Source organism: Netta rufina, assembly GCF_964035555.1.
Source record: "Netta rufina genome assembly, chromosome: 16".
NCBI classification, from domain to species: domain Eukaryota; kingdom Metazoa; phylum Chordata; class Aves; order Anseriformes; family Anatidae; genus Netta; species Netta rufina.
This window is the reverse complement of record NC_140140.1, coordinates 7,328,940-7,544,757: the sequence shown is the minus strand read 5'-3', so window position 1 is coordinate 7,544,757 and position 215,818 is coordinate 7,328,940. Positions and strand designations below refer to the sequence as shown.

At 45.8% G+C, this 215,818-nt stretch overlaps 4 protein-coding genes across 10 annotated transcripts; 2 read left to right on the top strand and 2 right to left on the bottom strand.

Moving 5' to 3' along the window:
- Positions 1 to 8,265: 8,265 nt before the first annotated feature.
- On the top strand, positions 8,266 to 65,305 carry NDRG3 (NDRG family member 3). Of its 2 annotated transcripts, XM_084296912.1 has the most exons (17): positions 8,266 to 8,309; positions 31,407 to 31,512; positions 38,378 to 38,413; positions 51,205 to 51,310; positions 52,013 to 52,133; positions 53,209 to 53,271; positions 53,597 to 53,657; positions 55,330 to 55,416; positions 55,876 to 55,932; positions 57,118 to 57,221; positions 57,507 to 57,572; positions 59,129 to 59,180; positions 60,579 to 60,626; positions 61,316 to 61,351; positions 61,444 to 61,495; positions 63,191 to 63,229; positions 63,743 to 65,305. In XM_084296912.1, the coding sequence occupies exons 2-17, from the start codon at positions 31,456 to 31,458 to the stop codon at positions 63,919 to 63,921; spliced, it is 1,164 nt and encodes a 387-aa protein (XP_084153038.1). In that variant the 5' UTR covers positions 8,266 to 8,309; positions 31,407 to 31,455; the 3' UTR covers positions 63,922 to 65,305. The 2 variants fall into 2 exon arrangements, with proteins under 2 accessions (XP_084153038.1, XP_084153039.1); XM_084296913.1 differs by lacking the exon at positions 63,191 to 63,229.
- Positions 65,306 to 70,990: 5,685 nt separating this feature from the next.
- Positions 70,991 to 73,709, top strand: SLA2 (Src like adaptor 2; the record flags this gene model as incomplete). Its single annotated transcript, XM_084296867.1, has 7 exons — positions 70,991 to 71,078; positions 71,157 to 71,256; positions 71,378 to 71,464; positions 72,096 to 72,199; positions 73,062 to 73,211; positions 73,347 to 73,473; positions 73,553 to 73,709. The coding sequence occupies 7 exons, from the start codon at positions 70,991 to 70,993 to the stop codon at positions 73,707 to 73,709; spliced, it is 813 nt and encodes a 270-aa protein (XP_084152993.1).
- A 4,729-nt stretch (positions 73,710 to 78,438) lies between these two features.
- PHF20 (PHD finger protein 20) lies at positions 78,439 to 149,067 on the bottom strand. 6 transcript variants are annotated; one of them, XM_084296783.1, is made up of 23 exons: positions 148,938 to 149,067; positions 146,712 to 146,755; positions 145,232 to 145,279; positions 142,360 to 142,414; positions 140,613 to 140,740; positions 135,731 to 135,845; positions 129,307 to 129,478; positions 129,043 to 129,127; positions 128,448 to 128,527; positions 124,220 to 124,607; positions 123,721 to 123,828; positions 122,139 to 122,315; positions 121,192 to 121,362; positions 112,964 to 113,239; positions 103,430 to 103,612; positions 100,395 to 100,493; positions 98,348 to 98,509; positions 95,697 to 95,866; positions 91,236 to 91,335; positions 87,917 to 88,112; positions 85,994 to 86,393; positions 83,665 to 83,848; positions 78,440 to 81,260 (listed from the first exon to the last, which is right to left on the bottom strand). In XM_084296783.1, the coding sequence occupies exons 6-23, from the start codon at positions 135,811 to 135,813 to the stop codon at positions 81,118 to 81,120; spliced, it is 3,177 nt and encodes a 1,058-aa protein (XP_084152909.1). In that variant the 5' UTR covers positions 135,814 to 135,845; positions 140,613 to 140,740; positions 142,360 to 142,414; positions 145,232 to 145,279; positions 146,712 to 146,755; positions 148,938 to 149,067; the 3' UTR covers positions 78,440 to 81,117. The 6 variants fall into 6 exon arrangements, with proteins under 6 accessions (XP_084152911.1, XP_084152912.1, XP_084152913.1 ...); XM_084296782.1 differs by lacking the exon at positions 140,613 to 140,740; XM_084296785.1 differs by lacking the exons at positions 103,430 to 103,612; positions 140,613 to 140,740 and having other exon boundaries at positions 78,439 to 81,260.
- A 6,848-nt stretch (positions 149,068 to 155,915) lies between these two features.
- LOC311215631 (rho GTPase-activating protein 39-like) lies at positions 155,916 to 205,957 on the bottom strand. The gene is made up of 10 exons (XM_084296904.1): positions 205,883 to 205,957; positions 184,401 to 184,796; positions 176,238 to 177,546; positions 171,159 to 171,705; positions 168,734 to 168,823; positions 162,586 to 162,659; positions 161,101 to 161,300; positions 159,506 to 159,597; positions 158,884 to 159,053; positions 155,916 to 158,459 (listed from the first exon to the last, which is right to left on the bottom strand). The coding sequence occupies exons 1-10, from the start codon at positions 205,891 to 205,893 to the stop codon at positions 158,265 to 158,267; spliced, it is 3,084 nt and encodes a 1,027-aa protein (XP_084153030.1). The 5' UTR covers positions 205,894 to 205,957; the 3' UTR covers positions 155,916 to 158,264.
- Positions 205,958 to 215,818: the final 9,861 nt, after the last annotated feature.

Genomic DNA, 215,818 nt, shown 5'->3' with positions numbered 1-215,818 from the left:
AAACTTCCCCACCGGTTTTCTTGCTGAACACGGCATCGCATGACCTGGAATATGGGTCAGCTGGAGCCAGCTGTCCTGGCTGTGTCCCCTTCCAGCAAGAAGAACACCGTGCACCCCCAGCATGCTCGCTGGCAGGACAGCATGAGAAACAGCAAAGACCTTGACTCTGTGTAAGCACTGTTCAGCAACAGCTACATCTATGCATTATCAACGCTGCTTTCATCACAAATCCAGACCACAGCACCATAGGAGCTACTGTGAGGAAAATTAACTTTATCACAGCCAAAAACAGTGCAGGCACAGTGGGACTGTTGTTGGAGCACTCGGGAATATCTCCATCCTGGGTTCCTGTTGTGATGCTGACCAGATGACCATTGCCCATCAGAGGGTCAGTGCGGGTGCAGGATGAACAGCACAGCAAGGCATGTGCTCACACAACTTTGCAAGCCCCTTGGCCTGAATAAATTGATATTAGCAGGTGCCCCATTTGCTTTGAAGGCACCACTAACCTCCCAGCTGGGGCTGCATGGAGGATAGTGGTGGTGACGTTATCTTACCACTGCGGCAAGCTGTGGGTCTGGAGGGAAGCAAAGGAGCCTCAGGGCACTGCAAGTGGGAAAGCCACGGAGGAAGATTACTCGGAGTGAGATGTTCCTGGCACAGGGACCAGACTGATGAGAAACCAGTGCTATACCTACAAGGTGAGTATAAATGAGCAAAGGGGTAGGTGCAAAGGAGTGCTCAGAAATGCTCAAATCACATCTTTGCCCTTTCCTCTTTGCTCATTTATATTCCAGAAGTGCAGGGGCATGGGTTTTGCCTATGGTCCCTTTCACCAGCACTGACTGTCCTGCCTGCAACCCTCGAGGATGCCCCTGGTTCCCAGGCCAACTTCCAGGCAGCTGTCACCCAACCCTGCAGGGACAGACAAGCTTTTTAGGAATCCTGGGCAGAATGAGGACATCACTAAGCTTTAGTTATAATTAAATCTTTATTATTTCACAAAATTTTGTAGTTAGTGTAGCTCAGGATCTTATGATCAGAGGTAGGCCAACAGTTTTGCCATTAGTTTTTGTAATATCAGCAAAGTAGACACCACAGATGAGTAGGACAATTGAATTTCATTGAGCACATTTGGCTTAATGGAATTATCTGTATGGGTGTTGACCTAAACAGCCAGACATGTTGCCTGGATCACGTTTCTCATTTGCTGTTAGTACTTAACCAGTTGTTACTCTGCAAAATATAACATGTAGAATTAAGACCGCTGAAGTTGTAGAATTCATGATTCATATTAACTGCATTCCCTGTAAGATTCCAGAATCCTAGCCTAGCTGTTAGTCTTACTAATTGTATTGATCACTGGGCATATAAGAGGCTTTCTAGCAGCCATATTTTGATAAATTACATTATTTTTCATAGTTTCCATGTATTGGCATGTTAGAGACATGAAACTCGACAGTCTGTAGTTCTCCAAATCCCTTCAGAGCCACGTTAAAGAACAGTGTTACATACAAATTTGCCATGTCCTATTCCTCTCCTATCAAGGAAGTTTTGCTTTATGGTTACATAAGCAGATAGGTGACTAATTTCTTGCTTAGGCTGCAGTTCAGGAGTGAATATGATCTGGTGCTAGCAATTCCTTCTTATGAGCAATTTGTCTTAAGATTTCTTCTACTGATTTCAGTTCAAAGCAGCTTTTGTGGCTGACTCATTCCCCATAAAGAGAAGTCACAGTGTGGGAATAGCCCTGAACTGTTCTGTAGTAAACAGCAATGCAAAAGCTACAGCTGCCTGTTTGAAAGCCTTTCATGTTTTCTCTCAGCATCAACCTATGTGCATTTGGATAGCACCCAGACAGATATGGGGGTCATCCTGGCCCCAGGCCTCATGGAGAAATTGGTCTTCACGCCTGCGTCCAGCTGCTGCTCCCAGGCCCTGCCTCTCCCACCGCCCGCTCCTGGTACCTGGCTCTGCAGAACCTAGGAGCAGCATCCCACCCTGTGCACCCAGCATGCAGCCTCTGACCACAGCCACCCACTTCTAACCCAGCTCTGAGCCCCGTGAGCACCAGGCTGCTTCTGCCCAGGCTGATTAGACTCCAGAATTGTCCAGCGGGCTTCTGGTAGGCAGAAAGGACGGTGCAGTGCTGCGTGTGAGTGACTGCATGGCCTGCTGCTGCTTCTGAGCGTCAGGAGCCCAGATATAAGGCACTGCTCCATTTTATGTGCATTTCATCAGCTCCTAATTATGCTGCACCTTGCATTTTCGTATTGGGTTTCTTCTATAATTTGTGTTTTAATTGCCTAATTATTGCACATACTGAGCGTAGTTCCAGTTCAAAGCTCCGATCTAAACTGCTTCCAGGACTATACATTCAGTTCATTCGATATCCACATCAGTTCTATATATTGTACAGATAACATATGTACCTATAATGTGTTATAACGTATAACATATCATAATGTAACATTGTAACATATAACATATTGTACATATCATATCATGTACAATATCATATCATTTATATAATATGCACATCTGTAATCATAACAATTTGCTTATATACATATATATATATATATATTAATTTAGATATTTTAGCTACTCCCTCAGCCTGCTCTTCTACCTTGAAACAATACTCCCAGTGTCTTGTGAAGAATTTATTTTGTCCTTTATTATAAACCTAGTGTTGTTGTCCCACTTAGAGTTCTTCAGGAAAAAATATTTAAGAACAGTGTTCATCAGTCAAACTCTCACATTTCCCATTACTTATACGTAGTGTCCCATTACTATGCGCTGATACGTAGACATATTTTCAGGCACACGTAGCATTAATTGCTCTAGTTTCCATTAGCCCTACTAGGTAGTGAACACAGAAAATAAATGCCAAACAAATACACATTTACAGAAGAAAAAGCATGGGTTTCTAGAGGAAATAGTGGAAAATGGTGTTGTCTGTTTTCTAGGCTGGAAGACATGGTGCCATCCCTGTTTGCTAATATTGCTGGCACTCCCAGCTGCTGTGCCTGGGACAGAGCACGGCTTGGGCAGAGACGTGGTTGTGCTGAAAACAAGTGGAAGTATTTTCCATGTTCAGCGGAGCTGCTGAGCAGGTATATAATCCTTTCACTACTGCTCTGTACCCCTCAACCATAAACTGTCTAGCCCACCCAGGTTAGCTTTCTGCCTTGAAAAAACAGAGCAGCCAACATCGTATTTTGCCCTTTTTTCTACTGTAAAGCAGTGTTCACCCACGTACACGTCTCACTAGTCAACTCAATGGATGTGCAGTGATGATGTGGAAAGTGTTTTTCAACATGCCAATGAAATAAGAGTGCTTCTTTCAACTCTTTCACTTTTATGAAAGCCCCAGAAAGACATAAGTGAACTCTTGGCTTTGACATAAAGAAACAAGCTTTGCAGAGAGCAACTTCATAATCCTGCTCTCAGCGCACTGTCTTTAACACTTTCTTCTTTCTCTGTCATGCAGTGAAAGAGCAGCTTTTTGCACAAGTTCTTGGAGCAGCAGGCTCAAGCCCAGGGCTCCCTTTAAAGCCAGCACACCACACAGTGAGCTTACCAGACCTGAGCAGTCCACTGCTTCGGAAACACACATCCTCACATCAGGTCCTCTTGCATTACTGCTAGCCTGGGGGCTTGCCATCCTCCAGCGATCTCTGGCCTCACAGTGCAGCCTTTCCACATTTCCCATCTGTGGCTGAAGATGAGCAATCACGACTTCCGTAGCTTGGCAGGATGCTTGAAAAATGCAGCCAGCAGGAGAGCTCCATGAGGGTGAGGCAGGCCTGCAGGCAGCTCCTGCATGCAAGCAGGCTCCAGCTGCTGCTGCCATGGGGGCTCTGCCCTTTGGATCCAGTCGCCAGCACTCTCTGCACAAAGGCCTGGGAAAACACATTGGCCCCATGGGTTTGAATGAACCTGCTGAGGTGTGTGTATGTAGGGATGGCATAGTTATGTTTGTACCCCACTGTTCCCCCGGCTACTGCAACAGAAGACAAAAATGCCTGCTAAGGATTAGCCCCAAGCTCTTCACAGGCTGTTGCCAGATCCGTGCTGTTCCTTCCTGGCATCTGGTGAAAACAAGCCATCCACCATCCAGGACGGCCTTCCATGATTCAAATGAGTCTTCTGTGGGAAAAATAATGGAATAGGCTCCTATAACCTTGGACTGCAGCTACATATGCTACGTGCTTCTTTCCGTGCTGTCACAAAACCTATCTGAAGGAAAAATGTTAGATTTTGAACTACCTGCAGAATCAGACCACTTACAGTAGCCTTCTAGTGGAATTAGATTCCTTTAAGGGGAATCTGTTTTGTTAAAGCCAGTATCTCTGGCAGACACCCTCTCCTTTGAGAGAAATGATGCAAATATGCAGAGAAGATGCTCTAACTGTGATGAAAAAAATTAGCGTATAGGAAAATCTGACTTGGATTAGGCATAGGAGAGGCTGACAGAGACTGACTAGATTTTAGCTGTTGTTATTTTCTAAATACAAGTTTCTCTGAATTCAAACAAACACTCCAAGCATTTGGTTATACTGGATGTGTACATTGCACAACTGGTAGATGAGGATTACATTGGCTTAAGACAGCATTATCACTTGGTAGGGGACAATTAATTCTTCTAAAATGTTTTAAAATTAATTAATTGAATTAAAATACGATACCATCTCAGGACTGTTTTAGTATTTTGACTTGCACTATATGTTTTGGCAAGAAAAAAACATTCTGCCAAAGACTTTTGAAGAATTTAGGCTGACTTGAGAATGTTTGTGGTTACACCGTGCTTATTCAGAAATAAACAACCACCCACATTCTCATGATTTGAAGCCAGATGGGCCATCCAGGTTTCCACTGAGAGCCCCATCTCCCTCAGTGCCTCAGCCCAGAGCCACGCTGTGCCAGCAGCACAGGGCACCTCTTTGCTGACACCAGATTGAATGATTGCAGTGGCATCGAGGAACCACAACTCCAACTGCCTTCATGGCCAGATAGCCCCCCACGTCCCATCTCTCACACCTGCAACATGGTTATTACTGCATTCAATCCCCAACAGAACAGTATAAAGTTCTGTAAGCCATTTCCAAAAGGAGTCCTTTTTATTAATGTCTTCTCTGGGAGAAAATATGAACAGTCCCTTCTCTGAGAAATGCAGCAAAAGTGCACAGATCAAACAAAAACACATAGGGAGGAGGTGGTGTTAGCTTAGTTAAGGCAAATTCTGCTGCCTTTTGCAGGGTCCTGGGAAGCGTAGACTGCTATGCCACAGCACATGCACAGATGGGGACTGGCCATGTCACAAAGCCTGAAGAAAACTTTCTAGGCTGAAGGGCTATCACAATGGTTGTACAGCCTTGTGGGGGGAAATTTCCCTCTTTTCTCTGCTCTACAGCCAGACTAGTTTACATAGTACCTAAAAGCTTAAGCAGCAGCACCAACCATTTCCAATTATAGCACCTGCACAGATCTGTGCTCAATCATCTTCCTCCACCTCTTGTCTTGGTAGCCCAGGTAGGCACAAAGTTGCTTTTGGAGCTGGCATTACATTTGGGCCTGTGCAAGAAGTGCACAGCCATTAGGTATGTAACTCTACTTGTTTTTATATGGAAAAAAAAAAAAAAAGTGCCTGTATGTAGAAAGAGTGTGAATAAGTTCATTGCTCTACTGTGATAAGGTTGGTGGGCAAAAGTCATATTCATTGTTAGACCAAACCTAAAACAGGTGCTTGAGAAGAAAATAGGTAGGGAAACACAATTAATGGGGAATCAAATGCTGAGAAAGACTGATGGATTATTAGCAACATGAAGGATTATTTATTCCATTTCCCAGACAACTCTACTGCAATCAGTCCATGAGGAGCTGCAGGGAGCAGCAAGTCAGCTGCAGACAGAGCTAAGGGTTACTTCAGTGCAGGCAGCACTTCACCACTGCAGCAGTCCCACAGGCTCTGAGCACAACGGGCAGAGCCAGGTACTGCTAACAAGTCCCCTGAGAGCCCCCATGAGCCACAGGGGAAAACAGTGAACCAGGCTGAGGGGTTCTCCAGGGACTCCTGTCAGGAACAAAGGGACATGGGTCCAGGAAACAAGCTACAGCACACACAGAAGGTGTCTGTCCCAGAGACAAGCTACCCATCGTGGGTATGAGATATTGGTATCATTCCCTGCCTTGACCTTGCTCAGCTTACCATGCTTAGCTCCTGGCTCCTCCACCCTTCAGGGAGCAGCCAGCCTACCTGAGATATATACATGTTTTGAATCCCAGTATCTTTTTGGCAATTCCCTGAAAGAAAGAGCAGATATCTGGGCCAAAACTGGGAAATGTACGGGAGAGATGATCACCACAGGTGCCTCAATTCCAGTATTTAGCCCTGGCAAAACCAGGCAAAGGTGCACTGTAAACAAATGGCTGTGCTGGGAGCATCATACTAATCACAGCTGGCAAAATGGAATAGCGCTTGTCTCCAGACTTGTGAGTACATAACACTGCCTAACACTGTGGTGCTGAACTGAATCTCCTTTGCAGAAAGTAGACTTGACTTGGCCTTCAATGCAGTGACCTGCAGTAGATTACTCAGATCTGCAGGCCAGGCCAGGATCCAGACCAAAAGTGGGCTCATTCCATCAACAGAAGCTGGAGAGATAACAAACATATTCCATTCCGCTGCCTACACCCATGACCTGGGAAGCATCATGTAACAAATGGGGCCAAAGGACTAGACTTGTTTGCATGCTTACAGGGATATTAATTACCTAAAATGCAGGGTGGGAAACATTAATGACTGTGACATGTGACATGAGAAATTGCTAGAAATAACTGATAAGTGTGAGAAGGTGATAAAGTAACAACAGGTAGTGCTATGAGGTGGCAGGATTTTGCAGGCAGTTCAGGGCAGTGATGTAAGAACTGTCTGAGGCTAAAAGATAACAAGAAAGGGGTACTGGACACTGTAATGCTGGGTACAGCTGAGCGCCCCAGTGCCAGGATCACTCACAGCTCCTTCTACTGCGAATATACACAGGAATTACCTGCATACGGTCCCTCCTCTCTGCCTCCCCTCCCCCAAGGGCTATTCAGTAACAGCCTCCACGTAATTAAGAACGGAGCTAGAAGCAGGATGTAGGACCACTGGGTGGCACCAGAAGCCAGAACATGGATTAAGTTCGGGCAATACCTAGTTTTCAAACGTTTGGTGCAGGCCCATACGAAGGTTAAGGTGAGAGGAGCTGGGGATGCCTTGCTATCCTGGGATCCAAGTATTTTTACTTTAAGACATTCCCAAAGAGCCAGGAAAGCAGCAATAGTGAAAGCACTCTTTGCAGTTGCAAATACCAAGTTTTGTGCAAAACTTGCTCTGGTTTAGTTACATTCATAGCATCTGTGGGAGGAATACGGCACCAGGATTCATCAGTAGGTACAGGGCTGAATATCTGTGACCTCAGAGTGGGCTCCCTTGAACATTCACATTTACATGTTGCATGTGTTGGTTTACACTGGGAAGGTGGCACTGTGCTCCCCTGGAATGGTACAACCTACCTTGTACCAAGCGAGACATACTGCAGCTTGTGTTCACTGCTGTGCCCAGGTGCGTGTCTAGCTGGGATTTCAGATGATGAGATCTTCAGTGGTGACTGTGGCAGCGGACTGAGCTGGTAAAGGAAGTTTTCTTGTGTTCTAAGTTTTCAAAATATCACTGTGCAAGAGTGAAAGGAATAGAGATGAAGAGGCCACAAGGAAGAACTGAGCCTGGACTCATAGCCCAGAGGGTGCGGAGAAAGTGCTGCAAAAAGAGACGGGCTGATGAGCGTGGCTCAACGTCTACAGAAGTGTTCATGTCCCTTTGTTACAAACACCGTGCAGCAAAATGCATTTCAGTGAGACGGGAAACAGTCTCGGATGAAGGGCCACAACGACTGTTTTACCTAGACGCACTCCTCCAACGCAGCCAACAGGAAAAAGGGTTTGATATTCAAGTCAGCTTGAAAGACGGTGCTTGCCAAACCGTCTCCCCATCAAGCATCCAGCCTGAGGACCCAAGCGGCGCCTTTTATCGGTGTGTGTGTGTGGAAACCCATGCAGGCAGCCACCCCTCAGCCGCGGGCGGGAGGCGGTGCCACACGGGCGGCTCGCGAGATGGCGCTGCCGCCATCTTTGTAGTCCCGAGCCCCGCCATGAGCCGTGCGCGTGTGCAGCCCCGCGGCGCGGCGCGCAGGCGCAAAGCGCTCCCCCGCCCCCCCCCCCCCCCATGCCGCGGCGGCCGGAGCTGCTGTGGTGCCGCCGTGCAGGTGAGCGCCGCGGCCGCCCGCGGGCCGGGGCTTCGCCCGCAGCGGAGCGGCGCCGAGCCCTGTGCCGCCGGCACGCGTTGTGGGCGGCTTCTGCGGTGACCGAGCTCCGCGGCACCGAGGCGATGGGTGGCAGGAGGTGGCGGGCGGAGGGCGAGCGGCGGCTGTGCCCGCGGGAGGAGGAGGAGGAGAAGGAGGAAGGGAAAGGGGAAGGGGGGGGGGGGGGGGGGGTGTTGAGTGCTGCTTCCCTGTGCCGGGGGCAGCACCGCTCCGTCACGGGGCTGTGAGGGAAATAATCCGGGCTTCGCTGGGGAGGAACCAAACCGGCGGCGAAAGGCGCCCTGGCTTCTCGTGGGGATGGCGCTGGGCGTTGGAGCGATGCGCGGCGGTGCCCCGGGCTGCCCCTCACCGTGCTCGGCGGCTTTTCTGTGAGAGCGCTCGTGTCTTGAAATTCTGGGGTCTTTGTTTCTTTTGGACAGCAAAAACGTTTTTTTTTTTTTCTTTAATTCGATAGGATCTTGTCATTGTATGAATAGGGAAGGGATAGGCTGTAAAAGAAATAATTTGTAGCTGAAGTGCGTCATGGCTTCAGGTCAGTGTCCGTTTATTTGATGTGTAATGTCATCGTGGGGAGCAATCCCACACGTTGCAGTGAAGCCAGGTACTTCCATCGGCGTGGAAATCAGAGCTGCGAGTCCCATGCAGAAGGTGCCTGGGTTACAGAAGAAGCAGTGTCATGGGCGACCTGGAGCAGTGGGGTTTGCCGTCTGACCCCACAGCAGCGCCGGGGAGCGTTGCAGAGTCAGAGCCCGGTGTCTGAGCCAGTTCTTGGTTCGTTCCTCTCAGGTTTGAGGAGCCTGGAAGCAGTGTGGGATGCAGCCGTGGCACGGGGCCGTCGCAGCATGCAGAGCACAGTCCCAGTTTGTAGCAGAAGGGGGACAACTTGGTCAGTTTGCTCCAGGGAATAGGAAAGGTCTGTTGAGTTCAGTGAGTTAAATCTGGGAAACCCAGAAGAGGTTTTGTGCTTGAGTGCCAAGATGATGGGTGTACAAGTGGAGGAGAATCAACTTCTCTTCCTTTGCCAGGCACATTCACGACTCTCCTGTGTTCAGATAGGATGATGGAGCTCGTCACTTTGGCTTTGCCTGTCCTTTTCTGTAGGAACAAGAGGGCAACAGTCGTCCAAACCCCTGTCCAACTATGCTTAGCCCTGACATAGAGATCCATGGCAAAAAGTTAATAGGTTACATAAAATCTAAGCTGAGTTTAGTAACAGCTTGGAGCTTTCCTGTCAGATAAGTGAACTGGACTAGGAAGCAGAACTTACCAGATGTGTGTCCCATACTCAAATGGGACTGAACTGGAGGTAGACTGCTGAAGAAATGAGGTAATCTTTAGGGTTTGTTTGGATTATTAGTCATGGAACTGGGATTGTGAAGAGGGCTCAGGACTGAGAATGACTATTCCAATTTTATTTGTTTGGGATCTTGGAACTTAGTTTGTTTCAAAGGAAGTACTAAAACTGGCTGCTGAGGGCAGAAGCTTAGTGTGGGCTATAGCTGGCTTTCACTGAAATGCTTGGAAATTTTAATTTTATTCCTGGCTACCCGTTTTATATGTTAGGTAAAAAAAATAATTTAAGTTAACAAACATTCTTAATTTGTGTTTACCTAACCTCAGATCACCTTCAGAAATCCTTCAGTGCTTCCGTTTGCAGCTTGTGTTTCACATTGGTCATGCATAACAGGATCTTTAAATTTATTATTACACTTATGTTTTCCATTGAAAAATGTTACATTTCAGCGGCTTTGTTATGTACAGCATGTTTTGTTCTCTTAAGATATACTATGAAATTATGTGGAAGATGCTACTAAGACAGTTTTCAGTCTTAAACATTACTCTGTTGCATGCCCAAAGTAATCATTATAGCAAAGGTATAATACATAGGTATGGCATTTTGATGAAGAAGCTTAAAAGACTATTGTCATAATATTGTCTAAGTACACTTAAAAAAAAAAAAAAAAAAAAAAAAAAGGAGAAAATAGCTTTTAAAATTTTGTATTTGGTTTTCATGTATAATGGAACACAGATTTTTGTTTTGAATTATTTAAATGTCACTCTCACAAATAGTAGCTCACCAGGATTGCTACTACTCTCATTTTCTGAAAAAGGGAAAGCCATACACTCAGTGAATTCTATACCTGTAGCTGTAGTCAGTGCTGACACTGTAACCTCCTGTTATTGGGGTTTATCTTGTTCTCATCATCTACCAGATGTATCTTGGATATGAGTAAATATGCTTCCGCTGCTTACAACTCTTAAGCCTTGTGTTGGACAGTTGTACAGTGCTGATTAAGGCTACTTGTGTCTCTAATTATTGCAGCCTGATTTAATCCATGATAGAGAACGGAGGAGTATTTTTGCTACTGTTTCTCATTATAATGTTGAAGAAAAATTTTCTGGTGTATGTCAATGCATTTTAGTGGCCTCACTTTTAATATGAATGTAGTTTGGGAGGAATAATGAAACTCTATGTTGTGTTTCCCTGGGAAATCTCAGTATTCTGGCCAGATCAGGTGAATTCTTAAGCAAGGCGGTGGTTACGTGGTCCTGACATGGGAATGGCTGGGTGAGACCCTCTGTTGTGCAAATCAGAGCTGATGAGAGATTTTAATAATCTCACTTAGCCTTCAGTTTTCTTCTTGTGAATTCTGAATTGTAAATGGTCTTCCTGGATTTTTAGTAATATGTTTTTATTGATCACTCATCTTATTCTGTCTGTTGATATCCCCTTGGCTTCTGTGACTAATGTGGCACCGTTTAACGTAATGATCAAATTGACGCTGCAGGAAGCATGCAAAGAAATAACTTTGTTTTCATTTGGCTATGCTCCTTACCAGACTTGGATGCATTTCTGTATTTACAACAGGTTATAGTTCACTGAAGGCATGTTCCTTACTTTTCATGTGGTGCAGGTTATAGTTGCAATGTTTCATTTTAAAGAAACCTTTACTATTCAATTGCGTGTAAACCAGACTATTGATTCTATTCATAATTACCAGTTGGATTAAAAAAATAAGAAATTAGCCTTTTTTTTTTTTTTTTTTTTCTAAAGAGCTTAATTGTAGCTTTTCTCTGGGTGTTTGAGCAGAGGATATAAGCAATCTGCCTCCTCATTTTCATCTGTGCTTTGGTGTTGAAGCTGCGTATTACATCTTAAAGTGATCTATTGACCAGTTGGCAAGGAAAAGGGCTTGTCAAATTCTTGCCCTGCCTTGTAGCATCTCCAGCACTTACTGGATGTTGTCCTGAACCTGTTGAGCCCCTGCTCTCCAGAAGATCAACTTTTGCCAGGTAAGCAAGTTGAATGAGTTCATTGGAGGGCTGAGGAATACCAGAGGTGGAATTGATTTTTATGGTATACGAACAGATGCAGAATCAGGTGGAAACACCCATTCTGCTATTCATTCCTGACAGTCACTAAAAGGGGTACCTAGAAAAGAGCATAAGGTCAGGGCACGTTATATATGCCTTTGTTGGAGCCCTCTTATCTCTTGCCAGCTCTAGGATGTCAATAGGTAGATGTTCTCATTTATTTACGTAACATTTAATGTATTTTTCTTCTGTGAACCTGCCTATATCTGTAGTACATTTAAACTTATAGCATCCCAGGGGAGGCTTTCCAGAGCACAGAATAATGCTGTAGGAGCTAATTACATCAGCTTTTTTATTTTGAACCTGACAGCTGCTACCTTCAGTTCATATTTCATATGAAATTTTGTATTGTTTGAAGCAGTGAACAACTGATCTCTGTTTACCTTCTCCGTGCGGCTGGTGATTTTATAGACTTCTGTCATATGTCACTGCAGCAATCCCTGTTTCCAGGCAGAAGAGCCCTAGCCTAATCAATTATTCCTCATTGTTTATCTTTTCAAACCCTGTTTCCCTTTTAGAAATGTTTTCCATTTCCACTGTGTCCCCTTGAAATGAGGGAACAGGCTGTATCCAGAATTTACGGTGCAGGCATACTACAGCTTTATGTGGTAGTTTAATTCCATTTCTTTCCTAATCATTTCCTAATGTTAGCTTTATTCTTTTTTAATTGTCGAAGGGGTGTGAGCTGATGGTTTTATCAGTTGGTCATGACTCCAGCAAGACTTTCTGAATATTAATATCAGTTTGGAGCACATCACTGTACATGTCAAATTAGGATTATTTTTTTTTCCTGTGTGCTACTTTATTTGCACTGAATTTCATCTGATGTTTTATCTCCCTTTTACTCAGTCTCATAGGGTTTTTCTGCAGTTCTTCAGTCAGCCCTTTTCTCTCCTGTCAGAATAGCCTGTATCCTCAGCAGGCTTTTGCCCCCTTTTCCAGACCATTCATGAATACAGAGTGCAATGCAGAGCACTGCATAAGGCTCCTGGATGTCTCCCTCCTGTGTGAAAATCAACCATTTATCCCTGTGCTGTCATCTGTTTTCCAGCTAGCTATTTGTCCAGGCATGGGCTTTCCCAGTTCTCCTGTAACTGCCGAGCTCTCCGGGTGTGATGGTGTGTTGTGGTCCCATCACTGCTGTGAGCAGACACTGGAGCAGTTGTCCTTGCAGCCCTGCCGGCTCCCTCCAGCTGCCGTGTGAAGATCTGAGCCTGGGAGCAGATCTGGCTAGAAATGAACTCAACAAATTATAAATTAATACTGATTTAGTGTTGACATCCTGATAGCATACAAATATGTGGATTTAATTAGAAGCAATTCAGTTAGATGAATGCATGTTTCTGAGCTTGCTGCTGCTGATTAAAATTGTGACCCTACAGGCTCAGCTGTAGTCTGGACTGAAGGCAGTATATGTGTCAGTGCACAGATTTGCGCTATTTATTTCAAAATTGGCATGAATTTGATGCTGTAGTTAGATTAGTTTGACTTGGTGTATGAATCACACCTAGGTACTAATTCGATAGATTTTTGTGACTGCTTCTTAGACTTTTCCACTGTGTTGAAGCAGAAAAACAAACTGACCGTGGGTTGATACCTGGAATTTCTTAAAGACAGTGAACGAGGGTTTTTTGTGCATTTATGTAAGTCAGTAGGGATCTAGTATTATTCTTTATTCTGGATATGGACTTTGTTCTATTTTAAACAATTGCATGGTAAATATTTCAAAAGTATGTAAATGGATATTAGCAAATTTTGCCACAGATGCTCTTGTGTTTTGTAAGGTCTAGAATTATTCTCGATTTTAAATTTCCTAAATACAAACAGTACAGTTCTATAATGAAATTTCTGATCACTAAGTAGGATTTTTGAGGTGTCTTCTGGAAAATTCATATCCAGGTTCACCACTTCCCTTGTCATGAACTATGTAATAACAGTGCCCTGCTGAGGGTTTCTGGGGATTGTCTTTCTGTGTGGAGAACTAAAATTAGGTGTTTCTGTTTTTAAAGGTTTCTTTTGCCTATGATAGACTTGAAATGTCTCGTTGAGCTAGTGAAGGCTGTTTTTCTCGGCTTGTGTAGGTGCTTCTACCTTTGCCTAGGTAAAAAGAAAAAAAAAATGGACTTGTGTAAATACATAGTTATGTGACTTGGCATAGTTATGTGACGGTGCATTTTCTTCCACAAAAAGGAGGGCTCGTGTGGATTTGTGTGTTGTTTTCCACGAAGGAACGTGGGGCTCAGGAGCGGCAGGGTCAAAGCCTGCTTTTCTGCGCAGCCCAGTCGGGTGCTGCCTGGTTTGTGTGCCGGGCTGGGTGCTGGGAGCTCCTGCGGGCGTGTGCTCATCTGCTGCTGCGGGGGCCTTTGTCAACCCTTGTGTGCCACCAGCGCTGCTATTTTGCTGATGTAGCTTGCTCCGACTGAGTTTTGTCAAAGCAAAAGTCCTCGTTATGGAGTCTTTGTTCCTTCATTTAGGGTAAGGCTACCATGTATGGTTCTTTGGGTGTTCAGGAAAGCTGGGGATCTTGTTTCTCATTTTATGAAGCCATTGAGGCTTTCCTGCAGCCCGAGGGATGCCAAGGCACGGACTCGGTGAAAAACCTCCACGTGGATTATGTCAGCCATGGAACAAAATGATAATTTCCTGACATTTCTAAGAGAAATAAGTAATTGGAAATGCTATTTTAAAAGTGTCAATCAGAGAGCTCCTTTGCCTCGTTCCAAAGCTTTTTGGTCCTTTTTAGGACTAAATGTCAGACCCAGATGCTGCAGGTACCACTGGCTGTGAGACCCGGGGAGGCCGGGGAAGTGCCTTGGTGTTTGCTGCTGAGCTGTGGGATCACCAGGCCCGTGGGCTTCTGCCTGCCAGCAAGCACCTTTCAAGTGCTTTAAAGGAAGGTGAAGTATTCTGAAGCGAGTTATACGCTGTAATGCCTACATAAAGCAAATGCTTATAGCTGCTGTTGTGGTGTAGGGAGGAACAAAAGGGTGGCTGCTTTATGGGACCTCACGTGTGCCCGCCTCAGGCTGTGGATGCTGCCTTGTTACAGTGCAATGTTTGTCATCTCCTAGTGTTTGGTACACCTGCGTACCATGCTTCTGCATTACTAGGCCATATAACTGATGGTTGACTGAGGAGTCAGCGTAATCTGGGACTGCAGCTTTTCAGTTGCTGGCCCATCGTCATAAAGATTCTAATGCAAAAGTCTAAGTGGCAAAAATGGCCTGGAGTGTTCAAGCAGGGTGAATACGAAAGCACAGGGGACACAGTAGATTTGTCTGTGCAAATGAGTTAGTGAAGAAGTTCAGATTACCTCTTCTTCCAAGAAGTTAAAGCGTGTTGTTGTTTTGGACAGCAAAGTTGTGTTTTTATTTGTTTTTAATGCAATATTTAAAAAAGAAAATAAAGTTGTTAGGCTTCCACCTCTGAGGGGAGAGAGGTGTGGTGAGTGTGCTGCAGCGACTTGAGCCCACCTCAGCCTGGGACCTTTCAGCACAGGGCATCTTGTCAAGAGTGAAGGTTTAAGAAAAGTCTTTTGACCACACAGAGCAGAAGCGCTGCACCCACTGAGCAGAACTCGAGTACTTGTCACTTTTTGGACGCTTAATTTGTGCACTTGTGACTGGTGTTAAATGGTCTGGGGGCTTGTGGCTGTTCTGTTCCTGGACTTGGCCATGGGGCTGACCACACAAAGCAGGTGCTGGTGCAAAGTAACTGTGATTCCAGGGGATCACAAAGTTTAGGAAAAATTTTCCTAAAATGCCACAAACAACACAAAGTCTAAGTCTTCCAGTCATGATGGCACTTTTGTCGTTGTCTCTTGCTCACCAAAGCGGCCTCTGATCTTTTCAGCAGAATTGCAAATCCTAGAATACATTAACCATTGGTACTTCTCCTGGTTTATGCATTCAGAAGGGTTACTTATGTTTAACTTCTGGGTGTGATACTTGTAGATGCAGAACACTCTTTAAAAAAGTGTTCTTTGCACTCTTTTTATTTTTGTTTCCTGTTCATGCATCTCAAATAGGAATTACTGTGTTCTGTGTGATGTGCATTCTTGTGCTGTCTTCACAAAATCTTTGCAAATACAGAGGAATGTCAGCTGTGATTCCCAAGCCCTAGGTATCCTGACTGACAGTCACTTGTTGCTGAGGATTACTGATTTCCGAACAGCTCCCATACCCATGTATCAAAGCAGCCCTTCAAAATCTGGGAAGCAGCCGCCTCAGAGCCATTGTGGTCTGGCCACGTGCGTGCTACAGAAGCCTCCCTAGCGTAATGGTACAGTCAGGCCACCAGGCCCTTCTGACAGCAATTTGGTTTGTGCTGTGAGAAATTGCTTTTATTGTTATGCCTGGTAGTAATTGTCAAAACTAAGTGTTTTCAAGTGTAATTCTAGGCCACTGTAATTATGCCGCCACTCTCACCAGTATGAAAGTGTCTTCAAAATAATTTGCAAAGCTCACCAGTTGGTTATGCAGGAGGGGTGTCTTTTGCCTGTTCCATGTGAACACCTTCCATTTTTGGCAGTGTTAGTAGGTGTTAGAAAATGATATTTCCTGGCTAATAGCAGCTTTTCTTGGCAGTGCAGTGACCCCTAAAGGCTTCTTAGAAGTCTGTAATCCTGCTTTTTTATTAACAGTGACATACCGTGGGGAGCAGAATTCCTGGAGGACAGTCGAATCCTGTGGATAGCCAAGAACAGGTCTGGGTGTCTGTCCCTGACTTGCAAAAGCAGAGAGGAAGGTGCCTCGGGAAGGGACAGGGACTGCAGGTTGCTGTCTGCTCGCCTTGCCTGGGGCTGAGCTGCAGCCGCCTCTACGGCCCTGCTGCCAGCAGCAGCACTGCCCTTGTCTGTCCTGTGGAGCTGTTGCCGTCTGAAAAAAACCTACTGCTTTTTTTTTTTTCCCCCTCATTTAAAAAGATGTTTTATTCAGGTTTCAAAACAAGCCCAAGAAAGCTTCAAAATGCCAGCTTTTAAAATTGCTTTGCATGGGATTTCTGAGGTGAATGGAGGAGGAATTCACTGAGCATTAGCTTTTTTTGTCAGTGATAGGATAGCATAGGTTTTCCTTTGTCCTTTCACAAGATAACTGTTTTTTCTATTAAGTTAAACTGCTTTGTACTTCTTTAATAAAGGCAGCATTTTCTTATAAATGAAAACATGAAATCAGCTAGAGAAGTTTAAACTATCTTAAAACAAGGAAAAGAAAAAAAAAATTAAAAAGAAAAGAAAAAATAAGAATTGAATATGCTTCATTGTGTGGTATTACACCCTTTGAAGAAATTCATAGTAAAAATGGATATGAATTTATGACTTCACATAAAGGTAGGATAACTGCTGTCAGTATTTCATTTTCATAAAATGAGGACTGTTCAGGCAAAAGTGTTACTTAGTCTTTATGCAGGTCTCCAAAGCATGTAAATGTTTTCACTTTCTCTTCTTCTCTGATTATTTGGTTGGTGGTAGATGCTGGGGGAAGATGGTGGGAAAAGACTAAAATGGCTTGAAACAATATGCACCATAAAGATAATTCAGGACTGGAGCATTAATTATCTGAACAGAAATGTCGTAGTGCGGGTGTCTTGCTTTTCTTAGTTTGATTTCTTTGATGTGCTACATTAACATTTTCTCAGATCTCTAGCCTTCAAACGTCATTCTAGTCTGTGGATTGATTGTAAACATGGCACTTGCGGTGCTATTTTTGTCGTTATCTCCACGTTAAAATGAACTGCTTATGTAGAAACCATCATCAGTCATCTCGTTGGCCTAAAAATGATTTTAAGGGAATATAGTCTTAATATTGCCAAAGTTATCAATGAGGAAGGACTTTCAGAACTGAAGTTACAATCTTGAAACATTGCCTTTAGTGAAATCTGAAGTATTTTTGTCTTATCGTACACAAAATCACGGAATGGGGGAGGTTGGAAGGGCCCTCCAGAGACCATCTGCTCCAACCCCCCTGCTGTAGCAGGGTCACCCACAGCATGTTGCACAGGATCGCAGCCAGGCAGGTTTTGAGTATCTCCAAAGAAGGAGACTCCACAGCTTCTCTTCAGGACAGCCCGTTACAGTTCTCAAATTTTGTTCTGCATTTTTAGAAGAACCCCAAGGTCTTCCCAGCAGTGGTGATTCCAAATCACTTTTCCTAGACTGGGGCCATGGCTTTCAAGACTGACACTTGCCTTTCAGTAAACCAAGGGAGTTGTTTTGCAGTGCCTGTGTCCTTCAGCGTGGTTCCAGCATCTGTGGAAGTAAGCAGATGGGGAAGAGAAATGTACAAGTGGAGGTTGGGTCAGGAGCTCTGGTGTGTGGCTGAGCTCCCGAGGCACAGCAGTCAGAGGATGGGGATCTGTCTGCTACTTGCAAATTGGCCAAACAGTCAAAGACGGTGGGGATTTCTGTGCTGTGAGTAGATGGTTCACTCCTATTCACAGGCATGCTTCTCTACTCATCGTTTGTAGGGGTTGAGCTGTCGTCTCTCCAGAAGGACAGCCTGTACCTTTTCACAAGCAGGATTTAGAGATTGCCATCATTACACGGGTAAGGGTCTGGTTAGGCAGCGCTGTGCTTCCTCTCTCTGTGCCAAGAGGAAGAACAATGAGTTCTGTTACTGGTGACTCGGTAATAAAAGGTCTTTCCGCATTTCTCCCTTGATTACAGCTTCACTTAAAGGAAAAACAAAGCACGTATAACAGGTGAATATTTAACAGGAGTAGGGCTGCCAGTGTATCAGATTACGATGGAAAGTGCTGGTCGTTTCCTTAAGCTAAAGTTATTCAGTGCAGGCCCAAGATCCCAGGAGAAATGGCACCTTTCAGTTCCAGCGTGGCTTGGGAGAGGGATGACGCTAGTTCTTTACCCTGTTCTGGGCAGGAGGACAGCTGCAGTACTGAAACTGATCTCTGTGCCTATCTTTTACCTGAAACTCTTAAACAAGCCTAGCACTTATCTGCTGTTGTGGATGGACACTTTTCTCTTGGTTTGCAGCTGCTGGGTTTTGCTTCTGTTCCTGCTTACATTCCTGTGCTGCTGATGCAGGAAAGAAATATTGCGAAAGTATTAATGTGTATTTGGATTTGTAAGGTTTGGAAGCGAAAAGCCAGTACAGGAGACATGCTTCCCAGACTGGACTATAGGAATCTTTGTTTTAACTTGTTCTGTAGGAGTCCCCAAATACTTGCACTGACTTGCAGATGTTTCTCAGAGCAGCTGCTACTGCAGTAATATTTGTGTGCCTGTAATGCTCAATTTGGTTTTAAAATTGTGTAGTTGCAGTTTTCTTCTGTGTTTTTGTATTGTGCTGAGTTGGTTCTTGCTACCAACATGCAGTGAGCTAAAACCTAGTATAGCTCATAGAGAAATGCAGAAAATGCATATGAAAGGGCTAATTAAAAAAAAAAAAAAAGCTCAGCTTGAGGTTGAGGGAAAAGAATATGAGCTGCTTTGAATAAAAATGTTTCATTAAAAATTGTTCCAACAATTCTCCCCCAAAAATCCCAATTCAGAGGATTTTTCCAAAAATTTACCCTAGCAAAGTCAACAGTTTTCAGAGGAATTTTTTTTCAGCTGTCTGTGCTAAGGAAATGGGAGAGTGGAGGAAAGCAAGGCATTACAGAGAAGGTTGCCTGCGCATTTGATTTTTAAAGGTGTGTGAAAGTACTGAGGCATGTTTCCTTAGAGAAACTGATACATCTCTGTAGAAGCATGAAAAATGTTCCTATAGTGCACTAAAATTTTGGACATGATCTACGCTGGACTTCATTATCAGCATAATTATTCTGGCAAGTTGTTTCAGTGTAGAGTGTAAGAGAAATAAAGACGGAACAAAGGCATGGAATAAGAGGAAATAAGAGGAGACGTTAAGTAGTTTAGGACTTCACACCTTGGAAGGGAGCCACTGGGAGGACAAAGGAAAGTAACGAAGTTTTATAAAAGCATGAATGGCATAGAAGGTGAGTAAAGAACAACCAGCATTTCTGAGACTGTTGGGATATGCAATAAAACTTTATCTATAAATTGGACAGCAGGAAGATTTATTTTAAACAGTGTTTTCACAGTGTTACCCATTACCACAGGCAATGAAGAGGCCAAAGGCACAGAGAAGTGAAATTTGGGAAAATAAATGGGAGAGAGGTAACAGAAATGACGGTGTTTGTTGATTAAAAAGTAAATTATTTATGACGACAAACATGAGCTACCTGTGAAGAGAAGTGGACAAATCCTATGGGACTGAGTAATAAAGCAGGATTTTAAAATCAATGTAGTGAAGGACCTGAAGAACAGCCACCCCCCCTTCGTGTATATGGTGATGAGCTCTGAGTTGACTTTCCAGGCATAGATGAAACTTGAGGGTTATAATAGGCAGTTCAATGAGAATGTTGTTTCAGTGGCTGGAAAAGCAAATTGAAGGTTATGTTCTCAAAGAAAAATAAGTGATCAAAGGAGGACACATACTGCTGTACAAACCTGCAGTGCACCCGTGTGGTGGTTGCTGCCTCAGCACTGGACTCATTGCGCCTAAAGAGCCACAGACACTGGGAGGAGCGCTGAAAAGGTTGGCCAGAGCAATGACAGATGTGAAATGGGCTCTGGGTAGAGAATGATCGCAGAATCACAGAATTGTAGGAGTTGGAAGGGACCTCCAGAGATCATCAGGTCCAACCCCCCTGCCAAAGCAGGTTCCCTAGAGCAGGCTGCCCTGCTCTTTTGCTCTTTCCAGGAGATCCCTGTCTTTTTTTATACCAATAAATCGATGATAAATAGATACAAACTCTTCAGTCTTAAAAAGATCTCTTTGAAGGGATTGTAATGGAAACATATAAAGTCTTAGTAGGCAGGAGTGAATGTGAACCAATTATTCACTGTCTCTTCCAATTAAAAGACCAAGACCATCACATGAAAATAGTGGTAACAGGCTCAAAACAAAGTCAGATTCTCATGAAGTGGGAGCAGGACCTCCTCCTTTCTCATTGGCATTGAGATTTTAATCTCTTGGCTCAGTTCCCTGGATTTCGGCTCATTTATTCAGCAGTTAACGCTTCATCAGATCGCTGTTTACAGTGCTTTTAAAGCTGAGCTCTAGAGCTCTTTTTGTAAGAGAAATCCTCTTTAATGTTGGAGCACAGCTATAAAGCCTGGCTGAAACAGCCCCTTGGATCTTTTCTTCACCGGGCAAAAACAATGCAACTTCTTAACAAGCTGTTTTGGTGCAAATACCCAGTAAAGTCAAATACAGCCCTTACAGATTACAATATATAGCCTTGCCTGGTGGCCAGTGTTTTGGGGTTGTTACTGGAATATTAAATATCTACAGTATCAAGAGCTAAGGCGTCATCTTCATCTGTCAAAGTCAGTAGGGATGGTGGCGTACGCTTACAGCTGCAGCAGGTAGTTCCAGCTTCACCTGCTGCAGTAGCAGTACAAGAGTAAAGCACCATCCAGTGACACCAGTGTTATTTTGGGTTTGGTCTGTGGGATTTAGAAAAGGAGTCAGTGAGGGAGAAGGTTTTGGCTTCGTGGAAACTCTTCCTGAGTGGGAAGACTGATGTGTCTGTCCTTCGTTCTGCTTTTGCTGTGAGGTGTCTGTAAGACATCAGCCATTTCAACCAGGACGTGCTTCTATTGTTCAAGTGCTGTTTGTTTGTGGTTTGTTACCTGCGTGGTTTTGTGTTCACGCATTCGCTGACAAAATTAATTTCTTGCCATTGTATACTGATTCAGTGTACCTTACTTTACTTAATTGTAAAGAGAGAGATCAGTGTACACGTAAATTCAGACAGGTGAGTTGTGCTTTGGGACTTGTTTAAGTTTCACATCTCCTCCTGACCTGGAGAATGGCTTACAGTCTCAAAAGCTTGTGACCCTCCTCCCGCAGTTAGTTGAATAAAAGATATTACCTCAATCTGCAAATTTTACTGCAAGATATTCTGAGGTTGAAGGAAGTGGGGGGAACGAGGTCTGGTGGTGGTTCCTGGAGTAGGGGTGGGGGTGATGAGGTCTGGTGGTGGTTCCTAGCTAACCCACGCTGTGCTAGGGTTGCCACATTTGCTGAGCTGCGTTGTGAATTTGTGGCCTCGGGGTCCTCGTTCCCTGGGCGAGGCCAACGCTCTAAGGCTGAATCAGGCTCTTGGGTTGGTGAGGGGATGTTGTGTAAGAAGGTGGGTTATCACTTCACTTTTTAAGTATTGCACATGATCCAGAGTAATTGCATTACAGAAGCTTATCTGATAACTGTGTTACGCTCTGTGTGTGCTCTGAGACCGCTCCAGCAGTCAGCGAAAACTCCTTGGCTTAAAGTACTGGGAAGGAGGCTCAGAAAATAATCTACACTTTGGTTCCATGATGTTTGCTGAAACTAATATGATATACCCGATTGGCTTTGGCATCTGTTAATGACACAATACACCTGACTAATTACATCTTACGGTATGGCAGTACCTTTCTTTAGAACATTTTAAATCTCTTTTCAGTGTTTCTTTAGAACTCATGGCTGTGACTTTGCATCACTGGATGTAGTAAATATTTCTGCCACTTTCCAGAAGCATAAGGCACGAAGCCTGTCATGGGTGATGGTTAGTAACAGTGGATTAAAAGACATCCAGCAGTAACTAGGACTCTGCTTTTATTTCTGAGATACCTGTCAGCAGTGTTTTCAATGTAACTTCTGCCTAAAAGTTAACATGGGAGAAATGTGCATGTAATGTTACACTAAAGTAATATGGTAGGTATCTGATAATTTCTCTCCAGATGAGTATTGATCAGCCTGCCTTTAGAGGAGGCATTGTGAAATGGCTTTTGTAGGGCAGGGTTTGTGCTGTAATGCATGCTGCTCTGCGAGGGGATTTGCACTAGGAAAATCCTTCTCTGGCCAACATGCAGACCTCTGGAAAGTGGTGGCTGATCAAGGCTGTGGGTCGGAGGAGATTAGTTGCCCACATGCATTACGTTGCACTGAAAACTGGATGTGGATTTTGTGGTGTTGGGATAAAAGAGTATTTTGGTATTTAAGAGGTAAAGAGGCGCATGATTTTTGTGACTTTCAGGGAGAAAGGCACCACAGAGGTTTCATGGGGAAGCCTTCCTTACCTGTTTTTCAGCAACACAAAGCCTGATAATATCCTCTATGTTCAGAAAGAACAGCAGAACTTTAGTGCATTGGGGAAGAAGCTTCAAGGGGATCTCAAAGAGACTAAGGCTTGTCTGAAATACGCTTTGATGTACAAGCAAAGCAGAAATATCACTTGGTGCTGTTCTTTTGCTCTTTGCTAGGCATTTGCTCTTAGGCTGTATCAGAGACCAGATCTTGCACTACACAGCCCCAGTGCAGCTCTTTGTGTTGTTACTCTGGAAACTGTTCAATATTGTTCAGAAAGGGGGGAAGTTCAATTTAATACTGAACCTGTTATTTTGACATACTAACATCTGCCTGAAAAATCTACCAGGAGATGAATTTCTGTTACGCCTTGGCTTTTAGCTGAAATTACCTGACTTACTTATTGAACAGTTTTAGAAAGAGAAATGTTAAATATTGCGGATGTCTGGCTGTAACAGGCACTGTTTTGCATTTTTGTTTTTATTCTGGCCTATGGTGTTTTCAGGTCAAAAATCTCATTGATTGCATACCTTCATTCTGCTACATGAAAAGGTAGAAGAGAAGATGAACCAGGCTCTTCTCAGGTTTGCAACGATGGGACAAGAGGCACCAGTTGCATCCTTACACTTTTACAAATCAGTAAAACCCTGAGCAATCTAATCCAGCTTTGAAATTACTCCTGCCTGAAGTAGGAGGCTGTGCTGGATCACCCCCAGCCATCCCTTCCAGCCCAAATGACTCTGCAATATTTAATTTTGTCAGCTTTATCTTTCACCGGCTGCGAGGTGCATTACATCCTTCTCATCTCATGCTGGTCTGTAGGGAATGAATCTGTGGTAACTGAGGCTTTCTAAAAATGGAGGGGTTACACATGAAACCCATCTAGTGACCCAGCTTCTTTCAGAACCAGCATACTGAAACTAAATCACTTGTCTTGACATCTTCAGCTACTTCTGAAAGAAGTAAAAGTCTTTATGCATTTTAACCTCTTTGGGGCTTTGTTTACAGTAATGGGATGTTTACAGTAATGGGAGTATCCATGGTATCATGGATTTCCAGTCTAAATGCCACGATTCTTGGTGGTTTTGAGGGTGTATTGTATAATGCAGTATTAAAAAAAAAAAAAAAGTCTTCAAGGAATATTTTTTAAGTAACGCACTATAAGCTAGTAAGCTGTGTGGTATGAAGGTCTCAAGTACTATTGCTTGTGAATGTCTTTCTTGGATCCCAGGTATACAAGGCTGAATTCAGCTTAATAGAAATCACCTTAGCTTACTTTATTATACATATACATATATATTGTATTAATTACCCCCAAAGCCTTGAATATTTGGGCTGTCAGTAGTTCTTCTGAATTGGGGGTTCTCATTCCCACCGTTGAGCTGGCCCCATTGCACATGTAGTCACAGAAAGCAAGTGTACTGTTGGAAAAAAAACTACAAAGTTTTACAAATGCAGCAAGAGTAAAAAAATGTGGTTTTAAATGTGGTTTTAAATTTAAAACTCTGAGTTCTACTTGTCAGATTTTTTTTTTTTGGTAGGTCCCAGTGAGATCTGCGGAGGCAGCATCTCAGTGCCTGGCCAACATACCTTGTGGGGGTTGACAGCCATGAGCTCGCAGAGCTGGCAGGATTTTCCCCAAAAGTGCTCGGTGTTTTCCATCGTACATCTGCATTGTATTCCTGCAGGCCTTTACAAGCTGCCTCCAAAGCTCCTAAGGAAAGATGTTCACTATGCCTAGAAGAAGGATGTTCTTACATGGCTGCATCCCATCTCTCTCTCAGCCCTCTCCAAAACAAGACAATATTACCTGTTTTATCAAAGGGTTTCCATCCATGTTAGGAATTTATAACATGAATGCCCATGCTGATATGTACTAGATGTTACTGCGTAGGCCTGGTTACTTGTGTTAAGGGAGAACCGCAAAGGCTGTAGCAATTGAACTACTTTACTTGTATATTTGACTACTCAGTACGTTGTACATGCTCCTCAACTTAGACTGCAGGCTTTGGTGCTGTCTTCAGAGTTCATTACACATCACTGTGAAAGATTTTCTGTGCAACTGTCAAAGCAGACTTACATGGCATACACGCTTTTGTAGTCTGCACACCTTTGAGGCTTTCTTTAGTTCCTCTCAGCATGTTAATAATCTTTGTCTTTTCAAGTTTCTCTTCCATCATTAAAAATGCATTTTCATAACTCAGGTTAAATCAGACCAAAATGGCGATTAAGGCTGCTGTTTGATGACAGGACTTGAGCTTTATGAACACTTTTCCAGGGGGATGGATCATAGCTGTTGCTGCATTCCCTTTGCTCTTGCCATGTACCTTCAGTGGTGCAGCCTGTTCAGAGGCCATAAAGTGAAAGTTGAGTTCCCTGCAGCAAGGCAACTCAGATTAGCAAACGGAGTTCTGTCTTATATTCTATATGCACTTTATCTTGATTAGATGTAACGTCTGGAAGCTAAGTGCAGGCCCCTCTGGAACAGCGGTCGTGCTCTTTCCCTTCCCCGTGTATCAGCTGGCAGCACCATGAACCTTATCGGCTCCGTGACTGAACCAAGAACTAGCCCTGCCAACAAATGCAGTTTCTTACAGTCGGATCTCAAACAAGGTCTTTATGCTGGACAGATTTAGAAAAAAGGTAGTACGCAATGAGCTGGAGGAGCATTTTCCTCAGTCAGTTCACTGATCCAAGTGCAAACTGCCATGAAGCAATGTTGCCTAGAGAGCAGCCAGCTCTGACTTGCCACGTTGCTGCCTGGCCATCGGCCTGGTGCAGGGGAAGAGGAAGGAATTCCTGCCTGGTGTAGGGAGGGAGGGCAGGAGTATCCCTTTTGGCAGCAGCTCTCAAATGCATTAAATGAATAATGAAAAAAGAATAATGAAATCGCATCCTGAATTGATTCTGAGTTGCCCCATATCCATTACTGGCTTTAACTGTGTTAATTTGAGTTGTCTTTCCTGTGTTGGCCAGCTGCCTGAGAAGGAGCTGGACTTTAAAATTCATTCTGAAACACTGAAGAGTGTCTTCTGCTTGGAAAATAATTCAGAGACTGGCAATGATGGAGGGGGTAGCATGACCGCAGTAGTGACAGTGTTGAAGGAATGCCACGGATGGTGGAGAAGAGATTGTCCATCAGGTGGTGCAGGCTGGGCAGTAAGCCGAGCTGAAGAGCTTGTTCAGGGGAGCTCCAAGTAGCAGTGCTATATGGGGAAAGGGAAAGAAGCATTTAATTCATATGAGGTAGGAGGGAGAGAAGCGTAGAATAAAAATCTAGATTTAGCAATTTATTCTTCATATGAAGTGTACATGCTCTGAAAATTTGCATCAATCCTATGAATGCCACTTTTGCAAAAGGACTGCAGTCAGAGCATGTTAGAATAATGAAACTGCAACCTGAGAATTAAATCTGACTTCCATGTGCATCTGTGTTCTTATATTCAGCAGGCACGATTATTTAGTGTATGATTTTCTGATGGCCAACTTCCATTGATTCCAGTTTGAATGAAGTAAGACAAAAAGCTGGAGGACAAATATGTCCTTAACCACAGAACAGGTGAAAATGTCTTTGTGCTTTAGTTTGAGTTCTGTAAACTGCTGGATAACACGGGGATTGTGTTACAGAGTGGTTCCACTGAAGGAAAAAAGGGATGTGGAAAAATCATACAATTGAGATTTGCAGTTTCCTGCTGTCTCAAGATCACTGCAACATGAGATCTTACCTGCACAAGACGTATCTGTGGGTAGCAATAGTTTCTGCTTATTTCATCTCTGATGAGAGGAACAGCTTATAAAGGGAAGTGCCACAAAGCTTTTGAGAGATATACCATGAGCAGAAAAGGCTCATCTGGAGTCAGTAATCTGCATCATTTTCACAGCAGTAATCTGGCATTCCAGTTCACTCCCTGTGTGTCTGCACTTTACAGCTTTTGGGACTGTACTGTGTAGGGGAGCTCAGTGTAGTTTCAGCAGCTTTATCGGCACTGATCCAGGTAACCCAAAGCAGTTTGAGGACTTTTTCTTGCATTTTTGCTTAATCAGCCCTATTCAATGCCTACAAATTCCAGTGGTGACTAAGGGTGATGTTTGCTAGCTGAGCTTAGGTATGCATGTGGCAGTGTGACACTCCTTGTAGTTAGAAATTGGATGCTTTTTCCAAAATTAATGGAAAGTTAGTCACAAACCTTCTCCTTGCCAAACCATTGTTAAATGTAGGTCTGATTTAAACTCCTTAGGAACTGTTTTTTGCAGCTGGCATTTGTGTGCTGGGTGTGGCCCAGGTGTAAAGGATGTCACAACACGCTGCAGTGAGACGCTGCTGTTGCTCGTGTGCAGGAGCTGGCACGGTGCTGCTGAAGCAGAACATGATTTCTCTCCACAGGCTCACAGTTTGGCTTGGAGGTGGAGCACCGTGTGGTGCGTTCCCAAAAATACATGAGGTGAAACACAGAAAGTGAGTAACCTAGGAAAATATTTTGAAAGTGAATTTGGCCCCCTTGCCTGTTTTGCTGGAAGTTTTCCATGTCAGCCAGCATTTCGGTACAGAGAATGAACGGAGCGGCCTGTGCAGGTGGTTAGGAAGCACACTGTTGTTGTGAGGCTTATAAAGGACTGACGAGAAACATAACAGGACCACTCAAAGGCCTCAGAGGCCCTCAGTGAAACCTCCATTACTTAGGATCAGTATGCCAAGACAGGTCTGCCTGCCCAAGCTGAGAAGCCTTGCCCTACAGCTTGTCTTCCAGGGCGTACATGACAGAGAGAGGCATGGGCAGGAGTCACCTCACCAGAGAAAGGAACAAAATGTAGTAAAAAGCTGTGCAACACACACAGCTAAATAAATAGCTGAGCTGTGAACATGAGGAACACGAGTGGTTTACTTTAGTTCAGGTGCTGGCTGCAAGTTGGGGTTTGCTCTAGTCTTCCTCTGCGGCCTCAGGAGCAGTGTTTCTGCCTTCTGTCTTGTAAGGAGTGGGTGGCTGTGTCAGAGCGCCGTTCTTGGAAACCTGATCCAGTTCATCGTGACTGTAAGTGTAGTCAGTCCCTGGAGAGGAGATTTTCCAGCCAGCCTTTGCTAGATGCAAACAAGGGAGCGAATGTTTAGGTGTATTTAATGCCATGTTTTGTATCAGAGCTTGATAGCTGTCTTGTACAATTTTCCCTCAGCACGGTTAGCATACAAAGCAGGAGTGTAACAGGTTATCGAGTTAATAAATCAGAAGCTGTAGTCATGTTAAGATGAATGAACGTGAATTTTCACCCTCTGCGTACAAAATTTTGTTGCATGGATTTCCTAGAGCACGTGGAGAGATCCTTCAAGGCGGTGCCCAGCAGCTGCGTCCAGCCCTTGCAGACTCCCAGCTTGTAACCCTGTGGGGAGCAGCACCCCGAGAACTTGGCTGAATGGAAACGGGAGCCTGCATGCCCGTAGGCAGAGCCGCTGTGCTGTTAGCAGTGTGGGTGCACATCGATAGTAGTCATGCTCTTCGCTTTATCACAACTTCCTTTTCTATATATTGAAGCGATGTAAATTTAGAGCACCCTTATCGTGGAGTAAGCATGTGAGCACGTATTTCTGATCTTATTTATAGATAGATGGTTTCTTTCTGTGTCCCACCTGCCTTATTTTTTTGCAGCCTGCTGTGTCCTACCTGGATTTCTAGGCTGTGTGTTAATTATTCACCAAAAGTCTTTCCTCAGTTCCTGTATTACTGGTTTTCAAAGAGCATGGAATCTGTTCCAGTCGGAAGCCCTTGGATGGTTTAAATTGGGGATATTTGAGTGTATTTATAGCCGTATATAAATGGAACCAAGAGGAATACTTGCAAAGTAGGTGGTACTGGGACATTTATAGAAAAATGTGTGATTTATATGTGGATCACTCTGGGCAAACCTTTTACTGTGCTTGTAGACTGTCTTCTGCAGAGCTCATCTGTATTTTGTGAATATTTATGCTGCTTATGAAATGACATGTTTGTTTCTTTAAATAACAGGAGGAGTGAAGGGAGAGAATTGCTTATTTCCTGGGCAGACGTGTCCTCAGGTCGTTTATGAGGCAACTTTAACGTGGCTGGAGCAGAGGATAGCCCAGATCTCCTATACCTCCCCTTCCCTTTGCCTCTGCATTGGAGAAGTGCTTTGCCAGGTTGCTCTGCTTACAAAGCATTCTCTTTTGTGTGCCACTTTGCCATGTTTCAAACTAAAAGCTGTGTTGCTGTTAGGATAGCATGGTGTCCTGGTGAAGTTGTAGTGCATAATCCCATAGAGCCGCTTAGATCTCATGCTATAAAACCCAGTTACCCAGATGTGGTTGAGGTCAATCACATCCAGCTCACTAAGACGCTAGGAGGAGAACATCTGTGCCTCTGCCTGCAGAATATCCTCTGAACAGATTCAGATTGAAGTCCTGAGGCTGCGACAGCTGTTTTCCAGAAAGTTCAGTCATCTAAAGGAAAGAAAGAAAGAAACAAAACAGCTTGCAAGCAGTGACAGAGACCCCCCAGCAGCTTTTCCTTCAAAAGCCTTTGAAAAGCTTTGATTTTCTAGGAAAGCAGAAGAAAGCTCCAATTTGCTGGGTGAACAGATTAGAATAAAAAGGATTAGACATGAAATCAAACATCTTGCCATTTGTGGCTGTGCAAATTTAATCTTTCTGTAGGATTTCAGTCTTAGTTGGTAATTTTAGTGCCCTTATGGGTCACCTCAGCATTCAGTCCCCTCTGGCCCTGCAGGAGGTCCTGCCTTCGCTCCTGCAGCCTGGGGGAACAGCCTGCTCTGAGCCATAGTCTGCCAGGCTGACTGTGCTGTGGACTCATTGCAGAGTCTCTCTGACTCCTCCAGAATGCTCCCCTGCAGGAGTTTTTGCAATTATTTGAGCCTGGTTGATGCTAAGGAAGGTTGTCTCTTGTCTCTCAGGGAAGTTTCACCAAATTCTGAGCCCAGCATCCAAAACAACATCCCTTCTTGCTACTGCCCAGCTTGTTTTTACAAAGGAGCAATGTGCAGTGTAGGTACAACACAGCAGAAACACGGTAATCCCTTGTCTTAGCCCCAAGAGACCCTACTTTCACAAAAAATACATGGAGCAATAGTGGACCAGGAGGAGAAGCATCAGATTAGTTTCAGTGTGATGCTGTTTACTGGGTGCGCTGCAGTCACATCTAAAGACCAAGTATGAAACTGAGGTTGATGAGATAAAAGCATTTAGTAATTTTTGTTTTGAACATCTTCTTAGTTTTTTATTGTAACAAATGCATAACAAAGTAGTGCATGTGATTTACAAAATGTCTCTCTAGACCATAAACTCTTCAGGTAGCATGCTTGTAGCAGCAACAAATGATCCCAGGGCAGATTTATGCAGGGAGCATCCTGGGGCTTTGTGATGGTTGTTTGAAACTCCTTTGGTGTCTGTAAAGTAATGGGATTCTTGCCCTGAATTTTGGGGAGAACAAGGTATATATCGAGCTCTTCATCAATTCCAGAGTGCATGGGTGTTGTTATAATAAAATATTTTTGATCTCCATAACTCCTCACAAGAATTACAGTAACTAAACTTCCTCTGGGAGCTACAGTCCATCCATATAGCTATTTTTACTGTTCTTCCAATTGAAAATTCAATGTGGGATAAAGGAAACGTTACCCGCAAATCAGGTGGTTTCTTGGTAGTCTCAGAACTGATATGTTTTCTAGAAAAAAAAAAGAGAGAGAGAGAACAAGACAACTGAGCCAAAGGAGCTAAAAGAGACAGGTGTTGCTATGGGTGATTTTCAGAGGGAAAAGGCGTAATGATCTGTGTTCTGTGACACTGGCTTCAGCCACACCAATATTAATTCTGGCACAAAAGGGAATGAAAAGAATTCACAGCCCTGCACATCTCTTGGTGTGAGGAGAAGCACTCCTTTCTGGGCAGTGTCTGTGTGGAGTTACAGTGGCTTTAGAGCACAGTTGCAGTACTCGTTTTCCACCTTTTTCTTCCGTGGTTAGCAGCAGTATGTTATCTTGCAAAGAGAATTTGATTTGTGGTGGCATCTAAGACTTTTTCTGGATGTTAGCATTCGGCTAACATCCAGGAAGCCCACCATGTACCTATTCCTGTCCCTGCTTATGCCCATGACTTTTTTTTTTATTTCATCTTCAGTAATATGTACAGCTTTCCTGATCAGTGACGTGATCTGCACCACCAGTCCTTCATAAAATGCTCTGGCAGTGTCAGTGCTCATGAGCAGTTTTATCATTCTGCTGATCCAGTCATTTCCAGGCAGACTATGGCTGGAGTACCAGCAGCGCATGGAAATGGACCCAGCCTTTCTGAATAGAGAGGCATGAGCTTTCAGGGACAGTTTTCAGTGGGCAAGACAATGTACAAGGTGAGGCAAAGCAAAATGAGACACTGAGTGCGAACGTGGCTGTTTGCATTCTCCTGTTACAGGTACTTTATGTCGAACTGAGAACCAGCTGCTTTCAGGTTTCAGTTTGGGCATATGCAAGTCTAATGAAAAGACCTTAAAGCTTTCTTTTGGCTAACATCTTTCATAATTCTGTTTCTAAACATATGCCTTTGTTTCAGAATCGCTCCTTTGCTGCTGTGAGTGTTAAGTGACACTGCTTACGCTACCATGGATGAACTACAGGATGTTCAGTTGACAGAGATCAAACCACTTCTGAATGATAAGGTAATACTAGCTCCTCCTTTGCTCTCACAGGTGTGTTCCAGCTGACTTTGTGTCTGGCAAGGATCCCCGATTGTCTGTTTACAGCTTGAAGTACCTTAAGTATGGAAAAACATGAATTGCTTCCCCAGCTCTAGTGATCCACCATCACGTACCCTTCCAAAGCCTTAGGAAAAGAAAGACCACAGTTCAAGGAAGTTGGAGTCTCAGGCAAACTGCATCATTCCTGTACTGGGGTTTTACAAAGGCAGGTCAGAAAATGGAAAGGTGACACCATTCCTGATATAGCTGAGCTGTAGAACCTCTGATATCAAAGCTCAAGCTTGTTAGAGAAACCTTGGCTGGTATCACTTTTTTTTTAATTAACTTTTTTATTTAAAGTCTTTTTTCTTTCCAAGTTATACATCTTTGTTCTGAGCCCTAAATGCAAATGAGGACTTATTGGATTTATTGATGGTGAGCCTTTTTTATTACTATCTGCGGAGTCTAGTCAGAGCAGTTCTGATTCATGCAATACTGAGACTTTGGAAAATCATTGCATTGCAGCAGCTGGTTAATCCTTTCACTCTATCTTCTGTGGACTGGAGGAGAGCCATCTGGGCTTTAGGAAAGCACAAGCCTACCTTTGTTCTGCCATTGCTTTGAGTTCCTAAGTCATTGTGGACCATCCCAAGAAGGTTGAGTATCTTGTGTCTGAACATTGTGATTCTGACCAATGGTTTTTGGTCACTTTCCATATCTAACAGCCAAGTCAAAGAGTCTTATGGCATGTGAAGCAGTGTTTTGCTGTTTAATATCTGATTTCAAGAACCAGTTTGTTCTGCCAAAGGATATGGTAGCTTCTGAATGAGAACCCTACTTTGGCCACTTGTTGTGTACACACAGAAGACTGCACTGTGTAGACTTAACACCACGGGAACGGTGTTAAGCTGAGGCAGGGGAGGTTTAGGCTGGACATCAAGAAGAGGTTCTTCACCAAGAGGGTGGTCGCACACTGGAACAGGCTCCCCAGGGAGGTAGTCACTGCACCGAGCCTGTCTGAATTTAAGAAGCGTTTGGACTGTGCACTTAGTCACATGGTCTAAAATTTTGGGTAGACCTGTGTGGTGCCAGGAGTTGGACTCAGTGATCCTTATGGGTCCCTTCCAACTTGGGATATTCTATGCTTCTATGACTGCAGACTTCCACCCAAGACGAGTGAAATGTCTGAAATTCTGCTACATTTTAGTCTGTGCTGCTTAGTTTTTGCCAATTTCTTCAGTGTGCTAGCATACCTGTTTAATATCTCAGAAATCTAAAAATATAGCTGAAATCTACAATCCAGCTGCCTATTCTTATAATCTAGTGCTGATTACTAGGTTCCACCATAGCTTGAACATAACGTTTTAAAATCTTTCCAGGGAGGGTGATCCTTGGAAGAACAACAGAAGTGTAGACCAGCAGATGAAAATCCAGAAAGACATTGAAAACAGTTTCTGTTTCCATAATGCTATTGCTTATGTTCTCCTAGGATTCTCCTAGGATTGCATGTGTGTGTCTGAGTTCAAGAAGGGAGGTTTCCCTTGGTTAGGTGAAACAACCTAAGTAGGAAGCATTGAAGTGTTTCATAACAAAATGACTAACAAAGTCAGATTTTAGGTAATGTGGATGTGCTTCTTAAACGTTGTTTGTGGAGCACATGGGTGCGGTGCCCTAATGTGCTGTTCTGTGCAGTGTATCAGCATCCAAGAAGTATTGAGCTGGCGGTTCACTAATATTTTTACTGACCAACCCAATTTAGAGAGAGGATTTCATGAACCAGCAGGGATTAATGGCCAGAAATAGCACAGTAAAACTCTTACGTTGCTAATGGGTGAGTGCTCATGAACTCTTCAGACTGCTGTACAGAGAAAAGGAGCTCTGGCATCTTAATGCTCAAACAGTGGAAATGACTGGGATATGGAAATGGATCATAGCCTGGTCACTTTGTGTGAGCCAGGAAATGCCACCGGGGACCACTGAGCCCTGGCTTTGTTTTGTCTCAGATCTAAGTCAGCAAAAATCTACGAGCCTGACTTTTAAAGAATACACTGTGACATTTGCGTGTAAATTAAGTCTAATAGAAAGTCCAGGGCAGTAAGATTAATTAAATTATATATGTTTACCTTTTTCAGGCTCACTAAAGTACAGTGCCTTTATACTGGGATAGAAAATCAACTTAAAATGTTTGTAGTTAGCTGAAAGAGAGAAGAAGAGAATACTGTCTGTAATATGATAGAAAACTTACTTATTATTCAGGTTCTTATCAGTTCCTGCTCTTGCTGGATGTTTAGAGATCCTGAATGGTGGTTGTGTAAATTTGCTGCCAAAATGGGATAGCGTATGGTTTTTACATCTTAACCTGTAGTTCCAGTATCTTCAGGCTAACAGTTACAGTAGTAACAACTATTCAGCAAATATGGTTTGCAAAACAAAACCAAGAGTGCTGCATTATGTTAATTTTCATTCAAAACTTTTCTACTACTTCTCATTGCTTAGTATTCTGGCAACTTTGACTCCTATTAATATAGCCTCAGTGAAGAGTCACTGAAACGCAACAACTTAATTCGGGAGGTTCCAATTCAGCCTAAGGAATATCCTTTCACAATTCCAGCTAGTGCTTTGCCTTTGAGGTACAGACATGACGTCTTCAGAGAAATGGAAAATGTGTCTTCATCTTAGACTCGAGAAAGTTGAGAAAATTAATAGATCAATGCTTTAAAGTCAGATTTTGATGTGTTAAAATCAACTATCCAGGAGGCAGGACACGTCAGCAATACTGCTACTTGTGCATCTTGGTGTACTTGGACAACGAGCAATACAGTTACAGGCTTTCATTCTTTGATTTGTTGCATCCCCAAGAATTCCACTTTTCTTAGCAGATATTCAGATCAGCCTTCAGTTCATTAGACGAGGCTGTCGGAAATCTCAGCTAATTTAGAATTTCAAACTGAAACGAGAGGGATGATTTATATTTCCTTTTCCTCCATCCTGAGGATCTGATGCTTTGTGCCACATTATGTTCAAAATATCTAACACAGTTCAGTACTTAACACCTGGGGATTCTTAGATCAGATTTGCAGATATCCAAAATTTGAACATCACAAACTGAAGAATGTAGTTAGTAACCTGTGTTCTTCCTAACTATGACAAAGCTGGGGAGAGGAAAACAGGGCCATTTGTTTACATGTGGAGGGGAGTTAGGGTACTCAGCCAGTATTTAGGGTACTTGTGTTGCTCATATATGGTCCTAGTTGTAATTTTAGCACTAAGGTGCTATGCCTATAACGTGTAAGATATTATGCTGACTTGGGTAACTTGCCCAGCCTTGTGCAGCACTCCGAAGTGTAGCCTCCCCACTGATCAAAGCCTGGGTCTCATGAAGCTTTGCAGGCACACGAACAGACAACTTACTGCAGAATTTAAATCTTGCAGTACACCAAATGTATACTCACATGTATGGGTGGTGACACCATCTGAGAAAAGTCTGCTTTGGGTTGTTTACTCCAGTTCCCATGCGTTCCGGTTTCAGCAGCAACACTGCGTTTGCCATGAGATGAAACAATGCAAACAACAGCTGCTGTAGATTAGCTGACCACAAAGCTTGTGTTCTTGCACTCATTACCTGTGATTCTAGTGGCAATCCTCTAAAGAGTTTTAAATTTGAATTATTAAGGGGCACCAGTGTCGTGGTTTAACCCGACCGGCAGCTAAACACCACGCAGCCGTTCGCTCACCCTCCCCCCTCCCTCTCTGGGACGGGGGAGAGAAATGGAAAGTGAAGCCCGTGAGTTGAGATAAAGACAGTTTAATAAGACAGGAAAAAAAAAAAAAAAATAACAAAAATAATAATAACAATAATAATAATGATGATACAATGGGGATAATACGAAAGTAATAATAGTATGTACAAACAAGTGATGCACAATGCAATTGCTCACCACCCGCTGACCGATGCCCAGCCTAACCCCGAGCAGTCCGGCCCCCTCCCCCCGGCTAGCCACCCCTATATATTGTTTAGCATGACGTCAGATGGTATGGAATACCCCTTTGGCTAGTTTGGGTCACCTGTCCTGGGTCTGTCCCCTCCCAGCTCTTACTGCACCCCCCAGCCTGCCCGTTGGCAGGACAGAGCAAAGGCTGAGATGTCCTTGGCTTAGTATAAGCACTGCTCTGCAACAATTAAAGCATCGGGGTGTTATCAGCACTCTTCTCATTCTAAGCCAAAACACAGCATTCCACCAGCTACTAGGAAGAAAATTAATTCTGTGCTAACTGAAACCAGGACATCTATCCACCCCTTATTCCATACCATTTATGTCATGCTCAGGTTACACTCTTTTCCATACATTCTAATTAGTCACCTATAGTAATCATGGTAGTGATAACATACAGTATAATATACTATTTAACATGGTGCAATTCAGTTCATGGGCTATTCTCACCCAGTATTAAATCTCCTTGAGGTACACACCGGACCTCTCCGTTCTTTTGCATCACCCACCAAGTATATCCAGGTCCCTGAGCGAAAACAATTCCACGAATAGGTTTGCCTTTTCCTGAGGCAGGAGTAGCCCAGACTGTTTTACCCAGCATATTTTTTACATGCACTACAGGAACTTTATCCCCATCTACAGTACGTAACAGGTTTGATTGGGCAGGTCCAGCTCGGTTGGTAGATCCCCTAGTATTGACTAACCAGGTGGCCTTTGCCAAATGCGTATCCCAGTTTTTGAACGTCCCAGCGCCCATTGCTTTCAAGGTAGTCTTTAACAGGCCATTGTATCGTTCAACTTTCCCGGAGGCTGGTGCATGATAGGGGATGTGATACACCCATTCAATACCATGTTCTTTGGCCCAAGTGTCTATAAGGTTGTTTCGGAAGTGAGTCCCATTATCTGATTCTATTCTTTCTGGGGTGCCATGTCGCCATAGGACTTGCTTTTCAAGGCCCAGGATGGTGTTCCGGGCGGTAGCATGAGGCACAGGATATGTTTCCAGCCATCCGGTGGTTGCTTCCACCATTGTAAGTACGTGGCGCTTGCCATTGCGAGTTTGAGGGAGTGTGATGTAATCAATCTGCCAGGCCTCTCCATATTTATATTTCAGCCATCGTCCTCCATACCAAAGAGGCTTTGACCGTTTGGCTTGCTTGATTGCAGCACATGTTTCACAGTCATGAATAACCTGTGCTATAGCGTCCATGGTCAAGTCCACCCCTCGATCACGAGCCCATCTGTATGTTGCATCTCTACCTTGATGGCCTGAGGTGTCATGGGCCCATCGGGCTATAAATAATTCACCTTTATGCTGCCAATCCAGGTCCACCTGAGCTACTTCAATCTTAGCAGCCTGATCCACCTGCTGGTTGTTTTGATGTTCTTCAGTAGCCCGATTCTTGGGCACATGAGCATCTACGTGGCGTACTTTCACAGCCAGGTTCTCTACCCGAGCAGCAATATCTTGCCACAATGCAGCAGCCCAGATAGGTTTGCCCCTACGCTGCCAGTTGTTTTGCTTCCATTGCTGTAACCATCCCCACAGGGCATTTGCTACCATCCATGAATCGGTGTAGAGATAGAGAACTGGCCATTTTTCTCGTTCAGCAATGTCTAAAGCCAGCTGAATGGCTTTCACTTCTGCAAACTGACTCGATTCACCTTCTCCCTCAGCAGCTTCTGCAACTCGTCGCGTAGGACTCCATACAGCAGCCTTCCATCTCCGATGCTTCCCCACAATACGACAGGACCCATCAGTGAACAGGGCATATTTCTTTTCAGTTGGAGTATAGCGGGCCTCAGATCCTCTGTATCCCCGACTCCAAAACCCCAGAGGCCGACCTCGAGTTTCCCCAGGTTCTTTCTGCCAGAGGCTCCAGGTGGGGCCGTTCTCCCCGGCTGCAGTGTAGAGCACATTCTAAAAGACTGTCGTGGTTTAACCCGACCGGCAGCTAAACACCACGCAGCCGTTCGCTCACCCTCCCCCCTCCCTCTCTGGGACGGGGGAGAGAAATGGAAAGTGAAGCCCGTGAGTTGAGATAAAGACAGTTTAATAAGACAGGAAAAAAAAAAAAAAAAATAACAAAAATAATAATAACAATAATAATAATGATGATACAATGGGGATAATACGAAAGTAATAATAGTATGTACAAACAAGTGATGCACAATGCAATTGCTCACCACCCGCTGACCGATGCCCAGCCTAACCCCGAGCAGTCCGGCCCCCTCCCCCCGGCTAGCCACCCCTATATATTGTTTAGCATGACGTCAGATGGTATGGAATACCCCTTTGGCTAGTTTGGGTCACCTGTCCTGGGTCTGTCCCCTCCCAGCTCTTACTGCACCCCCCAGCCTGCCCGTTGGCAGGACAGAGCAAAGGCTGAGATGTCCTTGGCTTAGTATAAGCACTGCTCTGCAACAATTAAAGCATCGGGGTGTTATCAGCACTCTTCTCATTCTAAGCCAAAACACAGCATTCCACCAGCTACTAGGAAGAAAATTAATTCTGTGCTAACTGAAACCAGGACAACCAGGACCAGGCAAAAACCAACCTCATAACCAGCCTGCCTTTGGTCAGGGTTTCTCTTGGGTTGTATCTGTTCCTGCTCCAGTGCTCTCAACCCTCATCTGAGTGCCCAGATGCTCACTTTGGGGCAGTCCCCAGAGGACTCACTGAATAGTGATGGGCAAAACTTGCATGGAGTTCTCTTGGGGGAGTCTCACGTTTGTTTTTAGTCTGGCCAGACCATGCTGAAGGAGAGGTTTCTGAGGTGACCCTTCATGGTAGTGTTGGTCCGTGTTTTGGGATACTGTGCTGAAGTCTATTTTCTGTTTGTTTTTGTTAACAGAATGCGGCTCGCAACTTCCAGGACTTCGATTGTCAGGTAAGATGTGTGAAGGAGCCAAGGATCTGCGGGTAGCCTCCTTGTGGCCTATCAGTAATGCTGACAGAAATGAAAAACTGTATGTTCGTTTTAACTTCTTTGAAGGTTTAATCAATAGGTGCTTGAATATGTCCATTTGACAGAAAGTGCCCTTTCACCAGAGCATGTTGTTGTGTGCTGTGAGGTGCAGACTGCTCTCTGCCAAGGCTCCACAGCAGGCCGCAGATTGGCTGGTCTCCTGAAAGGCAGTTTGTTGGTGAGATGTGATCTGCTGAATAACTGCAGCTCTGTCACATCCCATCTGGTTCACTGACTAGGAAAAAAAGGAGTCTGCATGCTCTGTGTATTTGTGTTGTGAGAAAATGGAAATCACCAGGTGTTGCTGCTGCCCCAAATACAGCACCTGTGCTCTGCTGGGCCTGGATCATGGCAAAGCTCTGGTCATTTTCTGGGAGATTTTCCATCTCAGAGTAGTGTGGAGACGAGCACTCTGGTTGCTATAGGAATAATCCTTTCAGAGGAGCAGTTGCACCACAAGCCTCCAAGACAGAGGACACATTCTTTGTTAGGCAGAGCACAGTACCGAGATTATGTGGTGGGTTTTATAAAGCACAGTCTCCATTTACCATGCCAGATTACCTTGCTGACTTCCCACTCAGCATGCTGATCTGCAGCCCGTATCTTTTCCCTTCTCTTCAGCTGCAGGAGGCTGCTGTGCCTGTAATGTTTGCATAGCACCAGAGAGGTGCTCACAGCTGTGTTACCCCAGTGGTGCAGCTAGGGGGTAGATCTGTCAACACCACATGGGATCTTTTTAATAAGTCTGTCAATGTAGACAATTCCAGAAGACTTTCTACAAGCTTGTGAAGAACAGGAAAATAAAAAATATGGTCTTAAGAAGACAGTTTGTATTTTTCCCATCTCTTGATGTAGGACACTGAAAGTACACCCCATCTAGGCATGCACGTCACTGTACTGCTCTAGCATGATTCCTTGTGACTTTTAATGTTATCTTAAAGTCTATAAATATAAAAATTACCAATCTTACCTTGTTGTCACTTAAGTTTGCCATCTCAGAAGTGGCAGCAGTGTTAGAGTAATTTTTCTGGTTTAAGAAAGGTAGATAATGGGTTTGAAAAACACCTCCTTATACCATCTTGTCTCCGTCTTTCTTTCTGCATCTTTTCCATCTCTGCAGAGGTTCAGAGTGCTCCCAAGTAGGATGGGGCAAAGGGTAGAATAGGTGCAATGGCTTTGGGTGAGTGGTTCACAGGCTCTTCTGTACTGAAGCCTGTCTGCTCTGAAAAAATATGAATACAATGCCTAAGAATCTGAAGAATCTGAGCACATTAGCCTTTACTGCAAATTCGATGGCAAAGCTCTGGGTTTGCAGCTGCCTTGAGAGGTAATGGGGGGTTAGGAAGGAGTCTCCACAATGGAGCCGTGCATCGTTTCTTCTTCCTCTATGCTTTCTCTGCACAAGCAGAGCCTCGCTGCACCCTTGTTTAAAGAGTGCTCCAAATCTGAAGTCACATTAGATGTGTGCAGTGGGAGCCCCAGAGGAACAAGCAGCAGCCATCGACTTGCACGTGCCCGGTGCCGTTGGAGGAGCTGCCAGGGCAGCCTGCAGCTGTGGAAAGGGGCTTGGGAGCACCGAGCCGGGGAAAGACGTGCATGTTGCTTCTCCCTGCTTCAATTTAGATCAGCATTGAGCTGGTGGCCATGGCAACAGTTGGGCAGGAGATGAGATGTTCCTTCCAGGAGCCCACTTGGTAATTCATTTAGTTTGTGGGTTTTTTATTTTATTTTATTTTATTTTTTTATTTTTTTATTTTATTTTTTCACCAGTAAGTTGCATAGCCTCTCTTGCAACTGCAGATGTTGTCCCAGCCTCACCTTCCTCCACTTTGCCTATATGGTGTGGATTCAGAGAAGTCCTGGCCTGGCCTACCTGGCCAACCTTTAAAATGCCACCAAGGGCTGAGTGAGCTCTGAAATCTGTTGGAGCACATAGATGGAGGGATGGCTCCTTGGATTTTATGTCTCATTTGCTAACAGACTTGGAAGAAGAACTTGGAAGTCGAGCTTTTGTCTGTGCAAAAATTACTGCTTGCTTTTTGATCTAGTAAAGCATGGCTGGCTGACACATTCAGACCCCCGTGGAACTGGTCCAGTTTTACTTATTTGTGTTTGAGACTTAAAATTGCTTCCCAGGACCAGATCTGAGTAAAGTTAACACAGCAAACATACTCCTGCTTCTGAAGTTAGTTACTCTGGGTTTATGTGATAACAAAGAAGCTTTTAGCCTGGCTGCATCATAATAGCTTTCAGATGCAGGTGCCCTGATTTTCTTGTATTGTTTATCTGCAAGCAAGCACAGTTAACCCTGACAAATAACAGATTGCCTGGGCATCAATTAAAATAACCCCAAAGTAATCTGATAACCAATTGCAATCTTCATAAAGAGGAAAGCTAGCATGGTGGCTTAGGGATCTTTATCGATATGAATCTAGGCTATTCTCAGAAATAAAATGTATTAACCTAAATCTGCGACCTACATTTTGCTTAAAAGCTATTTGAATCCTAATGAAATCTAGGCTTGACTTCTTCTAATGTTAGCAGGCAGATGGTGGATTAAATGGTCTGGTTTGCTGGTAGACAGATGGTGTGGTGACCTACACAGTTAATAGAGCTGTGCTTGTGCTTTTATTATCTGCAGACCTTCTTCAGCTGCTTTGAGGTGTTCAGAGTTAGCCTAAGACTCTCCCCTTTTATAAGATGTTCTGCTTAAAAAGCAGTGAAGGCATATATAGGTATATTTGTAAACTATCCAATTAAGTCTTTGTTATGTTTCATTCTGACACGAGCTACCATTCAGTATGATCCCTAGCTAGTGCCTCCCCTCTGCTGCCTCCCAGCTGTGGGAAGGGAGAGGAGTGCTTTGCTCTCCAGCACACACCACACAGAACCACCTCAGAGGACCTGGAGTGTGGAGAGGTGGTTGGGATTTGGCAGAATATTTGTAGAAAGCTCAGAAGTTATGAAAGAAGTGGGGATAAGTAAATCCGGGACATGCAAAGTTCAACTGAAACAGAAGAGACGAGGCAGGCATAAACCCACAGAGGAAAGAAATTAAAACTTCCTTGTTAACAACAGAGCCCACTGAGGATTTTTTTGCCACTTTTCTGTATTGGAAAGTACAATTTTTCAATAAACACGTTTCTGCTAATGTAATTTTGGTGAAGTGTTTCCGTAAGTACATGTTTTAATCTTTTCAATCTTGTTTATTAGAAGTTTTCCTATCTTTGTCCAGTCTCTTTGCTTTACTTTTGCTTGCTGTGCCGTAAGAGTTGGTCTTCTGCATTTGAGAGGTTATTGGAAATACCACATCATGGGTATATGCTGATGTCATGGACGTTAAGTGGAAACTGGTTTCATTTTCTAATGAAATCATTAAAGCCAGCTTGTGATTGCTACACAGCAGCCTTGAATACAAGATGTTTTAAAGCATGTCCTGTACGTTGCAATGAAATAATACGCAACTTCAGCACTTTGAGGAAGGTTTGCTTTCTCTGTACAAATCCCAGGGGAGCTGTTCTCACCAGCATCAAAATTTCTTCTGTAGGATATTGAAGACCATTGTGTTCCAGATCTGTACAACGAGTTCTTTTGTTCTCTTGTTCAAAGTGCTAGTCTGAAATTAATTACAATACAGAAGATGTTTTGATCTAGCAAGAAAGTTTTTTTATGCCTACTAAATTAGAAGCTTCCCCTATTTTTTTTTTTAGTTAGCCCCATCAACAAAATATTATTGACTTCTGTTGACATGTCTACAACAAAAAATATAAAGCTAAAAATGATGAAAATAAAATAGGTATATCCAAAACAAAATAAATCTTATTTCCTGGGAAGCTTTTCTCTGATTCCTCCCATCACTGGCTTTCCATCTAAAAATTCCCTTTTTATGTAATGCTGCAGTATTGAATTCTGGAGAGGTTTTGCTAGCTAGACTTTGACTTAAGCATAATTTTAATTTTGAAATGTATGATTGTGATGCTTCCATGGGATTTACTTAAACATTATTTTTGCTTTCTGTACACTTGCGACAACAGTGTACTAAAGAGGCTGATTATGCAGACAAGGTATTTGAAGTTCCTGTGGGTTTTATTTTTGTTCTGTCAATGAATTCTTACAGCAAAGGCAATGTATGCACCTTAGGTTGAGAAAGGGATTTGCCTCTTTCCTGTCTTAAGACTAATGAATGGTGTTTTCCACTCACAGTGATTGATCTGTTTCCATCCCTTATGAAACACCCTTTAATGGTGTTTCAGAGCAGCTAATTGCAATGCTATTTACAACTGAACACTGTTAGACACAGTTCTAGTTAGTGGGTGGGGACATTGAAGGTTTGGAGATGCAGAGCACGTCCCTGCATTCTTCTCTTCAGAAGATGTTAAGATGTTCCTTGTTTTGAGCAAGGCATGGCAATGTGGTTTGGCACATCTCACCTGTAGCGGCTGGAAGTGCAGCCCCTGGTTCATCATCCGGGTTGCCTTTAGGGCTTTAAGGTGGTCTGTGGTCTAGTGGTCGCGCAAAATTGTTTTAGACTAGCCTTTTGTATTAGCATATGTAGGTCTTCTTTGTGTAGGTTTAATGTTTACAAGGGCCATATGTCTACTGGATATGGCACCCGGAGCTCACTGCTCAGGGGATGGAGGCATCGACCTCATCTGTTTGCAGCCCCCGGGGAAGGGTGCAAGCTGCTGCTCCACTGACACAAAACCATGGTGTGAAGTTCTGGGAACAAGGCTTGGGCTTACTAGAGCTGACCTCCAGGTTATCTAATTCACTTTGAGCTATTACTGATCTGGCAGTACTGGCAGTTCCAATTTCCTACATTATCTGGGGAAGGGGGCATTTACCCTTGGAGCAAGGAGAAAGAAGCACTGCTGGGTGCCTTGCTCATGACACTGGATACATTACTGGAGGACAAGAAAGTTGTAGCTTCAACTGCTTCATGTAACACAGGCAGGGCAGGAGATGGAAAAGCACAATCCTGCCTTTGCTCCTTTCCTGACTTGTAGATATTCTCATTAGTTGTTTAGTTTTTATCACTCTCAATTATTGTGTGGTTTTAAGAGCTTGCGTTCTCTGATTTGGGAACACAGACCCAACTCATCAGCTGTACTCCTGTGATAGGTCACTGGATATCAGTTCATTTGACTGCAGAGCTGTTACCTGGCAGGATCTGTTTTGGAGATGACTTTCCATTTCTCTCTGGGCAGACAGGGCATTAGAAAGGGTTACAGACACGTAGGTCTGTCCTTCAGCATCATGTGCCTTGCAACAGCAGTTCACAAAAGCTTGTTTGTATATAAAATAGTAGATTGGGGATAGCCCAGCACCACCTTTGTCCCCTGATGCTTTCATGTTTATGTAACCAGATTACACACCCTGTTCTGCTGCTGCTCTTGGTTCTCACCCAGCATTTCTCTAATTTAAGATTTAATCCAGTTACACAAAGTACTAGAAACCGTAGCCTGCATGCATAGATGATATTGTGTTTTCTATTAATAAATTTCTGCTCTGTATGGAAATGAATAATTTAGTTCAAGATGTTGCTTTGAATCTGATTTAGGCTTGCTTCCCACGCAGCCGTCTCCTTCAGCCCTACTATTTCCAAAATAATCTTGCACAGAGAGGAGGTGGTAAGTACTTACATACCAACTGCGTTAAGGTCTGTGGTACTGTAATGATAAGAATTACCAGATGGCGATGCTTCACCATCTTACATTTTTTTCCTTAGCTTTTAGGCATAGTTTGTGTTGTTGTTTTAGTAATGTGTAGAAATTTGAGGGCAGCTGTTGCAAAGAGCAAGACAACAAAATACCTACTTTAATCTCTTCATAGTCAATAGCTGTGATGTGTTACCCCAGGAACATTCTGCAGTTCTTTTCTGCAAGCCTTAGCAAAGATGACTCAAGTAAGTGATCTGTAGCTACTGTTTCACTGAAACAGGGAAACCCCATCTGAGTAATCTGCCCGTCCTCCACCCCACAGTGAAGTAGCAGTGGCAGGTTTCTCTGCCTTAGGTAAGTGAGGACCTGAGTGTCCTTAAACTGAAAGCTCTGAGGGGATGTTTCTAGCCTCTGCTTGTACAGAGGGCAGAATGTAAGTAGCAGATACCCTGCTGCTCTGTGTTCTGCCAGACCTGAATAAAAAAAATACATATATTGAAAAGATTTCACAGATGTATTCTTTGTTGTCAGTCTCCAGTTTAAATCACTTCTATTTTTTTTCAAGGGAATTAATAATGAACTTTGAGCAGCCTCCTAGTGTGAGGTAATGCTAAAAAGGAAACTTAATAAATTAGTTGTGAAAAGCACTGGTAATACGAATTCTCATCATTAATCATTCCCACTGTGAGACAAATGGTTTATTTCAGACTTTAATAACTTCTAAAGCTTAAGCTCTGGATCCTGCTCAGACCTGTAGCTGAGGGAGTGTGGCTGGAATTTGGGCTGCTGCAGTCCAGCACTCAGGTCCCTTTGTTCGCTGCCTGGGGTCTGGAGCTCAAGGCAAGCCATGGACATCTCTGGAGCTGCTCTTGAGTGCCTCCTTCCCTCAGTCAGAGACATTATTTCTTAATATTCAAAATCTTCTGTGGCATCTGTCACTGGCACTGTCATTGTTTCCCTTTCTAGCCAAAAGCAGCAGGTGGCAGTCAGAGAATGTTCCCCCATTTGAGCTTTTGTCACATTGAGTATGTGTCCACTTCTTATTGTCATCAGTCTCACAGTAAATTTATATTTTGGCAGTCATATTTAGATACGCATTTTCTTCCTCTGTTTAAGGATCATTCAAAGATGTTAAGACCAAATAGGATAACATAACAGTCTAGTCTGACCTTCTGCAAATCCCCAGCAAGGAGTACATCCCAGCAATTCCTATATCTGTTTAATCTCAAATGTTTTAAAACTGCTGTTGGGTTGTATCTTACCTCCTTCTGGTGCCTGAGCCTTTCAGGAACACACATTTCATTTTCTGAAGTGATCCTCAGGAGCTGGAACCAAAAAATACATAGCAAAAGTCAGGACTTTTGGAGATAGTTGGTAGCATTGCTGGCCTTTCTCTGGCTGCTGTGTTCTTCTGCCCAGCCCCTACCTAAAAGTATTCCTTAATGGCATAGCTAAGGCAAGTCTGCCGCCACACCTGCCCTTGTGGTGCTGGTCTTCCATCTGAATGAGAGGTCATATAGCTGCAGGGTGCCTTGTTTTGGTTTCCTGTCGTAGTGGGGAAACGAAGCCTGCCCCACACCCTGCTTACAGATGTCTGTGTGACCATCAGCTGCACTGGACATGGGGAAGAGCAGAATGATGAGGGAAGCTCTCCTTTCAACAACACTTCATCAAGTCAGCCAATTTGTAATGAGAAATTACACCAAAAAATCTCAGTTTTTATTTGTTTTTTGTCAATAGTTACTGTATTCTTGTCTGAGATCACAGAAGAGGGTTGAGGACCCTGTTGTTGGACACTAATACCTGGATAGAGTACATGAGAAGGTGAGGGTAGATGCAGGTGTCAGAGGATGCAGATGGGTGTTACAGGAAGCTTGTTGATCTGATTTGGCTCTAATTTATGTCAGCGAACACCATAGATTTCCCTTAGGCTGAAATACCAGGCTCAACTAGGAAATGTATGTTTTGTGTGTAGTTGAAGAGCTGAAGCTTCTTCCCAGGCTTCTCTGTGTCAAACAAGCAGATGTGACAGTAGGACATGACACCAAGACTCCATTTTTAGATTCAGACTTCCGTGGAGCAACAGTGTGGAGCCCCACATTGACCTGATTATGAGCAGAGTGGAGAAACGTGTTCAAAACATTTGTCTTCAAAGAGCGGTCGTGTGATGGGAACCGTAATGTGCTTAAGGTCAACATCTGTCCAGAGTGAAGAAAAAAAAAAAAAACAACATAGGAAAACTTAACTGTTTTCATGCTCAAAAGTTCAAAACAAGCACTGCATAGAAATGGAAAAGCTTATTGAAAATAAGTGAGGCAGCTAAGAACTGAAACACTGCAGCAGCTCTGAGACTTTTAATGGACAGCAAAATGGAGGCAGAGAGCAAATGCCCACCACGTGTTGTGGCAGATATGAGAAGTGGTGCAGGGAAGCCAGCACAACTAAAGAGAACAGCATAGAGGCTATTGAAAACAAAAAAAAAAGCATTTTTCAAAAAGCTTGTGAAAATGAAAAAGGTTATAAACTATAGCAGATTAAGCATGAACAGAACAAAGCAGACACAATCAGATGTGGAAGCACGTGAGAGAGTTTGGGTAGTGATACTTTATTAATTTTCATTGTCACTTGAGGTCACTAGAGGAGTACCTTAGAGGCCTTTGTTGGGACCTGTGCTGCTTAAACATGTTCTTAAGTGATCTAGAAAAAATGATGAATGTGCAATGGCAACTTTTATCTGCCTTTGGATAAATGCAAATATGGTACACATTGGAGCACATTGTTCTGCTGCACATCCTGCAGCAGAACATCAGAGTGGGCTCAGGACTGATGATAACCCCGAGGTGTATGACCTTAACATTACAAGAGATGAGTGAAAATGTCAGCTCGGGGCTTTCAACAAAACAAATCAATTCTTGTTTATCAGGAACAGAGAACAAAGCAACCTCATTGTGCAACCGTGTAAATCCACAGCATGCCCATATTGGACATACTGGCAGTCCCCCAGCTCAGGACAGAACACAACGGGGGGAGAACAACAGCACAGTCAGACAAAAGCTGCTGCACCAAGACCAGCCAAACAGGGCAGAGTGTATCAGCCCAGAGAAGGGACTGGTGAAGGGAAATTGCAACCATGAAGCATGACAAGCTGATAGGTAGTGCTGTTGTGGGAATGGAATCGGCTGTTCCCTGTCCTCCAAACCGAGGACTGGGGAGTCTCAGGTGAAGCCAGCAGACAAAAGGTGCGGGAAAGCAGGTATTCCTCACCCCACATCTTGTTCAGCTTTGGCTTTTATGGTGATAGGGTGACTGACTGCAAAAGCCAGTTCAGAAAGTCTCTTTTGACCTACAAGTTGTTGGAGGTTGGGAAAATTAAGTTACAAGACGCAAGTTTTTGAGGAAGTGTCACTACATGATTGCTCTAGTCTATTTTTCCAAAGTACCCACTCTCAGTCAGACTCGCAGGGGTGGTTGGACCTTTGGTATGACCAGCCCCAGCTGCCCTGCCTAGCTTCATCCCTGCTGATCATCCTCCCTCATGGCTCATCTCATTCATGCCCCAAGGGCACTGCTAGTTTTTGGAGCAACTGTTCCCAGCTCTGGTTTGGGTTGATCAATAGTAGCTGCCCACACAGGATCTGTTCCATCTCACCCGCAGCACTCTCCTATCGGCACGCTTGCATCACGGCTTGGTGCCCATGGCCAGCAAGAGCAGGCTGTGGGGAGCAGGGCTGCCTCTGCTGCTGAGTTCCCATTTACAGCACGTAGCCTGCAGCTGCTGTTTCTTTTTTAACCTACTGTATGAATGAGGGCAGAAGATAAAATCTCTTCAGAGAAGCCTCTGATAAAGTTTCCAGTCCTTAAGTGAAAATTAAATTTTATTGAGTATTTCAAAACGCAACCATAGATCATCATCATCTCTTGCCTTCACCTTCCTTATTTTGTAAATAGCACATTTGTTAAATCAGGCAGTCTCCTGGCCGCATCTTTGCCACCTGCCTTCTCCCATCACTCCTTCCCTGCACTGCAGATGACTGTTCAGACAGACCATTGCAGGAGTTTGACAGCTGCAAGGTAGCAGTCCTCGCATCTCCATTCAGACTACACTGGTGCAGCCTGTCAGAGCTGGCCTTAACAGAGACCAGAAACAAAATATAGCTGTCTGAGAAATGCGGATGACTAGCTTCTGATACTTTCCATCATTGTGTTTTACTTGAGCAGTGGGCAAACACCAGGAAAGAATATGCAGAGTTTGGAGCAGTCAGTTGTTAGGGTGGGACATCGCACTGAGTGGCTGGCAGGGAGGGGTCTATTGCAACTGGGTTATTCTCTGTAAGAGTAATAACCAAGTGATGATGTAATAACCTTTCTTCTTTTCTTGGCCAATTCAAGGTAGCAATTGTATCTTACAAGCACAACGACTTTTGTTGCTATCTAAAGTCTGAGACCTGGTCTCTATATTAAGCAGCTGTCTCATGCTATCCTTTGACTTTTATATGTGGGAGAGCTATTTTGGAGAAAAATGAAAATGAAAAACCTCTTTCTGATAAACTGTCTCACTTTCCAAAATCTCAGTTTATGCAGTTCACAAAGTTAAAGTAAGTGGGAGAGCAAGGATTGATTCTTAGCTCGAGGAAACTCTTTTCTTTCCCTACCAGAGAGCTAAAGAAAGACCCAAGGTCAACTTTGGGGAACGCAAAAGTGCAGGCTGTTGCAGTATGAAGCACATTGAGGTGCTTGTACTAAAGGACTGAAGAGAGGTGAATGTTTCTGTTTTGAGTGTCTTCTCCAGTCTTTGACGTAGTGGATGCGCATGTGGCCTTACAATGACTTAATTCCAGAAAAGCCACTGAACCAATTTAAATTTTATTTTTTTTAATATAATCAGCCATTTTGTTATTTCTGTGATTTTCTCACTGTTGGCTCAGTTAGGTTTTGTGCTTTTGTTTGATAGTTAACCTTTTGCTGCTGTTTGTAAAACCCTCCCCAGTCCTCTGGAGGTGCAGCCACATGAGACACGAGTCAGTACAACGGGCCTCATGCTCAGGGCAGGGTTAGTACTGCTGCCAGCCTGTGCCCTCCCATCTGGCTTTGAGCCAGCACCAGCATTTGTCCTGCCTCTATGTGAGCTTCTTAACTCGTTGACCTGGCAGAAATCTAACAAAGTGAGATTAAAATAAATAAATAAATGAAATTAATTAAAAAAAAAAAATCAGCTGGATAGTTTGGATAGTTTCCTTCCAGGTCAGTGAGTTAAAGCTGCTTATGGCAGAGTCCTGCTTTTCATGGCAGTCGGCCACGTGGTTAGCTCAGATGAGGAGGGAGCTGCAGCCAGGGACTGCAAGCTCCTGCTGCTTTGGCACTTGCTGGGCAATTCCATGAGCTTGCTGCACTCGGCTGCTTCAGCTGCCTGCACTACAAATCACCAGCCTCAGCCTCCTCCAAAAGCTGCCAGTTTCCTTAGAGGACTTACTCATTCCTGCTAATTTCCAAAATGCTATGAGGGCCACTCCTGTGGCGGTGCTGGTACTGCTGGAGTACAGAGCAGGCCTTTTCCCAGTTGTAGCGGAGCAGCAGCTGAGAACACAGGCAAGCAGCAGACAGCCTGGTGGTTTCACAGAGGCTTGGGAGGCAGAGACCAGGCTACAGCCTGGCTTTGCTTGAGCACACGTGCTGCAAGGACAGGCAGTGCTGCTGCCAGCTGCAGATGTGCTGTGCACACATGGACTTTTCATCTCCTTATGCAGGATGTCTTGGTCTGCAGCCCTGTCCTGAGAACAAGGGGGAGCTGGATGGAGTGCTGTCATCCTCGGGCTGTAGAAACTCTAGAACCTCGCCTACCATTTTTTGTTGCCCACATCTAGTGCAGGCAGGTCACTGCTGCTTTCTAAGTACTCTGGCTTCTCTGCATGTGCGATGCAATATCTGCATGCAGTTAAAACCCTACCACTTTCTGAGGATGAGGGCAGCCAGAGGTGGTCTGCACCACAGAAATGATTCCAGCATGTCTTTCTGCCTTTCAAAGCCACTCAGGCAGAAGGCTTTGGGCGACCTCAGGTGATACGACTCTGGCAGCTTGCTTTTGTTGCCACACGTCTGAGAGAAGGGGAGAGACTTTGGGGCTTCCCAAAAAGAAATACTTCTGGGGAAAGGAAGGGCGAGATGAATTTCCGATGTGCTGTGAACCAGGTACTCTCATCTGTCCTATATTCGGTCTAATCACATCCAGGTTATTGGAATTTACTGTTAAAAAAAATCAGAAGCTTTGTGTAAACTTTGTGTAATACAAAATATTTTAGGGTTTGTAGTGTCCTGTTTTAAGGCTGAACCATGAGGTTATTCCCTAAACAGATTATTTTTTTTAATATCAAGAAAATAACGTGTGTTTTTTTCAGTGTCTGTAAGTTAGGGCATTGCTCTCCTTTGATTTCTATAGATTAGAGAATGGACTTGTAGATGATGTTGGGTAACCAGCCTTACTGCTATCTCCACATCTTTTCCAAAGTCTGCGGTTATATCAGATCAGTGTTTGTCTAGATGTGTTTACAACTATTCTAGTTAAACTCAGACAACGTTATGGGCACTTCTTTGTTCACTATCCTGAGTCTGTGGCTTCTGTTTCTGCCCTGGACACGTATCAGAGCAGAGGCTTTATGGTCCTCTTTCTCTCCCGTGCAAGGCACTGTGTGAGCTCTCACTCCCTTGGGTGGCAGCACCCCAGGCAGCCAGCAGTTGTGTCTGCAGAGCTTGGGTCTCCTTGTTCTGTGGTGCCTTGCAGTTTCCAAAATGTTCTGGTGTGTGGTCTCCAGGGTCTGGGGCTGCTACCAGCCTCTCTGGCATTGCTGTGCCCCCTCAGCCTGCCCCTTGGCATGAAGATCCCAGGGCTGTGGGCTGCAGGCACGTTGAACAGAGACTTGTGGGCTGAAGGGATGCCAGCAGTGGACAGGATGGCAATGAGAGAATGTGGATGAAGCATTTATTGCTGGCCCTTAGCTGGAGTTACCCATAGCACAGCCAGCACACATAATGTTGAGGCTCCTTCTTCTCTCTCTGCAGGAACATGACATTGAGACAGCTTTCGGAGTGGTTCATGTCACCATGCGGGGCACACCCAAGGGGAACAGACCTGTCATCCTCACATACCATGACATTGGCCTGAACCGTAAGCCCTTGTATTCCAAGGACCCTGAAAAAGTGCTTGTTTATGTTATCAGCAATTGAGTATGGAGAGCAGTGGGACTGGCCTTGAGCTGAGATGGGATAGGTCATTTCAGGATAAAAAGATAAAGGTCTGCTTAAGAGAGAGCATGGAGCATGCCCCTGACCTCCAACAGCCCCCAAAAGATGGGGCCAGGGTTGAAATGAATCCACCTACCACGCTACAGGGCTCTAGGTGACTTGTTGCACCGTTTGGTAGAGCTGTTCTCCATGAATTGCCACCAGGCATCAGTTTTCCTGAATGCTGGGCAGGTGAGCAAGTCCCTTGTTCAAAGCTGCAGAAGTACACTAATGTTTGTAGTGGGGTCAGCTGCTCTTACCATATCTTCCCACCCCACACGTGCTGTTATGTTCACATAGGTGCTTCTCAGTATGTGCCATGAATACCTGAGCAGGGCCCTGTTTTCCTGGGCATGCGTGCTGGGATGATGTTTGCCTGCTTGCCTGCCCTCCAGCCATGGCAGTTAATTTGCTGGACCTCATTGCTGCGTTGCAGTCAGTGGGGCACGGCAGCACGGTCACCCAGCATCCCCTGTCCCACAGACTCAGCACGGGGTTGGGTTCACAAAGGTGTATGCCATGATGTGTGGAGGACGGATCATAGTAAAACGTCAGGTAATGTCTCATTTCTTTTTGTCTCTCGCAGACAAATCCTGTTTCAATGCATTCTTTAACTTCGAAGATATGCAGGAGATCACTCAGCATTTTGCTGTGTGCCACGTGGATGCGCCAGGCCAACAGGAAGGAGCCCCCCCATTTCCGTCTGGGTAAGAGCTCTGCAGAGACATTTGTAGTTCCAGATGTTGTTGCAGTCTGGTCTGAGGTAGCTACCCAGTTTAACCTGACTGGGACTGCTAGGCAGAGTGTGGTGGAATATCAGGAGCAGAGGAAGATGAGGAGGCTTCCTGAGGAATGTGCAGGGAACTCTCGTGTTACTGAGGCCCTTGCTAGTGGTAGCAGCTCTCTTACTTGAGTGTGAGCCCAGCACATCACAGTCTAGCTGGTGTTCTTTGCTTTGTCTGTCTTCTACAGAAGCCTGACTGCCCCAAACATAGCTCTGTGTTAGTCTTGCTCAGAGGGATGGGATCCATGCTGTTGGCTGGACTTACAGTATCATTGCAGAATAATCATTGCAGAGGGCCAACCATATCCTGGGGTGCATCAAGCACAGCATTGCCAGTTGGTCAAGGGAAGTGATTGTCCCGCTCTACTCTGCACTGGTGTGGCCTCACCTCGAGTACTGTGTGCAGTGCTGGGCACCACAGTACAAAAACGACGTGAAACTGTTGGGGAGCGTCCAGAGAAGAGCAACTAAGATGGTGAAGGGCCTAGAGGGGATGATGTACGAGGAGCGGCTGAGGGCACTGGGCCTGTTCAGCCTGGAAAAGAGGAGGCTGAGGGGAGACCTCATCATGGTCTGCAGATTCCTCACGAGGGGGAGTGGAGGGGTGGGCACCGATCTCTTCTCTTCAGTGACCAGTGATAGGACCTGAGGGAATGGAGTCAAGCTGCAACAGGGAAGGTTCAGGCTGGATATCAGGAAAAGGTTCTTCACCGAGAGGGTGGTCGCACACTGGAACAGGCTCCCCAGGGATGTAGTCATGGCACCAAGCCTGTTGGGAGTTTAAGAAGTGTTTGGACTATGCTTTTGGTCATATGGTCTGAATTTTTGGGTAAACCTGTGTGGTGCTAGGAGTTGGACTTGATGCTCCTTTTGGGTCCCCTTCCAACTCAGGATATTCTATGATAATCATCTATGTATGTTCCTGTCAGATGCTCCTTTTCTCTCCTACATTGGGTAGAGCTCGGGAACAACCTCAGACGAGCTGTGTTGGTTTTCAGGTACCAGTATCCCAGTATGGATGAACTGGCTGAAATGCTGCCTGCTGTTCTGACACACCTGAAGTAAGTCTCTGAAAGAAAGTCAGGGTGAGTCAGCTGGATTCAGCCATTCCAGCACCTCTCTCTATCTCCGCTTGCAGTAATCTGATACATTCACTGAATTGTCCCAAGAGTCCCGAGTGTCTCCTAACCGGTGTAACCCTGTCTGGTTCTTAAGCTGGGAACGCTGTCTGCTGCACGAGACAATTTATGACTGCTACATCATTGTTGTATCATTTTGAAAATTAACCATAAGTGAACAGCTGGATGCAGAGAGGGGAAAGGCTTTGCCTTTAGGGATGCTTCAGCTTAAGTTAGCCTTGCTGATTGTGAAATGCCTATATTTCAGCCTGAAGAGCTTCATTGGGATTGGACTGGGAGCCGGTGCATATGTCCTCAGCAGGTGTGCAGTAAGTATCTCTTCATTCCTTGTGACTTACATGAGCTGTGGTCTTCTACTAATCAAACAAACCATTTGTGGGGCATGGGCAAAGCAGCAGTAATTCCAATAGGCATGCAAGGAGCCATGTGAGAGCTACTTCTTGACCAGATGGTTAAACTGGAGCGGCCAAACCTACACCACAGCTATGCCAGGCATGGAAAGATTGTAATGTGATGTCTTTGGGTCAGCAGAACCCATCCTGTCTGCTAGAAATGCACAGCCTTGGAATGATTGGATGTTTGTAATTGAAACACTGAAGGCACCAGTGTCTTCACAAAGCTCTGTCTGCATTACTGTATGCTGCTTCCAGAGTTTGTGACACCAAACAATTAATCCAGTGATGTGCTGTGGGGATGTATTACGGACTAGTGCAGATGAGGAATGCACTTTTTCAGTGGCAGGGGATTTTGCACTCCGCCTTTAAAGAAGGTAGCACTAGCTTTGTGTTGTTATTTACTTCTACGTTTCTCCCTGGTGGAATTTTTATAAGTATGTGAAATCAGTAGACGTGGGCCAGGAATTCACCTGAGTCATTCAGGGATAGCTTTAAAAACAGATGCTGAACTCTTAACATTCTCAGTAAAGTTTTCTTGAAGTTGTTGAGTGCAGAGAGTTGCTGACATGTTAGGCTACTTACTGCTTCTTAAAGCCACATGCAGCTCCCCGTCCTACAAAAAGTTCTGTTTCCTCTTCCCAGCAGTCAGGATTGTGTCAGGGGAGGGAGGGCCTACATCAGTTTTAATCACCGGTGTTCAATCTGTTGCTTACTTTTTGTATCTTGTGTAATTATGAGCCTTGATAAAGAAATCACTCAAATAAACCTCTGGCCTGAGCTCAGTGAAGTGTCAGAAAGCCCTTGCCATGCTACCTGGATTGCAGACAGCTTCCTGCTGAGGACAGAGTCGTTTCCTTCTGCTTAACTGATGCTAATCTGTGCAGTGAAGCAGAGAGTACAGGCTTCAGTAAAATTTCAGCCTTTCAGTGAGCCTAAAGCTTGAAGCTATCCACTTCTGTTAGATTGCTGCTTTTGTGTTCACAAGCAATTCTCAGAGTATTTTGTTTCCCTGCTCTGCACACATGCCCCAAGGTAAACTGCATGGTGCTGGGATGCCAGGCTAGAGTGGGGACAGGGCTGCTGGCAGCTTGAGCAGGACAAAGGGGTGCTCTCCACTGCACCAGGATCTTCATAGACCCTTATTCAGGCTGCAAATGCTTTGGGGACCTCAGCACAGACTCCGGTGCCACCTGCCACAACATGCTGTTTTGCCACATCTCTGCTGAAGATGCCACATTGGAGCAGGGAGGGTCACTGCTCACAGCCCCATCACACACGGGAGCCAGAGCAGGACCTGCAACCCCATGGCTGCACCAGGCACGTGGGCACTAGAAAACACTGCTGAGGCCTGCTCAGGCTGCAGGTGCTGTATGAGCAGCTGATCCATCAGTGCCAACAAACGAATCCTTCTGGTACAAAAGGCCTGCTTTGGGCTAGGCTCTGAAAAGGTCACTGTCTGCCCCATTTAATCTTCATTTTGTCTTGCCTTGCTTTTACAAGTAGCTTTCCAGCTGCTACACCTACCAGTGTGTGCTTTTGTGGCTTAAACGATCCTTCTGAGTGTGCTTGTGCTCTCTCTCCGCAGCTCAGCCACCCAGACCTGGTGGAGGGACTTGTGCTTATTAATGTTGATCCATGTGCAAAGGGTTGGATTGACTGGGCAGCATCCAAGGTGAGATTTTCCTTTCTTTATATATATTCTTTCCACAGTGCTTAATAAACAGTGTGTGGAATAAGAAAGAAAAGGACAGAGTACAGGAATTTGTCATTTTATGCCCAAAACTGCACAATCTCATTTCTGTCACTACTGTGTCCTCAGTCTGGGTGTGGCACGACCTCCAATTTAGAAAACTGCATGGAGATGAATGGCTGCTAAGCACGCACTTACCTCTCCTCTGATTTAGTATTTGTGCTTGCAGGCTTCATTTGGCTTATGCTGAATGAATCTGTTCTACGTGCTTCTTTGAAGCCTTGCACACCCATCCTATACGTCAGGTGTTTTGTTGCTTATATTCCTTGAAATTTTTTTGTTGTTGTTATTTTCTTTATTCTGAGGAGCTGCTTTGAAATTTGTAATGAAACAGCATTTTCCAATTCCTCTCTCTCCTTCTCATTCATTGTCACTCTTCAGTTTTCAGGCTGGACAACCAACATAGTGGATATTGTCTTGGCACATCATTTTGGCCATGTAAGTAACCAGTAGGTGTTAATGTTGCCCCTGCAACCATACATGGAGCTCTAACTTCTGTATGTAACTGCTCTGAAATAGCCTTGCTCCATCAAGGGTTGCCATAGACTGTACAATCTTCTCTATGTGGCAAGCTTGCACCAGGACTTTGCATGCTAGGGGGAGCAAACACATCCTCATGCATGCACTGACTGTCTCCAGACTCCAGACATGGTAAGAGAGTAGTATCCCACACCATTAGTGCTGCAGAACTCCGTCCTTTTTGCTGCCCAAACAAATGTCTGCAGAAACATGTGGCAGACAGTTCTCTTGTAACCAGCAAAGAGGCATTTGATCTGTGGGTGGAGGACAGATCGTCTGTAAGTTGATAGGGGGTTATTGTACGTGTCTAGATGTTAAATTGCTGCATTCTCCTCTTCCCCTTTAGCTTCAGCAGAGGCAAAATAGCCCCTCCTGAAACTTTTGGCTACAACAGTGCCTTCTGTTTGGGATTTGCTGACTCCCAATCAGCAAGCTTACCAGGAAACTGAAAGAGGTTGTGCCTCATGCACACAGCATATGACTCGCAGCAAATCAATACCTGACCTGAAGCCCCCTCGTAACATCACATAATTACTGAAAGGAGTCATCTAGCTTCCTCCTTCTTAGAGCACACATGCTCTTCACACCCCTTCATTACGTATAGTGCTTCCTTGCATTCCTTTCTCTCTCTCTCTCCCCTTTTGGAATGCAATTTCTTCATAGAACTGTGTGTTGGGATGAGATTTTCCTTTGGTCCCAGTCTTGGCACTTACATATAAAGCTTTGCTTCTTTAACATGAAACATAAGTGGAAAACATTCCTAAAACAGAGTGATTTGTACCCATATAAGCAGTGCTGAGGCTCAAGAGCCAACTTATAGCATCTCAAGATACCTTTATACTCCAGCAGCAGCATGTGCACTACCATTCTTAAAATTATGATCACATTACCAAAATACTGCACCTTCACAGTCATTTCATGGGAACACTTAATATAGCATAGGTATTAATGCAGTCTGGAGTCACTGTCCCTGTAGGTTATTGTTCAGCAGTGAGCGATGAGTGTGGAGGCAGTTCAGTGCTTCAGTATTTTTAAGAATGTAATTTCTTAAACATTATTACATGTGAAGAAAATTTGTCTTCCAATTCTTTTACTTTTGTACAGGAGGAACTGCAGGCAAATCTAGATTTGATCCAAACATACAGGCTTCATATTGCACAGGATATTAACCAAGATAACCTTCAGCTGTTCCTCACGTCATACAACAGGTACAGGATGCTTTTGTGCCTTCTAGATTCAGAATTGTTCCCATACCCATCCTGCTCAGTAGATTTGCTACCATATATATAATCTCTGAAGATCTACATCAAGCTTGCCATGGATCCCATTTTCTGGCAATGACTACTGGGGCTCGTGTCCGTGGCATGACATGGGAGGTGGTTACCTGTTGTCTGGTTGCTGGAGCCAGCACACGTGGTTGGATTTTGAATGTTCCAACTATAACCAGTTTCCTCTGATGATCTGATAGAGAATTGTTCTGCTTTGTCTTCCAGTCGCAGAGACCTGGAAATTGAGAGACCAGTTCTTGGCATCAATGAAAATACAGCAAAAACACTCAAGTAAGTTGCTGTTAATCAACCTGTGTTAGTTAGTTAATATGCAGTCCCTTCAGCAGAAAAACTGTCACTGCTTCTTAGGAAGAACTAGACCAACTGCTGGGAAGACAGTTCAGACAGTCCCAGGCTTTGGTGCAGTGCTGTCAGCCAGAGTGGAGCAGAGGCTTCTGGAAGCCCTTTCAGTAAGAACATGTTGACATTCCCCAGAAGATAGGGTCAGAGGAGTAAGAATTTCCACCCAGAAGCCACTGTACTTTCTGAGCTGTTAGTTTGATTGTTTTTAATGAAAAATTAGCCAGGTTTTTGTTTGTTGCCTATCTTCCCCTACTCTGCCCAGAAAAGTTGTCTGCACAATTCTCATAGAGGGATGGGGAGGGTATGACAGCTCCCACCTTGGCAGTGACTCATTAGTCAGAGGGCTAATAGTCTGTGCAGAGTACAGCTGAGAAGGGACAGACATTGGAGAGCAGTGCAGAGCAAGTATAAGTAAATTTTCAAGTTCTAAGCAAGAAAGCAAAAGGGGCAAATCATCACCACACGAAGACTGTGAATTGCAGTGCTGAGGCAGAATACCTGGGCTGGCCTAGACGCTGCTGCACAGGCTCTGCTGTTGTCTCCTTGGAAACTGTGTGGACTTCTGCTGCTGCCAGTCCCAGGAGATGTTTTAGCATCTACAGGCAAACCCTCTAGATCTTGGCTAACCTAAAGTGGTAGATTTCCTTGCTTGGTCTCCAGGCAAAGCCAATCATGCTGCTCTCTGTCGTGCAGACAGATAGACTCATAGGGATCTGCAGACCCTTAAATAATTCCTATGGAAGTTTGGGTCTCTTTGCTTTTAGGCTTGCTCATAGGCCCTCAGTCTCACAAACCTTAGAGGTACTCCACTGACTGAGCTCTGTCATTCATGGCCTCTAGCATAACTTTTGCCATCTAGTCACCAGACCAAAGTGGGGTGTCTAGCCCAAACCTTTCTTACCTTTATCTGTAAATGAATAATATAAATTCACAGCCACTTGATCAGTGGCCTTCTGGGTATGTTTTATGCATTGAATCTTAACTGTTCTAGAATTACAGTACATATAAAAATGGATATGAAAGCACAGATTTCTCGACAGAGGTTTTAATACCATGTTTTTCAATATATTCCCAGAATCTTTTGTGTATCTTTCTAAAATACAGACCAAAATACAGTGCTGGCCAGTAGCCACCCTCAGAGGCATTAGGCTCTGTTGGATGTAATTCTGAAATTCCTGACTTTCGTTCCAGAGAGCATGCTCCCTTCTGTTGCCTGGGATGGTGTTTCTTTCAGCCCTACACCCATCTTTTAACACATCTGTAACAGTAGTGATAGTTGGTGTACATGGAGGGGATGGTACGGGTGCATATGCAAGCCACAGAGGAGGTTTTGATGCAAACAAAATGTCATGGTGTGGGAGCACAGAGGGATTTTGCTTAGCATTGTTAACGTTTCATAAGGCTGTTGGTGCACAGACCTCGACCTTCTCAGAAATTCCTTAGAAGCAATGGGAAGTAACATTTCTCTTGTTTTTTTTTACCAGGTGCCCTGCCTTGCTAGTGGTTGGTGACAACTCACCTGCTGTGGAAGCAGTGGTACGTATACACAACCATATTCCTTGCATGACATGAGCCCCAGAGAACATTTAGAAAACCTGCCTTACCCAGCAGTGTTTTCACCTTGTCACAACTAGCCACAAAAAGTATCTCTTTGTCCAAAGCTCTTTTATAGTCCCCAGATATTGAGAACTGTCAGCCACTGGTGGGAGATGCAAGGCTTGGGCCGCCTAGTGGCCCTGCAGGGTAGCTCTAAGTTGAAGGTGGCAGGATCTGACTAAGAGTCTGTGCTCATGCGCCTTGGTTAGCAAGCAATATAGAGGACCTCTTTCAAGAACTTGGGTCTTTCCCTGAGGTCTGTCAGGCTACCCCCTGGAGTTTAGTTTTCAATTTATGAATTACTGTTCTCTTCCTGTTGTACTGAGGCTAGCTGAGGTTTAAAAATAAGCAGTGTGACTCCAGCTCTGTTGTGGAGATTAGCACAGAGTTCTGCAAGAGCACTGCATCGCAGGGAAAGTAACACTTGGTAGCATCTCCTTCCTGTTGTTGTCATTGCAGGCACTAATAACCACTTCCCTCCCAGCACAGTTACGCATCTGGCATGGTGCAATGCAGAGTGGTTGTGATGCCTTTCAGAAGGTGACTGTGGGAAGGCCGGGGGGTTGTGAACAAAACAAGTTTCCTTAAGAAACCTGGAATAGTGTGTCAGTCTCCTAAAGCAGTAGCTTGGACCTAGGAGCTGTGCATGGAGAACTGCAGGGCTTTTTCTGGTCCTGTTGGCTTTTCACCACTCTGTTCAGTCTGGAACATATGGAAGTCTGAGACCTTCTCTGAGTTTTTACTGTACTGGGATAATATTCCTAAGGGTTCTCACTGCCTCCCAGCCACAGTTGGGCGAGGATCTATAGTCTTCTGGATCTCAGCTTGCCTATCTAGTTGCTCAGGTTCCCAGCTTATGAAAATCTCCTCTTCTGGGGCTGCTTTTCCTATAGGTCCCCACCTATTCTCTGTTTGCAGCAGGACTACAGAGAAGTGGCCATTTCCTCCTTGCCTGACTGGGGGATTGTGATTTCTCTCCGTGCTGCATAGCACAGAAATCTGCTTCCCTCACAGTCTTTCTGTCAGACCTCAGGGGATGCTCCAGGGTTTCATGGTGGATCAGGTTTTGGGGATGCTTTCCCATAAATTCATATCCCCATCTCTCAGGCAGTGATGTTCTGTCCCTTGGATGGGAACACCTGCCTTTCCTCATGGCATCTTCCATTCATTGTTCTCTTCCTACGTGCTGTTTTCTTGCTCAGTCCTTCCTGGCTCTGGAGAAGCTCTCATTGCTGAAGAAAGCCATTGCCTTCAGTGGAGCAGCTGCCCCACATTTTTCATCTGACTGTTCAAGATTTCTGTGTGATATCACGTACCTCTTACCTCCTTTTATTTTAGGTTGAATGCAATTCACGTCTTGACCCAACCAAAACTACCCTTCTGAAGGTGAGTACCATGCCAGAATCTTTCCAGCCTGCACAAAGACATATTTGTTTTGCTGAGGCCAGCTCCACTTAGGTGTTTGCCTTCTATACATTTAGCTTCAAGAGGTTTCTGGACAGTCGCTCAGGGCTGTGTTCTCTCCTGTGTGGAGAAAGACTAAGAGGAAAAGAGCTTGTTGTCAGGGGTTCCCTGATTCCCTGATTTATGTTCAGTTCTCTGATATCTTCACCCAGCAAGTGGCAGGGAAGATCTAATGAGAATTAGCAGAGGTGCCCTGCCTTCACCCTGCTCACTGTCTGCAACATCACTTTTTACAGCTTTCTACAAGGCCACCCCATCCTCACCTATGGCTCCTCAGCATGTCAGAAAGATACTGTTTAGAAGTGTAGACCACCAGGTGTGGGGAGAGTGGCAGGGGGAGCTGGGCAGATGCAGGTTTGCTTCTGGGCTTCTAGAATATGGCCTGAGATTGCTTGGTAGTGCTTCAGGATGCTGGGTTTCTTCAGCAACAAGCTCCCAGAAGACATATCACCAGGCCTTGCTTTGGTTTTGGAAACAAAATGATAGAAGCGTGCCTTGTGTCACAGTGCAGCCTGTGCCCTCAGCCTGGTGGGGTGGGCAAGCTGTGCCAGTCCTGGGGTTGGCCTGGGGTGGGAAGGACAACCCAACCTCCCTTTTGTTTCCTGTTGCAGATGGCTGACTGCGGAGGACTTCCCCAGGTGGTTCAGGTGAGAACTGTGTCACAGCTCTTCCATGGGATTTAGTTTGTACAAAGCCCCTTGCCCTGCTCACACTAACGCTGCACTTTCTGTTTCCACAGCCTGGCAAGCTGACTGAAGCCTTCAAGTACTTTGTGCAGGGAATGGGCTACAGTAAGTGGCAAACACAGTTTTCTGTTTTGGAGTGGGTTTGTTCTGAGGGGAACTCAGCCTTTCTGGTCCATCTGAGCCCATTGGCATCTGTGTCCCCACCCATGAGTTAGTGTGGTTGCCAGGACATCCATCCATGCTGGAAAATCAACTAGGGTGCTAACACGTTAGTAAACCAATGTTGTTCCCTGATGTGTGTTTAATCTGCACTACAGCTAGTGCGGTGACCCCTTTTTGGTTGCTGTTGTTGATAAAATGTTGTAAATTCATGTTTGTCCCAGTTAAGGAAAGTGTGCTCCCAAGGTCAGTAAATATTCTGAAATCTTCTGTGCTACTTTCTGCAAAGGGGAAGGAGTTAGCAAGCAGTACAGCCTCGTGGTTGTGGTGGGTACATGAGAGCTCTGCCCTGTGGCTTCCTCCTTGTGCTTCGTGGCAGAAGAAAATTGTGTCCTGAGTGTGTCAGGCTGAGACTTCCCTTGCCCTTGGTGTTCTAGGGACTGAGGACTTCAGGAGAAGAGATTCTTGGTGCACCAGGTCAACCCTGTCTCCATTGCAGACACCTTGGCACAGCTCTGCCTTGCTTGCCAGGGTCTAGGGCTAGGAGGTCCCTTCTGTGGATGGTGAACCTTCAAAAGCTGGAACTATAGGAGGGGGTTGTTCCCATGGCTGAGGAACCACTAAGCACGGCCACTTTAGCAGCTGTGACATTTCCAGTGGTCTCCATGTCACCAGAGCTTCTTTACCAACTCATGGATGTCAGTACTCAGAGGAAGCTGTCCTTTTCCCTAGAGCTCTGTGTGTCTGACATGAACATAGTGGGATGATCGTGTTCTCCAAGGCTAGCCAGCAGACCCTGACGCTTCAGAGGAGGTTGCTATGTGAGAAAGGCCCCTTTAATCTCACAATCTAAGAGCATTTCCATGTTCAAGTCTCTTGCATGCCTGGTGCTGGAAAAATCAGCAAGTACTGTCATCAGAGCAAGGACTTCAGCAGGGCTTTGGTAGTCAAATCTCTTGCCAACAGGATGTGTAGCACAGGGGAAGGATGAGGGGTAAACTTCTATTTATAGAATTAGTAGCTAGTAACAGAACCATTCTACCAACTTTGGTTGGCAAGACTGTTGGGAGTGCTGAGCTTGGTCCAGCAGAGCCTTATCTCGGAGGAGAACAGCAGAGAAACAAAGCAGCTTATCACTTCTAGAAGTGCAGAAGCCAGTTCCCCAATAGCTATTCTTGTTCCTTCTGCACATTGAAACAGCTGGACCTGCCCATGCTGAAACTGCAAGTGGAAAGTAATGCCTTGTAGCTGGAATCTGATGATGTCAACTCGAGGAAAGACAAAAATTTCTGTTCAGTATCCAGAGTTGCAGAGCATACCTCAGTTTCCTCACTTAAGGAAAATGACATCTCTGTTGAGCAGTTACGGTGCATACAGCAGGGAGGTTGAGGAAGTTATGCTGCAGTTTCCAGCTAACATCATAGGAGAGACTTGCCCCTGGTAGGTTTTTGAGTTGGCATCTCCCCAAGATGCTCATTATCAGCTGTTTTCACAAATACTAGGAGCTTACAGCACAGTGTGTGAGATGGGAGTGGAAGGGAAAGTAGCTTGGGATCCCAGGAGCAGTGCAGCTACTCACACTCTGCAACTAATTGGCTCTTACCTGTATTCATCCCTTTCCTTGTCTCATGTTGTTTCCAGTCCCTTATGTGCAGCTCAGCCACCTAAGCACTGAGTCAGGTACCTTCAACTGTGCATCTGCCTCGGCCCAAGTCTGTGTACTGAGTTGAATGATTCTTCGGGTGCATTGCTCTGTCTCAGCATGTCCTGCTGCTATGGGCTAGGCTGATCCATTGTACAATGTGTATGCTATGGTTTTTCACCTTTCATTTGTATGTTGTTGATTGTTGCATGATTTCAGCTCTGTGGTTTTCTAGAGCGATGAGACTGACTTTCAAAAGGTCACTTGTACAACAGCTGCCTTGGTTTGCACAGACACTGACCATGACTGCACTTGCAAATGATCAGTTACATTTCTGGCATTTGCTCACCTTGGACCTTTTGAAATTGGGCCTTAAACATCTTGCTTTAGACATGCAAAGACTTAATTTTGGCAGTGAAGAGTGAGTTTTCTTTCTGAGGAGATAGCTCACTCTGTGCTTACTCAGCAACACATATTTGAGTGCTGTGATACTTGCTCTGAGCCTAAGAACTTCCTCCTTTTCTAAGCTGTACTCTTGTTCTCTCTTGCAGTGCCAGCAGCTAGTATGACCAGGCTGATCCGCTCACGTACTCACTCCTCTTCTAGTGTGGGCTCTGGGGAGAGCATCCGCAGCCGGTCTCATACTAGCAACCACGGTGAAGGCAGTGCTGGAACCCCAGAAGGAATTGATCTCCAGGATGCACCTCAAACCATGGAAGTATCCTGTTAAGCAGGAGCCCTTCTTGATTCAGACAACTCCACTCGCCCCCACTGAACCCACTCAGAATCTAGCATTTCATCCAACATGGCATTAACTGTTCTCTCTAACTTGTGCATGCCCATCTGAGCTGCTACCTCCTTGGTAGTCTGTAGTTGGCATTACTTTGGTCCTTTCTGTATGCCCTGGGCATCAGAGCCTCTTTAAAACATTAACATTCCGCAGTCTTAGTAAGTCAGGTTACTGTACATGCTGATACCATCTCCTGTGTGTGCTGTATATCAATCCAGATGACAGCCATTGTCTTCCCTGTTCATTTAAATATATTTTTTGTGGCTTTGTGAGGTTTAGAATTGCTTTCTAGTTGTGCTTCTGCTAAAGGACCCTTGCGGTGCAGTTGGAATGGCATCTGTGGGACATGGGAAAGCAAGACCATGATGATGTGAAGCTCCAGGCACTGGAGGCGGGTGGTACTCTTGGCAGAGTTGTGCCTGGAGTGCAGAACCCACCGGGAGGTCTTTGTGTTCCCAGGACTCTTGGCATGCCAAGGAGCTGTGGGGAAGATGAACAAATGGTCAGAAATACTGTCTTGGTCTCATCTCTGTATGTGTGTTAAGGAGCGGAGTGATTTCTTACTTGAGCCTCCTGAAAGGGCAAAGCAGTTAACAAGTCAATGTACACTAACCGAGGTGCACTATTCAACAGAGTACAAGGGATTAAACTACAGCAGCTGCGGCTGCCAGACTGCCTCTGCTGACCCACCTGCCTCTCCTGCGGAGGGGCCAAATGCAGTTAGCACGTAGTCACTATTCCACCCTGGCACAGGTGAATCTTTAACATCAGACAGGCTGTGAAATGGGCATCAGTGCCCCTCGCCATATGGAGATCCCAAAATCTCCTGCACTGCCAGCTCTGCTTCCTGCTGCTGTCATCCCCAGGCAGCGTGTCTGCATCTTAAGTGAGGATCTTAAGTGAGGCTCAAGAAACACCAGTGAATGACTGCTGTCAGCCGCACATTTGTGTGACTCAGGCCAGCAGTTGAGCAGTGAATGACTGTGTGCAGGTACTGTTTATTCTCTGTGTGGAATTCACAATTTTTCTGCCTTTTTGCATCTGGCTGGGTCACAGAGGGCAGGAGGCAAATGCCTGCTGCGTGCCAGGGTCTAGCTGTTAATGGGAGAAAAGGGATGAGTGGCCAGGCTACTACAGGTCTTGAGAGACGAGCAACACGTCCTTTCTTAACAGCTGAGCAGTCCTGACTCAATGGGAGCCAGCTCCTCCGAGGGTCACACTCATGTTCTGCTCCATTTCAGGTAGGGAATGGGACTGGGAGGCTCTGCCTGAGGGGGACTTTGTACCAGTTATTAAATAAAGCTATAACTGAGTTTCATTGTTACCCTGTGTGCTTGTGTTGTTTCTCTTGGCCTGACCCAGCACTGCAGCCAGTTTTGTCAGTTGCAGTGTTTCCTCCTGTGAGAGGCCCCATGGAAGGGGCAGCGTTGGCCCCCTATTCCAAGATGTTTCCTAGGGGCTGTGCAGGAGCAGGGTGGCACAGCATCCCCTGCAAGAGGCTGTCTGGAGGCATCAGATAGCTGGCCTCTGCCAAAATGCAGAAAGAGGCTTCCAGCTTTGACAGAGTGAGACTAAACAAAAGGCTTGCTACAAAGCGGACACTGCCAAGAATTGCCTCTGAACAAAGGCAGCAAGTCCTACGAGCTGTCTTCCCTGGTGAACAGCACAATGCACCTGTGTGATTTACTGGTATAACACAAAGTTAACCTGTAATACCCGTGTCAAGGAAGGAAAGTGTAAGCACTGTAAGATCTGTTTACTCTTCAGCCTGCACACATGTCCAGCCAGGTGCAGATGGAGCAATGCTGAGCAACTGATCATTTAACGTAACTGTTTATCTTCTGCTTTTCAGATCCAGATTTTGCTCTTAAGTCTCAGAAGTCTGTCATCACGCACTCACAGAAAGCTATCTGGGCTTCAAGAGTGCTTACATGCTGGTCACAGCTTAGTCCTGGTCCTGCTGTCATGTCCACAGGGTGGGCTCATGCAGCTTCGTGCTTTGGACTTTCTGCAGGCCTTTGGGGAACTGGCACTGCAGGAAGTGAGACAAAGTGTTTTCCAGAATTGCAAACGGATTGAAAGGTTTGCAACCAATTGAAACAGGAAAAAATGGCCAACTGCAGTAAAATAAGTTCAAGTCTACTAAAGACAGGAGAACATAAAAGAGGTCGGTCCCTCAGATACCACATGAAATTCATCGCTGCTAAATGCAAGTGCTGAATGCAAAGCAACATGTTCAGAAGAGTTGTGCATGCAGCAGGGTTTTATTCCAGCTGACTACACCGAGAAGTAGCTGGGCAGACAAGTGTTTCTTCCCCAAGTTCCCTTATGAAAATACAGAGACAGACTAAAAGAAAGGCAAATACAATATTAAAATGACAACGAAATGACTTAGAGGAAATAATACCACAGCAGGGGTTGATGTGTGCTCACCAAGTGTGTTTATGACGTGCATTTCAGCAGGAGCCCTCACAGCTACAGGCTCCTGTGGACCAAGGAAGGACCAGGGAGGGCAAACAGATGAGATTTTATCAATTTGAAAGAGGGCTGATTAAGAAAGAAGTTTGTTGCCATGGTGGTTGTTGTGGTTTAACCCGGCCAGCAGCTAACACCACACAGCCGTTTGCTCACCCTCCCCCCTCCCTCTCTGGGATGGGGGAGAGAAATGGGAAAGTGAAGCCTGTGGGTTGAAATAAAGACAGTTTATTAAGACAGGAAAATAATAACAATAATAATAATAATTATGATAATAGTACTACTAATAATGTGTATGAAACAAGTGATGCACAATGCAATTGCTCACCACCCACTGACCGATGCCCAGCCTAACCCCGAGCAGCCCGGCCCCCCACCCCTCTATATTGTCCAGCATGACCCCATACAGTACGGAATACCCCTTTGGTCACTTTGGGTCAGCTGTCCTGGGTCTTTCCCCTCCCAGCTCTTGCTGCACCCCCAGCCTGCCCACTGGCAGGACAGAGTGAAAAGCTGAAACGTCCTTGGCTTGGTGTAAGCACTGCTCTGCAACAATTAAAACATCAGGGTGTTATCAGCAGTCTTCGTGTCCTAATCCCAAACATAGCACCCTAACAGCTACTAGGAGGAAAATTAACTCTGTCCTAACTGAAACCAGGACAGTGGTTCAAAGGCATAAGCAAGGCAAGATTTAAGATTTGTAGTGAGGATTCTCATATGGAGAAAGTAAATTATTTTCACAGAAGTAAATGCTTTTTTGATAAAAATAGAAGCATCAAAGCAAAACAAGAAGTGGGAACAACTATTCCCAGTTAAATAAAAGACAGGATATTTCTTCAGGTGACAAAAGCAAGGCCAACCAAATCCAGGAGCAAAGCTTGAGCTGAGGACGTGCTTCCCTTGGGTCAGGATCCAAAATCACACCGGTGCTTGGCCCATGTGGAGGGACATATCTGCGCAGTTCCACACCCCGTGGCACTCACTCAAGCTCCCAAGCTGTGGTATTAAAAGCATGCGTTGTTTTCTTCAGCTGCACGGGGTCATTCTCACTGAGCTCAGCGCAGCTGCAGGTTTCTCAGGGGTCGGCAATGGAAATATTTCTTACTGCCTTGGGCTGAGGTTTCTGAGGGGCTGCTGCTGGGTGCAACACCCTGTGCTGGAGGCTGCTGCGCATTACTCACAAAACCACCGTCCTTGCGGCTTCACTCCTGCAAGCGCAGCCCTGTGGCCCCAGCGGGAGCTGTGGGCAGCCATGCTCACAGCTGGGACGTGCTCACTGCTGAAAGGCAGCGGCCTTGAATTCTCTTCCACAGGGCCAGGTGATGCTGCAGGGAGTAGCAGCCGAAAAGTGGGGTTTGGAGGGGCTCCGATTTGACCAGGAATTTTCCTTGCTTGTAAGCCTGGAGGGTGCTGCAGCCCCAGGACAACAGCTGGGAATGGCCATCTGGGCCTGGAGGCTCTCAAAACAGAGCCACAGCCAGTGTGGTGTCACTGCTGATGGAGGAGGAAGTCGGACTGGGGACCTCAGTGTCTCCTTCCCACCACCACATCTATTATTTGATTTTAACCTGCAGAGGCGGCTGGGGTGGCTTGCCTTCTGCTGACCCTTTCCCTGCTGCTGGAGCCGAGACACTGAAGCCATCTCGTCACTGCTGCCCCCGCACAGACGTGGCAGGAGAGGGGCTGGGTCCTGGCACATCATGAGTCTGCACAAACCCGTGGGTTCTTCTTCTTGCCTCCTTCCACCCACTCGGTCACAGGAGTTAGCGTGGCCAAATGCTGCCACAGCAGTAACACAAAGGCCCCTTGCCCACACTGTTTGAGCCTGAGGGCCCCATTTTCTTCACTACCACTAATTGAGGAAGATGCCAGGCAGTGCAGAGCAGGGCTTGAGGAGCTGAGCCACATTTGGGAAGGTTGGTGGGCACACCAGTGGTGCTTTTTCCAGGAGCAAATGAACCTTTGCTCAGCCCCACATATTTCTGCAAGCTGTTTGCTTGCTGCAGCCAGCACTGACCAAACCCAGAGCAGGGGCGTCCCAAACCGCAAGAGCAGTGTGAGGCCATTATGGGTGTCTGCTTTAGTAACACGCTGTTCTTTTCCGTGTGCACTTCACACCAACACGGTGGTTTACGACTGACCAGAAACACAAATAGCAGCAGGATGTTCAGCCACAGCGGCACAACCAGGGCACTGGGGCTGGGGGGGAGGGGGTGTACGGGGCCAGGGAGGCAAAGCGGGGCCATGAGTGGCAGCACAGCGCTTCCCAGCCTAGGGTGAGCTCAGCAAAGCTGCACGAGCAACCCCTGAAGCCTCTCCTTGGGGGAAATGGGGCTTCTCCCCTCATCTGGACCTGGCCAAAGAGGTGTGGATGTGTGGGGGGGGCCATCAGCGTGGCTGCAGCACCTGGATGAGGGGTCCCTCAGCCTTGCTGTGCTCACAGGCCTTGTGCCTGCTGGTGCTACACGGGGAAGCGAGGCAGGGTGAAGGGCACCACTGGGCTGGGCTGCCCTCACTGTCCCTTGGGATGATCCACCCATCCGTGTGCATGCAGGGAAGCAGTGTGCCACGAGACCTCTGCTCCACCCAGCGACTGGAGCTCCTGCTGCCTAGTGCCAGTGTCCCTCCCTCCCGTGAAATCACAGGCCTTAGAAAACTGAGCACTTCTACCTCCCTGCCCCAAGCCACACTCCTGTGGCAGAGTCCGGGGATCAAACATTGTCGTTCATCAAACAGCCCACCTTTTCATTGCAAATATCCCTGCCCTCTCCTTGACCTAAAAAAGATGCAATTTGAGATGCAAATTCAGCCCCAAATCCCCCATACAATGGGGTTGGTTGCTATCGGGGTGCTCTGGCAGGATGTAACCCCAAGCAGGTGCTTGCGCTCAAGGCCAGTTGCTTTTCAAGGATGGTGGTTGTGTTCAGGGCAGCTGTGCAAGTGCTGGATCATCTCCTGGTCATCGTGTGGGAGCCAGGCTGTGAGTTTGGCTCCATCCATGTCCGTGCTGCATGTCTGCACCCAGAGATTGCAGCTGGACAATGCCTCATCGTGTCTTCCCCAGGCATTTGAGTTTGTGACCACCCTCCAGCACCGAGTGCCTTGTCTGAAGGTCCAGACTTACTTTTTGGCAAATCGCTGCTGGCCTCTCTGCTCCAGCCATGTAAGAGCTGGCCCAGCAGAAACAGAGCCATTTGGGTAGACAAAGAACCACATCGGTGCCACGGCTCCTGGAGCACCACACGTGGCCAAGCTGCAGCCCTGGGGTCCTCTGGCCCAAAACCTCCGCTGCTTCATGGGGTGCAGCTGGTGCCATGTTGGCTGGTCACCAGGTAGGGGATGGCTGAGTCACCCAGAGCTGCAGCTCCCAGTGGCTGTCCCCACACGCCTGGTGGTGAAGAAGAGCCCGGTGGCACCCAGGGCAATGGCTACGGTGGCTCCAGGCAGCTGCCTGAAACTGCACCTGAGGCTTTTCTCACCCCGTACCGAGGCCTCCCTGCGGGCAGTGCTGAGCACACTGCTGGCTGAGTGAAAACCAGAACCCCCACCATGGTGCGCATGCGTCACAGGAAACACCAGCAGCTGCTGGTGCCCAGGCAGCGCTCAGCCCCATCACCACGCACCCCGTGCAGGCAGCACGGCCAAGAGCAGCCTAGCCTCTGGCTCCAGCACAGGAAAATACCCAAACCTAGAGCAGAAGGACAAGGAGGCAGTGAACAGGACCTTCCCTGAATGAGAGAGCCCCATCACTGCAGGAGGATCCCCTCTGTGGAGCCTTGGTGCCTTGGGGACCACGCTGGAGGCACCACCCAGCACAGCAGAGCCCAGCCGATGACTGCCCAGCCCTGATGAGCCTGGTGCGATGGTGACAGCAGCAAGCAGCAGGTAGGTGAGGGCAGCAGCGGAGCCAGGAGGCTCAGTCCATGGATCTGGGTCATGCACAGCTTTGACTGTGCCTCACTGGGGCACAGAGCTGAAATGCACTGCTGCAGATAGAGGGGACACTCGTAGCCCGCAGGCACTGTATGAGCACCGGCACCTTTGGGCACTGCGATGGGCATCCCACATCCCGTGGGAGTCTGGGACAGGGAAGGCTGGCTGTGCTGAGCGGGTGAGCACAGCCCCACATGGTTCTGTGGCAGCCTGGGGATGGGGGCTTTCTGGTCCCCACACAGCATGTATGCCTTGTCCCCAGGATGGTCCCCAGCCCACCTGGCTGCAGCTGCGGGTCCCCAGACGCTATCCCGTGGGCAGGCGGTTTCCTCGAAGGGTTCCCCTGGGAGCTCAGCCCCAGCCCAGAGCCCCATGGTGCTGACGCTCCTGGTGGCACTGCCCTGCCCCAGGGTGTGTGGCCATACCCCTGAGGCCCAGATCCCGACATGGCTGTGCCATGGGGCACATGGCTGCAGGCGGCCCAGTCCCTCTGCCCATGGGTGTTGCCAGGGCCAGCCCAACCCTCTCCTTCCCTTGCAGCCAGTTGTGGCCACGGGTAGTGGCCGGGGGCATGCGCTGACCCCCACAGGTGCAGCGAAGGATGGGGAGCCTGCCCAGCCGGGAGAAGCCGTTCAGCATCCCAATGGCAGCTGCCGTCCCCACACCGTCACCACTGCCCACGCAGGCAGGTGAGTGCTCAGCAGCCCCCAGCACACCCTGGCGGGCATGGTCCTCCCGAGCACTGAGCCCCGTGATGTTCCCCACAGCCCCAAACAGCTTCCTGGCACTGGCCTTGTGCGACTTCCCCTCTGGCTCAGATGCGCCCACTGTCCTGAGGATGGGAGAGCAGCTCCACGTCCTCTCCGAGTAAGTTCCCCACAGTGAGAGGGCACCGCCGGCCAGCAGTGCCACCACCCATCCCCGTGGCCACGGGGAGCCCCTTTCGTGCACCCAGCAGCCGCAGGACATCTTGTCCCCTTCCCTGCAGGGACGGGGAGTGGTGGTTGGTGGCGTCCAAGGTGTCTGGCAAGGAGTGCCTCATCCCCAGCAGCTGCGTGGCCAAGGTGTGGCACAGGTAGGTGCTATCCCAGGCTGGCACCCGGCAGACACAGCCCCATGGAAGGGCTGGGGGCCCATGGGGTACCGCCAGGCCTCCCAAGTACCCAGCCCCACTGGTGTCCAGGTTCATTCTCTGGCACTGCAGCTGTGGCTGGGAAATGCCTGCCACCATGCAGCCTGTGCTGCCATGGTATGGCGGAGTGTCCCCCCCCGGAGGGGGGGCTGCAGTGTCCCATAGGCATTGGGGCACCCAAGGGATGGCTCTGCCACCTCCACCCCAGTGCTACGGGGTGGGGTTGGGGGGCAGGGCCAGAACAGGGGTGCTTTGTTGCTGCTTTCCCACTTCAGAGGAGGAGGGAGTGTCCCTGAGGCCAAACCCCAGCCACTGTGCCGGGCCCTGAAGTTCCATTGCTGACACTCAGCCGTGGGGCAGAGCTTGGTGATGTGGCAAGGTGTGCAGGGTGTCCCCAGCCCTGCATCCCCACGCCTCACGCTGCACAAGATTGAGGCCAGATGCTGCGCCCTGCAGCCCACAGGCTTTGCTGTGGGACCACCCCACCTGTCCCCATCCCCAGGGCGTGAGGTGCTGCCACCCTGCTCAGGCAGCCGCATCGGCACAGCTCTGCCAACACCTACTGCCCATCCAGGTGGCTGTACGAGGGCATCAGCCGGGAGAAGGCAGAGGAGCTGCTGCTCCGACCTGGCAACCACAGCGGGTCCTTCCTGATCCGGCAGAGCCAGACCAGGAGAGGTGAGTGCACGGCCCCACAGCGTGTGCTGAAGGGGGAGGGAGGGGTGTTCAGGACCCACAGCCCCAGGCAAAGGGGGTCTTTGACCAGACAGGAGGGACAGGCAGTGCTGCTGGGCTGGGGCAGGGTGGCAGTGGTGACAGCTCCATCACATGCAGGACAAAGCTGATCGCCTGAGACTCCCCCAGAGCCCGTGCACAGTGCTGTCAAGTCCTGATATCGCCTCCCCCACCCTGCCCCAGCCCCCTCTCCCCCCACCTCTCCCCAGGTGCACTTCAAGTATTTCATGGCCTCTCTGCTCCGGGGTGCTGAGGGCACAAGCAGGGCCCTGTTCTGTGGGGCTGCTCCTCTATTGCACCTGGTGGCAGGCCCTGAGTGGTGGTTTCCTGGTGCTGCTGCTCTCTGCTTCATGCTGAGCCTCTTCCTCCACCACAGGGCCCCTTACAAATCAACAAACAGGCTTCCTGCAGCATTTGGTTAAGCAAAAATGTGCAAAGATGAAACAGGGGCCCAATTCCCCCCCCCAGAGGGAACTCCACTGTGTGCATAGCCCTGGCACAGGGCCCAGTCTCAGGGCAGTGCTCAGCTCAGCCCTTCTCCCAGCAGCTTTATGCTCCCTCCTTACAGCACCACCACCATCCTGGTGCCATGGCAGCTTTTGGGGGACACTGCTTGGGCCACACCCTGGAACTCTCCTGTCCCCAGGGTGGGGTGCTTGTGGTGTGGGGCTGGCACCCCACAGTAGCTGCATGGGCCCATGAGGAGCTCCCGGCCACGCCAGTTGGGTGGCAAAAATTGAGGCTGCTCCAGCCTGGGGCTGAGTGGGGTCCTGCCCTGTGGCACCCCAGCCCTGCACCCTTGCAGGCTGCTACTCCCTGTCGGTGCGGCGCACTGAGCTCACCTCCTGGGACTCGGTCACACACTACCGCATCCACCGCCTGGAGAACGGCTGGCTCTACATCTCTCCGCGCCTCACCTTCTCCAACCTGCACGATCTCGTGGACCACTACACAGGTAAGGGCCGCCAGTCCCGGGGCTAGATGTCACCTACCAAGGCCCTGCGGGGAAGCAGGTGGGCAGTGGCACCTGCCCGTGGGGCTGATGTGCAGGAATGGGGGCACTGCACTGATGCCCCTGGCCCCTGCCCAGAGTGTGGGGAGGGGCTGTGCTGTGCCCTCAGGCAGCCCTGCTCCATAGAGGGTGCAAGGGCAGCCCCAGCCCTGGCCCAGCCCACCGTGGTGAAGAAGCCGTCACTCAACTGGGACAAGATCGACAGGTAAGGTTGGCTACCAAGGTTGTGGGTTCCCCCTGTGGGGCTGGCACTGCCTGCTGACGGCCCCATCTGCCCCCTGCAGTTCTGTCCTGTTGTCGGAGGCTGTGCCACCACCGGAGGAAGAGGAGGATTCCCCCATCAGCCTGGGCCTTCGGGAAGCCATCAGCTCCTACCTCCTCCTGACAGATGGGGAGGTACCAGAGATGGGCTCTGCAGGGAAAGGGGTGAAGAACAGCTGAGGGCAGGACCCCGCTCAGCTGCAACCCCAGGATGGGCACCCGCGCCTGGTCGCAGCCTTCACCTGCCTCAGCTGCTGTCATTCACCACAGCTGAGTGCCCAGGGGCTGTGCTCCTGGGGAGTGAGGCCCCTCCAGCACTGATGCCCAGGCACCTCAGGACACGGCAAGACCTGCATCCCAGCCCTGGGTTTCCTCACTGTGGTCTGCTGAGCCCTCAGGCATCACCCCAGGCCTCTGCCTTCTGCTCCCATGGGACGCTTCCCCAACTGCTCCACAGAGAGGGCCTGCGTCTGGCCTGGCCGCAGCTGTGCTCACCGACAGCAACGCAACTCAGGCAGGGGCACAAACCAACCCAATCAGGCCCCCCACTTCACGTACAGATTATTGTTTTTTTTGGGTGATGGTGTCATCTGTGCAGCACAGGGCCTGGGAGCCCCCCCTTTTAATCACTCCCTTCAGCCTGATGAGGAACAGACCCTGCCCCAGAGCAGAAGCAGCCAGGAGGAGACCACCCCACTTTCATCACAAGAAGCTGCGTTTTAAACCTTTAAACTGGCCATTAACCAGGATCCTGCTGGCCACACAGCAATAACTTTCTAATATTTTAATGAAAGAGTACCTCATTAACAGGTGAGGGGTGGTGACTAACTCATGAGCTGACAGCTGTAGCAGCAGTGCCAGTTTCCATCCACTGCATCTGTGGGGGCTTTGCCTGTGCTGTTGCCCCTGGCACGGATGGTTCCTGCAACACTGCTCAGGGTACATTAATCAGGCCTAAAGGTTTAAAAATGTTTATTTGAATTGATGTTCTTGGGGGGTAGGGGGAGAAATTGGTCCAACAAAAGGACTAGGTGAGAGAAGAGTCAGAATGCAAACACTGTTGTCAAACGCTGATCTTAGCTACAACCCTTTCAGCCAGATGAAGCAGGCTGTGACCTCATTAAAAGCAGTATAAATGCATCAAAACAGAAAGACAACCGAGCCCTCATTTTCAGCAGCCCCTTATCAGCAAAGAAAGGTTTGGGGAAAGTGCCTGAAGCTTCCTCTGTGGTGAGAATTTATGTAGAAGCAATTTTGCTGCCTAGTAACCTTCTTTCCTTCCTTCTTTGAGCTCTCAGAGGTTGCTGCGGCAAGACCCCAACTATTGACACGTTTCCTACCTTTTACACACTCAGTAATCACTCCATTTTTCACATCTAATTACTTTGCTCTTGAACATCCATTGCAAATTTTTACCTTTCCTTCTCTTAAACAGCCTGTAACTTTACACACTTGCTCAGCCTGGGCCCAGGTGCCACCTGAGGGCAGGGGCTGCCCTCCTCCTGGCCCCCAGTGGGGTTTATTCCTCAGCCTCCAGTTTGACCCACGGGCAGCCAAGGCTGCTGCTGGCACTGGAGGAAGCTGCAGTTAAGCAGCTGCCTCTCTGCTATTTGCATTCTAGTGATTTCGTAAAAACGCCTGGCTCCAAAGCCTATATAAGTCCTTCCCAAGCCCATCTGTCTCAGAGCCTTGCTTTCTTCCAGCCCCATGGCAGTTCTGCTCCCAGCCCTAGCAGCTCCGGGTTCTGCAAACACTTCTCTCCTGCTGGGAAGCATAGGCACAAACCCCAGTGCTGAGCAGTGTTGTGGCCAAGGCTTCTGCTTCATGGTGGGATCCCAGCCCCACTCCCTGCAGCACAGCACTGCAAGGGACAGACTCAAGGGTGCACGGGCAGCAGGAGCCCTGCCAGCTGCCTCAGGCTGCCAAGGCAGGCCAGGGGGAAGGGGCCTGCTGCTGCAGGCTGTCCTCAGCACCCAACGTGCTCCAACTACTCAGGGAGTGTCTGGGCAGCCGATGCTCTCCCCTGCATCAGGGGCATGCTGAGCCTGCAGAGATGTGGCCATTTTGGCCAGATTAGCCATATGGTGGACAGCACTGACCTCTTCTGAAAGTTGAAATTATGAGTACTTGGTGACATGCAGACTGCAGCCTCTCACTGAGCTTATGCTCTGCTCCTCCCAATCCTCCACAAAACAATTTCATAGAATCATCAGGGTTGGAAAAGCCCTCCAAGATCAGCTGGTCCAACCATCACCCTACCACCACTCTCACCCCCTAAGCCATGTCCCCAAGCACCATGTCCAACTTTTCCTTAAACATCCCCAGGGACGGTGACTCCACCATCTCCCTGGGCAACCCGTTCCAATGCCTGACTGCTCTTTCTGAGAAATGGCTCCTCATTTCCAATGTAAACTTCCCCGGTGCAACTTGAGGCCATTCCCTCTCATCCCGTCACAAGTCATTTGTGAGAAGAGGCTGACCCCCAGCTCCCAACACCTTCCTTTCTGGTACTTACAAAAAGCAGTAAGGTCTGCCCTCAGCCTCCTCCAGACTGAACACCCCCAGCTCCCTCAGCCGCTCCTCCAAGGACTTGTGCTGCAGGCCCTTCACCAGCTTTGTAGCCCTGCTCTGGACACTCTCCAGGGCCTCGATGCCCTTCTTGTACTGAGTGGTCCAAAACCAAACACAGTACTCAAGGTGCATCCTCACCAGAGCAGAATATGGGGGACACGATCACCTCCCTGGTCCTGCTGGCTGCACTATTCCTGAGACAAGCCAGGATGCTGTTGGCCTTCTGGCCACCTGGGCACGCTGCCCGCTCATGTTGAGGCGAGCATCGACCAACGCCCGTCGACCAACGCCCCCAGATCCTTTTACTCCACACAGCTTTTGAGCCTGTAGCCCCAAGCCTGTAGCACTGCATGGGGTTGTTGTGGCCCCATGCAATGCCCCAAGCGTGCAGGAATTGGCACCTAACAAGTTGAACCTCGTCCCATTGGCCTCTGCCCATCAACCCATCCTGTCCAGCTCCCTCCAAGCATCTCCTCCTTTTTCTGCAGAACCATGGCCACCAAGCCTTTGCTGAGATGAAGGGGACTTCTGAAGGTATTTGAATGAGCTGCACAACAATCAAAGCATCTCCTTCTGGTCCCCTCTTCAGAGGACACAGCTATGGCTGCAGCCTAGATTCAGCGTGGCGCTCAACAGCCAATGCTCTTGCCACTCTAAGGCATAGAAAAGCAGCACTTTGTGGGCAGGTTCTCTTTCAATGACCCTTGCAGCAGCACACAGACTCAATCCACCTATCAACCAACTGCTCGGAAGCCTTCAGCAGTACATACAACCCTGCCTCTACCCCAGAGGCCAGCATACCCAGGTCCATAAGCATGGGAAACAGGCACCCACACTGTCCTTAAGCATGGCATATTTTTAATACTCATAGGCATTGATCAGCCATTACCGATGCAAAAACTCTACCCTCCACCCCTTATTTTATTTTTTTTTAATCTAGTTTTTAGAAGCTCTGCTACTATTGCCCAAGCATTCATTATTTGGAAGAGTTCCTCTTAGGGTTGCAGTTTTGCTGTGTGCATGTATGGTCTAATGAGGAAAAAATGTATTGTTTTCTGAGGTTTTGATTACTTATTTGAACAGTACTTCATTGTGGGGAGAAGAGTGCAGAGCTCCATGTATTGTCTTCACAAGAGTGAAGAGCTGTTGAAACACCAGCACTGCAGCAGCAATGCTGCTCCAGCATCAAATCAAGCGTGAATGAGATTCCAAGGTCTGGATGACAATCAATGGTGTATCATTGTAATTACAATAGCTGATAACGTGGACAAGTAACAGTGAGAATATTCAAATGTTTGTGTATAAAATTTCTTAGACTGACAAAGCCTCGAGGTGAATCTACCCATGTGTAGGCTGATGATTTGGCAACTGTCTCCTGACATGACAGTCTACCCCCAGGAGAACCCTAACACCAAAGTAAAATATAAAGCAGCTCCTAGCAGAGGGCACACATTCCCAAACACAGCCAGCCACTGCACACATTTCAGCACATTATTTCACACTGCTGATCACTTAAACATCAGAGCCAGGTTTTTTAAATGTGAGCAGATTTCATTCAACCATGAAACACAAGCCTGGCTCTGCCATCAGTGGCCTTTTTCTCTGGGCTTCACAAGCTAGGCTCCAGCAGAGCAGTACCTGCTGGTTTTACAATCTTGGAGCTCTATTGGAAGCTTGTTTCAAGAATGAAGTTATGCAGACTGGCTTGTTAGGACAAAGGAACAAACTTTCCTCATGTTTATGCTTTATCATCACTCCCTTGTACAGCAAAGACTCAGCTTTTCCACTAAGCTTGTTGCTGCTGCTGGCCTTCAGTTTGACTGGTAGCTTTTAGGATCAGTCACAGGTGCTGCATAACCATTCCCTTCTAGCTCAACCCTCCCAAGTCTACCTGAAACACCTGCAAGCCCACTGCCAAAGGGGCAACATCTCCACCTCAAAATAGTACTGAAATTAGTGATTTCTTTCACAAAAGACTCAAGTATAAAGAGATGAGCCAGGTGCCTCTCACTGACACTGCAAAATACTCTGCAGCATCTCTGGTGGGCTCCATCATTGAAATATATATTTTAAGTGTTTAAATAATTTTTATTTTTTGGATTTGTGAATAAAATATAAGCTCCCCTTCTAAAACAGTATAACACAGAGTTTACCTATTAGGAATATCTATGAGACAGATCTGGAAAAAAATCACTGATGCTTTGAGAACAGTTAAGATCTCCATTCTACTCTAACTACTGTACCTATGTTTTAATGTGAAGTGTATGCAAGAGTCCAAAAATATTTTAGTGAATAATCATTAATTGAAACAAAGACTTTACTAAGACTTAACCAACAAAAACCTATTTATTTATTCCAAACACCAAGGTACAGTTTTCAAGTTTTGCAAATATTGCTCCAAAGCAAAATTTTATATACAGCGCCCTCAGTTCTAATAGTGCATTAACAAAGACAAATATACTTATGTATCCACAGTGCAATGTTTGCTCATTTCATCAAGGCTCCACGTTGCATTCACTTACCAGTGATTTAAAGAAACATAAAAAAGTGACTTGCCAGACCAAACAGTTGGTCCAGACTAAGAAATAACAATGTGGAAACTTGCAAAAAAAAAAAAAAAAAAAGGACAAAAATGAATCCAGGAAAAGTACATTAAAGAATCTTTCCTGAACATGAAAAATGCTAGTCTATTTTAAATAAATATTTTCAGTCTTTACCTGCAAGAACTTATTCTCTAGCTCTACTAAGGAAAACAAGTCTCCAGTATGTCATTTCACTCAACCATCAGAACTGTCTTTTCTTCCAAACCATAAGTATTGCCCTGAGAAAAAAAAAAAAAAAAAAAGGAAAAAAAAAAAAAAACACAGCAGAAGTAAAAACCTAAAATGAGCACACAAAAAGCAATTGCTCGGAAAGAAGTTCCACTCTGGAGAAGTGTCTGCTCAGGAACTGACTTGTCTTCACACCCTCAAACTGCAAGCACAGCTGGCTCAGTAGCAGCTATATTCTTCTCAGACTCCTGGTGGAAACACGTACTTTGAATTTCAACCAGGGAACACCCTTCTGGTCATTCTAACCTGAAAAAACCACAAACCTTCACAGTTGTTTGTAGTCCTCCTCTGATGCTGTTCTGGTTGGTTGGTTAACGTTGCCTGGTCTAGAGCTACACACAGCATTTATAAATTGAGGTGTCATTAACAGGAGAGAGAGAGTATAACATTGGTATCATCTTCAGAGATCGAAGTGCTACTTAAATATCACATAAGCTTTATTCCAACTGTGTTACAGAAAAATAAATTTATTTTTCTGCTGTACATAAGTTGTATTCACTATATACCAACTACAAAACTGTGAGACAAATTATTCCCTGAAATGACTCCTGGCACAAAAGCTTTAGTTACTACTAGAGAAGCCTAATTATTGTTGTCTGAAGTAACTGATTAAAATATTCACTGTGTAGATACTGCTAACTTAAAATTTCCAATATTATTGTAGGAATTTACATAGTAAGTCATTATTCTTTGCAGTATACAAACGTTACAGGCTCATATCCAAGATTAATAAATTGTATAGTTACGGGCCTTCCAATGACAACTGTTCTTTGATTTTACCCTTCGGTGTTACCATCACACACAAAAATCAAGATACATCCAGATTTTTCAGGACACCCTCTCAATGCAAAAACAGCTTACCATTTTCAACAGTGAACTTAACTCGGCAACGTTAGGGAAGGAAAACTGAAGTCGCAGCCATTATTTATGGAGCTATGATCTGCAGCTGAAAGGCTCTTAACATTTCAAATACTTACAACACATCAATGTTTCAAAAAGTACTGTATAATATAACTTGAACTTAAGCAGCATTTTCACCTTGCTCTGACAAAATAATACAAACCAGAAAATTAAAACATAAGGTAGAAAAAGGGACTTTGTGAACATACTGTTAATATAATAACCCACTCACTGTCTGTGAGGACAGTACCTCATGCATAGATCTTGAGGCTTTATTTACACAAATATAAAATAAACTGATTCCCAAAACCACACATTCATAGTAAGTCTTTACAATGAACACGTTCAGAGTATTGAAAAAAATCTACATTTCAAAATATAACCGGAATGGCAATTATTAACAAATGGGTAGAAAACTACATAATGTCCATTACAGACCTTGCTCAAGTCTGGAACTCCAAGCACATCCCAAGTCTTTTCACGGCAATATCTTATACTGCCACAAGGGTGTGGGTGTCCTGCTAGCACTAGCTCAGGAGGCACGGTATGGCCATATTGAAGAGTTCAAGAATGCACAAACACAACGTTAAGGGGTTTCCCCAGTACCAAGTCACGTGAGAGTGACAGGATAAATATGGAAAACAATCATTTATTCCGAAAGTAAGTGCAATCCACCTGTGACCTTCTGCTACATTATTTAATATAATAGAAGGGGAGAGTTAGGCCACTGTTACTTGCAAACTTCCACGTAACAATTTATAGTTAAGAGCAGGACATTCATACTTACTACGTCTGAAAACTGTTATAACATTTCCTAATGATTAAATACTGTGTGCTATTATGCATAAACCAGAAGGAATAAAACATGACACAAGTCACTTAAACTATGCAAAGTTATTTACAACCTCTGTCAACTAAACATTTTTGGCTCTTAGAACTCTGTTCTTCAGTGGCACAAATTTTAGTCAATTTAATTATGAAAAAAGTCTACCGTTTCAATGAACAAGTTGTAAGGAGTGAAAATTTAAGTATAATTTATCAACAAACACACAACCTTTGAAGACAACAGTATTAACCTCTTCCATATTGTTATAATTGCCTAATAAACCCAAAATTATGAGATAAAATTAACCTTTTTTGCTGTTCTTTGAACAGCAGTTCTTCACAAATCCCTGAAGTCAATCTGCATCACATGCAACCAGCATGCTAATTCATTTAAATACACAGAGCTGTTCACATCAGATGCTCCAACTTCACTCAATAACAGTCTCCAATACTTTCTAGTCTCATGATGAGCAGCAAAGTGCAATCTGTTGCACTTTGCCTAGGTCCGTTATAAGCTGCTTTATACAATGTTTGAGTTGTGGGAGTCGAGCTAGTGGTTCTGGTGGCTCCAGCTCTCCTGTATAATCCAGCCAACTCTCCAAAACTGCAAAGAGAAACAAAACTGTCACCATTTCAGTTCTCAGTAAATAGATCTTAAGCCACAAAACAAGTTCTTTAAATAATCAATCATTACAAATAGCTTTTGATACAGTGTGATAAAAATAATTCACATTTAAAGGAAGTTAAAAAAGAACATACAGATGTTCCCAGGAAAAAGCAGTGCAGTAAGGGAAAACTCATGACCAGACACTGTGAAATCTAGCGCTAATTTTCCTCTGACCTGTCAATTCCAGAGCAAGGACGCTGTGGTACAGAAAGATTATACTATCAGAGTAACTTAAGATCAGATCCTAAAACAACAGAACAGTAATGTAAGAAGTTTGCCATCTACACAGACAACTGGGCAGGCAATAGTAACTAGATAAAAGAAAATGGAGAGGAAACCTAAAAGCATAAACAGCAGACTACTACACAAAGAAAACAAATTCAGAACAAATCCCTTTTCTAAGCTTCTCAGTGTGAAATGTGAACTAGACATACTACTGACTGAGACCTCAGGCAACGATATAATACAGCCAGCCAAAGGGCTGTAGCATTGAACTAAGATGCATGAGGAGGATGGGGCAGTATCACAGGAGACAAACCTCTGCTCATTTCCTTGGCCAGGTGGTGAGCCTCATCTCTGTGCCTGGGAAGCTCGTGGAACAAATCCCTCCTGGAAGCAATGTCAAGGCACACGCAGGACAAGGAGGCACTCCGAGACAGCCAGCACAGCTTCACCAAGGACAAACTGTGTCTGACCAATCTGGTGGCCTTCTAGGATGGAGTGACTGAGTCAGTTGACAAGGGAAGACCGAACGATGTCCTCTACCTGGCCTTGTGTAAGGCCTTTGGCACGGTCCCACGTGGCATCCCGATCTCCAGCTTGGAGTGATGTGGATTTGGTGCGTGGACCATTCAGTGGATAAGGAATGGGCCTGAAGGCCATACCCAGAGTGGTGCTCAACGGCTCCGTGCCCAGGTGGAGGCTGGTGACGAGCGGTGTCCCTCAGGGGTCTGTCCCTAGGACCGGTGCTGTTCCATATCTTTATCAACCACATAGACAGGGGGATTGAGTGCATGCTCAGCAAGCTTGCAGGTAACGCCAAGCTGAGTGGTGTGGTTGATACCACAGAAGGAAGAGCTGGCATTCAAAGGGACCTGGGCAGGCTGGAGAAGGGGGCCCACAGGAACTGCATGAGGTTCAACAAGGCCAAGTGCACCTGGGTCAGGGCAGTCCCAGACACAAGTACAGCTGGGAGAAGAACTCACTGAGAGCAGCCCTGCAGGGAGGGACTTGGGGGTTGTGGTGGATGAAAAGCTCGACATGAGACAGCAGAAGGGCAGCTGCATCCTGGGCTGCATCAGAGAACAGTAATGGAGGGAGGTGATCGTGCCCCTGTGCTCTGCCCTTGTGAGGCCCCGCTTGGAGTCCTGCATCTTGGCCTGGAGACCCCAGCACAGGAAGGATGCGGGTCTGTTAGAGGGCGTCCAGAGGACGGCTCCAAAGTTGGTCAGCACCTCTCCTGTGCAGAAAGGCTGAGAGAGCTGGGCATGCGCAGCCTGAAGAGAAGGCTCCAGGGAGACCTCATTGCAGCTTTTAAATACTTAAAAGTGGGCTTATTAAAAAAAAAAAAAAAAAAAAGAAAAAGAAAAAGAAAAAAGCAACTTTTTGCTCAGGCAGGTAATGATAGGACAAGGGGGGAATGATCTTAAACTAAAAGAGGGAAGATTTAGATTAGCAGTTAGGAGGAAATACTTCACACTCAGAGGGTGGTGATGCACTGTAAGAGGTTGCCCAGAGAAGCTGTGGATGCCCCATCCCTGGAGGTGTTCAAGGCCAGGCTGGATGGGGCCTTGGCCAACCTGGTCTAGTGGGTGGCATCCCTGCCCATGGCAGGGCAGTTGGATTTAGATGATCTTTAAGGTCCCTTCCAACCCAAGATATCCTATGATGCTGTGATTCTAAGTAAAGAATTTTGAAGTGATACAGAAAAATATAACAGTCCTGCGTACTCATGAGGCCACCTGGAATAGGCTAAAACAGCCAGCAAGGCTAAAACACACAGAAGTGCTAGGGAACAAGAAAAAAACACAAAAGCAAGAAGATATGGAAGGTATTCTACTACATCATCTGATATCAATATTTAGAGATCTAACAAGAACTTTTTTTTTTCTTTTTAAAATTCTTCACAATGTTATCTAGAACTTCAATTTTGTTTTAAAATCCTTGAGCACCAGGAACACGTCTATTTTCCACTATTAAATGCAGTACTTCTGACAATGCAATGCTGATCACTTTGTAGGTCTGCAGAAGCAAAATTAAAGCCAGCATGTTTTTAAACTGGCAGTATTATTTGAATAGGAAAAAATACAGTTAGCTTTTAAAACAGAAAAATGCCACCTACCATCTAGTTCCTTCTCAATGAAATCCATTCTGTGTATGACTTCATCTTGCAGAGATTCCACATGAGCTAAAAGATTAAGCTGCCACTGCAGCTGTGAATTCACAACTCCTTCTTTGTCCTTTTCCAGTAATTTCATTTCAATAGCTTCCTCTGGAGAGACTTTCTTAGATACAGAGTCTTTTACCTAGCAGAAATACATACATCAGTAATTTATTACAGTGAAATGAAATTAGTGAGAAGGACTATCTGGGTCCTTACGGTTATCCGAGGTAATGGCTCAACAAATCTTAGGTTAATGGAAGACTGAGAGGAGAGGTCATACAGAAATGTTAAGGCAGTTTGGGCAAGATCATCTAAATAAACATGAAACACAAATGCCTTAAAAAAAAGGCATCAAAAGTCTAATAGAACAGAGGATTAGAGAAGAAGAGTATCCAAAGCAACATGTTTTCATGGTTATTTTGCTAAGACCTAGTCTTTGCAACTTCACAAGCACCTCATTTTAGAAATGTAACGTTGACCTGTATATACGTATAGCTAGCTCCCTGACAACTTCCATTTGGAATATATTGCACTAGGTCTGTGGATCCAGGGGAAAACTGAACTTTCTTACATGACAGTAATGAACAAAAGAACAAATTGTGCTGCAGTGAGAAGTTATTTGCAAAGGAAAAGGATCTGGGGGTGCTGGTTGATGCTTGCCTCAACGTGAGCCAGCAGCGTGCCCAGGTGGCCAAGAAGGCCAACAGCATCCTGGCTTGTCTCAGGAATAGTGTAGCCAGCAGGAGCAGGGAGATGATGGTCCCCCCCTGCACTGTGCTCTGGAGAGGCTGCACCTCGAGTGCTGTGTTCAGGTTTGGGCCCCTCAGGACAAGAAGGGCATCAAGGCCCTGGAAGTTGTCCAGAGCAGGGCTACAAAGCTGGTGAAGGGCCTGGAGCACAAGTCCTGTGAGGAGAGGCTGAGGGAGCTGGGGGTGTTCAGTCTGGAGGAGGCTCAGGGCAGACCTCATTGCTCTCTACAACTACCAGAAAGGAAGGTGTGGGGAGCTAAAGGTCAGGCTCTTCTCACAGACGACTAGTGATATGACAAGAGGGAATGGCCTCAAGTTATGCCAGGGAATGTTTAGGTTGGAAATTAGGAGACCCTCAGAAAGCAGTCAGGCATTGGGACGGGTTGCCCAGGGAGGTGGTGCAGTCATCGTCCCTGGATGTTTAAGGAAAGGTTGGACCTGGTGCTTAGGGACATGGTTTAGGGGGGTGAGAGTGATGGTAGGGTGATGGTTGGACCAGTTCATCTTGGAAGTCTTTTCCAACCTTAATGATTCTGTGATTTCTTAAAAAAATAAAAAAAAAAGTCACTATTCCCCTGAAGCTTTCTAACATCTGTTAGACTGTATTTCATATGACTTCACACCACAAAACAAGCATTATTTTTGTATTGAGGTATAGCAGAGGACTTCCTAAAAGTTTACTAGATCTGGTAGAGCTGAAAATGAGAACCTATTATTAAAGGGAGAAAATTGGAATGCTCCAATAGGAAAAAATAAAACAAACAACTATTCCATGGTTATTGTCCTTAACTATCAGTTCAGGTTCCTTTTCCTTTTTTCAAACATACATTGCCTGAAGAACCTGGAAACAAATTAATTAATGCAACTATTAAAAGAAGTGTGAGAACAAGTTGGAAATAACTAAAAGCTGTGTCAGGGGAGGTTTGGGCTGGAGATTAGGAAAAGGTTCTTCATCGAGAGGGTGGTCAGGCACTGGAACAGGCTTCCCAGGCCTGTGGTCATGGTACCGAGCCTACCAGAGTTCAAGTGTTTGAACCACACTCTCAAGACACATGGTCTGGCTATTGAGTGGTCCTGTATAGAACCAGGAGTTGGACTCTGTCTTTGTGGGTCCCTTCCAACTCAGGATATTCTATGATTCTATGAAAAGGTGGAATACCAGTGTATTTAAGAGTATCTTATGTGCTTGCCCTGTTCTCTCCTTGTTCTGTTGTTAGGGTTTATCTTTTGTGCCTAAACCACAGAAAAGTAAGGAGCAACAAATTATCAGAAGACCACAACGCACATTCCATATACTGTACAGATGATTTAGAGCCCAGAAATCATCTTCAATTTGCTTTTTTTTTTTTTTAAATGAAATGATAGAAACGAACACAGCTATTATTTTAACTTGCTCTGACCACCTAAGTTTAACAGTATGACATGAAAAAAATAAGCACAAATGAATAAACTAAATGCTAATAAAAGGACTAATCAGCTTTGCACTTTGCCAGGCAAACACATTCTCTATGCAGCAAGGGTTATTTTAACATAAATACCTTGGAATAATTGTGTTTGGATTCATTTTCCATCCTGCATATTTCTCGGTCCAGATTCCAACCAAATCTCTCTGACAGGACATCGTCCCCATTTTCTCTTATTCTATTTACTCCATCATCCATGGCTGAACCTCTTGTTTCTACAACCAACCTCTGCTCTATTGCAGGGTAGTAGGCCCGAGGTTTCTGGTAACAGTGTTCACTTGTAATATAAGATTCCTCTACAGAAGGAATGGCTGAGGGTTTCTCAACTGTCCCATTCCAAGTTCTATAACTTGCCGTCTCCTCTTTGTAACAGTTTTCCTCAATGTGAATGATGTGTTTCGTATGGATTTTTTCATCCACCGTAATGTGTTTCCACGGATGACACCAAAGCTTTAGGTCAGGATGTTCTTTATTTCTGTTCAAACATAAAAAGGTGAAACACCCACCAAATTTGAACTTTAGAATTACTAAGTACACTACCTTACCATGTAAAGAAACATGTAAAGAAATCAAGTAATAACATTTCAAGTACTATATGCTTTAGTCATTTTCAGTTAAAAACAATTATGAAATGATATAATTTCATTGATCTCAACTGGGTATCTTCCTATACTGCTCTTATGTTCACGATTTTCATTTCTGTAACACTGTATATAAGCCAAGTGATGATATTAAGAAATCAACTGAAGAATAAGTTTCAAATAGATGGATACAATTTTTCACCAACATTGCGCTTGAAAGCAGCATTTTTCTTCAATATTTGCTATTTGTTATCCATTTTCATTGGGATATTTATATTTATATATTAAACAGGTAAGTCAAATGCACCAACACTGAACTAAGATATCAATGTGTATTTCAACAATTCTAACACCAGTAAAGCAAAGAAACTCCTCAAACCACTCAGTATCAGACTTTTGCCTGCAGTTCCCCAAAAGAAGCTTTAAAATTCAATCCACTGAACTTGCATAACCCTCTTAACAACAACTGTGGACTTGGTGGGGTGGGGTTAGTACTTTTTTATTTATTATTTCCTTAAAATTCCAAGATGCTAAGCAAACTACTGCCTGGTACACCACTTGCCTTCTTTAAAAAAAATTCTTGTTTTCAAATTGAATTACACAGAGTATCTCTCAAAAGTTATTTATTCCAGCATCAGGGACAATTATAGATAGATTCTTACATGGATGTAACAAAAATTAAAATTTATCATGAACGCTGATACTGTTTTTCCATATTTGCCAGGCATTAAAACAGCAGTAAAGAGGAGAGCAAAGCAGAAGTGATCTGCTCATCTTCAAAGGACAGGCAGCTCATCTGCTACAGGCTGCAAGAAAGCAGCAGAAGCAAATCCTGATGCTAAAGCACCTGCACTCAACCACATGCAAAGGAGAAGGGTCCTCGCCCCCCCAAGCCCACTCTGTGCTTCCTGGCACATGAAGGCAGAGATCCGGCTTCTGAAGCTGTTAGCTAAACCACTCAGGAAAACATGCCGATTTTCCTTACACAGTAACCTCTTTCTAATCTGCTCTATGTTAGCTAAGCTTTCTTCTGTCTCTCTTAAAGAAACAATTAGTGCAACTGCCAAGGGCTCACGTTAGTCCAAGCTGCTTTATACCAGCATCTCCTCTGCCTCCACCTAGGACAGCATCTGCTATGCCTTTGATGAGCAATCTTGAAGGAACTTTTAGAAGAGTAGAAACCAAGCGTTCACTCACCAGAGCTTTCTACTCCAGCTCCATAGAGACTCTATACCTAAAGGTTAGAAGCCAAGAAGCCTTAGAAGCCAAGATATCCTTTTCCAAGATAACACCAGCAATTCAAACTATGTTGTTATATATCCACAAAGAAGCACAAAAATAAGTCTGAATTTCTGGTTATTTTTCTACCATTTGACATCAAATTCATGTTGAGAACATGCCGAATGATATTGCTTACTTTAATATGCTCATCTTCAGCTGCAGTCCATGCAGTACTTCTATCACTCTCTGTACATCACCGAGAAGCTGGTGAGTGGCTACTATCTTCTTGGCATTCTGGTGGGAATAATTTTCTTCCAAAAATGCTAAGCCATGCATGTGACCATTACTTAACCACTCCTTTTCATACCAGTACTTTAAGCTGGACCTCTGACCTAAAGCAACAGTAACGAGTATGTTAAAAAGAAGCATTAACCATGGATTGTTAACATTACATAGCAATTCTGATTTTTTCAGTTGTGAAACATCTTATTAGCTCATATGAGTAACACCAACAAAGATCCATGACAGCAGACAAAACTCCAAAGCCATGAAGAACCTGTAACTGGGAAGTGAGATGACACCTTAGTTAAGAAAACCTCTGCCCAAGTGTGAGAGCCTGGAGCATTCAGACTCCAAATGCTAAAGGACATCCACAACAGAATATGCAACTGACAAACAAAGTGTTTTTAGCAGGGTATCACACTTCTTAGTAACCATGATTATAATTAAAGCTAGTCTGAATACAACTCTGCAGACAGAAAAATGAAGCAAGAGACAGTGAAATTCCTTTCTCTACTGGAATCACTTTAATAGTTTAATGCACGTATTAATACAGTCAAATGTAAATCTTACAAGGAATCATTGTGTTGATGGAGATCTTGCATATATTGAGCTATTAATAATGCTAATTCTAGCTTAAGACATTGAGATATCAACAATAACAAATGAAATTATATTAGATGTGATAAACGCATCAGTAAAAGTAACTTAAGAATACAAGAAAAAAGGGTTTTAGCAGAAGAGGGTGAAACTTCAGATACTTCCTAAATTGAAAAAAATCCAAACAAAGAAAACTATCAAATGCCCCCCCCCTCTGTGAATTGCATTGTTACAACAGATGTTCTCAGACACTTCAGCACTCTGAGAAACACCATTCACTGGCCATATACGCATATATACAGCCCAGTCTGCAAACCTACAAAGCCAGAGGTAATATGGGATCACAGACTCAGAACGACATTCAGGAAAAAAACAGTCTCCAATACAAGCAGGTTAACATCTGCTGAAAATTTCGGCAGTGAATCAGAACAACTCCTCAGATGCCCAACTGAGAAATTACTCATAGGTGGTGTCTGTATCTCTTTTTGGGGGTAATTAAAAATAATGACAAAAAGGTCTGCATATCATGCCCAATATGAGTATCCATCAACATAAAGGATACTTTTAAACTTATATTCAATGTTAAACCTGTCTTGAAGACAATGTACAAGAGTGTGAGCACGTAACCACTAGGCTGTATAGGACAATACCTGATGTTTTGAGGCAACACCTCCAAGAGACCTCATTTTCAAACAAAAAACCTCAGGAAAGAGCAAATTCTTTAGGCTATAATAGCTCAACCTTTCAGGCAGATACACTGAAGAGAGAAGCCTTCTACATATGGCCAAAACCACCTTGGAGATGTTCCTGATATATCTGTATTAACCTCATCACATTTATCTGTGTGTTAGAAAAGCTCCCACTTGCAAATGCAGTTCAGTCAACAAGATTAAAACCCAACATTTTAAAACCTTAGTTATCTGAACAGCACTGACATTATCCAACTAAAGCCTATGGCGTCATTTACTTAATGGTGTACTCAGAGACACAAAGTGCTCTCTCTCTAGGTGAATAAGCTTAAGAGAGGAAGACAGAATCTAACAAAGTATGCTTTCCATTGCTTGAGAACATCTGCCACATAATAAACATTATAAAAAATTTTGCTTAAGCAAGAGCAAATGGCATTTGAACATAAATCGCTTGAAAATCACACCTGACTCAATAAACTGTCGAAGATGACAGTTGTATAGTTTTTTGACATAATTACACTAAGCTTGCTTTTACTTTCAACAACATCAATGGTGCTGTAAGAAGTCCCAGAACTAGGGAAAATTCCTAAATAAGGAGTCTGCTGAATGGCTACAACCAATTTTGAAAGCATATTATTTGCAGATTCATAAATTCATGGAAGGTTCATTGAAATTCAGAAGCCACTTAGTAGCTTTGCAGTCAAAAAAAATTGATACAACTTCCTTTTCCAAGACAAGTGAAAATTAAATCCTAGCAAAAAAATAGAAGTCTCAGGATAAAGTAAAAGTGATTAAACTAATTAAGCAAGTGAAATGGTAGCTGTAATCAGTTTTTACTGAAAAGCATTCTAGTAACATTTTCTACTAAATACAAACAGTTCAAGCATGATGGCACAACTTCAGTTAGCACATGCACTTCAGTTGAGTTTATAACTTAAGTTTACACAAATCAAGTCAAAGCATCTTGAAAATAAATGGTTAAAATCCTGGGTGCAAAACACCATTAAAAGAAGGCAAACAGATTATAAATTGACTGCTTAGATAACTGCATGTAAGCATAGCGTATCTTCCTTGCAAATGATGATAGTATACACACTACGCTTGGTCACAAATCAATTAGGCAAGCTACCAAAGAGCTGGTGATTTTCAATAGTCAAAAAAGCAGTGATCACAAGACTCTTTGGGTTTATGTGCGTATTTGGATTGTGATGAGGCAGACAGGTATCCCAGGTATCTCATAACATATAAACAAGGACCCATGCCCAAACCTCATCCACTTCCATGCTCAGCAAGGCTTCATAATTCAGAGTAGGAAGTCAAAAACAATCCATGCCTTAAGTGTAGTTTCATCTGCTGCATAAGATGGACTGAGACATTTTAAAAAATATACAGCTTCATAGTTTGGAGCAGAGGAAGTACTGCTTAAATCAACTCTGTGTTAACCAAGATAACATGTTTGTATTTATACACATGCTTTTTCAAAACAAGTAAAGGACATCACAGCTGTTGAGAACTAGACTGGCTCTTGATTTTTTATTTTAACCAGTGTGTACGTCTGGCCTCACTGGAAGAAAGCTGCAGTTAAGTCCCATAAGATGTTTTCACACTTTATTCATAAGGAGTCTTTACTCAAGTTTCCTGAGCAGTTATGAATTAATTTTCTGTAGCCAGACTGTACAACCAAACTTAAATCCCTATTACTGACAAGTAGGTGACACGGATGGTCACAGTTAAACATTCATTTTCCATTAATGTCCAGCTATAATTGCACAACATTGACTTGTGTTCATTCACATAAATTCAACTTTCTGCATCTATACATGAACTCAATTACCTATAAAGACAGACACAGCTAGTGGAGAAAAAAAAAGTTTAAACTCTGGTTATATTTATAAACTAATAGTTACTACATATATAAGAAGGTTCAGTAACCTTAAATGTCTGTACCTGGAGGATCTTGGCAAATATAGCAGGTATATTTCTCAGGTACATTATCTTCCAGTAAACCCATACAGACTCCATGCTGCCAGCACAGACACTCTTCACACTGTTTGAAGTCAAGAAGTGCACATCAACAGAAATGAAGCCTACAGGAGCTCAATAATTTTACCTCAATTAAGAAGAGATGCATTATCTACACATTTTAAAAGAACAAGGTATATTAACATCCCCTCCCTTTCAGCTACAAATACATTAAAGAATCAGACTACAGTATTTCAAACCTTCCCACATTTTTCACATGGATTTATGAAGAATGACAACAATTATGCTGTCAAAGCAGAGATCCCAGAGATTCTGAAAGGTGTCAAAATGTTCCCTTCAGAGATGAAAATCTTCTAAAAAGATGCATGCACACAGTATCTAGGACAAAAACAATCAACCTTTATCAAAATATACCAAGTTTTCTGAATTAAAATTTCCACCCTTTAAATAATAAATCAACATATTCAATTACAAAATCCTAGGGATATTTATTATAATGTAGGACTAGTCAATACTATGCTTCACTGTATCTCTAGCATTTTATCCATTTCCACAAAGGTAGCTCTGCTTATAAAAAAGAAAAATTCAGGTGCAGCTGTACTAGCTTAAAAATAATAATAATAATAATAATTAAAAACTTTGCTCGCGTTGGTAAGCATAAATGTCAAAATCACACTGGCAAAGACCAAATATACTTTGGCATTACTTTTTAGTGCAATTATGCTATTTAAAAATGCAATAAACAATACAGTTTCAGAGCAGTAAAAACTGTATCTACATGTCCTGTTTCAGCCTTTTTTTTATCCCCTCTTCCACAAGCAGACAAAACGAAAACTACAGCCTAAAAAAAAAACACATTAAAACACGGGACAAAACCCCACATAAGAATATTAAGTCCATATGATTTGAAACTGTGTGGTGTCCATTTAGAGTTATTTTCTTCATAAGCATTGGGACAGTAGATCATCAATATTTCTTGAAGCAAAAGGCAAAAGCTTAACGCAGAGACCATGACAATATTGTCAAAGGTTTTCAAATGAGCTGATACAAAGAAATGGTAACTGCAAGCAATGTTAGATGCCCTTCACTGACCTACAATGAATGATACCAACCTGATAAACATCTCAACTGTGTCGGCTAATACTTTTATTAATGCTTTTCTCCTTACCTGCTGCTTTTCCTCCAGCTTGGAAAGACAGAAAGGCACCACCAGTTTTTCAGTATGTCATTTGCTTTAATTTAGTGGTTTAATTGTGGAGGAAATAGAAGCACAGGAAATGGATAGAGAAAAACAGACTTCTGAAAAATAGGACTAATGATGTCTGGCCTTACGAAATGAAAGAGGAGCCAGGCTGTAGCCTATTGCTCTGGATACACATTAAGTAGAAGCCAGCCCTTACCCAGACAATAGGAAGGTAGGAAAGAGATTCAAAGCAAGCTAAATTTGAGATTCTGAAGAGAAAAAATGTGCACAGGTGGGCAATAATATTTTAATTCAATTTTCAGTTTGAAAGAAATACCCAAGCCCAATAGACATGTATTTAAAGCAGCTTTTCACCTACCAGAGCAAAAATACCCTGATTCCATTTACCTCCATCACCTACAAAGCCACCAAAATGGAGCCACACAGTTCTCTATCTTACACACACACACACCGCAATGCTTAGGTGCCAAAAAGAAAAAAAAAAAAAAAAGAAAGGAGCAATACTTTGTCTGGACTTTTCTGGGCCTGATGAGTATTCTAAAAATTTCTATATTTGGCACATTCATGGAAATGTGCCTGGTTCAAAGAGAAAATGACTTGCAATTGTCCCTTTTTTTTTTTTTTTTTTTTTAAGGGGACAACACATGTTGTCATAGGAGGACTGAACCTCCAGTCACAGGCATGGATTAAACTTCTCTAGCTCCAAATTATGATACAAAGTCAAAGTAGATAGGCACAAAGGCACATGCTCAAGCACCACATGTTACCATATTTCAGTGAGATCTCTAAAGAGTAATAAGCAAAGACAGAACAAACACCCCAATGAAAACAAACGCAATGACAATATTCTTCTAAATAAAACCATATACTGAACAAAACTTTGCATGCTCAGGAATAGAACACAAGTTTAAATGAAAGTTCTTCTAGGGCAGACACTTCCAAATTTGAATTTAAGTGTCAAAGCTATAACTACACCAGAAGTCAAAGGAAAAGCATCAGTCTTAGCATTACACCTCTGAAAGGCTAAAAATAGGTTCTCCTCACTGTAACTCCACAATTGTATAGGAGAACTTCTCTTTGGATTAGTTAATGCCCTGTATTTAAAGAGCTAACACAGGCATTTCTACAACAATAAAATTCCGAACTCTTTTCCCAAAAGCTACAGGCTGACGGAAGGGTGTGGAGAGCACAACATTTGGTAGCTTTAGAGACCTGTCTAACCCTACCTCCTCCAAAAATCTCATCAATTCCTTGCTCCCCAATTCCTACTGCTTCAATCCCCATAATGCATGCAGGCACTCACCACGGTGCCCATCTGCATCTCTTTTACTGAGAGAATAGCCCATTGTCTTATACAGCTTCCTTATAACACGGCTAATGCGTTTTGGTGTTTTGTGTTTTGTTGTTGTTGTTGTTGTTTTTTAAACTTATTTCTAAGACGTTTGCAGTGTGCTCAAAAAAAAAAAAATAAACTAGTTCAGCCTAGAAGCAGCAGCCCACAAAACCTTACACAAACCTATGCACAGACTACGCTCATAGCTAGCTGACAGTTCTCTGCGTTCTGCTAGCATCAAGCCTAATTTTGCCAGTAAATTAGATTAAGACTACACCTTCGCTTTTTTTTTTTTTTTTTTTAAAGAAAGAGACATCCTCTTAGAAAGCAGCCAGCTTCCCTTTATTCCCAATAGCTATCAGTCTCCTTTTCTTCCTAAACACCCAGATGTTATTCATCACATTTGGACCACTGCCCATTACCACCCCTATCCCTACTAACACACACAGCATATTTCATCCTGTGTTGTGAGAATACAACATTATACAATGTGCATCAGAATGAGCTAAGCCCTAAGAGAAATGTGTTGCACTTTTTCAAGTAACTTATCTGTAAGCCGCTAGGGAAGGCCAAAGAAAAGCATTCAATCAAGCTAATTGTTAAGCTTGACTGTCAAGACAAAAATCAAACCCAGCTGCATTAGCTGTATTAAACTAGAGAAGAGGTTGCTGATGTCCAGAGCAAAACAGGTGTTTCTGCCCTTCTGCAGAAGCTAAGAATTCTTCAAACCTCAACAGTACACTCCCTCTCCCCTTAACCCATTCAAGCAGCAAGGGCCACCAAAAACTAGCAGAGGCTGAGAGGTAGGCACATACCAAATTCTGCCTTTCCTTCTAGTCCCACAGAAAAGTTCCACAATTAGAAAAGTTACCTAGGAAAGTTGGAAACTTCCTGAAAAAACAACACTACACATTTCTTCAGAATGGTAACTATGAAAAGCTAGGTTCAAGAGCATCACACACCTGAGCCCCCTGCATGTTTTTTCTCTGCATCTAAGATTTAAGAGGATTTACTGAAGGGGCCTATACAGCTTATGTAAGAAGCAGTACCAAAATGAACTAAAGCAAAAAATGCTGAAGTTTTTATTTGATATAAACTTGACCTCTTTGCTATTTGAAATGAATAGGAACTGGGTAGAATGGCTGACAGCAGCTATGTAAGGATTGGTTTCCCAGTAACTTACAGATGTCTCAAGAACTAGAAGTAAACAGCCAGGACAGTTTCAAACAGATATTTATCACCACTTTTAAGTGGGACAGACAGCAGACTCTGCTCCAGCTGGAAAGAATTCTCTGCAAACTCAGTTTACAAAGGGTACATAATATTGTGAATGGACACATGGCTTTATGCAGATTATGAACTACAGAAGATGCTGCAGAATGCACAAATGCAATTCGGCTTCCAAAAAAAGCTCAAACAATATAAAGGGTTGAGAGTTTAAGTGAAGCTTCTTGCCATGGCAGAAAAACAGAAGTATATTATGACTGGAAAGCAATGTTCTGAACATGTTCAAAACTAGAGGGAAGAAAAAAAGCCAGTTAAAGCCCCACTTACTTTAAAGGTATCCTCTCTAAACCTAGGAAGTGGTGTAGGTATTTTTCTTTTTAAATGCAAATCTACAGTGACAAAACGACCAACCACTACAGACTCAAGAGATTTTTTCCTTCCTCATCCACTTTCCTTCTATAAAAAATATGAAGATTTTCTACAAACTAACAGCTGCTCACCCTGACGTGTTATCTTGAAAAATGTTACGATTCCAGAAGGCAGAGGTTTATTTCATGTATAGAATGTATCAGTGCATATTTCTACAAGTTTTTCCACTGTTGGACTGACACCTTCCACTGTTTTCACTACGTAGTGCATCCACACTCCACTTCGTCCATACCTGAATCATGAAGTCATTTTCGTCTTTTACTTCACAAATACACCGAACAATCTCAAAATCACCTTCTTCAGCTTCTTCATCAGGATTTGTGGTTACATCAACATCCTGACTACAGTCATCATCGCTCCAAAGAAAGCTATCCATAGATGACTCGCTCATAGTGTCTTCCTCTGTATAAAAAGCAGCCAGATAAAATAGCAAGTCAGAAAGGTCAGAAAACTCTCAACCCTCATTACGTACACACACATTACTAGAAGTCTCAGTTCATTAATTCAAGAAACACCACAATAGTGACCTACTGTTTGAGTGCTACAACAGTTTTAAATGTTGTCATTAATAGCTTCTTAAAAATATTCTAAGTTTACAGCTTCTGTCGTTAAAATTTCACTCTCAACAGACAGCACCTCAAACCAAAAGCACAGTCTTTTCAGACAAGTAGGTATAACAAACAAAACCAGATATATAAATTCCAACAGGACTTAGACTAGTTCCTGCAATCTGTATAGAACTATCTTGGTAGTGTAAATGTAGAGCTAAAACAGAACATGGCTCTGTCTTATGAACCAGTAGATGTCACAAAGAAATGTCTTCATCACAGAAGAAAAGTTCAACACAAAATTTAATCTTTCAGACTTCTATTCTTTAGACTCCAGTTGAGATTACATTTCTCAATTCAGGTGAAGTGCACTCTAAGGATACTCCAACACTACTTAAAGAGTTTATACAGAATCTCTGTGGCTTGAACAAAACCATCAGGAAAACTGCTTCTCTGGAGAACCTGTTACAGTGCCTCACCACCCTTTGAGTTTGAAGAATTTGTTCCTAACTGCTAATCTAAATCTCCCGTCTGTAAGTGTTTGTTTTTGTTTGTTTGTTTTTAAATAAGCCCGCTTTATGTATTTAAAAGCTGCAATGAGGTCTCCCTGGAGCCTTCTCTTCAGGCTGCGCATGCCCAGCTCTCTCAGCCTTTCTGCACAGGAGAGGTGCTGACCAACTTTGGAGCCGTCCTCTGGACCCGCTCTAACAGACCCGCATCCTTCTTGTGCTGGGGTCTCCAGGCCAAGATGCAGGACTCCAAGCGGGGCCTCACAAGGGCAGAGCACAGGGGCACGATCACCTCCCTCCATTACTGTTCTCTGATGCAGCCCAGGATGCAGCTGCCCTTCTGCTGTCTCATGTAGAGCTTTTCATCCACCACAACCCCCAAGTCCCTCCCTGCAGGGCTGCTCTCAGTGAGTTCTTCTCCCAGCTGTACTTGTGTCTGGGACTGCCCTGACCCAGGTGCACTTGGCCTTGTTGAACCTCATGCGGTTCCTGTGGGCCCCCTTCTCCAGCCTGCCCAGGTCCCTTTGAATGCCAGCTCTTCCTTCTGTGGTATCAACCACACCACTCAGCTTGGCGTTATCTGCAAGCTTGCTGAGCATGCACTCGATCCCCCTGTCTATGTGGTTGATAAAGATATGAAACAGCACCGGTCCTAGGGACAGACCCCTGAGGGACACCGCTCGTCACCAGCCTCCACCTGGGCACGGAGCCGTTGAGCACCACTCTGGGTATGGCCTTCAGGCCCATTCCTTATCCACTGAATGGTCCACGCACCAAATCCACATCACTCCAAGCTGGAGATCGGGATGCCACGTGGGACCGTGCCAAAGGCCTTACACAAGGCCAGGTAGAGGACATCAGTCGGTCTTCCCTTGTCAACTGACTCAGTCACTCCATCCTAGAAGGCTGGGCCCCTCTCTACAAGGACATCAAGGAGTTTGAGCGAGTCCAGAGAAGGGCAACGAAGCTGGTGAGGGGTCTGGAAAACGAGTCTTACAAGGAATGGCTGAGGGAAGCTGGGTTTGGTCAGCCTGGAGAAGAGGAGGCTCAGGGGCGACCTTATTGCTCTTTGTAAGTACCTTAAAGGAAGCTGTAATGAGGTGGGGGTAGGTCTGTTCTCCCACGTGCCTGGTGACAGGACGAGGGGGAATGAGCTAACGTTGCACAAGGGGAGGTTTAGGTTGCATATTAGGAAGAACTTATTTACTGAAAGGGGTGCTAGGTATGGGAATGGGCTGCCCAGGGAAGTGATGGAGTCACTATCCCTGGAAGTCTTTAAAAGACATTTAGATGTTGAACTTAGTGGTATTGTTTAGTGGAGGACTTGTTAGAGTTAGGTCAGAGGTTGGACTAGGTGACCTTGAGGTCTCTTCCAACCTAGACAATTCTGTGATCAGACAAAGTTTGCCCTTGGTGAACCTGTCCTGGCTGTCTCAGAGCGCCTCCTTGTCCTGCATGTGCCTTGATAGTGCTTCCAGGAGGATTTGTGCCATGATCTTCCCAGGCACAGAGATAAGGCTCACTGGTCTGTAGTTCCCCAGGTCTTTCCTTCTACCCTTTTTTAAAATGGGAGTGATGTTTCCCTTTTTCCAGTCACTGGCAGAGCCAAAGCAAACAGCAAAAAGCACCACCAGCATCTAGCTCTGACAAATGAATTTGGTTCAGCTTCTTCAGGCAGTGCAAAAGGAAAGACGAGGCCCTGTGCAAGAATAGCCAAACCTGCATTACAAGTACTAGTCTTCACACACATGTTGTAATAGAGCAGCTCACGCATTTATTAGTAATGAAAGACAGAACTAGTAAGCTGTAAAGAAGTCTCCTTTTACCATTTGTTTTTGATTTTCCTCTGTGCTGTCCAGACTCAGAGCAGTGCAGGTCTGTGCTTGTGTGGGCAGATGATTTATTTGAAGAAATACATTTTGTGACAACTGATTTTTCAGGAGAAAGTTCCTGCGAAATATCCGTGTTTTCTTCACTGCCAGAGTAGTCTGTAAAATTGTAAGAAGTACTATGGTCAGAAGTTTGTGGTTAAGGAAACAAGACAGAAGAAAAAACAGCATCATAACAACAGGCACTTATGATTCACTGAGACAGTGTCCACTTCAATATTCTAGGACTCCAGGACTTCATTATGTTGCTGAAAGAATTGCAAACTTCCTAGAGGTAATAAAGGTACCCTCTGAGCCAGAAAAACCCTGTGCAACTCAGTCATCTTCACTGATGAAGTGAGAAAGGCTGGAAACACCAGTTATTTATACATACATGTTCTTCAGAATGAAGATCTACAAATGCTTCTGCATTACAGGTAGACACTTCTACTCAAGCACTGTTAGCTGGAGACCTCTCCCTCATATCCCATTATTAACATCGGCTAAACACATTCCCTGATGTCACCGACTACAAGGAAACAGAGCCTGTTCTTTTATTCTCCTAGTTTATGGAGATAGCTAACTATTGTTGTTATCAGTTTGCTATTGAAATGCTCCAAAATCTTCATGTTGCTCCAAAAATTTTAGGAACACGACACATCACATTTTTTGTATGCATTCGAGTATTTCTACACTAAAATGCTGAATCTCCAGATCATGTAAGCTAAAGTACAGAAACTAGAAATACATCCAGCCACCACAGCTATCCCAACCTGTCTGGTACTCATTCTGGATGCTTCAGAAGCCAACATGCTTTCATTTATGTTTCAAAAACCCAAGGACAAAAGCACAAACAATTTGTTGGTATGATTTTTTGTCAAATTATTGTGTAAGTTTACAAATTAGGATTTGTACAATATCTACATATCTGTGGGCACCATGTCATCAGAAAGTCACTGAAGTAATTTGTTTCAATTCAATTCTGAGTCAGTCTACTTGTGGTTCATTCTTTCCCTCTACTCTCTCATGACAGCTTGTCTTCACGAAAGTTAACAAAAGTTATGCTTTCCAGTCTGAAAAACTCGTCCATAAGGAGCTCTTGTTTGACAAATTATGCATGAATACACTGCTTTAATGATCCTAGACATCAATCAATGGCATAGGAAGTTGTCAAGCTTGATCTGTACATTTTGAAGTTTTATGATATCAGCTGCTGCATTTGGAAGTTGCAAATCCAACCACTAGTAACCATCTTGGGCTTATATATAACATTCAAAGTGTGAAGAAGAAAGTATTCCCTGTTGATTTCATCCTCAGAGGCTTTGGAAGACACGTTATTACCATCTTCCTATTAAATGCAAAGGGAACAGCAATTTATGAAACATGAGGTGGACAAAGCCTGAGTACAGACATTAAGTACAGATTTTACTGTGTCTCCACAAGATTTGTCCTTTTGAAAAGAAAAACTTGGACGTGTCAGCTCATTATCAGAGTGTCTGAAAATAAGTGAAGATATAAGAACTCAAAGTTAACAGCAGAAAGAGGACCCATCAGCATTTTCAAGCCCCATCACTCAAACAGGAGAGCTAGAACTCTCATACACAGAGAACATCTGGTACTCAGGGCACTTGGTAACAAATTGAGGGGACCTGCACACTCTTTAACTGGGTGAAACTTGCATAGAAGTCTATCTTACTAATGGAAAGCCAGACTTGAAGACCAACACATGCATTTTGGAGTTTGTTTTATTCTGTGCCATTATAACCACTATTATCAGTTATTATTCAGCATTAATGATGCACATAAATTGTCTTGCCAATCATGGTTTATTCTTAATGACAATAAAATCACAACCACTAGGTAAATGAAGGAAACATATCTGCAATGATATGACAGGAAATATATCTGCAATGTCTCCTCTCAAGAGCATGGAACTAGGTAACAGGCAAAACAAGGAAACAAAACCATTTTCCGCTAAAGAAAAAAAAAAAAAAAAGCGCTTTACCAGGCTTAGCTCTCTTTTTCTTTTTTTTCTTTTTCTTTGCCTTGGACCTTCCACAGTCTTTGGATTTTCTTTCTTTGTTCTTCTCATATTCTTTAACAGCTGAAATTAGACAACATTCCAATTTAATTTTAAAGATATACACAACTATTCTACCTACTAATTTTCTTAAATGCCTCCATTGTTTCTTCAGGCAAGCGTGGATAGTTCACTAGAAAAAAAACAGCCAGAAATATTACCTCTAAGAATTCCCAGCCCACAGAATTGGAATGGTCTGTTTTATGTCCTAGTGTGATTGTCCCATAACTAAGTTACAATAGCATGTAAGAGAAAGCAACTAGGCACCAATGCCCCATTTTCTACTTAGGTAGTTGGAGTTTCAGCCTTCACAGATTATTAAAAAACAAAACATGTGAGCATTTGTTATAAGTTTCTAGCTGAAATTACTGCTGAATATTTCAGTAGTGTTGTGTCTGACATAAGAACCCTCCCCCCAACTCTAGTACAGTTCCTCAAACGTTTTGCTTTCATAGAAAAATGGAGTAACAACTGGTTCACTTGTCCATAATACCTGTTTTTCTGTTTCCTTCCCATCCTATTTTTATGGAAAAAAAATATTTTTGAATAATTGGGTGATATTTTTCAGTCAAGTCCATCCTCAAAACATGCCTCCGAAGCATGTGCTGTAAGTAACCCCATTGCCAGGAAACGTGTACAAACCCTTGCTTTCAATCTCCTGCCACTTGATCACAACTCCTGTCTTTCAGATTTAGTTCTCTGCAGCAAAATCTCTAGATACTTGCAGAGTTCCTTAAAATAAACTCTCCAGACTCTGCAGAGACTACTAGGTGCAACCATAAGTGTACTATGGAAGCATGCCTTGCATCTCAAAAGGGCTTTGCTCTCAAGAGTGCTCAGCTGATTAAGCCACTCACCATCCCATTTAAGAAAAGACTATTTCAATTACTGATTACCAATATCAGAACAAACATCTAAAGACACTCTACTGTCAGAAACACTCTCCTACACAAAATGCATAAGAACCCCAACTAGTCTATAGCCACTCAGGAAGCAAAGCCATACCAGTACATTATGTCAACCTCCTACAACATACTATTCAGTAACCTCCCTAACCCACAATGTGAGACTATATTTTTGAGGTACAAGCTGCCCACTTTGAGAAACTGGACATCTCAGTCACATTTAGGTGATTACCAGCTGTGATAAACGTGCAGGGGGACAAATCATTATAGCATGTCTTTTTTAAAAGCCTTCAGCTCTTACATCTCCCCTGCCTTTCATTCCTTGCATAATCTCCTGCTCCCTTGCAGCTTTTCTCCTCCTTTGGCATGTTATTAATGATGGTTGCTAAAACTGTGCATTGCCAGCAGCCACATTAGCTGCTGACACTGACGGCAGGCTGCTATACAGATTACATGTCCTGCAGAAGGAACATGACTGAAAATGACTGGCAATAAAAGACACAAACTTCATTCCCACTCTGTTACCATGGGAGGGAGGAAGGGGTGAAAGGAAAAAGAGCTTCACATGCATATCTCAGCATAAAGCTTCTAGCTACATCTTACTTTCCTTTGTCTTTGATCTCTCCCAGTCTTCCAGTGCTCAGGACCCTCTGGGTACCATTTCCTTCTCCCGGCTCATATGCAGGGACACTATTAAGTTCTGTCATTTCACTCTTCCAGGAAAAGGTCAGAGGGACAATAACTGAGGTCAATATAGGCAAGAAATCTTTGCATCTTTTCAGTTGGAAAGTGAAGATAGGCAGATCATCTAACCTGTTTTTTAGGGTACGTGAGAGGGCATTTCTTCCATTACTCAACACATCAGTTGTAAGTGGGACAAAATCTTCCTTGCTCCCATGCTTTTTCCCTCTGAGGTAGAGGGTATATATTTTTTCATTTTTCTTTTTAAAGGCAAGTATTTGCACTTTTCTGTGTATTTAACTACCTCACACAGTTAAATACACAGGCCTTCCAAAAACCCTGTACTGCTGGATGTTTTTATCCAAAACTGTTTCGTGTAAGTATTTGGAAGTTTAAAAGAATTCTCACTGGAAGACAACCAGATACAGCAGGCACCCAACCTAACCTAGGTTAGGAGCATCCTCACAGACTTGCATAATCTAAGAGAAAAAAATTGCCTTATATAATCCTAAAAAAAATATCTCAACCTCATTTTTAAAAAGGATTTTTTTTTTCCCCGAAAGCACAAAAAAATTAAATTCTTTATTTCCCTGAATGGCAAAAAGAGACTAAAGAGGATGAATACTTAGTCAAACCCCACCAACACTTAAAAGTTCGTGCTAATGTCTTTAGGCCATTCTCTCAAATAAGAAATACCCTACTGAGTCAGACCAGTGAAAACATTGAAATTCTCCAGAATAAAAGTATTACAAGTAAAATTCACTTAGCACAGATTTTCATGTTCCTCACCATTGTGGCTCAAATTGTCACCACATATCTGAAAGAGAATAGTGACGTAAGAACCTATATTATAGAAGAACCTAGTATAAACAGGGTTTACACTACACCACTGAAAAGAGTTAAGCGATGCCATGCCACCCAGAGATTTCCAGTAGCACAGATCGCTGGCTACCAGAAAAAGTAAAGCCTCAAGTTTATGCATCTCGACAAGTTCACGATTACTTAAAATAACGCTTTGGACAACCCAGGCTTGTTCCAACAACAGAACTAAGAAATGTATCAAATAAACAAATTGAATGAAAACATTCTTCTTTTTAAAATATTCTACTACTTTTTCCATCTAAAAAATGTTACACACCATGACTGGGAACATTGAAATTCTGAGTATAGACAAAAAATCACCAATTTCATTATATTGATTCTTCATTTGAAACCACTACAAAGGAACAGTGAAAAATACGGCTTAAATTGTATACTCATGTAAAAAATAACTTTTAAAAACTAGGTATATAGAATGCTTTCTACCAATATTATCAGTTCCTACCAATGTTTAAACCTTTCGCAAGAGTTCATTTTAAACTAAAAGAAGCGTACCATTTTCAACTCTTTTTTTTTCTGGAGGCTTCCGGAGTGATCTCGCTATGTGGTTCTCCTTGGTTTGTTCTCTAACAGAATATCGGTGACTATTTAATGCATTTACAGCGGTTGATGTTCTTCTCTTCTCTATTTTTTCATCTCTATATGAGGTACTCCTTAGGGCTATGCGTAGAGGAGCATCTACAAAGAGAATAAAGACGAGGTCCAAACTTTAAATACGTTCAAAACTGAACTCTACTTCACCAGCAGCAGTTCTGGTTGTCCATAGGGAGCCTCTCTGATGAAATAAACTCCCTAGGGAGCATCTCTGATGAAATAAACCACTAAGCTTGCAGTCCCAGCAACTTGACCACAGAAAAGTTTTTAAGCAGAAGCTCATTTAAAGTCTAAGACCTGCAATGCTTTTTGTTGTTGTTACAATCCCCAAATCTTTATTCGTCCAGAAATACTGCTGCATGGAGGAAATATGGAGAGAGAAACAGTTCAGCTCAGCAGCGATATGGTCAGATAAATGTTTCTTTAAAAGAGAAAATAAAAGAGGTCCTGTTGATTTAAATAGACGAACCACAGCCTATTCTCAGAAGTGTGCTTTGTAACAAGCATATAGAAGCTCTGCATATCTAAGGAAGGGGAGTTTTAAAGTATATACCACTGAAATAATAGCATTTCAACCAGGAGAGAGATGCAAGAATTCAGTATCACTACCTAAAATCCATACAATCATGAGATAGACAGGCAATTTCATCTGTGATTTCATTTACTACTAAGTCAAGTCTTCTTGCAATATTCTTCTTGCCACTTTGAAGTATGTCATCAAGTATCAAGTATCTTCGTCAAACAGAACCAGTAGCCAAGCTGACAGAATGCTGTTTTTCATCAAGAATGTATAATTCTATCATCATAAGCATCTCAAATTGGATACTAAAGGCAACTTCTGTCCGGTCTGAAGACTTGCATGTCAGTAGGTTTTTCACTTGGAAGCCTCTCTAAATAACCGTGAGCAGGAGTTGAAAATGACTGAAGACAGAAGAAAAGAGTCCAAGCTCAGCATACTTAAGAGAAGTGGAATCAAGTACTCTGGCCTGACCTACATTTCAAGTTGGAGCTATGAGGCACATTAAGACACCTCATTATGTCCCTTTCAGAAGCAAGCGGATCTCTTGAGGGTGAAGGAACCAGCAAATACCCAGCAAAACCTGAGGCTATCTGATGGCTTTCTCCCTGATCCTCCTCCCACACTGAAGCTACATTAAAACTTCAGGAAAAAAAGAGTAGGTGGTGTTCGTAACAATTTTAGTAACCAACTAGTTAACCTTCAGTCATTTACCATAGTGCTTTACATCAGCTACAATAGAAGACAGAAAAGAGACAAAGAGTCCAAGTTTCCTCCACAAGACTGTCATGAAGGTGACTTCTGTCCAGTAAGGCAACTCCCTGTTGCCTTTCTTTGGGTGCTTACTGAACTCAAAAGAGCTACAAGCTATAGGATGTTGAACGTTTCTTCCATGAAGAATTTTCCTTGAAGATATTCCTTGAGTATACAGAAGATACTCCCTGATAATATACCACGGTAATATGTACAGCTTCCCATTTTCAACAGGCCCAATTTCTCTTGCAGGAAGAAGTTGTGTATTTGAACAACAACAACAAAAAAAAGTCTATTTTTGCAGGACTTCTCACTAACAGAAATCACTTCTGCGAACCTTCACAAACATAAGTCATCAGTTCAAACAAAAAACTTTTTCCCATGGTACATGGTAGCTGAAAAATAAGATTATGGTACCTTATAATCTGTTTGGGAACAACACAATCCTAGCAAACTTTCTGAAAGGCAAAAGGTTTGTGGCAGTACACACAGACAAGACACATAAACAAGCCAGGGAAGCATTCCTGACTATCTACCATTCTGCCTGCTTTAAGTTCCAAAAATATTTATACAACAGCATCTCAGGGAACTTAAAAAAAAAAAATCAGACTAGGAAAAAAAATAAATAAAAAAAATCAGACTAGGACCTTCATTTAGGCCTCCTCATTTTCCTTTCTCCCAAGAGCTAAACTCAATTTCATAAATTAACATCAGAAAAATTCTGCAGCCACCTTGATCCCACGAAAAGGCTTCCTGTGGGCTGAGATCTACATACACACACTCATGAGGGAACAAAAGAGCATTGTGTTTTCTAGCTTTGTAAGAGTAAAAATTGAATAAGATTTTTGCCAAGACTATTGCATCTTTTAACACACATAGGTCAATGCATTCCTGTAATATTTTTCAGCTACCATGAACACTCTTTTGGAGTAGTCCAAAGGTACCCTATCATATGTCAGATGTATTTTTCTTCAAAAATAGTTATTAACATGTTAATTTTGAAATATTTTTTGTTCTATCAATAGAAAAGCATAGAGGGTCTAAGACTGCTGAGTACTCTGAAATCCACTTCAGGAGTTGTGACTGAAATTGACAAGAAGGTGAGATTAAAAATATGAAAAGTCATCCTAAACTTTTGGGAATGTAAAGATTAAACTTGTGTTATGAAGACCCAAACTTGTAAACTTTCTGATTGCAGTATGTTAAGTCATCCCAAAACAACATTTTCAAGTATACTTCCGTGAAGCAGGCCAATTTTTAAATTGGCCACCAAAAAAATGAAAAGCAATTACTTACCGTAACAACCACAACTAAGAACTTGCATTTACGAACATGCTATTAAAGCCCACACATTCAACAACCTCAGGCTTTGTTTTAGCACTGACAGCAGCATGCCATATGCTTTTATGCTCCTCCCTCTCTGAGTCTCTCCTAAAAGGCTTCCTACTCTCCTGTCTCCTCCCCATCATAGGAATTCCTCATGTGCAATTTCAAGAAAAGCCAACAGAGAACAGCAAAACCACCGCATTTGCGCACACACCTTGTAGTTCTGTTGCTGCTAACTTCTCCATCAAGCACTCGTTCCTGTAATCAGTCAGCTGAAACTACCAAGAAACAACCCATGTCTATACTGTAAGTCTGTAGTAAAAGCAGAACAATGCTCATAAAGACCCTGGTAGGTGCTCCAGTGACCATGCATTTCCTAAAGCTGCCTGTGTAGCTCTGATCAAGACACCTGCACTTTATCCTTAGACAGGACACAGGTATGTATCATCTAACCTACAACTTCCACACATTCCTGATAATGCTCAACTTGATCAAAATCAAAGTAAATATTCACAGAATGTTTGGGTTTGGAAGGGACCTTGACAGATCATCTAGTCCAGTCGCCTGCCGGAGCAGGAACGCCGAGATCAGGTCACACAGGAACATGTGCAGGCAGCCTGTCCCAGTGCTCTGTCACCCTCAATGTGAAAAAGTTTTGTCTCATATTTAAGTGGAACCTCCAATGTTCCAGCTTGCACCCATTGCCCCACTGTATCATTGGATGTCACTGAGAAGAGCCTGCCTCCATCCTCTTGACACTCACCCTTCACATATTTATAAACATTAATGAGGTCACCCCTCAGTTTCCCCTTCTCCAAGCTAAAGAGACCCAGCTCCCTCAGCCTCTCCCCATAAGGGAGATGTTTTACTCCCTTAATCATCCTCGTGGCTCTGCGCTGGACTCTCTCAAGCAGTTCCCTGTCCTTGAACTGAGGGGCCCAGAACTGGGCACAATATTCCAGATGTGGTCTCCCCAGGACAGAGTAGAGGGGGAGGAGAACCTCTCTCGCCCTACTACCCACAGCCCTTCTGATACACCCCAGGATGCCACCGGCCTTCTTGGCCACAGGGGCACGGTGCTGGCTTGTGGTCATGTCCACCAGGAGCCCCAGGTCCCTCTCCCCTTCATTGCTCTCCAGCAGGGCAGTCCCCAGCTTATACTGGTGTCTGGGGTTGTTCTTGACAGGACTCTACACTTGCCCTCATTATATTTCATGAAGTCTCTCCCTGCCCAACTCTCTCCAGCTTGTTGAGGTCCCGCATGATGGCAGTGGTACCCTTAAATCCCTCCATGATTCCAAATACTCATAGTTATTAGAATTATATGATTCTCTACAAATAGAGCACAACAGCTCCCTGACACAGAGCAAGGGTACTGAATAGCTGAACGCTTCTTGAACCATGACACTGGAATGGAACATCAGCAGGTGAATTTCTAGTTCAGATGAACCTAAATAACAGTAACAGGAGATAAATTAATTAAAAGAAAAACAAAAACAAACAACAGACAGGCTTGCTTGTAACTGCTCACAGCCTTCTTCCAGCAGATTCTTTCAGGCCTTTATCCTGCAGACTTGGCTTTCCAAAGCCTGTGAGAAATACCCTCCTTCATGTGAGGAACTGATCTGGAAGCAGTGAAGTATCTCAGGCCTGTATTTGTTTTAATTTCTAAGAAATGAAATCTTCTCAGCCATGCAGAAGCCATGAAGACTAACCAGGTAAAGCCTTAAGAGGGACTTAGATTTGAACATGTTACATGTCAGTTAACAAGCAATGCAACAACCTTCACATCTAACAGATCATGTCAGATGTTGGTTTAGGAAGAACATTCAACATCCACAGGAAGCAAAGAGACTGAATTCCTCAAGTGTTGTCTGTTGTACAATATTCACCATACACAGCTGTGAAATCATTTGCTGAGAACATCCACTCATGTTTCCAATAACAAAGACCACTTATCTTGACTTACAGCTAAAGAATTTGACACAGCCATCCTCCACAAACTCCATGCTGTATCTTGAGATAAGCCACAAAACTGACTGGTGATTCTGCAGAAATCAGGGTTAACAAAGCTCCTCACCATCTCCGACAGTGACAACCCCTATGTTTGTAGGGCACCCATGTATCTTCTTCCTACTAGCAAAGGGGCACTCACCACCAAAGGATCACCTTGAAAACCACTCTGCTCTGCGACAGTGGTCCACAATAACAGCTATACAGTTGTCACCACAACCGGATGCCTTAGATAAATTTAATCTTTTAAGTTTAAGCAAAGCAAGTTTGCCATCCTGTTCCTTCTGCATGCATAGTTAGGATCTCATTATTATCATGAGTGAAGACAAGACCCTTCTTTCTTCATACATATTCCTGATGTTAAGACACTCATCCAATTAACATGACACATTAACTGAGTAGGTGAGTTTTTTTTTTAAACAACTGGACCACGTACAAAAATTTAAACTCACTGACAAAATTCATGCTTCTTTTTTTTCCCTACAACTACTTTTCACAGACTCAGCTGAGCACAAGTTTTCTATGGTCTTTAAAATACTGATAGCTGGTTCTCTGCTTTCTTTTGTGCCTCACTGCAAGACGAACAGCAGGGCCAGCACTGGTAGCAACATGCCAGACTAGACACACGCATACCAAAAATGCAGCTCAGTGTGGCAAGGAGTTTTTGAGCGCTCAAAAGCAGTTCTAACTTCAAAGCAAGACACCTCAACAGAGCTGTCTTAGGAGTGTAAGGGTATCTATCAGCTGATGAAGTCCCTGCCAGTACAACAGTTATGCTCAGACCAGTACTAAGTGGTTATTAAGAGTATTATGAGTACACCAGCCACCTCAGTGAAGGTTTTGGTGGGATTTTCTTGCATATACACTCAAACTGTGCTACGTGTTTACATCTGACAAGGTTAGAATTTACCCGCAGATCTTCAGGACGTATTAAGCATGAAGCCTCTCCAAGGTCTGAGGTGAAGTGTATCAGCTGTTCAAGCACTGAAGTTTGCCACAAGTTGACTTTAAGACTTTAAGAAAAGTTGTTCAGCTCACTCCCTGGCACAAGGGCATAAACTGAATTTTGTTGGATGTCCAAATACCTTTGAGAGGCCTCAGTCAGGACACAACAGACACTAAAACCTTGTGCAGGTATTTCACATACAATAGGATGGCCAGAGATACCTGAAGCAAGCTGACATCTTCATATGAAGAAATTTATATAAAATGTTTGTAGAGCACGACTCATGGTAGAAAAGGATGTATTTTATCATAGTAAAATATAAGCGATTGTGCAGAGAAATAGCTGTGACCACAAAGAGAAAGCAAAACCTACTTTATGTTAAGGTATCTGAATATGGAATGTGGTTCTATTCTTTTCTTTCACTACAGCAATCACCAAGTAACTCCAAAGTTTTTTCTCCTTTTAAACAGAAGGGCTGTTATATGGCTCTAGATTGCAACCTAAGAGTTTAGGGTACAAATGCCCACAACTCCTATAGCCCAGGGAAACATGAAATCAACAGCCTTGTTCTCTACAAGAGACAGTTCTTTCCTGAAAGGCCAAATAGCAGCAATCCTCACAGAGTTAAGTACTATAGCTCTGGGCTAGGAAAAAAGTTCTTTCATGACAATGGTAATATCTCCTGATAAATTAAAAAGAGGTATTGCCTGAATGTGCCAGTAGCCGTTCAAGTCTGCTTTATTTTGTTCAGACAAGTCAAGGAAAAACTGAAATACCAACTAGGCAATGGTAGGTCATTCCCCTCTATTCACAGAAAAGGAGCTGAACTCAATGTGGGTCCCCCTTCCAACTCAGGATATTCTATGATTCTATGAAAACTGACTACAGGATTTAGAGAGGTATCTGTCGAATTTGTCACTGCCAAGGCAAGTTCCTTCTCAGGGAGAAGACTGCATGAATCACATCAACATTAAATTTTCTAGCTCACTTAAATTTTGAAGCCAATGGCAAGTGGCATGGTTTACAACAGTTCAAACACTGAAATTTCAGTCTCTACTTTTGTGCAAAATACTTATATTTGTTCTTCATGCATCTGAAAGCATGGTCAATGAAGACCGCTTACATCCATCTTCTTTTCAATGTGTCAGAATTCTAATTTCAAGCACTACAACAAGTTTTTCCAACTGTTCTGTATATTGCATCATTTCCTAGAACTCCAGGACCAGAAAAAGTAAGTATTTTTCCATTCACTTCCAACCTTTTGTTTATTTTTATATAGTATGTAGCAAAAACAGTAAACATTCCTAGAACTCCAAAATGAAACTTCAGAAGGATCAAGGATTAAAACATAATAAAGCTTCTGAAGCAGGAGTATCTAAAGCAAGCTTCTGGAATAACAAAACTAATTTCTAAAGTCTTGTCTGCTAGAAGTTGCCACCTTTTCTTAATCTAATAAAGCAAAGTACTATGAAAAGAACATTTTTACCAAAAGGTAAAATATTTTTTTAAATATGTACACTTTGAATAGGCGAATTTTGTTGTAATGCTCACAAAAGGATCATAAAGATGATAAAGTAAACCCACAGTGTACCATACCTAATTATGCATTGGAAAGTCTGCACTCTCACTAAGCAATACATCCCGAAACATATTTTTAAAAAGGTCTTGCTTAGCAGCCTGTCTTCCTGTTCAGGCATTTACGAACAGAAAAGAGGCTTGCAAGAAGACAAGCGAACAGAGTAGAAAACAGCAATATGACTCCATAAATCCCATTAACCCCACTTCAGAATTTTTGGTACCAGCAAAGGAAGAACATTAAGAATTAAAAATTCGAGCTAAAAACCACACCACTTAATAATTGGACATGTTATGACATAAGTGATGTAAAATTACACTCCTTATTGAGGAAAACCAGTAGCTCCACAACAGAAGCCTCTGATGGTGACTGTGAAAACTCCACTGCCCAACTTCCACCACAGTGCTGATTCACAGTCAGCAGCTGTCAGCACAGCCGAGGGGCTACTTGCAGGAATATGCTATGAACCACACACACCCACTCCCAAATGAAGAAAGAAAGGGGTGGAGATTTAATATAAGGAAGTATTATTAGATATTAATACCACAGAAATTCCCACCAGTGCAGCCAACATGGCGGCATCAAACCAACAGTATATGCCTGGGGAAAGGGAATAACGAGAGGGTCAAGTCACTACTCAGTTCCCTCAAACCAATCACAGGAGAACAATTTTTCAAACTGAAATAATTTGACAGCTCCTCAAAAAGTAGAATAGCAGTCTGCTATGAAAAAACACTTGAAATGCATTTCCCTGGAAGTGCTCACAGCCAGGCTGGATGGGGCCTGGGCAAACCTGATCTAATGGGTAGCATCACTGCCCATGGTTTGGGGGTTGAGTTAGATGACCTCTAAGGTCCCTTCCGACCCAAGCCATTCTATGGTTTTATGCAAGAAGCCTCCTCTAATTGCTCTGCAGTGGTAGCAGCCACACTTTGTAAACCATTCGTCCCAGGTCCCTTTCTCTAGGCAGTAATTCAGTTTCATATATGCTGCAGGGTATAATAAACACACATAAAAACAATTATATAAACAAGTATAAAAACACTTAAAGAAAAGGTACCTCTAATTAAATCTTATGCCTTTGTGTTATTTCAAGTTACAGAAGCATCTGGGGCGTAGAAGTTCACATTTAGTAGCAGTAAGTTAAGTTACACTATCTTGTTAGGAACAGGAAGTAGCATCTCCAGTGAAAAATATTTGCCAGACACATTATGAAAAGCAGACATGAAGTAAAGTAAAGCACTTTATAGTCTGCTATCGTACACTGGTAACTCAGTTACTAGCTTGCAAGATTTTGAAATTCTTAACTATACAGAATACTAATGAAAGATCAAGTGCAAAGATGATTGATAAGTACCAGAGAATTCAGCAAAGAGAAAGATGGATTCTATAAAACTGTCTCAGTCAGAACACAAGACAGATAATCCTCATGGGCCTGCAGTACAAAGAGAAAGCAGCCCACAAGAACAAAGTCTGGACACATCGTCAACGCCACCACTGCAGTTCCCAGGTACACCCACATTGTCACTGAAGCATTCGAGACACCAGGATCAAAGTGCTTCAGAGAATGAAACTGTGAAGCAGAAGTTAACGTAACTCTAAAAACTGCAAAGCAGTTATCTGTTATAACTGAAGAATTCTGATTTCCACCCCCTCCCCCCCAATGTTTTTCCCTTTCCACTGTCAGTTGCATGTGGATCTTTCAAGCACAGCTCTAGCAACTGCACTTGTTAAAGACTGGCTTTTTTTTCCCCATAGGTCCAGCAGAGACAAGGATTAGATTCCTACACTAGTATACTATATTCTTGAAGTCAGCTTGTGAAATGTGAAGACCAAGTAAGAAACAGAGAGAGAGATGGAATTATCCAGGCTGTTGCCTTAGTACAGAAAAGGACAAAAGAAGTCTTACAATAACACTAGTTAGGCATTTGTCAAAAATGGAAGGAAGAAAAAGATGAGGAACTCCATGGATTGTAGTTCTGAAGAAGAAACAGAGGCTTAACACTTTAATAAGCTTTTACAAAGAAATAAGAGAAGCTATATAGTCACTTCATTATAGTACATGATCCATATTTCTAGATGAGGGAATTTGTTCAGTTTATCTTCATTAAAACATGATGTTTACAGGTATCATTATACTTCTCCACAAAGAAATACATAAGAGGGAGCTGTAAGGAGGCTCCTTTGGCCTGAAAGAAAATCAATTTCTGTTCTTTTCTGCTTCCCCTCCCTGTTGCTGCTGTTAAAAGTAAAATAAATAAGTAAAAAAGGAAAAGAAAAGGAAGAGATCAGCGAGATACTTACACAATGAACCAGTTGAGGTCCGTCCTCTTTTTGACCTTTCTTGATTAGCTTTTTCAGAAGCCAAAGAAGCTCTGGTTTGAATATGTCTTTTTACCGGGTTCTGCTGGGATTCTGCTTTCTCCACTCCATGAAAGTATTTCATATGATAATGCAATAACTTCGCTTTGCGGAAGGATTTTGAACAGTCCACAAACTTGCATTTAAACTTGTGATCTTGATCAACAGTTGCATTTTTTTTTGGTGCAAGAAAATCTGCTCTCCTAAAAGGTTTTGTTACTGTAAGAACAAAACAGATAAATTCCCCCATGCACTTGCTATATTTACCAAAAGGCTTCCAAAATTAAAAAAAATGGGCATGCATTCAAAACGTGCTAGCAAAGAAATGCTAAAAAAAAAAAACAAAAAAAAACACCCCACAACTTTAATGTTGTATCTGCTGTTAAGATCAATAGCTTTTAAGGAAAAACTCTGCCCTACTGTGCTCCTAAAATCATTTGTCACAATGTTCATGTTTTTATGAATGACTTACTGTCTAGATATTTTGCTTCTATGAGTCCTTTGCCCAACAGCTAGTATCACTGTATATAGTGCTACTCTAGATATAAGACAATTATAATCTTCAGTATTCCAGTATTCCAACTAAAACATACACTTTGTTCTATCAAGTATATTATTTACTTGTTTGTAACTGTTCACATCTTTGGTGCAATCACTTTCCAAGGAAAACACTTCTGCTCAACTACTTTCCTATCTTTCTGGATGCCTTGCCTGACCACCGAAGTCTGATTACTTTCAGCAACAAAGGAACAATAAACAGTATGTCAGAACATTTTTCTGAACACCTCCTAGAAGCTACAGTTAATTGGTTTCTCAAAAAAAAAAAAAAAAAAAAAAGGCAAGTCTTCCAACTCAAGTTTTAAGCATTTGCTTAACAAAGCATTACTGTGCAACCTGGGTATACCTCCATTTAACCTGTTAAGTTCTTGCTCCTTCTCCCAGGACTTCAGAAACTTAATGTTTTTGCTATGAAACGCATAAACGTTGTGAACTAACAGTAAATCGGACTACTGTCACTAGTCCCTGCATCTGATAAAACAGGAGAGGCAGCAAATAGGAAACAGATACAAGAGATCAGGGCAATTATCCATCACTAGCATACATACAGCATCAAATAACCACCAGCCAGAGGACAAAGTAATCGTATGAAAGGAGGTATCATTTTTACAAAACTGTTTCCAAATATAAATTTTCCATTTGTTTTGCCAGCACTAAAACATTATTTCCCTATTTATGAGTATTCTCAAACTCAAGGAATTAAGAAGGAAGAAGCATTTAAAGACAACACCTAGACCCAGCAACAGTGATACAACCCAAAAGTTTTCATTAACATGTTGTGTACCACGGCATTACATTGAAAATAGTTGGAAAGAGAGCACAAAGGACCCAGAAACATTACAAACATGAACAAGAGCAGTTACAGTTTTTTACAAGCACACGTACACAGGAACAGATTGAATGGGAGAGTTATAGATAGCATCAACACAATTTGATGCAAGACAGCACAGATCGTTCAGAAATGCTTAGCATGTAGCAACAAAAATGGTGAATTCCAGTGAATTGCATATTTAAAGGACATGTAAGAAGCACCCTAGAAAGCTATCTGAAGTGTAATCAATTTAAATACATCATGGGAAAAAAATAACTTGAAGTTATTCATGGAGGAAGAACAGGGAACAGTACTACGGAGACTGGTATAGGTAGAAAGATTAACAGACTCGTATATGCACATGAGATTGATTAAAAGAAAGAAGAAAATGGTAGAAACGAAGACATAGCTTTTAGGTGTTTCACAAGGAGAACGGGAAAGACATTTTGGTGTAGTTGTATTAAAAACATCCTGACAGGGAAACTGCTTCAAGCAATGAGGGTAGTAAGGTTGCAACAAACCTGAACAACTGGATCACGCTACCAGAATGACAAAGCTTGCCAATACCAAAATCTAAATAGACTGTGCACCTTTAGAAGCTGCATTCTTAAGGAATGAAAATTATTTTGGGACTGATTAATGAAATGGCTGGTGGATTTAGTGAAAGCAAGTGCAGACAGGTTCTCTTGACTGTAAGGCTAAAAACCAGCATTCAGGACAACGAAAGATAACTTGCTTCAACTTAATTAGCATTAAGATGGGGAAACTTTAACTACAGCAGGAAGGGGCAAATGGGCCCAAAGATTTATTTAACAAGTATTATGAAGATGACAAGGGAAGCTGTTATACCATCATACAGCTGTCACGATGAGGCCCTGTCAGGAGCTCTGTACCCAAGCTTGGAGCACTTTCCTTCCATTGGGATGGACAAATTCTTGAGCAGACACAGGGAACAGCTTCTAAATGATCAGCTAAAAGTTAGAAGAGGAGCACAGGATCGTGTCAGCTGAAGTTTAGCAACAAGGAGGTAACAAAGACATGGGGTAGGGGGAAGGAAAGAAGAAAAAAAAAAAAAAAACTTACTGCAATGTGCAAAAGGAATCTACTCTGAGAAATGAAAACCACGGACAATCACACAAAGTTCAGAACAAAGCTTATATTAGTAGCGCTGCCACCATATTTGGGGGCATCTTTCTTCTTTGCAAGACTATAGAACTCCCTGCTGCCAGGAAACTGTACAAAACTGAGGTTCAGCTCTGCCACTCAGGAGAATCCTTAAGGAGGCTGTACTCCCAGCTAAGCATCAGCTGAAGCTTCTTCATCACACCAACATATAAAGGGGGGTTATTTTCATTCTTACACAATTTTTGCTCATTAAACGTAGCACTAAAATTGGTTTCTATTGAAAGAAGGCCAGTTTTGCATTGTTAGCATCAAATTTTCAGGCACTTGCCTTCCCAGAGGAGGTTGGTTAGTAAGGTGAACATACCATGTTTCCTCTGACTACAAAGAAATCTTAATGATAAACCTCCCACCCGCTGTTTCTTCTGTGCTTTTAAACAAAGTTAAAAATCTTTACCTGGTACTCAATTAAACACTACACTATTAATCACACAAACTCAAGGTCAAACAAACAACAGTGTCTCCTTTAACTTTCACTGCACAGACAAAAACATCTTTTCAGCATTCAGCTCAGCAGCCTACCTCACTTCTCAGTGCACTCTATTATCCAAAGGACACAAGCTTTAAGGCAAATTTAACAGTAAGTTTACAGTAAAATGTCACCATGTAGAAGCTTAAGTCCACAAGAGATTTCTCCCCACTACCTCCCCCCAGATTCCTTCTTTGAATTGACTCTTGATGGGATAGGAATGTGTGGATAGGAATGTGTGGCAGCAGCCCAGAATCCAGATTTAAGGTCTGCCAGTCTTTGAGAATCTTCTACAAGGCAGTGGTAAGCCATCCCAAAATGCCAACAGTGCACTGAATACTTAAGAGCTTTTTCCCCTTTCAGTTAGAAGCTTGCCTTTACTGCAGATTCTAGTCATTAGATCTTCACGAATTGCTTTTTAAAGTGATTAGATTTCTAGTCTGTCTCCCACTCTCCAAAGAAATATTAAGAGAAAAACAAATTATTCCTTCGTTTGCTGTTAAACTTAAGTTTCTTCCATCTGGTACTTTCATGATTCTTCAGTTTGTTAGTGTTACCCTTCTTGAACTGCAGATGTAAATTTTATGTATTTTGTGTTGGGATGAAAAAACTTGCCTCTGACTTTTCCAAGTCATAAAAACATGAAGTTGGCTTATTAGGCCTACTGTTGTCGGTCAGTTCAGTGCAGTCAGCCTCAATTACACAAACCACTTGGGAGTTCCTTTAGGAATACATCTAGTCCCACAACAGTTCAGGTTTTAATCACAGCCTTACCCCTAGCCCAGCTGACACTCCTTACACTGTGCCTTGGACCTTTTTACACCACTGGTCTGACTTCCTCTTTAGCACTGTTTATTTCTTCTGAAACCTTCTGTTGTTCTCCTTCAGCTCAAGGGTTCCTGCTCACCATTTTAGCACTCAAACTATGCTTCTTCCTTAGTTTTCCCAAAACCTGTCTTCCAAGACCTCAACTGTGAAACAAAGTACCTTGTCTAATAGCTCTTCTCACCTTACTTTAGGTAAGAACAGCATTAAGCACCTTCAGCACATCCAGCAACCATTCAGCTACAGAAAGCAGAAAGTTCTGTTTTGAGCCTGAAATGTTATTTGACATGGGAAGAACTACTTAAGACTATTTCATCTTACAATGTTTTTCTTGTGTGAGCACTGAATTCGTAACAATAAGAATAGGGATGTCTACAATGCATAAAAAGCTTGGCAAGTGCTCAGTGTACTACTCAACATGCAAACCTCAATATGCATTCAGAGGGGGTAGCAGGTAGGTGAACTTAAACCTCTCAAAGTGCAAGTGAAGCCTTTCACATTGTTTCCAGATCACTGTGTCTAGCTGTAAGAAAGTTTAAGTTAGCAAGGTTGATGGACTTCCATTTGTACTCCATCTTTATGTTTACAATGACAACTTTTACACAACCTTGAAGGAATACCAGCCTACCTAGGTGTGCTGCAGGATATGCAGCTGTCCTCTCTATGTGGATAGAAATATTTGCTGCTTCTCCATTAACTGAAACACAATGCTAAATGTGACAAAGTTAGAAAACCACATGGTAAGTATGAGATAAATTGAATCCTTGGATGCATGTCTATGCACGTAAAGTCGTCTCAAGTTCTGGAAAACAAAAACATGATAGATCTGTGGAAAGCAAAGGGAGCTCCCCTTTAAAGTCAAATCAATTTTTGAGAGTAAAGCTACACCAACTGCTGTAGAGTGCTTTTAAGGCTGTTTTCAGATACATGAAATGGAGCATTAACTGGCTGTAAGAATTTGCCAACAGGCTCACCCCATTATTTGAAGCATGACTTGCTTTAGCTAAAACCTAAATCACCAGTTGTAATCCCTAGACACTAGGGGAGCCAAAAAACCAGCAGAACGGTGTTTTTTTTTGTTTTTTTTTAATTCTCTACTACATATAATTAACTTAATGAGAATTTTGATGAAAATTAAAAAAAAAAGGAAATTAAGCTTTGACAAAATGCTGTATTGCCTTCTAGAACACATTATCTTTTAAAAGATAACAAGCATGTAAACATTGTCAATTGCATCTGCTGTGACTGCAACTACTCTAAGTCTTGAATCATCTACTGACCAGTAATCGGGCACTCTTAAATATCACTTTTGCCCTTAAAAACTGCTGATATTGAAATGTTATCAACCTTGTTCTTCTCATACATTGTGCATGTTAAAACCAGTGCTGCTGGGGTCCATCATTCACCCATACCAAAACAAAACTAACACCACACACTGAAGAAAAGGAGGGTTTTAATTTTATATTTTGTAGTATTTTCCTACAAAAAGAGGATGAGTTCCCATCAAGTGATTAGAATTGAAGCCCACAGACAAAGTTAGTACTGGGTTACAAGGTTGCACTATTCTAAGTAAAAGTTATCTTTCACTTTAACTCCTACATGTGTTTTTTTTTTTTTTTTTTTTTTTGGAGAACCCTGTATGTAAGAAGTGTCCGTTTTTTCCACCTGTATCAGCTGTTCTGACAGAACACTTCTTTCCAAACCCCAAAACTCTTGAATACACCCACAAGTATGAGAACATAAACTGCTTGACATTCAATTATTAGTGTTTGGAGCACTACTGTTCCCTATCATGCTTGTCATCTACAGTGGAGTATATAAACACAATGCCAAAAGTAAGCCAGAAATATGTACAGGATAACAAAATTCTAATCTTTAACAACAGATTTGCCCTGATAGGATCTACAGATTTTAAAATTACTGATTAACAAACCACTCACTCCAGTAACATTTTTAATGTTAGTTAAATATAGAAACCTATGAATTTTTCTTTTATGACAACTCACAGTTTTTACTCAAATGCACCCTATACAATTCTTACTCCACATCCCTAAGAAGTTTCTCCAATAAAAACTCTTGATTGCCACATCTGGATGTCTACCCACACACATCTGGAGCTTCTAATGGTCAGTGAGGTGGCTTTAATTAAATGAAACAAAACCCATGTTCAGAAACATGGATTTTCAGACACCACCACCACTCCTGAACTTCAGGCAACAATTCAATGCAAGCACATATTCTTGAGTGAACTGGATTCAAGTTAGCTCAAGTACTTACAGAAGCGTGAATATCAAGAGTGCAATACTGGAGGCTCTGGGTACTGAAGCAAACTAGAAGTTGTTACCCCAGCTTTATTCCTTGTATCCAACTAAGTTAGCTCAGGAGATGCCCACATCCCATGAATCACATCAGTGTGAATTACACTGAAGCATTATGCATTCAGCTGATATTCTCATCCGTTTAAGACAAAGTGCTCAGTAATATACACGATACAAAACCGAAGGGAAAACTAAAGTAGTAACTGCAAAAGATAACCGAAGGGACCACAGCTTCTTGAATTCTCAACAGTTCAGTTGCATTATCCTGGAGTCTTACCCCATTTACCTGGGGCCAGAGTTAAACTCCCCAGAAGCTAAAACTGAGAAGTATCACTATGTTTCAAATGTACAAATAGTTATTTTCCCCACTTTCTCCCCAACAAAATACAGCATCTCACCTCAACATATAGTATGCAAGCTCAAGCAGAAATATATATTAAGATGAACAAACTGCACCTGTGATTTCAAGCTGAACATGTATGAAAGTCAATGTATGAAAGTCAAACTAAAACAGCAGCAGTTTTTTTCCTCCTTAAGTCTATCAATCAATTCCTTAAAGTTTGTTCAAAGGGGAAGAGATTCCCCAATCAGCACCAAATACACACAGAATATGTTAGTATGAAGTCTTAATTTATTTGTTCTTTCACATTTACTAGATGTATTTTGTTTGCTGTAACCTGACATACTGATGAATTACAGATCCCAAAACCTTTTTTTTTCCCTTAAAAAGCAATCCCTGAAAACAAGCATACAGCTACAACAGCCCAGTTCATGTACACTAGTACAAATTTTAATGCTACATTGACTTTGTAGATACTTGAAGCTAAGATACTGGGAAACTCCTTGAAAAGCTATACGAGTACTAAAGTTAAAAAGCAGAAGCCCTTGCAAGAGGCAAATTTTTTTTTTTTGAAGTAATGTTTGACCACTAACCCCATAGCTCTGTGATTACACATTATGGCACGAAGCAAAATCATCATGCCCAACACATACCAACTGAAAAGATGCTGGATATACCATAGAAAACAGGTGTATGTATCATCAGACTGTTTAAGAGAACAAAGATCAAAAGAGCTTTAAGACTTAAATATTAGTAGACAACCCATGTACTTCCCACGCACATGCTATTGTTATCAGTGGCAAACAGAGGGAATTTCATTAGTACAGTTTCAGCTGTACACATTTGTACAGGGTGGGTAAAAGAGGATGTGCAAGCACGAGAGGAAGTTTGGAAGAACAAACAGGATGAAAGCTAGCACAGAGGTTATTCTAGCAATGCTAAGCAACTCTATATTCCTCTAAATGCTCTGGTCCATTTAATTTAAATCTTTCTTGATAGAGTGTAAACTAGTGAATTTATAGTTCAAGTTTTCCCAATTAGCTGGGGATAAGAATATTGAAGCTCCAGGAAATAATCACAGGACAGCATTATATTTGGGCGTAGTTTACTGCCTATATAGGAACTTTCAGTTTGAAAAAGAAAGGTAAGTACACTTCTAAGATAAAATAACAGAATTTGCACATTGAGAAAGATTGAAGTGTTTGAACTATTTCACACATTTGCACTAAAAATTCTGAATATTCTAGGGTTTAAGTGTAACAGAGGCCAAAACACGAGTGCATAGAATTGCACAATTGAGATTCCCCAACATCAGTGCTCTGACATACTGCAGCACAAAAATAACCCAATCTTTTAACTATGACCTAACCTTGAATGACAAATACATCCTGAAAACAAGCACTGCTGTTAATGTCACCATTCACATGTTAGAAATATTACACCCAGTCACTTAAAGAGTATGGTTTCTGCTTTTTGGAATATTCCTGTCAACCTCCAAAGCTTTCACAAGAGATTAAAATTGAGTGCATAAGGAGTAGAATTACACATTTTCCCCCCATAGTTAGCATTACACAAATGTATTGTTAGTCACACTCAAGAGCATGAAGGACCTACCATTAGTTGACTTAAGAAAAGCATTAATATTATAACAAAAATCAAAATTAGAACCTGTAGCAGAAGGTTCTTGAGTTCTGACAGCAGCAGAGGAAGACTCAGTGTCTTCCGCTTTTTCTTCCTGCAAACTGGCATCCGTACTGAGTACCGTGCTATGCGATGTGTTTCCAGGGGATGCTTGTTCACTGAAACTTTGGTCAGATTCAACGGGAACATCTAACTGGACTATAAGGGAGGGGAAAAAAAGAGGAAACTGAGTAAAATGCACACAAAAGCATATTCTGGAACAATGTGTGTTCATCATATTACAGTAGAGAAACAACCACCCATGATCAGACTGCTGTTTTATTAACACAAAATTAAGCTTTTACAACACAACCACTTGCATCTACCCTCTAAATTCAAAAGCTGCTTAAAAAACAGACTACTAGCTCATTATAGAGAAATGGGATAGGTCTACTCATACCACTGGCAGAACTTTCCCTGAAAGGGAAAGGCAGTAAAGGACAAAATAGAAAAATGAAGCGTTACTTCTAACCAGTCCAAAAATAAAAGCATCTTGATTGGTGTTTTTAGTGTTCAAGAGGATCAAACATTAAGTTTAGCAATTAAATTACTTCTCCAATCAAAAGAATGTTAAAACTTCGTAATTACTTCACTTTTGCAAGCAAAACCTGCATCTCTTCAGAACTTTTCCTGTAAGTCTTTAGTCAACCTGTGGAGCTCTCCCTCTCAAGGCAGCCAAGGATCCAGCCAGTTATCTCTCTACTGGAAAAGCACCCTACACGCAAGGTAAGTGCTAGAGTTACTGATGGACAGGGAATCAGAAACAAAAAACAATGAAGGCAGTAGAGATTAAAATAAGCTTTCCTTGAGTTTACTCTGCACTGCTACTCAAAACGTGTTTTAAATGCAGATTACAGGTTATGCGAGTGTAAATACAGTGCTTGCAACTAGAAGACTTCTATACCAAATCCAGAGTATACCAGGAAGCTGCTTACCCTTCTCAGGCTCCTTTGGGTTAGATATTGCATCTTTCAAAGGCTGAGTTTCTGTTGAAGTTGTGACCTGATCTGTATTTAAAATCTCATGGCTAACACTAGATGAGAGTCTTGAAGACCGCCTCCTGATCTGGTCTTTTTCATGGTTATCTGAAGAGTTCTTCAATTTTTCCTGAGCTAGAACAGAGAAATCTGATGGTACTATGAAGGCATAGGATTACTGAATAGCTCAGTAGCTAACTTGAAAGATCATTTCACCCGGTGATCGTTTTTAATTGTTTTTAAATGATTCAGGTTAACAGCAAAAGCCAAATAGCGCAAGTGATTAGGCCTCTCCACAAAAGCTACAATGATATCAACAGTTATAGAAAAAAAAGCATAGAATCCAGAGAAAAGCCTGTTTTGTACATCTCTTAATATTTTCTTTTGTTAACAAATTTAAGATAACGATCACTATCTTACTGATAAAACATTGCTTTAAAAAGCAACCATCCCACAAATGTAAATAATACCAGAAGTTAGATGTGACAATTCAGACAAAAAACTTTGATCCTAAAATGGTAGCTTGCATGCACTCAAGTTTTAATGCCTTCTGGTCCTAAGGAAGGGAAAGAGTGACTTCTTCAGATCTTCATCTCCTTGTTCAGACAATTACATCTTCTATAGTAATATTCTTTCTCAACAACACATTCAAGTTCCTTAAATGTCATTATACAATATTAAAAGTAGAAGCTATCAGACTGCAATGATGTGAATTTTTATCTAAGATTAAAGTTGCTTTGCGAAGCAATGTGCTAAATTCTCCATCTAGTAACTAAAAACATCCAAATGAAGTGTCCAAAGGCTACAAAGATGGTGAAGGGTCTGGAGGGCAAGACATAGGAGGAACAGCTGTGGTCCCTTGGTTTGTTCAGCCCAGAAAAAGGAGGCCGAGGGGAAGCCTTATAGCAGCCTGCAGCTCCCTCACGAGGGGAGCGGAGGGGCAGGCGCTGAGCTCTGCTCTCTGGGGACAGCAACAGGACCCAAGGGAACGGCACGGAGCTGGGACAGGGGAGGGTTGGGCTGGGGTTCTCCACCAAAAGGCTGGTCAGGCACTGGAACAGGCTCCAGTGGGCCTGCCAGAGTTCAAGAAGTGTTTAGACAACACTCTCAGCCATGCAGTCTAATTTTTAGTGGTCCTGTGTGGTACCAGGAGGAGGACTGAATGATCCTTGGGGGGTCCCTTCCAACTTTAGCTATTCTCTAATTCTATGATTCCATGAAAATAGTTTCTCCACCTAGAGAAGGGTTTCTGTAACCTTTTAAGTATTAGAGCCAATATAACTATTACCTCCCTTACATCTGTGAAATTCGTCAAGAATGACAGCTTGTGGTTTCTCTATCCAAACCAAACTTTCAAGACCTAGGAGCTAATTTCAGCACAACGATGCTATACGTGAACAGCCAATTTAAGAGGAAATGCAGCACCTGTTTTTCTATTTCAGATATCACAGTTAAAGATTAATACCACAGACTTTTTCTTTCTCCACTTCAGCTTATACGTACAAATACTGCAAGAGTTCAAAACAAAAAAAACACTCACACAAGTTTCTTTCAACCCTAGGACGCTTTGAAGGAACTTCACCTCCTTTAGGTATTTTCCGACGTCTTAACTCCAAAGTTATTGGCTGCAGCGTCTGAGAACTTGGTTCTACATATTTAGACAGAGAACAGGAGTTGACTAGATGGAAAGCTGGGAAACTTTAAAACATAAATTCACAAGTCTTGCAATTTAAAATACTAGACCTACATGAATAGTATCCTGTGGCTTTCAGTCTACATACAAGCATTTAATCCTACTACAGGCATATTCTATTAACGCAGATTTAGGCAAGTAATATTCATAATTGCCAACCAAACCGTTAGAACTCCAAATGTGAGTAAGAAGTATGCTCTCAGCTGCCCTAAACCAAAGCTGAAGTTTTAGAAAATTGAAGACTTCTAGATACTTAGGTTGTGGACAGAATTAGATTGTTTTCTTTGTAAGTGAGTTTACAAGGGTTTCTGATACATGGCATATACATTTAAGTTCAACTACATACCTGTTGGAGGTGTTATTGGCGGTCTTCCACGTTTTCGTTTAGTTTCTTTCACATTTTCCTGGGGACTCTTTACATTGTCATTCTCAGGCTTCTTCTCAATTTGTGTATCTACTGAATATTCCATATCATTCTCTGATATATTCTCTTTATCTTCTTTTCCATTCTTAGATATATTCTTCTCTGAGACCTTGCCTTTTTCTGAGATGACTATCAGTTTTCCTTCTTTATCAGATTGCTTAACCCTCTTCTCAGTCTTTAATGTCTTTTCATTCTTGTCTTTCTTTGCATTACCTGTTGCTTTCCTCTGTTCTTTAAATTTCTCCCGCTTTTCAGGAGATGATGGAATTTCATTACCTCTTTCTTTAGGCTTAGCATTACCCACAATATTCTATAATAAAGAGTGAAATATAAAAATTAACGTGCTGCAGCCTGAAAGCCCTCCCCCCACCTGTGCATTTAGCAGACTTGCACTTTTTCCAACTTTTCAAATGAAGGCATATGTTCTGTTGTAACCCACAGATTAAAAACTTAAAGGTACTTGAACTGTTCAAAAACCAACAGAGCATGGACACACTGCTTTAACAGGACAGTATAACTTATGCTGTTGAACTGTCAAAGGAATTAATCTGAGACTCTGTCTTGGTTCTCATATGCAGGTTAGGGCCAGTAATCAACTCCATAGTTGTATGCCAGCTTGAGCAGTGCTACTTAAACCTTACCTAGGACACCGAGGGAGGAGTGGGAGTCAGGAGCACAGACAAGGACAAACATTTCAATCACGTGGATAAAAGACCCGTTATCATCTTTTAACAAAAGTGTCTCAAAATAAAACAGTATTTAGGTTGCCATCATCACTGCTATGAAATGCACTAGGTAGAGTCATCTAAAAAGCAACTGACATCACCAACTTCAACATCTGCATGATGTTAAGTTCTACATGCCTGTATTTAAAAATGAAACAATCAAAAAACACTAAGCACTTTAAACTTCAAAAGCTTTATTAGTCCCTGTCCAGTATAAGCTACTGATAACATTCAATTCATTCATTTGTACTTTTCATTTTTCCATAACTGTGATACAGCAGCACAAACTCAGAAAGGACATCCCTGTATCAACAGTTCACTGTTACTGAACACCGTCTGCATGCTGCAATTGGGTTTCATCCCAACACCACATGGTGGGGGGATGCTGGTTACCTCCTTCCAATGCTCCTGCTACAGGCTATCCCCGAACACTTCTGCTCTGATCAACAGAAGCCTTCTAATTTTGAGCCTTGATCAGTAATTTACATCTGATCACATGTCAACACTGCTTTTAGTTTAACTTCCCTCTTCATGTTACCTAGTATCTTGAAGCATTAGCAAGAAACCAGACTCCTTTCCAGCCATAGCACAGCAAGGCACGAGGTCAGGAAGAGAAGACTAGAAAAAACTTTGAAGGCTGATTCAAACAAAAGGTTGAATACCACTTGGGAAAAAGAAAGTGGAACAGCTATTTTGAATTACACAAAATTCTGAGAATACACTTAAGTTTCAGTAAATCCTTGTATGATAGTACAGCTTGCCTCTTCCCACCCCTATCTTCCTATCAGTACATGGATTACATGAACTGGTGCCTTTTAAGATTGCCATTTCCAGATCACAGTCCTAAGAAACAATTCTGATGCAATAAAACGGTGAACAAACATCTGTTCCACCATCTATAACATGATTTCAATCATACTCAGCAGAGGTGATAAACAGTTTGGTTATTTTTTTTGGTGTTTTTTTTTTTTGGCTTTTTTTTTTTTATATAATGTGAAAACAAATTGCTGCACATTTCAGAACAACAGCTAGACAAAAAGAAGAAATTCTGTCATCATCTCATGAAGAAAAAGCACTAGTGCCTGAGCACTGCTTTAACCACTGCTTTAATTTCTTGCACAGATTCCTTGAATACCACAGATGTAGGAAAAGCTTCAATGGAAACCTCACATATCAGTTTAAAAACAAAAGCCTCAAAGCAAACAAAAAAACATACCTCACACTCAAAAAATAACCCTCAGACATTAGGTTTCATTAGTTGCGTTACTCACAGACCATCTGATATGAATAAAAAGAGGTACCACAACACAAACTATCTTAAACTGTTCTTAAACTTACTGTGTTTATGGTTGTCTCTTGAATTAGCTCAGTTTTACTGAATTCTTAAAAGCTGTCTGTCCTTGCATAAATGCTATCGCTCTGTGCAAGTTATAAGTATTTCACTATCGCTGTTCAATGGAACATGTTACTCCCTCTTCAGAGGGAATTAAAGAAACAAAGGTAGTCATTATAGAAAAGAAGGCCAGTTCGTGCTACTTCCATCAGAAACCAGGTGGGCTTTTTTTGTTTGTTTAAAAACAAGACATGAGCTCCTTGCATCTTCATGGCTACAGCCTTTCCCTCTGTAGAAAGAGACCACTCCATTCCACTGGCAGCATGCTGCTGCATTAGTGCTGCATCTGAATCCACACCTCAAGGAACTTACATTCACAACTGAGTCCTGAGCTCTCCAGCAGATCAACTGTTTAAGGACTTTATTAGAGCTCTGTTTACACGATCAGAAGTAAATCTTTTTATGCTTTGTTACACTAAAGGACAGAACAAAATGTTCTGGTATAACTTCTCCCTTAAGTTAAAAGAAAGCTTCCCAGCCAGTGGTTAAAAGAAGCAAACTTATTCCTTGCAAAACCTATCTACAGCCATATAGAAACACAAGAAACCACCTACAGGAGATAAGAGACAAAATATTTTGTCCTTTTTATGAAGAATCTCTCTTCAGATCATTCATCTTCATGTATTTAAGGTTAAATATGGCAGAAATATTTCTCATGGCCATGAAGGTAGTTCCCTTGTGAGTATGAGTCAACCCTGAATCAGGCGTAATTATTAGCATTTGAAAGCCTAAAGAGCACTTTGTAGCAAGTCTGAAATATTGTTTCCCAGTCTGGCAGATATACAAATCAACAGACCAAGGAACAGAATCACAGAATTATGTAGGTTGGAAAACACCTCTAAAATCATTTATCTAGCATCGCCAAGTCTACCACTAAACCACGTCCCTAGGCACCACATCTACACATCTTTTAAATACCATCAGGGATGGTGACTCAATGACATCCCTGGGCAGCCTGTTCCAATGCTTCACAACCCTTTCAGTGAAGATGTTTTTCCTAATATCCAACACCTAAACCTCCCCCGGTGCACCTTAAGGCCATTTTCTTTCATCCTATTGCTTGTTGCCTGGGAGAACAGACAGACCCTCATGTCGCCAAAGCAGCAGCATCTCTCTTTAGAGCAGTGATAGATTTAAATTCTGCTTATTAATAGTTCACTATTGGAATCTGCACTTAGGGTTTGTGTTGAGGGAGAGATGCAATTTCTTTGTTCAAACTTGAGAGCCCCAAAAAAAACAAAAGGAAAGGGCATGACTAAAAACACAGGCTACAACTACACCACAGAAACGTGTGGCAGGATCACAAAACCATTTTTTTGATACAGGTTATTCTGAGGTATGCACTTAGAAGTTTTAACTTAGTTAAACAGGATCAGAATTTGTCACCCTTTCCTACAAAGTATCCACATGAAAACTGAACAGAAACAACTTTTCTTCTCACCATGAGCAGGACAAGATCTTTAAAATAGCCCACTAATACTTTCCATTGCTAGCTGAAGGTTGAACCCACAGAACAGAGCAGGTGAAGGGATAGTAGAACAGCCAAGCCTCAGAAGAAGAATGTGGTTAGGAAAAACATCTTTTGAAAGCTGTGAATGAAAGACTACTTAACAACTTCCTTAAAGGTCCCAAGATAATCTAGTAGTTACTCTGGGAATAAATAATCTCCCTTCACTTCAAAGTTCCCATCCCTTGGGAAAGTATATATAATCACAAAAGTCATCTCAAACTGTGTTCCAGTATCCCGCCACTAGTTTTAATATGTAAATTCTTAATCTCCCAAGGATTTTTAGACAAATTTTTGTCTAGAGACCGACTTCTTTAGTTCAAGAAGCATATTCATGAGAACACGAGCCCGAGAGTTTGTAGAACATGCCATGAAGATCTGCATACCCTTTCCAGTTTAATGGATTTCATTTCAAATGCGCTGTATTTTAGCAATAGAGAAGTTTCATTCATTTCATACTTTATAGTTCAAACCTAGTTACTTGCACCAACTGTTTTAGAATATTAGAATGAACACACAACTTACCTGATCTTTGGAAAAAGCTTTGACATGAATGTTTTTGACAGTCTGAACTACACCATCATAAAATTTCACTGTGTATGTACCTAAAATTTGAAAACAGAGCAGACAGTATTAAAGATCAGAAGTTTTTTAACAGAATATCTACTAACAGCTCCAATAATGAAGCTGGATACATTTTTTCTCCTTGATCTTACAAGGTACAGTCAATGGAAAGAAAGCACAGCACAAAAACAAGTCTATACTAATTGATACTCAAAAAGAAGCATGACTGTGCTTGTAAGTCTCTTTGTAAAGAGTTTCTGCAGCTATGACATCAGTTTTACTGTAATTACACACACCCCTTAGATTATACATTTAGGAAGAAACAACTTTCTCCAAATATACACTTAAAGCAATTACTGACTAGATAACCCAGAAGGTTCTTTGTTCATAAGAAGGACAAAAGGCTACAGTAAGAGTTGATGATAGATTAAGATATGTAATTAAAAAAAAAATCCCAGTTGCTTTCTGTTTCTGTACTCTCTCCTCTTAACCAAAAAGGCACATAACTATAAATGTACTACTAAAAAGCATGACAAAAACATAAGCAAGTCCTTACCATCTTTGTTAACTGAAGTAACTTTGGCTGGATAGAAGCGACAGTCAGACCAGCATGCCAACACCTGATCATTTATATGAAAACCCTACAAGACAGTATTTAAAAGTGTTTTCATCTTAGAAATACAGAAATATACACCTTTATTAAAACATCAGAACAATTAGCTTTCCAGTATTTAAAATAAGCCCTAAAGCTTATACAGCAGGCAATGAAACAACAGCGCATTGGTTTAACATTCTCAAATATCCTTTATTTTCTACTTACTGCACACCCTTCTTCCTCATGTAATCCTTCTTTTCTTAACTGTATTTTCTCTAAGGGACGCAAATAAGGACTGTCCCAACAAAACCATTCATCATATCTATGGTTCCAGCGTTTGAAATGGATAAGCACTTTTCCTTCTTCATAATCAATTTCTTCAATATGAGCTGGATACCTGGACAGAACAGAGATTAAAATATTTCAGTTAAGAATGAACACGTCCCATATGCTTACTCTAACTACAGCGTAAACATCACATGCAGATTGCTTTCTGCATGATCAAAAGCAAAATAAATGAAGACTGCTTGACCAGGTGTGGTGGGGATCCATGTTACTGTACCTAACAACCTTTAGTTTCTAAGTTCTCAGTATTATTTCACTTATTTCTTGTATAAGCAGTAAAAATGCTACAGATGACTTGGAGCTCAGTACAGAATGAATCCCACAACTGAACAACATAAAAGCAAACACTGGTTACAGAAAAAGACAACTGAGGAGTTTCTAGTCTGGGGTGGAAAACATAGCTAGAAATCAGTAAGTCAAGAAAGCCTTCCCCATACCTAGAAATTTTACATGTACACAAAATTGATAGATTCAGCTCCCTCTTAACAACATCTGAAGGTCAATACAGTAACTTCTTCCAGAGATACCCATCAACACGTGTCATAAATTGCCTCTTCAGTTTAACTGCATAAGTCTAATGTAGACACTACACCCAATTTAAGTTCTGGGTTCTTAAAGTTAAATGCCATTTTCAAAGTCCTAGGAATTTCAAACAAGGCTCTTGGTATACTGAAAGCACAGGAACCAGCGAGAGGGCGCACAGTGATTTCTAATCAGGAAGACCTCAAACTATGCATTTCTTTAATTGCATTGGTAATTTGCAACTTAAATACGCATTTCAGAATCACAGCACATTTCACTATCCCAACTGAAGATAACATCCCAAATATTGAAATTTTCCCTCTGCAGTAATAGCACCAGGAGAAAACCTTTACTCGTCAATGTTTTTATTTCAGATAACTGAAAACAAGACCCCACTAAATTCTGGAACAAAGGCCTAAAGGAAAACAAAAACAAAAAAACCTCAAACCCAGAAGTACTCTTTACCTAATAAATCACAATTATAGATCACACTTAAGAAGACAGAACAAGGGGTAGGAGCATAAAGAAGTGGCATTTCGAAAGGATTAAGCTTAACACTAAGAATAAAACTAAAAAAGAATGAATTGAGACGTAAAATACAATACAGAGTATTATTTTACAATCCCATACAGACCAAAAGAAGGGTTACCTACAACTTAACTACTTCAGCAGATATGAGATGTTCGTAACTTCTTCAAAGAGAGCTACAAATACTCCACACCAGAGACTTGCACTGCAGCCACAACCTAAGGCCCTGCCTAAAACCACATACCTCACCTCAAGCTTTGCCACTACTCTGTTCTTGTATATTATCAGAACACATGCAGCAAAGGCTATGGAGGAGAAAGAAAATAGGATAGGAGATACTTAGGGTAGGGATACCTTTACCCCTTCCTTCCTAGGAAGTAACTTCCCTTTTCTGGTGATGGCTAAGAGATATCACATTTACAGAATCACAGAATCATCTAGGTTGGAAGAGACCTCCAAGATCACCTGGTCCAACCTCTGACCTAACACTAACCAGTCCTCCACTAAACCATATCACTGAGCTCTACATCTAAACGTCTTCTAAAGACCTCCAGGGATGGTGACTCCACCACTTCCCTGGGCAGCCCGTTCCAATGCCTCACAACCCTTTCGGTAAAGAAGTTCTTCCTAACATCTAACCTAAAACTCCCCTGGTGCAACTTTAGCACATTCCCCCTCATCCTGTCACCAGGCACGTGGGAGAACAGACCAACCCCCACCTTGCTACAGCCTCCTTTAAGGTACCTGTAGAGAGCAATAAGGTCACCCCTGAGCCTCCTCTTCTCCAGGCTGAACAAGCCCAGCTCCCTCAGCCGCTCCTCGTAGCACTTGTTCTCCAGACCCCTCACCAGCTTCGTCGCCCTTCTCTGGACTCACTCGAGCACCTCCATGTCCTTCTTGTAGCGAGGGGCCCAAAACTGAACACAGTACTCGAGGTGCGGCCTCACCAGAGCTGAGTACAGGGGGACGATCACCTCCCTAGCCCTGCTGGTCACACTGTTCCTGATACAAGCCAGGATGCCGTTGGCCTTCTTGGCCACCTGAGCACACTGCTGGCTCATATTCAGCTGACTATCCACCAATGCTCCCTGGTCCTTCTCTGCCAGGCAGCTCTCCAACCATTCCTCTCCCAGCCTGTAGCTCTGCTTGGGGTTATTGCGCCCCAGGCGCAGGACCCGGCACTTGGCCTTGTTCAACTTGATACAGTTGGCCTCAGCCCATCGGTCCAGATAAACCCATAACTGCTCAGGTTGATAAGGAAGGAAGATTCAAAGTCCTTCCACATACAAGAAAGTTCTATTAAAGGTAGCTTTCTCTTGTATATCTCAGCAACTACAAAACACTCAGTAGAGGTAACTATAAAAAGCATTACCCAGTTCCCTGCATAGTACAGCAAAAATGAAGACAGGAATTTCCAGGTCCTCCCAATGAGAGACCAGCAAAAGGAAGTTCTTGCCTGAAGCTCATCCAGATCCTCAAAGATAAAGAGAGATACTGATAAAGAATGATCAAGAACAGACTTAAACTAATGATCTGTTCTACAAAGACATCCATCTCTGATAAACCCACGCAGCCACTAATTTTCTCCTGCAGGGGAGAGACATGCCCACGTGACAGGACTCAATGAACTATACAGTCCAAGACTATTCCCTTCTTCATACAGGGAAAGGAAGAACAGGATCCTTCACCACAAGAACCACCACCTGGGAACTGTGCACCAGTACCATACGCACCTATTCCATCTCGCCTTCTAAAGATCCCCTGATAGTGGGGGAGACCCTGATCTATCAACAATAGCAGCAAAAACATACTTGACAGTAAGCCTCAATTTTTAGCCTGGCTGAGAGCCAGTGTGGGTGAACTGCAGTTCCTGGGTAACACACAGGGAAGGCTGAACATCTTCCCTTTTTGAGGCAACCACCATCAGTGAACAACGTTCAGTGCTCAACTGGAACATGGGATCTATTAGAAGCTCTGCTACATCTAGCTAGAAACTTCAACGGCCCTCCCCAACACGACCTTTTTAGCTACGAAGCACCATGGCACTGCCTTGTGCCTGGAAACTTTAAAGTGAAGAAAGAAGTTCAGAGGTTCTCAACAGCTCTGAGCACTACACATGGACACTGCAAGCTTCCTTCCTCCAGCATTTATCCCCTAGCCTTCAAAGTGTTGTGCCTCCTGAAGTCCACACAGATATACACAGAAGTGGTAGAAGCAATACAGCACATGCTTTTTATGAACGTTGTAGGGATATCCAAAAAGCCTGTGAACTTACCATGGGACAGACGTAACTTAAGAAACTTGTTTAATCAGGAAAACACACTATGGAAAGATACGCAAAGTGAAAAGCCAACAGCTGAAGTCTGGATTACAAGGCATGAAAAGATCAGACTGCCAGGCGTCCAGGTATGGGCCGTCCTCTCCCAAACCACAAAGGAAGCATGGCTCCCTGGGCTTTCAGAGCAACTAACTGATTTGGGGCAAGAAATCAGTTAGAGACTGATTTGAGTATTTACCCAACAACCTGTGAAAAACAAGCTGCAATCAGACAACTTCCTACAATTTATCAGGAGACTAAAACAGATGGCCTTCCAGATCAATTCAAAAGGAACCGTGAGCTTGTATCTTTCAAGGTCTTATGCCTAATGAGCTAGCTAAACAGAAAGCAAGGGAAAACCACCAAGAATCACAAACTATGGGAATAAGTTTTGATAAGAACACCCAAGCAACACTCAAAATCTCAAAACAGCGTAACTCTTTATCAGACAGGGATTAGCAGTGACTGGCAACTTCAGACTACAGCTGTCAGAGCACAGCAAACAATATGAAAATAAGTTTCTTGTACAGACAAGTGTAAAGCCCTCCCCTTTTCTTTGTAGGAGTATTTGGAAATTTAAAATCACAGTGCTGACTAGAAGTACTTCCCCTCTCTCAGCACTGGAATAATTTGTATCCCTTTCCTTGGAATAATTTGTATCCCTTTCCTTTCCTATATACTTAGTTGCAAGTGCTGTAACACCCCTTTTTTCTTGGAGCTAGGAAAAGAGGAGCTTACTGTAGTCAAGACAACGCTAAGAAGAACAGAAATGTCTATGAGGACAACAGCTATGAGCTTCCATCCTTTCAGTAGTGGAACAAAATTCTGACAGCATGTACAATTAAACAATCTTTACCATAACAGGGCAGTAAAATTATCCTAGGAAGAGTAATCTTGATCTCAATACTCAAGAACCTCAACTAGAATCAAAAGTTTCATTATAACCATTATAACAGCTCAGCCGAGCCTTTAAAATAAGGCAAGCACCAAAGTACTCACTCTACTCTCTGGAGTTCAAGCCTAGAAGGTTACCCAGACAACCAACATCAGGAATTTCAGCACACATTCAATACACTATGATCATTAAGATACACCAAAGCAACCTTTGAGATGCGATCTAAGTGACACAAACATTCACTTCGCAGCCTGGCAAGGAGCAGCTGTTACACTGACTCCTCTGCTGGCATGTGCAAACTTTTTCTATTCGATAGGGCTGGGAGGCTGGCATCATATCCAAACACCGTGGAAGTCCTGAACTAGCATTCCAGGGCAAGAGTTGCTGCCATGAAAGGCAGGTAAATGAGGCTCTGATATGAAACACTTCCCAAAACACTACTGCAATTTGAGAAGCGATACCAGCCCACTAATTGACTAGTGCGTTTGGTATTGAGCACAGAAATCAAAGGCAGCCCTCTGTTCAAAGAGGAGACCTCTGCCTATGTTTAAGTACCAAGATAGCAACAAAACAAAAAGCTTGGACCTCTGAAGATCTAGAAGAGATAGCATCTGGAAACAGAAAGTTTTATATCCACATAAAAGGAGTGCATTGTAGCCATATCAGAGAGTGGTCCTGTTCATGCAGGAGCAGGTGAAAGTACAACATGAAAATAGTCTGCTGTCCTCTACATTCCATACCTTCTATGAAAGAGATTGGACAGGTATCCCCAGTCTGTCGCTGCTAATGCTGCTAAGAGAAAATAAGCCCTCAGTTTTTAAAGGTTTTGGTTCATAACCCCTTAATACAGAAATATATGGAGATTACCAGTCAAGGAAACGTGGACGTCCTGACCCAGGTTTCCAAAACTCAGCAAGCAAAGAAAAAAAATCAAAACTAAGTTGCAGAACATGCAGAACATGCAGGTCAATTAAAATTAAGAGCTTTTAAAAAGTAAGTGTTTGGTTTTGGACACTTAGTATATACAAAATTCCAATTTAAGTCAAGGGATACGTGGAAAGTAGTGGGTGTTGAATTCCATCCCAGCCTGCCAGGTTTTCCCATGTAAGCGCTACATACTCACACTCTGAGCCACTGCTGTTCTCCAAACACATCAGATAGGTAGTTACTAATCAGAATTTTTAGTCTTACTCAAATGTGATCTATACTAAACTGTACCTCTAGTAAGCCTACACTACAGGCTAAGAAACCTTTTTTGTAGGCTTGACAATTACTTCTCGCATAAACAAAGCTCAAGAATACAAAAGATACATGCAGATTCAGGCTGAAGCCTTACCTATGCAACTCTCAGTCACACAGGAAAGGCAACAAAATATAACTTAATATTTGCGCTTCATGTTCTTTCCATAAAGAGCTACATTTAACATTACCTAAACAGAAGGTTTGAAGTTGGCTCAAATTTAACCTAAATTGGCTCAGTTACCCCATGTTAACTTTTAGGGCTTTTTCCCCTCCTGCTGCAGTTGCTAAGTCTTCTTCCTCACAACTCCAGTCTGCAAGACAAGCTCTATAGCATTCCAAACTTAATAGCATTTCCCCATCCAGTTCATTAATTTGGTGGCTGACCACCCTCAGGCTATAACAATTTCAGACTTTAAATCCTACAACTTCTTAACAGCAATGGGAAAGAAAGCACTGAGAAACTACCTCGGGTAGTCTATACTTCAAAGGATTTATCTCTTCACAATGACTACTCTGTGTATAGCACAGAGAACAAACGTGAATTGCAGAGTACCAGTCTGAAGCCCTGCTAGGTCTGTGTAGTCCTATTTCCCAGACATACAGCACTAGTACACGTTTTAAAAGGCCAGCACAACAGATCAGCACGTATTGCCCATTTTAAGCACTGGTATATAAACTGCTAGAAATTAATTACTTTCCTAAAAACAAACGACCAGGACTCTAAATACGGTATCAATATAAAATGTTTAATATATTAAAGACTTAGAGTTAATATAATATGAATGTTTTTAAAAATATACCAGTTTTTTAATCTGTCACGGGCTTCCAACTGGGCTCCCACCTCAAAGTTGATCCCTCTTCTATTCGGAGGATGTTTTGTCATTTTGTAAAATCAACACTGCTGATTTTATTCCCCTGAAAAATGCAATTAAATATCAATCACTAATCAAGACACATACAAAATAAACTTATGCACCATAACCCCCAAAAGCTAGATGTTAAGGGACCCTGGTATTTCTTGTTCACAGGAACTAGTGGGGACCATTACCTCTTAAACAGGAGTTCCCAAGCGATAGTGTGCAGAATCATTCAAGAAATGTGTTCAAAAGGATAGCTACCAGACAAGGAAAGATTGAAGCTCAACCTTTGCCTGTCAGTCAATTAAGAACTCTGCAACCCAATGTTTATTCAAGACTGAGAGAGAAGTTTCATATTATTTCCCCCCTCCCCTTCCTGGTTTTAAGGAAAACAAGGAATCCAGTAAATAGGAAGTGGGCAAAAACATACGTAGTAACAATCTTTCAAAATCTATGTTAGTAAAACACTCTCAAATGCTATGTTACCTCATCACTACAAATGCAGGAGTTTAAAGAATCACGCAGATATTTTAACCAACTTTATAAACTGCCTAAACTGTTACCGTATTTATGTTTTCTTCCCTCTTCTCCACCATTTTAACCAGAAAATAAAAAGTCTTTTAACACATCCAACAGATAAACATTTTAAGAAATCTTGCCAAAGGTACATTTTGTATGAAGCCTGATCAGAAGCTACTTCTCCCAAATTTTTGTCAGTCAGTCACTTTCCACAATTTTAAGATCCAAATTATGATCCATTCCTGTAGTCTTTAAGCTCACAAGACCCAAAAATTGGAGTATGCTTTATAGCCTACAGTAAGAAGCAATTACAGAATATCACAGAATGGCTTGGGTTGGAAGGAGCCTTAAAGCCCACCCAGCCCCAACCCTTGCCATGGGCAGGGGCCCCTACCCCCAGTCCAGACCACCCCTGGCCCCATCCAGCCCTGCCTTGGGCACTGCCAGGGATGGGGCAGCCACAGCTCCTCTGGGCAACCTGGACCAGGGTCTCACCACCCTCAGAGGAAAGAATCTCCTCCTGTATCTTGAGGATTCAAATAAAGGTGCATAAAATGGATGCAAACTAAATCTAAAAAAAAAAAAAAAAAAAACAAACAAAAAAAAACAAAACAACTGTCATGCTACAAGAATGAGTAGACATGCACAGGCAACTGAAGTAAGCAGTAGCACTTTCTTTCACAGAATAGATTAACAGCAATGGCATCTGCTGAGCTGCACCTCTAAGAAGATTAACATTATTTTATGAAAAACTACTCAAAGTTCAAACGTGGTTTGGAAACCAAAAATCTTTAAGAAAGTCATAAAGCTTCTATTGCAGAGAAAAGCTATTCCACTGACATACTTTCTATACCAGGCCATTTGCCATGGGAGGGCCATATAGGCACCCCCACAACCTCAAGCAACACGAGCACATTACAAAGAAACGGCTCTACCAAAAGATTACCTGTTCTCTTCCTCTGAAGCACAGCTTCAGCACGTTGTCTACTAATAAAACAGCATGCAAAGGTGTGGGGGAAAAAAAAAACCTGCTATTGGCAGCACACTCAATTCACTACACAGTGATTCATTGACACTACCTGCAAGGTATTTCAGCCACCTAGGAACTGAGAATCACTGCAAGTTACTTTTCTTGAGTATCTGATAAACAGCTGACTAGCTCAGCATGGCTCTGAATCAGTCCAGGAACCAGAACCAGTGTTGGCTTACATGGCTAGACATTTGGGGGTGTGGGTGTTACCTTCCAGCTCCATAGCTTTTAATTAGAAAAGGGGAGGGGAAAGGAAATCAAAGAAAACTGGGGGGTTACATTCTGAAGAAAAAACACTAAGAATAAAAAAAAAAAAATCCCACCAACAACTAATGCTATTCTGAAAATCTAAGAAGTAACTGAAAATTTATTTTTTCTTTTTTAAACAGCTTATCCACCTACACCTCAAACAGAACATCCTCTACTTCCTCCACAGATCTACATCAATGAAATATCACTTTCTGGCATTAGCAACAGAATTCGATGCCTCCCAACACAAAGTAGACACACGTGTTGCTTAATGCTTGTAACACAGGAGAACTTGGGGCTGCAAGTTGACTCTTGTCCAAGTAAACTTGCTTTCCATCTCACTGATAGGGACACGCAAAGACCAAGTACTCCTAAATGCCACAAGTACACTAATGAAGCTCTACAGGAGACCCCCCTTCAGGAAAAGCTGCAAGGCATTCCAGCTCGCCTGCAAGAGGAGCATACCAGCCTCGCTACTTCAGTAGCAGTATCTTGTACAATAGGGCTTCTACACATAAATGCCAGCAACTTTGTCAAGGAAGGTCTTCAGGTTTCAGTTAAATATCAAAATAAAAAGAATTAAAGAGCGTCACAACAAGAGGGAAATCTGAAAAACCAGCAAAAGTCATTTAATTTTACTTAGAGGGGCTGCAGGTCCTCTAAAACTGAACTTTCCTCCTCACAGCTGGTCAGCTGAACACCACCATTTGTTAGAGCACACACTTACTGCCCCTCACCGCCTCAGCCAAGCCTGTTACAAGGCAACCGATCAGGAAGTTGAACAAGAGCAGAAAATTTAGGGAAAAAACCACCCACATCACCACCCCTTCCCCACGTTCTTCCTTCTTCTCCCCTTCCGCATCGTGAAATTTGGGCTCCTTCGGGTTCTCGCATCCCTCTGATCCTGTTATCTCAATCCAGCAGTCCCAATGCTCACATGCCCTGCAAACCAGGCTGTCTTCTTCACTTGCAGCTCGTTTCAGGAACGGCTTCCTCCAGCAGATACACACTTGGCAGAACATTACACAACACAGGTAAGTTAGTAGAGGAGCTCAACAGTCCTATGCTTAAATGTACAGCCCTAAAGACTGAAAGCAGATGATAAAACTTTTACTGGGAGCCATCACATAGCTCTTTGTGAACACGGCCATCAGGCAAACCCAAAGCCCTCCACGTTGCACAGCATGACCTTGACCTCCTGGAGTACCTCGCTCAGAGAGACAACACTGAGCACAGTGTTTTTCCTCTGCTTCATATCTTAGGTTCTCTGTCCAATCCTGCAATAACTACCTAAAAAACTTTAAACTATACCAGAACAGATTATTAAAAACAACTCCAGACAGTCTCTAGCAGAAAATTGATTTATACTGACTTGGCAACTAAAACAAGACATGGGCAGGCCTTTCACTTTGGTAACTCCAGGAATCCATCTTCCTCAAGTGTTCGAGACCACAAGAAAAGCAAGCGGTGGTTACTACATCTACCCCCAAAGCTGAAAGGCTTTTCTCTAAAATTTCTTATTCCACTATGAAAATCAGGAGCATTTCATAAACCATTACTCTAGAACTTAGACAAGTTGCTAGTTTCAACAGAACGCATTTCCAAATCTGTGTGAGTAGAAGCACACATTTCTGGTGTTTAGAAGAGAGATCCTTACCTTCCCCGTACAAGTCAGGGTGAAGCAATTTAGATTTAAAAGACTATTCAAATACTTACAGGTACCAATTAGGAAAGTACATTTATATGTAAGGACAATGCAGAGAAGAATACACTTAAATTAATAGATCCCTTTGGGAATCATGATTTTTTTTTGTCTTTCAGAACAAGTCTTCTGCTCCACTAAACAGGTCCTGCATACTCTCAGCTGTAGCATTTCCTACTCTCTTCAGTTTTAAGCTCTCATGAGTGCTTAGCCCCAAATCTGGACCATCAGCAAGTTTTGAGAGAAGAAGGTTCCTCTAGAAATTGAACAATTGTTTCATATTGTCATGTAAAACGTAACTGAGCAGTTATGGCAGAGTCACTAATACCAGCCTCTTATTCTCTCTCTGAAAACTGCAGAATCACTGCAGTCTTTTCCAAAACCTTAGCTACCTTTGCAAACAACGTCTTCCAAATCACTCGTGACTATGACCGAAACATTCCCTACAATCACACCAAAACAAAACCCTGCCTTTAAACCACTTCCACTTCTAAACTGAGTATTACTTCAGCATTTCATCAGCAGCTTAGAAGGCAAGTTTGCTCCCACAATTCAGCCTTATTGTCTTTGTACTTTAACTGTGCCAAACCAGGGATCTCCCTCTACCCTCCTAGCAGAGCCCAATTCATAAAAAACAAGGAACTTGATGAATAATCATAGTTCTCTGCCTTCATAAAAAGAACGTGGTTAGCTTTGGCAGATTGCATTAAAAAAATAATACTTAAACACTTAATACAAAACAGTATTAAGTTTTATTTGGAGTGTTAAGCTTGCTGTCCAGTTCCAATAGGCATTCTACATTACTGGTGGTTCCATAGGACTACAGAAAAGAGGAGGCAGGGTAGGTAGAAAAGGTATCAAAAGGTATCAAAAAGCACTTGAGAAACTGGGGAGTGAAAGGAACCAGCAAGAGGTTGTCCTGTGTTCTCTGGAGATGCACTACAAGCATAACTCAAAGCCGGACTTCTAAACCTAGCCCCAAGATTTGAAATATAGGTCCTATACAAGCAACAGAAAACCCAAATGTATTTTGCTTCCTTTACATATAGCAGTATAAGCAGTTTCTATGCTAAGACAGGATAAGAGTGGATTCCACAAAGCATAAGCTGACTCTGCCATTCACTCCAGCGCTAGACAGCATAACAACACTGCTAGCACATCTAAATGCACATTCTGAAACTGCCAAGGACCAAGTCCAACCACATTTTGCATATAAGGTTTTTACTGCTCAGCAATAATTACTTTTGACCTCTTATTTATACCATCTGCATACATCACACCAGCCCTTGCATCTTGCATCAGTGGTAAAACAATGAAAGCCTCACCCAGTTCACCCCCTACAATATGCATGCCCCCATCAGGGATGGTCAATCCAGAGAAGTCCATGGTCCCCACCACAATCGAAGACCTTGCAAGTGGATGACCACAGCCATGCTGTGCTGAAACCACAAACCTGCAGATGAGAAAAGGTAATGGCCGTATCAGACTGCAAGACAGTACTTACAGACACCATTTACACTATACAATACCAATGGCATCTTATGGAGACTGAGTGTAAGAATCTCACTAACATTTAACCACCACTTTTGAGAACTATTTTGGCACTGACTGGGGAGGCTGATTACAACAGACTTTTTTTTTTTTTTTTTGCCTGTGCCATGTCTAACAAGTTTTGCCTACAGCTCCAGTGCTACTGTAAAGTGTGCCTCACTGTATTTTATCCTACACTTAAAAAACAGTTCCTGTACCAGGTATTAATCTAAGGAATCCTCTGGTCCTGCTTCATATTTTGTTTGTACACACCATTTCACAGCAAGATGAGAAAGTTTCAGGACAAAACCATAAGTTACAGGAGAGATGCTTACCACTGTTTTTTTCAAACAGTGCTGCAGATATTCAATCAAGTTCTTTTTTAGTTTCTTCTGTTCTTTTAATGCAATAGGAGCAAAAACAGGAAAAAATCTGAACTAAACGTGAAGACTATTAGACACTGCAACAAATTCCCAAGAACACTAACATCTCAATTTTTCTACCCCAAAGACACTCCAAACAAGACACCGAACTACAAGTAGTTGTACCGAGGTACACCTTGCAGTATTTTCAGCTAGGTCTTAACAAATACTTACTTCTTGCTTTAGAAGTTTGCCAGACAATCAACAACACAGGAAATAAACTGCAACACAACACCTAAACTGGATCCTGAACTGACACATGCTACTTCTGTAAGAGTAATACTGTATAGCGAACTCCTTAACACTGCAAACATTCACTCAAATCATAAAACTTAGTATTTTATTTCAGACATACTTCTAGTTTACAAATGTAGACTAACAAACTGACACCAGTAGAAAACCTATGTTTACCCTCTTCTACACAGAGAAGCCAAGATTTACTTGAAGTACTCAGTGACAAAAGTGAAGGGGTGTTAGCAAACAAACTACCCTTCCTGGGTCAAGATCCTCATGTTCTCCCTAAGACAGCGAGAATGCCATTTTCATCCTACCAACAGTATCACATACAACTATGCTGCTGATTCAAATTGGTGATGAGACCAACGTGGAACCAGATATTATGAACACAGGCACCTCAAAAAAAAAAAAAGAGGAAAACATTTTATTCTGTAATGAAGCCTATTTAGATTACCAAGTGCAATTAAAGAAATAAGTACTCAATACTGAAAAGAGTGTTTTTCAGTCATTTTTATCTCCCACTTAACTATTTCTTATTATTTTATTTTTTTTCTCCTTGTAACACACTAATGATAAAAGAAACACACGCACACTGAACAAGCAAAAAGATTTTGGAAAAGGGTTTAAGCCACATGAAATAGAGCAAATTTTTCCTAAATAAAACAAACTACATTTAAGAACTACTTTAACCAAACTGCTGTTTTTTCCTTCATCTGAAAGCCTGCAATGCCTGTTTTAAGAGTACCAGAGTTAGATTTATAGGAATACGATCAACAGTGCCTTTGCAAGAATTAAGAAAAACATGAATTTAAAACAAAACTGTAAAAGATTAAAGAAAGAGAAGCTACATTTAAGAAAATTGGAAATCCATTATTATACTCACCAAGAAGAAACACGTTGCTTATTTGGCCACGAACATTCCAAACACTGCTGTACAACTATAGAAAATGAAAAAAATACTCATGAATTCTGAGACAAACAGTACTTCAGAGTTCAAAAAAATACTTCCTCTACAGAGAATCATACAGTATTACCTCTGGAATATCAATTTAATCTAAAAATACTACAATACAGAGGGTCACCAGGCTGCTGTGATCCAAATTACAGATGAACTATAAGGTCCTTAAAGACATTCTACTCCCCTCTCCCCCCAAGTATCCTGATCAAATTTCTCCATCATTTATCCTTCACGAACTAGAAGCCACCAGTAACTTCACTGTTATTGCTTCTTTCTGCACCAGGTATTTCAGAATAACTCCATACAGTAAGCGAGTAGACAGTATATAAAACTTTGTATGTGCAACTAACTTAACATTTAAGCTGCATATGTTTGAATAAATTATTAACAATTTAAACCTACCATGTAGTCAGAACTGCACTTAAAGAAAATTGCAGGATACCTTCACTTTTATCATGCACACTGAGAATGTATAGCCCTAGACAAAACACCAGGCTAAACGTCCAGCAGAGAGGATCACAATCTGTGCTCACCATCTCTTCCAAAAGACTGCTAAATACAAAACAAGTTCATACTGGTGGTTTTCTTCCTTTTATCTCATTTACAAAAAAATTTAAGTGCCACTTTTCCAGCTAATCACTATTTGGCAGGTAAGATTTTAAAACAAGCGTACCTGAAGCATTCAGAGACTTGAGTACAACTACTCTACCCCAAACCCCTCTTTTCTTCCCATGAGTTCAATGACAACTACTACTGAGAGAAGCCCAGAAATGTCACTGTACCAATTATATTCTTATTGCCCAAACTTTCCTTAACTCTGAGGATGGAAGCTTAAAAAAAGCTTCAATTCCGAGATGTCCAAATATGAGAAGCAGCCCACAAACAAAGCCAAGACTGCCAGATCTCAGTCAAAGGGTCAACATGCCTGAGCACTCTTAATTTGGAAGCACATCAAAATTCTTTTACCAAATAATTATAGCAAACTGGGATTCATAAAAGTCATTATGTCTGATGTAATACAATTTATACTCATACTGGTGGATTTCTGCTGCAAAACTTTGTTTCTTAGAATTTCTTAAGAAGTGATCTTTTAGTACGGGTAATTTGAAAAACAATCAAAATCCTATCCGCAATAAAAGCCTTCAACTAGTTCAAATAACATACTATAATAAGCATGGCTTTTCAGATATAGCATAAAACTTGTGTTTTCTTAATATTTCAGGTGTGTGTGTGTGTATATATATATATATACACACACATATATATGTGTGTGTATACACACACACAAAAACAATTATTTAGAAGAAATTTTGACTACTACTTCAAAAAAGCAGCCTAAAAAAAATCAAGGGAAAAAAAAAAGACTGATGTGAAACAATTCTGTCATTGAATAAATCTAGCAACTTAAGATTCTTAAAATCTCTCTGATTTTAGATCTTAGTTAAGAAAAATTCAGTTCAGTGTGAAGGATATTTTAAGGTGTAAATTAATCTATCAAACAGCAAGAACTCTCTCCCAAGTTCAAATGTTTAAAAACTAAAATACCTGCAGACTGCTCAAGCAAGCTGAATCATTTCTTATGAAAAACTTCTCTAAATCATCACAAAGTTCATCACATCAATCCATGCTGCAATGAGCATGCCACACATGTATAGCTAAGTAAACAAACTCAAGCTAAGATGACCAAATGCAGTCCTCTTCCTTTAACAGACATCCTCTGTTGAATAAATTACACCCATCACATGGCATAGGGATGTGCATTTTGGTCATGTGCAAAGTAAACAAAGAGATTCTCCAAGAACATTTTCTTCATCTACAAATCTTCTCCAAGTCAATATTTGCAAAGCTTCTCCAAAGAGCAAGAGTTCGGTAGAAACAAACTACAGCAACCTGAATCATTCTAATTTAGTCTGCAGATTGGACACCTCAACACAATTTCTCCTGTTTATCTACCCGAGGTTGCATAACACCACTTCATGATGCTAAATGCACTGAGTATATAACCATCTCCAAGAAAATATTTTTGCCCTGCCTAATGGCTAATTATGGGCTTACAGAGCCTTTGTCAATCAAGAAAGGAATATGAAAGAAGTAGACCATTTCTTATTCCCATTCTATACTCCCTCAAAAGCAATAGAAAAACAACCACAACACACAAAGTTCCCTGTGCATCCTTCAGATCCCTGGAAAAGGTGCCAACTGTTTGCCTAGTTTCCTTGAGATGCAGATGAGGAAAGGAACAACACTTGGGCTCAAAAACTCATGTGGCAAACTCGTTACTGTGCAAAGACAGCAGATTTCTTCTTAAAAAGAATATACTTTAAAAAAAAACTAACAGCAGGGCTAAAGGACGTGACTTCAATTTGCCTATGCATTTTCTGCTTGCTTACATGACCTCCAGTACTGAGTCCAATACTATTTCATACTCTGAGGGAAACAGTTGCCAACTTTTAAGTGCTAAGGTGGCATTGAAGTATTAGCATCTACATCACTTCTAAAAGCACCATCTTCGTATTCAAGAAGAATCCACATTTAAGAGAGAAAATACTTAAGGTGGTACTTACAACTGAAGGTAGTAAATTGACCAACTCCTTATTTGTGACCTGATGTCCAGCCCCTGGCTTTGAGGTCACTCTGGGTGTTCCAGTGATATCCTATATATTTACAGGTTATTGTTGAACCTAAGATTTTTCTTATCAGTGAGCATCAACATGTATTGCAGCTATCAGAGTAAGAGGCAACAACTGGAAGTGGATGGAATAAAAAGAAAAACACAGAAATGATCTGGTAACAGTACCTGCAGCAGCAACTGGACCTGGACTTCTGCTTCTTTGAAGAAGTCAACCTAAAAAGAATTCATAAAAAAAAGAAACATTTTCCACTGAATCTACACCACCTGCAACACCAACCACTGAAAATCCTTTAGGCCACTTTTACAACAAGCCAGTACTCAGTGTTCTGATACTTAGACATGGCAGTCCTGGTTTCATTATTTTCAAGTAGTCTGCTTCTTCACTGGGCAGGACCAAACCTACCCTCCCTGTTAAAGAACAGGATATATTCATCACAGCCAATGAAAGTGAAACTGCAAGTTACACTGGCTTGAGATTTGATGAAGCAAACTACATTTTCATTCACAATAATACATTATGGACACGTATCTGTGTATGCGTCACACTATAAGGAAGATGCAACTTCACAGCTTTATTACAAGAAGAAAGGAAAGAGGTGCTCTTAAAGGCTGCTTGTAGACTCATCCCCCAGCTCAGAGATGAAAGGGCATCAGGGAAAAAAAAAAAGTCAGTGCATGTTTTCGCAATACCAGTAACAGCAATACTGAGAAGAAGGAGCTGTAACCTAGGCAGAGGACCTATATAAAAACAGGGGATCGTGTCATGCAGAAGCCATTAGCAACTTTCAGTAGAGTCAAGCAGCAACTCAAGCCTGGTACTTTTTGTAAGCTCTGCTACATTACTGAAGCTTTTTAGGTTTCAGATTTAAAACTAAAGGAAACCCTAACTCAAGCCCTATCAATGGCACTGCCATTCGTGTCCTAAAAACGTTCAATTTTAAAGCTGGAACGCAAGACATTCAAGGTAGTGCCTTCACTAAAACATTATGCAGAACTAGAGGATATTCTCCATTTCTCTGGTAGAGAAGTTCTGAGTATAAATAGCAAAAGAATAAACCTGATTTTAAACTAGTATATTAACCTCAACAACAAGACTAGAAAGGCTCTTCCATACTAACTTCATACTAAAAAAAAAAAAACAAAAACATAACAGAACAAAACCCAACCCACTAACCAGTGGCTTCCCACCCCCCAAAAAAAACATGGTACATAGAGATACAGACTGACACAGGTACATTTCTTCCCAACCTATTTCAGAAACCTACCTTAAACAGAGTTCACGAAAAGACTAGTTAGCTTGCAGCTGGCTAAATCCAGACAAGGCTTGCCGAAAGTTCTCAAACCCAGTGAAACCACACAAAGGCATGTCAAGAAATTAGCAAGCAGTCTCAAAAAGCTGTAAATACTACATTCTAACCGGCGTTATTTTCTGTCACACACATCAATAAGCACTGGACATGCTATGCACCTGCACTTACAAGATCACTTAAACATGGTGCTTGCACACACACAAAAAAAACACTTTCATAAGAACAATGCCTTAAAATGCACCAGACCCAACAGTTTTTTGAACAACAGACGTCATATAGCTACTGGCATTTTGACCGTAAAAACAAACTGAAAGGTGTAAGTTACTATTTCTTACCTGAAAGTCTTTTCCTACAGGAGGCACAAGAAGTCAACAAAAACCTGTAAGCAAGCAAGGGAGAAAACTTTGAAGATGATAAGGAATAAATAATTAAAAAAAAAAAAAAAGAACGGACGTGTTACGAACACTTCACAAGACTTCTCAATGTGATGTGCCACTATGTGCAAGGTATCTGCAATTATTCTTAAAAAGAAAAAACAACAACAAAACCTTCTACATCTACACAATTAGGCAACCATCAAGAATGCAGTTTTAATACTGAGGCAAGCACTTATGGGGCTCAACAGTAAATCCTCCCCCTGTGTATATTCTTTAGCTCAGCTCACATCTGCACAGGACAGTGCCATATGGGCAGCAAGAGAAGACAAGTGGCAGCAGCGCAGCAACAGTGGCAGCTTCTGTCAAGGTTTGACAGATTACAGCCACAGACAATACTGAGCTGCCAGCAACACAGATATACATAAAAGATGCAGTGACAGAGAATTTAATATCCCCTACAATTAAATTAGGGATTGCACCCTCCTTCCCTGGCCAAGGGGGAGAATTTAGGTCAATATCATGGCTTAGGTTAACCAGGAACCATAAGAGCAAGAAAAAGAGCTTCACAGAACTTATCCAATTAAAGGTAAGAATTAATTATATGCTTCTTACATTTCAATCAAGGCAGCACTGTTATGAGCAGCTACTATTCTAGCCTCATTCCCAACTTGACCTTAATTAGGTACTCTGGATTACAGGCAAGCAGATTTTACTCTCAGGCTGCTCAAGTAAAATATTACTTCCATTCAGGACACACCAACAAAGTTATCAGTAGAATGTAAACTGAACTCTCCCATAAACTGGCTTAGGTCAAACAATCAGTATTTACCTAAACCACCTTCAATTCCTGAACTACTAGAAGTCACATGAAAAAAAAATAAAGAATTGTACTACAAATGATCTTTGCTACAAGTCTTCTCATTGAGCTTTTTTTGGAAACCGGTCCTTGCTTGTAGTAGGAAGTTAAACAAGTCCACACCAAAAGCATTTCTCTTGTACAGATGCTCAGTTACAAGCTCCTGTACAGAAACCTACATAAGGTTACTTCAAGTTATCAGCACTGTTTTTAACAAGTAATGTTTCATTTGACTATGCTATACAACACTGAATTCTGTACACTGTAAAAATCAGTTTATTTCATCCAGTTTGGACTCCTGGACACTCAAACATCCCTCCTTGTCTATGTCCAAGTGTTTATGCCAGAAGCAACAGCACGGGATCACAGCAACGTTTGAGATACGAGCAGAATATTGAACAAGCAGCAGAGATGTAACTGTTCCCCAAAACTGTACTGAGAACCTCCTTGATCAACTGAGTGCTACCACAGCTACAGCCTGCACGTGTGCTCCGAGCCAAGCGGTCCGACAGCCCATTCTGGAGGCAGCAAGCCATCGGGAACCCAGGTCTGTCGGGAAAAAGCACGGTGCCTCCCAGCTCTGGGTATCAAACGCACACGACGTGAAGCGGCTCCCAGCTGCGCGCAGGGAGCGATCTCGATCTCGCTTCCCCAAAGACGCCTCAGGGAGACGAGCAGCAGCAGGGAGCAGACGCGCTCCGAGGCCCGCGGCCGCCGGCACCGCCTCCGAGCGCCGGCCCCACGCGAGCTCCGTCCCCGGGGCCGCCGCGGCCGCCCCCCGCCCCGCAGAGCCCCGCCGGGAGCGGCCCCGCGCCGCTTCCTGAGGCCGCCGGGGCCGGGCTCCGCCGCCGGCCCCTCCCCGGCCGCGCACCTCCCGCCGCAGCCCCCGCCGGGCCCCGGCCCCGCCGCTCCCCCGGGCCCGTTCGGCGCCTCTCTCCCGGGCCCCGGCGCCGCCGCAAGGTCACTCGGCCGCCCCCAACGGCCGGGCCCCGCGGCGCCGGCGCTCGGCGCGCTCCTACTCACCTGGGCCGCGGGCGGAGGCGAGGGGAGAGGAGAGGAGAGGACAGGGAGCGGGGGTGGGGGCGGCGGGGGCGGGGGCGCGGCCCGGGCCCCCCGGCCCCGGCCAGGCGGCAGCGGCGCCCGCTCGGCGCCCCCGGCCCGGCCCGGCCCGGCCCGGCCCTTTGTGCGCGGGGCCGCGTGCCAGCCGCGCCGCGCCCGGCCTCCCTCCCCTCGCCTCGCCTCGCCTCGCCACGCCGCGGGCCCGCAGCGCAGCGCGGGGCGGGCGGGAGGCGCGGGCCCGGCCCGCCCGGGCGCCGCCGCGCTCTTACCGAGGGCTCTGCACGGGACAAAGGCGGAGAGCGGAGCCAAACCGCCCCCGGGCCCCGCTGCGCGCCGAGCCCAGCGCCACCGACCGCGCAGCGCCACAAAATGGCCGCCTCGCTGCGGCGCCGCCACCCGCCGCCGGAGGGGGCGGGCTCGGGCCGGGCCCCTCCCGCTCGCTGCCGGGCCGCGGGGGCGCGCAGCGCGCTCCCTGCGCGGCCCCGCGGGTCCCGGTCCCGGTCCCGGTCCCGGTCCCTGCGGAACGGCGGCGGCGGCGCCTCGCGGCCGGGGCGCTGCGGGAGAGGGGTGGGAGCACAGCCCCGGCCCTGCCGGCGAGCGGCCTCCCGACAGGCGCTGCCCCCGGGCTGGGGCGCGGCAAGAGGTTTCTGCGTCCACCAGGGCTCTGAAAAAGGGTGAAATAAACCCAAAAAACACCAAACACCGCGTGCCCGCTGCCCTGAGGGGCTGTGTCTGTCTCCTCTGCGGCCCCCAGGCAGCTCGCCCTGCTCCAGGCCCCGTGCTGCCGGCCCCTGGACGGAGCCTCGCAGCCTCCTGGAAATCAAAACGCTTCTTCTCAGTTCTATGGTAACTTAAAGCCAAGAGCACGCTGGTGCAGAACAGCAAAAATCTCTGCAGGTTGAAGTTCTTAACTTCAAATATTGCAGGATTTGTGGCTGTGGGTGATAAACTCTCCCGGTTCAGGGGGTTTGCCTGAGATAATCCAGCATTTTCTGCCCGGAGGCCATGGACAGGTGAATGATGGTCACCCGCCAGGTTTGAGGGATGAAAGGGGAGCTGTTGGGGCCAAGGTGCCTGCGGGGCTCGTGCTGCAGGTAGTGCCAGTTTCAATTTCAAATGATCATTTCATGGAGAAAAGCTGAAACAATTTTCAGTCACTAAGGAGTTGCTTTTTTTTTTTTTTTTTTTTTTTTCCCCAGTTTGCAGGGTACTCGTATACCCCACGTGTGTCAGCAGCGTGTACAGCTGCATGCAACAAGGTAAGTGGGCAACCCATAGCTCCAAGTCTAAGCACTTTTCTCTCATCTTCGTCCTGCCAAATAACCACAGAAACTGCTGGCGCTGCACAAATCCAATGACATCAGCCTCACCCCAGTGCCATGAACAGCACTGGACCCAACAAGCACAAAGGCTGGTGCAAAGCACCTTCTGTGTTAATGTTTCTCTGATGTTCTTGTATGTTAATGTTTCTTACAGTTTGTGAGCTATGTGCTGTGAATTTGTGGAAGCAGGATGACTTGCTAAAAATACCGTAACAGGAGAAAAAAAAAAGTGGCAGAAAATGTAGTTATCAGTTTGGACTATTTTTAACCTGGGAATCTCACATGTGGTTTTAACATTGCAGGTTTCTAGAGACAAGAAAAAAAGATTGCAGAATGAATTAAAATAAAAAGCAGCTAAACAAAACCACTCCAAAGTTTTGAGGAAAATAATTTCCTTTTTTTGTTTTTATACTTTTACTAAAACGTAATTGTAGTGTTTATGGTTTTGTTTCATTTTGTTTTGAGAGCACTATATTTTATTAAAGTTTTGACCACTTAAAAAGCACTGAGTCTTAGAACATCTGTCATGAGAAAGCAGGTGTCAGAAACCATTTCCTTCTCCACAGAAATGGGTCTTTCTAAATCCCATTGTTTATGAGTTGGGGGAAATAATGTCTTATTCTCCCTTTATCTCCCTCCTGCCCCCTTCTTTCCCACAAGAGCAAACTACTTCTGGCAATCTATGGAAGTGTATATACCAATTTGTGATGTCTTTTTCCTTGTGGGTAGTCCGACTTCAGATTCAGTGTCTGATGTCAGTGTTCTTGGTTGACATTTACTGTAAAACCTCAGGTGTTAGATATCCAGCCTGTCTCCACAGTCTGCAGAGCAACAGCCTTTCCTGGAGAACAGCCTCCCCCTGCATTGACACCCACAGCAAACAGCAATGCTGTGCCTGCCTCCAGCTTGTCCCAGCCTAGTGTAAGCAGAAGAGGAGCGTGACCACGGCACTCACCTGTGTGGGACAGGTCCCAGCCCCCCTCAGGAGTTCAGCTGAATCAGTTGGGATCCACTGTCTCACACATCAGAGAAACCAATTAATGCAACTGTGGGCAAACTGGGCTTTGCAGGCCAGGGAGGGTTTGTCTGTCCACTCTGGAATGTGATGCTCTTCTCACCTGCAGAGTACCTACCACATTCAGCATGAGGGGTGCCATGAACCTTGTGAGTCACTGTCAGGGAGCAGCAGGAGTGGGGTGCTGTGCCGGGACAGGCGAGCCGGAGCAGGGGTGGCAACAGAACATGAGGTTGGTGCCCTACCCAACACTGTGCAGTCCAGTGGTGAAAAGGGAGCAGAACAGAGCCAGTGACAGCGATAAGAGTCCAGCATGCAAGCCCATAGTGATGAGGCAGGAAGGTCAAGGGAGAAAGTAAGTCAGCCCATGTGTTGGGGTCAGGGAAGTCCACGGCCAGGCACAGGAGTAGCTGACCTGGCTCAGGCAGAGACCAAGGGTGATGCTTTGTGTTTAGGTGACATTCCCAAAGAAGAAGGAGGAAGTTCCCAGTGAGGTGTTTTCCTTTGCCACCTCTTTCTCTTCAAGGTCAGCTCTACAACTGTGCTCTCACCAAGTTGGCCTTGAACACAAGCAGCTGAACTGCTGAGGAGTGTGCTCCAGGCTCTGGCACTTCCCTTGCCTGTCGGCGAGCCAAGCTTGCTGACCATTTTCCCCATACCTCAACAGAGAAAATCAGGCATGTGGCAAGGGCAACGCATCCAACCAGCCTCCTGCCTCCACTTCAGCAAGAGAGGATCCACGATCAGAAAGCGCCTCTTGCATTGACTAAAAAAAGAGACTGAACAAGCTGCAAAATGATGCCATCCGTGAGGCCAGCCTCTGCATTTGGCTGGAGAAATCCCATGCAGAAGACTCCCCCCTCCTCCCTGACCAGCCACCCAAGGGGCCGGTGTGGCAGATGCAAAGGGTTTCTCTGCGCCCATGGAAGTTTTTCTTCTCCTGCACAAAGGCCCAGCCAGCGAGAGGCAGGGGAGCCTGCAGCTGCGTGCCGTGCAGCCCACGCGGGGTCACTGCAGCCCGCACTAAAGCAGCGCCACAGCGCAGGGAGGCCGCAGGCTCCCAGCCTGCCTGAGCATGGTGTGGCTCAGCTGCCAGCAGAGGTGGTGTGCTGAGGTGTCCTGGTTTCAGGAGGCTGCCCCAAGCATGGGCTTTGCAGAGCCGGGTGGGGATTAGAGGAGGGCCAGCATGGCTCAGGGGAGTTTGCAGCCATAGGCCGTGCCCTCAACACCAAAGATCAGTCCGAGGATGAGCTTTGTGTCCAGCCCTGCTCATAGTGGCTCATGTCGGAACATTTTTGGAGGCCCCCCATGTCTGGCTGACCTCTGGGCAAGGCCCCGAGGCACAGATAGGGGCAGGGGATCACTCACCAAGTCAGTGCCTCTGCCACACAGCAGCACTCCATGCCTGGGCAGTTTATAGCTTAGGCCATTTTGTCATTCCTTCTCCGTTGGCCAGAGCAACCAGAGAGGCTGGGAGCTGGCTATGGATCTCCAGGTAGGATGTCTGCCCTCAGCCTGGGCAGAGCCAGCACAGCCCCATTCGTGGAGCAGTGTGGCAGAGACGTACAGGCACGTCAGGGCACCTAGGCACCCCCATGGTGATTCAACTGGGAGCAGGGGGAGGCTGTAGCCCCTTCCATCGCCTCATCCTCTTTGGGCTCCTGGAGCCATAGGGTCTGCCTGAGAGTGAGGAGGCAGCACACACCGCAGGGACACCCAAGCCCGGTATCTGGGTACTGTTTACAGTTGCAACACCTTTGTCTTCCCCAGCAGGAACCAAGGCTGGGTCATTTCAGGGGAGGTTGTACCACATACTGGAACAGTTTAATAGCTCAGTGGCCTCAAAAGAGAGGGGCCCCACTCCTCCTCTGTCCCCCTGCTCTCCACATTTCCCCTGCAGCCCGTGTGGTCACCACTGTTGCTTGTGATCTGAATGAAGCACCAGAGCTGGCACAAGGTGGGATGGAGGAAATGGGGCTGTGAGTGGAGATGAGTTGACACAGGCCATTAGTTCTTCTTTGAGGAAGCAGCATCTTGTGGGAACAACCTGTGTCTTGTGCTTCTAAATGGCTTTGTGGGCTTGGGCCCTGAATCCTGCCAGTTCCCAAACCTGGCAGCTGAGGTCCCAGCCCCTTGTGTTTCTCTTTCTGACCAGCAGTTTGGCCCGGCAGCCCAGCACTGGGCTCCAGCTCACACCTGCGCTCTGTGAGAAGCCAAACAGCACATGGCAGCTGCTGGCTGCACCCAAGGGCTGGCGGCCCAAGGAGACACCTCCTCTCCAATAACAGCAGGTAAAGCAGGCACTAGGATACCAAGAAACCTCAATTTGAAACTCCGATGTGCCTGTGAACACCTGAGCCCTCCTGCCCTCCTCCCTGGGGCCCCTCAACACCAGCAGCCAGACCTTTGGGCTCTCTCTGCTTGCATTTTTGCAGAAAGACTTCATATTCATCCTTGTGTTTTCACATCTCCATATTCCTCCTCCAGACAGCAGTGATGAAGGCAATCCACCAAGGAAGGGACTCAGGCTCCCTTTACCATATCAGCAAACACCAAACACTTCAGACAAAGTGGAATGGCTTTGATGGTGAGGAGGAGGAAGCTCTGGGTGGAGGCTGCAGCAGGAGGAGCCCCTGGGAGCTGTAGGTTCAAACCTTCCTGGACTGGGCAGCGTCTTGAAATGGTGCCCCCTTCTTTGAAAGGAAAACTGACTGATAAGTAACTCAGTGCTGCAATATGTCCCAAAAGCTTTACCTCATGGCCTCCTGGAAGCATTCAACTCCAGCAGCTCTATACAGGGTCCATCCCTCCTCAAGGATGGAACCTAGATGGTTCCTCAACCACCTGCACCTGGTTCTCTCCACCATTAAGCATGGGTGACAAATGTTACAGGACAACAGGAGCTCTGGAAGCAGCAACACTCACCAAGCAAATCACCTTTATCCATTTTATCCTTGATGATTGTCCCATAGATGATCTCTGGGTGTGCCAGAGGCTGAGTGCTGCTCTTCGGAGCCCCAGCTCAGTGCCAGCTCCACTAGCCAGTTCTGCTGAATTTGGCACTGGTTTGCTGTGCTCACATCAAACCCGTGCTGGGGCAGCATCGGGGCAGGGACCCTCCCATCTGTGTCCCTCTGCTATGCTGCTGGGCTCCTGATGCAGGCTCACCTATTCCTCTGTGTCTTGCCACAGGGATGATTTAGTGCAAAGCTTAACATGAAGCTAAAAACTGGTCTCCCACAGCCTGGGAATCTGGGGGATAAGACACAACTCCTGGTCACCTCACATTTACAAGGGGAGGAGAGACTGCAGAAAGCTTCTCTACCAAGAGGGGTGGTGGGTGAGCAGTATGGGTGGCCCTGTGGGGTGGCACCACATCCTGTAACACTGGGGTCCCAAAGCGGGTACGCCCAGATCATCCTTCAGAGAGGTCCCAAAGCCACCCATCATACTCCAGCAGCTGCCCAGCCTCTTGAGGTGCTGGGGTGGAGTGCAGAGCTCAGACCTGAGGGCAGGTTGCTGGGAGCTGGCAGAACTGCTTTTACCATTTCTGTGTGCAGATCCACAGGACGCGATGGAGGAAACGACAAAAAACTAATGCCAGGCCCTTTGCAAAGGCCCTAAAACAGCCAGAAATTCACCACCAGCACCCAGAGCATGCAGCACTGCAAGGGTGCAGGCCCCTTTGGACACATTGCCCTTCCACAGCCGGTGGCAGGTCTAGGACAAATTGCACGTGCTGCCTCTCCACAGGGTGCGGAGGACAGGTGAGCCATGTCCCAAGCCACTGTCATACACAATTTTTTAAGCAGTGCAGGCAATTTTTGAAGACTGCAGGAGTGAGCCCAAGCCTCCAAGCCTGAGCTGAAGCCCTTGGTCTGTGGGCTTTATTGATTTGGCCACATCAGCTCATTCCACAGAACAGCCTTGGGGAACACCTAAATGCTGGGCTGCCAACCTCCACCTAGGAAAGGGCTGTTTGAGGTTAAAACACTATTGCTCTTCCTTCTGCTGTTGTTGCTGCCTGTCCACTCCTTGTCTGTCCTGACAGCAGAGCTGGTGAGAAGACCACGATTTGGCCGTCGCGGGTGGTTGCGTACTGCTGGGGTGACTAGAGCAGCCCTTGCTGTGCTCTAAGTGCACCGCCTTTTCCCAGTGCCACCAGCATATGATCAGCTCCAGAGTGTCGGCAGCACTGGTGAGACTCAGGACAGTAACTTGTCACCACCCGACTGAAGTGGCAAAGGTAGCACTTGTGCTGCAGCTCCACCACAGGATGTGACCGGTGTGAGTCTGGAGCACCAACACAGATGGCTCCTAGCTCCTTCTTGGGGTGGGGAGGAAAGATCCAGAAACTTCTCCAATCTGAACATAAAAATGCCCCAGCTGGGTCAGCCCTGCAGCCTGTGTAACCACATCTCCAGCAACAGAACAGATTATGCAGAGGAAGCACATGCCTGCGGCACCCACAGCTGCTGGGTTAGGGATATTAGCAGTACATCCCTGTCTTATCCTCTGACTACCCGTTTGTGGAGCTATAGCCCATAAACTTGCCTAAATCCCTTCTGACCCTGAAGGGCTGCAGAAGATAACTGCTCCTGTATGAAGTATTCTCCTTTATCTGCTCCTCCCTGATCTCTTCCCAGTTTCACTGACTGTCCCACAGTAGCTCCCTGAGAATTACAAACAACAGAAGTAGCCCACAGCTTGCTTTCCAAGTGCTGATGTCATGCTGGTTCCCAAATATTATTCATGAACACTGACATTCAGGCTGAAACCTGCAGCTCCAGGCAGGCACAATCACACATCAGATTCACAAAAAGAACCAGGGACAACTATGGAGACTGTATTTATTATTATAACAGAAGAGAGGCTGCTTTACTGATCTGTATTTACAAATCTGTTGGCAAAGAAAGTAATATCCAGTGTAATTTATTAGCCTATTTTACAGCCCTGGCAAGAAGCATTCATTTGTAATAGCAGCAAATGCCTATGGTTTGATTGCCTGCTACAGCTAAGTGCAAGGAATAACATGGATCACCAGTCTGGTGGCTGGCTGCAGACACATGCATCTGCAGCCCAAAGAAGGGGGCAAGCACATGGCTGCTCCAGCCCTCATGGGGCCAGGATGTGGCACCCTGAACCTGTTCAATGGTTCAAATTTTGGCAAAACATGGCAAAGCTGGTAACCGCCTGCCTGTCTCTGTTTCTGTGAATGTGGCCCCAAATCTGAAGCACGAGGTGCTCAGCACTTTGGAAGGCGAAACAGAGCTGAACTCCTTGGAAGCACTTGGATAGGACGAGTGTGTGAAGCAGATCCTTGCACATTTTTTGGCATGTTTGACATGGCTAATCCTGACAAAGAAGCAAGGTTTCCTGGACCACAGAAGCATCTGGTGTAACAAGGGGGACCACGACTCTCGGCTCATTTGGCCACAAAATGGATTTGCACTGTGGAGCCTCTGAGCAAAGTTGTGCCCTGGAAACCCCACTCACAGAGAGAGATTCAAACACACGCGGGGCACCCTCTGCACATGGCATGTTGTGTCCGTGCCTTTGGTTCAGGTTCAGACATCAGCTTGAAACCTCACTCCTTGGCTCCCCACTTGGCTCCTGCAATCCAAAGAGGGCAATTCCAGGTCCCCACTTGAAAGGGAGGGGGTGCAGAAATGCAAATGCAACCTTGGACGCTACCAGTAGACTTAGCATTGCATGAATGATCCCAGCATGCAGCTTTTTGCTGCAGATCTGCCTCCAGCACAGAAAACACTTCAGATGAAAAGAATAATGCCAGGATGCCACAGAATTAGAGATTGCTGCTTGCTAAGGAACATGCAACAGTATCTGGAGGCTGCAGGGAAATCTACGTGCTGCCCCTTGCTGTGCCTCACTTCTTGGTGGCACATGGAAAGCTGCAGGGGTTTAAAAGCAAAAGAGAGGACACTGAGCTGACAGTACTCTAGCACGCTCCACTGCACCTCAGCTGTTTGGACCTGCCTCTTCCCTTCCTTTCCTACACCCTCTGCAGATCCAGTGAGAATTTGGTGGGAAAAGCACTGGTGCCACAGCTGACTCCAGGCAAGAGGCAATTCAGCTGCCCTGCCTGGAAGGGCACACCGCAGCACAAGGGCACTTCTTCCCACTGGTGGTCTTCCCTGTTTTCTCTGGACCAGGGCTGAACCAGAGGGTGGGCAGAGCTGTCTGTGAAGGACCTGGTGCCAGGAAATGGGGTTGCTGGAGCCGCGGAGGCCGCTCTGAGCACCACCAGCACATTCTCAGCTGTTCTTCAGGAAAACTGGTGTCAGCTCATGCGGCACATGCAACAAGGGCCTGGCAGAAAGGAGCTACGAAGCTGGTGGGGTTACCCCTCGAGGGTATGGCCCACATTAGAAGGATGCCAACAAGACTGTTGCATCTGTAGGCGGCCAGGTGTGCAGCCTTCCTCTTGTCCCCAGGCCCCATGGTGTGGGTGGTGCTGGTTTAGCTCCACGCAGGGATGGTCCCACAGACCAACCACACTGCTGTGCAGCTCTGAAACTGCCTAAAGGAGAGGGTGAGGTGGATGCTGTGCTGAGCTGGCCTGCCTGAGCTCCCAGGCACAGGATGTCTGTCTGTCTGGCCGTCCAGCAGCAGAGGCTCAGACATCTCTCCTCGGGTTGCAATATGTTTCCACTCATCAGGGCAGTCCCAGGAATCCCTCTGCCTCAGCCAACCCCCCGCACCTTCACATCTACCTACCAGCAGCACCATGGGGTGCCAGAACCACCCTCACGCCTCCAACCAACAGTCTGCAGAGGTAAAGCAGGCTGGCTCCATAGCAGTGGGTGCCATCCCTGTGAGGCAGTTATGTCCCCCAGGACCAGCTTGTGCCACAATACAGGAGCGATGTCCTCCTACCTGAAGCCAACTCTTCCTCCAGAAAGGAGATGGAGAATCTCACTGCCTCAGGCAGCTGTCTCGTGGGTGTCACAGCCCTTTCAAAATGCAGCCAGTTTTGTGGCTCCAAGGAGGAAGCCTTCCCCCCTCTGACACACAGAGGCCTGGCATGTCCAAGGACTTCCAGGTCCTGCTGCTGAAATGCCCAAGCCTTTCAAGAATGTCTAGTCCTTGTCCTTGAAGGGACATGTTGGGAGACGTTCAGGGGCTAACCTGGGGTGTGAAAGCAGCAAGGACAACAGAAGAAATCTAAGCAGAGAGGAGAAGACTTCAGGCACCCAATGACTCCCTAGGGCAATGTCCTGGACCCCAGGGCCAGTGCCTCAAACCAGCCCTTTGATGAAGCTGGTGTCCAAGTGTACTATCAGCATGCGAAGGAAGGACATTTCCTTGCGTGTGTTCTCAAAGATAATGCGAGGGTCATCAGACTGACAGCGCAGGCAGTTAGGGGCCATCACCATGGCCAGGTTGTTCACGTCCATCTTCGTTCTGCCCACATTTGATGGCTGAGCAAAGATCTGCAGGTAATAAGGAAAAGTTGAGCTGTAGCAGTATAAAAAGGGCAAGAGACTCCAGACATGGCCTAAGAAGAGATGCAAGGACAGCAGAGATGTGGCCTCCTTGAAGGACAGTGCCCCAACAGCCACACATTCACGGGGGAAGACCACCATGCTCTGACTTGGCTGATGGGAGTCTCAGCAGACAGGGAACATCCTGCAGATCTATACCTTTCCCTTTGGGACCAGCCCCATACTCCACAAGATCAAGAATATAGTTTATTGCTCCAACAAGGGACAAGCCCAGAAAATCTCCCTCCATTAATCCCACCTTAAATACAAATGAGAGATCCTAAATGCCAGCTGATGGCGCACTACAGATGACCCCCCTTGTGCTCTATGCTCCTGGCTGGCATCAGAGGCAAGGATTGTTGGGGCTGCCTACCTGCAGAAAGTGTATGAGGTAACACAGCACCAGTCTGTTGAGCTCCGGCAAAAGATGCACCACAGCCACGGCAGCGTCAGGGTTCTCGTAGTTACTGATACACTCTTTGTAGAACTGCTGGGGGATCACAGGCTCCTCCAGCTCCCGATACCACAGCTTGAGGAGAGAGGCTGGGCAGAAAGCAGAGGGCATGAGAACAGCTCTGGTTACCTCCCCACCACGTTCAGAGACAAATTTGGCAGAGAGACTGAATGCCTCAGGAACCGGAGGACAGAGGAAGGATTCTGCAGTTGTCCCATTTCACCTTAGAGGTCAAGTCAGAGTTGCTGGGAACAAGAGTGCTGCTCCTGAATGACTCCCAGCTGCCCTGCAGGCTGCTGGGCTCGTACAGCCTCACTCTGACGGACCCTCCACCACCCCCAGTGCTTTCCCATGGACAGCATTTGGAAAAGCAGCAGAAAGGCACAGAATAAAAAGCCAGTTGGTGAAGACAGCTCGCAGAGTACAGCACTATGTACATGTCCCCAGTCAGCAGCATGCGTCCTGGGCTGCTCCTGTACCTTCCCCTCTGCACTGTACCATGGCTAAGGCTGCACCGTGCACACATGCAGCATTCCCCTACCTGGGATGTTGGGGTCACTGAGGCCACTTGGGATTCTCCACTGATCCACCTGCAACTTCAATGCGTTGACTTCATCTATGTCACCAGGTATCCTGCAAACAGAAGCACAGCAAGGATGCTTCAGAGAGCACACAGTGCTCGGCAATATGCCCAGCGTGGCAGCAGGCCAGCAAACGGTGGCTCCAAAACTGCTTTTGAGACCCTGGGGAGAAGGGAGCACACACCAGCAGTAGCTACAGAAGCAGTTCGTCAGAAAGAATGGCTTGTCTGCTTTTAGACACAGTTTTAAGATGGGTGTGGAAGAAACACCTGTCTCCTTCCCACTAACTCAGACATCCACTGCCATTTTGTCCTCAGAAGCAGTTATTTCCTGTAACTGGGCCTCCCTGCAGCACATTCAGGCCAGACAAAAGAAGCACCTCTGGCTAAATAAGCCAAGATATTAGAAACTAATGCAGGGCAAAGTTGAGTCTTCTGCTAGCTACCTTAAATTACATTTAATAACTGAAAAACTAATTAAAGTCTTAAAACAAATAACAATGAAAAAAAAAAAAAAACCCACACAACCAAACCAACCCCTGAACCACTGTGTTCATCATACAGATTTTCTTGTCTCCCTTGAATCCTCACATGTTCACCCAGGAGCAAAATACCCTGAGTCTTGCGCATCACCAAGGCTGAAGTGTTGCATTTGATGAACTGCTTTTATCCGACAGATTCTGTCATCCTTTATAATTGCTTTCAGTCACTGGAGAGAGTTCTGATTGGCACCGGTCTGCCTTTCAGCATGATATGTTCAGGGAGATCCCACGTGTGATAATTATCTGTAACTTCTCCTCCAGTGTTAATTACCCATTGAAAGCAGGAGAAAAGCAGCAAAGCTACAAGCAGGGCACTGTAGTGAGTTCATTGCAAGCTGCTCTTAGAAAAGCTCCCTCCTCTACAGCCTGCCTTCTGCAAGGGACACTGCAAGTCACGGCAGTAACAGTGCTGTGCTTTAGTCCCTGTTTGGTGCCAGTCACTCCCAGTTCAAATCAGCTTTCCACCTACTGGACCATCCCTGCACTTCTTGGCAGCAGCATCCCCCCACCACAGAAACAAGCAGGACACACAGGCTTCCTCCAGAAGAGGTGTGGGAAACTCACACACCACAGCTGTAGCTGCAGGCTCCACCAGGAACCCAAAAGCTTGGCCCTTCCCTGTACTGGCAACTACTGTTTAAGTTGTGTTAAAGGTTGGATATGGTGCTTAGGGACACGGTTTAGTGGGTGACAGCAGTGGTAGGGGGATGGTTGAACCAGATGACCATGAAGGTCTTTCCCAAGCTTAATAATTCTATGACAGAAGTTCAGTGCTGTGCCTGGGTATGTGCTGTCACAAGTGCTGATCACAACTACACTGTCCCCTCTGTGCTAATGCATACAAATGGACTGATGATTTCTGAACCTGGAGAGGTTGTTTGTTTTTTCTTGTGATCTGTGACAGGGTGCTATTCTCAGGGAAGGGGAATCACACGGAGGTCAATCTTGATTTCTTAGCTTTAAGGGCTGATAGCGTGGGTGGATCAAAAGCAACACAGAGTCGCAGAAGCTCACCTGAAAATCCCTTCTGTCTGTTCTCCTCCCAGTGCCAGGACCTGCTGCGACAGCTGCGTCTGCACCCACGGCAGCTTGTGACCCGGATACATGTCCTGCTGCCGCAGCATAATTTCCTCCAGAGAGCTGCCAAAGAGTGACGGTGTCACGATGGCATTTCTGGCGTGCGTTATCTCTTCTACTGTTGGTTTACGGAGGCCCTGGGGACAGAGGAGAGCTCAGTGCAGCTGTGGGCTGAGAGGGCTGCTCGTGCGTGTGCCACCTCGATGTCCCCCTGGGAGCCCCTTGCAGTCTGGCTCTGTGCATGCCAAAATCAGGAGGGCTCAGTTCATTCATCTCAAAAGGAGCACAGAAGCTGCTGCCTGCTGGCAGGAGGCAGCTTTGGAGAGTTTGGGGTGTTTCTGCAGGGATTTGCATGTGGTAACAACTCCAGCAGCACTGGGTCTGAGGCAGCTCAGTTGTGCTGGTGTGGCAGAGGAAGGCACAGGGTACGTGTACAGCAGCCCTGGCACCAGGCAAACACTTGGCCACGGGACAGCTGGAAAAACAGCCCTGGGAAAAGAGAATCCCAGGCATGTTGAAGCCCAGGGCCTGGCTTTAGATCAGGGAAAGCTTCACTCTCAGAGCTGCTAAAGCTCTCTGAGAAGCAGGCACCAAGGGAGCATCCAGGACATGTTTCTTCTGACAGATGCTTTGGAAGAGGCTTTTAAGATTGCCTGGCAAGTGACAGCACAGAGCACAGGATGGGATGGGTGCTTCTCCCGTGGGCTCTGCTGACCCCTCAGTGGGCAGCAGCAGGCAGGGGCTGTGGTGGCGTGTGATGCATGCCTGGACGTCTCCTGCTCTGCCCCAACAGGGACGCCCTGGAGCCATCACCCCTCCCGAGGTATTTCAGCTATTTGCTTATTGTACATGGAGTCCAGATGGCAGGGAGGCCCCGGAGGGATTTGCAGAAATAAAAGACAACCGGATCTGGCTCAGAGACTTAGGATGGACAGGTTGGGGCTGCATGCCAGCGTTCACAGCTCCGTGTGGAGGAAAGGGAGGAGGGGGATGCCTGTACCAAGCATCTCCACTGCATGACTTTGGAAATGGGCAACTCTACAGTAAGCCAGCTGCAAGACCAAGCCCAGGCAAGCTCTGCAGAGATGGGCATCCCTTGCACAGACAGCTCCTACTGCCCTGGAGACAAGCAACCATCAGCTTTGTCCTCCATGTCCCCAAAGCAAGCACTCAGTTCTGTGGCCAGCAGCACGGCAGGCACTGCTCTCCAGCAGGAGCAAAGCAGGAGCCAGGCAGCAGCCTTGTCCCACACATCCACAGGGAGAGGAGCCGTGACCAAGCCTCCTCCACTCTCTGTATCTCCATTTTCCATCACTGAATCAGCAGTGACCTCCAAGCACCACAGGACGGATTTCTCTGGGACCTGGAAAGCCGAGTGCCATGCAGGCAGCCTGAGCCTCCAGCACTGGGGCAGCAACTCACCTTTTTGCCTCCGGTGACGGCTACTTTCTGGAGTTTGCGGTAGCAGTATTTGGCGTATGTGCTGATGGGCAGACCTGGCAGGAAGGATAAACAAGACGTCAGCCCACAGCACTGTGCACCCGCCGTGCCGCAGTTCTTTGCAAAGCACCAGCGCAGCGCTTTGCACTGGTACAAATGCCCGTCCCCATTTTGCGCAGCCTGTTCTGCAGGCAGGGCAGAGGCTGCCAAAACCTCACGTGGAGCATGCCGATACATCGTGGCCCCAGAGAAAGGCAGTGTCAGTGCGAGTTATTGCTTGGCCTTGGAGGGATTTGACTTCTGACTCAAGGCTGGCACTCTGAACCTCCCACCCCTGCTTGTGCGGATCACAGCCCTGCACACACACAGTCTGACCCCGTCCTGACTCAGTGCTCGGCATTCACAGCCTGGGCACGCATGTGAGCATGAGTCTTCGTTCCCTGCTGCAGAGCCAGAGTTGTGGGACTCACACACACAGGACTGGGTATTTAAATATTGCTCGATCTCAACCAAAGAGCATGCAGAGGCAGTCTCTTGCCAGGAAAGATTTCAAGTGCTTTGAACACATTGTTTATGATTCAAGAACTGGGATAGTGAGAGAGGCAGCAACGTGCCAGGGCTGGAGAGCACTGAGCCTAAATTCACGACTCCAAGGGGAGGCACAAAAAAATGGAGACCATCTTCCCAAAGCCCTGCAGGAAGCAACCTGGCAGCAACCTCCTCCAGCACTACCTTTTAACATAAAGCTCACGTGTGCTCTGTGATGCATGGCAAACCTGGCACACCAGAGCTCAGGAGTTTCGCTGCGAGAGCTGCAGCACTCTGCAAGAACGGCTGCTCTTGTTGTGCTTGGTTCAGTGAACTTTGAGGGTGAGTGGAGCCAGGATTCACAGAGCTAATCCCCCCATGACACCAAGGGAAATATTTGCACTGACAGAGCACTGATTGCTGGGAGAGTTTTTCCAAAACCGTTGGCCTTTTGTTCTTTTTCAAATCAAGCCCAAATTGCTTGCTGAAAGCAGTGAATAGATCTGCCCTATTTGATTCCTTGCCAGGCTCAAAGCTTGCAGCAGAGTTCAAAATACTTGTGGCTTTTAAGATCTACATTCTGGTCAGATGGTGCTTATTTCAGATCAGCCTTTCAAGCACTCTGTAGCTTAGGTAAGCTGGTCAGGATCCTGGAGTTCCTCAAATCCTCTCAATGTAGAGAGAAGACAAGCTCTCCCCAAGCAAAATGACAAGTCACGAAGGGGAGAGCTGTGCTTTCCTCCAGAAAAGCTGTGCTTTTCTCAGCCAGCAGACAAACCACAGCCCTTGGCTCCCCTAGATGAAACAAGCACACCCTGCCTCAATGAATCTGGTCGACTTTAACGTCTGGAGTGCAGCCTCCCTGCTACACTGGAGAAATGCCAAAGGAGGTACAACAGCATCCCACAGGCAAAAGGAAAGTCAATTTTAAGAATTTCTCTGGGGAATATCAAAAGCAAACTACTCTCTGTATGCAAAAATCCTGCTAATTCCAGACATGATTTATACTGGGAATGTCTAAGAATTAAAGAAAACAAACACAGTGAACTGCTTTGTGATGTTTCAGTACGTTGGGTTACTGCTTCTGTTGTTAAAAAGTACAGACCCAAAGTGAAGGGTGCTCCAGATTACAGAGGAGAGAATGGGAAAAAGACTGCACTGTGTCTATATAACTGAACAATTACACATGAGGCAGAGCCTTCAAAACTAATGATAGGAAATACTTTTTCACATTGTAATTAGACCATAAAGCCCATGATCACCCTAAGACTTTAACAAGGTTTGCAAAGGAACTGGTTACTTCAGAGAGCCCGTGCTGCTGACACGTGGGCAGCACCAGGCGGTGTCTGGGAGAAGCCTGTTTTCCCAGAAAATACCCTGGGAAAGGCGTAAATCCTACATCCTGTGCTGTGTGCAGCGAGACATCCTGCTCTCAGTGATGCTCAAGCTGCGGCCTCTAACCCAAGGCGGGCTCTGGAATTTTGCGCAAATAAACTGAAAACTAAACTCGCCCCCTGCACGAGGGGCTGGACCTGCTACTGCCCATGGAGCTGCATGGCCAAAAAAGCAGATGGAGCCTTGAGGCACGGGGTGATGGGCTTGCTGCTGCCACTGGCACAGAACGCATGGCAGCTCCCTCAGGGAGCCGTGCCTTGCAGGAGCAGCATGCGTTCCTGTGGCGCCCGAGGTCAGCCCTGCTGCGGAGTGTGGAGGAGAGTCAGAAAGGCCCAGAAGCTAGTGGTGAGCTGGAGAGGAAAGAAAGGCAAGGGAGATGAGGAGGATTCGGCATCAGCCACTGCTTTTTGCAGCCATTGGCCCAACTTGACCACCTGGCAGCTCTCAAAATGCCCAGCTAGGGACCTGCCCGCAGCACAAAACACACGATGCAGTCAGGCTGTCCGCAGCAGGGCGGCCAGGTACTGCCTCCCCTCCCCGGCTGAGCCCCGTGGTGCAGGGACAAGTAGCGTTAGCCTGTACGGACAAGGACAGGCTAACACAAGGTAACTGCACCTCTCTGAGCACATGATGAGCCTGTAAAATCCAAGCTGATCTGTTATTTCCTGTGGTACCACAGTAGCCCCAGGAGCTCAGGAACAGAAGACTCCTCACAACCCACACAGTGAAAAACAGTTTGCAAAGGAAAATATTTTTCCATGTGCTGGCCTAAAAACACATGCAAAGAGCTTCCTGAAGAGCCTCTCCTTTTATAACAAGTTGAAATCCAGGCAATGCACATGCAGGAGCATACCTTCTGGAACAGACTTGAACGCCTTCCTGCCAAAAAATGTCTTAAAAATGCAGCAAACAATGTGGATTCAGAACCCAGCCACAGGACACATATTTTAGCACAGCAGAAGCTGTTGTCTCAATATTTCTGTGCTCTACCACTGCGTCTCACAGACCTCAACCTGGCCCGAATCCCTTTGTGCAGACAGGCTCCCAGGCCCCCAGCTGCCTGCCCTGCTCTCCAGCAGCAGGGTAGGAGCCTCCCAGGCCTTGAGCTGGTGCTGTGCTCCTGGTTTGGATATAATCAAGCAGTTCCATCCACAACAGTGCCTTAGCCCATCCTTCCCCTTCCTTACACCACCAGCACGTTCCTCTGCATCCTGGTAATGCTGCTCCATCACCATTCCCTACATGTGGACTGCCAGACTTCATCAGCCCAAAGGCCCACGTGAGTCTGCAGCCTGCATCAACTGCCAGAAGAAAGAGAAACAGACACAGGATGCATGAAAAATGAGTATTCCCCTGCTAAGATCTCCTGCTAACAGCATGTGGGAGATACCCTGCGGCAGCGGTGCACCTGGACCATTAACCATTAACTGACAGACCTCCCTTCTTTGAATTTGTCCCATTTCTTCCTAAACCTGTTTGCATGACACCCTGCTTTGCAGACTCGTATAACTTCATTTTGTGCTTCCAGACAGAATACTCCTAAACCTGCTGCCCGACAACAAAGTGGGGTGGCTTCCAATCCTTCTGCTGTGACAATGAGAAATTTTCTTCCCCCTGGGGACCCCGGTGCCAGGGCACGTGGAGCGGGCACAGGCACGACCGTGGCTGAACATTGTTTTGCTCTCTGCCCCTTTTCTAAAAGCTCCCCATCTTCTGTTGGTTTTCTGGCTGCTTCATAGCACAGTTTTCAGAAATCCATATACAGGCTGCAAAATGTCTTTTCCCACTTGAAAGAGCCTCCCCCTGCATGTGCAGTTAAGGACATCTCCCCCATATACGATACTTTGCTGACCCAATTTCCTCTGCTGCTTGACCACTTAGTTACCCTCGTGAGGTCCCTCTGCACCTTTAGTTTTTACAGCCCTGCATAATTCTGTACCAACACCAAGCTGTCAGCTCGTTATTATCCTCCTTGTACAGACTCAGACCAAAGCCCAGCATACATTCCTGAAGGATCAGCAGACAATCCTTCTTGTGAAAGCAGATCATTTATTTCTTCTTGTTATTCTTCTGATTTTCAATGGATTACTGATCCATGAAAGGATCTTGCACCACCTTCATACTTCATTTACTCACAGAAAATTATACCGCAAGATGAAGATTGCAGAAGTAAGCGTGGGAAACTTAAAAATATTTTTTGGGTGTTAATCACTGCTTTAACTCAATTTTTCACTGAAAGACATACATGCCTACATATATACTATTAAAGTCTATTTGAAGATAGTATATTTCATTTCTGTTTGGATTTCTCTGTAAAACAGATGCATACAGATGCAGTAGCAGGAAAGCATCTCACAGCTACTAATGAACTCCTTGAAACAACCCTGGAACTTCAGGGAACTGCATCACACCCACGCGACACAAGGAAAGCAGACATGCCTGGTGGAGCAACTGTAAGTACCCCGAGGAAAAACCTGTCCCTTTCAGCAAGCAGCAGATAGCACCTGGCACATTCCAGCAGGATCGCACTGGATGCAGCTGCAGCTCCCCTGGACTCTCGGGGTCAGACTCCAGAAAAAAATCCTCATCGCCAGCCCTCTCTTCCTGCTGCTCTGTGCCTCCCTTGCTGCACCTTGCAACCTTTCCAGCAAGCTGGCAGGAGCCCTACAGGCAAGCTCAGTTATTCCAAAGCCCCGTTCCATTTCCAGAGTGGGTCTTTCCTGTGCAATGAAGTGCGCAGGGTCCTGTGAAGGGAGCAGCATGTGGCCTGTCATCAGATACCCAACTAAGTCACAAAAGCATTTCTGACTTTCAAGTGCTTCTTTCTGGAAACTTCATAAAAGCTCTCCTGGTGTTCTTTTGAACACAATGTCACATGTATATATATACACACACATATATACACAAGTAAAAACTATCTCTATATTCCTAAACCCACCTCCAGCACACACAACACAGACAGGGAATCACACAGCAGAACTGCTCAGCCCACACAGGCTGAGCACACCCTGTGTAGAGCAGATCAGGGAGTTGTCCCACAAAGATATCAAAATCCCTCTAATACAAGCAAGATGACTTTTCAAAGGCTCAGAGTAGACTGAGCTCTTAAGGGCCTGAACAGGAGAGGAAAAAGACATATTCCTACAACATGTGTATTCCCCCATGTGATTTCAGGCCTCTGCACTTAATCCCGCAGGAGACAGGCTAGTGAGAGAGCGAAGGACAGAAGCTCACAGCAGGGGCTGTGACCAAGGAGCCTCCTCAGCCACTTGCCACACCTGCAGGTGCCACTGAGCAGCAGTGACTCAGGGCAATCACCACTGGAGTGCAGCTGCGATTTCCACGTTTCATGCACCTGCATGATGCAGTGAGCCAGGGCTCAACGATGCAGGAAGCTGGACTCCAGCTCTCCACAAGGAAAGACACCGAGGCTATGAGACAAACTGCTGCCTGATAGGAATTCATAGGCTTGACTCAAGTTTCCTAGAAACAATATAAAAACTTGAATAGACTTTAGTCCAGGAATATTTTAGGCCAGAAAAAGTATTATCTGTCCTCCTTCAGCCAGAAGTAAAAACTGGAGTAATGCTACTATAAAAAACAAACAAACAAACAAACAAATAAACAAATAAATAAAAAGGAGCAATAGCTTTTGTCCATTCAGTAGAGATGTTATTTGGGCCCTGGACCACAAGACCAATGGACCTGGCCAGCCCAGGAAACATGGACAAGGAGAAGCCAGTACTCGAAAGAGAAAGGCAGAGCTCTTTGCCAGATATTGATGCCCTGAAGGTCCTCAGGTTGGGTGGTGGCTAACAAAGTCCATAGCTACAGCTGAAGACAGGTTCTTTCCACAGTGCTGGCTCTCACAGCCTTTAACACTGGCATGTACTATACAGAAGTCTGCAGCTTGCACAGACTGGTTGAATTACTGCCCCAGGTCTGCATCCAACTTAAGGTCCCGTTTTCTCAGTCACCTGTCAGTGAAAGGGTTCCCACCTACCACCACACTGCTACCGGGGCCCTGTGCACTGCCAGCGGCCACCCACACTGCTCCCAACCCCTCTCACTGGGCACCTGCAGTGAAGTTTCCTGTATCTAAGTCTATGCACTTAAAGAAATGGTCTGATTTTCAGCAGAGCTCAGCAGCCCAGCCTGTCTGAGGTTAATGCCCTCTTGGCTCCCTGTATGCTGTGCCCCCTTTTACCTTCCTCTTCGGTGTTTTGTTTCCTCTTTTTCCTGGATTTTGAGTTCTTCTTGTTTTTCAGATCCACAAGCTCCTTGATGCGCTGGGCAACTGAAAATTCAAAGCACCATTAAGTGAGCATTGAAGGGGACCAAATGCTCCCTGTCCTCCTCCCCTTCAGTGTGGTGGAAAGAGCTTCTGGATTAATAACGTGGAACGTTAAAACACCAAAGCCCAGCACTGCGCACAGACAGGAATGAAACCAGCCAGCCTAGCTCCAGCAAGGGGAGGTCTGCTTGGGGTCCTGTACCACAGCCGGCTCCAAACACAATGTGTGAGGGGCCCAGGACATCATTCAACTTCTCTATAGCTGAATATAGCTATATTCAGAGAATAGCTGAATAGTTAAGGAGCGGCTTCAGGCAGCAAACTTAGGCCTAAATAAACTTATTGCCCAAATACCAGCAGAAGGTATAACCCACTCAAATAGTTCAGATTACTCCTCCTTGCTGCCTGGATCCTCGTGCCAGCAGGGTGACATTACAATCCTGGGACAAGTGTAGCTGGAGGAAAAGGATCTGGGGGAGAATCCTCATGAAAACCCTAACCAACACTGCACATCCAGTGAGACCAGAAGGCAAGGGCTTGCATTGCACCACTGCTGCCCCCAGGACCCAGATGCGCATGTTCTCTTCAATATCTTTATCAATGATCTGGATGAGGGGATCAAGTGCACCCTCAGTTAAGTTCACAGATGACACCAAGTTAGGTGCCTGCACTGATCTGCTTGAGAGTAGGAAGGCTCTGCCAGAGGATCTGGGTATGCTGGACTGATGGGCTGAGGCCAACTGCATGAAGTTCAACAAGACCAAGTGCTGGGTCCTGCACCTGGGGCACAACAACCCCAAGCAGCGCTACAGGCTGGGTGATGAGTGGTTGGAAAGCTGCCTGGCAGAGAAGGACCTGGGAGTGATGGTTGAGACTCTGCTGAATATGAGCCAGCAGTGTGCTCAGGTGGCCAAGAAGGCCAACGGCATCCTGGCTTGCGTAAGAAGCAGTGTGGCCAGCAGGGCTAGGGAAGTGATCATCCCCCTGTACTCAGCTCTGGTGAGGCCGCACCTCGAGTGCTGTGTTCAGTTTTGGGCCCCTCGCTACAAGAAGGACATCGAGGTGCTTGAGCGGGTGCAGAGAAGGGCGACGAAGCTGGTGAGGGGTCTGGAGAACAAGTCCTACGAGGAGCGGCTGAGGGAGCTGGGCTTGTTCAGCCTGGAGAAAAGGAGACTCAGGGGTGACCTTATTGCTCTCTACAGGTACCTTAAAGGAGGCTGTAGCGAGGTGGGGGTTGGTCTGTTCTCCCACGGGCCTGGTGACAGGATGAGGGGGAATGGGCTAAAGTTGCACCAGGGGAGGTTTAGGTTGGATATTAGGAAGAACTTCTTTACCAAAAGGGTTGTGAGGCATTGGAACGGGCTGCCCAGGGAAGTGGTGGAGTCACCATCCCTGGAGGTCTTTAAAAGACGTTTAGATGTAGAGCTCAGTGATATGGTTTAGTGGAGGACTGGTTAGTGTTAGGTCAGAGGTTGGACCAGGTGATCTTGGAGGTCTCTTCCAACCTAAATGATTCTGAGATAATGTCTGCACCTGCTCCGAGGATTTGTGGGAGACTTCAACTTGTGTTTGAAGCCTCAGGGGGACATAGGCATTCTGGTTTCTTGATTGAGACTGGACGAGCCACAACAAGCACTGCTAAAATAGTCACAAATCAGCCAATAAACACCCTCCAGGTTGGAACTTGGCTTTTCTCTCTCTTTTTTTTTTTTTTTTTTTCTTTTCAAACAGGATAGTACAACAATTTAAAATTGGAGCAATAACCAGATATATGGGTTAGGTAGGAACACCTGCCTTTCCAGGTAATGCTGGGCTGGTACCCAAGATTTCTAAAAGGCATCTATTCATAACCAAGCCATTATTCTTCAGGGTCCCTGACTACTTGCCATGCTAAGGCCCATTTATAGCATTAACAATGGCTCCCTAAAAAGGTCTGTACTAACATAATTTATTTTGTTTTTCCCCCTTCTTCAAAGAACTTCGAAGACATCAATCACATCTTCAGAAACCCAAGTTAAGTCTGTCCATGGCAGGGGCTGAAGTGGCTCTTTTCAGCACTGATATTGCCATGATGCTCTTTAAGATGAGCACAGTCTAGGGCTGGCATTTTTTTTTGCCAGGCACAAGTGGGAATTGTAGGGGGAAGATGAGCTGGTGGCTGCTTCATCCTGCTGAGGAAGGATGGACTCATGCAGTGCATGGTGCTCTCAGGGATGGAAACCACAGCACTGGCTGGTGACTCCCTGTTTGTTGTTTATTATTTAAATAAGCCTCTGAATAAATGTCAAAACCCACCAGAGTGCTGCTGGGGACAGAATGTTATGCATGAAGCACTTACTGTTTTCATCGCTGTCAAGGTGGCGATAGATATAACCTTCCAGGTAAGACTGGAATTTGGGTGATGGGGAGAAAAAGGCCAGACTGATGGCCATCAGTTCCCAGCCCCATGCCAGGCTTCGGTAGCATGTATTATCTGTTGTCTGACGGATCAGTTGTATGTAGAGCTCGTCCCGTAAGCCTTGCATGCTCCAGCACTTGGTGACCGTGACCAATGCCACGTGATTGCGGTCCATGCGTGTCTGGCGATCTCCCATGTAGCTCTGCACCAGTTTGAACATCTCACATGCCTCTTTTTTGATGGCACGGTTGCTAGTGATGAGCATCGGTTTTTTGATAGAGCTGCCATTCCATGACAGCATGTTGGAGATGGAGATCCTGCGGCGGAAGATGCCCTGAGTGTGCATGTTCAGGTTTTTAGAAGCCCAGTCTGCCATGCTGCTCTGGGAGATGGGCTTCCGTAGAGTATTGTAAGGGAAATGATATCCTGTGCAGCCACCGGGCTGGCCACTGTTCTCCTGCTTGGGGTCCACCTCTATTGTCCCAGGCTGCAAAGGAGAACAGATGTGTTAAAAAAAAAAAGCAGCTTAGCTGACTCCTTATCCTGACAAGAAAATTAACAACAGTGAGACATGAGGCTACCAGCAACTGTAAAACAGTGAATCTGTACAAAACAAGGGGTTTTGCAGAGTATGTTACTGACAACTGTAGTACTGCAAGAGCCTGGCTGGCACAGTCACACACTTGACACTGTCCTCAAGGGAATCTCTGGGATGTGGGATAACAGGGCTGATTATCCAAGTTGTTCCAGGGCACCTGGAGACAGCCCAGGCAGGAGCTGGGCTGACTCCTAAAGGAGCCATGCAGCGATGTGGCCACACCAAGGCTCCAAGTGTCTCCCTGCTCTTCACCTCCCGGTTTTCCTGGAGCCAGGGGAGCCCAGGAGGAGGGTGGGGAACACCAGGAGGTGGCAGACTAGGCAGCCAGGCACTCCTACCTTCTTGCCTCCACCCTTTGTGGCTGCTACAATCCCATAGCTGCTTCCTGCCTTTAATATTTTTCCCAATTCTAGTAAGAAAAGACAAAACAAAATCATTGTGGCTAACTGCCATCAGGAACTTCTGAGCTTTGGCAGCCTGCGCCTGCAAAGCCTCTGTATCCAGGCATTCAAAACGTGCCATGTCAGGTCCACCAGGACTTTCCTAATGGAAATACTGGCCAGGCACACAAACTGGGTAGGAAAAGCTAACAAATGCACTGCAGAGCACGAGCACAGCTACTTTGATGGCAAGACTGATGCCCAGGTAGGATAATCCTACAAACCAAGGAGGTATTTTGGGAGGAAAGAATGGTAATTCTAGGGGCAGGCAACAAGTCTGATGCAGTCACAACCCCGGGACGAACACCCTCACATCCACTGCTGCATCAAGCTCTGTAAAAGCAACTGCTGAGGTTACCACTGAGATCTGAAGGCTTGATGGGGATTCATGGGTCTGGGTGTCCCAGGACACTGGGCAAGGACCAGGTGTACACAACTACACCTACAGCAACAGTTAGATGGGTGCCCAGGGGCTGCCATCTACACCGTGCTCAATTACAAGCTCCAATCACACAATTTCAGGTGTGTTTGAGTTTGTGAAGTGAGAGAGTTGGGATACCTGCATGAGCCAGCTTCTCCCACCACTGGGGCTGGCTCTTACTGTAACCTACAGAAGCAGCACGACCTCCTGATGAACACGCCCAGCCCCGCAGCATCCTCGGAGAAGATCCAGGCTGCAGATACAGACCTGGCGCTCCTGCAAGTGCCACTGCACAGGACTCAGGGACACCTCTGCAATGGGTCCCTACTTCTCCAAATTAAATTAGAATTGTTCAAAAGTACTGTTTTAGTTTTTTTCTTCTTCAGAGGAGCACAGACAGTTGATCTCTACACATGCTCTCTACCAACCCAACTTATCTGCTCCAGGTACAAGCCCTCTGATCACAAGGGTACAGACACCAGCAGCAGAGACAAAGGCCTTCCTTCCTCCCAGACTCCGTGGGCAGTTTTTACATGCAGCACTTGTCCATTCTTCTTCCCCAGCCATCTCTAAGGATAACTAGATAATTAGAGCTTTGGCATCACTGATCCCAAGAAAATTATGGGTAATAACTACTTGTGAGGAAAAGACACTCATTTTGCTTGTCTCAAATTCTCTATTTTGGATGGAAGTGGCAGCCTGGGACATGTACTGAACTCCAGCACCCAACAAGTTGTTATAAGAAACAGACTTTTTTGTTAGACTTGAAAATCCCACATACAGCAACTAAGTGCTGAACAGCCCACATTTCACTCTGTGTTCTCCAAGGAGATCTCAGCAAGAAGGAAAAAGCCAAACAAGAAAACATTGACATTTTTGGTTTTTAAAGGAAAACAAAAATCCTGTAAGCTTTTTTCATGGCAAAACCAAAACGAAACAGAACGTATGTTTTCCTGTCATTGCAGATTACCTTTAACTTGCATGCCACTCTGGATTCCAGACCTGGCCCACAATCAACCCCAAAAGACACGCTACTTCTTAAACATCCAGAGCAAGTCAGTAATCTCCTTTTTAGTAAGGAGGAACTGCTGAACTCATGACAGAGGCTTGTGTGGTCCAACCCTTCCCTATCTTACACCCAACATGTACCTACATGTGGATGACAGTATCAGCACACATCACACTCCATCTCTTACTGCCAGCCTCTGGCACAATCATTTTTGGTTTTCTGCTTCATTCTGCTTCTTTTTCATCCCTTGAGTTACCCCTCCATCTCCACACCATCTCTGTGCTGTCTAAAAGTCACTGCCTGCAGTTCTCCCTGCCATCTGCATCCTCAGTCCACCTTCCATGCCCAGGGCTGCTTTTCCTCCTACCACTCTATTTACTCCTTCAGCTTGTCGTTTCTGAGGATCCACCTCCTCATGCTCTCCAGAGGTTCAAGCAGGCTCTTGCTTCTCTCCTCTTCACTCTCTAGAGTTTATCTCTAAAATCAGCTCACTCAACTACTCAGCTATTACAGTTGTGCTGACAACACACATTCACCTCTGCTCAGCCTGTCCTAAAACTTCTGCCCACCTTCCTGAGATAATTAATTTCCTCTTCTCCCAATTCTCATCCCCACCACACAGGTCCAGTGTAGGATATTGCTAGTGACTCAATCTCTGCGCTGCCATTTTCATAGTAGGCAGCAATTGTATCTCAGATCATTTCTGAATACAGATTGTTTAGGGACTCATCTTTACCGCATGATCCATCTCCTCACATCTTCCACTTTATTCTCCTTCTTTGTCCTACCCACATACGAAGTATTCTTCATTTTCAAGGTTATTTACAGTCTATGCCCAACCCATCTCCTGTGCATCATCAAGACTCAGCTCTGCCCTGTCACTGTGATGAGGTGTAACACATCCTGAAGATGGGATAGCAGCCTTCCAGCAAGTCTAAAGAGGTAATGAAATAAAACTGCTGAACTATCTGTAACACATGAGTCATGTGTAAGCTCAAACTACCCTGTGCCTGAAAAATGGAAAACGGAGGAAAAGTGACTTCAGTTTTAAAAAGGTTTTCAGGTGAAACCCAGGCACTACCAGTCAGAAATGATAATAAAGAGAACGCACACTGAAATCTGATACAGCAGGGACGTGTCTGCCTGGCTCTTAGAGAACAGTTACACCTCACTCATCTACTGGAGCAATCCAGAATGGTCAGGGAGCTTTGCTAAGTTTCTTCATGAAAGGTCAGGGACTGATAAATAGGAGAAAAGAGAGAACAAAGGGTTAAAAATAACTAGTCACTTCCCATGCTGGAGGGCTGTTATCAGCTGCATCCTACAGAAGAGATGCAGAGACCTGGGCTGTGCAGTAGTGGTGAAATAACTGGAAAAGTAAGCAAAGAGAAAAAGACAAAACCTGCACGGGGTATTAATATTATTTATTATAAGCTAAATCTGAACTAAAACCATACAGCATGAAGTTCCTCCAAGTCCAAGCAGGAGAAAAGATGGCAAACTAAATCCTGAAGAAGTGTAGGATTTAGTAGAGAAAAGTAAGGTAGAAGTAAGAGTAAGGTAGGGAAAAAATGGATTCATTGTGCAGTCATGCTTATGGGCTCTAAAATAGGTATTTTCACCAAGAATCTGCTGGGGACATGATCAACAGCTTTCTGAATATTTCAATTCAATGCTCAGTGGGGATCAGAAGGGAGAACATACCATAAAGTATTATTCGAATAACGGCAGCGAACAAGAGAAGATGCTGCCGTGTTACCATACACATCCTGACGCCTGTATCCTGTTCACCACTGGTTCTGACCATTGCAGCTAAAGAGGACATGGGAGGGCTACCAAAGGATAAACAAGCACCACTAAAATGACCAACCAGACAGCAGATTTACAATGACCAAATGAATGCCTTTTAACAGCAGGTATAATTCTACCACTGAACTCTCTGCCATGAGGTGCTGTGGGGACTCAAAGTGAGGAGGCTCCAAAAGGCGGCCAGCCCAAGCCATCAAGCCATGGCAGAAAAGCTCATCAGGGATTACTAAGCCCACACAGTTTCAGATGTAAGCTGTTGGCTCTGTGCTGTGGCATGCCGGCAGCACATGACAGGAGAAGCAGAGCTGCCACCTCACTGTGCTTGTTTCCCCTCATTTTTTTCTGACCACCCTGGGCATGTTGGACACCTGACCTGACCCATCTGCATCCTTCTGAGCGCTTATGGCCTGGCATCTGTCTTTACACTCTCAGAGAAAGGGTGTTTTGCTCTGTTTGGACAGAGCTTAAGCACAAGACAAATAACTTGCCATGACACAAATAACACAGCAGTGCTGAGGGCTTGCTGGACAGGCATACAATGCCCTCCCCCATCCGCACACTCCTCTCACGCCACTGGGGTCTCCACCTATGGAGCTCTGAAGTTCTGCAAGCCATTGCTGTTCTGCAGGCACACTGTTCTGTGCACAGCACATCTGCTAAATCCACCCATGAGAGGACCAGGCTCAGCATCACACAGTCCAGCACAGACATATGAATTAACCCGATGCAGGTTGGGAGGTACCTGGGAAGAACGACGCATAGCACCTGATGAAGACAAACTTGTCTGGCTGGTCACATTCTTTTCTAAAGAATCTATTTTCTCAAAAGTCCTCTTCTGCCTCACTGTGTCCTGTGGAGCAGCCACATCATTGGGAAAGCTGCCCCTGCTCTCCATGCCCGGTCTGTACAGAGACCTATTACTAGCCGAGACGTCATCCCTTGAGCTCCGGTTGATGCATTTTTTCAAGTGGTCTGACTGGAATCTGACTTTGCTGCTCTCTGCTGGGATGCCACTCTCCAGACTTTGAGCATCAAGGCTGGCTTTGCTTCCCCGGCAAGCTGCTGACCTGCCCACCACAGCACGCATCTCAGCAATCAGCTTATCATTCAAAGCCGTGAGCTCACTGCTGCTGCCCACAGAGCCAGGTCTTCCCTGACCTGTCCCATGCCTCCTTCCTTTCCTTTTTCTCAAACTTGGAGAAGGGCCAGTCGAGTAACCAGAGTCCTGGTGGCTTATACCAGTTTGGTACTCTTGAGTTTGCAGGCTGCTCTGTCGACTGTGGTGGGCTTCTATGCTCTTGAGGACATTGGCTTCCAAGATCCTCCAAGACTGCTTGAAGCTGTCCTTTGAAGAAAGCTGACCGGGCAGTTTAGTAGAAGCATCAGCAGTTGCAGCAGCAGAGTGGGAGAGTTTGGAAGACTGATCAATGTTGACCATGTGTTTTATGTATTCTTTGCCAGCCGGACTGTATTCAGTGGAAGAAGGATTTCTGGCATGCTTCTTTGCACTTTGCTGCTGTTGTATACTTGGATGCTGTAACAGTTTGGTTGGTTGCAGCTGCTTCTTTAAGCTATTGCTCGGTGACCTTGGTGGAGACATCCCACTCATACTCATGCTTTCAGTGTCCATATCTACTGGTGGCTCATCGTAAATGGGAGACTCTAAAGATGGCTCATCGTATATAGGTGCAGGGGAGGCATACTTGGGGGATGCAGGCTGGGGAGTTCCTGCCTGGCTCCTTGGAGGTGTTGGAGAAGTTGGACCATTCATCAACACAAGGCAAAACCCACCATTCTCTGTCTTTTTGATCTGCATAGACTGCTTTGCTTCTCCTGCAGGCATTTGCTTGGTGGCTCCAGGGCTCTGGGACATAGACTGAGGCTGAGCATATATGGCTGCTTTTGGAAGAGATTTTTGGCTGTTGGCCTCTGGAGCACTCTGCAGCTGAAGGGAACTGCTTGAAGAGCCCTGTACCTGCTTTAAACTGTTCACTTTGACCAACATGGCTGCTTTCGTTCCTGGCACAGGCTGCCAGTGGGTAGGAGTGTCCCTAAAAGAAAAGACACAAATACAGAGTTATTTAAGAATTATGTTAACTTATCCCTACGTCTATGTTAACTTAATCCCCTATGTCTGCCCAAATACCGGACTGTTAGTCTCAAAGCGCCTGGAGATTCCCTAAGCAGTTATATCAGCTCCTCATTGTTTTTTTCCTGGAGATCCCCCTTCCTGAAACACATTGTTGCTATGCACATGAGAACTCTGAGTTATGAACAGCAGCACAACGACATGAAACAAGTTCATACTTGTCCTACTACAAGCTGTCCGGTATCAGGAGCACCAAGACAGGAGACAACCTCCTCTTCCCAAGTCTCATCAGACAGCACGACCAGCTGAAGACCAGCAAGCTGTTCTGAACTACTCAAGCAGTGAGCTGAAAAATAATCCCAAGTGTCTGTCTTTGGACTGCCAAATTACAATAGCAGTCCTTCCAGAGCAGAGATTTTCTCAATCTATGTTACAGCAAAACCTATGAGGTATCCAGGAGGTGCAAAGGGGTGTATGTCCTCAGCTCCTGGGGTGTGGTAAGTCTGTACAGAGCATACTTTCAGTCTGGTACAGATGCCCTCCAATCTGGTTCCCTTGGCCAAACTTCCTGGCTCCACTCAGCTCTCACGGCTTTGAAATCCTCTTCTGCTAGGGGTATTCCCTGTCTGGTGATGGTGCTCAGCATCCACCACAACCCAGCATGCTCACTGCAACCTCCCAGCCCCACAGGCGCGTTCTGCAGCGTAATAATGACCCCCCCCACCCCCCAGCAGTATCTACAGTCAGTCATTTGTGGGCTCCGAGGAAAAGGGAAAGAAAAGGCTGTTGAACCAGCCTGAGATTTCAGGTCTTAAAAGTCACCACTGTCCCCAGGAAAAGTCCCCTTGAATCTGGCCCGGTTTCTTGTACTCTCTCCATGCATCCACTATCAGGCATCACCAGGTAAGACGCAAGGGTGCACTGCGTGTCCCTGGCTGGAACAGGAGGTGCTCCCATGACACCTTCAAAGCCATTTTTCCCTATTTGAGCCTTGCCACTTGCTCCCATCCCTGTGGCCTCCATGAAGGTGGTAAGACCCACCACCCCTGCATGTCCAGGGCTGCCTATGGCCGCCTGGAGATGCCAGTGCCTGCCTGCACCATCCTCCTCGAGCCCTGTGGGATTTATCATGACATCCCAACCCTCTGTTGCTCTGCACCTGCTCTCCAGAGACCTTCCTCTGCTGAGTCCCGGCCATCACTCAGCACAGTTTCTCAGAGACATGCAGGGACCAGGCAGGGTAACAGTAGGAGGGGGTCACCATTCTCTGGGGTGGCTTTCATTGGTCCCTGCCTGGGGGCTGCATGCACCAGACCTCGCCTGAGCACTTTCATCCCGCACATGGCCAAGCAGGGGCACTGCTGAAAACCCGGCTGTTCCTAGAAGAGCTCCTGAACCAACCTGAAGAACCAGAGCAGCAACATTTGGTATGCTTTTAAATGAGCCTTTTTGACACCCACCCCTCTGCTTGGCTGTACCAGCAGCTGGCAAGGAGGTGAGCCTGGCAAGGAGCCACGTTAAGGACAAGCACAGCAGATCTGTTGCTTGGCTGGAGGGCTGCCATGGAGCTCAACACCAGAGGCACAGAGCAAACCTGTACGGCTGAGATGTTCACCAGTAGGTTGGTAAGTGACCGATGTGACTCAGCTGTCTGCTCTCTGCCAGCCCAAAGCAGCATTCATGTCTGGACCAGTATCACCCCTCTGCAGGGTCCCTCTCGCTCTCCCCAGGACGGTGGCAAGGAGCCCTGACCACCACAGATGGTCTCCTTGGGTGCTGCAGGGCTGCGATGCCATCTGAAGGACCCTGCTCTGTCATGTTTTTCCGCAAGATGCGTGAAGAAGAGTGAAGCCCTTGACTTGGCCCTGTATGCCCTTGGAATAGCAATGAGGGATTTCAGTAGGAAAAACACAGGTGCTGTGCTCCCTTGGGAGGAAGAGCTCCCTGCGTGAGACCTGACCCAGATGACAGCTCCCTGCTGCCCTGTGTCCCTCCCAGGGCCTGAGAGCAGCCATTCCACCCCTCACCCGGTCCTCCCTTCAGAGAGGAATTTGCACATAAAACTCAACTTCACAAAATTCTGTGATTGCTTTGTCTGCTGTTAAGCTATTTCTCACATTCAAAACAAAAGGAGATGGGTTGCCTCAGATAGTTACACCTGGACACAACGGCCTGGAGAAGAACCCCCTGCACAGCTGCTTTCTCTGTCATTTCTTTGGGTGTTGACACCTACGAAACCTCCGGAGCTGGCATAGCCCAGCATTAATCTGCCCCTTCCACTCCCGTCAGCTAAAAAGGGATGACTTACCAGGCCCTTTTGTGTTACGGCTGAGCAGTGTGGCCAGGCAGGGAGGGCTGGGACGCTGCCCAGCCTCAGAGGCAGGAGGTGAGCAAAGCCACTGCACTGCTGCTGCTCCCCAGCTGGCTGTGGCCACCATTTGGGCGTTAGAACCGGATCAGATCCACGAGCATTTGCCCTTGCTCCCCAGCAGCACCCCCAGGGTATCCCTGCGGGAACAGCAGAGCCGTGCTGCTCCAGCCAGGCCATGGCCACCATGCCCAGCAGCTTTGTAAGGTGATGGAATCACAGAATCATAAAGGTTGGAAGAAATCTTCAGGATCACCCTACTACCACTGATGGAGAAGTGCAGTCCCTAAACACGTACTGTATCCGAGGGTGCCGGCCTGATCTCAAGCACAGCATGCCATCTCCAGCCTCTCTGCCAGCTGGACGTCAGCAGTTAAGAGGCACCACCGTGGAAAGAACAAGGCTTTTCTAAAAAGGCCATTTCCACAATCATGAACAAGCTCTTGGTTCTGCATCCTGCTTTCCTCAACCCCATCCCTGGATGGGGAAAAGATCAAGCAGAGGGAACTGGGACTTCTTGACTTCCCAGCATGGAGAAAGGCTCAGCCTCCTTCTGAGCAGTAAGAACCCTGACAGAAAGTGGAGCTAGCAGTGGAGAAATGTTCTAGCACAGCCTCTCTGCTGTGCTCTTAAGCCACCAGCAGAAGAGACCCAGCTGAGTCCCCTGAGAGGCTTCTTTCGAGGAATGCTTTCAAGTAGCTCCAATATAAACACTGCAGCCCAGCACTGGCTTTCCCAGCCCGCACCCAACTCCAGCAGCTCTCACCAGGCTCCAGTTACTGCTTCTGCACTCCCCATTGTTTGCTCCTCCCTCCCAGCAGCTTGCAGAAAAGGCCCCCACACCTCAGCTCTGCCCTTTCCAGCAGTCATTTTCCTGGTGCTTTCCACGAGGCAAATAAACAGGGCTGTTTGTTTTTCAGGGCTGTTTGTATTTCAGTGGCATGGCCACTGCCACCTGGGGTGTCCACGCTGGACATGGGAGTGGAGCCCACCACGGGCTGCAGAGGCGAGCCACCCAAATTTGGATCTGCATGACTCAAGAAGAGCTCTGTGGGCATGTGTGAAGCCCTGCACGTGGGTCCTGCCCCACAGCCAGCGGCATAGATGTGGAAAGAAACAAGCCTGTATTAGTGTTTCTTGTCCAATTATGAAGAACTTAATATTGGCATTACACCAGGACCCTTCCTGTGGCATTATTTACAGGAGCTGTAAGCCCCTGACAAGGTAGAGGAGAGTCGAGAAGAGGCTGAGGTACCTTCACAGGCTCCGTTCACCTCTGTCACACGTCCCCTCTGATGCTCCTTCCAGCACACCCTGCTGGCATGGTAAGACCAAGCCGTGCCTTTCCCCACTGCCTATAAAATCCCCTTCTCTGTCCCAGCCCACAACGCTGAGCTGTGGCAAGGGTGGGCTATGAGGGGACAGCAGCACAACCCCACCTGCAGCCCATGCAGCAGGGACCCGGGCTTGTCCTGTCCTGGGGCAACGGGACATTCCTAGGAACAGTGCTTTTCCACCCCAAGGACTTTGAGATGCTGCATTATTGCAAGGGGGAACCCTGGAAACCCCTTCCAAAGAAAGTGGTGCTGGGAGAACCATGGGAGGAGAAGAGACCTGGCACAGCAAGGCTGGGAAAGGCAGAGCCCGCCTGCAGCCCTGAGCTGCGAAGTGCACGATCACTGCAGAGCAGCACGGGGGCAAGGCCGTCCTCAGCTGGCCCCATCACCCTGTCCCCAGCCCCAGCCCTCTCACCCGAGGTCCCCTGAGCTCCAGCAGATGGCAGGGGGCTCACAGGATACTTCCAGGACACCGTCCTCAGCCCCTCGTCAGTCTCAGGTTCCCCAAGGAACACATCCAGCATTTCCGGAGCTCAAATAACAGAGACAGCTAACAAAGGCAGACTGGGAGCCGAGACACCAACCCAACTGCCCTCCTGTTGCTCCGGGATGAGGTTCCTGGGCTCACACTGACTCTCTCCAGGATCTCCCAACAAATTCAGTTTCCCAGGAGCAGCAGCATCTCCAGCAGCACCCGTTTCCAGACACGAGGAGCCATTTTCCCACACCAACAGCAGCAAGTGAAAGCAGCTGCCATTTCCACAGGGAGGTCAGCCTCCCAGTGCTGCCTGTGCAGCAAAGGGCTGGTCTCCAGAGAGGCTGCTCCGAGCTTGTGTGATCGAGAGAGCAGAAAAAGCAGCAGCAAGCAGTGGGGCGGTGAGGGAGAGGACGTGATCAGCACGTAGGAGGGCACGAGTGCGGCGTGCTTGAGGATGTCAAGAGCAGCACCCAAATCTAGCAGTGCTGATGCACAAGAGAGGAAGGGTGGGACACAACAGGCTGCTAAAAGAATAAGAAAAAAATCAACTGCAAAGTATTGCTGAAAAAGAGGACGAAATTCCTTTTCCCGGCTCCCTGTAGCATGTGCTAGCAGGAGGCCACTCCTGGGGATCACGCTGATCTCCTCTGTCCTCTCCATCTACTGTGAGACAACAAGCATAAAGGGAAGAAAAACAAATTGTCCGTGCTGCTGATAGAGACAAAAATGAAACAGTCTCAAGTGCAGGTACCTATAAAGATGTCAAATGCTACCGACAGCACTCAACGTATTTGCCTTCTGTTTATACAGCTGTAACCCTGCCGAGGAAGAAAGGACATGCTTAAGTTTGTCTTTGGAGAAAAATGCAGACAAAAGAGCTGAGAAGCTGTTGCTCTTACTAGACCAGACACCCTTGCAAGGGTCTTAGATCCCACCTGGGAACCCTTGCTTTGGGCTCAGCTCCTCACTCACCATTTTATGAGCTAGAAAAAGGCAATAAATCTCTCCTAGAGTGTCAGACTCGGGTAGAGCAAGTGTTCTCTGCACCAAAACCAGACATGCTAACAACTGCTCACAAATGGCTGAGACTATGTGTGATAGATGTGCAAAGAAACAGCACTTGACATCCTTGCAGGAAAACATCTTCTGTAAGCAAATGCTGTTGGCTTACTGGTATGGAGATCTGGAAAAGCAACACAAGACCGAGCAGTGTGTTAGGTCCCAGAAGTGGCTTAGGTGACACACGCCTTCCCCAGCGCCTGCCCTGCAGCATTTTGTCACAGGCTGAAGACGTCCCAAGGTTGCTGATACAGCCTGGGATCAGGCAGGGAGGTCAGGGGACCCTTCGGGAATGCTAAGCCCACTCATCCATGACCACAGGGTGCGACTGAAGGGAACTGGGTGTTGGGAGCTACCACGGTTCAGCCCAAGGCGTCCCTCACTGTACTATCTGCTCCTGACCACTCTGGGATCACCCTCTGGCCAGGTCTGAAACTCAGACGGGCTGCTCACAGGGCAGGAGGCACTGGAGGTGTCACAGGCACCAGCAAAGCTCCAGGCTTCTTCTGGTACATCACCAGATTTTAAGTGAACATACAGGAACCTTCCACGGGGCAGTGGGCAGATGATAAACCTCAGCTTACAGCTCTCTAGAGCAGACATTTTCCAGAATCGCCATCCTACAAGGTTTTTTCATCTCTCCCCACCAGCACCATGCACACAGTGATGTGACCTTGATCCCAAAAGCAAGGTGTGAAAGACACCTAGCCTGCTGTATTCACCCTCTCCAAATGCTGCAGGAAGTACACAGGATCGGAGAACTGTCGGGGTGGCGGGAGCACCAGACTCGCCCTAGCACTACTCTAGCCCTGGGGTGAATCACTTCTCCTTAGCGTGACTCAGCAGCACTCACTGCACAGCCTCCCCGGCCATTTGCACCCTGTTCCCTGTGGCAGGATGATGCCCAGACAGGGCACAGAGGAGGCAGGGAGGGCAGCCAAAGGCAGCAAGGGGCACGGACCAGGGAGGGGATGCTTTTATGCAGCTCAAGTTGGCAAAGTTTCAATACGAAAGCAGTTCAATTGTTAGACTGGTTTGAGTGCAAGAAAACCTCTCAGCCAAACAAAATAGCATCCCGTTATTGTTCTTTCCTTGCAGGGTAGATGCAAGCAAGTGGCTGTGCTCTGTCCCCTGCAGCCCTCCTCTGCCCTGGCTGAGCTGCGGGGAAGGAAAGAGCCAGAGCAGCCAGGCTCACCCATGCCCTTGCAGGGCAGCTTGGCCACCCTGGCAAACCGTGCCATGTGCCCACCACCGGTGTCCAGCAGAGCTTTCATTGAAGCAGCGAGCAGCCCTGCCCATCCCCTCTCCTCCCACTGAGCGCAAAGGAGTCTGTGGCAATCACATTTTCATCTGTGTGTGCATGGCGTCCTACACAAATGAGGATGCTCAAGTGGTACTGTAGTGGTGAAAGGCGACAGCTTTACCTGGGGCAGGATGAGGACAGCACGTGGCGGTGACCACGGGCCTACCAGCACTGCACCCACCTGGCCTTGTGCAGCTTTCCCAGCCCCGTGTGTCGGTGCCTGCCCAGGGACAGAAGCCGCCCAGTAAATATAAACCAAAACTCTCTCTACCTGCCCGTGTCCAGCCTCTTCTCGGCGGCGCAGTCCCCTTTGGCCCTCTCCATTTCCTGCAGCAGGGCTACAGGGACCGGGGTGCTCCTGCTGTCGCTGCCGCTGCTGCCCCGGTGCTGCCGGCCCTGGCAGTCGGGCTGAGAGCGCTTCATAGCCTGGAGCTGTGCCAGGGGCACGATGTCGCAGCCCTGGGGCCGGTGCCACACCGTCTGCCGCGTGATGGCATTGTAGTAGTAGAAGCGGTTGTTGTTGTGATCGAAGAGCTCCCACCACTGCTTCTGGTCCGACTGGCGCACCTTCAGGTTGGGAGGGGGCTCCCAGCCGCATTCACCGGTGGCCAGGTTGACGTACATCCGCTCCTGGGAGCGGGGCTCGATGATCTCCACCCAGTCCGAGCTGTGGGGGAATAAGAGCTGGGTTAGTGCAGGATAGGGGTGCGGGGGGTGTCCAGGAGCCTTGCCCCCTCACTAAGCTGGGACAAGCAGTGCAGGGACAGCCCCGTGGGGTAGCGAGGCGAGCAGCAGAAGCAGTGCTCGCCCCTACGTGCAACCCTTCCTCCTCCCCAGCGCCTGCCTCTGTAGGGCAGAGCAGCACGTTGGCGTTGTGGTGATGGAGGTGCTGGGCCGTGTGGTCCTGACCCACGCCGGCAGTAGTGCCATTGGGTACAACAGGGACACGTAAGGGTGGACAAGCAGGCAGCGAAGTAAAATGTCAGCAATATTAACTCCGATGCCATTCACATCCTGTAAACACTCAGCTGGCCCTACAAAACCCACCCTGGCAGAACTGGCAGCTCCCCCTCGCTCCATCCTCTAGTCAGAACTAGATTCCCGTTTGATTTAAGGTGTACCAGCCCCTCGTGCCATGGCTCAGGGGTGGGAAGCACAGCGTGAGGCTGGTTATTTCTAAACCACCGTAACACCAACCTAGAGGCACAGAAGGAACAAAGCAGTAAGTCACTGCTCTTATCGAGGACACCGTGAACTGCAAAGGGGCGTCATCCATAAAAATGACATAAAAGAGGAAAACGATGGCAGCAGAAGAGCCTAGCAGTGCTGGGAGGAGACTTCCCAGGATACAGCAGCAAGGAAGTCCAGATAGGAACTGGAAAAGTGGCTCTGATGGACAGCCAGAGGAGCTCAGGGGGGTACAGACAGCACGGTGACCTCTGAGAGCACCAGAAACCCTCACACGATGACAGAGATCAACTGGAAAATGGGCACAACCAGAGGTGGACTAAAAGAGGACTCAGACCCACACTTCTGAGCATTTCTGGTGGGGAGAGCTGCGGCCGGCGCTGGGCACAGCATGCTGCCCGCGTGAGGCTGGGAGAGGAAGGCAGGCATGGCGTGACACCACACACCACAGCCACACAGAAACACTCGCTTGGGCAGAGGGGTGAGAGCAGGGAGGCCGTGACACAGTGTTTACTTGGCAGAACAAAAAACACCCCTCAAGCTGAGCCATCAAACTGTAACATTCGAGAGCACGACGGTTTTGATCTGTTTTGCCAGCAACCGGAGTAGCAAAGATCTGAGACACCGACCAGCCCCACCAGCGCGGGTGCTTCTTGGGAGAGAGGAGAGGTCAGCTATTTTATGTTAAGTGCAAGCTATTGAAAATAACGAATTCTTCTCATGGCACCCGGCCATGACTGAGTGTGTGTTGCTAACTATAGTCTTCCGTTTTAACAAGCCCACATTTATCTTTGCGTGCAAAGACATGTAAGTAGACGCCTTGGGTTGGTGACCTCTTTGCTCCCCTTAAATTTGAGTCTGAGGATTACCAAGCTGGAGTTTAACAAGGCAAAAATCCACACAGAACACATTGAAAATAACAGAAAGTTTGCTACAATCACATTCACATGTAAAGAAAGAGAAGGAAAAGCAAGGAGCACATTCCTGGAGCAGGGCCAGCACCGGGCTGCCACACACAAGTCTGGAACATAACATCAGGAACTCTGGAAAGACGTGATAAACACAGGATTGGAGAGAGATAAGGCCATAACTTGGACATAAAAAATGAATTCAAACACTCCTTAACAGGGTTAAAGAAGCAGTTTCCTGGGAACAGTTTGAATAACGCCTTTTCCCTGTCCTCCCCATACTGAGCCCTGGACAAAGGGGCAGATTTGGACCCCACGTGCCCCACTCCCAGCTCCGCATTGCCACTGCACACAGCTCCACCACCATCACAGCAATAGGAATACCGTGGTGGTTTCAGTCCATCTCCCTTCTGTTGGGCCTGAATGTCTTTGGCTGCAGGATTCCCGCAGACCCAGCTTGCAAACCCAGACGAAGCTCGCACCCCAAGGCATTGCACAAAACTGGAGCACCAGCCCCCTCACCGGTGAGCGAACCTGAGCAGAGAGGAACTGCGACAAAATCCCCACTTGCTTCCAAAAGCAAAACCACATTTCCCAGCGTACATCCTCCTTTATTGTCTGAGGGGTTTCAGAAGCTTCCTTTCTCTAAGTCAGTACACAAACACTTTCCAAGCCTCCTAGCTTGCAGACAGACCACAGCTCCAGACACCACTGATCTGCTGGGGGTCCATGGGGCTGCCATAGGGTCCCCTGGCGCTGTGCTGGTGCTGGGGGAAGTGCCCTGCCAGCTGTGCGGACGCCAGGCATGCAAAGAGCAGGAGGAAGCTTTTTGTGTGCAACGATAGCGCTGCACGTGGGCAAACAGGTTTGCATTCACCTGAAGGCTCAGCCAGCGCCTCGCAGACTTTGTTTTTCTGAGGCACTGTATAAACAGAACAGGTAAAAGTCCAAGGTGCGGCTCTGTCCTGCCCGCCTCTGGGACAGGTGTGATTTACATTTGCAAACTTTGCTCTTTCAGAAACTAAGAGCTAAACATGGGTCCATCCTGCCTGCCGCAGGGACCCTGGCTGGCAAAGCCAAGAAATAAGATAGGTAATAAATAACAACAATAATAATAATAAAGGATATTTCAACCTGAAAGAGCACACCATTGCTCCTATACCCCAGCCCACATGGCTGCAGTGCATATGGGACTGTAGGTGCATAACGTGCTCCATGCCTGTCCTGAAGCATCCAGGGATGCTGGACACACCAGCTGTGCAGGGAAGAGGCCCTCTACCCGAGGCAAGGAACTGAGCTTGACCCAACCACAAGCCACAGAAGCAGCGCAGCAGGCGTTAGCCCTGGGCATCCCACTTGTCCCTGTCCGTCTGTCCTGCAGTTATCAGGACACAGCTCCCCGCTCCAGGAACAGGCGTGGCAAGGCTTTACGCACTGGCTTGGGGTGCACCCCTGGGACTGATTCATGCAGGGATGAGAAGTTGCTCCGAGCATGTGAAATGAGCAGCTAGGGGCAACAAAAAGCCACGTGACAGCAGCACTGGGCATCCTGCTTCCTGCTAACATCTCCCCGTTAGGTCTCACAATGACAAAGACACTGGTGTGAGTCTAGGAAAGAATAAAAGTGTTTCAAGTAAATGGAAGGGACTGGAAATGGAACTGAGCAAACACAGGAGGGGAAAAATAGTCTGAATGAATACACAAGAAACTAAACAGCCACTAATCTGCAGGGCAATTGATTTTCTTGCCACCATTACCCAAGCAACACTTAGTCCTCTGCTTGAAGCCTTCCCTCTGCCTGCTTCCTCCACATGCTGCTCAGCACAAACTCATTTACCCACTGGTGACAGGAGAGACCCAGGGGAAGCCATGAGAACACCTTGCTTCAGGGCACTTCAAGCTGAGAGGACATTCCTCTGCATGGTGGCGAGGAGAGGTCTCATGTCTTGATCTTCCATTTCACCTCCACATTTTGCTATTTCTGGTCTTTTTTGCCCCAAGCTGGGATCTCCTTCTCCACCTCCCTTCTTTGGAGCAGTACCCAGTCCTTCTTGGCCAGCGGTGCCTCTGTATTGAGTAGGCTTTTGAAGATGGATGGCCTCAACAGGAGCCTCCAGCATGTTCAGAGATGGTCCCACAACAAAGAAAAAACACCTGGAAAATTAAGCTCTTCCTCCAGGAAGCAGGAGTCTGAGTACAGCCAGCGTAAAGTCAGGTAATCCCAGACAAGTTCCCTCCTCAGAATGATGGCTGCACTCACAGGACACAGGACGCCCTCCTGGTCAGCAACTGACTGAAGAACTCCAGAGGACGTGAGCCACCACGATGCTTATGGGCACGAAGGGAAGCGTGGGCATGACCCTGCACCCTGCAGGCAAGAGGTGCTGCTACCAGCCGCAGCCCAATGCAGGCGCCAAGCCCAGCCCTTGTGCAAAGAAATGCAGCTCCACACCAGGGCTGCCAAAGTCCCTGAGAAGCAGGAGGTGGTGGCAAAACCCTAGGAGCAGGCAGATCAGAAGCATGTGGCACAGCGTGACCCCACCACCCCATGCTGGGACGCCAGCCAGAGCCCACGGGGGCAGGAACGTGGCGCAGGGCACCCAGGGCGGCTCACTGCAGCCTGGGCTTGATGCGCCTCGCAGCTCTGGTGGCAGCATCGGAAGCTGTTTGTCCACAGGAGCCAGGGAGTTCAGATCACCGCAGTTTGCTGCATGCGACGAGGACCCAGGAGAAGGAGCAAAGTGGTGCCTGCAACCTCCAGGGAGTCCCCAGAAGCTGCCTGCGGGTGCCCCATGTGCTGAAGAGCAGCCGGCCTCAGCACGGAGCTCCCAGCAGCAGCAGCCCCGCGCCCATCCCCTCGCCTTCTGCAATGGGTGAAGCCACCTGGAGCACCCGAGCACGCTGCCGGGCAGGCTCTGCTTAGAAAAACCTCGCTTGCTGCAGGAAAATGCAACCCCTGGGCGAATCCAAGCCGCTCAGATCTACACACTGAAGCCAGGACAAGGCTGTAAAACTCATCTGCACCCTGGAGCTGCAGAGAGCCTCCAAGGTCTCCAACGACAGCACCTCACCGCAATGCTCCACCAGCTGACTCGGTCAATTTATTCTTTACTCACAGCCAAGCCAAGAAAAGCTGTAATTTATGTCTTAGGGGACAAAAAAAAACAAACAAACACCCAAAGCAACCCTGTCCCTCACCTCCCTCATATATAATCTCTGAACCTATTCTGAACACACACACATCCTTCTAACAGAAATTATAGAAGGACTAAAATAAATATAACGTCAGCCTGTTCCTAAAAGACTCTCCTGCTTCCAAAAATAAGCATCTTGCAAACCAACCAACCTCTGCTTAGCAGGAGACACACCAGACTGTAAAAATAGTGCACAAATGGCTGCAATTGCTCAAAGCCCGAGCACGGATGCTCAGCTCACGCATGAGCAGAACGTCCTTCTGAAAGCAGAATCCAGCATGCCAGAGCCACTTTCACACCAACGGCACGTTACAGAGGGGAGAAAAGAGCACAGCACCCTGATGTGGGTGGGTTAGAGGTTGCAGAGAGCCTGTTTGGCCTGGAAAAGGTCCTAGTACACAAAGCAGCTCTTTACTTTGGAGATTGTAATTAAAAAGAAAAGAAAAAAAAGCCCCAAGCCTTCTTCTGGGTGGTGTCTTCAAAGCTGGAGATGCAGATGAGAAACTTGTCAGTCTCTTGCTTGCCCAGACCTTGATGCTTCTTACACCAGCCCCAGCCCCAGCTCCCCCCATGACCATGTGGGTGTTCCCAGATTTCCCTTCAGCCCTCACTCCAGCCCTGCAGGCTCCCACCTGGCTGCTGCCAGAGCCGTGATCTACTGAGGGCAGTGGGCAGCTCATCACACGGGAGCCAAGATCTCCTGGGCTCCCTACAAGGAGACAGGGGGACAGAAGTGATCATCCCCCAGGGGGAACAGACTCCACGCCGAGTCACTCTACAAGGCCACACAAGCAAATCCATCCTGACCAGGGACCAGCAGCGGCTCCCGCAGCCTGGGCAGAGGGTCAAAAAGCATCCGGTGTCAAAAATGTACAGGAGCTGCTGCCCTCTGCTCTTACAGGGTCTCCAGGCTGGCTGGGGTCAATGGGCCCAGCTGAAAACCCGTCCTGGGTGGCTGTGATAGCTGGTCCCGGGGCACAAAGTCCCTTGCAGAGCCCAAACCCCTACAGAGCAGTGAACTAGGTTTTGGGGCTACAGGACATGCCCTACTGACCTGTCTGGCCTTTGAGTTACCAGGGCATCCTCTGCATCTCTCCCACCACCATGACGGGAGTTTTCATTTTGTGCTTCAGATCACAGACAAAATCCCCCATTGCTAAATGGCCTCCAAAAGCTCTGCTCTGCCCCAGACACCGCGGCACCTCCTAAGCCCGGCAAGGGCTGCAGCAGAGACGTTTTTCCTTTTAAGGGCTGAGTATTTAAGAATGAGTTTCAGAAAAATGTACTGGCACTTTTCATCCCCTCTCTCTCCATCCAAAACGTGCCGCATGGCTCCGTGGCTCCATCCAAACCCCGGCTACTGGAGGGGAGGAAGCTGCAGGGGATGCCGGGGGCAGGCTGGTCCCTGCCCGGTGGATGTGGGTGCCACGACCTGCTGCAGCTTGGTGCTGTCCTCCCACCCACTGCATCACACACGGACCAAGCCCAGGACACATGGCCAGGCCTGCTGATGGCCTTGGAGCAGCACCAGCTACCGCGCTTTGGTGGTGAGCGCATCCTCATCCAGGCAAACCTGCCACCAGGCTCCATCATCCCCCCCCAAATGGGATTTAAACAGGGAAACACCTCCTGGATGCTGCCCTCCTTGTTCAGCCCCGAGCTCAGCCCCAGCTTCAGGAAGGATGTTTCAGTACAGGCACATTCGCCACAGGCTGGGCTCGGTGAGTGTAAATGTGACCGTCCTGCCGGCGTGTGGGCTCACCGAGGGCAGCAGCAGCCACATGCACGAGACACAACCCTGCAGCCATCAGCTCTCCAGGCAAGGACTGAGCTGCCCCCGTCTATCGAAGGGACAGACATGCAGTGAGAGGCAGGGATGGAGCAGGGACCCACAGGAGGAGGCGCCTCCTGCACTCCACCTTAACCCCCAGACACGGGGCAACCACTTCAGACCACGGTCAACGACTCAAAAGCTGACCACGCTGTGATTATGGGGGTAGATCAGCCCGAGCAGGGCTACATTTCCTCACGTTTCCCAACCCCACTGCGCATGGCAGGGACTGGGGCACTGAGCTGCAACTGCCAACAGGCTGAAGGGCAACAGCCCTGGCAGAACAGCCGGCGCTGAGCACTGTCCCTGTGCCAGACCCAGTAACGTCGCACATGGTATTTCTGCTATCTCAAGGACATGGGAGCACTTGCTGCCCTCTCTGTCACTCCAGGAATGACTGACAAAAGTCCCGATGAAGCTAGCTTGCTGTCCAGCTGCTTCAGGACTGAGATTGACTCTTTACAGTCCCCTGTATCACTGTTGCCCATTCCAGGGATCCCTCCCAGCCCTGCCATGAAGACAGGGATCCCACAGCAGCTGCCATGGCCACGGGTGCAGGCAAAAGCAGCTCCATGATGCAGTTTTCCATATAGAAGGAGAAAACAGGAGTTTTTGCACCATCTTCACTACAGGGAAGAGAGAGCATACAGCAGCTGTGGCTGAGCCAAGCAAACAGCCACATGGCAGCGGCTCATTTGTGCTAGGTCCAGCAGCGCTTGTGAGCTACACAGGGGAACACTCAGCAGCAAAGTGAAAACACTGACCAAGGTTGCTGGATGCCATAGGTTAGCAGAGGCTGGGGAAGACAGGGAGGGTTAAAAAAGAAACCCATGAAAGCAGAAAATGGAAAACCCTCAGCCCGTAACTCGGGGCCAAGCAGACGCCAAAATAGAGTGGGCAGTGATGAAGGCTGAAAGGGCCCCTTGCAACATCTTCCTAAAATAATTCTGCCAGACCATAAAACACCCACCCCAGCTCCGGCTCTGCTAAAGAAGGTGCAGAGGTCTAATTACAAGGTGGGGCACCTGCAAGCCACGGCCACGCACAGGCAGCCCTGTTACAAGGGTGCCTGGCTGTTTACTCCGGACGAGCAGCTGGACTGCAGACCATCCTTCCATATGGCTTTCAGGCGGCAGTTTGCAAGGCTACATATCTGAAGTAGCAACATTCCTAAACGCACAGCATTAGTAAAATAATAGCCCTCTGTCTCTTCATTTAAAGGGCTGCCAGTCCTTTATTAGCTGAAACACAGAGCCCCTTGAAAACTCATGCAAAACACTGACGCCGTATGCGAGGGACCAGGTTACTTCTCAGCTGGCAGAGCCCACAAGACACTGGTGGCTAAAAGCATAAAACAAAGATAACAGTGTTTCATCGCCACTTTTTTAGGCCACTTCATTCTTCAGCAAATCTCTCCAGCTGCAGCTGTCTCTGCCGACTCTGCTGAAAAAACTAAGCAGGAACAAATGGAGAGGAGCTTTTGAAAGGCTTGGCTGTCCCAGCTTGTTAAGCGTGACTCATGTTAACCACTGCAGTGCTGGGACATCAGAGGAGTTTGGCAGCAAGTCAAAAGCAACAGGAAATGCAGAGCCTGCAAATGAATAACTCTCCTCTGCTCCCATAGCCATGAGGAAACTCATCCCTGAAGTGCTGCATGTGGAGGAGCTGCTTCAGCGTCAGCATCATTTTCCCCAGGCCAAGCACACTAATTTCCTCTGGCAAGGCAAGAGAAGTGGTAAATAGATAGCCAAAATCTCAGCCACAGAGTTCATAAACCCTTCATAAAACAATAAGCAAAAAACCTCTTTCCATGAGAAATTGATTTCAATACATTTGTTTTGCCTACAGAAAGTGCTGCAAGGGAAGTGCATCAGTCAGGACAGAGCAGAGATGCTGGGAATGAAAGCAACCTCTGAAAAAGCTCACCTACTGAGGAGTGAATTGGTAGCTGGGGATAAAAAATCCAGCTCGTGCTTGATTTTTTTTTCATTGTTTTTAAATTCTGACGTAATAAACAATGAAAAAAAAAAAAAAGGAAAAAAAAAAGAAATTTCCTCCAAAAGGAAAGGCATGTAGAAATGTTGCCCTGAATGTGGTCTCTTTTCCTGATCATCTCCAAAACGTCACGCACTGGGTAGGAGTCACATCCCATGAGCTGTGCGCTACACATCTGTGCTAGTAAGACTAGCATTGGCTATATTAACATCTTTGAACTTCAAATAAACAAAAATGCTACTTATGTATAGTGCTGGTACTTCGTCACTGACAAGATCAGGCTTGATTTAATGAGAAACAAAGACTGCATAACTCAATCTTGCTGCAAAATGCATTCACAGCCTTTTTAAAAACTGAACATCTCTGCAATCTCACGTGTCTGAACAAAGTTTGATTAGTGTTCGAGCTCAAAACCTGCATTTGCTCTCACCCTGCTGCAGAAACAAAGGTGGGATTAATCTGCCTGAGAGTCAGCAAGAAGCCAGAAAACCAGCCCCGTGTCAGTCCCCAGCCCAAAAGGTGCACAGATGTTTCTTGTGGATGTCCAGAAAAAAATATCTGGGCTGCGCAGGCTGCAACCTCCCAGCCTGAGCTCCCGCATCATGTGCTGCTTCAATGGGGGAGCGCAGAGCCCTGCAGCACCTCCAGCAGGCCCTCCTGGGAAAAAGGTACAACAGCAGGGGAGGAAACAAAATAAAAAAGTAGCTGCTTCCTGCAGACAAGACTGAATTACTTCTTGCATTTCACCAACCTTTTGCATAGCGATGCTCATTTCTTCATCTTCTCCAGGAGGGCTGGTAAAATAAAAAGATTCCACATTTTCCCTGATACTAAGCACTTTTCTCTCAGTTTTAACAGCAGGCTGTCGATCCAGCAGCTGGGGATGTCACTGTTTGGGGAAGGGTGGACATCAAAGGCAGTGACATCAGAAGAAACTGCAGAACCAGAGAGCTCCGCAAAATAGGGGAAACCGGAGTGCTGAGCACTCCCCTTGGCTCTGCAGCTTGTGAAGAAAGGGGGCAAGGAGACTTTCACAGCCACAGCCAAACTGCTGCTCTCGCGGGGTGAAGAGGCTGGGCCAGCGAAACATCTCATTCCTCTGCAGGGCTGAAAAGGGACAGCTGCACTGCAAGCTTATGTGTGCGCAGGCAGAACCAGAGCCAGCAGCAGGCTCACAACTCTGCTCACACTCGCCACGGCTGCCCCAGCAGGACAGAAGCCCCCAGAACAAGCAGAGGGCCAAGTCCCACCTCTGCTGCAGCTCCTTTATCAGGTGCCAAGGGACCCTGGTGGCTCTGCCACACTTCCAGCTCCAGGAGATGCCGGCAGGTAACTCGTGCAACTGGGAAGAGGAGGGTGTGCACGTGGCGATTTTGAACCAAGTTAAACTCAGAAGAACTGTTGAACCACCACCATGGTGCAGTTTATCTTGCTTACATGGCTGGAGATAGGGAAAGAAATAGTGCAGACCAGAGCCTGGCCCAGATCACATTTAATTGGCCACAGGTTTTCCCCTGAACTAAGTTAGCCTGAAATAAACACTTAAGCTTCTGTGCATAGCTGGAAGAGTAAATACAAGTCATCTATTTGTCCGGGTTTGAAAAAAAGAGAGAAAAAAAATCCGACTGGGCTTTCTTCTAAATAGCACAATAGGCACAGTCCAGCTCAGCTCGGGAGGTAGCTGCAAAGCTGGCAGCGCTATACAGGATCTGCACAACAACAACAAAAAACGCAGGAAATCCCCAGTGTCGCTTCTCCCCACAATTGATTTAAAATGAGCTTATCCCTCACACTTGGTACATGAGGAAGAAGAAACTTCCTGGCTATGAGGAGGGAAAATAGTTATTAATAGCATCACAAGTATCAGAAGTCATGTTGCAGCCCTGGAAGATCTTGGCTGGATCTTGAAAATATCTGTTGCCATTGCAGTAACTGCTATACATGGTAACTGAACGGTGGTGTGAGAACAATTTACTTTTTCATTTGGTGCCCAAAACAAGCTCCTTTTGTTTTCTCACACACACACACACAAAAAAAAAAAAAGGCACTTATTAATCTGTGCTCAGTCCAAAACTTTCAGCAGCGTTAAGGAAAGCAGCAGAAAAGGGGCAAATTCAGCAAACTGCCACAAGAAGTGTCAAAGGTGGCAGTGCTCCCTCTGTCCTCCTCCTACCACGCAGCCCATGGACTGGGGCACATCCAACATCTCTTTGCATCCTGCCCACCTCAGCAGCCCATTTGCCTCCAGTACAAAGGCCACAGGCAGAAAAATTCAGGGTGAAAAAGTACGCGGGGGGGTTTCCTGTACCCAGCAGCTTGGGGCAAGGACTTTTCTGAGATAGCCTGGCACACGCTTAACCTTCACAGGACAGCAAGCTGCAGCTTGCCATGCCTTTGTTGCTGCGTCCTCTGCTCCCCCCTCAGCTCCTCACAACACCCTATTTCCTTCCTCCAGCGCTTCCACAGCACCACGCGTTACCCGGATCTCGCACCTCAGCAGATCCCTTGCCTCATTTGCTGAGAGCCCATCACAGTGCATGGGATCCATGGCACGCTCTCCCCACCCATCACTCCTGTCCCGTTGTAGGTAACGAACAAACACGGAGCAGTGGAGATCCCAGCCGGGCTCCCAGCGACTTCCCTCCATTGTTGAAGCTGACGTCCTACTCCTGATCTCTGCAACCTCTTTTAACCTTTAATTCATCCACATGTTCCATGAGGGACATTTCTTGGAGATTCTGAGGGCAGGATCTCGCTGAAGCCTTTCGGAAAGCCTCACCAGACCGTTCCACTGGATCACCCTCACCATGTGCTCATGAATGCCTTCCAAGTGCTGATGAATTCACGGGGCTGGAATTTTGGTATACAAAGCCAAGCTGCCTCTTCCCCTGCATATCACATCTACGTTCCTACTTGATGTTGTTTCCTGGAACCATTCAAGAATGTAAGAAACGTGCCCTGGGTGAGACCAGCTATCCACCCATCCTGCCTACAACCAGGATAGCAGCAGAGCACATCAACCCCGTCTCACCCCCTCTCCATTTCCTTCTTTATCCCCCCAGAATCCACACTGGTGTTGTGGATGCTAAGGGTGCCTCCCTGGCTGATCTCTCCAGCACCTGGCTCAGACCTGTTGCTCACCCAAATCCTTTTTGAACTTGCTGGTGCCTTTTTCCTCCACAGCTTCCTGGGACAATGAATTCAGAAACCAATCTCTCCTGTAAGTTTCACCAAGCACCTCTGGTTCCAGTGCTGCAAGGCTTGGTAGATAGAAACCCAATGTAAGCATTGCCTTCAAGATTTTGCATACCTTGACCATCTGAGGCCCCTCACCTTCTCCGATTCAAACCCAGGAGCCCTTCTTTTCATAAGGCAGCACTCTGTCCTTCAGTCATTTCAGTCGTCTTCCTCTACAGCCTCTCCAGCATGCAACCCCCAAGATACGGGGGCACCGAGGTGTTACAGAGGGTCAGAAAAATGCCCCTGGTTTGTTATCATCTCCCCTGCGGATGGAGACCAACATTCATCAGCTCTGCTGATGATCGCAGAGAAGTGCCCAGGGCAGCTCTGGGATGCTCTCTGAGCTAAAAGCACCTCTTCCAGGTTCGGCATCACGCAGGCGCAGCACACACCACTTTTCCTCACAGTCACCTCACGTTTGGCTGCACTGAAGTTCATCTGCCACATAATTGTCCACACAGTTCCACAAGGTCCTTCTGCGTTTCCTCACCTTTGGTGAGGTACTCAACCAATCTGAAGGAATTTAGGGCCCTCTGGAAACCTGGGGGATTCACTGCCCCCCTCCACACCCAAGGTCACACTAATGGGATGAAAACCAGCCCCAGTCCCTAGGGCCCTCTGTCGGCTCTCACCCATGCTGAAGAATGACCACGAAGCCCCACCCTTTGCATCCTGTGCTTTAACCAACGCTGGGTCCGTAGTAGGACCTTTCCTCCATATCAGCTTAGACTCTTACAAACCTTTGGTGTGTAACTGTGTCAAAGTTTGTCTGAAAACCCAAATACACTTTATGTATTTGGGTACTGGTCCTGACCGGTCCTGTGACCCAGGCTCCAGCAGGCCCATGAGGCAGGAGCCCTGCTAACCCTATTCCAACAGGCTGCACTCAGCCCTGCCTTCAGTGACTTGTTCCTTATCACCCAGGCACAGTGCTCGGGGGTCCCTGGGATCCCCTGCAGCCCTCCTCTGGCAGTCACCTGGGCAGACATTGAGCCATCTGATGCCCACCTCCCAGACTTCTCCAAGGTCCACTCCTTTCAAGAACTGCCATCAAATCTGCCAGCATCAATATCTGCAATACCAAGGGCACTTAAGCAACAGCACACGCACAAAAACATCCCAACAATTTTATATTTAAGATCCCACAGCACTCGAGTGAATGATAACTATTCCTTATAGTTTCTTATCAGTTCCTCTGTTTGCTTTAGAGCTATTTCTATTGACATTCAAGATGAGACAACTTCTCAGACAGCTCTTTTACAGCGAGTTTCTAGTTTGCAACGCTGCAAAACTACAAAGCTCCTCCACAGGAGTCAAGATCACCAAAAAATGGTTTAGATTTCTGTGATGGATGCAGAAAATCTTCTGTGCCTCCCATGAGCTGCTGCTGTGACCTCTCCAAAAGGTTTCTGATGCATTTGAACAAATGTGAATCACTAAGTTTATTCTTCAAAAGCCATATTTTGGCCTGCCTTATTTTGGTTTTACATGTAATATGCTGGAAAATACACCTTCCTTTTTGTCTTCTAGATTGACCAACATCCTTCTCTCTCCATCAGCCTTCCTTCCCCTGCCAATTTACTTTTATTTTCTGTCTTTCTGTCAAAGGAAAAAAAAAAGTCTTTGACCTTTTCTCAGTGGAAGTATCCATTTCTTCTGCGTTGCCAATGTCATCACCAAATAACTTCCATACCACCTCCGCTCCTATCAGCTTCTCCTTATCAGCGGGACAGCCACACAAGGCAAGCAAATATCAGGGCTCTTAAAAGGCTGAAACAACAGGAAGCCCCTTTTTAGCAGGCTCAGGGGTAAATGCCAGCTCTGAGGTAGGGCAGACACAAGTCTCATTCATTTTACTAATGCTGCCCATCACATCCACAGGCTTGGAGTCACGCTGACCGCTCCTGGACACGGATGTACCGAGTTTTCAACAGCACCTGCACGTCCCCAGTTTCCAGATGCCCAAAGTGAGTCTTAAAGCTGGGCCATGCCATGGAGCAGCCCCAGCCCAGCCCTTCCCTCACTCCTGGCATCGCTGCACACACAGAGCCGCAGCCAAGGCCGAGGCCCGTGGTGTTCCTGCCAGGGCCCTGTGGGAGATAAGGGGCCAGCCCGGCTGCCAGCAGGCAGCAGAGCAGCTTTAGGCAGCAACAGGTTTGAATTTAAAAGCCACCCATCAATTTTTGCACCGATCAATGTATTTATTCTTTGCCTAAGAATGAATATGTGGGGGTCTGCATTTCCCAGCTGCTCGTTGCTCCTCTTGGCACCTCCTGTCACAGTTGAGCAGGTGCAGAGCTGAGGGGGGGAAGCCCAGCACTGGCTGCCCCAGCGAAGGCCTCAGCACACCTGCCACAATGCTCACGAACCCACGCGCTGCCCGTCCCACAGACACAAAGAAATGTCTCCTACTGCAAATAGCAGAGGTCTGAGTTAAATGCATGCCCTCCCCTGCCCCCTCCAAGGGGCTGGCTGCCATTTCTGGGGCCCAGGTTCTGCCCTGAGCAGGCACCAGCAGCACTGGAGCAAGGGAAGGACGCAGCGCCACTAGCTGTGGGGGTATTTTATTTCAGCCCCCAGAGTACAAGATGTATGTGGTATGAGGAGATGTGCTCAGATAGGAAACTGTGCTTTCCCCCAGAGCACCTCCAGAGCAGGAGGAAACCCAGAACCACAACAGCTCAGCACACTGCCAAAGTCTTCCAGGGCAGGCAGGGACGAGTGTTTCCAATGCTGAATATGACCCACTTTCACGCTCTGAGTTGAACCCCAGGCTCTTGCACTGTGATACCTGACAGTCACTGAGCTCTCAACCGTTTTTGGTCTTCACATTATGTTTCAGAGAAGGAAAAAGTCTCCCACTGGCCCTGCAGCAAGCTCACCCTGCACCAGCCACACAGGGTTACCAAAAGCTCCTGCCATTGCAAATTCTTCTCCTCCCCCTACAAACAGCTCACACAGCTGAGAAGAAGCTTTTCCTTATCCAAACAGAGACAAAAGCTAGTGATGTCATCCCTCCAAGACCAAATAAAGTTCAAGCACACAAGCGCAGCAGGGAGAACATCACCAGTTCACAAGCTCAGCCATTGCAGGCAGTGCTGACAGACTGCACTGCACCCCGAGAGGCTGCTCATGGTGGGCCCATGTAGGAGATATGGGAGCCAGAGAGACCAAAGCCACATTTCTCCCCCTTTGCTGCACTCCTCCGGCCCTGCTCCCTTCAGCAACGACAGCAACCCCAAGAAGAGACCCTGCCAAAGGTAGCTTTGCCCCACAGCGGTGCTATTCCAGCAGTTTGGCCATCCGAGGCCAAGGTTCCCACAAGGTACCCGAAGTCACCTTGGTCTCACAACGTTGGCCTGATTGACCTCAGGAGAGGGACCGGGATGATCACGTCACGACATGCAGAGAAGAGCTCTCAGCTCCGGCTTCAACAGCAACTTCAACCCCATCACCCCTCACTGCTCCCCCATGTGTCCCCAGCACAAGGACACCAGTGCTCCCCAAACATCACAGCAAGATGCTCTATTGTGTTAGGGCAGTACAAAACGCCAAGAGAACACGCCACCACATCACGACATACTCAGCACCTACCCTTAGGCATGCCTTGAGCACTCTTCATGCTGGACACGCACCCAGCTAACCCAGCTAACTCCAGGCTCGGCACCCTTGCATCCCTTTGCTTCTCTTACTGTTGATTCATCACCAAGAATTCACAGAACACTTGGAGCTTCTCTGGTCACCATAGCTTACAGCAATGGAGAGCCTATTAAAAAATAAATCCCAAATCTAGTTATTGGAGCTAGGGAGCAAAGAATGAGATCTATTATAGCTAGGGAGCAAACGTGGCTGATGCACAGATGGATTATTGTAGCTATCAAAGGACAACCCAATAACCATGGTATCTACCAGGAGAAAGCAGCTGTTGGACCTGAAGAGGACCAAATACGTCATTTACAGCTTTATGACAAACCAAACATATGGAAACTAAAAGCTGGAAGGTGAATTGCTGTTTAAACACATGTCTTTGGCTTCATTTTGTTACTGAATGTATTTCACAACAACCCATCCTTCTCTTAAAGGGAGCCCTGGCTGCTGCTATCCATGAAAAGCCACATGCAACACCTGGTAATGCCTGATTCAAAAAAACGTGGATTTGTTGAGCTTGTCCCCAATGCAAACAGCATTGGGCTTCTCCTCGTATTGCTGGTGATGGAGAGTAAGTCATTTTTCAGTGGGGTGGGAAAACAAACAAACACACACATGGAAACAAAACCAAACAGGAAAAAAAAGACCTACAGAAAAAGAAGTTACCCTTGCTACAGTGCAATTGGCCCCAGACCAACACCTCATAATCTCCAAGACAACACAAAATCCCACTACACTGAATCTTTTCTGCTCCTGAAGTGGGTTTCCAGCCAGAAAGCAGCAACCTTGTTTGCCCAGGTAGGAAACAGCCTCATCTGCCAAAACAAAGTACCTTATGGCAGCGTCCCACATCTGCCAAGTTACACAAAAGGAGTCCAGCGCAGGTTTGAGTTCCCCCCAGCTCCGCCCTTGGTTTGTTTGATCTTGGTAGATCATAAACCCTGTGGCTAAGCAAAAGGTTGGTGTAGAGGGGCCCAGGACCGCTCGGCTCCCAGCTGGAACAGCACGTACGGGGAGCACGGGTGCTTGCTGTGGTCATTGATTCATCTCACGTCAGGGCACTTTCCTTCAAGGAAGGCAAAGTACAGCAAGAGCTTGGCTCAGGGATCCTCTGTGTAGAATCAGCCTTCTATTTGCTTCCAGTGCCTGACAAAGATGCCAGTGAGTTTGTGCCTCCACAGCACAAAGTCCACAGTAAGATTTCATACAAGGCTTAATTCCATACATTTAATTCAAGACCTTAAGTCCAACGAGAAGAAAACACCTGAAAAAAGAATCTTACAATTCTCAATGCTTCATTTATTCCAGCATTTCTCCCCTGCCAACCCTCAAGATTTTTCAGGCATTTTCCAAAGCTGAGCACGTCAAGGTCTGTGATCATCTAATGCCAGTCCCTTCTCCCGACCAGACGCAAGACAAGCCCAACTCTTCACGTGGCCACGCCAGCCAGACCAGCACCCTGTGCAGGACTGCCCCATCCTGACCAGCTCCGTGCCTCGTCACCAACAAGGGAGCTGGATCTTCAGCATCGTCATTAGAAGCTTCCCAAACCTCTTTTGGTTCTGTGCATTGCATAAGCAAAAAAAATGCCAGCTGACAAGACACAATGAAAAAGGCTTGGGAGAGTACCTGGGAGACTGTTACCAGCTACACTGGAATCTGCTGGTCAATATTCAGCTGGAAAAATAAAACTCTCTTATTCCTTATATCAGTAACCTCAAGCACTTCAAACAGTAATTAGGATGAGAGAATATATCCCAAATAATGGTATTTTTTTCAATTTTCCCATGAGGGAAAGACCAACTGCAAGAAAAACACCAAGGAAAAAAATTTATCTTGACCTACAATGTCTAGCTCCAGATGTATGAGCCAGATGGACCTCATGCCTGCTGTTTAAGTGAACTTTTGGAGAGGTGGGAATGTATTAACTGTTTTAAGAAGTTGCACAAAGCAGAAGACTGCTCTTCCCAGGAAATGTGTGCAAAATATATACATATATCAGAAAGCTTGCTTCAGCAGACATTCATGCCTGAGCTACTAAAAACTACAGGTATGCATGATCATTAAATTGCATGATCATTAAAGCCATTTCCTACAAGTGAACTGCCTTTCTGCTCACCTGGACAAAGAGAGGAATTAACATCCAATATGTAAATCATGACGGCAAAGCTCAGAAACCCTCTAGGTATCCAGCTAAAGCCAAATCCCAATGTCTGCTCTGGAATTTATTTTTATTACAAACAAGAGGTACTTCGCTAACTATGCAAACTGCCTGGAGGGCTTTTTAAAGAAACACGCACATATGCATGTCACAGCAAGTCACAAATAATTGCACTCTACCTGGAAAGGATTGATGGAACCTAAATGGAACATTTCAAATTCTGACGTATTTATTTGATGAAAGCTTGCTAGCATCTCGTCCTAATTGCATCATCCACCCAAGAAGCCATTTGGGTAGTACAACAGGAACGGAGGCATTAGGAAAGGAGACCACAGAGAAGGAGGAAACGCTGCTTCTTTCCTTTGAACTTCTGATTAGTTTCCATCAGAAGAATCTGGTGTGTCTGAAGATGCTTCCCAAAGACCAGGCTTCATCTGCGTAGTCACACATGAGCTACAGGCACAGATCCACTTCTGGAGCTAGCTCCAAGGCTGCTGCTAAGAACCGCTTTAAAAGTATACAGCAGTCTCAGTGGATAAGACAACCACCTTGTCCTGCACAGCTTATCCCCCCTTCCACCTCCTCAGGCTGCCAGCAGAACTAAAAGAACTAAAAAGAACTAAAAACACACTCCTGGTTCCACTTGGAGCCAGCCAGCCTTTCACCCCCTAAACCATCTCATCCCAGGTAAATCGCGTCAGCACTCTCACCAACCGCTCCTGCAGTGCATTCAATGGGGCAGAGGTCAGACTGCTGATAACCTCCCACACCTGCACTTATCTCCACGGGTGCCTGACCTCTGAGAAGCAAACAGAGACCTTTAAAAGCTGGCTCATTTCATGCTAAATGAGACACCATAATGCTCAGCCAGGAATAGGCTCATCCAGCCGATGAGAGTGGGATAAGCATCAGGGAGTCAAAGCTTCTCCTGCAGTCACAGCTCGCTACAGAGAAGACATTTATTTACCAACGCCTTATGTAAGGCAGTTAAAACCAGGATAAAGCAGAACAGGGAGCACGCACCCAGTCAGAGGATGTGCACAGGGACCTGTGCTGAGCACCAGCAGGAGGTTCAGATGCACCAGCAAAACCAGAAGAGCCCATTACCGCAAAGCCACAACTGAGCGCAGACACAGGGAGTCAGCCAGCAGCTTCGGGGCAGGCTGATGAACCGCGGACGCTTTCACTCACTCATAAATTAAAGCTCCGGGGGAGGGGGGGGAAAACGGGTCACACAGAAACTAGTCTAGTAGTCAAAGACTTATTAAAACCCGAGTCTGAATTAATTATCTGCAACAAACTCATTACTCAGGATATGAAGATTCAACAACAAACTTAAGTCTTATTTTCAGTGCCATTGTAATCAGAACATAAAGCACAGGAATCCTTTTTATTTTGCATTACTCAGATTAAAAGGGCAGCCAGACCAGCAGGCTTCCCACTAAACCAGTGCACCCAGTACCGCCCAAACATAACCCCTCTCCCCACCTCACAGGCTTCAGTAATCCCCAGCACCCCTGGCACAGGCTGCAGCATCTCCCCCCACTCGCTTCCCAAGGTTGTTTAATTCAAACAGCCAAAAACATGCTAATAAAATGACAACTCCAAACTGAAAAGTTTGCTTATCCATAAATAAAACAGCACCCAAGCAGCATTCTTACTAACACGTTTACCTATCAAATACATATATGATGAATCCTTTTGTGACTTCAAAGGAATGGTTCATGAACATGAATATTTATTAAACTGCTCTGCTGGGGGGAAAAAGAAAAAAAAAAAAAGCCTCGTGGGTCAAAGAGACAGAATCCTAGAGCAGTTTATGCTTCCTTATCTTTAATTACAGAAGCAATTCCATTAGAGCTGATTCAAATCTTACAGTCCTTCCCACAGTCCCTCAATGGTGCTATTAGCTCCTTCTCCATGGCTCTATAGGGGGAAAAAAACTGCTTCCCAGTGAACAAAACTTTACCAGTTTGCCATAGCCCTATAAAGGTGAACCCAGAGGAACATCGGGACAGATTAAAAGATGCCTTAAAGCTCAGACACAAGTACACTGAAATTTGCAAGATTTTCTTACCCACTCAGCTGTTCACCACAGGAATCTCAGTCTCTCCTTTTCACCTTTGCACCAGAGCACAGAGTTACATTTTTCTGGTGATCAGGTAAATGAGATGAATGGGATGCATTCACTTCCCATTTCCCTGAAGTAGGGCAGCATTAAGCGAACCTGATTCTGCACTGTGGCTGGCACATTAAATGTGCAAGTCTTATGCAAGGTTTTCAGCTGCAGATCCAGTGACTGTCGGGCTGAAAGCAGCCTTTTACATCACAAGGAGGGCCATAAATTTCTCTTGGTTAAAAAATGCACCAGGCCAGCACACTTGGATTTCCCTCCAGCTTATGTGCTTCCAGCTAAGGCCAGGACATCTGTTTCAGCTAAGCAAACCTGCTGTGAATACTGAAGGCATGTGAACTATCCAACCAAAAACCTGGCTTCAAAATCTGCATTCCTATAATCCGCTGCGATCTCAGCATCGCTCAACGTAGCCTTGATCCAACCGATAGGAAAGAGCTACCTCATCAAACTGGTAAAAAAACAAACTCGAAAAGCACCAAAAGGACAACGAGAAAAGGCTGCTCAGGAAAGGAAAATGCAGCACGAGAAACCCGGTACTCTTCTGTGCCAGCTGGTGCAAGGATGCTCCCAAATCTGCGCAGCTTTGTCAGGTTTATGCCCCAAAGCGAGCAGCCTGCAACCTTGCTGCCCTTCGCTGTCACCAGCGCGCAGACACAGCAGCAGTGAGGAGTTGCCGCTGCTGCTGGCGAGCACAGGGCTTGGCGCCGCGCTTATCGTTTTGCTCTGGATAAATTCTGCCGTCCTGCTTCCCCTCTCTCCCAGGGACGCGCACTTCCTTCCCCAGATGCTCCTTCTTGCGGACTAACTCCAGCCGCATTCCACTTGAGGGGGCAGGAAAGAGGCAGAAAAAGCTTCCAAACTCCAGAGAAACACAAATCCTCCCAAACACCTCGCACCGTCACCAGGCCACCGGGCAGGAGGCCAGCACAGCTCTCCCTTCTCTCCCCCAGACAAAGGGAACGCGAGGAGCCAGCCGAACGCCGGTGCCCCGGGGGAGAGCCGAGCTCCCAGGGAGGTGAAATCGCTCCGAGCTTTTCAGCTAGGAAGACGAAAAATTTCGGCAGATCGGTGCAAAAAGCAACCGGCACCAGCTGCTGGGGAAGGCAGCGCGTCTGCCCAGCCCCACACCGTCCTTCCCAAAGGAGCCGGACTTCAGGCGGGGGCTGGCACCGAGCGGGGCCGCCGGCTCGGCAGCGCCCGGCCTCCAGGTGCTGCCCCCACCGGGAGCTCCCCGCCGAGCCAAGCCGCGGTCGGTCCTCAAGAGCCACGGAACGCGCCCGGAGCCGGCGGCCGGGCCCGAGCCGTGATTCCGGGGCCCGCCCGTCTCCGGCGGGATCCCGGTGCCCGGCTCCTCCCGGCCTCGCCCGCTGCTGCTCCCGGCTCCCGGCTCCCGGCCGGGGTCCCTCGCGGCCCCGTCCCTCAACAGGTGGAGCCGCCGCCGCCGCACTCACCTCTCCGCCATGGCCCCCGCGGCCGCGCCAGCACCGCCCGGCTCTGCCCGCACGGGGCAGGGCGTGAAACCCGAGCCCGCGCCCCGCCCCGCCCGGACCCCCGGCCGCTCCCCGGGTCCCTCTGCTGGGGGCTGCGGGACCCAACCGGGCCGGGCCGGGCCGGGCGGGGCGGTGCGGAGCCCGCGGGCCGAGGGGAGCCCCTGGCGGCGGCTGAGGGCGCACCGCGGCCCGGCCCGGCTCGGCTCGGCGAGGGTTTGGGGAGCCGGCTGGTGCCAATGAGCTACGGGACCCGCCGCCCCCGGTTGTGCTTCAAAACGAAGCTCCGCAGTTAACCCGAGTCGCCTTTTCCACCAGGGGACAAGAATCTCCTGCGGGAAACGGATGAAGTGTGCAGGGCTGAGGCACGCGTAGCCCCCAGAGGGAAATTCTGCTCCCCTGAGCACCGGCCAGCACAGGCGGCGTGAGGATGGGGAGGTCGGGAGCGCAGCCGTGCTGCATGCAGGCCTCGGTGGCCTTTGTGGTGGCAGGATGCATGTGAGGATTTAACTCCTGCATTTTTCCAAGTGTTTCTTTAAATGAACACATTGGTGGGAACAACAAAAGGTGTCTGAAATCAGGATAAAGCAGCTCAAATGCTTACATCTGTTAAGATGAGGACTTTCTGTGTCTATCAGTGTCCTGAGCACAGTGCAGTCTGGATGAGGCTGTGCAGAAACACCAGGCATGTCCCCGCACCGGGAAGAGGCAGAGCCCAAAAAATACCCCCAAAAGCCTTCAACGTGAGTACTCTGAAGAAATGAGCCGTGCACTGAAGGACAGCCCTGCTCAGTCAGCTCAGCCTTCTGTCAGCCACCCATTCGGACAATGTCACCTGGCACAGTGACACAGCAGAGCCCACACCACAGGGGCTGCTGCAGCGCTCCCAATGCATTTTGGACAGGGTCTTGTTCTTACAAACGAGGAGAAACCCTCCTCAGGGCATTCCTGAGGGAACTTCAGGCCCCTCTCACTGTGGGTGTGAGACTTGGCAGATACCAGGTGGATTTTGTCACTAGCAACGTGAGTTTTGGGCTCTGTCACACAGCATGGCAAATTTCTGATACAGTCAGAAATGTGTCCACGCAGCTTGTTAATCACAGCATACCCCAGGCAAGTCCGCCTGCGGAGGCTCTGCACAGAGGGATCCAGCCCTTGCAGTGCTCTCTCACAGACGCCGTTTTGGCACTGCTGAATAACTTCGGAGTAACTTAATCCAAAGACACTCATGCGAAGTCCCCCTGTACTTGTAAATAACAAATAGAGAGACAGTGAGATCATGGCCGCGGTGCTTATGGGCTGGACACATGTCAGGGATGGGAGAGCGGGGCCCCGCAGCAGCAAAGCCCCCAGCAGGGTGCAGTGAGGAGGTGGCTGGTGGCAGCACAGGGCAGGGGCTGGGGAGAGGCTGAATGCTGCAGGCGGTAAAACTTGAGGATCAGGGTATAAACAGGCAGAGGAGAAAAACAGGAGTTAAAGTAGGTCTGCACTGGAAATGGAAGTTTGCTGGTGTAGCTCTAAAATGTGGTTAAACTGGCAGCGTTCCTTGCGGAGATGCAGATGCTATACGCCTTTGCCAATAAAGGCTGTACCTGTCCTCTGAGGGACACAGCAAATCTGTGAAAATGCTTACAGCAGCCTGACGGCCTCTGTTCAAGGGCTGTTGTAGATTTAGACTCAGTGTGTAAAAATGTTAACACTCTGTTTGACTTTGCTGTGCTGGCAAGAGCCCTTAGGCAGACTGCAAATAGCAGCTGGGGACATGGGAGGTCACAAGAGCCCCAGTTTCAGGGACCCCAAAAAGAAGTGACCCAATGAAGTGCACAGGGGGTTGGCTGCAGGAGGGACCAGATAAGAATTCATGTTTTTCTGTGATGTTGTCATTTTATTGGGCTTATTTCACTACGCAATGATAATGTGTAGGCTATTTCCAACCTACCCCCCTAACAGGCTTCAGGAAGAGCATTAGTAACTCCATTACTGAGCTGCTGGGGCATTGTGGCTGAAACTCTTGGGATGTGCTTCTGCACACAGTGCTCTACGCCCTGCCATGATCACTTGGTCCCATTCCCCTAGCCATTTGCTGCTTCCTCGCTGTGGAACTGTGCTCTGAGACCTCCTCTCTGAGACTAGTTGCAAGCAGAGCTGTGGGAGCACAGCTTCCCATCACTGCATGATCCAGTTGCCTCTCCCAGGGGAAGGTGGCACCAGTGTGCACAGCACCCCCAGTTCATGTGATGGGAGAAGTCTTCTCTCTCAAGGCCAAAGCAGATTCCTGGAGGTACTCAGGGTTGTAGGAGATACACTAAGATGACACCTTCAGACCAGTCCAACTCATGGGCTAGCAGGTGTTTTACATGAAGTCATGCAAATAAAGATCAATGAAACAAATATGAAGGCAGAACCTCCCACCAGAAGATGGTCATGTACCCGCTGGCACCAAGGACACAACTTCACCACTGGTAGATGATGGCTGAGTGAAAACGGATTAACTACCAGACACTATAGCTGGGTTTGTGAGACTGTGGCTTGCACATGCGTGCAGAGCCGTCAGACCAAGGTCATTCTCTTTGGGAGAGCCACGTGGATGTGAACTTCATGTGTGCATTGACTCAGGGAGGAGGAGAGAGATCATGGAGGGGAGGAACAGCTAAGGGGAAATGCCTCATTTGTAGGACCTGTGCAGTGACTTTCTCAGAGGCTTTCACTGTGCAGGCTTCATGGGCAGAAGAATACTTCTGCCTGGTGCAATAGCACCAGTGGGTGAGTAACACTGTGACACATAGATGGGAGATCAAGGCAACCAGCCATGGTGCCTGCCATTAATACACCAAAGACAGCAGCAGGAGGGAAATGTGCAGTGTCTGTAATAGTCTTTGAGAGCATGGCAAAGACATCAAAGCATCTCCAAGAACAGAAGGTCATAACCCCCTGGCTCTTGCTAGTCATGGAACCACATTGTCTGTAAGGCGTTGGAAAAAAGAACCTTCATGAATTGTGAGGCTGTGAACACTAGATCACTGCAAGATGAATTAAGAGATGTATGACAGATGTTTCCAGGCCAAAGTATCCCCCTGCTGTCTGTTCATGGCTGAAGGATATTTCCCACAACTAGCACTGAAGAACTGCAAAAAGAGCCAGGTGCCTGAGATCATGCTGAAATTGTTCCTTCAGATGCTCCTCCTGGGTGGAAGAAACTGTGTCTGGAGTCATGCACACAGCCCTCTTTTCATGAAGCTGCTCAGCCGATGAATGTGTGCACACACTGCATGTCAGGAAACTGCAGTGGGAATACCTCACATGAGGGGTCTTCCTCACCTGTGGGTCTGGAAGAATTGGTGACGCTAAAGGTAAGGACAGCTTGGTGTTGTACAGCTGCTGCCCTGCCCACATTTGCAGGGCTGGGGAGATGGGGCAGTACCCAGGCAGAAGTGCCACAGCTGCAAGCTGACCCAGAACACTGTCCCAGAGGTTTGGGCCTGTGGGTACTGCCCTGGCTCTGCCTCTTCTAACAAACAAGACTGCTCATCCCAGAACCTGTCCAGGTCACTACCAACCCCACAGTGAGTGTCTCCACATACATCAATGGGGTGACTAGGAGCTCCAGTCAGGTGTGAAAGAGAGACTGGTGATACTGGGAGATGATGCCAAGGTTTGGGTGCCTGGGCTTATGGCCAGCTCTGACCTGGTGTGGTTCCAACCTGAGATAAGCCTGCCAGGGCACCAGTGCTGGTGGGAGGCTGAGCTGAGGGATGTCTCACGAAGGTCTCCATGCTCAGCTCAGGAGGGTCCTCATCCTCAGCACCTGCTGGAATCAGGCTGCAGCAAAGCCTGTTCCAGCCCTGGCACCTTGCTCTCCCAGCCCACCATCGTCACCTTGGGCCTGCCTCATCACTGTGGACTCATCAGCAATCACTGATGTGGGTTACCACCACAGGACCTGCTCTGCTCCTCTTGCAGGGTGGAACTGTGCCATCAGGTACAGCACTGCCCTGCTGTCACCTCACCCGTCCTCTCCTACTGCTCCCCTGCACCATGAGCTCCCACAGCTGGGTGCAGGAACAGGAGCAGGAAAAAGAGCAGCCTGCTCCTGCCACAGCCCCAACAGCTTTCCAGGCTCCAGGAAGATGCAGTGCCTTGGATGCTCAAGTGCATAACCCAGGGGGTGGGTTATGCCATCTCAGCAGTAGCAGCTCTGCCTCCCATTCCCTTCATTCCCCTTCCATTTCATGGTAGCTGCAGCAAGTCCCAGCTCTGTGCAGTTCTGTACAGAAGGAGCCAATACTACTAGAAACCATTCAAAGTACTTCCAAACTACTACAAATACCTACATGTGGGCGAGATTTCTCACAGTGGGCAGCTCTTTGTTGTTCCAGTAGACATGATAAAGCGTTAGGTTCACCAAGGGGTACAGCTTACCCACACAGAATCACAGAATGGCTGAGGTTGGAAGGGACCTCTAAAGATCATTTAGTCCAACCCCCTTACCGAGCAGGATCACCCAGAGCATGTTACACAGGATGGCATCCAGGCGGGGTTTGAGTATCTCCAGAGAAGGAGACTCCACAACCTCTCAATGCAACCTGTCCCAGTGCTCTGTCACCCTCCCAGTAAAGAAGTGCCCCTTCATATGAGCTGGAACCTCCTGTGCTTCAGTTTGTGCCCATTGCCTCTCATCCTGTCACTGGGCACAACGGAAAAGAGACCAGCTCCATCTTCTCAACACCCTCTCCTCATGAGAGGTCTCCCCTCAGTCTTCTCTTTTCCAGGCTGAACAGGCCCAGTTCTCTCAGCCTGTCCTCATATGCCATGTGATACAGTCCCCTAATCATCTTCTTGGCCCTCCTCTGAACTCACTCCAGTACTTCTATGTCCCTCTTGTAGGTAATTAGAGCATAGGTGATTGGCTCTCCATCCCCAGAGATTTTCAAGGCCTGGCTACACAGAACCATGGCTGACCTGAGCTAGCATTGGTGATGCTCTCACTTCAAGGTTCTGGACTAATGACTTCCAAAGGTCCCTTCTGATCAACACATCTGCAATTCTGCAATTCTGTGTCAAGAGGCTTGAGGTTCAAGCTGGACAAGCCATTGTGGTGAATTCTCCATTGTTTCAGAGCACAGACATCTATAAAATACCTCATATCCCTTACTGAATGTGACCCTGCTGACCTCCATGTGTGAGCTGCTGGCTGAGGTTCTCTGGATTGCACACAGTTAGAGACTTCTCCAGCAAATGGTCTTAGCATGTATGAGACAAATAAAAAACATCCCTGTTCTTAATTAACCTTGTCTGTGTTTTGAAGCTGACTAAAGATATCAAATAGCCCAGGACCATCATTTGGAAAGAGCTAGTTGGAAATATATGGCCATTTGTACAAAATATCTGTTTTTAAGAAGCAATCAACAGTGGGTTTTTTTTGTCTGTTTGTTTGTTTATAGTGGGCATGAAGCAAATTTATATAACAAGCCAGATGTTCTGCAATGGGGCTTTTTAAAAATCATCCTGTCCCAAATTTTTCCATCTTACCATCTTTTGCTCCCTTGCAAAGTAAGCAGTCACACTATCACGTTACTGATTGGCAACGGCAGCAGCTGGCTGTAACCCAACCTTAGCAGCATGGGACACGGAAACAGATGGAGGAGCAAATGCTCTTTGTTTCCTCTCCTGCTTTCTAAAACAGATTGTGACTAAAAACACAGAGGAGAGGTTTCTGCCATCTTTCCTGCTGCTGTGGCTCCCTGGTTGCCTGCAAAGCTGTGGACTGAGCTCTGGCAGGGGTTACAGCTCCCCACGGCATGGGAGAGCTCTGCCTTTTTAGAGGGCACTGGGAAGAGGGGAAAGACATCTGAGACAATGATTACAGGCCCCTGGAGGGGATTCATAATGAAGTCGAATGAGATAGCTGAACTGAGCTGAGGGCCCCCTGTGCATCGAGTCCTGTTCCTCCTGCCATTCTGTGGCTTGGTTCTGGTGTTCAGCTGAGCCTGGGTAAACCACATCAGGTCATTAAACTGGTGGTGAGCAGAGGTGAGTGGTGGTTTGCCAGGCTAGGAACCTGAACTGGATGATCAGGCCACTAATGGGACACAACAGAACTGTGAGTGAGGGTACAGAATAACTGGGGAGGAAGGTGGAGGTGGGAATGCCCCTTGTGAACTGTGGGATTGACCCTGCTGTCGTTGGTAGTCCTTGCCCAGAGCTAGGCAGACATGGGAAGAGAAGTCTCAGCTCCCAAGTCACTTCCTATGAGCTGAACTCTGAAGCTGTTGGTAATGAAGATCAGGAAGAAATCCACAGCAGAGGCGTCGTGCCTTGCTTCGAGACTCCCAGGGTCTCCACCAAGGCCAGAGCATAGAGAGACCAGAGTAGGAACCTTTCTAAAAAAAGGTGCGTGTCCCTGCCACCACATCAGTTACAGGTTCCCAAGGGACTTCTACTCTGTTGCTGCCCCTCACACCTCTTTGTGCCTGGTAAGAGCTCTGCTGCTGTCAGTCTGTCCCCTAAGAGTTCACCCAGCAGTCCAAATGCACAAGCTGGGCTGTGGTGCTCTCTCCCACTCAGGAGGCATCATGAGCTGTAAAACATGCTGCTGTGTGCACGGGTCAGCAGCATGAGTCCCTCCACTGGCTGCCTTGGGCTGGGCAAAAGCTGCTCTGGGCAGAGGACACTGACCAGAGATGAGTGGGTGAGACTGACAGTACAAGACTGAAACTTTGGACCCAAGCAGCAATGTGAGCAGTGGTGATACAGGTGTCCCAACACACTTCAGCTCACTGTTCCCTCTCCCACCAGGTTACACAGGCTGGTGGAGCCATCTGGGTTTGCTGTGGCTGATATTCATGCCAGACAATGTAATGTAGGTACGTGCCAAGAACTGAGCTATTTTTTTAGCCGCAAACAGAACCTGTAATTCCTACAGCTAATCATGTAGTCTGAATTGAATCCCCATTTCTGTGAGAAACCTGCACAGAAAGTCCCACAGTCATAACTCCAGAGATGAGGAAGAAAGGGGATTCACAAGGTCACCAGTGCAGGGGCTCTTGCTGGCCTTGTGTCCTGGGAACATCATTCAAGCTTCAGAGTTCCTGTCAGGGAAATTGCATTATAATCTGCCTACATTTTCTCAGTTTTATTCTGTTATTCATGTTATTCTTCACAAACACAGACAAATTTGCTGCATTTTGTTGTTTACAGATGTCCCTCACTGATGTATCTGTAGGTTGCTATTTCTTACCATAACCTTTTGGCGAAATAATACTTTATTTTTTTAATTAAAATTAAGCCCTTTTGCCCTCAGATATTATCTTGACTTCTGCTTGCTCACTGCCTGTTTACTAATACATATTGATAACAAAATTTCCCATACTGTGTGAGAAGTGGTTTACTGCTTTTTCTTTTATATTTTCTCATACACTTAAGGCTTTGAGGGCTAACCATGGTTGTGCTGAAGTTGACGGGAATGGCAGCAAGTTCTCTGCTCTATCTTGCATCCACAAGGAGAAGTCGTTTCTAAACCAGTGGTTGCCAGTGCTGCAATGCCAAACTTCCCTGTTTGCATTTGCTACAATGATTTTGTCAGGCACACTTAGTTCCTCTGAGTTCCCAGGTAAGCAGCTTTAGGCAAACCACTTTGGAAGCTGCTCCTTGATAGTTTTCTAAACATCTTGGATATCTACTGAGTGGATCGATTCAACAAACAAGTTTTTGTATTTTCATTTCCCTGCTGTGCACAAAGGCTGTGTGCTGACAAATTGAACGTATGTGTTTCTGTCCAAATATCTCCAAGGCTGTCCTTTGCTGTTGTCAGAGGAAACATCTGGGCTTCCTCTGAGATACTGCTCAGAGGAACACCTGACGCACACTCCGGGTAATTCCCCGTGACAGCACATCTGTAGGAGGCCATGCTCAGCCCCAGCAGGCTGCAGCAGTCCCGAGGGGCAGCCCAGAGCCCAAGCTGTCTGGCAGCTCACGGGGATGAGACTGATGAGGGCTGAGCCCAGTGATGGAGACCGGGCTCAGACACAGCCCATTGGTGACTGGGCACAGTGACAAGACAGAGCTGAGGTCAGGCCAGGCAGTCAGTCTGTGGAGAGACCCAGGGCTGGGTATGGACATCGACATGGGCACAGGCTTACTCACTACAGCATAAGCTCCACGTTGCCCCCAGGGGAGTGTCACTTGACGTGGGATCTCATGGGATACGGCACAGGTTTGAAAAAAATAGATTTGCTGGAGACAACAGTGCAGCAGCCCCTGGACACATGGCACTCCCAGCTTCTCCACCAGAACCAGGGCTTGGTTTCAGGTAGCTGAATCATACCAAATGGAATTAAAGTGTTCCATGTTTGAGAATTTTAAACATTGGAAGGTACTGTGCTGTCTCATTCTTCCATCCATGCTTAACCGACAGAAATCTGCAGATCAATGGATGTGCAATTTCTGAGGTGCATTCAAAACAGTGTTGCCAGTAGGTCAAGGGAGGTGATCCTCCCCCTCTACTCAGCCCTGGTGAGGCCACACGTGGAGTATTGTGCCCAGTCCTGGGCTCCCCAGTACCAGAGGGACATAGAACTACTGGAGTGAGTTCAGAGGAGGGCCAAGAAGATGATTAGGGGACTGCATCACATGGCATGTGAGGACAGGCTGAGAGAACTGGGCCTGTTCAGCCTGGAAAAGAGAAGACTGAGGGGAGACCTCTCATCAATGTTTATATAAATATCTGAGGAGAGGGTGTCAAGAGGATGGAGTTGGTCTCTTTTCCATTGTGCCCAGTGACAGGACAAGAGGCAGTGGGCACAAACGAAAGCACAGGAGGTTCTGGCTGAGTATGAGGGGGCACTTCTTTAGTGGGAGGGTGAGAGAGCACTAGGATGGGTTGCACCGAGAGATTGTGGAGTCTCCTCCTCTGGAGATATTCAAAACCCATGTGGATGCCATCCTGTGTAACGTGCTCTGGGTGATCCTGCTTGGCAGGGGGATTGGACTAAATGATCTTCAGAGGTCCCTTCCAACCCCACCCATTCTGTGATTCTGTGTTATTTCATATTCATCTGCTCCTGGAGCAGCGCATGCTGGAGTCACACATGAACAAATTGCTACCTGGCTTCGGGGTGGAGAAGCTGGCAGTGGTGACCCTTCCATTCCCCAAGGAAGGTCCCTGACAAGTGCTGTGGAAAGAGCAGTGAGCCCTTCCATTTACCATTTTGATAAGTTTTGTGTGTGTAAGAAAATGCGGATTTTGTGACTAAGGGTTGAGGACAGCTAGCAAAAGCAAGGAATGAGGAGCCTACACCACTGAGCATGTACTACAGCTGTGTTGTCCATAGTAGACATCTGGAGAGCACCTACACCTTGGCCAGGCAGTATCAAGCAGCTTGTATCCTGGCTGCATACATCACGGGCCTCTTAGAGCAGATGGGGCATGTTCGGCAGAAGCACTGCCACCTGGCTGTTTACCCTCCATGAGGCAGCACAAAGCAATCCACATCCTAGAACACATCCTACATGCTGAGGGCAGGCAGGGTTGTCCCTTTTATCCCTGGTACTAAATGGCCTTCAAGACCATGCTGTCTCCAGAGGTGCTGAGCAGCTCCTCAGGGTGCTCCAGCCACGTGGAGTTCTGGTGGCTCTGACACCTGCCTGGCTGTCTGGTGACAACCTGGAATTCAGCCCAGGAGTCCTACCTGGTTTGTTTGGGGCCTCCTGAGTATCTCCTCCTGCTCCTCACTGTGTGGCTGCTCAGCGGACCCGCTGCCACTGTGTCAGCTGCCAGGTCTCTGGGGCCTGCACCAGCAAAAACATGTCATTGGTATGTGCTTGCAGGCCACCTGCGAATGCAGGTGGGCATCCAAGCTGCAGCAAGACAAGTTATGAACTCTCAGTCTGTGCTGAGAGGTT

What these genes read in the sequence shown, in the direction of transcription:
- NDRG3 (XM_084296912.1), top strand. Translation starts at nt 31,456, where the DNA reads ATGGATGAACTACAGGATGTTCAGTTGACAGAGATCAAACCACTTCTG. An exon ending in GCTGTTCTGACACACCTGAA is followed by an intron (nt 53,272 to 53,596) that starts GTAAGTCTCTGA and finishes CCTATATTTCAG; the next exon opens with CCTGAAGAGCTTCATTGGGA. An exon ending in CCACCTAAGCACTGAGTCAG is followed by an intron (nt 63,230 to 63,742) that starts GTACCTTCAACT and finishes TCTCTCTTGCAG; the next exon opens with TGCCAGCAGCTAGTATGACC.
- PHF20 (XM_084296783.1), bottom strand. Translation starts at nt 135,813, where the DNA reads ATGACAAAACATCCTCCGAATAGAAGAGGGATCAACTTTGAGGTGGGA. An exon ending in TACTTCAGTTAACAAAGATG is followed by an intron (nt 128,528 to 129,042) that starts GTAAGGACTTGC and finishes TTCAAATTTTAG; the next exon opens with GTACATACACAGTGAAATTT. An exon ending in AAAAAAAAGAGTTGAAAATG is followed by an intron (nt 100,494 to 103,429) that starts GTACGCTTCTTT and finishes GTCTAATTTCAG; the next exon opens with CTGTTAAAGAATATGAGAAG.
- LOC311215631 (XM_084296904.1), bottom strand. An exon ending in CTATGCGTCGTTCTTCCCAG is followed by an intron (nt 171,706 to 176,237) that starts GTACCTCCCAAC and finishes TCTCCTTTGCAG; the next exon opens with CCTGGGACAATAGAGGTGGA. An exon ending in CAGACAGAAGGGATTTTCAG is followed by an intron (nt 159,598 to 161,100) that starts GTGAGCTTCTGC and finishes TTCTGTTTGCAG; the next exon opens with GATACCTGGTGACATAGATG.